Source organism: Cryptomeria japonica, chromosome 7 (assembly GCF_030272615.1).
Source record: "Cryptomeria japonica chromosome 7, Sugi_1.0, whole genome shotgun sequence".
In the NCBI taxonomy this organism is placed as follows: Eukaryota; Viridiplantae; Streptophyta; class Pinopsida; order Cupressales; family Cupressaceae; genus Cryptomeria; species Cryptomeria japonica.
Genome location: NC_081411.1, coordinates 543,484,449 through 543,772,806, shown reverse-complemented (window position 1 = coordinate 543,772,806; position 288,358 = coordinate 543,484,449).

Sequence of the window (288,358 nt, the reverse complement as noted above, 5' to 3'; positions counted from 1 at the left end):
TGATATGGTTGTAATGTTGTTTTGTAACCGGCTGGAAGAGCTAGTGGAAGGATGTTGTAATCGGTAGGTAAGTTTGTGGAGTGAACCGGTATTGCTAAGTATTGGAGAGTTGAACCAGTAAACCCTGCCTATTGTTTTGATAAACCCTAACTAATTAAGTTTGGTGAATTGGTTATATTGGTTTATGATTTGATGGTGAGCGGTAATGCTTATGACACGTATGCATATTGTATGAAGAGAGTTTCAAAGTGTTTTTGGCGCATTGAGGTAACGGTTTTTGTCTTGGGAATGAGCAAATATGTTTCATGTAATGCAAAGTGTGTGATGAGTTACTAAGTTTGATGAAGCACTCATCAAGGAGCGGTTGAGGCTTTCTTAAATGATGTGTAGAGATTGTTATGTAATCTAATGGTCATACATGAATTGACTTGTTTGTAATCTCTATGTGAATTAAGCTTTTGTTGTGTTACTAACCTAGTTGATTTGTTTATAAGGTCGATGAGTTGTTTAGTTTCTAATTTGGTAAAGTTTTAGTTGAGTGTGTGGTTGCTGAACTAGATGATGTATCTGCAGTTTGAGTAAAGGAAGATAGGAGCATGAAAAGGATCTAAATAAGCAAGTGTAGTGCTATTCAAATAGATCAGCAAACTCCTGTTGTTTTCTAACAATTACAATAGATTGAAATCCCCTAACTGGGTAAGCTCTAACAAGCTTGGTGCTATTCAAAACCTCTAACAAGGTGATCCATTAGCTTAGATTATAAATCCTTTACAAAGGTTACTCCTCACAGGGTATTGCTTCTAACAAGGCATTATAGTCAATCCCTTAACCGGGTGGTCCCTAACAGGATTTGTTCTTAACAAGACTTTTTTTAAAGCTTTAACAGGCTTGGCTCCTAACATGGGGAACTTTAGAAGAGTTTAGATAGTTATATTATGAGTCTCATCTCACCGTGGTTTTTCCCATTTGGGTTTCCACATCAAAAAAATTGTGTCAAGTGGTGAATGTTTTTGTGGTTATGTTTTCTATTGTTGATTTTCTTAACTACTTAATCCACATTTATAAGTCATGATAATAGGCAACAATATGAAATGAAGTTTTACTTATGTTAGTAAAAGTATTTGAATGTTTGTGAGTTACAAGTTATTTACTGTTAATCTATTGTAATAGTCAACCAGTTTAAACTTGACAATGACATTGCATTATTGATAGTTCTAAGTTTACTTTGAGAGTTTGATTTTGAGATCAGTGAAGTTTATCAGTTTTTCTATTTAGTAATTCACCTTACAAGAAAATGGATTCAATTCTTTGAAATATGAGAGAGGTTTTTGTAGAGGGTCATAACATGACCTCATACAATTATATGGCTCATTCGTATATGTCATGTGCACTGAGAAATATTGTCAAAGTTTGACCATTTTTCACACTTTGAGCATTTGAGGGAATGCGTTGATAGGGTATGGCCGGGAATGTTTAGATGACGTAGAGAGAAAAATGGGGGCATGCCTAGTGTAAACTCAGCTTCTCGGATACGTATGCACTACTAGTTCCCACCCACAACAAGCACAAAAAAAGTTAGGTATTTTGCAACTTTTCATTGAATGCATCTAATGCTTTTTGTTGCAACAAAAAAAATGTTCCCACACACAAATGGATTCGAATATTTAAAATATGAGAGAGGTTTTCGTAGAGGAGTGTAACACAACCTTGTAGGATTAGACATCTTGCTCATATGTAACACAAGCACCAAGAAATGCATCATCAAAGTTTGACAATTTTCACACCTTGCACTTAAAGGAATGCATCAGGAGAGTATAGCCCAGAACGTTTGGGAAAGTTGGAAAGTGAAATAGGGGCATTCCTAGTGTAAACCCAGCCTCCTGGACACATACATGCTAATGATTCATGCTCACAAAGAGCAAAATGAAAGTTATGGTATATTGCAACTTTTCATTGAATGCATTTTACGCTTTTGTTGCAATGGAAAAATTGTTGCCATGGGTAAATGGATTTGAGTATTAAAAAATCAAGAGAGGTTTTTGTAAATGGGAATAAAATAACCCTATATGTTCAAACAACTCATTTTTATGTGTCATGGGTCAAAGTTTGACAATTTTCATACTTCGAGCACTTAAGGGATTACATCGGTAGAGTATGGCTCAGAATGTTCAGGCAAGTTGGTGAGTGAAATAGGGGCATGCCTAGTGTAACTCAATCTCCTAGATGTGTATGCAATGATGGTTCATGCCCACGATGAGCAAAATGAAAGTTAGGGTATTTTGTAAATTTTCATTAAATGCATTTTACGCTTTTTGTTGCAACATGAAAAGTATCTCCATAGGAAAATGGATTCGAGTCTTTGAAAACTAAGAGAGGTTTTTGTAGAGGGGCATAAAATAACCCTATGGGATTGGAAAACTTGTTTGTATGTGTCACATGTGCCAAAAAAATACCATCAAAGTTTGATAATTTTCATACTTCAAGCACTTAAGGGAATGCATTGGTAGGGCATGGCCCGAAATGTTTAGATGAGTTGGTGAGAAAAATTAGGGCATGCCTATCTATTACCCCTATGTTTTTTCTCCTGCCTAAAGCCCTGTAATCAGCTAAAAACCAATTATTGCTAATATTTTAATGTTGAAAGTGTTGGTCACCTTTGTTCAAAGTTTCAAGGAGCCTCATGGACATCCCCTACCTACCACTCACAAAGAAATCATTATTTTTCAAATTATGTGAAAGATGACACAAAATCCTTTTGTAGAGACAATTTTAATCTCCTTTTCTCCAAAATGACTAATTTTTATGCCCAAAATTCATGTCGGTTGGGAGATTTAATGCTTTTATTTTTAGGTTACCCATATGCCCAAACAATTAAATCCCAAGTCTTATGTGTCCTATGCAAAAATGATTGCTGGGTTATTCTCTACTTATCTTACTTATTCTACAGTTAAAATTTCACAAGAAATGAAGCCCTCAGTAAAATGTTATGCAGGTTTTTCTATGACAACCCAAAGGAATAATGTCATGACTTAGGTTTAACATTGAACCAATTTTAGAGGTTCAAGGTTCACGTTCAAGGTTCAAGTTCAAGTGGAGTATGTTGTATCATGACCTTGTTTTTAAAAGAGTTAAAGGTCTTTGTAACAATTGTCATTGAACTTGAACTATTGAATCTTTTCAAAAAGTTCTAAGTTCGGGTTCAAGTTCAAAGTTCGAGTTCAAATGGAGCGAGTTGTATCGCAACTTTAGTTTTATAAGTGTAAGATCTTTGTAATTTTTGGTTATAGAACTTGAACTTTGAACCTTCTTTGGTTCAAGGTTCAAGGTTCAAGGTTCAAAGGTTCAACGTGCAACTAAATGTAAAGACAAAGTGATAAATGAAGCATATTGTGGGCAAAGTCTGTAATTTTGAACCTTTCGATTGAATCGCATAAGTTCAAGGTTCAAGGTTCAAGGTTCACAGGTTCAAAGTTCAAGGTTCACAAGTTCAATTTCAGAGTTTAGAAATTCATCTGATTAAACAAATGTAGGTTTAGAATGTGTTAGTTTTGGCATGTATAATGTTTGTAATTTTCAATGCAACCTATAAGCATGAATTTTATGAGATAGAAAAATCAGTCTCTGTGCAGGGGGCATGACTCTCAATTAAACCATTAGATTGCACTGAATTTTTAATATATTTTAGAAAACCTAGTTTTATAAATCCTCACCAGAGAGATTGGCAAAATATTAATGCGTTCAAAAGTTATTGATCTATGAGTATGGATCTATAAAAAATTTTGAGAAAAATATTATTATGAGAAGCTCACGGTGGGGACTCTTTTGAAATGGAGACCCAGATAATAATTTATCCTAAAGAAAAAAAATATGTCCACCTGTCAACACATAATTAGATGTGTTTAATTTAAATTTTCTACAAATATTTCTTAGAAATGAATGCAGGATAAAAGATTTGTAGCTAAACAAAGAAGAGTTATCAGGATGAAGATAAAAGATACAATGAAAGATTAATTAATAATATTTTCAAGAATAAGTTATTGATAACTGAAAGTCTCTTTAAAAAAGAGGCTATATATATGTAATGAAAGAAAAAAGCAAGGCTTTTTTTTTTTTTTTTGCTGTAAAAAAGAGGGGGCATCGTTGTTTTCTCGATAGCACAGTTTTATTTTTTCAGAAGTGTCAAGTCTATGAGCCCACATTTTAGCATTGATGGAATGAAGAAGATTTTGTTGATCTATGCATTACAATGAGCTTTTTTTCTTTTGTGATTACCTTTCACTGCCTTTTCTATTACACTAAATTGTGTATGCATTTAATTCTGAAACTTTGATTTCAAAAATAATTTATATATTGGAAAGAAATATGTTGTTAGCTCTTTTCCTGGGCATTCTGATCCCCCCTTGTCATTTGAGGCATAAGAGAGACTCGATCAGAGTCCAAGGCATTTTGATTCCATTGAAAAGGGTATTTTTGTGGGTGTGGGTGATTAAACTGTGTTTTAGTTATCTTCATTCACTTCATTTTAAATCATTTTTTCACATCTACTTTCATGGTTATTGGTAGATGTTAGTTTTCCTTTATTGCTTTCTAGTTAAAATCATATTAAAAAAAATATACATTTTTATCCAACGAAGGGAGTTGTACCTTCATATCAAAATTCAGAGAGCACTTGCACTCACCATTGCAAGTGACTTAATTGTTGGTTCTTGTTTTTCTCTTTCAATTTGAGCATTTGGGAGTCATTGTTGAAAGGTATTTAAGAAGGACAAATCTATTAACCTAGACTAACATAAACCTATCCTCTTAGACATGTATGTGCAAATGGTTCATGCCCACAATGAGTAGAGTGAAAGTTAGGGTATATTATAACTTTTCATTGAGTGCATTTTATGATTTTTGTTGCAATTGAAAAAGTGTTGTCACACGTAAATGGATTATATTTTCTTGTATAGAAGAATAACACAACCCCATAAGATTAGACAACTCATTCATATGTGTCATGGGCATCGAGAAATGTGCCATCAAATTTTGACAATTTTCACACTTCAAGCACTTAAGGGAATGTGTTGGTAGAGTATGGCCTAAAATGTTCAACTGAGTTAGCAAGTGAAATAGGGGAATGCCTAATGTAAACTTGGCCTCTCAGATACATACGTGATGACATTTTGCACACACAATGAGCAGAATGAAAGTTAGGGTATATTGCAACTTTTCATAGAATACATTTTATGATTTTTGTTGCAACAGAAAAAGAGTTGCCATAGGCAAATGGATTCGATTCTTCAAAAATCAAGAGATGTTTTGTAGAGAGGCATAGCACAACCCTGTAGGTTCATACAACTAATTTTATGTGTCACGGGCATCAAGGAATGCACCTCCAAACTTTGACAATTTTCACACTTCAAACACTTAAGGGAATGCATCGGTAGAGTATGGCCCAGAGCGATCAAATGAATACACGAGAAAAACAAGGGTATGCCTACCATAAACCTATCCTCCTAGATATGTACATGCTAACAATTTTCACCCATGACAAGTAGAATGAAAGTTAGGGTGTATTACAAATTTTCATTGAATACATTTTATACTTTTTGTTGCAACAGAAAAAGTGTCGCCATAGGAAAATGGATTCAATTTTTCAAAAAATGAGAGGTTTCTGTAAAGGGGAATAACATGACCCCATAGGTTTAGACAACTTATTCTTATGTGCCATGGGTGTCAATAATCATCAAAGTTTGATAATTTTCACACTTCGAGCACTTAAGGGAGTGTGTTGGTAGAGTATGGCCCAGAGCAGTCAGGCAAGTTGGTGAATGAAATAGGGGCATGCCTAGCATAAACCTAGCCTCTTAGACACAACAAGATCAATGAAAGTTAGAGTATATTGCAACTTTTCATTAAATGCATTTTACATTTTTTGTTGTAACAAAAAAATGTCACCACGAGAACATGGGTTTGAGTCTTCAAAAATTGAGAGAGATTTTTGTAGAGGGGCATAAAACAACCCCATAGGTTTAGATGGCTCATACATATGTGTCACGAGTGCTGAGAAATGTGCTATCAAAGTTTGACAATTTTTTCACACTTCGAGCACTTAAGGGAATGCATCAATAGAGTGGCCCTGAGCGATCAAGAGAGTTGTCAAGAAAAATAGGAGCATGCCTAGCATAAAACTAACCTCCCATATGCGTACAGGCTAATGGTTGGTGTTCATGACTAGAAGAATGAAAGTTGGGGTATATTGCAACTTTTCATTGAATGTATTTTACCCTTTTTTTTGCAATAGAAAAATTGTTGCCATGAGAAAATGGATTTGAGTCTTCAAAAACCAAGAGAGGTTTCTATAGAGAGGCATAACACAACTCTATAATTTCATATAGCTCATTCGTATATGTCATGGGAATTGAGAAACATGCCATCAAAGTTTGACAATTTTAACACTTCGAGCACTTAAGAGAATGCATCGGTAGAGTATGGCCCAGAGTGATCAGGTGAGTTGGCGAGTGAAACAGGGGCATGTCTAGCATCAAATCAACCTCTCAGACATGTACACACTAATGGTTTGCACCCATGATGAGAAGAATGAAAGTTAAGGTATATTGTAACTTTTGATTGAATGCATTTTACACTTTTTGTTGCAATAGAAAAAGTGTCGCCATAGACAAATGGATTTGAGTCTTCAAAAACTAAGAGAGATTTTTGTAGAGGAATCACACAACCTCATAGGTTCTAATGGATCATTCGTATGTTCTATAGGTTCTAATAAACATGTCAATGTTTGATACTGTTCACACTTTGAGTAGTTAAGGGTATGCATCGGTAGGGTATGGCCCAAAATGATCAAGAAAGTTGGTGACAAAAATAGGGGTATGTTGTTGGTCATTTGTAGGAATTGATTATGTGTTGCATTGATATTTTGTCATTGATGTCAACACTAGCTATTTTGGCTGCTTTACCGGCATCCTTTTGGTCTCCATAGGTTGTTTGGTTTTTGTTTGGATTAGATTGTGATGATCCAATATACTCTAGTATGCTTTGGCTTATGGAACTGGCTTAGATCTACTATTCATGCTACTCAGATTCATGTTTAGTCAGTTGGTTTTTATTTGGTGATTGAATGCTATCTTATATGCTTGTAAGTTTGGTTTGTTGATCTGGTGAGGGTTTTACCGGTAGAGATTTGTTGAAGATTTTTTATATTATACATAAGTGATGTTGGTACGGCTTCTAGTAGAGATTCAAGATGTTGATGGTGATAGTGTTTGAGACTTGGCTGATTGGGATCATTGCTTTAGCCTGTGTGGACCTAAATTGGGTCCAGTACTATCTAGGTTTTGGACCAACTTAATGTAATGTGTTGTTTGATATTCTCAATGTGTTTCCAGGATGTCTTATGGGTTGGATAATATTTTTTTGGTCTTAGGCCGACATGTTTTGTAATTATATGTTTGATTTATTGTTTGGTGACTAACATTATTGTTTATGGTCAAAGGTTTGTACATATATGATGCAAGATCTCATTGTAGATGGGTCAGTGCAAGAAGATGAGTCCACTTTTTGGCCAAAACGTGGAAGTGTTTTCCCTGTTTTTCAGATTTTGTCCCATTTGAGCTTAAATTTTGAAACACTTAGAGATTGAATCTTGGAAAAAGTCATTAATATAAAAGATAGCTCTCTAAGTGTACTTTTCAAATATGTAATTTATTTTAATACCCACATAATAAAAAATAACTTTTTGAATGGAGTTCTAAGAACTATGTTTTAAAAATGCCTGTTTCAGGACCATACTATGCATGTGTATGACCCACACTTTTTGACACAATTAAAATTATTTTCTCAAACCGTTTTGGGAAATGGTTTGTAACACACTGAAGATTGATGAGCATATTTTTCTGTTTTTTTTTTTCAAATATATTTTTTTTCATTAATTTTTTAATGGCCGTAATTATCTTTTTAAAAATTTGATGTGTACGACCCACATAATTTGACGTAAACTTAGCATTTTTTGAATTTTTTTTTTTAAATAGAAAATAATTTTGTGTAGATTGATGACATATAATTTTTTTTTCAAAATTCATTAAAATAAAAAAAGTTATTAAATTAAGAAAATTAGTTAATATTTCAAATTTATGGACCTGATTTAGTATAAATTAAATGAAAAATAGTTAAAATAATCAATTTTTAAATTAATTTACATATTTAGAATCTAGACAACATAATCTAAAATGGGTTTCAATTTTGTATAAAAATTCTCTGGTTAGAGGCACGTAAACTATTTCAGAAGTTCATATTTGTGCTTTCATTCATGGAGCTTTGAATTTGCAGGTTCATGTCTCAGGTGTGGCCATCCCAGGCCTATCCCGGGCCTAATCCCGAGGCAAGTGGCGGGTTGTGAATTCAAATTTTACATAGCGGGCCCCCATTTTATAAACAGGGGCCCATTTCTAAAATGGGGGCCCATTCCATTTTTTGCCCATTGAATTTAATAACGAGCCCCTGTTTCTAAATAATCATTACTGTAAAGAAAAAGATAGATTGCATCGATTTACCACACTATCATTGAAATCCATACTAACAAAGATTTTTTACATCATTTGGCAGTACTTTTTAATATTTTTTACACGATTTTTTGAAGAACTCAGTAAAAAGATATTATTTTTTGAAGACGAGTTTGTAAAAATGGGTTCTAAGCAACATCAAAAGAAAAAAAAGAGGACAATGATAGTGGACGAAATTCAAGCACAAAGAGAGAAGGAGGTAAAACGCCAAAGAGATCGAAGATCACAACAACGACAATTGAATAACACTTCTAAAGCATCTAGTTTAGTTCTCGTTGTAGATGAGACCATTGAAGACATCATGATGGATGCAAGAAATGTAGTGTTAGGTCCAATATGGAAAGCTAATGTACTGAGAGGGGAGGGGTGAATTAGTACTTCAAATCCTTTTCTCAACAATATCTTTACTGTTATGCATAAATAGAATAGTGTAGTAACATAAAACAAAACTATAATCAACAAATAACATTCATACATGATTCACTCCATAACACAAATATTTTGGTCACGCAGAAACTCTTGCTTAGAGAGAAAAACTGCGGTGGGGATAGCACCCACAACTTCACTACTGCAATAATAAAGAGTGCTTGGTTAGAGCTACATTTAGCTATTTCTTATAGCTTACCCTGTCAGGAGTATTAAGATAAGTTAGATCTACCTTACTAAAGGATTTATACAACACTATATAAGTGTAGCACCTAGTTAAAGGATTTACAATTTATAGACTTGGTTAGAGTCTTTTACCCTGTTAAAGGTTTCTCCTACAACTTCAAAATATTACAATAAGTCTTTAGAAATATCTACAACTTTACATCTAAAAATGTTGTAGCAGATTCTATGTGCTCAAAGTAAGATTACCTTGCCTATAGCATACCTTGATAACTCATAAAATAACTTGGTAAAGCCTTCTATTTACTCTGTTCCTCATCTGTTCTCTGATAACCTTCTCAGTGACCTCTATGTCTCTGTAACAGTCATAATACTCTGTGATTTCTCATGTATCACATAAGTCTTGCTTCATACACATATGCACACACATTTCTCATATTCACATCTCTTTCTAACCCTAAATTCATGTTGTATAAATAGACTTCTTATGTCAATGATCTGATTCATTTCTTCGATCTTACAAACATGATTTCTCGAATAAATAACCATGCAAAATATTTCATTGGTTAGATGACCTCAAAATTATACAAAATCTATATGTGCAATTTCCAATGTGATAACGGTTCTGTGTGCCTCGATCTTGTAACATGTTTTCATATGTGTGTCCAGGTTCAATGAATCTGGTAACATGTTTCACTCGATGTATATCAACTCGGTGTATTATCTTTACAACTTGGTAGACATGAAATAACACTCGGTAGACAGCTCGGTGTATACTGGGCTTTGTGACTATTTTCCTTCTGTAGCCGACTAGGCTGTTCATACCGACTAAATATTTCGGTAGGGGTAACCGACTAGAGTATATGGAATGACTTTGTATATAAAACTAATGGAAATTTGATAAGTAGTAACAATCTCCCCTTTTGACATTAGTTGAGATGTTTGACAAAACTACTTTCAAAGTCATTACTCAAAAATCTGTATACTTTACAAAATCTGACTAAACATGCAGTATATAGATTAGTCATTGAAATAGTATAATCAAATATACTCCCCTTATCAATATGTTGTTCAAAACTCTGTAAGGTGTGCTCGGTGATCAATACTCTATAATCACTGTTCTTTCCTCTGTTCACTACTCTTGGATACTCTGCTTATTCTGCTCATTCTCTTCTCGGTATACTCCCCCCATATACTACACTCCGATTGTTTGATACTTTGAGTACTATACACTCTTGATGATATACTCTAATATACTCTGATGATATACTTTGATATACTCCCCCTTTTTGACAAACATCAAAATTTAGTTACCATTGGGAGGTGGCAACTGATCAAAAATGGATTTGTACTTTGTCTTGGCTTTAGTGAGAGTGACAGAGAGTGCATCCTTTACACTATCCATTAAAGAATTATGTGCATTAATATCAGCCAATAATGAAATTAAGCCATCTAAAGTGCTTCCCTCTTATGTAGTAGAGAGATAAGTGGCTCGGTTTAGCTGTTCTTGAACGGATGAAAGATGAGGAAGGAATAATGTTTGAAGTGTCATTATGTCCATCCTGATCTTGTTATCTTCATTCCTCAGTTCCAATTGTTGAGCCATGAGCTGTTGTAGCTTAGTATAAAAATTCTGAACTGAATTGGGCTCGGGGGTCAACTTATTTGAGAGATCAGTGATCTCTTTCTCAATTACTTCTGTTTTATTCTTAATGTCTTTAAGAAATAAAGAAAATGTGCAGAGTTTCTGAAATAATGAAAGAATGTGCTTCAGTTGAGGGGACAACTTAGCAATAAATTTGACAAGTTTTACCTTGCCAATAGCAATGGATCTCTGTACTTCCTCTATCATTTTAGCAGTTAGCTCCTTGTCTTTTAGTTTGCTCAAGTATTCGGATGCATCTACTCTAGATGTCTCAATCTGATTTAGGAGTTCATCCAATTGAATATGGATGGCTACATCGGTTGATACTATAGCTGAAGGTAGCATATCTGATAGTAAGGTCTTGACCTTTTGAAGTACTTTATTCTTATTTTGTATGGTCAGTTGCTTCTCCTATTTGGCCTTTGCTTTGCACAGTTCACTGAATTCATTGAGTGCTTGCCCTTTCAATGTGGAGATGTCTACATTGGGCAACACTATCGGTTTTGATAAATCAATTTTGAAACTATTCTTTTTCAACTTCTTTTCTTTACCTTTCATTGAGTGAACCACTACAATAGCTTGAGAGGCTTGAGAACCCTTGGTAGGTTGCTTGGTAGAGACAACACTTTTGTCAGTTTCTTTAGCCTTGGTAGTGTCCTTTGGTGTCTCTACTATAACATTTTCCATGCTAGAAGGTGCTTGAGAGGTTTGTTCTTGTGAAGTACCTTCTACTATAGACTTTTGACCTTCGGTGCCTTCACTTGTAGCCTGAGGAGCTTCGGTTGTAGTAGGTTGTTTGATCAGTGGGTAAGGCTAAACTTGTTCCAAAACAGATTCACTGGAGACAAGTTTTGCATAAGCATTGCCTTCTATCATTTCTTGTTCAGGTGCCTCTGCATCCATGATATCTTCATCTATTTGAATGGTGACAACAGGGTCTTGCTCGGTGACATTAGGCTCTTGGTCGGTGACATCGACTATTTCCACTGTAGATTGTTCACTAGCATTCTTTCTTTGAAAGATGGTCTTCCATTGCTCTTTTGTTTCCTTTTCCACTTCTATATACAGGCCATTCATCAATTTCAAGGCCTTTTGTTTTACTGTAAATTGAGTTTGGTTGTTTGTCAGATGTTCTTTTATTTCATCAACTAACATATTAGGAAAGAGATGCACCAAACTTCTTTCTCTGATTTGTTTCTCCGAGTCTAGGGCATATTACCATCTGGTTTCAATATGTGCATATAATTCAGTAGGAATAGAATTACATACTTCTAATGGGACAACTTGGAATTTGAGAAGTGTGCAAATGACAGCTTCTTCAATTTGCCTCTTTTCATCAATAGATTTGGATTCATATTTGACAAATCTGAATCCACCAAATCCACCATATTCCTATAGATTATTACAAAAAATTTCTACACTATGTACATCTACCTTCTTGCTTTTCATAATCTGAAATTTATTTGCATCTTCAGATTTGGTATCACTCGACTCTTTTGGCAAAATGAGTCTCCGAGTAGATTTCTTGTAAGTTCTAGTTACCTTAGGAACAACAATAGTCTTTTGTTTCCTACTCAGTAATGCAGCAGATGCCCTTGTGTTAGGTCTCTTTGTTGGAGGGGTCGGTAGGGCCATTGAAGTGTCCTTTTTCTTTCTCTTCAACACTTTTCTCTTAGGCAATTCGGTGCTAAGTGTTATGGTTGCTTCTTGGGTTTCTGTCTCCTCTTCGATGATGGCTAGAACTCCTTTGATAGGTGTGGAGGAAGACTCTTCTCCAAATTTCTCCATTAATGCCTTAATAATCTTTGTAGCTTTTCTTGTAGCCTTAGGTACTACAATGCTCATTTTTACTTTTTCCTTCATCTCTTCATAGGTTCCATACCTCAGCTCAATAGTATTCCTTGGCAATGATAGATAGGCATCAATTTGCTATTGTGTGATATCAAAATCAATCTCGTAACCCATAGGTGACAAAGATTGAGTCCTTGGTTCCATAGCATTCATATAACAGTAATCGGTGTCGACCTCAAAACATATTTCATCTTTGTATTTTTCTACCAGCTGTGGTGGAATTCGGTACCTGTTATGCATTTTCTCTTGGAACATGCTGAAGTAATCATCCATTATATCATTAAAGTTATCACCTAACTTCTTGATGAAGTCATTAATCTAATGGGTGATTGGTCGGTGTAGTTCCCAAACAACTTTATAGATTGTTGGAAAAAACTTCTCAAAGTAGAAAAACATACATACAAGTAATGATCCAAATTTTAGAGTATTTGCCGAGTTGTTCTTCTTCGGCTTCCTGATTGTGTTCAGATTTTCAAACAAGTTCTTCGACAATACTTCACACAAGTCAATTTTCATGCCTTTCTTAACAATTTTGTATACTAAGTCCACTGCTACACAGGGTACACTGTTTTCCCTTGCCGATTGGAAGAAACAGTAACCAATTACTCTAATGGAAAATTTGAGTTCAAGATTAGTGACATTGTTCAACTTCAGACCTCTGTAATCCGATTCAACTCCAGTCAAACTGATCAATTCCTTCTGTGATATCATTTTTTGTGCTCGGGCATGATCATAGATAGGATATCTGGTGATCAGATGAATAATTTCTTTAGTGATCTTAAATGGTTGCTCTTGTAGCCACATGAAATCATCATGCACTCGGCTTAGTACAAACTTGACCCACTGGGGTTTGAACACACGGGGATAGGTTAGGGCTTTAGTCAATCCCTTGATTTTGATATGCTCATACTTGCTATCCATTTTACCATTTGTGCACAATTCATCATATGCATCTTTGATCTCAACATGACCGAGTTCTTCAACATCACATTTTGTGAAGAATCTCACATCCTTGACTAACAAGACTCGATCCGGGATGAGTGAAAAAGTAGTTTTGTCATCCAGTGCAGATGCAATTTTGGGAGTCAAAGAGTATTTTAGTGAGGGCATTTCTACATTTGTGACAACAATGGGGTCTTGGATCTTAGATGCCATTTTGATTTTAGATAAAAATTAACATAGGAACCTTAGGGTTTGAGAACTAAACAAATGACAGACACTTCACACTCAACAAATAATAACAACTTAATGAGTTCGGTAAACCAGCTTAGCAATGCGATGAGATTCGATGTAAATACCTTAGATTTTTCTTTGAAGATGGTTTGATCACCTTGATTTGCTCTGCTCTGCTTCTCAAAAACTTAGTGAATGAAAATGACCACGAAAAACCTTTTAAGTACTCAAAAATACCTTATCGGGCTCCGTGCAAGTTAGGTCGAAGACATTAAATGCACTCGGTTCACTTAACTTTCTTTCCCTTTTTTTTGCGCTTTAACCGAGTAACCAAATTTCCTTCATATATCGACTTGACAGGCTTCCTGAATTCACTGACTTAACAATTTTCCTATAAAGTGCTCCAAAAGACTTTGATAGAATTTCAAACTTACTACTACATCTTACTATGCAGATTTTGAATTTAGTACATACTAAAATAGGAACTGTTTAAGATTTAACCTTGTGAGAATGCAATCCCTTCATACCTTTACCGATTAATTTGGAGTGGGAGCACCTAACTTAGTAGGTAAGGTGCTTTCTTTATTTGACACAATTTCCTTCTTTCTCCAAATCATCTTTAATTTCTCTTTTATTTCCTCAGTGTCATCTCTAGGTTGATCTCTGCAATCTCTAGCCAAGTGTCCCACTTTGTGACAATGAAAACATGCCATACCAGGATTTCTCCATGATCTTTGGTTATTCATTCCAAACCTTATAAAGTAGTTGGCACTTATATGTCCATATCTTCCACAACATTCACACCATATCCTTGTATTGTAATCCCATGGTACTATAGAATATTGTTAGTAAGGATCTTTGTGAGTTCGGTAACCTCTAGTATTTGCTCGGTGTGCAAACCACATGTGGTTCTTTTGCTTAAACCAACACTTCTTGGTACTATGTCCATATCTATTGCAATTTTTACAAAACCCTTTAAATTTTGCTTTCTGATAATTGTTAATAGACTTTGTCCTACATTGATTAGATGTGTGACCATATTTATTGCAATTGTAACAATAACCATTGGTCTTAGTGGTATTCGGTTGCTTACCTTTTCTGATTTGACACATGTTGGTAGTATGACCTTGATTTCCATAGTAGTAGCAAATAGGCTTCTTCGTTTTGATTTTATTCCTTTTTCCAGCTTGTTTTGATGATTCTCCTCTCTCGTAGTCCAGATTCCCTTCTCGGTAGAGTCTTTTCCTTTGTAATCGAGTCCTCCTTCTTTGTAGGGTCATCTTGTGTTCAGTTGCTCATCCAACATCTTTGATGCTTCATAACTCTTCTTCAGTGTTTCCTTGGATTTCTTCTCTGTTTCAAGTTCATTGCTCAACCTTGATACTTCAAGTTTCAATGCTTGATTCTCATCATTTTTCAGATTTACTTCATGATGTGTATAACCTAGTTGATCTATCAGATTTTGTTGAATACCAGTTAGCCTTATGATTTCATCATTCTTATCAAATACTAAGACTTCAAGTTGTTGTTTCTCTCTTTGTAGATCTCTTGCTTTATCCTCGGCTATCCTTAATGCATCTTGATTTTCAGTCATCTATGTACTGAAATGTTCATGTTCTCTTTTCATTGTTTTTAGTTGATCAGCCAATGATTTGTTCTTTTCTTTCAACACTCCAATAATTTCTTCAGTTTCTTCAAATATACTGTTCTCAGATGATGTCTCAATTTGTTCCACTAACTCTTGAGAATCCTGCAAGTCATCAAATAATCTTCTCCTTACTTTCAGATATTTTTGCATTTGCCTTTTCATGTCTGCAATCACTTGATTTGCATTATCTAGCTCTTCTTGTAGATACACAATCCTCCAAGATTGTTTATAGCCTTCCATTGATAAGATCTTTCTCTTTAGGTAGTTAAGGGGTGAATCAGTACTTCAAATCCTTTTCTCAACAATATATTTATTGTTATGCATAAATAGAATAGTGTAGTAACATAAAACAAAACTATAATCAACAGATAAAATTCATACATGATTCACTCCATAACACAAATATTTTGGTCATGTAGAAACTCTTGGTTAGAGAGAAAAACTATGGTGGGGATGGCACCCACTTCACTACTGCAATAATAAAAAGTTCTCGATTAGAGCTACATTTAGCTATTTCTGATAGCTTACCCTGTTAGGAGTATTAAGATCAGTTAGATCTACCTTACTAAAGGATTTATACAACACTATATAAGTGTAGCACCTAGTTAAAGGATTTACAATTTATAGACTTGGTTAGAGTCTTTTACTCTGTTAAAGGTTTCTCTTAAAACTTCAAAATATTACAATAAGACTTTACAAATATCTGCAACTTTACATTTGAAAATGTTGTAGCAGATTCTATGTGCTCAAAGTAAGATTACCTTGCCTATAGCATACCTTAGTAACTCATAAAATAACTTGGTAAACCCTTCTGTTTACTCTATTCCTTGACTATTCTTTGATAACCTTCTTGGTGACCTCTATGTCTTTGTAATAGTCATAATACTCTATGATTTCTCATGTATCACTTAAGTCTTACTTCATACACATATGCACACACATTTCTCATATTCACATCTCTTTCTAACCCTAAATTCATGCTGTATAAATAGACTTCTTATGTCGGGGATCTGATTCATTGCTTCGATCTTACAAACATGATTTCTCGAATAAATAACCATGCAAAATATTTCATTGGTTAGATGACCTCAAAATTATACAAAATCTGTATATGCAATTTCCAATGTGATAACGATTCTATGTGCCTCGATCTTGTAACACGTTTTCATATGTGTGTCCAGGTTCAATAAATTTGGTAACACGTTTCACTTGGTGTATATCAACTCGGTGTATATCAACTTGGTGTATTATCTTTACAACTCCGTAGACATGAAATAACACTCGGTAGACAGCTCGGTGTATACTAGCCTTTGTGAATGTTTTCCTTCTGTAACCAACTAGGCTGTTCATACGAACTAAATATTTCGGTAGGGGTAACCGACTAGAGTATGTAGAATGTCTTTGTATATAAAACTAATGGCAATTTGATAAGTAGTAACATGTAGAACCACACACGGGTATGACTGTTGATGCAAATGTTGATGTGGATGCGAATCTTGGTATGTTTTTAAATCTCGATGACTATGATGCCAATCAAATTGCTGATTTAAATGAAGTTGGATATAAATTTCATACACAAATACAAAAAGAAATAAATATTGAAAATATTACACCACCCTCTCTGAAAGAAAATGAATTTAATTTGTTTACTATTGATAGCAATGTGCTAGATAATCTTAATGGGTTAGTTTCTTGGAGACAAATTAAAACACATGCGAATAGATTATATAAACAATTTTTCTATAATAAAAAGTTAGGATTCCAATGTCAATTATTGCTGCAATTAATAAAAATGTTAAAAATGCATAAAGTCATGAAAAAAAAAGGTATTTATGCAAAACCCAAAGGAAAAGATGAATCATATAAGCAAGTTGTATCTACTATTGCCAGTGCCATCGATTCTATAGGAAAAACAAGTCGATCTAAAGATAAGAAGGCGACACGTAGAGTTATAACGACTACTATAGTTGACAAAATGATTGTTAGTAAAAGAATGTTAAGTGATATAAGTGGCTATTTGAACTTACATCATAGAACCTTGTCAAGAGCAGCCAAAATAAGAGACACAATTGAAATTGATCCACTAAACCATTGTTGGAGTTTTAGTGGTAGACTTCAAAGGTCGGACATGAAATTAAATGATGAAACTAAACAATTAATTGCAAAATTTTGGCATGATAACACTAGAGTTTCATCAAATGCTAGAGATGTTTTGAAGTTAAGGGTGGGATCAAAAATTCATGATCCTCATCCAAAACATCTTCTTGACATGACTCAAACTGAATTCTTTAAAAAATTTAGTGATGAATCTGTGTTAATGAATTTACGAATTAGTCAAAGATCATTTGAAAAATGCAAACCTTGGTATGTTAAAATCAATAAACAAAGAATATCTTATTGTTGTAAAACTCATGTTCAGTTTCGTTACTATTATGATGTTTTTCAATATATACGTTGTATGTTGCATGGTAATGATCTTGTGCAAGATTGTGGTGTTTATGTTCCACCTGAAACTATAAAAGATTTTATTGGAAGTTTATTTTGTAAACCACCTAATGAACAATTATTTCTTTCCAGTTCATGTATTTATGGCCTTTGCAATTTATGTGGGAACTATTCTTCGATAGGTGAATGTTTGCATGAACATGTTTCATCTGAGTTTGGACAAAAAATGGTTGATGTTAGGAGATTTAAAAATATAGAATACCCTCTAAAGGATGGAAAGATGGGGAAACGTTTAGAATTGATTACAAAACATAATAGTGTGAATGCATTTATTAGTTAGTTTAAAACTCATATTGTTCCAAAATATGTGAAACATTCCCAACATGCCCGATGGCTTGATGGACAATTTCGCATATGCAAGAACACATTTCCAGTTGGAACAATAGTATCAGTTGTGGATTTTCCAGAAAATTATACTCTAAAACCACAAGAGGAAACTCAATCACAATACTACAACTCAATGCAAGTGGCCATATTTGTGCACATTATATATAGACATGACCATGACAGTATAGAAGATAACAATTTTTTTTTGAGGGAGTATCATTTCTATGTTAGTGATAATCAATTACACTCTTCAGAGTTTGTTCAACATTGCTTCGAGGTATTTTATGATAATCTTAAGGAAAGAGAAATTGACATGAAACAACATATGATATGGTTAGATAACTGCACTGGACAATTCAAAAATGCAAGAATGTTTTATTGGTTATGCAAAGTTCACAAGATAACCAATGTCCAACATTTATGGAGTTTTTTTGAAGTGGGACATGGTAAGGGGGAACACAATGGAGCTAGTGCCTGTATAAAAAGAGCTCTTGCTAGAGAACAATTGAAATTCAAGGATGCAGTGAAATTTAGAGATGCTCATGCAGTTGTAGATTGGTGCAATTCAAAGTTGTCAAAAGGATCAACTAAAAACTCTGCAATTCGACGTTTCTTCTAGTTGATAGAGGAAGATAGTATTCCTATTTGGCATGATTGTAATACCATCATTGGATCAGCTAAATGGCATTCGTTTAAGAGTTCTAATTCAAACACATAAACTATATTCACAAGGCAACTTGCTTGCTTTTGTCAGTTTTGTGTTTCCAAAGATTGGGAATTTTGTGAGAATAAAGAATGGGCTGAAGAATGGAAACAAAGATCATTGACACCCATAGATGCAAATGATCCACATGAAAGAACTGATGAAGATATGGATCAAATGACTATGATCGTATTTCAGATCTTATACAACAAGGTAAAATTATTTTTGAAATTTGTTTTGATTTATTAAATAGTACATATTTATGAAATCTTACAGTGTATATTTTTGTTTTTATTTCTCATTACATATTAAAATAAAATTGTTTTGTGCACAGGACATGTCTATGCTGTTTTTGCACCAGAGGACAATGAAGAGGGGACAGAGTATTGGTTGGTTCAATGTGTAGAGCCAAAACATAAGCTAACCACTCCTCGAGTAGATGATGATGGTTATGACTATCCAACAGAATCTGTGGTTGTTGTGTTCCAGTAGATGCAATATTGACTCTAGTATTAGGTGTAGTCCTTATCTACATAAACAAAAATTATTTAATGAAGTATTAGATTGTATAAAAAAAAGAGATGCACTCAGTTTATACCTATATTTAATGAAGTATAAAAAGATTGACATGTACATGTATATATATCTATACCTGGTCAAGATGAACATCCGAGCAAAGAAAATCCATATAAGATGTCATCATACTATCATCTGCTGCATCATGCTCAGCTAGAACTGAAGTAGATCCTACAGCAGTAGTAGGACCTACACACGTCTCATGACAACTCGAACACATATGTGGCATCCATTGAGGAGTAGATGCCATGTGAGCAGCTTGCTCACTCAAGTTACCTGTGAGGGAAGTCAAAGCATCTAATGTCGAAATGAATGATGTATTTTGGACATCTACAGGAATCGATGGAGCAACAAGTGGAACTATGGGTGGATCCAGTAGGGAATTATTACTCTGTGCCCCTAATCTATGCTGTGGCATTCCACAACCAACACCCTGGAATGACTTAATGTCAAAATAATTTGGTTTTTGGTTCATTACAAACTCACAGTATAATTTCTTCAAAAAATAAAAAGGGACCTCGTAATTATGATGTGGTGGATAATCAAAAACCATCCACCATCTATCCCAAAAGTATCTAGCCATTTCTGGATGCACACACCACCTAATTGAAATTCTTTTCTGGTTAGGTTGCATTGGTTCTCTTGTTTTTGTGTTGGTAAAATATGGACATAAATGAGCTTTGGTTATTTTCAAATCAGTGATTTGCCTATAAGTTAAACCATCGGCATAAAAATCACGCAACTCTTGTTGTTGTCTATGAAATTGATCTAATTGAGAATCAACAGATCTAACTGACTCGACAACAGTTTGCATTGATTTTGCAAACTCTACAAGATGGGGTGGCGTGATTTGCTCATTTTGGATAGTAGCAATGTTTTGTTCAATCACTTATAGGTTTTCATTAATCCGTTCTCTTAAATAAATTTCATCCAATCTAGGGGGTGGAGGTGGAGGTGGTGGTGGTGGTGGAGGTGGAGGAGGAGGAGGAGGGGGTTGTGGTGGGGGATTTTCACCTAATAGTTCATCTATGTCAAAGACATCCATGATAACAAAGAGCTCCTGCATATATAAAGATATACATGAATTATATACAACTCTATGTCAAAGAAGAATCTATTTTACTAAATTAAAAAAAAAACATTTATAAATAGTAACATTTCTATGTTGTTGAATGAGATACACATGAAATATATAATATAATATTGAACTTAAAAAAATATACATGTACATACTATTGAATCTTTAAATAAAAAATTAGCGCACAAAACTTAATAAAAACTTTCAATGAAACATCATAAATCTATTATATATTCAATTTAATAAATTCATTTCTTGTAAAATGCATCAACTATTAAAATAAATATAAAATATTTCATACATAAGATCAATAAAGAATTGAGAAATAAGATTATCCTCCTTCTAGTGTAAGAATATATAAGGATTGATGATAAGTGCTTAAAATAAGATATTGAAATGTAAGATTATTACGCTCTATAAACCAAGATATGATCATAAGATCATCATGTGAGGCACAATCATATAATATTAAGATGCAAAAATGCATGATCAAATAGTGATAATCTATTATATTCTCTATAATAATAGGCCAATGTATGTTCACATAAGATAATACTTTAAGAAGATAGACTAACCAATATACAAACATAAGATAATGCTTTAATAAGATTAAAAAAACACTATATGAACATACATGTGAAGTAAATAGTTTTGAAGATCATAAGCTAGAACAAAGATTAAAGTATAAGACATCAATCATTATGGAAAATTAGTAGTTACTAATAAAGATTAGATTTAATGTAAAAATAGGAGATAAAACACATGAAGTACATTCACTTTGTTGGTGCATCATTATTTTCTTGCATTTACCTAGCTATTGTATTGCATATTTGCACCTAGAGGATAGGATAAGATTACTTGGGTAGATATCTACCTAGGTAGGCATCACATGTTCAACTCATACTCCCTACTTTGGTAGAGATGTGGATATATGTTACTCATCTTCTCAATTTTTTTGTAACAGTTCTCTGTAAATAGAATTTTATATATTAGAATTTTCCTAAAACATGTCTCAAAATGATTAAAATAATTGAATCAAGGTCAAAAAATAGGAATGTGAGATACATGATATGGATGATGACAAGGATGGTTGAGAATAAAGAGAATTTGAATGGTTTGTGGTATGCTCCAAGTGTAGGGTACTTTTAAAAAAATTATACATGATGCCAAGGTACTTGTCCAAGGTGTCATAAGAATGGTTTTCACCCATGAATAAAAAAATTATGTTTACTTTTCTCTCTTTTTTAATTTTTATGCAAAACCAAATCCTTTAGGTGTGAATATGTTAAATGATACACAGGATATTTATAAGTTTTTAAAAATCTAATAATAGGACCAACTATGGACCTATTATGCAATGTCATGGCATAGTAGGACCTATTATACCATCATGGCATAATAGGTCCATAATTGGTCCTATCATACTAAGTAAACATGTTGAATTAGCATAGTTTTAGTGTTGGACATGAATTAGATGATGAAGTTGGCAATTTTTGAGAAAATCATGTCATGTTGTGGCTTAGTAGGTCCTATTAAATGGCATAATAGGACCTATTATGCCATGATGGCATAATAGGTCCTATTATGCCATGACATGACATAATAGGACCAACTATGGATCCATTATGCAATGTCATGGCATAATAGGACATATTATGTCATCATGGCATAATAGGTCTGTAATTGGTCCTATCATACTAAGTAAACATGTCGAATTAGCATAGTTTCAGTGTTGGAGATGAATTAGATGATGAAGTTGGCAATTTTTGAGAAAATCATGTCATGTTGTGGCTTAATAGGTCCTATTATGGACCTGTTATGCCATGATGGCATAATAGGTGGACTATTATGCAATGTCATGGCATAATAGGACCTATTATGCTATGATGGCATAATAGGTCCTATTATGCCATGACATGATATGATAGGACCAACTATGAACCCATTATGCAATGTCATGGCGTAATAGGACATATTATACCATCATGTCATAATGTGTCCTATTATGCCATCATGGCATAATGTGTCCTATTATGCCATGATATGACATAATGTGTCCATAATTGATCCTTTTATACCATCACATGACATAATAGGACCATAATAGGACCTTTATTCCATGACATGGCATGGCATAAACCTAAGCCTAAACTTTGAAATCTAAAATTTGAAGAGTAATGTTAATTACTTTTAAGGTTATACTAATTTAGTGGTAACTTTTGTATTTCCTAATGAGGAATAAGAACAATGTAGGTACATATGTTCGGTTTTATTTCAATTTCCTTTTCGAACGTTTTTGTTTTTGTTTCCATTTCATTTTCGTTTTTCAGTTTGTGTCAATTTCATTTTGTTAATTATCTAGGTTTGGTTTTGATTTCTAAATTTGTTGATTGGGGTTTAGGGTTAACCGTTCAAAAATATTTTAGATCAAAATCAAGAATTTACAAATATAAAAAATAATTTATTTATAGGCTACTATTAAAAAAAACTAAAATAATACAAAAAAAACTAAATAATACACAAAAAAACAAGAAAAATATGCAAGAAAATTATGAAATGTGAAAATAGATGATGGAATGTGTACTTGGGATAGTGGTGGAGGCTTGAAATGGAAACCATAGCATGGGTGCCCATTTTTGATCTCCTCTTGTCAATTCACTATCACGGTGAAAATGAAAAATTTGCCAAAAAAAATGGTAAAAATAGAATTTCAAAATGGGCCCTCGTTATTTTAAAATGGAGGCCAAACCATTAATGGGCCCCCATTTTTTTAGAACGGCCCCCCATTTTTTGAAAATGGGGGCCCGTTTTGTGGAGCACATTTTCCAATGCGAAGACTTCCGTGAATTTGTGACTCATTAGCTTGCACATACCCAGATCATATAAGGGATAAGGAAAGGATGTATAGGAGTGAATAATATAATAATTATTCATGTAGAGGATTTGGTCTATCATTGGCGATCAAGTTGGGTTTATGTAAGAGGATTAAGTCCTCCGGTATTGAGCTTAACTAGAATTGTATTCAGGCATAGGAGATGCTATCATTGAAGTTCATTCTTCCTTCTGGATTGTAGTCTGGATTTTTATGTAGCCAGTGAGACTTCTTTTGTAATGAGCAGTGTTCTATAGGCTATTGGCCTTCCTACAAGTGTAGGCCCCTCAATTTGTATTCATATACTTACTACAGAAGTATTATCTGACTGTGGGTAGGCTTCCCACCATGGTTTTTCCCTTTACTGGGTTTTCCACGTACAATTCTTGGTGTCATGTGGATGGTATTTATTCTCTAATTGTTTCTTGTTATTAATTGGTATATCTACTATTTCATTAGTTGGTTTATGCATTCCAGTATTGACATTATGTGTTCTGGTATTAAATTTTTAATTGCTTAAGGTTCTGGTAATCTGGTGACAACTGATTCACCCCCCCTCTCAATTGTCTTCCAGTTATTTGAACTATCTAACATATGCCTAGCATAAACCAAGCCTCCCAAACACAATTGCACTAATGCTTTGTGCCCATGACGAAGATGATGAAATCTAGGGTATATTGTAACTTTTAATTGAATGCATTTTACACTTTTTGTTTCAACAAAAAAAGTTTGGCCACAAGCAAATGGATTCGAGCCTTCAAAAACCAAGATATCATTTTTTAGAGGTGCATCATATGACCCCGTAGGTTTTGATGACTCATTCATTTGTGACATAGGTTTCAAGAAGCATGTTGTCAAAGTTTGACAATTTCCACACTTCAGGCACTTAAGGGAATGCGTTGGTAGGGTATGGCCCCGAATGATTAGGCAAGTTGGCAAGCAAAAAAGGGGCATGTCTAGCGTAAACCTAGCCACCTAGATGTTCTCACACTAACCGTTTATGCATTGAATGCATCTGACACTTTTTATTGCAGCAAAAAAGTGTCGCCATGGGCAAATGGATTTGAGTCTTTATAAACTAAGAGAGGTTTTTGTAGAGGGGTATCACATGACCCCATAGCTTTTGATGACTCATTCATATGTTCCATAGGTTTTGATAAATGCATCATCAAAGTTTGATAATTTTCACACTTGGAGCACTTAAGGGAATGTTTTGGTAGGGTATGGCCCAGAACGATTGGGCGATTTGGCAAGCAAAATAGGGGCATACCTAAGGTGAACCCAGGCTCCCAAACATGCTTGCATTGATTATTTACACCAACGATGAGAAAAATGAAAGTTCTATTATGATTTTTAGGCCTATTTATCAAGTGCATTAAGGAAGTTAGGGAAAAAAAGTTACAAATCGTGTAACATTATTACAATACAACATTTTTTAGATTTTATTACAAAAATCACACCTTAATTGTAACATTAAGTATCTCAATCATTGGAAAATAAAATTATATTACACATAAGTATATCATGAAGACATTTGATATTACAATCCCTCAAGTATTTCATATGTTCAAATATACAAGTCATATGTACATATATTCAAATAAGATTGACATTACAATTTTTTGTGAATTTACATTTAATCCATTGAACCAACTGGATTTTCTCTTCTCTTTATCATGTCAAGTATTTCCTCATGGTTAGACTCATGAACCTTCCATAGGTTCTTGTCTAGTGGTCTATCCCCATATTTGGTCAAATGAAGATTTGATGCCACAACAAGGATAGAATAATGAAGAATCTTCCTATGTGTCTCTAAGTCTTTGAACAAGCACAAGTTAGACTGCTTCATTAGGTACCTTCTAAGCCATGTACCAATAACAACCACTGATCTTGTAGGCTATTCAATATTTTATCCATCTACCACGGGGTCATCTAATTTCTTTTTTTTCCTGCACACAATGACACAAATAATAATTTGTTCCTTTCTCATTTCCTTCAATTGCAATAATTGCATAAACATGCCCTACAATGATAAAATGAGATGAATTTAGAAAAAAATTAAGGTAAAATATACTCAGTTGGACTAGATTTGTCATGCCATCAAAGTCAACTGATTCTTCCACATGTGTGAGTTGTAGTGCACTCAGGCGTCGATATGTCTCAAGAAAGATTAGTCTTTATATACCATTTTCCACCCAGTCCTTTAACTTACACTCATTATAGGCTTGATCTCTATGTGAAGAACAATAAAATGCAATTTTTCATGTATGGATACTCCATGAACCTATGATAGAGCTTCTAAAATAGTGTAGCTCACTTGATCCTATCAATGTACAACAATCCTTGATTTTTGCAATGTTACTATCATATACCAACCCAAAAAATCTATGGACTGAAGAGTTACCTTCATTACCTAGACCGATTGTAGAATTGCCCCATGATAATTGATTTTGTAACTTTCAATTTTGTGTTCTCTTTTTACGTTAACTCTTCTCATGCTAAATCTTTTTTAATACATGTTTTTGCACCATCATGCTCCTCCTTTCCATACCTAGCCTCAAAGAAATTTCACATATGTTAAACACCAATGATCTTATGCATCCTACTTCACCAATAAAACATATGAGAGTTCTTGAATTATGTTGCACAATTATCTGACCATATGATATGCTGACAGAATGACATCCCCTTATTAGCCAAATCATGGTAGAATATATAAAAACAACCTTGCACAAACTCTATAGAGTGTGTGTGATCATCGCTAATGTAAAAATAATAATCCCTCAATATCTTCCTCTCTTCCTCTATACTATCACCCGCATCAATAAATTCTATATGCACAAATATAGCAAGTTGTGTGGAGTTGTAATATTACAATTACACCTGATTCTATGGTTGCAGGGTGTAGTTCTCTACAAAGTAAACAACTAAAATGATTGTATCAAGTGAAAATGTCTCCTTGCATAAATTGAACTATGAGTCCAACCATCGAGCTTGATGGTTATTCCTTGCAACCTCATACACTATATTCTCATGAAAGATGCCCATAAACTAATGCAATGGAATCTTTTCACTAATCAATTCACACCTTTTTTCTTCTTTTTCATCTTTTAGAATGTAGGCCACCGTCTTATATTATCCAAATTCCACAAGTTCATTTCCAATCGCATGTGTACTCTCCATATGTTCACAAATTTGTAAATGTTTCAAGCCACCATAATGAACACGTGTGCCATCCAAGAAACACTTCTTGCAATATAGTTGATCATCCACTCTTTTACATAAGATGTTAGATATGAATTCCCTTGAAGATGTGGGTGGAGAATTTATGTTACATTCCTGAAAAACATTGTTAGTATGCAAATCTACACATATATGTCAATCAACATCATAATGGTTAGAAAAACCAATATGTACTCTACAACAACAAGTTGGGCATGTGTGATTTATTTTGACATAAAAAGACTTTACTATTTCAAAGAATCTTTGACTAATTTTAACTTGAGGATACATATGTAGAAACTTGACAAAAAAATATGTTTGAGTCATATTCAAAAAATGTTTCAGATGTGGATCATGGATTTTACTACCAATCCTCCTTATAACATCTCTTTGATTGGGAGATACCCTTGTATTATTCTTCTAGAATTCTTCAATTAGGGATCTCAAGGCTTCGACGATTGCTTTATCTTTTCGTGTAGTCTATTAGACAATGCCCATAAACTCATTATTATTTGGATCCTTCACTCTTTGACACCTTCCCATAGCTCTTATTAGAGTCTGTCTACTTATTTTCAATTCTTTACTTATCTTTCTAATGAGGAAAGCTTTCTTGGTTTGAGTGCTTGCAATTGTTGATGTAATAACACATCCTGCAGCATTACTATCTTTTGTGCATGAGTTAGAACCCGCACTATCATATGCAATCATTAGATTCTTTACAATAATTTGTCACTTGATTCACTTGATGTTCTTAGCCCAAGAATCTTCATTATGAGCCTAAATTTTAAATTTCTCATCATTTCAACAAATATTTGACATCTTCCTGTCTCATTTAAATTATCAAAAAATAATCTCCATATCCTGTTAGCATATCTTTGACAAGTATGCTTTGGAATCTTATCAACCATTGGTTTTAAAATATTAGTATCAATATCAATCAAATACTTAGAATTTCTAAGAAAAACTCTAGGAGACATTTTCAAACTTTGAGATGCCTCAACATTAGGAATGTCAACAACATTAGGGATAGATGGCATACCTTCAACCGGAGACAAAAATATTGGCATACCTTGAAATTGAGGTGTACAAGATGGTGTAACTCCAACACTTTATGTCAATTATGATGTACTTTCAATGTGAGATGTTGTAGATGCCAATGGTGTGCATTGAATATGAGATGTAAGAGATGGTGTGCCTTCAACTTGAGATGTAAGAGATCATGTGCCTTCAATTTGAGATGTAAGAGATGGCATGCCTTCAACTTGAATTGTGGTATATGAAATGCTCTCAGCCTCAGGATTCAATTGTCTCATTGCACATAGGTTTTGCTTTTGTTTCCTTTGTGCAGTCAATTCCCTCTCTCTCTCTCTTAGATTGGGTGTATTTTTCATGTTCCTCTTCAATTGGCATGTCTTCCTCTATGGTGTTCAATTTCCTTACTTCATGAAGTTTACTCATTCCTTCTCTTTTCTTTACATTCTTATCTTCACGCTCTTTTAGTATTACATTCTTTGTTTATTTCCTTAGCATGATGATGATTTCTACATGTAAATGAACATACAAGAGAATGAAGTTAGTGTTAGTACCTGGAAGGCAACTAAGAGGGGGGTGAATCAGTTGTCTATGAATTTCAACCCAAATACAACTAAATCAAACTTGATACTTAATACTGGTAAACCAAACATAATGTCGGTTAACTGATTAACAATTAATATCAATACTGATGAAACTTAATGCATGAAACAAAAAGAGAAACAACATCCACAACGCATAACACAGAGATTTTAATGTGGAAACACTGTAAGTGGAAAAACCATGGTGGGAAATCTTACCCACAATCAGATGATACTACTGCAAATAGTATGTATATAAAAATGGGGTTTGCACAAGCAGAAAGGCCAACTGCCTAGAGAACACTACTCAAATGGGAGTCGCAATGACTATAGTAGGATAGTTAAATCTTATAATAATGTACTGCTCAAAATAGCATCTCCAATGTTGGATTTAGTACTAGTTAAGCTCTGATAATAACCTTCTAAACCTTCCTTGAACCCTCTCTATGGTCTGCTCATATGATCTTCAATATTCACACATACCATGTTATAATACCATAATCTTACATACCATATCCCATCTCCTATATCTCATCAATTGAGATCTTACATATATACAAAACCTAAGACCAAATGTGTAGGTTGTCTCACTAAGAATATTACAATAAAATCAATTACAAACAAGTCAAGATGTGATGCATCATGTCAGCTCAATACATTTACAACAATATCCAATCAATAAATCATCTCCATAATGTGTCATGTTGATCTGGAATAGATAATGCATGCCAGTCCATAACCTAGACCAATTTGTCGGTAACAACAAATATGTCAACCCGATTAGACCATTAACCAAATTTCCAAAACCAAGTATCCAAACCATGTCTTCAACATAACCAAGTGATCTCTAGATGATAACAAGTCTTCCTCAGTGTCGATGAACAATATACTAGTGACTATGCATAAGTCATTGAACATGCCGGTGAACACAATGTGTCGGTTCAACATAACCAAAGATCTCCAGAAGGATAAGTGTTGACATCAATGACAAAACTAATGCAACACATCCATAATACCAATAGTTAGCTCATAAAGAGAGCTCAAGAGGCATAAGAAGGGGTGGTCTTAATGAATATATGATTATCTTAATGAATTTAGAATAGTCCTAATGAATCTATGATTGTCCTAATGAAATTTGGGTAGTGCTAATGAATCAATGGTCTTGTCCTAATGAAGTTAGGGAAGTTGTAATGAATCTATGATTGTCATAATGAATTTAAGGCAGTCCTAATGCATCTATGATTGTCCTAATGAAGTTAAGGCAGACCTAATGAAATAAGGTTCATTCAATTTAATTAAGGTTGGTTCAATTTAAGCAAGGATGATTCAATTTAAGTACATGGTTGGTTGTCCATTTCATTATCACTGAAATTGGTCACCTTGATTTGTATGATTGCTAATCTTTAATTTGTATGACACCTTAAATAGGAACATGCTAACATAATCATATTAAAGTCAAACTTAAACATAAATTATACAAAAAAAACAAAATCGAGTGGATATTACAAATCGATATGTTAATATGGATATTACAAATTGTAAATTATGAATATGTTTAAATGGATATTACAAATTGTAAATTATTTCATGTTCTTTTATTTTTTTCTTTAAACTATTCAACAATTAATCTTCTTATGCAACTTCCTTCAATCTAATAGGATTAGTATAAATTATGAAAAGAACACATCTATTCTAAAATTTAAACAAAAAAACATTAATAAGTATTTGAATTCTAGAAACGTGAAAATATTACCTTAGATAATTAAATTTGATCTAAAAACATTAGATCTTCCTCTTCTACATTGTCAAACAAATAAAAAGGTGGTGGAGAGGTGATGGAATATGCAAAATAAACTTGTGTCAATTGTCAACACCATGGAAAAGTATTTTTTTGTCGGATGATGTGTAGGAACCAAACAAAATCAGAGAATGTGGGCCTGAATCATAAGTCAAAGGTCCCTTTTTACCATTTTAAGTGTTGCCTATCTGTCTAGCACCAAATTTGGTGCTAGCCAAATAACTTTCTCTAAAATTTTACAACCTTTGATAAATTGGGAAAAATGTTGGAGAGGGATAAGAGGAAAATAAAAAGAGAGAAGGAAGATGAATAGTGAGAGACAAACACATACACAAGACCATCACCCATAAACCTTTTACTCTCAATTGAAAACTTTAAACTTTATACGAATAATCTAAAACATCAAGTATAGGTCCAATACTCTAAACCCTATACTCAATAGCCTTAACCCTATACTATATACTCTATGCCCTATACTCGATAGCCTCAACCATAAAAATTAAACCATTTAAACCCTATACTAATAACCTAGACCCTATAACCCCATATGTGAAACCCTCAAGTCTATACCAATATCGTAGACCCTATAACCCCATATGCTAAACCCCCAACCTTATACCTTATATCTCAACCATAAAGATAAACTATACACCCTATGTCCTCAACCATATAAACAATGTACCCTAGACCTAGACCATATAAAGAAATAAAAGAACAAAAAGAGACCTATACAAATGAAGGGAGTGAGAGACCTAAAGAGGGGAGGGAGAATTAAGAGGAGGGATAGAAGAACAAAGAGAGAGAGACATAGGTAATAAGGAGAGGTGGAGAGGAAAATAGATTGGGGTAGTGGGGGTAGGAATGAAGGGGGAGATAGAGAGGTAAATGGGAAGAAAGGGGAGAGAGACATATAAAGAGGAGGGAGTGAAGAATAAAGTAAGGGAGATACCTAGAGAGGGGAGGGAGTGAGGTGGGAGAGGGAAAAATATGGAGCAAGAATGGAGGGTGAGATAAAGAGGGATGGGGGAATAGAGGGGATGAGACACCTAGATAGGGGAGAGAAGAAGAAGAAGAGAGAGAGAGAGAGAGAGAGAGGAGAGAGAGAGAGAGAGAGAGAGAGAGAGAGAGAGAGAGAGAGAGAGAGAGAGAGAGAGAGAGAGAGAGGGAGAGAGAGAGAGAGAGAGAGAGAGAGAGAGAGGGTATTGTAAAGAGGAGAAGAAAAGGGGGAGAGACCTAGAGAGGGGAAGGTGTGAGGAGGAAAGGGATGGAGGGACATAAAGAGAGGAGAGAGTGAGGAAGAAAGTAAGGGAGAGACCTAGAGAGGGAAGAGAGTGATGAAGAAAGTGAGGTTGAGAGACCTATTGACAAGAGCGAGGTACAAGAGGGGAAAAGTTGAGGTAAGGATGGAGGGTGAGATAGAGAGGGATGGGGGAATAAAGGGGGTGAGACACTTAGAGAGGGGATGGGGAAAGAAGAGGATGGATAGAAGAATAAATAGAGAGAGAAGGGGTAATTGAGGGAAAGGTAGAGATGGGGATTATAAGGAGGGAGTGGGAGAGAGGGTGTTGTAAAGAGGAGAAGAAAGGGGGGAAAGACCTAGAGAGGGTAAGGAGTGAGGAATAAAGTGAGGGAGAGACCTAGAGAGGAAAGGGAATGAGGAAGAAAGTAAGGTCAAGAGACATATAGAGGGAAGAGAGTGAGGAAGAAAGTAAGGTCAAGAAACCTATAGACAAGAGAAAGGTGAGAGAGGGAAAAATATGAGGTAAGGGTGGAGGGTGAGATAGAGAGGGATGGGAGAATAAAGGGGGTTAGATACTTAGAGAGGGGAGGGAGAAATAAGAGGAGGGATAGAATATTAGAGAGAGAGAGAGAGAGAGAGAGAGGATTGAGGAAGAGGTAGAGATCAGGGTAAGGAGGGAGTGTGAGAAAGGGTGTTGTAAAGAGAAGAAGAAAGGGGGGAAAGACCTAGAGAGGGGGAGTGAGGAAGAAAGTGAGGTAGATACCTAGAGAGAGGAGAGAGTGGGGAATAAGGTGATATCGAGATACCTATAGACATGAGTGAGGTGAGAGGGGGTAAAAGATGGGGTAAGGATGGAGAGTGAGATAGAGAGGGATAGTGGAATAAAGAGATTGAGACACTTAGAAAGGGGGGGGAGAAAGAAGAGGAGGGATAGAAGAAGAGAGAGAGAGAGAGAGAGAGAGAGAGAGAGAGAGAGAGGAGAGAGAGAGAGAGAGAGAGAGAGAGAGAGAGAGAGAGAGAGAGAGAGAGAGAGAGAGAGAGAGAGAGAGAGAGAGAGAGAGAGAGAGGTAGAGATGTGGATAAGGAGGTAGTGTGAGAGAGGGTATTGTAAATAGGAGAAGAAAGGGGGGAGAGACCTAGAGAGGGGAGGGAGTGAGGAAGAAAGTGAGGGAGAGAAATAGAGACACAAGTAAGGTGAGAGAGGGAAAGAGATGGGGTACTTGGATGGAGTGAGATAGAGAGCTCAATAGGGGAATAAAGGGGGTGAGAAACCTAGAGAAGGGAGGGAGAAAGAAGAGGAGGGATAAAAGAACAAATATATAGAGAGAGGGGATTGAGGTAGAGGTAGAGATAGGGTAAGGAGGGAGGGGGGAGAGAGGGTGTTGTAAAGAATGGAAGAGAACTAGACAAGGGAAGGAGGGTGAAGATGAGAAACAAAATAATAAAAAACAAATCTAAAGGAGTAAGAAGAGATGGAGGGGGAGGTAAACATGAAGTGAATGAGAAAATTAGGGATAGAGAACATAGAGGAGAAGGGGGGTGAGAGACCTAGAGGGGAGAGAGAGGGAATATGGGGGTTTAAGGAGAGTGGGGGAGATATAGAGGGAGAGGGAAAGAAAGGGGGGAGAGACCTAGAGAGAGAAGGGAGTGAGGAAGAAATTAAGGGAAAGAAGTGGGATAGGGAAAGAGATGGAGGGTAAGGATGGATGGGAAGATAGAGAGAGAGATAAAAGAATAAAGGGATTGTTAGACCTATAGAGGGGAGGGAGAAAGGAGAGGAGGGATATAAGAACAAAGAGAGAGAGGGGTAAGAGGGTAAGGAGAGATTAAGAGAGGAAGAGTGAGGGACCAAGAGAAGGAGGGGATACAGAGGTGAGGGGAGAGAGAAGAGGAGATATTGTTCATAAAGAGATATGGGTATACGTGGAGGGAGATAGAGGTGGACAAAGAGGGAGATAACTAGAGAGATATATTGTGAAATGAGATACCTAGAGGGGGAGAGAGAGGTGAGATACCTAGAGGGGAAGAGAGAGGTTAGAGACCTAACTAGGGAGAGAGATCAATGTGATATGGATAGAGGGGGATACCTCAAGAGGTGGGTAATGAGAAATGGATGAATATCTATAAAGATGGAAAAGGAGGGAGGGAGATTTAATAATTGAAAGAGGGGAGTGAGAGATAAAACATGAGAGAGAAAATAACAAAGAGAAAGAGATGGCTAAGGAGGGAAGGAGGGAGATGTAGATAGTGAGTTATTGAGGGACTTGGAGAGGGTAAAGGTAGATAGGTGAGGGAGAGAGTTCAAAAAGTTAGAAATAGGAGAAAATAGGTAGGAAGAGAAGTGGAGAGGGAGGGAAAGAAATAGGGGAAGAGATATAGAGGTGACATACTTAGAGCCTAGGGAGGGATGGGTGAGAGATATGAGAGGTAGAGATAGAGTTTAGATAGAAAGAGAAGGATAGAGATAGGTAATGAGACAAGGAGGGATACACATTGAGGAAAAGAGGGAGGGAGATACCTACAAATGGGGAGAGAGAGGGTCGGAGGAATAGGTAATGATTGAGAGAAACAATGTGAGAAGGAGGAAAGGTAGAGATGGGGTTAAGGAGGGAATATGAGGTAGACAAGACATGAGAGAGAGGTTGTTTGTGAATTGAGCTCCAAGCATTCAATTAAACTAGGAAAGAAAGTGAGAATATTACACATTCTTTTAATGTTGAACATTTGGCTAACACCATATTTAGCACATGCCAATTCTATGCATGGGGAAACAAAAAACCTATGGGTTGGATTTGACTTGTGCACCCGAACCAAAGATTTTGACAACCATTTTAGGCTCGAGACGTGTTTTTATTAGAAGATTTAAATTTTTGACATATTTTTTGCCATGCTCTCCATCAAGTTCGCAAGTTTTTCAATGCAACTAAAAATAATAATTTAATATTGTTAAGATCTCTCTTAGCTATCCAACCATGTAATTTGTTTCATATTTTAATTTTATGAAGCCTTTCATCTTTAATTTATTTTTATAGTGTGTCTATTTCTGGTAAAAAACCAACATGTGCTATTTTGGGTATAGATTTTTATGCATTCATCAAATTTTGAAGAAACTTACATTATTAGAAACAAGACTCCATTCTACACACCTTGAAAAAACAAATTGTTTTTTTATTAGTTCTCAATTATTTTAGGGTGAAGCATGCTCAAATTTACATTTTAAGGATCTATCCACTTTTAAATTAGTAAAAAATCATATACTCTTTAAAAATTTAGCCAAAACATGTGGCATAAACTACAAGGTGCTAGCTAATTTCTCACTGAAGTGATTTTAAAAAATTTTAAAAAAAAAGGTTAAACATTTTAGGGGACCACAACAGACACTATGTTATGTTTTTTGCATAAAAAAGGGACCATTTTTGTGCCCTCCCTTTTTGAAGCCCTCAATCTCCACCATTTTCAAAACAAATTAATACTTTAGAAAGTATAATTGAAACACTCTAACTCTTGTTCTTGTTGTATCTTCAAATTTGGAGTGTAACTTTGTTCAATTTGTCATTGAAGTTCAGACTTTGCTAATTTTAGGAAAAAAAAAGGAGGGGGGACATCTTAAGACCCCCTTTTGGTACCACATCTTGGTGTACATACCCACCCTAGTCCCAACTATAGACACCTATTTCTATCCACCCAATTAAATGAATTTTATATTTGTTTAGTTATCATTAATCCAAGTATTAATTAAATTCACATTTAATTAATCCTTTCCCCTTTTTAAACTATTAATTAAATCAATATTTAATAAATTCATCCCAACACCCTTCTACTATTAATTAAATAATTTATTTGATTTATTTGATTTAATTCACCTACTCAAATTCGGACCATTAATTAAATTATTCATATTTATTTAATTAAATCCCCCTCACACATTTAAATAAGTGAATATTTATTTAAAATACCCATCCAATGCAAGTTGCATATTTAAATGAAATAAATGAATTTAATCTTAATTAAAATCCTATTTATCCTCACCCACTTGCATTCTCCTACAATTCCCACTTGCACACTAAAACCACCTTCTAATTTCTTCTAATCCCTTCTAAATTATCCTAATCCTCTTCTGTTTTCACATTTCTAACTAAGGGATTAGTAAATAGTCACTTATCAAAAAATTTAAGGCTCTTAGAAAGTCTCAAAGGCCTTCTCCCTTCAACAAGTTAACCCACATGGGTCCTTGACCAAACTAACCCCCCTTTGAACTTTGGTTAGATACTTTTTCTCTAACTCAGCCATCCATCTAACCCTCAAGTCTCTTCAAGAATTTAATGCTTTGACTAAGGTAACCCTTGCACATTCATTTATCCCTTGGATAAAAGTTGTATCCATTAACCTAACACTAACCAAACCACCTAGGGTAACCATCATGTCTCTTTAGACATTTAATGCCTCTTCCCTCTCCTCTAAAGCCTCCTCATGATGCCACTTGTCACCATGGCATTGGTGTAAGTTGCAAACATGGATTGAGGATCAAGCCCTCCTCATGCAATCCTAGCCCTTGCTAAGCCAAATCAATCTTAACCATCCAATTGCTCATTTCTTCTATAAATAGGGCTCATTTGCTCATTATCAAGGGGATACATACATTATGCTCTAATTATCAAGGTTCTTAAATCATTATCAAACCCTACAAATGTTGGAAATATTACATTATAAAAGACAATGAAAGATTGTTGACATTTCAATAAGGATATTGAGAAGGTTGTTTATGATTATGGACATAACTGATTAAAGATGTTTTACTATCTTGATATTATTATTTTGTCAATGATGTCAAGAAATTGATTTTCTAATTCAGCATGATGTTGCCATATCTTGAGAAGTATGATATGAAGATTATAAAGAAGTCAGTAAAGACACAGTAAAGAATATGATGAATAAGGGGATAAGTTATTCAATGGTCAACTCTACCGAGCTAGACAATGATAAGATCTTGATGTTTTAGATTGTTTTAACATCATACATATGTTGTAAAATGTAAAGGTTAATACTACACTATGATATTAGGCAAAGAACCTAGTCGGTAAACCCTAAGGAACCTAGTCGGTAAACCCTAAGGTTATCATTGTCGGTTAATGAAGACAGAATGTCTACTGAGTGAAGTTTAGTATTCACCGAGTTGTAACCGAGCTATAACAGAATGCATTAAATGTTTACATGTGATATTAAATGAAAGAAGCTGATGAGCTGGAGCAGATAAATGATTGGTAAGCCGTGGAAGAAGTTTGTTAACGAATCTAAGGCAATGGAAAGTCGACATGAAGATCTATAGCTCAGATTGAACCGCATTACCCTAACACAAGTTCCAAGATGAATGTGCAAGTTCCAAGGTGGGGTAAAACATTTTCAGATTGAAAGATACAATGAACCTGGACAAGATTGAAGATTTGATGGCTATGATTGATCATGGGAAATGTGATCAATGAGACTAAGTGGTTACCTAATTGTTTATAAATAGGAAACTGTTGTTAAACAATGTATGCGGGCAAATGTATGCACAAGGATGCTACATAGTGATTACCGAGCACATAAGCTTGAAGACCTGTTAGTATAACAGAGAATTGATGCCCAACAGATAGACAAGATTAGTTCTATGTCTAGATTGTATTGAACAAATAGGAATCTGCTTTAGCATTTTAGATGTGAAGTTGCAGATAGATTTTCATTACTATTATTTTGTGAAAGTGATAGGAAATATCTTAACCGAGTGGACTTAACAGTCTTATATGTAAATCCTCTAACAAGGTGACATTCTGATTGAGTGTTTGAAATCCTTTGATAAGGTCACTTCTAACAAAGTGAAGATCCTAACAGATCTAAGGGAAATCCCTTAACCGGGTCACATCTAGCAATGTGTTTGTAATCTTTAACAGGATTTTCTTTTAACTGAGCGTACTCTAGAAGAGTATATTTCTTAGTGGGTCCAAAATCCCGCAGTGGTTTTTCCCTATTTGGGTTTCCATGTTAAATTTGGTGTTATGAGGTATATATTGTTCGTATGCTTTTGAGTTTGCATGTTTGATAGTTTTTTGGCTATATGACTGATATATATGTTACCGAGGTTGAATTTGATGTATTTATGGATGATTAAGTTTGTATGATTCACCCCCCCTCTCATCTTGTTGGCTATTGGATCTGTACTTATATTAAGTATCAGAACTATCAACAAATCTCTCTCATACGCAAGCATTTTAGAAGTATAGTAGTTTCATTAGCATAGCAATTATCCATGTTAGCTTAGGATTTTCATTATCATAAGCATAATATTTCCATTATCATAGATCAATTATAATAGCATGATTATCATCATATAAGATCTTAATTTCATATCATGTAGATCAATTCATCATAGAACTCATTCTTTAGGTTGTCATTGTGGAAGTTAAGTGCTCAATGGTCTGAGAGAAAAATCATAACTTTGAGAATCCTTATAGATAGAGAAAAATGGAATGCTTATGAAGGATTGTTTGTTTAATTTGTTTTTCTTAAATACATCCTTCAATATAATATTTCATTGGTGTGTCACTTACTTCATGTTTAATTGACTAATCACACTTTTGTGCATACATTTGGCACCCACCATGGGGCATATGTCTCATATTCCATACTAATAAGTGAAAAATTTTACTACAAATTTTGAAACTTTCAGATTCTCCATGCACAGGTCTCATTTTAGTGCATTCGTCATGCAGTTTAGTGCTTTTGTTTCTAGTTCTAGTGCATTTGTTGTGTAGATTAGCGCATCTATATAGTTCTTTTAACGCATCTATATACTTGTTTTAGTGCATCTGTATAGTTCTTTTAGCGCATCTATATACTTCTTTTAGTGTATTTGTATAGATATTTTAGCGCTCTCTATTTTAGCACTTATGTTTACCAAAGTAGCACACTTTTCACAGACAAAGAGCCAATTTTCGTAACACACATGAAAATTTTAGGCTTGTAAGCCCACAATATTGCACTAATTTTTCAAGTGTTTTGTAGGTTCTAACTTTTCTTGCAAGTACAATGGAGTTAGATTACATTTTACTTTTGTTTCAAGTTTTCATTTGTTGTTACAAAGATTTAAAAAGAACTCGCACTTCATTTCTTGCAAGGTTTAAAAAGAACTTCACACTTCTTTTGGTGCTAGATAAAAAGAACAAACAAAAGGACATTTTATTTTTGCAAGTAGCTCACACTTCATTTGGTGCAAGCTAAAAAGAACAAGTAAATTTCATTTTCTTTTTATACAAAAAAGATAAAAAGGACAAGCCACACTTCATTTTGCAAGGAAAAAAGAACAAGCCACATTTTCCATTTACTACAAGGTTTTATCTTCTTGCAAAGTTTTTCAAAAGTTCTTAAATTTATTATTGCGATTGTTGGCTAAAAAGAACACTTCATTTTGCTAGCCTGGCTAAAAAAAACACCATGGTTGTTGGAGCAACATCTCCAACTAGCAATTAGATCATATTGCAATAATGGAATAAAAAAAACAAATTAGATTTTCTTATTGCAAAGGGTTAATGAACAAACATATCTACTTTATCTTGTGATAGGCCTATACTCTCCCCTTAATTGGGTGACCAAAATGCCAGAATCACTTTCATTTATTGCAATTAGGCTAAATCTATTAGCAGGTCTGCCCTCTTGAGAAGCCCATGAGGTCGATGAGAGGGGAATGACCTAAGTGGGGAATGGCTAACGCCAAGTATTCCAACCCACTATAATCAAATATGGATTTTGATGAAAATCACATCCAACAGTAGTGTTTATTGATAGCATTCCCCCAATATCCTTGTGATACGTAAAGCCTTTGTTATAAAGGTTGAGAATCCTCTTGAGGGAGTTTTATCATTGACACACTGAATGGAAACCTTACTACGAACATTAAGTGTAGAAACCAAGATGAGCCCATTATCCAAACATTATAGTATCACAGTGCAAGGGTGGGAAAGATTTCACTCCCAAGACATTGACCATACATCTCCCAAGAAAATGATCCAATTGAGAAGAAATTCTCTTTGGTTCAACTTCTAGAAAAAGGTAAAAAAATGTGTGCACCATCAGGTGTAATAGGGTTGTTTGAGCTAAAGGAGTATTAGGATGTGAGTTGTGGTATTGTTAATGACCCTTGAGAATAAAAGAGTCTGACTGATTTTTCTTATTTGTTCAAACCAATGAAAACAAATGGAATTTAACAAAATCCCTAAACATACACTCATTGTTTAGATTATAGGGTGAAACAAATCGAAACTATTGTCTTATTGCTTGTTGTTGTTCTTTTAGTCTTTTTTTAGAAGATCTTCCATTGAACATGATAGCCCTAAAAATTGATTGTATGAGAATTCTCAATTTTGAACTTAAATAGTGATCTTTTTGGTTTTATTTGCATCCTCTGTCAAGGTTCAAGATCTAGGGTTTAGGGTTTAGGGTTTATGTCTTGTGAAGAAAACCCTAGCAATGATATATCTCATCATTACTTTTTCCCACTAAGGTCAAGGGTTTCTTACCGTGGGTGGGGTCATTTTATTTCTTAAGCGTTAAGTCATGGTAGATCGGTTTTAGAGATTATTTTCCTAAGTCATATAAAGATTTCCCTATAGTCAATCTCTTTTAATATTTGTGCCTGCGCCCACATTTTTTCGAAGTCTAAAATCCTAAATGTTTCAGCCGGTTGATAAAAGCATAACAGATCTGATGGTTTGTGCTTCCTTGTGGTTGATAGTGCAGTGAAGGTAAAGACCACAACATTGCGAAATGATGCCACGTGTCTTCAGCAAAAAACAAAAGGTTGGTGGTGTAACTTGTCAAAGCCTTGTGTTGCTGGTTTTCAAGCGGTAAAAATGAATTTACTAACAATCCTATCAATTGGCACGTGTTCAAGATGAATGGTGATGTTATGTTTTGAGATAAAAGGTGCCCGAATTTTAATTTTGAAAGGGTTAATGTGAACTATGTAAAGCAATAAAGTGTGAACATATCCGACGACTCCCATATCCCCATGATCGAGGTTGCAAGGAGGTTTTGGACCGTGGCATCACGAGATGATACCATGTGTCCCGGGTTGACCAGGAAGACCTATGGTGGGGCCGCTGATAGAGTCAGGTCGAAAGATGATATGGCATTGATTATTCATGACTTCATGGGTCCACAAATACAGATGGAAGGTCAAGTGCCACACCAGTCAATAATGATCATTTTATTTTCTAAGCTGGGTAAGATCTACGACTGAGTTTCAAATTTGATATTAAAAGGGATCATTAAAGATACTAGTCAAAGCTCGCATGGGAAAGATAGAATAAATAGGATGCATACTTGTCAACTTAGGATTTATGGAAATGAGTTTGAAGTTTTGAATGTCAACTCACCCCTGAGGAAGCTTGTGTGAGGTCCTTGTTGGGTAAAGGAGTGATTAGACAATTAAGGATGATATCTCAGAGATGTGAAAGGATCAGGATTACTTTCAGGTTTAGATATGATGGATCACAAGTTCTCTGATGAATTCAAAGATTGCTTGTTGACAAGAATCCTGAAGTAGAAGACTATACACTCAATAAGGAATAAGATTAAAAAAAATCATTCACGCAAGGTAAACATATGTAGGTGGTAATGGCGTGATGGCCTAGAAATGACGGTGACGAGAGTTGTAGGCATGATTGCTAGAATCCATATCTAGCAAGATGAGAAAAACATATTAGGATGATGATTCTTCCCATGGATTAGCACCGCCACTTTGAATAGAATTCTAATTATAAATTTACTAGGCTAGTGATAGAATGGGTAGAAACGGATACAAACTTTTTCATTTTTCTAAGAACAGTTTTAAATTAGTAAGAAGATGGTGTTCGAACAAAATTATGTATGGAGTTGTTGCATGTTTTGTGACACTAGATGGATGTTTTTCTTTGGTATGAGGTTTCTCATTGTCAGAGGGGGCGTGAAAGCCTTTTCGTCTCAGGAAAATTCACCTAGGACATCTCCTTTGTTCTTACTCCCCAATTTGTTGGCAAAGTGTTCCAAGAGGGAGCTCGCAGGGAACTGAAAGAAGGATCTGTTCGAGTAAGGACTAGTAGCCAACCATATCTAAAATGAAATGGAAGCTCCAATGCCTTTTTAATAAATTATATTTACCCCCAAGCTCCTCTTTCCATTTCCTCTGATCCAGGGCATAAAGGTTTCAAATTTTCCTCTAATTCGTGGGAAATCTTGTTTCTTGCTGGGATATGTTTTCCTTTTCAGGAAGGGAATTTTTGTGTAGAGAAAACTGAAAATCTCAGGGTCCATCTGGAAGTATTTGGGTGATATCGACATGGCTCAAGTTATTTTGTTTATACTGATAATCAGTTGAAGATTTTGGTTCCACCTCATCACGGGCACCAGCATGTGGATAAGGAATATTTGTAACAGAATTGTGTACAACCTCTTTGGCTTGGTTTTTTAAGATTGGTGTCTTTTTGCCTTAAGCTTGTTGCTCGCTTGCTTTCTATAAAAGGGAAATCAAGGCCAGAAGTTAGGGTTCCAAAATTTCTTAGAAGGATTTTTGTAAAAGTAGGTCCAATTTGCAGGGTTAGGTTTCATATAGTTTTAGAGAGTCGTGAAAAAATAGTAGGAACTGTAATGTCATTTTGTAGAGAAAAAGTAATGAAGTAGTTACAAGTTTCCTTTCTAAATGGGTTATTATGTAATTAAAATTGTCATCTATTATCTGATAGGAGATAGCTTATGATATTAATATAAATATATTCTATAATCTTTACTCTCCTACGTGCAATTTTATCTTCTTTAGAGCAAATGGGATCAAGGGTTTCATTTGTTTATTGCATTGTTATGATGTATGTAGTTTTCCAATCTATGATTTAGTCCAAGGGGTTAATTAAAATGCTTGAATGAGATTACAGAGAAATAAGACTTGTACCAAGATTTGATAAGTAGTTCGGGTAAGGGATTGTAGATAGAATGATATTGTAAGGTAGTATTGTTCAAGACTAAATCAGCTATTAGATAAGTTTTTATTAGATTTCAACAATGTTTCAAAGACTTTGTAGCCCAAATGAACAAGGCACTAGTATTTTCTAGTAAATATCATTAGGTTTTCAGTTTCTAGTCTATTTTCTTTGTGATTCCTCTAAACAAATCTTTAAATATCAGAATATCATTGTTAAGTTTTTATGTATTCTCTAAAATTTGTCACGCCCATCTCATGCTCTAGCCTAAGGTTGAGTGTAGTACCCCTGCCCTAATCAATTTTTAATCTCAGTTTAATCTTAGTTAGTTTATCATAATATAATGATTATAGTTAGATGTGTTGATTTAGTGCATATCTGTTAATGTGGTTTTCGCACTAGTTGTATGCAAGTCATTAGTGTTCCTATTTCATGGTATTAATATCGGGCTAATGCTTTCATTAAGTTTATATATGTATGCATGTATGACTCTTGGTTGCAGGAGATTTCAGGTACAACGCCGCATGAGTGCGAGGTTCGTCTTCACCTGGATTTGTAGGTTTGAGTGTACCTCTTTAATCCTTAGAGTTGGATTAGGTGGTCGTAAGACCCTAGTTGACCATAGTTGTGCTCAAGTAAGCATCATCAATCATCATCGGTATTCCCTTTTTGTTTGGGTTTGCGAGTTGTCTGTCTGGTTGACCTTCTTGGTTTGTGTGTTTGGTGTGTATGGTTAAATTGATTAATTAGTCCTTAGTATTTAATTTGATTAAATGTGTTTGTGCATTAAAGATTAATGGACTAAATTAAATAGGATTTCTTTATATGATTTATCGTTAATCTGAATTGCTCGATTTAAATTGGGAGCAAGTTCAATTAAATGGTTAAATTTAAATATTAAATGTATTATGTTTATGCCTACGAAAAGAAAGATTTAATTTTAATTGAAATAGAATTAATTTTATCTTCTTGAAATTTTGGAAATAGAAAGGTTAAATTGAATTAATTGAGAAAATCAATTTTGAATTGAAAAGCAATTTAATTTGTTGATATAGTTGGAAAATAGTGATTTTTGGGAATTATTTTAAATAAAAATTTTAAATCCAAAAATTAGATTTTTGGTCAAACTTTTCTATATAACCTAGACTTTTGGAAAATATTGGGGATTGAATTTTTTGGAGAATGGAGGAAAAATTTGGGGATTTTGGAAAGAGGAGGAATTCTTGAGCTTGCAGGTTGGGCTCTTCAGCAAATCTCTTCTAGGATTGCATATGAAGGTAGGATTCTAAATTGTTTTCTTGTTGCCAACAGAATTTACTGTTCTGGTTGAAAGAAATGAATTTGTTATTGAAGAATCAGTCTGATTGATTAATAGAGTAGAATGGAAATAAGATCTTGAATTATCCCTCCTTGATTTCATTCCTTGTCTTCAAATCAATTTCTGGTTTGCTAAGAATGATTTAAAAATAAATAAAATTGAAATTTAGTTGGGGGTTTGGCAGATTTGATGTTAAATTTGTGAAGATCAATCTCATTTTGCCAATTTGGTGTTGTTTTGGAGAGTTTTTCCTTCCTAAATCTAGGCATTTGAAATTGCCAATATTGGAGAAAAAAAACTCATAGTTTTCTGAATATAAAAAAAAAATAACAATAAATTATTTTTGTAAGTCTCTGCTAAGACTGTATTTTTCTATGTTCTGTTAATTTTGTAACAACAGATTTTTATTTCAAAAAAATTTAAATTAAATTATATATATATATATATATATATATAGTTTTACGTGAGGTGGGGGAGGCAAGGCTCAACCCCAACCTCACGCTTGGGCTGCCAAGAGCCATATGGCTGTGGGGACCATTCCCTTTTCAAAGGAAAGGGGAACCACATGGGTTTCCCCTTACCCTTTTAAAAGAAAAGAAAGTTTCTTTTTATTATTATTACTTTTAAATTAATGTATATTATTAATAATATATTAATTTTTAATTACTAATTAATGTATATTATATATATATATTAATTGTAGTGAATTATAATTAATGAGTATTATTAATTAATGTATATTTTTTTAAATATATATTAATTGTGGTTGAATTATGAATTTATAAATTAAGGTATATATAGTTAGAGATATATATATAGTGATTATTATTTTAGGTTTGTATATTTGTTTAAATATACGCAAGGAAATATTTTGGGTAATTTGGGAGATGTTTATCTATTTTTGGTTTCTTTAAATGTATATTTCCTTAATCTGAAGAGGGTAACTTGGTTCTGAAAAAAATGAATTTTGAGAAATTATTTTCGAACCAATGTGAGAATGATGTTTTATTTTGATGAATAAATATCATATTTTAATTGATTTATGTTTATTTATTTATATTCATGTGAATTTGGTTTGAAAACTCATGATGACATATTTATATAGTTTTATGATGCAAATGAACTTTATTGAGTTATAAACCATGAATGACTTGTGCCTAGGCAAGGTAGACAAATTGCAATCAAAATTAGATCAATTAGAAAATTGGATCGATTTTAATGTTTAAATCAATATGGAAAAAGATTGTCTTTTTTTTGGTTATTGCCTATGTGAGTTTAATTTATGTATTCGCTTTTGCTTCAGTAATGGCAAGCCTTGCTTTGTTTGATTGGACCCTGTCGTATGGTTGATTTGGGTGCCTATTTCTGTCCTCGGTCTTGAGTTGACTATTATTTTATTGTGGTGTTGTATTGGTCATATCCTTTATGTGGGTGTTGAATAATGATTCATGGTTGACCATAGTTGGTCAGGTCTCTGGTTAGAGTACCGTCAGTAAGTGTACCTCTTTTGAGTCGTGTTTGACCAAATGTTGTTCCCTCCATTTTGAACTCTGTTTGCTTGACCATGTGTTTTCCTTGGTTGTTGAGTTCATTTGAGTATAGTCTAGTGTCGTATGGGAAAGTGGCTTTCGATTGGGGGCCGTGCCCAAAGTGGCTGCTGGGTAACCCATTGAAAGTAAGTCTAATAAGTGATAACCTAATAGTAGATTAGAATGTAAATCTCTAAGTAAGATAAATGTGCCTCACACATGGGATGAGTGCTAACACAGACTCGACATGCTGTGAGAAGGCCTGAAATGGCAAACCATGATCTTTGTCTTCACGAAAGGATGTGTGGGTCCACATGAGGCTTGGATGGGCCAGAGGTTTGGATTAGGTTGCCAAGGTAACCCAGTGTATGGGGATGGAACCTATGAAGACCTACCAAGGTATCCATACCAGGTTGTGTGATGACACTTGTCCCTACGTTCGCTAGTGTGTTGTCGTATTGTCTTGATAGGAGTATGTTTGTGGGTCATCCTATTGTCTTTGCCCTTGTAAGTACTTGGTTTCATGTTAGACCTTGGGTGGTGATGACTCAGTTTTGTGGATGCTCCAATGGACCTTTGTATTAGCTTTGATTATGTTTAGCTGGATCCTTTTCTTTTCAGGGATCGTTTATGTATTTATTGACCGATGTGGTCGTTTGTATATTGATTATGTTTCGCCTTGATGGCAGGATTTTAAATTATGAGAACTTTATGTATTCTTAACCTTATTAATTATCAAAGGGGTCTTGCAGTTGAGCAGACCTAGAGATGTAGCCCTTTAGGGGTGAACTCCAGGATCATCTTGGTGTTATGTGATTATTATTCTCTTATGTTTCATGTTTAGTGTTAGCATGTGTGAATGGCATTTTGATAGAATGTATAAGTGGTTTAAATGGAATAATTCTTAAATGAATGTATGCAGTCGTATTTTAAATGCAGTAATCCAGATTATGAAAGAATGTAGCTTAGGATAATGGATTATATTCAGTCATTGTTAAGGAAAATTAAGTGTGCATGGAATATCTCATATGTTTATGATCAAATTCTTGTGTGTTAGAGTATTAGATGCATGGCTTAAATTATAATGAAAAAGCTTGAATGTAGGATATGAATAGATCTTAATGGATGAACCTTATCTTGTGAATTATATTTCCATCTTTTAAAAGAAATTATCCTTGTTTAAGAATTATCTCATTTTTAAGATAACCAGCTTATTGGATTAATTGTGTGAATTAAGTGAAATGTGTAACTAAGTAATCATGTTGGGAAACTCTTTAGGTGTTAGTTGATGTCTTTCGCTATGTAATCTGAATCTTTTATATCTCATTGTATCTTAATGTTGTGTTAGTCTTTAAAAAAAAAAATATTGCACTCTATTCTTGTGTTATGGCTTAATCCCTTCGGGGTTTCCTGGCGGGGCATTACATTGAGGGTCACTGAAGGATTTGCCATCCTTGAACATTTTGCCTTTCTGTTGAGCCCTTTTATGAGATAATCTTCTTTTTTTTCAGTAAATTCCTGAGTATTGTTGTAGAGATTAGGAAGTTCACTGAAGGGATTACCCTCCTAGGTTCTGCAGAGCCCGAAGTGTAGAAGGATCTTATATCCTTGTTGATGTTGGTCCAAGCCTGAAGGATATTGATAGTTGAAAGTGGCTTTCCATAGATATTTTAGAAGAAAATAGCTTGGTCTCTACCCTATGGGAGTGTAAACCAGTTTATTTTTTGAACCAATAGAACACTCAAATTTTTTCACTTAAAACACAATCAAAATTATCAAAGTTTCTAGTCACAAAGAAGTTTAGTGCACTGATCAAATAATTTAGCACATGCACTATTTGTTTTGGTGCATAATCTTGTTTTCACTAGAGATGGAGAGAGGATTTGAATTTTTCTCAAAAAATCAAAATCACTTCCAAATACCCTTTTCAAAATTGAGCTTGTTCATCATCCGAGACATCAATTTAAATATGGTAAAATCAAGTTATTACAAGTGAAATGTTTCAACAAAACTTAGATCAAACAACTTGATTACAATCATCCTTTTGATTTCTAGTAGAGTTTCATCTATCAGGATCTGTCATCCTTTATCATGAAACAATGTTACAAATCAGATTAGCCTAGTCTATTAATAGGAGGGTTCTTTCCTATCCAACTTAGTTATCTCATATTGACACTCACAACAAAGATAAAAAGTTTAAAACAATCTCAATCAATTGTATGACCATTCACCATTGATTGAAGACAAGAAAACTTAGTCAAAAGGAAATCTTGAAGAAAAGAAGATTTCTCTACATAAACTACAAACTCTTGTTAAAACATGATACATTACTACACCATTTTTGTGATTATCTACATGGTCATGAAAATGAGTTTGATGAAGAATCTTTAAAATCCCATGCCTTTCAACAAAGATCCACCTTATCTCAATCTCTCAATAGAAGTTATCAAATCTCTTTGTCCTATTTGCCTCAACAATAAATCACTTACTGAGTTACTAACCATATAGGATAACCTTTCATCAAGTCATCCCTTTCAAATAGTCACAATTAGATCACTCGTATGCCCATACTAACTAGATCTCAAAAAACAAAAACTTAAAGGGAAGGAAAAGAAACCACAACTAATCCTGGAAGAAAGAGAGGAAAATCCTTTTTGTAAGTATCAAGATATTGAAGTAGAGGAGATAACTAAGGAACTAATTCAAGAGGCTAAACAACACCCAAAATTTAAAAAAATTATGGAAAATCTTCTGGAAACTGATCCCAAAAAATAATTTCTGATATTGGCAAGTCAAGGTGGTACACTACCTACTGAATTTGATATAATAAAACTAAAAGAAAATCCCAAGAGAGAAGAAGTTGAGGCAAGAACTAATGATAACAATCCCTTAAATGCATTAACCCAATAAGTTCATGCTCTTCGACAAAAAATGCAAGACATGCAAAGGGGAACAATAAGGAAATATACCTTGGAAGACATTTTCCCCTATTCATTTGATCAAAATTTGAAAATGATACCATTTCCACTAAATTGTGAGATTCCAAGATACGATAAATACAATGGAAAAATTGACCCACAAGACCATGTGAGAGAATTTTGCACTATGAGTTTAGAATTTGCACACAATGAGAAATATTTAATGAGGTTATTTTCAATAAATTTGGATGGACAAACCATGAAATGGTTCTCAAAACTTCCTCCAAGTTTCAGGACATTTGACAAACTGGTAGACAAGTTTGTATCTCAATACTCATACAATTTCAACATGAAGAAACCATGCTTGACTTATGCAACACAAAGTAGAAAAATGGTGAATCCTTCCTTGCCTTCTTGAAAAGATGGCAATGATTGTTTTCTAGATAACCTCATCCTATACCTGAGAAAGAAAAGATGGATATTTTCATTGATACATTGAACAATAAAATGAGTTATAGACTCCAATTACAATGTCCACCCAGTTTTCAAAAGCTAATCAAAAATGGTCTCAAGATTGAGGAAGCCTTGGTTAAAAGAGGTGTGAAAATTCTTTAAAGAAGGTACAAAATTTTCTAATAATTACAACAATAGCAACACCAATAACAATGACAAATCCAAATTCTGGACAAGAAACAAGAAAATTGTCAAAGATGGTGTGGCCAATGCACATAACATCAAACCAAAGCAACCAATCTAGAACTTATCAAGAACTACACCCTTGAACAATATAGACCAAATCTAAACCAGCACCTGCACCATATTGAAGAAAATTCACACCTTTGGTATAGTCACTCAAATCAGCATTCAAAGAGCTCCTTGCAAACAAACTCATAACATTACAAGATACCCAATATTTTGAACCAAAAGTCAAACCAGCATGGTGGAATGCATCATTATGAATTTCATAGAAGCAAAGGTCATAGAACTAATGATTACCAAAGATTAAAACATTTAGTTCAATACTTGCTCGATAGAGGTGACATAGCTATGGAAGGACACAAAAAAAATGATGATCATGGAGCATTCAAAGATCCTTTTCCTAATTATAAAAAGGGAGAACCATCCTCATGAAACAACAAAGGAATAAAAGTGAGCTACATCTATGACAATATCAGATAATCAAGTAAATATCATCAAAATCAAGGATAAACAAGAATACATACCAGTAAATGTAACCACATGAGCACGGTATAAGTTTGTATTGAAAGGAAACACATCTAAAACATCTGTTATCCCTTCAAATCAATACAAATTAGCAGATCAATTACAAAAGGCAGCAACACAAATATCCATACTAGAACTTCTTAAAATCTCACCTGTGCATAAAGATATTCTAGGAAAAGCTCTAGTGGGCACCACAGTACCAAACAATTTGGATGTTGATCAATTCCAAGCCATGGTGGGGCATTTAACTGCACCTCACAATCTACCATTTTTTTAGAATGATGATGTCTCCTTGAGTCATCTGCATAACACTCCCCTCCATATTGAATTTTTAATTCATAAACATTGGGTCAAACATATATTAATAGATAGATGAGTTGGTCTAAATATCTATATTCTAAAGCTTATCCATGCATTTGGTTTCTCAGAAAATGCTATAGATCCTAAGAAAAAGATAACCATCAAAGCTTATGATGATGAAGAGAGATCTTTAGAAGGATTAGTGGTATTTACCATTCATGTGGGACCAATTCAAAAAGATAAAATTTGACAAGTCTTAGACATGGACTTGACCTATAACATACTCTTGGGTCAACCTTGGATCCACGAAATGTAGGCAGTGTCATCTACCTACCACCAATGTGTGAAATTCCCCTACAATGGGTAATAAATCTCAATCTCAGTTATTCTAATCCCTTCCAGTACTGTAGTAATCTGAAGGAAGGTCAAGATGCCTTTGTACCACACAATAGGAAAGCTTTCACTTCTACTTCATCAAGTAATGAAACCACACTCAATTCTTTATCAATAGATTTTGAGAAAAAGATGGCGTTGAAAAATAAGGGTATGGTGGAATTTTTTTTAAACATTCTTTATGTCTATCAAAACTACCAATTTCACCAAGATCTCATGGAAAACCATCAACATCTAATCAATAATATTTACAACCTATCAATCTCTTTGATGGTATATTTGTCAAAGCAGGCACTCTAGCAGATGAATCTGATGATAAAGATATTATAAACTGGTTATACAAGGATGAAGAAGAAACCAAAGAAGTAGCTTTAAATATCAAAGTAAAAATAGAGCAATATGGTAAAGGGTTAAAAATCATGCAAAACATGCAATATGATGGAAATGGTCCTATTGGAAAAAGAAAATAAGGCATTCTAGAACCTGTATAGCTTCCTTTTCAAAATGCTAAAAACAAATTAAGACTAGGTTTTGGATAGGATATTCCAGTTCACAAGAAAAAAATATGAAGAAGTAGCACTCAAACAAAAGAGGAAGCAGTAGTCCATAGACAACAAGAGGAGGAATATGAGTGAAAACAAGAGGAACTGGATATCAAGAAAGAAGAACCTACCCAAAATATCTATGAATAGATCTACAGGTTCCAAGATGGTTCTAAAAAAGGCTCAAATGAATGGGAATAGGATTCACCTAATGAAATATCTTGTGATGAGAAAGACATTGATGTAATCCAAACCTATGCACTTATACTCTATGAAGGACAAAGCTCAAGGTATAGACAAATTGAATTTAGACCACAACATATCGATGACTCTAGTGAGGACAATCAAATTCAAAATGAGATAGACAATATTGAGGAGAGTAATATCATAGACCTTGAATTTTCTATCACAAACATTGACAATATTTCCATCATGACCCTTACTACCTTAAACCTTAACCAACCAGATGATTCCTTACCATTGGTACATCCCAAACTCATTGACTGGGAACAAATTGTTAGATACTTGGTTAATCCCAAAGACACTGAGAGGGGGGGTGAATCAGTGTCTGACTAGTAGATGAAATATTTAAACTTATTTGCAATTCTGTAACTGAAATTAATATATCGGTAAACAAACAATAATGCAGTAAAGAGAAACAAAAGAATCAACATCAATGCACACCATAACACAAATATTTTGGTGAGGAAACCCAGTAAAAGAAAAACCTCAGTGGGATTTGTGACCCACAATATTTACTCATTGGCCAATATGAATAAATATTACTCAGTACAAAAGGGGCTTGCACGTGCAGGAAGGGAAACTGCGTAGAGTTCACTACTCAACGAAAATGGAGTCACACTAACTACAATACTGATGTAAACAAAAAATTGAACTCTTACAACTTGCATCAAAATGTTGGATGAGTTCTCTGTTATGCTCTGTTTGATACCAGTTCTACCTCTACCAAAAACCCTAGTCGGTATGCTATCAATATTACCACTTACTGCATACATACATTACATACTACTTACCAAATGACCTACAAGAACTCATAAATATATGAGTCATTACTATACAATGCATTGGCCATACAATTAAAATTTACATTACAATTTATTTTACATAATCAATACTATTGTCAAGTCAGCCTGGAATGCCGATATGATCTACTGCCAGTGTAACCTGGATGCTGGTGTGAATAAACCTTGTTGTATCTTCCAGTGCCGATAGGTGAAGTCTATTTGCCGGTTGAACCTTGTTGCCATCAATGACAACATCTACCTTTCTCATCTAAGTGTATAATGCCAACAATCTCCCCCTTTGGCATTGATGGCAACACTCATGAGAAAAATAAAAAATAAAAAAAGGAGAGTGCTCCCCCTAAGAAAATGATCTCCTTCTATTCACTTTTCACCATGCCTTACTCTATACATTTTTCTCACTATACCACTCCCCCTTTGACATCAATGACAAAGAATGTCAAAAGTATCAAAAATTCAAAAATTACTTAGATACCTAAATTTTATTATGTACAATCTAAAAAATATCTACAAGAACTAAGTTAAGACCCTCCAAGAACTTTGTATTGTTGGTAATTATTGCTTCAGTCTACTTGATAATCTTAGTAAGATAGTGCATTTGTTGTTCCAATGATCTGTCTCCTTGAATTGTTGCCTTGGATAGTTCATTCTAGTGAGTTAGTAGATTGTCCAATCTTGGACCAAGCTTATTCTTCAACTCCCAGGTTTTCATTTTCAATCTAGCCTTTTCTTTTTCCAAATTTTCAATCTTTTCTTCATAAATAGCCATTTCTTAATCTAAGACTGATGTTAGTTCTGAAGAACCAATTAAGTTATTTGCAATATCATCAATCTCCTAAGTTTTCCTGATTTAATCATCAATATCTTCAGTTAAATGATGAGGTTTGCAAGCTTCTCGGTATAATTCCTTATATTCCAAAATAGTGGAATTCAATGTCAGTAGTAATGAATCAATCTACTGAGTACAATACTTTATGGTTTTACCAAAGAATTCTTCTTTTTCTTTATTTACTTTTTCTTGAATAGTCTCCTCATTTATTTTGTCTAATGTCTGAATGTTAGTAGAAATTAATTTAGTCAATGTGTCCAATTTACCTATTAAGACAACAATGTGATCTACCTTGCACTCTGGTGCAATCATTTGCAAAATTGGTAGAGAGTCATCTATAGCCTTGAATGCTAAGTTATTAAACTCAATTATTTTCTTTATGGAATCCAATAATACATTAGTGACATTTGTTGGTCTGAAATCCATAGTGGAGGTACTGGGAGAAGTGCTAGGTTCTACATTAAGTTTATTCTCTTTTCCTATTATCTGTTCAGCTACCTTAACCACTTCCTCATCCTCATTATCACTCTTATTCTCTATCAGTTCAGATGCTATCTATTCTTGTTCTTTTTCTTCTGGTATCTCAATATTCTGCTGAGTGTCAACTGCCTTGACCGATGAGTCAAAGATATCAACATTTATAGATTTTGATACTTTCACAAATAGAGGTATTATCCGTTACAATATTGATGTCCTGAGTGTCAACATTCATTATAAATAGAATGTTTGACTCGGGATCAACCTCATTTGTTTTTACTTCCTCTAATATCTTTTCTTCAGGCTGATTCTACACATATGTTGGTGTCTCTGCTACTGCCGGTGGGGTGTCCTGAGCCGGTGGTGGTAAGTTATCTTTAATTGTGAAGTCAGGTACACTGCCAACCTTATTTTTTCCTTTATCTCCTTTTTGGTATACCTTAGTAAAATATCTGTTGCCCTTTTGTCTTTTTTTTTCTTCTCTTTTCTCTTTCTCCACAAAAAAATGGTCCCATTTATCTATTGTCTCATCTACTATTTCCTTTATTCTATCCGTCATGAGGCTTACTTGCCGGTGACCACTTGCAAAAATATTTTTGTTAGCTTCAACTATCAATTCATCAATTTCTTATTTAGATTTATGGATGAACAACCAACAGTGCTTCAACCTTCAATTTCTTTTGTTCTGGTTTCTTCTATGTAACCTTCTTCTTTAGACTGCTAGGTTCTCTCACAGCCTGTTCTTTCTTTCTAAGTGTCCTTGTCTTCTTAGGTGATGGAGAAAGTGTTGGTGAGGGTTTTCTCTTCTTCCTATCCACCCTTTTAAATTCTGCAGCCTTGTCACTATCAGAGTCGGATGAGGTAACAACAGGGGAAACATGTGTTACCAGTTGCTGTTAATATTTTCTTTCTTTTGCAGCAACACCACTCATCTGATCAAGTTTCAACAATCCCTTTGCAACATCTTTAACAAAATTCAAAGCATCTTTCAATATTTTATCTCTTTTCTTCCTTTGCTTTTGAACATCAACATCTTTTTCTATGGTCTCAACAGTGCCAAAGATCTTTTCACTAGGTTCTGGTGGTGCATCTAGAAGTATCTTGGCATAAGATTCCAAAATGTTTGAGTCCACTTCATATCCCATCTCAGTTACCCAGATAGTTATGGGTTTAACTTCATTTATATTTCATCTCTCTTAATAACAAAGCATATCTGTTTGTCATATTTATCAACAATATTTTGAGGGATTCTTTCCCTTTGCTTCATTTTAGCTTGAAAGTTTTTGAAATATTCCTTTACTTGCTTGTTACCTTCTGAACCCATGCTGATAACTGCCTCCTTAATCTATTTTCCAACAAAAATATCATAGGCAAAGTCTTTGTGGCCTATACCAGGAATCTCCTTTGAGAAGTATAGCATTAAACATACAATCAAATTTCCAAACTTGAAGGTTCCCTTTTTGTCACCTTTGATTTTGTCCAAATTTTCTATCAGTTCATCTTTCAACCACTCACAAATGTCAATTTGTGCATTGTTCGTTATCATCTCATAAGAACTATGAATGCATAGACTGGAAATAGAATTCAGCCTATTTGTATGGGCAACCTTATATCCAATAACCATACTAAAATATTTAACATTGTTATCACTTATGTCGCTAACCCTAAGTGATCTATTATCAGATGTAGCACCGGTTAAGTTCATAACCTCTTTGTTTTGAATTTTCTTCTTCTTCTCAGGCCTTGTGCTGATAGAGGGTAAACCTATAACAGCCCTAATTACTTACTTAGTGATTTTGTAAACAGATTCTAGCCATAAGAGTTCACCATGAACTCTACTAAGAACATATCAAACAGTTTTATCTTTGAATTCAAGCATATGAAGGATGTCTACAAACCCTAAATCTTCCATAATCTTATGTTCAGGTTTGATTACACCTTGTTTGTTTATGATGACATTCATAAACATGTTCTTTATATCCCCAGACCCTAAATCTTCAATATTACAATGAATGTATGCCCTAGGGTCTTCTGCAAATGCAAATCCCTTCAGAATTTTTGAAAATTCACCAATAGAGTCACCCATCTTAGCTATCTTAGGGATTATCTTAAAGACTAGTCTAGGACATTTGATATTCTCCACAATAGTAGGGTTTGCAATGAATTCAAGAATGGAAGATGAAGAAGCCATGTCGTAAAATAAATACCTTTTAAGTGAAAACCTGGGATGCCTTGAAAATATTTGTTGCTTCACTTTTTGAATGTCGGTGCTCTACTTCTGTGGTCTTTGAATACTTGAATGCTTGGTGAATCCAAATGAGAAATTTCAATGATTTATAACCAAAAAGTTAACTTAACAATAGCATTAAATGCTTCATCAGTTATGTAACTCAACATATGTGCTAGTAAAGAAGAATTATGACTTCTTACCACCATCTGAGGGTAAAATGCATGATCTTCAATTAGTTTCCTTACCCCTAAGTATTATTCCTTAGTTAGATGAAGAATCTCCTATCGGTGCAGGATTGCTTTTTTCTGTTGGTGCATAGCCAGATTCACCATTTCTCTAATCTATCTTCTTGACCCATTGTCTAGAGAATTCTTGCTTGATTTCATTCACCTTTTCCTTGCCTTTGTCATTAGATCCTCTATTGTTTGTTGGTACATTCTTGCTTCTGCAAAATCTTGCAATATGCCCAATCTTGTTGCATGCATAACAGGTTAAATTATTTCTTTGAATAGCTTTTCCATAACCTTGTTTGATTTGAGTTCTGCATTGATTAGATAGGTGTCCAAATCTACCACAAGCATAGAATTTTACATTCAATCTAAAATTGTTTGAGTTATGATCATTTTTATTGCATTTGGAACATTGACTGATGGATGAGTTTGTATTCTGATTATTCCTATATCTACATTGATTTTCTCTATGACCAAATTTGTTGCAATTAAAACATTTGCCATTGAATTTATAAGCATTAGGTTTCCTTACCGGTTTGTTGTGATCGTAATTGTTTGTAGTTCCAGAACTTTCTCCATGTTCAAATCCAAGTCCAACTATTTCTCCATCAGGTCTTTGACTTTTTAGCATATCATCAATCTTGTCTGAACTCTTTTTGAATGTCCTTGTATTCATTTGTAGTGACCAACTCACCTTCTAAAGTTCTAGCTTGTCTCATAAGTTCCTCTTTGTCATGTTGCATCTAAATCAACTATGTTTTAAGCATAGCATTTTCATAACTAAGCCTTGTAGATTCATCTGATCTTTCATTAAGTGGTCTGGCCAAATCTTCCTGATTCTTCTTTTTGTCTTCAATATCCTTACATAGTCTCAGGGTTAAATATTGCATCTCATTCTTCATGTTATTGTTCTTTTGTCTCAATTTCTCCACAATATCTCTGAGAGTTTCTTTTTCTTCATAATCTTGTTTTTGCAGTTGCTCATGCAATTCTTTTTTCTTATTCTTTGCCATGATTAGGTTTTCTTAAAGTACTTTGATGAATTCTTGAGCAGACCTGAGTTCTTCTTCCAGTTTGATATTCTTTAATTTTTTTGCATCAAAATCTTCAAGAGCCACTTCCAATTCTTGTCTCAAACTTTCCATTGGTACAGATTTTAGAATCTTCCTCAAGCTGTTAGGCTTCTACAAATAGAGGACCAGGCTCTGATACCAATTGTTAGATACTTGGTTAATCCCAAAGACACTGAGAGGGGGGGTGAATCAGTGTCTGACCAATAGATGAAAGATTTAAAATTATTTGAAATTCAATAACTGAAATTAATATACCGGTAAGCAAACAATAATGCAGTAAAGAGAAACAAAAGAATTAGCATCAATGCACACCATAACTCATTGGCCAATATGAATAAATATTACTCAGTACAAAAGGGGCCTGCACATGCAGGAAGGTCAACTTCCTAGAGCTCACTGCTCAACAAAAATGGAGTCACACTGACTACAATACTGATGTAAACACAAAATTGAACTCTTACAACTTGCATCAAAATGTTGGATGACTTCTCTGTTATGCTCTATCTGATACTAGTTCTACCTCTGCCAAAAACCCTAGCTGATATATGTTGTCAATATTACCACTTAGTGCATACATACTTTACATACTACTTACCAAATGACCTACAAGAACTCATAAATATATGATTCATTACAATACAATATGTTGGCCATACAATTATAATTTATAGTAAAATTTATTTCGCATAATCAATACTATTGTCAAGTTGGCCTGGAGTGCCGATATGATCTGCTGCCGATGTAACCTAGATATCGGTGTGAATAAACCTTGTTGTATCTGCTGGTTCCATTAGGTGAAGTCTATTTGTCGGTTGAACCTTGTTGAACCTTGTTTCCATCAATGACAACATCTACCTTTCTCATCTGAGTGTATAATGCCAACACAAAAAGAACCACTTAATATACCCATCTTCCAAGATGACGATGTTATTGTCCATCACCTATGTTCAGTGAATCCAAAAACATGTTCCACCAAGAAATCTCGTAACAAAGATTTTAACTAGGGGAGTGCCAAGTCTCTTCGTCGCAAAATGAAAAATTGATCTAATGGTGAAAACCATTCAATGATAGTGTTAGATCATAAAAAAATAAAAAGAAAGGGTGTATCCAATGGTGAAAACATTTCTGAGGTGTTGAAGGATGAGAGACTTGACACTCTTCCTGATAATTATCAAGAAAGATCATCAATATCAATTGAGCCTACACAATCAATCAACATTGACACTGAAGAAGAACCAAAGACCATACACCTGGCCAAATCATTAATAGATCAAGAGAGACCAAACTTCACAAAGTTCTTCAAAGAAAATAAAATAAATTTTGCATGGTCATATGATGATATGCCAAGGATAGATCCTTATTTAATCATGAACCACCTATCCAGAGCTCTTGGAGCTAAGATAGTAAAACAAAAGCTAAGGAGAATGCATCCACATGTAGCACTTCTAGTCAAAGTAGAATTGAAAAACCTACTAGATCTAGGATTCATTCGGCAAATCAACTATTCAGAATGGATTTCCAACATTGTACCTATATGAAAACTGGACAAGAGTATTCATATATGCATGGATTTTAGAGACCTCAATAAAGCTTGTCTGAAGGATGACTTTCATTTACCTAGTATAGATACAATTGTGGACATAACAGTAGGACATGCCATGTTATCACTCATGGATGGTTTCTTAGGCTACAATCATATCAAAATAGCACCTGAAGATCGAGACAAAATAAATTTTACATTCCCATGAGGTGCCTATTGTTGGAATGCCATGCCTTTCAGATTGAAGAATGCAAGAGCAACCTATCAATAAGCCATGACCACAATATTCCATGACATGATGCACATGTTCATGGAGGACTATGTAGATGACCTACTAGCCAAACCATTCACAAAGGAAGGGCATATAGAGATCCTAGATAAAATCTTTCAATTATTGGAAAAATTCAATGTGTGGCTAAATTTGAAGAAGTGTGTATTCAGAGTAACATTAGGCAAACTACTAGGATACATAGTATTAGAAAAAGGCATTGAGGTAAATCCAGAAAAAGCACAAGCAATCATGGAGATGCCACCTCCTAGAAACATCAATCAACTAAGATCTCTACAAGGAATGTTGCAATCCATCAGAAGGTTCATCTCGCTACTCGTCGAAAAATATCTACTTTTCACTCATTTACTACACAAGAATGTTCCTTTAAAATGGGAGGAAAAATGTGAAGAAGCCTTTGATTAGTTAAAGCAATATCTAATGAATCCACCCATATTGGTGTTGCGTGAACCCACAATAGTGGGTTACACTTTTTTGCCAACTTTGACACTGCAATATTCATTTTTAGAAAAAACTTCACATTCAGACACCTATTATTGCTAAACCGTAAGGAATTTGTAGATGATGTGAACTAGTGATTTGTGTCATTTTGTGTGTAGACTCTTAAAAAAAAAATTGAAATTTTTTGGAATCAATTTGCTTCCATTTTTCTATCTCCCTTGAAAACTAGTTTTTTACAAAAAACAATATTTATAAAGAGTGATACTCACTTGGTCAAGCATAATTTTTTTTCTAAAGAAGATATGAATGTGATTATTTCAAAATTAGTTTTGTAACATCCATATCTAATGTTTACAATTGGTTTCATAACATTAAATTTAATATTTCATATTAAATTAAGTTTTGAAGTCAAGTTAACTATAATTTTGACATATGTCCATTTGGTCGTTCGTAACTTCTTATGTATGTAACAGATTTTTTTTTTTTTTTTTTAAAGAAGACTTCAATACCTAGTGCATAGATATTTTCAAAAAAAAATTCACTTGTTTACTATTTTTTCATAAGTGTTGAACTCAGAAGTTGATGTTTGGTGTGAAACCTATGTTCACTTAACCTAAAAAAAACAATAAATTCAATATATATTAAAAAAATAATCATTGGAAAGCTCTCTTAAAGCACTATCATCATGTGTTTGGGTTTGTCAAAATTAGTCCATTTGAGCACCCAATTTGAGCTCCAAAGGCCAAAATTTTGCAGAAACCATAAGAGGTTTGGGGGGGAGATCTCTAACACAAAGGTTCAATCGAACCCCCTTTCTATTGAACCCCTTTGATATAAATTTTGTTTTGAATGCTTTTTTGGGTTCAATCAAACACATTTTTTGCATTTGATCGAAGGGGATATCGATAAAATCTGGCTAAAATTGAGTTTTGGACAAAACAATCAATTTCTTTTGTCCAAAAATGTGTAACCCACTATTGTGGGTTTACCCTACTACCAATAATAGAAAAACTAATTCTTTTATACATCTTAGCAACCGAGGTATCTTTGGGAGACTTTCTAGCACAAGAAGATTCAACAGGAAAGGATAGGGTTGTTTATTGCATCAACAGAACATTGAGTGGGTATGAACTTAACTACACATTTATTAAAAAGGCTTTTTTGGTTGTAGTGTTTGCATCTCAAACATTGCAAAAATATATGTTAACCCACACAATCAAGATTATAGAAAAGACAGATCCATTAAAATATCTACTCAGCAAGACCGCTCTAACTGGCAAACTACCAAAGTGGGTAATGATATTGAGTGAGATTGACATTCAATATATGGACAGAAGAGCCATCAAAGGCTAGGCAATAGAAGATCAATTAGCTGAAGCACCATTGTGAGATAATCATCCAATGCATATTTAATTCCTCAATACATATATCCTAGTAGTTACAACATGATCATGAGTATTATACTTTGATGGATATTACACTGAACATGGATCAATTGTTGGTATCCTATTTGTCACTCCTCAAGGATACACAATCCCAAGATCTTACAAGTTGATGTTCCCCTACACAAACGATATAGTTGAATATGAAGCACTAGTCATTGGCATCAAAGTAGTAGTGGAATGGAAGATCACAGAGTTACAATTCTATGGAAACTCCCAATTGGTCATCAATAAAGTCAATGATGACTATCAAACAAAGGATGACAAGTTGATGATGTGCAAAAGAATGGTGGATGATTTTAAGAAATACTTTGTTGAGATCAAATTTGAATAGATTCCAAGACTAGACAATAAAGCTACAAATTCCATGGCAACCATTGCCTCTCTTCTACAAATACCAAATAAGAATAATCATTATGAGTTCTTGGTGGAACAAGTGTTTTCCCCTACCTACGAAAATCCCAATTCCCAATTCATATGCCACATGGTATTTTATAAATCTCCAACCTCTGGGAAGATCTATACCTATCTGAAAGATAATAACCTCCCACCTGATCTATCTCAGAACCAAAAATGAAGCTTTATCCATCAAGTAGCTCATTATACCCTAACAATTGATACGCTTTACCGATGGGATCTTAATGGTACTCTCCTCAGGTGTCTTTAAAGTTATGAATCTAAAACTACCTTGCAAGAAGTTCACAAAGGTATTTGTGGTACACATTCAAGTGGTCCTACTCTAGCTAGGAAACTTATAAGACTAGGATACTATTGGCCAAACATGGAAAAGGAATCTTATCAATTTGCTAAGTGTTAGAAATGTCAAATCCATGGAAATCTCATACATGCACTGGCACAAGAGCTGCAACCATTCATGACATCATGGTCATTCTGTCAATGGGGACTCGACCTCGTTGGTAAGATCCAACCCTCCTCCTCAAATGGGCATAAATTCATAATCACGACCATTGATTATTTCAAAAAGTGGATCGAATTTGTTCCATTAACCACTATTACTGGCAAGAAAATACCATCCTTCATCTTGAACTACATTATCTGTCGATATGGCATTCCTAGTTCTATTGTCACTGATAATGGTAGACCCTTCAAGAACCAAGATGTGCAAGAACTATATGAAATATTCCATATCCAACATTTCTTTTCCACATCTTATTATCCTCAATGGAATGGACAAGCATAAGCTTCAAAAAAAACCATTTTGAAAATCCTACAAGAAAACTATGAATAATGCTGGTCATGATTGGCATTTCCAACTAAACCCTGCCTTGTGGGCATATCAAACTAGTATTTGTACCCCTACTAGAGATACAACATATGAATGTGTGTATGGATTAGAAGCCATTTTACCCATAGAGATTGAGTTACCATCACTTGAAGTATCATTAAAAGGACTCATCCCAAATGAGGAATATCGAATAAGCAGACTACAAGAGTTGGAACTAGTAGATGAACACCATCAGCATGGTGTTGATCACCTGAAAGCATATCAACAATAGATGTCTAGAAGCTATAATCACAAGGTGAGACCAAGAATGTTTCAATTTGGTGACTTGGTACTAAAAGAGAATCCACGCAATCAATAGGATCAGGGAAAGGGGGAAAATTTGAACCCAACTAGCTAAGTTCGTTCGTCATCATATCAACATATGGTTCTGGAAACATATCAACTATCAACACTTGAAGGGGACCTATTTGATGACCCTATCAATAGCATCCATCTGAAAAGGTTTTATACATGAGTCATCCAATGTAAGGAAAAAAAAGGAAAAAAGGAAAAAAATTTAAAAAAAAAAGAAAATAAGGAAAAAATAAAAAATAAAAAATAAAAAAAGGTGCAATAAAAGCAAGTAGTGAAAACCTGGAAATAGACACTACTTGTGATAAATCGGCTCTTCCATCTATTGTTACATATTATACATCCACTTTTCTCCACCATTGTATGTAAATAAATCCTCGTATATACCTCAAGCATTGCAGTAACGTCTCACCATGGCTTGGTGATCATTGTATCTATCAATACTAGGAGGCGGTTTTTAGACTAAGGGCAAAATCCTAAACTTTGTAGGGGCAATCTGCTTAGAGCTTAAAATAATAGGAAAACAACAATTAGACAATACATCTAAAACAAAGATCACAAAGGAACTCAACATTGGAAAAAAATCACAAATTTCAAAGCCAACCATCAAACTCAACATAAGGATCCATAAGCCAAAATATTAATGGGTGATCTATTATGAATCATGGTTTGATCACTTTGATGGAAAGGTTCAATTTTTGTATCTTGATTTTTATCATCATATCTCCTAAGTGACTCAAGGATGTCTTAAACTATAGAAGTGAGGAAGGAGCGTGATATTTTTCTTTGTCTGTTGTCTGTGAGGAGATCATTAGTACTATGCAAATTTGTCTCAAGACATGATTGGAAACATATCATTGAGGATATTTAAGATTTGCATAAGAAAAGGGTTCAACTCTTATCTATTATATGCAAACAACACTCAAGTCATCATGGTTCAATTATACCTCGATGCTTGTGTTGTCTTGCAATATCAAAATCCATGTAAGTTATACTCAGGTCATCATGGTTCAATTATACCATTGATTTTTGTATTAACTTCCAACATTTTAAAATCTCAATGATGATAAAAAGGACACAACAAATTGACTGACAAAATGACAACATTGCATAATCAGGCTTGCATGGTTAAAATCATCATTTACACCATTGCATTTAGATGCATTCATTATCATTCCATTTAAATTGCATTTCAAATAAGTAGATCCATCCATCATATAAGAATCAATACCATACATCACATCATCATAAGTAAGACGCATCATCACATAAACATAATCATATAACATCATTTACATAAATTTTATCATGGCATGCATCATATACATAAGCATTGCATACACATATAAAGCATAGGAATGAATAAACATCATCATGATACATATGATCCAATGCATAATCATCATATGAACATGTCACAACAAAATCATATGCATATATATCACATCATGGAATCATTCAACACATAGAAATCACATCCATACATCCATGATGTAAATAAAGCATAAACCACATAACTTGCATCCACTACATATCATATCATAAATAAAAAATCAATTTCTAAGTGTGCAAAGATATCAAATATATATGAGGGGTACATATCAAGTCAAAAATAAATCATTGAGTGTCATCAAGAGCATGTATACATCAACGAATCATAGCACATGAATCTAGGCAGTGCTCCCTCTAGACATTATTGGCCTAGCTGAACCTCTTGTTGCTCCCCCCAGATGGACCAACATCTAAATCGCTACCTGATAGATCTCTATGAGCTGGACCAATATCAAAAAAATGTCAATTTGTTAGGATTCCCAAAGATACTGAGAGGGGGGGGGGGGTGAATCAATATCTTTTCGGTTAAAGGATTTTCTTTTCTTATTAAATGAAAAGCATTCCAAAACTGTGTACCGATAAACAAGAATTCATGCAGTAAATAAGAATAATAAAGACAACATAAAAGGCACACCATAACACAATATGTTTAACGAGGAAACCTGGTGTGGGAAAAACCTTGGTGGGATTTGTGACCAACAATATTTGCTTACTGGCCGATAAGAGAATATTACTATTACAATAGGGGCCTACACATGCAAGAAGGCCAACTGCCTAAAGCTCACTAGTTAAATACAAAAGAGAAGTCTCACTGAATTACAAAAGTGAATTATCAAAATCCAATGTCATGTACTGCTACAAAAGGGCATCTGCTATGCCAGATCAATTACTGGTTTAAGCTCTGCAGCTTCCAAAACCTTATTCTAAACTATGCCTTAGTATTCGCACATAATATCCATCATATATCCTCTTTATAAATGTTCTCTAAGATCTCATACTTATATATGAGCCTTATTACAATATGCCTTGTTGGCTTTCAAAAAGATATTACAATTAATTACATTTTGCAATAAATAAAATCCTGTCGGCTAGGGTGCCGGTAATCAATCTTTCCCACTGCCAGTGCCAGTGTCTGTGCCTGTGTCGGTGTCTATTAATGCCATAGGATTGTAAGGTTTCCATAAATGACAATACCTTCAATCACTTACAATTTCTCATTGGAGTGTGCATTTTCCAACAATCTCCCCCTTTGGCATTGATGGCAATACTCATGAGGAAAATCCAAAAAGTGTTGTCCAAAAAAAATGTCTTACCAAAACTGTCAAAATTGTGTGTTCTATGTGCTCCCCCTGAGCAGATGATCTCTTTTGTTAATGTTTTCTCATCCTCAACTACTCCCCCTTTGGCATCAATGATAAAGGCTGCCATTCAATTTCAATTGAGTGTAGTTCCTACCTAGTTCTCTATAACCTATTGATTACAATCTGATAAATTTCTGCTAAGGCAATATTTAGACTATTGCTGAACCTCTCACTGTCCTTTATTGTTGCTTCTATTCTTTGAATTGTACCAGTGAGAAATTACATTTTCTTTTCTAATGTCTTAAGTCCTGGAACAAGAGCCTCAAAAATCTCTTTTCTCAAAGAGATGAGGATATCCAGTTTAGGACTTAGTCTGCACTTAAGTTCTTTTGCCTTAACCTTTATCCTTTCTTTGTCTTTCTCAAGCTTTTCTATTTTATTTTCAAATCCTACAATTTCCTATTCAATTACTGATATTGATTCTGATGAACCTATCAAGGTGTCAGCAATATCATTTATTTCCTTCTGGGATATGTCGATCTCTTTATCTATGTCTTTTGTCAAAATGTTTGTTTTACATGTGTCTCTATACAATTTCTTGAAGTCCAAGATTGCTTTTCCTAATACCGGTAATAAGGTTTCCATATGTTCCTTATTATTCTTTACTGTCTCCTCAAAGCATTTTTCTTTCTCTTTATTCATTTTCTCTCTGAAGGTGTCTTCATTTATCTAATCCAATGCTATTAGGTTGTCGGTTATATACTTGGACAATGTGTCTAATTGGCTCAAGGAATCTTTATTCTCTATGTTACACTTTGGAGCTATCATCTTCAAAATTGTTAAAGTGTTATCTATAGCCTTATAAGCTTGTGCATTGCACTCAGTTATTTTCTTTATTGAATCTAATAGTACCTTTGTTACATATGTAGGCCTAAAATCTATCATGGATGTTATGGATGATTGTCCAACTATTTTTACAATCTATAATCCATCAGTGGTAGTGATAGCTTTGCTTTCCTCTTTCTCTGGAGGATTAGTTTGAGTTTGTATTTCTGCTACCAAAGACTTGGGCTTGTTAGGTGTGGCTAGTGGCACTGTCTGTGAAGGAGCATGTTGCTCTATCGGTTTCTTAGTGTTTTTCTCTATATGAACCTATTGCTCTACCAGTTTCTCAATGTCCTCTCCTAATGGTGTCTCTATTTGTGCCTTTGAAGATTTTACTGTGGTGTCCACTACCATTTTTTCTTTGTTTACCTCTATAATTTCTACTACTGGTGACTCAGTAGGTTTTCTAGTTTCAGTAGTTGTCGGTGGCTCAGTAGATGCATCAGTATGCACACCTATGGTCTCTGCCTTTCCTGTGTCTAGGGGTTCATTTGATTTTTTAGTTTGTTGTTCTTCCCCAATTCCAATGTTTTTAACTGCAATATTTCCTACTGGTGGCTCAGTTTCCACATCTCTTTTGTCAGTTGTTTACTTATCCACCACAATATTGACTTCATGTGTGTCAATGTTTATTGTGTATAGCACCTTAGAATTAGGATTTGTATCCTCATGTGGTGTTTCCATACTCTTTGTTGTCGGTTGTGTTCAATAGTTTGTACTGGTGGAGTATCAAAAGGAGGTGGGGGTAAGTTATCTGTCACCTTTATGCTTGGAGGTCCACCTACCTTACCTTTCCCATTATCCTTGTCTTTTTCTTTTTGATAGACTTTGAAAGTCTTTGGTCTCTTAAGCTCTTCTTGTTTCTCCTTTTTAACAAAGAATATATCCCACTTGTCTACAGTTTCTTCTGATATTTCATTTACTGTCTGCCATTAGTGCTACATGATGGTGACTGGTTGAGAATACTATCCAGTTGGCCTCACTGATTAATTCATCTATCTCTTGAATGGAGTTCACTGGGTGAACAACAAGTAGGTTTTCTATTTTTATCTTTTTATCTAATTCCACAATAGATACCCTTCTAGCTTCCAATCTTCTATACAAGTTATTTGGTATATCATCAACGACTTCCATAAAAAATTTCTTGTAAATATCAAGATGTAAAATAACACTATTTTCTATACTTTCTTTTTCATCATCTGATAGTGTGTTATACAACTTGTAGATGTTAGCCAATTTCCCATCTTCAGTTATCTCATCCAGAAGTTTGTCCAAAGGTGGAATAACCTATTTTTCTTTCCTTTTCTTTGGTTTCAACTTCCTTGCCAAAGCCCTAACTGCCTGTTATTTTTGTCTTGTTCTTTTTGGTGTAGGAGTAGGTGTCGATGAAGGTTTTCTTTTCTTGACTACCCTTTTAAATTTTGTTGGTATTTCACTATCAGAGGAAGTAGCAATTGGTGAAAGATGTGCTTTTGGTTGTATTCCTTCCAATTCACTCTACTTAATACAAGTTTTGTTTAATACATCTTCTTTTATTGCTTTTGCTTGTCTTGTTCCCTTCCTCACTATCTGTTCAGTTTTCTTAATTCTTTTCTCAGATTGGATTTTTCTTTCTATGGTCTCCGTATTGCCAAAAACTTTCTCATTTGGTTCCTTAGGTGCTTCTAAGAGGGCTTTTGCATAGGTTTCAACTATGTTGTCATCTACCTCATATCCCATCTCTGTGACCCAAATGATCCTAGGGATAACTCCCTCCATCCAAATTTCATCTTTCTTTATCACAAAGCATATCTCTTTTTGATACTTATCAACAATTGCTTGAGATAGCCTTATTCTTCTCTTCATCTTTGCTTTCAAAGTTTGAAAATTTTCATTTATGTTTTTCTCCCTATCATCTCCCATGTTGTTCAATATGTCTAGAAGTTGTTTTCCTACCAGTATATCAAAACCAAAGTCTTTCCTACCAATACCAGGAACTTGCTTGATAATGTACAATATTAAACACACAAGCAGGTTGCCAAATCTGAAAGTTCCTTTCTTATCACCTTTGATTTCTTCAAATTGTCTATCAGTTCATCTTTTAGCCACTCACATACATCAATCATAGCATTGTTATTCACCATGTCATATGCACTTTTGATACATAAGTTGGAAACCAACTTTAGTCTGTTTGCATGTCTAGCCTTATAACCAAGAATCATGCTGACAAATCTAACATTGATGTCCTTCACATCATTGACTCTTAGGGATATTTTATCAAATGTTGCATTGGTTAGGGTCATCACAGTCTCATTTGGAACCTTTTTAGTTTTATCAGGCCTACTACCGATGGAAGGTAAGCCTGTCACTGCCCTAACTACTTCTTTGGTAATCTTATGGATGAAATCCAACCAAAATAACTCTCCATGAACTCTTCTCAAGATGATCTTTATCACATCCTTAGGAAAATCAGGGATACTAAGAATGTCCACAAAGCCTAGGGTTTCCACTAACTTGTTTTCCGGTTTAACATTTCCATATTTAGCACAAATTATAGTTCTATACATGTTCATTATTTCTTCAGCTCGTAGTTCCTCAATATGACAATGTATATAGATTCTAGGATCTTTTGCATAAACTACTCACTTAGGTATTTTTGAAATTTCTCCTAGGGTATCATCTTTCTTCACAATTTAGGGAATAAGTTTCACGGGTCTAGGGTGCTTAATAACTTCAATCACAGTAGGGTTTGCAATGAATTTAGGTGCAGAGGAAGAAACCATAGTTATAAATACCTTAATCTTCCTTTAGGATGATTTACTTGGATGATTTACTTCACTTTTCATTGTGGATGCCTTCGCTCGGGAATTTTGCACTCTCTAGAGATTTGAATGCTCGGTGAATGAAAAAGAGCCAAAACATTTACTTTATAATGTTATTTCCTTCAACTACCACATTTAATGTCTGTCGGTTAAGTCAAAACTTAACTCATCTACAGGTAAAGAAGTGATCCAACTTCTCACTATTAACCGAGGGTAAATTAGCATGTTTTACAGTTTATTGCCATACCCCCAAAAGGTTTTTCTTTAGTTAGATGAAGAATCTCCTCCTGGTGGAGTGATACTTTGTTCTACTGATGAAGGAATAGCTTCATTAACATTCATGTCAGACTTTCTAATCCATTGTTTTGAAAATTATTGCTTTACCTCTTCAACCTTCTCTTTACCTTTCAAACTGGGTCCTTTGTTATTTGTCGGTGATGTCTTACTTCTACTAAATTTTGCAATGTGTCCAATCTTGTTACAAGCATAACAAGTCACATTGTTTTTTCTGAATAGCTTTTCCATATCCTATGTCGGTATGTGTTCTGCATTGATTAGAAAAGTGTCCAAATCTTCCACAAATATAACATCTTACATTCATTCTGCAATTTTTTGAGTTATGTCCAACTTTGTTGCATTTAGAACATTGACCGAAGGGTGCATTATTATTCTGATAGTTTCTAGATCTACATTGATTTGCTCTATGACCATACTTGTTACAATTAAAGCATTTTCCATTGAATTTGTAAGCATTAGGTTCTCTTACCGGTTTACTATGATCATGGGTGTTTGCAGTATCAGAGCTCTCACCAACTTCAAAGCCAAGGCCATTAGTTTCACCATTAGCTTTTTGATTTTTCAGCATGTCATCGAGTTCTTCTGAACTTTTCTTGAACTTCTCTTTGTGTTGATTTGCAGTAGCCAACTCATTTTCCAAGAAATCTTTTTGTCTAATGAGTTCAGTTTTATCATGTTCCAAGTGTATCATATCTATTTTTAACAAATCATTCTCATGACTGAGTCTTATATTTTCATTTGCAGCATCACTGATTCTTCTAGCCACATCATCTTCATTCTTCTTTCTATCTTCAATGTCTACACAAAATCTCATGGTCATATCTTGCATCTCATTCTTCATTGTATTGTTTTCTTGTCTCAGTTTGTTCACAAGGTCATTAAGAGTTTCTTTCTCATCATCATCACTCTGCATCTTCTTAGAAAGTTCTCTTCTTTTGTTCCTAGCAATAGTGAGATTTTTCTGAAGTCCTTGAATGATTTCCTATGTAGTGTTCAGATCATCTTCAAGTTTCATATTCTTCAACTTTTTTGCATCATAGTCTGCAAGAAATGTTTCTAGTTCCTTCCTCAAGTTTTCCATCTCTACCAGTGTCAGAATCTTCCTCAAGCTATTAGGCTTTTGAAAATAGAGGACTAGGCTCTGATACCATAAATTAGGATTCCCAAAGATACTGAGGGGGGGGGGGTGAATCAGTATCTTTCCGGTTAAAGGATTTTCTTTTCTTATTAAATGAAAAGCATTCCAAAACTGTGCACTGGTAAACAAGAATTAATGTAGTAAATAAGAACAATAAACACAACATAAAAGGCACACCATAACACAACATTTTTAACGAGGAAACCCGGTGTGGGAAAAACCTCAGTAGGATTTGTGACCCACAATATTTGTTTACTGGCCAATAAGAGAATATTACTGTTACAATAGGGGCCTGCACATGCAGGAAGGCCAACTGCCTAAAGCTCACTACTTAAATACAAAAGAGAAGTCTCGCTGACTTACAAAAGTGGATTAGAAAAATCCAATGTCATGTACTACTACAAAAGGGCATCTGCTATGCCAGATCCAGTACCAATTTAAGCTTCGCAGCTTCCAAAACCTCATTCCAAACTTTGCCTGAGTATTCACACATAATATCCATCATATATCCTATTTATAAATGTTCTCTAAGATATCATACTTATATATGAGTCTTATTACAATATGCCTTGTCGGCTTTCAAAAAGATATTACAATTAATTACATTTTGCAATAAATAAAATCATGTTGGCCAAGGTGCCGGTAATCAATCTTTCCCAGTGTCGGTGCCAGTGTTTGTGCCTGTGCTGGTGTCTGCTGGTACCATAGGATTGTAAGGTTTCCATCAATGACAATACCTTCAATCACCTACAATTTCTCATTGGAGTGTGCATTTGCCAACACAATTATCAATCAATCAATCAACTATCCTATCCACTTGATATTTTAATCAATCTCATTGCACACTGATCAATGATGCTCTTTCATCATGAAGTCACACAATCATCATTTTTTGTGTTTATATCATTGACGCTCATCAATCATGAGGTCAATCAAACTCACCATATCAATGACTCTCATCCATCATGAGGTCATGCAATCAATCAAACCTATCAAATCATCAATCTTTAGGTTTATTTCATTATCTCTCATCAATCATGAGTTCAATCAAAATCATTCAATCATTCAATTAGGTGAAATCATCAAGGAAATCAAGGAACTGACAGTTTTAAATAATTGAATCCTTTTATTGGGAGATCAATTTCAAATGAAAAAATCATTAAAAAATCAAAATTTTCTCAATTGATCTCCCGAGGGGGCATACTCACATCATTATCCGACAATCAATGTCTAGGGCAAATTGAAAATTTGATTTGGGGCAAATCAAAATTTTTATCAGCATCATCAAGCAAATTATTCTTTGAATCAATGTGTCGCCACACATCACTTCAAAGAGGGGCAAAATGTAGACACCTATTTCTATCCACCCAATTAAATGAATTTAATATTTGTTTATTTATCAATCATCCAAGTATTAATTAAATTCACGTTTAATTAATCATTTTCCCTTTTTCAACTATTAATTAAATCAATATTTAATCAATTCATCCCAACACCCTTCTACTATTAATTAAATAAAATATTCAATTTATTTGATTTAATTCACCTACTCAAATTCAAACCATTAATTAAATAAATAATATTTTTTTAAATAAACCCCCTTTCATATTTAATTAAATCCCCCTCACATATTTAAATAAATGAATATTTATTTAAAATACCCATCCAATGGAAGTTGCACATTTAATTGAAATAAATGAATTTTATTTTAATTAAAATCTTATTTATCCTCACCCACTTGCATTCTCCTATAATTCCCACTTGCAAACTAAACCTACCTTCTAATTTCCTCTAATCCCTTCTAAATTTTCCTAATCCTCTTCTAAGTGTTTGCACATTCCTAACTAAGGGATTAGTGAATATTCACTTCTCAAAACATTTATGGCTCTTACAAAGCCTTAAAGGCCTTCTCCCTTCAACAAGTTAACCCACATGGGTCCTTGATGTAGAGCTTTGGTATAAGTATTGGATAGGCTCCCCTAATCCAAGATCACAACAAGGACCCTAGAAATCACACAACACTACAAGGGGTTAAGGAATATCAGTTTGACAAGTCCCACATCCCTTTCTTCCAAACAAGACTTCCTCACAAGGTCTCTTTCATTGAGCATCTCATGAGGTGTTTTAGAGGCTCCTAAGGACCCTATGGCCAATAGTGGTTTGGTCCCTTATCCAATGCAAAAATGGCTATTAAAGGTTTTATTTGAATTCCCTTAGGCTAGGGAGACCTCCTTCAATCAATACATTTAGGTTCCCTCAACCAGTTTGGGGTAACTACTGCAATAAGGCCTACTAATCCTAGTAGCCCAGCCAAACCAGTTTTCCACACTTAGCTCCTTGTTTCTCCAAAAGACCCAAACAACAAATCCCAGATTTGGGTACCCTTTTTAGATTTACAAAACATATCCTAAGGGTATGGTTGGGAACACAAGAATAAAACCCTATTCTATCTAGGAGACCTAATAGCCCTAATTAGGCCTATTTTACAAAGGAGTGTGTAGACACAAACCTTAACTCACAAAACCAACTTAAGGAACACTCTTAGGACATGGAAAATACACCAATTACTAATTCTTAGGTCATGATCAGACCTGTAACCCCTGATGCGAGATCTATTTGCTTACACTTGCACAGTGGCCACATGGAGTTGCCCACCTTAAAGCATCAAACCCTCACCTCCAAGTGGTCCAAACCTGAAAAAGGCCTTAAAAACACCAAAATGCATTGGCCATACATGCATTTCCTCCAAATCCATGAACCACCAATGAAGGATCAGCAAGCTAAGACCATTTCTTTGCAAAACCCTAGGCAAATCTGTCGAATCTAGACCACTTCTAGAAAGTTATAGGTTTCTCTCTTGTCCTGGTGAATTAAGACCTTAAACTTGATACATATGAAAGGTGATTGTCCACTCTAATATATTCCAATGGTTTCCTAATTCCAAAATGATTGTACAGTATGATACACTATGTAGAATAACAGAATTGCAGGAAATTCTCAGAATCGTATTACTTCAATGATGCCAAATGTTTACAAAGTCACTATGTCACCTCAATTATGAGTGGGAATGAAATATTATACCTTCCTCAATGTTTATCAACCACCTTTTGAATAGAGATGACCATTTGGAAGAAGTTTCTATTTACAACCAACAGTTGTTATTAAAAGTTGTCAGCAAAAGTTGTCAAGTCTTAGCAACTTTTGACATATATTAAATCCGCCTACCTAGAGATGTTTCAATGTGTCCTAATCCTTCCTAAGAAATATCCAACACATAAACACCTATAAAATACTCAACTAAATACCCCTAGGCCCATATGCCCATGGTGCCTTATCAATTTTCCACATCCATGTCATTGGGTGACAAGGTGGGGTTTATTACAAAAATCAAACAAACAAAACTATCCTATTACATTTATTGGAAGGTCACATTCCCATGTGTGACCTTTACCCTCTATTTATCTTATCATCTTAGTCAAGAGGTGCTCTTGCACCATACTCCTGGAGTGAATGAATCTCAAGTCTACTTGAGATGAGGTCATACAATGTAGTGTCATGCTTCTTGATCTGATCTCCATCCAACAAAATGGCTTTAGGGTCTGGTTTTCCTTTCCATTTTACCAAGTATTGCTTGTACTCATTTTTACTGGTCTTCTTTACAATCTTTTTGTCCAACACTTTCTCAAGCTTAGGTGGCTCATGTTTGGGAATATCTATATCTGCTACATCTTCTAGGACCTATTGTGAGTTACCTGCATTAGAATCACCTTTAAAAGGAGTTAAATCACAAACATTAAAAATAAGAGATATGCCAAGATCTGATGGTAATTGAATTTCATAAGCATTGGTTCCAAACTTCTTCAAGATTTGACATGGTCCTACTTTCCTCTGCATTATCTTAGTCTATTTGCCCTTGGGTAACCTTTCCTTCTTTAGATTTTCCCAAATCAAATCTCCAACTTGAAACTCTACCTCTCTCCTTTTCTAATTTGCATGTTCTTTGTATTTTTCTTATGACTTTTGAAGTTGTATTTTGACCTGCTCATTTACTTCCTTTATAGCTTCAGGAAACCTCTCACCATTTGCACTTATGGGATCTGCATGGGGTAGTTTTCTCAACTCCAACACCCCTCTTGGATGCAACCCATACACAATCTGAAATGGTGACTTCCTTGTGCTTCTGTTTACAGTGTCATTGTAGGCAAACTCAGCCTGAGGTAAGATTGAATCCCACTTTTCATCTTGCTTCCTTGTAAGACATCTCAAGAAATTCCCTAATGACCAGTTTACTACTTTTGTATACCCATCCATTTGTGGATGATAGGTTGATGAGAAAGACAGATTGGTTCCAAGTTTAGTCCATAGAGTTCTCCAAAAATGGCCAATAAATTTGACATCCCTGTTAGACACTATTTTCAATGGAAGTCCATGAATCCTTCCTACTTCTCTGAAAAACAAATCTGCTATATAGGATGCATCACTAGTGGACTTACATGGCAAGAAATGTCCCATTTTACTAAACTTATCCACTACCACAAATACACTGTCAAACCCCTTTTGGGTCCTAGTTAAACCCATTAAGAAGTCCATTGAAACACTTTCCCAAGGTCTTAAGGGAATGGGTAAGGGTTGATAGAGATCAACATTGGTGCTTCCTCCTTTTGCCTTTTGGAAAATGGTGCATGCATCTACAAAATTTCTTACATCAACCTACAATTTGGGCCAAAAGTAGTGCCTCCTTACCAATTCAAGTGTCTTGTCTAAACCAAAATGACCTGCCATATCCCAACTATGATTTTCTTTGATGACATTAGTCCTCATTGAGCACTTTGGTATGCACAATTGTCCACCTTTGAAAAGAAGTCCATCTTGGATCAGAAAATCAGAAAACTCCACATGATACCTTTCACCAAATTTAGTACATGCCTTGTAGATCTCCTTAAAGTCCTCATTTGTAGCATACATATCTTTCATTGCATCAATCCTAATATTTTCTAATTGGATTTCAAATATGGTTAGCACTCTCCTACTCAGTGCATCAGCTAATTTTTTGGCTACTCCTTTCTTGTGTTTTATGGAAAAGGTATAGGCTTGTAGGGATTCTACCCACTTCATATGCCTATGTTTTAACTTTTCTTGGCTATTAATGAAACTCAATTCCTGGTTGTTAGTATAGACTACAAATTCCTTTGGTAATAGATAGTGCCTCTATCTACTCCAACAATAATAATAATAACTCTAATTGAAGTCTCAACCTGAAGTTTGGACATTCATCTAGTAAAGTTACTATTTTCATGGCTAGTGCTCATTTAGTTATCAACCCAGGGATGTAGTACTTGAAATGGGTCTAGACTATATATGCACTAAGTTCCTTCAATGGCTATTCTGCATTACTGCAGCAACTAACATTATGTGAAAAGGAAAGGCAAGAATGGAAATTATGAAAGTCTACAGGAAAAACTTATAAAACAATGCTGGAAAGATTTAATATAGATATCGAGAATTACTTTGTTTTGGCTTGGCTGCAGGAACAATCAGTGGATCTATTTCCAGTGGTTGTAGGAATAATCAAAGCAAGAACTTCTACTGCAACTAAAGAAAAACTAATTTCAATGAGCACACATAGGATCACTCACCAAGTGGGCCCCCTTGGATGAGTGATATCAAGCTTCCAAAAAACTACCTTTAATAGATCAGAACAACATGAATTTATTTCATTGCTTCTGGAAAGTGATTACATGTTTTTTATTTGAAAAGAAACTAAAAATGCTTATTAAAAATCCTCTGCTCTATTCCTTTCTCTTCTGTCTAAACTCCAGGAAAAAGGAAGAGCTTATTAATAAAGAGAAGATCAACTACAATAGACAAAACAAATCATGCCTAGAAGAAGAGGCAGATGATTGACTGATAAAGAAGATAACTAGAGATTGGCTGCAGAAAACATGGATCTAAACTGAACCATAGTCTTTGCATGTCATGGTGGTGTTTTGCAAATTCAATTCCCACTAAAGTTAAACTTGAGTAGTGTTTCTTGGTTGCCCTACCTATGTTGTACCTTGTGCTCACTCAACTCCTCTTCAGTTTGATCTTTAGTTATCTCTTACATGATCTTTCCTTCTTCAGACACAAAAGGAGAATATCCACTACGGCATCATTTATTACCTACACTACAACAAAAACAACATACAAGAACATACATACACATTTTATTTAATTAAAACATCTATTAATTCATATATGATATTACCCTAAATAATCTGCATAGCAATAGGAACAAATAACATGGCTACAGGAATAAATGGCATGGTTGCTGGAATAGACAAACATGATTTCATAAGTTCAGGTTTAACACATGGAATTGGTGAATACTAAGAGTGGGGGGGGGGGGGTGAATTAGTATTCCAAAAATTATTGTACTTAAACACTTTACTATTCTAACAGTAAACCGGTAAAGCAGTTTAGCAAACAAACTGGTTAGCACACATCTAAACCAAATAGAAAATAATGCACTCACCCACAGAAGGACAAACACCATAACACAAGATATTTTGACATGGAAACCCAAATGGGAAAAACCATGGTGAGATGAAACACACAAGTAACTATCTACAGAACAGGAGCCAAACCGGTTAGGGTCATACAATGTTCTTTACCAAAACAGATCTTGTTAGGAGATAAGTTCGATTAAGGACTACCTTGCTAGAGGATTTTAGATCCATAGATGTGAACCACCTTGTTAGAGGATTTACAAAAGGCTTTTTGGGCCTACCTAGTTAAGGGCTTTAGACTTGTCAAAGATGTGAGTAATCAACAAGTGAGTGATCTAGCAAATAGCACAGATTGCTTGGTTAGATCCTTGATAGCTCATTCCTAATGCATTCCCGCATTACTTCAGTCTTCAAAACATTCACACTCTCCTTTTTCTCATAGACCTGAACTTCTCTTCTATAATCACACTTACAAAAATTCATCAACCACCTTAAACCCTAGCAATAACCTAAAACCCTAGACATGATGTCCTTATAAAGGAATTTGATTTCATGTCAGTCCAATAGGATTACAATACAATTTCCTAGGTTCAATGCATCTAGACATATTTGGTAACATGACACAAAAAGCACCGCCAGAGTGTCGGCACTGCAAAACAATCAGTGGATGGTAACTCATTGCAAAATGTTGGTTGGTAACTCATCAGAGAGTATTACCAGTTCAAACAAAATATGGGTTCAAGCAAAATACTGGTTGCCAGTTTGATAGAATGAAGACTAGGAAATATGAGTTGTGCCGCTTCATTCCTTCATACTGCTTGAGATCCTCGAACCGCTTGGGGTCTTCATACCACTTCAGATCGATAAACACTTTCTACAAAAGATCGATAGTCTAAAGACTATAATACATCATACCGGTTGGAACAAATACCGGTTGAGCTTTAACTCATACATACAAAAAGTGATCTCATAGCAAGTGTGTGTCCATCAATGACAATGACAACATAATCATCAAAAATGCCAACAATCTCCCCCTTTGGCATTGCTAGCAACACTTAGGAAAATTTTGACATCTAAGTGTTTTACAATAAAGAATATGCCATAATCAAAATTACTCCCCCTAAGCATATACACTATCCCTTTTGCTGAAAATGCAATGTATACTACTCCTTAATAGAAATAACATGAAAGTATACATCAAAACATCAAAATTTATATACTTCTTCCCCTTTGCCAACAATGACTAAAATATTGTATACTAACCCCTGTTTCATTAGTATTAAAATAATAAGTGTTTATGATAGTAGAGAGTAAAATTTGTCAAAAACTGATTTAAAGTCCTGCAAAAATTGCTTCATGGATAAGGACCATGAATCAAGTATGGATGTAGCCACCTCTTTCTCTGTCTGCATCTGGGAGACCTATTCTTCCATGGCATCTATCATGCTCATTTCTTGAGTGACCGTTAGGGCATCAAGATTTAGATAGCACTTTTGGAGAATTTTTGTAGTCTTGGAAATAGGACCAATTAAAGTTCCTACAAATTTCATGTCCGGTTGCTTATCTCTGCCTCTAGTCTTACAGACTGAAGTTGAAGTCAGTGAACAATTTGTCCAAAGGTGGAGAAGGAGTCATAGGGCATCTTGAAGGTGCTAATAAATGACTGCATATCAGTTTGGAGTTTTTCCTTCTGAGTGAGCACATCATCACAGAATAAATGAAGTTGACAAATCTTGCTAAGTAGAAGATTTCCCTCATTCATTGCATCTATAATGTCCTTCTGTGCCTTTTGGAGATCAAACCGGAGCTCTGTTAATTTTCTCACCAAGGCAGTGTCCAGAGCATTTTGATGCACCTTCTTAGTATTTGCTTCTATGACCTCTTCCAGGCTCTACACCTAGTCTTCTACAATTGTACATAGGAGCTTGAATTGTGCAAGTGAGGAATTGGTACTGGGAAGGTTCGTACCGAGTATCAAACTGGTAAGTGTTTCCACCAAAGTTTGGATAACATCTTCCTCCTTTTTCCTCCTTAGAGCATCCAATCGCTCTTGAGCAAGCTTAATGCTCTACAATAACTCTGATTCATTTGTAGATTGGAGGTCAATAGGACTGGTAATGTCAGTTGGTTTAGCCTAACTACTGATTGCCATTGGGGTCGCCACCTATGTGCTCTTTGTCGCTGCTTCCTTGTCCTTGGCATTTTGCTTCTCTTCTTGAGCCTTCCTCTACTCCTCTTCTTCTTTCTTTATTTTCTCTTCTTCTTGTCTCTTCTCTTCATCTTTTTTCTTATTCTCTTCTTCATCCTTCTTCTTCTCCTCTTCCTTCTTTCTCTTCTCCTCATCCTGTTTCTTCTCTTCCTCTTTTCGCTTCTCCTCTTGTTTCTTTTCCTCTTCCTTCTTCTTCTTCTCTTCCTCTTATTTCTTATTTTCTTCTTCTCTTCTCTTCTTCTCCTCCTCTTTTCTCTTATCCTCTTCCTCTTTCTTCTTTTCCTCTTCTTTTCTCTTATCCTCTTCATCTTTCCTCTTTTCCTCCTCTTTTCTCTTATCCTCTTCCTCTTTCTTCTTTTTCTCCTCTTTTCTCTTATCTTCTTCATCTACCTATTTCTTCTTTTTTGCTTCATGTTGCTTCTTTTCTTCTTTTGCTTGCTTCTCCTCTCCTGTTCCTTCTGATGGTGTACCCTGAGTAACATTTTCACCATCTAAGGTGTCAACATCAATGTGGTCCTTTTTTTCTGTGACTGATTCTCCTTCACTATTATACACCTCATCCGGTTTGCCAGTTTCTAGTTCTTTCTCAACTTTCCTGTTGGCTTCAGCCACTTGGTGCATCTTTAGAGCTTCTTGAGCATGAGTATGTGTATCTTTTATCAATTCATGAACCTTTCCTTCCAGTAATAGAAGTCTTCTTCTTCTCATGAAGAAGAGGCCTTTGTATTTATTCATAACTTCGAAAAGTTTTGAATTTGATATATCAAGAAAATATTGAGCAAATATTTCCTCTCTCATTTCCTATTCCTTTTCTATGGCAATGCGCCATTTGTTGTCTAAAGAATTATACAAAGAATCTAGTGTCTCAGATCTAATTTCTGAAGGTGACCGGTCATTTACACATAAATACTTAATGATTTCCTAATATTCTTTATAGTTCTTTGACAATGTGTCAAAGGTTTGTAAGAAGAAATATCAATATTTACCGGTGCAGATGTTGCGGGTTCATTCTTTTTCTTTTTCTTCATTTGCCTAGTCATCTTCTTAAGTAGTTCTTCTAACACAGTTTCTTCTAAGTCCGGTGTACTACTTTTTATCTTCCGCTTCCTTTCAAAGACTTTGGTAGGTGCAGCTTTCGATTTCTTCTTAGCTGGTGACCACTTGGTTACTTTGGGATTGGCTATAGTAACTGGTGTCGATGTTGAAGGCATTGCCTTTCCTTTCTTTTTTGAGGGTTCTTCAACCAGTGTAACCCTTCAGATAGGTGTCAATTCTCTTTGCCTTAGGATCAAGGGGTGAGCTGATTAGGGTAGAAGCATACCCGTCCAACATATCATACATTACCTCATAGCCCATTGGCTCTTCTTCCTGCCTAGGCTCAACGGCCTCCATTATGCATTCATCCACTTTGATGGTGAAGCAGATGTCTTCCTCATACTTTTTGACTATGTCACCAGATATTCTTATCCTTTGGCTCATCTTGCACCTGAACTCATCAAAGTATTTGTTCAGTGCTTCCAGCTAGCTGGTTCCAACCGCTTGTAGACTTTCCTTGATTTGTTTTGTCATCGGTTGGTCGGTAGACCACTGAATGCCACCTACTCCTAGAAAGTAGCCTTGGAAGTAAAATAACAAACCAACCAATAGTTGTCCGAACTTAAATTTCATTACATTGTCCTATTTGATCAACTTAAGATTCAACATAAGTTGTCTTTGCATACAAGTGCACAGATCAAATGATGCATCTTCCTTGATCATCCTGTAAGTGGCATTTACCACTGCAACAGAGATAGAATTAATTCTGCTAGCAGAGAATGTCTGGTAACCTATCACCATGTAGGCATACTTGACCAGATCATCCTTGATTGAGTTGACGGTCATTCCACGTGAGTCGCTCACTGAATTAGTGAGCTTGGACATTTTAGTCTTGCTAACCTTCCTTAGGGCTGGTACTTCCCCTGTGTTACAAAAATTGGTGATGGCATGAATCACTTCCGGTGTGATATCATGCATCCACTCTAGGTACATCTTATCACCATGTACCCTACTTAGAATAATGCGAATGTGATCATCCATAAATTCTTCAAGAAAATAAACTGCATTATGAAGTTTCTTCTTTTCCAAAATGCTGAATTCTAGTTTAATCTTCTTATCCTTTCTGCAGAATAAGCTCAGCTAGGAATGGATTACAAGAGACCCTAGGTGTTTGATTTTGTAGTCTATGTAATCGGAAATGCCTTCTTCCACCATAACACCAGCAGGTACTTGAGACAGGGCATTGTATTTTTACTTTCATTTAATGAAGTCCATAGAATCAATGGGTGTACTAGAGATATCATGTGATGCAGAAGCCATGATAAACAAAGAATTTTGAAGAACACCTTTGTAGATTGAAATTTAGGGCTTCGCAATTTGAACTACGCTTCACACTCCTTCAGTTGCAGAGACACTGCTTTGCATTCTACTCTCCTTCAACAAATGTTAGCTTCAAATTCTTCTTCAGGTTTTTGATAGACTCCTTGAATCACCGTGTAAATCACTTTTCTTCACTCTACACTTGAAAAAATTCTTCACTCAAAAAATGATAAGTGAGAAATGATTTCAAAATTCCTTTTAAACAGGTTCTCCACCTACCATAATAAATGCTCCACTATTAGGGCATAAACCCTAATTTTCCTTTTACCGTTTCTGGTCTTCTATCAACTGATAGGTATCACATATCGGTTAAGTTCCTTTACTGGTGTAAACCTGGGGTTTGAAGTATTTCATCGATTACTCCCCCTAAGCTTTTCTGATGCTTAGTCTGTCGGTTCCATGATTTCCACACTAGGTGCAGAAATCGGTTCTTCATGCAACACCGCTGGTTTCTTTTTCCTAGTTTTTTTCATATCAGCTTGAACAGTTTCAATATCAATCTTTCCTTTTGGAGTGACCAGTAAGTCATTCGATATGTTATTTCTTATTCTACAAAATCTGGCAATGTGACCTGGTTTGTTGCAATGATAGTAGACCATTCTAGCTGCTCTCCATGGTCCATTATTCATGTAGCTTAATAGTACTCTTGGTGAACTTAGCATGTATTTCTTTTGACTCGTAGAGTTCTTTGGAAATAACAGCATTTGTTTCCATCAAGTTTGCATTCTCAGAGATGGCTATGTTCAGTTCTCCTTGCATGTCTTCCTTTTCCACCTTGCTCGCATGGAGTTGAGTGGTTAGGGCACTGATTTCTTGTTTTAACTTGGAGATCTCATGATCTCTATCTTTTACCAGGTCTTCAGCTTTCCTTCGGTTCTCAAGCTCTTGACACATTCAGATAGTCAGTCCTTCCAACTCCTTTCTTAGGTTGGAATTGGATTCATTCACCTTTTCTACTTCATGAATTAGGGCTTCCATGTCCACTTCATTAGAGGAACTATTTTCAGTTAGCTCCATCAGTTTTTTAGCATGTTCTCTCCTTTTTTCCTGAGAGGCCTTATATTTGATCATAAGTTCATCATAGGCTTGCTCATATTGAGTGAGCTGATGAGTAAGTTCCCTCACAAAGTATTCCCCCATATCTCTTTCCAAGTCATTAAACTTATAGAAAGGTTGGCTCTGATACCAATTGATGAATATTAAGAGGGGGGGTGAATTAGTATGCCAAAAATTACTGTACTTAAACACTTTACTATTCTAACAGTAAACTGATAAAGCAGTTTAGCAAACAAACCAGTTAGCACACATGCAAACCAAATAGAAAATAATGCATTCACCCACAAAAGCACAAACACCATAACATAAGATATTTTGACCTAGAAACCCAAATGGGAAAAACCACGGTGAGATGAAACTCACAAGTAACTATCAGCAGAATAGGAATCGGACCGGTTGAGGTCAGACCATTTAGGGTCATACAATGTTCTTTACCAGAACAGATCTTGTTAGGAATCTCAATCTCTATTAGGAGATAAGTCCAATTAAGGACTACCTTGCTAGAGGATTTTAGATCCACAGATGTGAACCACCTTTTTAGAGGATTTACAAAAGGATTTTTGGGCCTACCCGATTAAGGGCTTCAGACTTGTCAAAGATGTGAGTAATCAACAAGTGAGTGATCTAGCAAATAGCACATATTGCTTGGCTAGATCCTTGATAGCTCATTCCTAATGCATTCCAACATTACTTTAGTCTTCAACACATTCACACTCTCCTTTTTCTCACAGAACTGAACTTCTCTTCTATAATCACACTTACAAAAATTCATCAACCACCTTAAACCCTAGCAACAACCTAAAACCCTAGACATGATGTCCGTATAAAGGAATTTGATTTCATGTCGATCCAATAGGATTACAATACAATTTCCTAGCTTCAATGCATCTAGACATATTTGGTAACATGACACAAAAAGCACTGCTAGAGAGTCGACATCACAAAACAATCGATGGATGGTAACTCATCACAAAATGCCGGTTGGTAGCTCATCATAGAGTATTATCGGTTCAAACAAAATATCAGTTTCAGCAAAATACCAGTTGCCGGTTTGACAAAATGAAGACTGGGAAATATGAGTTGTGCCACTTTGTTCCTTCGTACCGCTTGAGATCCTCAAACCACTTGGGGTCTTCATACCACTTCAAATCAGTAAACACTTTCTGCAAAACACCAATAGTCTAAAGACTATAATACATCATACTGGTTGGAACAAATACCGGTTGAGCTTTAACTCATACATACAAAAACTGATCTCATAGAAAGTGTGTGTCCATCAGTGACAATCACAACATAATCATCAAAAATGCCAAGAGGAATACATATAGTCAATTTACAATACATTACTACTACTATGCAAACCAAAAGATGTCAAAAACCTAAGATTTTTTATGATAAAAACATGACAAAGTCTCAACTTATCATGCCCCCAACTTTAAGAGCTTGCTGATCCTACAACAAAAGGAAAATTTATGACTCTTGCAATAACTCTCAAATCACCAATGGTGCCCTGACCTATCCCCCCTATAGCCAAGTTCCAATAAAATCCTTTCATTTTTTCCAGCCTGGACCATCTAGTTGATTCTTCTGTGACTACATCATAGTTCTATTCTATAGGTTGACATGCCAAAAGTGGCCACAGAAGAATTGGGGGCTGAAAGATCAATGGTAGTCAATTGTTGGTTTTCTCCCTGCCTAACTGTATATATCTGGGGGCTCTTTGCATGGCTGCTTGAAAATTCTGTAGTGAATAAGGTTCTCCTTGTTTTAACTGTTCTGGTAGATTATTCTAGTGTCGAGTTAACCCTTCTATTGCAACTGTCCTGTCAGTCTGAACCAAATGCTCATATGCCTGATAGATTTCTTCTCTCATTGGAAGCACTAATTTTCTAACATCATCTCTTACCAGTAATTTCTACCACTCATAATAAAGAACTCTTGGTGCTTTTGATTCTCTCCTTAATGGTAATGGACATTCAAACTCTAATTTTTCATATTCCTTGGCTTGTTCCCCCATGATGATCTCATTTTGGATCCATGACATTAAATCTTTAATATGGATATCCCCAATATACAATAAAGGGTTCCACTCACTATTTGAGGGTACATCATAGTTATGTAAGTACAATTCACATAGCTCGATGGAGAGGTTTGGTAAGTATGAAAGAATTCTTCAGGTGTTTCTAAGGAGGGGCTAAGGTCCCTAATAATGCGGTTCAGTTTGAATTTCAAATACTGCTCCTTCAAGTGCACTGCATAAACCCTTGGAGGTGACCTACATTGCATCAACTCGGGAACCATACCAGCAATTATTTCTACCTTAGCCTCTAATTCCTCAATTCTGATATCTCTCTTTTGAATTTCTTTTTGTTGTTTATCAATAATCCCTTGCAACCTAGCCCTCTCTATTTCTCATTGTCTATAAAATGTTAAAGAAATAGATAAAATACTTAGGGATGAAGGAGGTCTAATAGGTGCTACCTTAGATCTTGGGATTTCCTCAATAAACTCCTCAATCTATTCTGGCATCTCTCCAATATTTTCCTTAGGCTACTATAGCATGTCTCTAATAGTCTCTTCAAACTGCTCAGGAATATCTCCAACAATTTCTTGAGGATGCTGAGAAATATTTCCAATAGTTTCTTCAAGTTGTTGTGCCACAAAAGCAAGATTTTCTAGTCTATCCTCATCAATTTCTACTTGGATTTCATCATTCGTAGGGCTTCCTTCTTCTTGAATTTTAATATCTGCAGGCCTTCCTTCTTCTTGAATTTCAATATCTGTAGGGTTTCCTTCTTCTGAAGTTTCCACTATAATAACCTTTGCCAGATTACCCTCAGAATGAGCCTTCGTGTCTTACTACATGTTCTTCTCACATAAACCTTTGGAGTGGCTACAGGAGTTGCTTCAGTTGCTATAAGGGTTTTTCTTTTTGTCCTTCGCCTCTTCACTACAGGAGGAATCTGAGTTACCTACAGCTGGGCCATGGGTTCTTTATCTGTTTCATCCCTTTCCAACTCCTTCCCTTTTCTTCAAGGAACTGATGAATCTCTTTGAAGAGAAGTAGAGGGTTTTTCAATATTGGCCTCTGCTATCTCTTCCTCCATTATAACTATAGCTCCTTCAACAACAAGCAAATCCTCATCTTCAACAACTATGGGGGAAGAGGGTTCCACAACATTTTCTTCTTCAACCAGTGGATTCTTTGTAGCAGGGGCATCTTCAACCCTAAACTATAGTATATCCTCAAATACGGCCCATTCCATTTGTGAAATGTCTCTTAGGGACCATTGTACAAGCAGCTTGACCAATCCATGATGGCTAAGGGAGTGATTTCCATTTTTCCGTGTCTCCTTAGCGCTTGGAAAAATGAGGTGGTATAAGAAATTAGGAACATTCACTTGCCGCCCATGCCATAGTTGACTAAGTAATTTAAAATGAGGTGAATGTAGATTTGAATATCACCCCTCACATGTAATGTATTTCATAACATACAAAGCTACCTGAGGCCACTCTGCTGGTAGAGAAACCCTTCTAGTTCCTTGTTTGTCCACCATTAGGGGTCCATCTATGGGAATTGTGAACTCTACCAAGGTGCTCCTTGCATCTTTTGATTCTAGAAATAGTTCTCCTTCCTACGGCAACCCCGTTACTTCTGCTATTTGCTGCTTCATAGCAATAACCCTCAAGCCTTTAACTGTAGCTTCTCCTTCATTAAAGGAATGCATAAATTCTGAAGCAATTTCTTCATTATAATCTCTGATTTTCAAGAAGTAATCCAGCCAGTCGTGGTGTCTAAAATAATGCTCACAAAGAGCATCCTACAACAACACTTCATGAACTATTGGCTCATGGTGAATTGGATCACCACCCATCTCTTACTCTGCTATTTTTTTTACTCTTGAGCTGAGAAACAGAAGACCAGAATATCTAACAGACTTGCTAAATTGAAATTCCCATACATATCTCAATTCTAGCAGCATAATTTATTATTCCCTTATGTGGATTAATAGCATGATAAGCAATGATTGAAAGAAATCAATTTGGAGTACCAGAAAGGACAGATAATCAATCACTTTGGAAATCGAACCATAACGTACCCCCCCAGCTTAACCTAGCACATGTCCACACAAGCTGACAATATTTTGGGGAGTGGAGCAGATTTAAAAAGGATATAATCATAATGCACTAATAAATGCATAATTAAAACAAAATACAATATACACATACCTGCAGTTGTATGAAAAATGATGGCAAAATGAAGTGAAATGATAGGTAAGAATGCGGGATGGATTGACATGGATAGAATTTTATTTATGGAGAAGAATATTCCCATAAGGTATGGAAATATTTTATTATGAAGTGGAAAACATGTTCACTGCAGATGCTGCAGGAACTTTACCTTTATTACTTTGCTTAACTCCACCAAGAAGTTGATGAGTTGCTGCAGGATCATTATCAATTGCTATAGGAACCTTATCTGTTGTTGTAGGAACCTTTCTTTCATCTTGTCGAGCAAATTGTTGTAGGAACTCCTATTTAGTGGCCGACTTATGATATAGATGCAGTCAGTGACCATTTACTAAGAGTTTAAATCGAACCGAATCAATTATGGACAAATGAACAACTCCATTCTGGAAAACTTCTTCTATCTCATATGGACCTAACCACTTGGTTTGATGTTTTCCCATAGCATCTTTATATCTAGGATCATATAGTAGTGCCCAATCACCAACTTTGAATTTCTTGTCCTTGATATATTTATTATGCCACTTTGCTCTTTGATTTTGAATCAATTTTGTTTGTTGAACAACTATTTTTCTCCATTCATCTAAAGCATTTAATTGATGAATGTGTTCTTTCTGTGCTTTAGATAATGTCATATTTAATTGCAAAATTGTCCTAGTTTTATGCTCAAATTCAATAGGCATCATTGTTGTTTTGCCATAAACCATCTCAAAGGGTGTAAAAACAATTGGTGTCTTCCAAGTTGTCCTGTATGCCCAAATTGCTTTTGAAAGCCTTTGAGACTAGTCTTTTTTCTGAACAGATATTGTTTTTGTAAGAATATCCTCAAGCTCTCTATTTGTAACTTCTACTTGTCCATTAGCTTGTGGATGATATGGAGTAGATTTTCTATGCCTTATATTGTATTCATTGACCAAAGTTGTTATCATTCTTGAAGTAAATTGAGGTCCTTGGTTTGAGACAATTTCCCTTGGTACTCCATATCTTGTAAATATCTCTTCATAAAGAAACTCAGCTACCTTATTATCTCTTGCATGTGTCACGACACGAGCTTCTACCCTTTTTATTACATAGTCTATACATACCAAAATATAAGATCTACCATTAGAAGATGGATCAATTGGGCCAACATAATCTAATCCCCACTTATCAAATGGTGCAACTGATATTTGTGGATATAGTGGCATCTCATCAAATTTTATAGGTCTTCCCATTCACTGACATCTGTCACATATCCGTGTGTACTGTGCTGCATCCTTATGTAATGTGGGCCAATAGTATCTTGTATTGAGTATTTTTCAGTGTTGTTCTTTTGGCAGCAAAATGGCCTCCACATGGCTCATCATGACATGTATGCAAGATGTCATATGCTTTATCTTCTCTGACACATCTTTGCATGACTTGGTCAGGTCTAGTGTAAAATAGACAATCAACAATCCATGAGAAGTTAAAACTTTTTTCAACTAGCAACCTTCTTTCCTTAGGAGAGAAATAAATTGGCATCTTAGCAGCAACTAAATAGTTGGCAATATCAGCATACCAGGGAGTGTGAGCTTGAATGAGAAATAAATGTTCATTTGGAAAAGCGTCATCTATCACTATAGAATCTTCTTGTAATTGAAGTCTTGAAAGATAATCTGCAACCACATTAGACTTTGCTAGTTTATCAACAACTGTGATATCAAATTCTTGCATCAACAATAACCAACGAGCTAATCTACCAGTAATTGATGGTTTATTCATGAGATATCTAATTGCAGTATGATCTATATGCACAAATATGGGATATCTTGTGATATAATGTCTAAATTTGTTAAGTGCATATATGACAGCTAGCATTTCCTTTTCAGTGACTGTGTAATTCAACTTAGGTCCCTGCAAGTTCTTGCTAATATAATATATTTCATTTTCCAATTTGTCAATTTTCTAACCTAACACTACTCCTATTGCATAATCAGATGCATCTGTGTGGATTTGGAATGGTAGAGACCAATTTGGGCCTTTAAAAACTGGTGCTTGAGTCAAAGCGTGCTTAAGCTTTAAGAAAGATTCACTGCATGTTGAGGTCCATTTAAATTCCATATCTTTAGTAAGCAGTGAATATAAGGGGCTTGCAATTTTACTAAAATCTTTGATAAACCATCTGTAGTATCCAGCATGACCAAGAAAACTTCTTACATCTTTTTGCTTCATAGGGTCATTGATATGCTGAATGACTTCAATTTTTTCTAGATCCACCTGGATGCCTTCTATAGAGATATGATGACCAAGGACTATTCCTTATTCCATCATGATGAAACATTTCTCAGTATTTAATGACAAATTGTAGGCTTCACATCGCTGCAAATTTTTTTGAGATTACCCAATGCTTGCTCAAATTCAGAACCATAAGTTGTAAAGTCATCCATATAAATTTCCATAATGTCTTGAGAAATATTAGAAAAGATACAGATCACTACTCTCTGAAAAGTGGCTGGACCATTACACAACCCAAAAGGAAGAACATAATATGCATACGTGCCCCATGGACAAGTAAATTTTGTCTTCTCTTGATCCTCGAGGGCTATCTAGATCTGATTGTAGCCACTGAATCCATCAAGGAATGAAAAATATCTTTTCCCAGCTAGAGAATCCAATACCTGATCCACAAATGGTAATGGAAAATGATCTTTTCTTGTTCCTAAGTTCAAAGCTCTATAAACAACACATACCCTCCATTTTCCTCCTTTTTAGGGACTATGACCAAAGGTGATACCCATTGGCTGTCAGAGATAGGATAGATAAACCCAACTTTTAATAACTTCTGCAATTCTTCTTTAACTATCTCTTTCAAGGCAGGATTGATTCTTCTTTGAGGCTGTCTAAGTGGGCAACACTCTTCCTTTATATAAATACGGTGGGTGCAAACTGCTGGATCTATCCCATGCATATCCTTGTAATCCCATGCAAAAGCATTTTTATGAAGTTTCAGTAAGTCCACAAGGCCCTCTTTTTGAGTATCTGATAGATCTCTATTGGTATTCAAACATTTATTCAACTCCACTTATATCTTAATAGTAAGATCAATTTGGTTCATCTCAAAAAAATGAGAAGAAGATAATTCCTGCAGCAATAGAGTATGTAGTATATCAGTGGCTGCAACAAAGTCCAAACCTACAACATGCGGAACCAATTTCTGCAATTCTTGGTCTTCTATTAATTCATTTATCATAATTTTATAAAGAATTTATTCATCATTGTAATTGCATGAATGTCCCTCTATTAATCATCATAAGATGATTAATAGAGTCAACTTCCTTAGATTCTTCTCCCAAAATAGGCCAAACGGCTTATTGTTGTTCAAGCTAGGGTTGTGCTGGAGAATACAAGGCTAATGTTTTTATAGAAGTCCCATCTGAAATAGTCATATCCCTTTGATCTACATCCAATATATGCATCAGATGTGGCAAGCCAAACTCTACCCAAAATCACCAGATATCCTCCCAATGTTGCTTTTGGAGATAAAATCATAAAGTCTGCAGAATATTCCCAAGAATCCAAAATAACTACTACATCTTCAATGATACCATCAGGTCTCACTATAGAGTTATCAATAAGCTGTAGAACTATGGGTGTAGGCCTTAAACTATTGATCTCAAGTTATTTCATTACTCTCCTTGTCATCACATTAATGGCTGCCCCTAAATTAATCAAAACATTTTTTATTTGACTACCATTAACGACTATACTCACAATAGGACTACCTGGATCAAAATACTTTGGAATGACAATTTTGCCTAACATAATATCTGCCAGTTGACCCATAACGTGCATTGTTTGTGGATCCTTTTTCTTCCTACTAGGTTCTTTTAGACATGCTTCTCTCAGTGCCTTACCATATATGGGAACATCTTTTATTGCTTGCAACAGTGGAATTTTAACACAAATATGCTTCAGTTGATCAATAATATCAAAGCTTGGCTATTGTTATGTGGAAACTTCTTTTTCTTGCAATCTATGGGGGAATGGTGGAAATATTTGGTTCTGAGGTATTGTATCTATTGGATGAGAGATTTCATTCTCCTCTTGTACCTCAGTGATAACTGGATGAGAGGGATTGGGAAGAGTTGTCCCAAACCGGAGGTGCATATTATTTAGAGATAAAGAATAGGTTGGGTATTGATTCAGATCAGCTGAATAAGCTTGTGGTTGTTGCTAAGACTTAATATTAGGATTTAGCAATGGTTGAGTAGGCAACTGCATTGGTTTAGGAGGTACAATAGTGGCTGCAAGAGGAGGCATTAGTGCAAGAGGCTGTGGCTGCTAGATAGGTGGCTGATAACCAGAAGATTGGGCATTCCATGGCTAGCTCCCCCTCCATTAAGAAGTAGGTTGCCAATTCCCTTGAAATTGGTTTCCTTGGCCCTAAGGTGGGTACCAGTTCCCTTGTGACTACTGCCACTATGGAATTTGATTACCAAAATGCTTCCCTTGGCCTTGAGAACCATACCAATTTTGATAATTACCAAATTTTTGAGAATATGGTGTTTGCCATTGGTTATTCGGTGCATAAGAATTTCCACTATAACCAAAAAAAGAAAGTGGATCTGCAGGCATACCTTCTCGTTGGAAATTTGGTCTTCTTTGGGAAATATAGAAGACTTGCTCATCCTCACCTTGAATTGGTTTGAAGTCATGTACCTCCACATTTGCAACCATTTTACATCTGCAATCCTTCTTTTGTTGTTTACAATGAGGACAAAATTCTGCAAGAAATACATTAGCTTCCTCATGCTTTTTCTTCACTACCAGTGTATCCAACTGAGTAGCCATATTGTTTATAATGTCCTCCTTAATGTCCTTTAATAGATGACTAAGTTCCAATCTAGAAACTCCAGTTCTAGATGCTGATAATGGTGCTCCTGGTTTAAATCTCATATTCTTCTCAGAAGCAGATCTAGAATACTTCTTGCAAATTTTTCCTATTTCAGCCCAAGTGGATTGTGTAATGTCACCTCCTCCCATAAGATCCAAAGAATCAATGCACTCATCACTGATTCCCCTCAAAAATATCAACTTGAGGGAATCTTCATTTAGAGTACTATGCTTGGACTTTTTAACACTAAACAAGAACCTTTCCAGATAATCTTCAAAACTCTCCTCTTCAGTCTGTGTCATTCTAAAGATATCATCATTGTGACGATCAGTACCTCTACAATAATCTTTGTATTTTGCAAGAAACAACTGTTTCATCTCATCCCATGTATTGATTGTGCTACTACCCAAGCTCATAAACCATCTCAAGGATGACTCCTTTAAAGTGGTAGGAAAATTTTTGAGTCTATGGGCATCTATAGTATAGTCAAAACTCCTACAGAGAACATCAAACTCAAACAAACATGTGTTTGGATCCTCTGTCACCAATCCATAGAATTTAGGGAGTGAAGATGCTGGAATGTTCTTGAGATTAGTGTAGCGTCCTAAAATTGTGACACTTGCAATTTTGACTGCATTTCAGTCTTCACGATGGCGACGCAACACGCAACCTGAATGGAGACCCCAAAACTTGCTCGCGACACTGAAAACTGCATTTTTCAAGCACCCTGGCCTGAACCTCCTTGCACCCTGATGTCCCGGGAGGTGGGACCAGAGCGCCCAGCGCCCTGGTCCCTGGGTCCTATTTTGGGCCCGGTTTCCTAAGTGATATCGGGTCTTTTTGATTGCAATTTGGAAATATACTTCCCTGGTCGGCCTAAGGTCAGGAAAATCAGTCTATCAGCCCTAAATGACAAGTATATAAACTACATTTTCCTCTTTCATTCGATATGATGGAAAAGGCATGGAAACTATACTCAAGCATTCAAGCATTCAAGCAATTGATCATTCCAAGTCTCCATTCAAGGCTAAGTGTTGCATTCAAGACAAGGATTCAACCATTGAAGAGGAGATCACATACTACGTGCTACAACATACAACATACAACATCTAAACCTTCACACATAAGGATACAAACATCCTTAGAACAAGGTATTAGTACTTGTTTTACAGTCATTTACATTTACAGCTCTTGCTCATTTCTTGGTTAATTCCAAAACCGGGGTTTGACCTAAAGGCAAACCCCTAATCCCTAACCCCCCAATCATCTTCACTTTTCTATGTGTAGGTTGCAGGTACGCGGTTGAAATTGAAGATCTGGAATCCTTGTGCAGAGACGAACAGATCCCCCTTCGTTTCGCGGATTTTTCGGAGGACCGTGGCGCCGGGCGCCATCGTCCCGACAACTTTTGCTCAAATTTGCAGGACAGCGCCGTATCGACATTTTACTGCTAATTCTAGGTCCGTAGCTTCATCCTATAACCCAAACTCAGTTTATAAGCGAATCTTTATGACTTTCTATGCATCCTTAGCTTAATTTCCTTAATCAACATTCTTTACAAAAGAGGGTAGCCTTGCTTTCCGAACCCTTGAAATTCATTTAGCATCCAATCTTACATCGTGTGGGATTGGATCTTATGAGTTTCAACCCCTCTTTTGAATGTAAAGTCTTCCCCCTAAGTGAAAACCCATCGAATCCTAGCGAACCTCCCTTCTCTCTTCTTGGAGTTAGAAGAGGGGAGACCAACTAGGGTTCGACCGCGATTTTCCGCTTTACATTTTGGTGAACCTGACGTGAACATCCTTTCTAATTTTTCATGCTTAGATCTGAAAAAATTGATTACATTTCCATGTTTGATCTTTTGCAAAGTTTTAGAGGTGATTGCATTAAAACCCTAAAATTTCTTTTTAGTAATTAAACTTGCGAAATGTCTAAATGTTAATGCTTGTTTTAGATCTGTCCTTCTATTACAAATTATCAATTCATATTTGTGCTTTAATTCTGAAAATTAAGTGGTTAAAAGTCAAAACCCTAATTTTTGAAACCCTCTTGATTCAACCTTTGTCCGACAATTTGACCGATCAAAACATCTCCAAATCAGCTGTAACTTTGGATTCCGCAATAAAATCACAATATCTTTCATCCCTGAAAATTTGGAAAAAAGTTGCGAGGACCGTGTTGCACTCCGAGCGCCATCGTCCTCGACATTTTTTCCAAAATTTCGGGAGCGAGATCTTGCTGTATTTTCCTGCTAAAATCCAGAATTTTGGCTGATTTTGTCAATTATAACACTTTCAAAATTACAGTCAAAGTTGGTCTTGTGATTGATTGGTCTAAGGCTCCTAATCATTCAAAAATTATCGAAACTGAAATTTTGTGTCAAAATTGTGTTCTTACTGTCTTAGATCTGAAAATTGTATTTGCATTCATTCAAAATTTCAGTGCTTTATTCAAATATTTGCATTTTGTGACTTTTGAAATTAAGTGCTTAATTACAACAACTTTGATTTCCGCTTTCAAAATTGAATTTTGTGTGAAATTGAGTCAATTTTCAAATTTCAAAATTTGCATTGCTCTTGACATTCCCTCTAAAATCATAAAATTCAAAATTTCAGTCTCCCTCTCTTTTTCAAAATTCAAATTTTGCATTTTTCGACAATCTTGATAGGGTTCAATTTTGAATTTGCAACTTTAATTTGGCCTATCTACAGATCATAAAATCCCTCAATTTTTTCAGATTAGCTCTAAAATCATCATACCTTTCATCCCTGCAAATTTCGAAAAAAGTTGCAAGGACCGTGTTGCACTCCAAGCGCCACGGTCCCGAACATTTTTTCTGAAATTTTGGGAGACTGTTGTGATTGCATTTAACAGCTTAAATCTGGAAGATTGGCTGGTTTTACTGAAAATTGCTACCTCTAAAATCAAAATCTTCTCTCTCTCTCTAGTGCATGAGTTTTACAACAATAAGCCCTACTTACACTATTCCCGTTAGACGAAGCTGTAGAATTAAGTCTTTTCGAGGTTTAACTACTGAGGAGATGGAACCTAATTTGAGTAGTCTTTTTAACGAGGACATGGGTAATTCCTCTAATCCTCCTAATGATGAAGAAGCTCCCCATGAAGTTTCTGTTGAACAAATTTCCAAATTGGATAACCAATTTGACGATTTTCACCAATGGATGTCTCATGAGTATCCCGATAGTCAAGCTCTTCCTTTAATTGAGGGTCTAAAACGTATGCTTCAAAGTGATAAGAATGGAATTGATGTTTTACGTGGTATCGCACACATTGTGGATTCGAATGTGATGCCTATGAAGAGTTGTGCTGAATCTTTAGGTTATACACAACCTCCTACACAAGTCAATCATTCTATTCCTTTGACCACTTCTATTGCTAGTTTACCTACCTTTACATCAAACATCATGGCTACCTCTATACAAGACATTCCTCCTGTGATTACCAGTCATGGGGGCAATCCTCCTTCTTCAATTAACCCTATTCCTTCATTTAATCCGACTTCTTCATTCATTCCTTCAATAAGTGTTCCTATTACATCTTCACAAATGAACATGACACAAGGGGGCAATTCATTTAATCATTCCATTCCTCCTTGTAGTGTTCCTCCTATCCAATCATCCCCTATGGTTGACTATCATAGGGTCCCACCACCTTACTCTATACCATCTTTCAATAACATCACACCTCCATCTCAATCTAACACACCTAATATGAACTCTTCGACTGAAGCTACCATTAATAATCTTGCACAAACTATCTCTTCTTTACAGCAACAAATTGCCTCTATGAATCAATCTAAGTTTAGTGTGCCCACATTTGATGTTGCGAGCCCACTTTCTCTTGACATTGTTCGAGCTGTTCCTCCTAAGCATGTTGAAATCCCGCATTTGGAACTTTATAATGGTAAAGGAGATCCTCTAACACATGTTAAGACTTTTCAAACAATATGTACTGATTTTGCTTATGACCAAAGGTTGCTTGCAAAACTATTTACTAGAACATTAAGAGACAAAGCCCTACAATGGTATTTCTCGTTGCCTTCTTATTCTATTACTTCTTTCGAACAACTTGCAAATGCTTTCATTCAACAATTTCAAAACAATATAAGTCCTAAAGTTACTTTGATTGATTTAATGCATTGTAAACAAGGTGTTAAAGAAAAAGTGATTGATTTCATTGGTAGATATAAGCATTTGTATGCTCAAATTTCTTTTCCAGTGCCTGATAACGATATTCAAAGAATCTTTATTTCTAATTTGCAAAAAGATATTCGAGACAAACTTCTATTTTCTGAGTTTACTTCTTTCCAACAGTTGTGTGCCACTCTTCACAATTATCAACTGACTGTGAGTCAAATGGAACAATCACATCCTATGGCTCCGAGTGATAAGGGTGATAGCAGTCAAAAACCATTTGGGAAGTTTAAACTGAATAGAGATTCCATCAAATTCAATGAAAACATCATCAACAACAATGTGAATGCAGCATCAGGTGTGCCTCCTATTTCTAAATTTTTCAGGAAAGAAAGAAAGTATACTCCTTTGAATGAATCATTGCATAGTATTATGAATAAGTTATTGGAACAAAATGTGCTTACCCTTCCTCCTATAAGACAAATTGATCCTGCAAAGATTACTTCACCTTATTTTGATCACAAAGCTTTTTGTCACTTTCATCGTCAGCCTGGTCATGATACTAAAAAATGTTTTTCTCTAAAGGGTAAAATTCAGGATTTGATTGATAATAATACTATTTCTGTTTCTGGAGTGAATGATAAAGGCAACACATCTGTAGCTCCTCCTAACCAAAATCTTTAGATTTTTACTGATCCATTACCTTCTCATACTTCTCATACTTCTAATGTGATTGAGGCTAATGATTCCTCTTTCTCATCTGATGGTCTTGTGTCTATGACTCCGAATGTGATTAACTTTGTAGAGCAGCAAGAAAACCCTAAAGAACCTTCCATCACATTTGATTCTAGCGAAACCATTAGGGCACCTGATGGTCCTTTATACATAGTTGCAAAAGTCAAGAATATGCCTTGCCGTGGAGTGCTTATTGATCCTTCGTGCATGGTTAATGTTATTACTGAAGAATTTCTTTTTACTTTGCAATTGAATCAAGTGATCTATGACAAAACAAATGTGATTGTGAAATTATTTGATGCATTTTCTTCTCCTGCAATTGGTTCTATTACATTGCCTATTGAGGTCCATAACAAATCCCTTGATGTGAACTTTGCTATTATTCCTTCTTCTGAACAATTTCATGTGAAGCTTGGCTATCCTTGGCTATCTTCCATGAAAGCTATTGCTTCTCCTATTCATAAGTGTTTGAAATTTCCCCATAATGGTGAAGTTGTTACTATCAATCATAGTCTCTTTAAACCAGCTGAAAGAACCTCTAGTGTTCCTATTGATTACTTTTGGCCTAAACAATTCCAATCTCTTCCTCCGCGAAGTGATCATCTTTTCAAATCTTATCAAAAGTGGAAAACAGATATGATCCTATCTCTAAGTGAACCTAGAGCACCTAAACTTGACATTCCTATCATTCTTGAGAAGGAAATTCTTCCTTTGAAAGACAAAACTAATGTCTTTCCCCAAGAAGATTCCCAACCCGTCCCTATGGATGCGACTATGTCTATGCCTAATAAATCTTCTAAGAGTAGACCTATACCTCCTCATCATGATGGACTTGGTCTTCTCCCTAAACCAAAAACTCCTCCTTTATATGGAGCAGTTCCTCCTCCTGCCTTCTATAGAGAGAAGAGACCTTCTTCTTCTCCTATTATCTAGCCTAAGAGACCACAACCTAAACACCCAAGTGATAAGGATGAGAACATTCCTCCTCCTCTATCTTCTACACTTCCTACTAAGACTAGACGTAATCGTTCTACACGGGAACGTCGACGAAAGCGTCGTCTTAGGGCTCAAGCAGATGCTTCTCAAACTTTGCAATCTCCAAAAACACCTTCAACAAGCATTATTCCATTTTCTCCTCAGCCGGATATTGAGCCTAAATCTCCTAAACATAAGATGCATGATGGTCTTGATCCTGTGCGAGTTAAAGATCTTATTTTTATAAATCTTGATGATGATATAGATGAAAATATTACTCCTCTTGCTTCTGATAGTGAATATGAACTTGTTGATGTTGATAACCATTTATCTAATGAATTTTCTACAACACTTATCCTAGCTCCTAGACAAGAACAATGTGGCTTGGAACATGAACATAGCCCTTGTTTGGATCTTGTGATAGCTCCATCTGCTGTGTTGGATGTTCCTCCTCTGGCGTGTTCCCTGCCTTCCCGAAACATTGATCAGCAAGATCGGGGGGTAGATGACATGATAGACTAGTTACATTAGCATAGCAGACTCTCTCCCCCTCTCTTTTGTTACTTCTTCTATATTTTATTCTCATTCTTCTATTTGTCGTCCTTAGTGTTGTCTACTTGAGGACGATGCAAAGCATTGAGATCTCTCGATCTCTCTCATGTTGACTCAAAAGACACATGTGTTCCCTTCTTCTAGGTGACCTTCCTTGATTGGGGAATGAAGAACAATTATGCATACATACATATGATATATATACATGACTTATCATACAGCATACTGACCCCAAGGAAAGCGAAGTCACCTCATGCTTTGTGTTTTGTGTCTATTATCCTTGGGCTTATCTCACACTTGGGGGCTAAATCCTTGCGATAACATGCTCCTTTCCTTTCTCATTTCTTATGTGTATCACTACGTTAAAAAAATCACCCCCGTTCAGGTGTGTGTGATCACTTTAACGTAGGGGGGCATACACCCTGTCTATCCTTTCAAAGATACTTGAAAATTTCTTGGCAAACTTAGCTTTGTCTTGAAGATTTTTGGTATTTCTTTTGCATGACTCATAGTGAGGGAACCTTACTACTGACAGTCATGGTTCTTCCTCGTGATCTTCCCTTTTACTTTGTCAATCAAAGTTGTAAGATCCTTAGTCCACTGGGGGCTTGGTGTATCTTGCCTCCTTGACGTGGTGAAAGTCTTTCAACGTTGTTTCCTTGTACTTTACCGGAAGTATGAGCATACATACTCCCGCTAAAGTGGGGGCTAAATGTAGCATCCTAAAATTGCGACACTTGCAATTTCGACTGCATTTCGGTCTTCACGATGGCGACGCAACACGCAACCTGAATGGAGACCCCAAAACTTGCTCGCGACACTGAAAACTGCATTTTTCAAGCACCCTGGCCTGAACCTCCTTGCACCCTGATGTCCCGGGAGGTGGGACCAGAGCGCCCAGTGCCCTGGTCCCTCAGGACCAGGGCGCCCAGCGCCCTGGTCCCTGGGTCCTATTTTGGGCCCGGTTTCCTAAGTGATATCGGGTCTTTTTTATTGCAATTTGGAAATATACTTCCCTGGTCGGCCTAAGGTCGGGAAAATCAGTCTATCAGCCCTAAATGACAAGTATATAAACTACATTTTCCTCTTTCATTCGATATGATGGAAAAGGCGTGGAAACTATACTCAAGCATTCAAGCATTCAAGCAATTGATCATTCCAAGTCTCCATTCAAGGCTAAGTGTTGCATTCAAGACAAGGATTCAACCATTGAAGAGGAGATCACATACTACGTGCTACAACATACAACATACAACATCTAAACCTTCGCACATAAGGATACAAACATCCTTAGAACAAGGTATTAGTACTTGTTTTACAGTCATTTACATTTACAGCTCTTGCTCATTTCTTGGTTAATTCCAAAACCGGGGTTTGACCTAAAGGCAAACCCCTAATCCCTAACCCCCCAATCATCTTCGCTTTTTTGTGTGTAGGTTGCAGGTACGCAGCTGAAATTGAAGATCTGGAATCCTTGTGCAGAGACGAACAGATCCCCCTTCGTTTCGCAGATTTTTCGGAGGGCCGTGGCGCCGGGCGCCATCGTCCCGACAACTTTTGCTCAAATTTGCAGGACAGCACCGTATCGACATTTTACTACTAATTCCAGGTCCGCAGCTTCATCCTATAACCCGAACTCAGTTTATAAGCGAATCTTTATGACTTTCTATGCATCCTTAGCTTAATTTCCTTAATCAACATTCTTTACAAAAGAGGGTAGCCTTGCTTTCCGAACCCTTGAAATTCATTTAGCATCCAATCTTACATCGTGTGGGATTGGATCTTATGAGTTTCAACCCCTCTTTTGAATGTAAAGTCTTCCCCCTAAGTGAAAACCCATCGAATCCTAGTGAACCTCCCTTCTCTCTCCTTGGAGTTAGAAGAGGGGAGACCAACTAGGGTTCGACCGCGATTTTCCACTTTACAATTAGCATTATCATGCTGATAAGATATGGGAAACTCAAACATTGGACCTAGTGGTGGTGGTGGATTATTCCCACCAGGAGGTGGGTTCCCTTGCATTGGACTTGTGGGGATTGTTACTATAGGAAATTCTTCTTCTTGAAGACCATAAAGGAACTCAAGACTACCTGCTGGAAATTCAGATTCGGGGTGGTTCAAATTCTATGGTGCTTGGTAAAGTTCAGAAAATGGATTTATATCTGGGAAATTATCTTCTGCATGATTAGAATGAGTGGGCAAGAATCTACCTCTGGGGTCTCTTCTTCTTCTATGCATGCAGATTCATGAAAATTTTCAAACGATCAGGTATACCAAAATAATTAACTGAAAACTAAAAAGAGTAATAACCATAAGAGGTTCTTAGTTTAACACCATCCCCAACAACGATGCCAAAAATGTCTACTCCAACAATAATAATAATAACTCTAATTGAAGTCTCAACCCAAAGTTTGGACATTCATCTAGTAAAGATACTATTTTCATGGCTAGTGCTCATTTAGTTATCAACCCAGGGATGTAGTACTTGAAATGGGTCTGCACTATATATGCACTAAGTTCCTTCAATGGCTAATCTACATTACTGCATCAACTAACATTATGCAAAAAGGAAAGGAAAGAATGAAAATTATGAAAGGCTATAGGAAAAACTTATAAAACAATGGTGGAAATATTTAATATAGATAATAGGAATTACTTTGTTCTGGCTTGGCTGCAGGAACAGTCAGTGGATCTATTTCCAGTGGCTGCAGGAACAGTGAAAGCAAAAACTTCTACTGCAACTAAAGAAAAACTAATTTCAATGAGCACATACAACATCACTCACCAAGTGGGCCCCCTTGGATGAGTGATATCAAGCTTCCAGAAAACTACCTTTAATGGATCAGATTAACATGATTTTTATTCATTGCTTCTGGAAAGTGATTACATGTTTTTTTTTTAAAAAGAAACTAAAAATACTTATTAAAAATCCTTTGCTTTATTCCTTTCTCTTATGTCTAACCTCCAGGAAAAAGGAAGAGCTTATTAATAAAGAGAAGATCAACTACAATAACCAAACACAAATCACACCAAGAAGAAGAGGTGGATGATTGACTGATAAAGAAGATAACTAGAGCTTGGTTGTAGGAAACATGGATCTAAACCAAACCATAGTATTTGCATGCCATGGCAGTGTTTTGCAAATTCAATGCCCACTAAAGTTAAACTTTTGTAGTGTTTCTTGGCTGCTCTGCCTATGCTGTACCTTGTGCTCACTCAACTCCTCTTCAGTTTGATCTTTAGTTATCTCTTACGTGATCTTTCCTTCTTTAGGCACAAAAGGAGAATATCCACTGTGGCATCATTTATTACCCACACTACAACAAAAACAACATACAAGGACATACACATGCATTTTATTTAATTAACACATCTATTAGTTCACATATGATATTACCCTAAATAATTCACATAACAACAGGAACAAATCACATGGTTGTAGGAATAAATGGCATGGCTGCAGGAATTGACTGACAAAGTTCAAACATGATTTCATAAGTTTAGGTTTAGCACATGGAGTACATATAGTCAATTTACAATACATTACTAATACTATGCAAACCAAAAGATGTCAAAAACCTAAGAGTTTTGATGATAAAAACATGACAAAGTCTCAACTTATCAACCTCCATTTTTTCAAATCTTGAACTAGTGCAGACATTTATAGGTCATAAGAAGAATATTTTCTCTTTGCCTCATTGAGATTTTCACTAAAGAATGTTATAGGTCTTCCTTCTTGGCTTATGACTACTCCTATGGCCACATGAATAGCATCACATTCAATCTGAAACACTTTGTTAAAGTCAGGTAAAACAAGTACTGGTTGTTGAGCTACTTTTTTCTTGAGAGTTTCAAATGCCTCATCCACCTCCTTTGTCCAAGAGAACCTGCACTTTTTACCACCTTTTATGGTTTCCAACATTGGAGCACATATCTGACTGAAACCTCTTATGAACTTTCTATAAAAGGTGGCTAATTCATGGAAACCTTTAACTTCACCAATAGTCTTAGGAGTAGGCCAAGAAATAATTGCATTTAACTTATCTTGATCCATCTTCAAGTGACCTTTGGAGATCACAAATCCAAGGTAGATGAGTTCTTATTGCATGAACAAACACTTCTCCATATTGATCGTCAATTCCTCTTCACTCAACTTTTTCAAAACCAAGTCTAGATGCCTCAAGTGTTCTTCTTTTGTCTTATTGAATACTAGGATGTCATCCAAGTACACTATTACAAACTTCCCTATGAAATCTTTCAAAACTTCATTCATCAGTCTCATGAATTTACTTGGGGCGTTAGACAAACCAAATGGCATAACCTTCCACTCATACAACCCTTCATTTATTTTGAAGGTTGTTTTCCACTCATCACTAGGCCTAATCCTAATTTGGTGTTATCCACTCTTCAAATCAATTTTAGAAAAATATTTTGCACCTCCCAAACAATCAAGAAAATCCTCTATCCTAGGCATTGGAAATCTATACCTTATGGTGATATTATTGAGAGATCTTGAGTCAGTACAAAGCCTCCACATTCCATCCTTTTTGGGTGTCAAAACTGCAGGGACTACACATGGGCCAAGACTCTTTCCAATCAGATCAAAATCTAGCAACTCTTGAATATGCCTTGTTGTCTCCTCATTTTTCTATGGTGTGAGTTTGTATGTAGCCTTGTTAGGAAATGTAGCCCCTGGGATCAAGTCAATACAATGACTGATCTCTCTCATTGGCGGTAAACTCCTTGGCACTCCATCTGCAACTATGCCTTGGTATCTGCCAATGATCTCCTTCACTTCTAGACTGAGATCCTTGTCCTTTCCTTCTGCTCTATCATCTATAGTAGGTTTCTCCTTTGAGGTTGGTATTGGAAGCAATGCAAATCATATTCCTTCTTCCATCTCTATCTCCTTGAAGAATGGTTTTCCCTCCATCATCATCACTTTGGACTCAGTTTCTTTCTTCTCTTCATTGTTTTTAGTCAGGGGTAGTAGCTCTATGACCTTGCCATTCTTTTTGATGGAGTAGGTATTCCTAAATCCATCATGGTGTGCTTTGAGATCATATTTCCATGGTCTTCCAAACAAGAGGTGACAATCATCCATGTTAACAATATCAAACAAAATCTTATCTTTATATGCACCTATCTATAATTCTACCCATGATTGCCCTTCTACAACTGTTTGTTGCCCCTTTGTGAGACAAGACACCTTATAGGGGTATGGATGGGGTATCCTCTTCAATTTCAAATTCTCTACCATTTCTATTGACACAAAATTATCAATAGACCCTGAGTCAATCAAAACTTTACATACCTTTCCTCCTAATTGGAAAGTGGTGCAGAAGATAGACTTCCTCTAAGGTGGATCCATAGGTGTTGGTACCTTCAAGAGGGCTCTTCTTAACATTAGTGCCTCTCTGATCTCTGGATAACCATATGAATCAGGTTTACTACTACCTTGGTAATCTGATTCTTGGGTTAGATTGGCTCTCCTTTCTCCTTGGGAACTAGACCCCATCTTCTCCGGGCATCTACTAGCAATATGTCCCTCTTGGTTGCAATTAAAACACTTTATTGGTCCTCCTCCTCTTCCTAATGATTTACCTCTGAAATTAGGCCTTCTCCCTCTAAAGTTACCTTTGTTGTTGTTGTCATTCCTTGAGGTGTCTTGACTGCTCTCTCCTTGAAACTCAAAATTTGGTCCTCTTCCTCTGAAGTTGCTCCTTCCTCTTGGTTGCTTACCCCTTCATCTACTCCTCTTCTCTTGTCTTCTTTTGAGCTTCTCCTCTACCTTTAATGCTAATTGATAGAATTTATGAGTAGTGTCAGGGAACAAGAGGTTCAACTCTTCTTGTATGTTCCACCTTAGGCCATTTAGATACCTTGCCACTCTTTCACTTTCATCTTTAACCTTCTTAGACTTTATACTCAGTTTCTAAAATTATTCAATATAGGTGCACACATCCATCTCTTTCTGTCTGAGATTATGCCTTCTCTTATGTAATTGGACTTCATAGTCCATAGGTGCATATACTCCCTTGATCTCTGCAATCATCTTCTTCCAAGAGGTGATCATTCTTCTTCCCTATTTTACTCTTTCTCCTTCCACAAATTTCCACCATGTCAGGGCTGATCCCTGCATTTTTGACTTGGCAATCTTCATCTTTTGGTTGTCAGCAATGTATTCACATTCAAAAAAATTATTCAAGGACTCTATCTAGTCCATCACTCCATCAACATCGATCTACCCACTGAAAAATAGGAAGGTTTGATTTCTGGACTGTTGGATCTCAAATCAACAAATTGGATAGGTTCTAAGGAAATGCCAACTCCTATGATCAAACCCTCCAATTGACTTGGCCAACTTATAGAGTGAACCTATTTGGTTACTTACTCCCTCACTTTAGGCTTTGCAAGACCTAGGCGGGTATACCTATTCACTAGTGGCTTTTGATGACTAATGCTTTTTATAGTAGATTGTTTATCTTAATCTAACTCCCTTCTATCTCAGAATGGCATAGGTTCCTAGTATGGGTGGCTTTTAGATGAGTTCAAGATTGTTGTTGTGAAAGCTATTCGATCTTTGTACTTGAAATTTATATGTATTTAAACTATTTCTAATTGGTTATATGAATTCTACTCACTTATCCTATAGTTTTAATGCAAAGGTAATTAATATGGTAAAGGTTTTGATTTGTGAATGACCTATGTCTTTCTTGTTATTTGGGCTACAGAGTCTTATATTTCCTGAGGACTTAATGTATGATTTGTGAGATAGTTTTAAACCTACCCCCTTTGGTAAATCTATCAGTTACTGTTTCTTATGAGATCTGTCAAATGTTTATATCATAAACTGCCTGAATTAATTTAACCCTAACCTTAAGGGACCATTCAAGGAAGAACTACAAGGAACAATTACAATCCACGAGTAGATCTTTTTAATCCAAATTTATAATATAGGAACATAGACTTTGCTATAAGAATACGAGTAACCTTATCTCCTTTAGATAATATCACAAACAACTGCCTACAGAAAATGAGCTAATCTACAACACATATGCAAAAGAAAACAACCGATTCTATTAAAGCTTCCAAAATTGTACAATAGTATGCCAGAGGCTATAGTATTTGTCCGATATCTTCTATTCTAACAATGTCTCCATTTTACAAAATTTGCTCATATAAATAAGTGAGAAACACCTATTCTATTAGAAGTTATCTCTCTTCATCATTAATAACCTAATTACAATTGCTTAACAAAGTGATGGATAAAGAGACTAAGCATGCCAAGATGATTAATATAACTATCACTCTTATAGCATCTAACAGCCACACTCTTTCTTTTCATATATGTCTCCAATGAAAAAAGATCAAACACTGCATGGTTGACATGTGGGGCTACATCTTCATCCTGGTTAAATCGGGCCATGAATTTCTCCTTAATCTGTGCAAATTCCTTTTCCCATTGCTCCAATGGAGCCAGTTCACCATTCTTGTAGACAATCGGTATTGCTGCAACACAATCTTCATCCAATGTTTGGAGATCTTTATTTAGTGTGTCTGTGTATTTGTCATGCTCCATCGGGTATTGGTCCCCTTGAACTCTTTCTTCTATAGTCATGGCCTCATTTTCCTTCAATACATCTTGCAATCTCACCTTTAATTATCTCATGTTCTTTTAGAGCTTTTACAGTCCTTGAATTCCAAGGGCTCTACTTGCGAATCCAATTCTGAATTGTCTAGCACTGAATCGCTCTTTGTGAATTCTATTAGGCACTGTCAACAATGTCTCCTACTTCATCAATTCATTAAGAATTTATGGTGAATTTACCAATTAATAATTCCAGTTAAGCAATGGTCACACAGATATTCGTTTGAATTTATAGTGATGTGACTTTACTGAGATTTGTTTTGATCTTCACGACAATGGGTAATCATTTCTCCAGTAGTGCTTTGAATTTTTCTCTGATGCTTATTTCAACCCTACACCTATGTTGTACTTCAATGAAATCACATGTCTCAATGGCTTTATCTTATGTCTCCCCGAAACACCATATTCCATCGACATCATTCTTTATTTCGGTGAAATTGACATCACTGCCGGCACTTCTCTTGGTCTCATTGATATGTTTATCTCATCTAAGCCTCACTATAAGTGTTTATGTCGGTATAATGTTTTATCAATTCATCGAAATCTTCCTTTTCAATGAAAATGATTTTATCTCTAAGTCCCTCCATCATTTTATTGATGTTAAAATTCCATTAAAATAGTTCCTCGTTATCCCGCCTTTGTACTAGCATTGATGATATTTCCTCTTTCGGTAAAAGAAAAATATTCTTCTTCAACCCTTTATGTTCGGCCTATAACAAGTCATCGATGGAAATTTCTCATGTTTCATAAATATTTTATCCTTTGATGAGAAAGATATCTTCGATCAACATCCTTTGTGCCTCTTTGATACACTCCTTTTCCTCAAAATAGCTTCGTCAATAAGATATCTATGGGTTCTTTCGATTTTATTCTTTCGGCCAAACTTCTTCCCTCGGTGACTTGTTCACATGTCTCATCGATACTATAGTTTCATCGAAGCTCTTTATTTCATTGGAGGGACCACTCTTGATTTCCTCAATGTGCTTTAGGTTGATGGAACTAATGTTTTCAGTGAATCCTTTTGGAAGCCCATCGTGGCCAAGATTTGTTCGATAAATCACTTTATCGATAGGATAGTGGTAGGCTTCTTCAATAGAGTCATTTCAGTCAAATTAGGCATTTTGGTGAAGGATTAGTATGTATATCCAATGGCATTGGTTTGAGTGATAATTTTTAGGATTCTGATGTTGATGGAAATGCCAAGGGTTCTATCAAAATTCTTAAGGGCATGCTTGATTCCATTTTTTTCAAGAAAACTTCTATAGCTTCTAATGAAACCTTGGGATTCCATTGATTTAAATTCAATGCTCAATAGTGGGTATGACTGGGGATGGAGGTATACTATGGATGCCTTCAAGAATCTAGAATATTTGGTTAATAGAAATATACTAATGGGAATTTGAGGTACACACAATGAGAAAGTAACCCTATTCTGCTGTACATGGAATTATATTGTTTCAAGAGAAAAATGTCTTCAGGAATTATCCATGTACCAGAAAATCCTAACTCTCTCCTGTTGCACTTTGTATAAAATATGAGTCTTCTCTTGCCTTCTCTAGGATTATATATGGTCCTAACCAGAGAGCCTCAAACTTCCCATGCTTTCCTTTCTCCTAATTTCTTGCATCCCACATCAAGACCCAATCACCTATCTCAAATTTCCTATTTGTTGTTCTCTTGTCATACAATCTCTTCATTTGATTCTATAATTTAACATTTTGTTTCTAGGCCTCTATCTTGATTTCATCCAACTCTATTAATTGCACAAGTCTTTCTTGCATAGGATCAATAATATCAATCTCTTCTTGTACAATGAATTTGTGAATAGGTAAGAGGTTATCTAGAGGAAGTCTAGCTTTCTTACCATAAACTAACTCAGATGGAGATCTTCCTATAGACTTATTCACTATTATCCTATTTGCCCAGATTGCCAGATTCAATGTAGAATCCCATGCTTTCTTATTTTGTCCTAACATCCTCTTAATAATCTTGAGAATAGTTTTATTACTTGAATCAGCCTGTCCATTACCTTGGGGATGATAGGGAGATGAATGAGACATCTTGATTCCCTATTATCCACAAAAGGTGTTGAATTATTTATATCTAAAACACATACCATTATCTGTGATGATTCTTGCAGGGACACCAAATCTGACAATGATATTTTCCATCAATAATTTGATCACTACTTTACTAGTAGCCTATTTGGTAGGGATTGTTTCCACCCATTTAGTTAGATAGTTAGTGGCTACCAAGATCCATATGTGTCCTCCACTAGATTTATCATATATTTCCCCTATGAAATCCAATCCCCATTGTTGAAACAACTCTTCAACTTGTATTGGTCTTAATGGGAGTGCTCCTTGGTATTTCATTTTTCCTAAGAATATTTGGCATGCTTCACACTTTCTAACATACTGATAGGAATAATTAAACACATGTGGTCAATAATACCCTACCCTTAATATCTTGTGAGTTGTAGTTATGGTAGAAAAATGACCACCACACACTCCACCATGCATTTCTTGCAATATTTTTTCTGCCTGACATTCATCCAAACATAGTAGTAATATTCCATCTTTTTTTTTCCAATACAAGTCACCATTAATGATCACATACTTTAATTATTTCAACTTCAAAGTCCTCTTTTGATTATCAATCATATTGTCTGGACACTTCATATGTTTAAGATTATACACAACATCTATGTACCATACTGTGTGCTTGATACTGAAACTGGCTTCCTCAAGCCCCACTTCATTTATTTGAAATCCTTTAGAATCTGCTCTTGCCATGAGTTTAGCTAATCCCTGACCCTTAATGACTTGTGAAATCTTGAGATCAATATTAAATTCCTGGATTTGATTGATCCATTTGCACCTTTTCCCTGTTACTTCTGTTTGTCTGAAAATATCTTTCACTGCTGCATTACGATCATAAGATGTGATCTCTACCCCTACCACGTATGGTCTGAAGTGTTTTATTGCTCTTACTAGGGCATAGATCTATTTCTCATTTATATCATATTTGATCTCAGATGGGCTCAACAATTTTCTAAAGTATGCAATGGGTTGCTCACAACTATTTTGGTTCTTCTATAGTAATACTATTGCTACCATGTGACAAGAGGCAAAAGGGAAGATCAGAAATGGTTTGCTAAAATTTGGTGATATTAGTACTGGTGCCTCAGATATTTCCCTTTTGATTACTACAAAGGAATCCAATTCTTCTGCATCCCAATCTATCTTGGCTCCCTTCTTGAACATCTGCACTATAGGCTTTACAATGTCTATAAAGTTTAGGATAAATCTCCTGACAAAGTTGATTTTTCCCAGGAATGACTAAATGGCTTTAACAATTTTTGGAATGGGGACTTCATTTATTGCAGCCACTCTTTTAGGATCAATTTTTACTCCCTCCTTGGATACTATGTGTCCTAGGAGCTTTCCTTCCTCAACTCAAAAATGACATTTCTTTGGATTAAGAGAGATCCCATATTATAAAGCCTTTTTGAATATTTTTTCAAGGTGATTGCAGTGGTCTTCAGCCCTTTTTGAATAAGCGATTAGATCATTCTGATATACCACCATTATCACATCTATTAACTTTGCAAATGCTACATCCATTTCTCTTTGGAAAGTTTCTCCAACATTAGTTAGGCCGAATGGCATCCTTGCATACACATACATACCCCATGGTGTTGTAAAGGTTGTCTTGTATTGCTTAGCCTCCCTAACTTTTACTTGGTTGTAACCTGAGAATCCATCCATCATAGATAATAGTTCACATCTAGTTACCTTTTGCAACATGATATCCATATTTGGTAATGGGTAGTTATCTTTCAAAGATGATATATTCAAGTTCCTGAAGTCTACATAGAGTCTTATATCTCCATTCTTTTTTTTTGATAGGCACTAGGTTTGAAACCCAAGTGGAATACCTACAAGGTTTTATTATCCCTACATCTTTCATTTTTATTATTTCTTCTTTCATCTTAGGTAGCAGGGTTGGATTTATAGGTCTTTATTTTTGTCTAAATGGCTTGGCATTAGGTTTAAGGGGTATTTCATGCTGGAAAAGATCTTCTCTATAGGCTTTGAGGTCATCATATAACCATGAAAAAATGTGCCTATACTTTCTGAGCAATATTATCAGTTGTTTCTTCATTTTAGGAGTTAATTTCTTTCCAACAAACACACGCCTTGGTGACTCCTCATTTCCCAAGTTAACTTGTTCAACACCACTTTCTCTAACTACAGTCACTTTAGTTTCTATTATGTCATGTGCATTGAAAGTTATTTCTAATGCAACCAAACCTCTTGGTATTTTGTTTGATTTCAGTTGTATGATTTCCTATCCAAACAAGGTTTCTTTCCCATCAATCTCTTCCATAAAGTCATTAAATTTAATAGCCTGTGCGTGATAATGATCTACACACTACAAGAAATGTAGCAGGTGAGTATCATCTTGAAAAATTTTCTAGTTGTATAGGTTATTAGGGATAGAAGGTTCGACTTTTATCTCCACTTCTGATATCCCATTCAATTTCACATCATTTTCCTTTAGTGCAATATTCTACAGAAAGTCAGCCATTATGTTTTTTGACCTATAAACCCAATATATTTGAAAGGCATCAAACAATTCGATAGTGTCCCATACTACATTCCTATATTGCTTCAATCTGATATGTTTAGAGGCTTATTTTTCCTTAATTTGGGACACTATCAGTTCTGAGTCCCCAAATACACTAAGGATTTTAATCCCATGCTTAACTGCTAGGTTCAGTTCTGTGATTAGAGCCTCATACTCAACAATATTGTTGGTACATTCAAATATCAACTTGAAAGAATACTTAAATGTTTCTCCACTTGGTGAAATGAATAGAATCTCATATAGACTTCCTTCCTTACTGCACGAGCCATCAAAGTACATGCACCACACTTGATCATTTGTTTCTTTGCTGCAAGATTCAATTGGAGACAAATCCTCAGTCTTTGGATTCATCAATTGTACTTAAAAATTATCCATGTCTGTCTCAATAAAACATATTGGCTTAGGCGTTTCCACATCCTCAATGATATATGAGGAATGAGGCTCTCTTTCAATTCTCACTCCATGTTCATTCACTGGTATGGTTGCATATGACAAATCCAATTGGACATGTCCCCCTATCAGGTTTGACCACTGCCTAGATAATAACATTCCATAATTTGGAGGCACATCCACCATGGTGATGTCTATCTTGTAGGATGCCTCAGGGCATGCTGCTAGCTTGAACTCTACATATTTCATAACACCAACTACTGGAATAGATCTATTATCCATAGCGTAACACTTTCCAAATGTTGTATCCACCCCCATTCCAAGCTCTTTCATGACTCCTACATGCATAACATTTATTGCTGCTCCTGAATCAATCATGCAGTTTTTAATCATCTTATTATTAATCATTAGAGTCAGGTAAAAGTGATCTACTTGGGAAGGATTTTTTGTTATTGTCAACCCCAAATAAATGGTTGGAGCTAGATCATGTTCACCATTATTGTCTTGACCAACCTGCTTGTGTTCTTTCACCTTATCTCCTGAGACATCTGTGATCATCCTTAGAGTCTTCTCTCTATATTCTGGGAAATTCATCATCTCAAGCAATGCCACAAAGACCTTTATTTGTGTCAAAGCATTGGTAATGTCAAATGATGTGTCAACAAGTATTGGGGAAGTAGTTGCCATATTCTCCCTCTCTCCCTTTTGTAGTTTTGTTATCTAAACCTCTTTCTCTTTGATTCTGCCTAGGTCCTTATCTTGGATATTACTCATTCTATTTATTGGTTTAGATATTTTATTGACTTCTTTTATGAACATTTTGGAGGGATTTCCTTGATCGGGGTTTATGGTTCTCTTTCTGAGAGCATAGGTTCTTTTGGCATGTTCCATTGTAGCCGTCATGATTCTTTCCCTTTCTTCCTTAGTGGGGACCCTGAGTTTTATCTCTTGTTCCTCATCTGAGAATATTTGCTACATACAACATTGTTGATTGATCCATCTAGAACTTACATCCCCTTCTTCCTCAAATGAGTTATATGCTTCAAATGATAGAAAATTTATGGTGTGGTCATATGTATACCCTTCACATTCTTCTTCTTCTTATTGCAACTTCTTTGCCACTATACATTGGTAAGGAGAATGTGGCATGTCACAGGCAAAGCACCACATGTTATCATCTGACACTTGATTAACAGTTCTTTTCAGAAGATCTGGTGTTTGCATATTATCCTTTGGACTCTTCTCCACTGGTTTCCCCATCCTTCCAGATAGTGTTGTAATGCATATCGTGTAGTCTGAGTCTATCATGATGGAAGAGCTGTTGTTTTTTCTATTTTATTTACCTTCACAGATAAATCTTTTAGAACATTTAATACCTTGTCCAATTTATCTTCATCTTTATTTTGTTTGGGAGCTTTTGGGTTGAACAACCTAGTATCTTCTCTCTTCCCAATTCTCCTAACAACTTTTCTATTGTTTCCTATAGTTATGGAAACTTTCATAACTCCTTGAAGAGTTGTAGGGTTTTTTGTTCTAAGTTCATAATTTGTCTTGCTGTCAAAGGCATTTATGTAGTACAAGATGCTTACCTCTGGGACTGGTTTTATCCTATTAGGAATTTTTTTTATCTCTGTTAAATCTTCTATTGAAGTTGACTGTTGTCTCATTAGGTTCCTTTTTGATACCTATGATTTCATGTAGTGCAAACTCAGGGCTATTTTGATCTGCATACTGTTCGAGAAAAAGTCTCCTAAACTCTGCAAGGCTACTTATTGAAGCATTAGGTAATTTTCTTAACCAATCTTGTGCATCTTCTGTTAAAGACTGCATGAATAAATTCATTTTAACATCTTCATATGGGAGGTAGAAATCTTCCATGACTATATCGAAAGCTTTGCAATGTGCTTCCACTGTGATATCATTACTCCTAGTGAATTTTGGTACTGCAGTCCTAATTTCATTTGGGATGGGATGAGGATACACCATCATTCCTAAAAAGTCAAATTGTTTGATATGCTCTGTAGTCATCAATCCATATCCTCCCTGGAAGAAATTTCCATGGTTCTGACTCATGTTATTATAATGGGGAAATTGGTTTTGGGGTTGGAATTGAGTTTGATATGCAAAGTTGTTATAATGATTGTACTGATGTTCAGGAGGTACATGGGTGTATGCATAATTACCATTCTCATGATCATATAAGGGGTTTCTAGTTATCTTATAGGTATTGTTATTTACATTGGTTTCATCTTTATGATTTCTTCCCTTGTCCAACCCTTGGGTTGCATGTTCACATCTTTCCTTATACTTATTCAGGTCATGATCAATATCATTTTCATTGATATTGATACCCAGCCTAGCACATAATTCTACACACTCCCTTGTTCTTCCAATATATTTCGTTTCAGTAGTTACATCTAACATTTGTTTTTTCAAATCTGCAAAATGGTTTGTTGCATCCATCCTGCTTGAACCTGAAGAACTTGATGTATTTGCTCTCAAATTTGGGTGATGATTTTCAAAACCAAGAGGGAATTTTCCTTTTTTTACTTTATCTACAGCTACCAAGTCCTCATTTCTTGGGCATGAAGGAATTGTATGGTTCTTTTTATTCCAAGCTGACTGTGAGTTATTTTCAAAGTAATACTAGTTATACCTCCCATTCATGAAATCATTCATGTGTTCCATTAGAATGTTGATTGGTCCTTTCTTTGGTTTTTACTTGTTTCTTTTCTGATCAAAGTTCAATTGTACTATTGGATGGCCTTTTTTTATTGACCTCCTTCCATACATAAAAATTCTTCTCTTTTCTTTAGAGTTTCCACCTCTCCCTAGAGGGGAAATTTATTTCCTTTTTATATGAGTTCTTTCCCACAACAAAGTCTTTTTAAATGAATACTCTCCCAAGCAGAGTCGCCAATCTGTTGGATCTCAAATCAACAAATTGGATAGGTTCAAAGGAAATGCCAACTCCTATGATCAAACCCTCCAATTGACTTGGACAACTTATAGAGTGAACCTATTTGGTTACTTACTCCCTCACTTTAGGCTCTACAAGACCTAGTCGGGCATACCTATTCACTAGTGTCTTTCGATGACTAATGCTTTTTATAGAAGATTTTTTTATCTTAATCTAACTTCCTCCTATCTCAAAATGGCATAGGTTCCTAGGATGGGTGGATTTTAGATGAGTTCAAGATTGTTATTGTGAAAACTATTCGATCTTTGTACTTGAAATTTATATGTATGTATACTATTGCTAATTGGTTCTATGAATCCTACTCACTTATCCTATAGTTTTAATGCAAAGGTAATTAATATGGTAAAGGTTGTGATTTGTGAATGACCAGTGTCTCTCCTATTATTTGGGCTACAAAGTCTTATATTTCCCTAGTACTTAATGTATGATTTGTGAGACCATTTGTAAACCTACCCCCTTTGGTAAATCTATCAGTTACTGTTTCTCATTAGATCTGTCAAATGTTTATATCATAAACCACCTGAATGAATTTAAACCTAACCTTAAGGGACCATTCAAGGATGAACTACAAGGAATAATTACAATCCACGAGTAGATCTTTTTAATCCAAATTTATAATATAGGAACATAGACTTCATTGTAAGAATACAAATAACCTTATCTCCTTTAGATAATATTGCAAACAATTGCCTATAGAAAATGAGAATCTACAACACATATGCAGAAGAAAATAATTGATTCTATTATAGCTTCCAAAATGGTACAATGGTATGCCAGAGGCTATAGTATTTGTTTGATATCTTCTATTCTAATAATGTCTCCATTTTATAAAATTTGCTCATATAAATAAGTGAGCAACACCTATTCTATGAGAAGCTATTTCTCTTCATCATTAACAACCTAATTACAATTTCTTAACAAAGTGAAAGATGAAGAGATTAAGCATGCCAAGATGATTAATATAACTATCACTCTTATAGCATCTAACATCCATACTCTTTCTTTTCATATCTGTCTCCAATGCAAAAAGATCGAAAACTGGTTGGTTGACATGTGGGGCTACATCTTCATCCTGGTTAAATCAGGCCACAACTTTCTCCTTAATCTGTGCAAATTCCTTTTGCCATTTCTCCAATGGATCCAGTTCACCATCCTTGTAGACAACCAGTATTGCTGCAACATAGTCTTCATCCAATGTTTGGAGATCTTTATTCAGTGTGTCTATATATTTGTCATGCTCCATTGGGTATTGGTCCCCTTGAACTCTTTCTTTTGTAGTCATGGCCTCATTTTCCTTCAATACATCTTTCAATCTTTCCTTTAATTCTCTCATGTTCTTTTAGAGATTTTACAGTCCTTGAATTCCAAGGGCTCTTCTTGCGAATACAATTCTGAATTGTTTGGCTTTGAATCACTCTTTGTGAATTCTCTTAGGCACTGTCAACAATGTCTCCTACTTCATCAATTAATTGAGCATTTATGGTGAATTTATCAGTCAATAATTCTAGTTAAGCAATGATCATGCAGATATTCATTTGAATTTATTATGATATGACATTATTGAGATTTGTTTTGATCTTCGTAGCAAGAGGTAATCATTTGTCTAGCAATGCTTTGAATTTTTCACTGATGCTTATTCAACCTTACACCTATGATGTACTTCGATGAAATCACATGTCTTGATGGCTTTATCTTATATCACCCTGAAACACCATATTCCATCAACATCATTCTTTATATTGGTGAAATTGATATCATCGCCGACACTTCTCTTGGTCTCATCGATATCTTTATTTCATCCAAGCCTCACTATAAGTGTTTATGTCAGTATAATGTTTTATCAGTTCATCAAAATCTTCCTTTTAGATGAAAATTCTTTTATTTCTAAGTCCCTCAATCATTTTATCAATGTTAAAAATCCATCGAAACAGTTCTTCGTTATCTAGCCTTTGTACTAGCATCGACGATATTTCCTCTTTTGGTAAAAGAAAAATATTCTTCTTCGACCCTTTATGTTCGGCCAATAACAAGTCATCGGTGGAAATTTCTCATGTTTTATCGATCTTTTATACTTCGATGAGAAAGATATCTTCGATCAACATCCTTTGTGCCTCTTCGATAGGCTCCTTTTCCTCGAAATAATTTCATCGATAAGATATCTGTGGTTTCCTTTGATTTTATTATTTCAGCCAAGCTCCTTCCCTCGGCGAGTTGTTCACATGTCTCAACGATACTATAGTTTCATCGAAGCTATTTATTTCATTGGAGGGACCACTCCTGATTTCCTCGATGTGCTTTAGGTCGATGGAACTAATATTTTTGGTGAATCCTTTTGGAAGCCCATCGCGGCCAAGATTTGTTTGATAAATCACTTTATAGATAGGATAGTGGTAGGCTTCTTCGATAGAGTCATTTTGGTCAGACTAGGCATTTCGGTGAAGGATTAGTATGTATATCCGATGGGCTTGGTTTGAGTGATAATTTTTAGGATTTTGATGTTGATGGAAATGCCAAGGGTTCTAGCGAAATTCTTAAGGGCATGCTTGATTCCATTTTTTCAAGAAAAATTTTGTAGCTTCTAATGAAACCATGGGATTCCATTGATTTAAATTCAATTCTCAACATGGCCCATAGTTCTCCTCTCCCCATACTTCAAGGCATTGACTAGGTACATATGCTCTGCAAGAACTTCTTCTTCTTCTCCCACTTCAATTGAGCCATCAAGTCTCTCTAGCCTACCCTCCAAGTTCTCAATCAACTTTCTAAGTCATTCATTCTCTTCTCTGTTCTCTTGCACCATCCTAGAAAGTTCCACATTTTTTACCTTTAGAGGAATTATTCTAGCCTCACCCTCTGATTCTTCTGCTGACATGTACTATTCTTCTTCCCAAAAGGATTCCTCCTATGCTCTCATACCAATCTGATGTAGAGCCCTAGTATAGGTATTGGATAGGTTCCCATAATCCAAGAGCACACAAAGGACCCTAGCAATCACACAAAACTACAAAGGGTTAAGTAATATTAGTTTGACAAGTCCCACATCCATTTCTTCCAAATAAGACTTCCTCATAAGGTCTCTTTCATTGAGCATCTCATGAGGCCTTTTAGAGGCTCCTAAGGACCCTATGGACAACAATGGTTTGTTCCCTTCTCCAATGAAACAATGGCTATTCAAGGTTTTATTTTAAGTCCCTTAGGCTAGGGAGACCTCCTTCAATCAATACATTTAGGTTCCCTCTACCAATTTGGCGTAACTACTGCAATACAACCTACTAATCCTAGTAGCCTAGCCAGACCGGTTTTCCACACTTAAATCCTTATTTCTCCAAAACCCCAAACAAAAAATCCTAGATTTGGATACTCTTTTTAGAGTTACAAATCATATCCTAAGGGTTATGACTGGTTGGGAACACAAGAATCCAAACCCTATTCTAGCTAGGAGACCTAATAGCCCCAATTAGGCCTATTTTACAAAGGACTGTGTAGATATAGACCTTAACTCACCAAACCAACTCAAGGAACACTCTTAGGAATTGTAAAATTCACCAATTCCTAAGTCTTAGGTCATGGTCAAACCTCTAACTCCTGATGTGAGACCTATTTGCTTACACTTGCATGGTGGCCACATGGAGTTCCCACCTTAATGCATCAAAACCTTTCCTCCAACTAGTCCAAAAATGCAAAAGGCCTTCAAAATCCTAAAATAAATTGGCCATACTTTCATCCCCTCCAAAGTTGTGAACCACTAATGAAGGATTGGCAAGGTAAAGCCATTTCTTTGCAAAACCCTAGGCAAAACTATCGAATCTAGACCACTTCTAGAAAGTTACAGGTTTCTCTCTTGTCCTGGTGAATTAAGACCTTAGACTTGATGCATCTGAAAGGTAATTGGCCACTCTAACATATTCCCATGGTTTCGTAATTCCAAAATGATCATACAATATGCTACACTATGTAGAATAACAAAATTGTATTACTTCAATGATGCCAAATGTTTACAAAGTCATTCTCTCCCCTCAATGATGAGTGGGAATGAAATTTTATACCTTCTAAAATGGTTATCAATCACCTTCTGAACTGAGGTGACCATTGGAAAGAAGTTTCTATTTGCAACTAAAAGTTGTCATTAAAAATTGTCAACAAAAGTTGTCAGGTTTGAGCAACTTTTGACATATGTTAAATCCGCCTACCTAGAGATGTTTCAACATGTCCTAAACCTTCCTAAGACATCTCGAACACATAAAAACCTATAAAATACTCAACTAAATACCCCTAGGCTCATATTCCCATGGTGGCTTATCAATTTTCCAAATCCATGTCATTGGGTAACAAGGTGGGGTTTATTACAAAAATCAAACAAACAAGACTATCCTTTTAAATTGATTGGAAGGTCACATTCCCATATGTGACCTTTAGCCTTTATTTCTCTTATCATCATAGTCAAGAGGTGCTCTTGCACAAGTACTTGAGCAAAATAACCCTCCTTTGACACTTGGTAAGAGATGTTTTCTCTAACTCAACCATCCATCTAACCCTGAAGTCTCTTCAAGCATTTAATGCTTTGACTAAGGTAACCCTTGCACATTCATTTATCCCTTGGATAAATCTTTATCCATTAACCTAACCCTAACCAAACCACCTAGGGTAATGATCATTTCTCTTCAAATATTTAGTGCCTCTTCCCTCTCCTCTCAAGCCTCCTCATGATGCCACTTGTCGCCATGGCATTGGTGGAAGTTTCAAACATGGATTGAGGATCAAGCCCTCCTCATGCAATCATAACAATGTGTACTGGAAGACTCAATACAACACTAAATAAATTTATTACATAACACAGATAAATCATAACAATGTGTAGCAGAAGACTTAATCACATCTCATAAAAATCCTCTATGGGTTCCCTAACATCACTACTAAGAAACACTTACTAACATTTATTAAACATCACTAAGTTAATCATGTGAAGATAAATTTAATCCATTACATCAGTTCAAATCATATAAACATATTAAATAGGATACATTGACTTAACTTAATCAAACAAAATCCTAATCATTAGTCATTTAACTCATTACGTAAAAGCATATACTAAGTTCATTTTAAAGAACCCAAAAGAAAGATTCCTATGATAATCCTCATAAAAAATAAGAGCATATATATAATCCACATGAGTACCTTCACCTACAAGTTATTCATTAATAGAAATGCATCTATCATAATAGTCCTATTACAATCCTTCCCACTTGAAATATTCAATTACAAATATCCTTTCAACTACATGTACAAAGCTACAATTACATATTATTTTACATCACTTTCTGAAGATGCATAACAAATACATTACAATGGTAGAACATTCAACATCTGAATGTGAAACAACTATAATACAAGGTAAGATCCATCCAACTATATACAAACAAAAACTCCAAAACCCCAATTGATGGTAAACACTACCACTCGACCATGTGGAACCCAGAGGTCCACCCCCCATGCTAGAGATAAACGCAAGGCCTCAAAAAAAAATCAAGAAGGCTAGGGATAAAAGAACTGGACATACACCACAACCAAGATACACAAGATACCACTGCACAAGATAAGAAAGTAAGGATGACAACTAAAGGACTTCCACAATGAAGGATTGCCAGAGGCTTCCACATAAATAAAATGGCACCATATGACACTAGGATACATAAAGGAGAGAGTGTCATCGCATAGCCTCTCATGAGTTACTCTGGAAACCTAACCCTCTCATAACTCCAGACCCTAGTGTTGGGATCTAAGAACACTGAAAGGGGGGTAAATCAGGTTAGAATATTTTTAACTTTATTAAAAAATCCACTTATTAACTAGTATGCATAAAAGAAAGTAATAACAAGTAATAGAAATTTAACCACAAGAATCAACACCATAATACAAATATTTATACATGGAAAACCTCAAAGAGGAAAAACCACAGTGGGATTGGTGACCCACAATATCTATCCACTAGCCAAATGAATAAATATTACAAGAGGGGCCTACAGTTACAAGAAGGCACACTACCTAGAGCACACTTCTCATTACAAAGGAGCCTCACTGACTATAGATATGAAATACTAAATTACAAACAAAATCCCAACTTTGAATGTGCATCTGACATGCTTGATGAGTTCTGGTTTAAGCACTATTTGTACTAGTTTATACTATAACCTCCCTTACCGGTAGCTTATATCACTCTCCAATCCTCTAGACAAATAACCAAGTCCGACTACAGATCTTTACATTCGCATTTTGTTGATCAAGATCTCGCTCTCATAACATCACATAACTTATCGCATCTCTATATATCCAAAATGACCTAACTGGACTAACTTTTATACCCATTTACATGTATAAACATAAATGTATTATGTTGGCTTACAATCATATTTCAAAAGATAAGAGGAATGTCAGCCTAGATAAAATATAAACATTAAGATATATATCCATTTTCACTTCTACATTTGCCAAATCAATCCCTTATATCGGCCTTAGAATACTGGTTCCAAGTTTGCTAGTTACATACCTGTTGGTTTCCTGAATGCCAGTGATATGAATGCTGGTTGCCATGATTGTCAGATCTTCCATGAAGTGTGTTTCCATCAATAACATCACCTAGAACCTGAATGAGTGTCAATTGCCAACAATCTCCCCCTTTGGCATTGATGGTAACACTCATGTGAAAAATGGATCATTTAAGTGTTGTACCAATTCCTATCCAAAATCTGATCTCCCAAAGCTGGTCTCAAAAGGCTTCTCCCCCTGAGCTATACATTACTTCTTATGTCCCTTAACATATTTTACATCCAACCTCTCCCCTGTGACAACAATTCCAAAGGCTGGGGCAAAAAATAAGAAATGAATGAAATTCTTTACAAATAAAAATTGTGATTATCAGATCTAGATGTACTTGAAAATATCCAAATAAAAACCCTTCAAAAATGCCAAATAAGTACCCCAACTAGTCTTTAAAGTTCCCAAAATTGATACAAACTCATTCAGAATGTAAGCGTGCAATTATTCTTTTGTTAGGGTTGTCGGTGTGGGTATATTCATCTGAGCCATTCATTCCTGCTTATGAAGTAACAAAGTATTAATTTGGGGACTTACCAAGCCTCTTAATTCTCTGGCTCACCGGATTAACTTGTCCTTTTCCTTCTCCAAGACTGAAAATTATGACTCTAAAAGAAAAATGTGACCATCAACAAAGCTAGTCAATGACTTAGTACCATCAAAACTAAATACAAGTTGTTCCAACTTGTCCTTATCCACCTTAATTTTATTATCCAAGTTTGTTGTTAGTTTGGTTGTGTTAGTGCAAGACTAGTATATATGACTACATTGGTGAAGTACTTCATCAATCCTTGTAATTTCTTCTGTCAGCTTAGCTTTGTCTAATGTGATCATATTATCACAGGTGACCTTCCTAGATGCATTATATCTTTCCACCAGCTACCAATTTGACACTTATTGAAGAGTTTTGTACTCTTTTGCAATGTGCTCATTCAAACCTTTCAACTTACTAGAGGGACTTGCAACTTGATCTATCTTATATTCTAGTGTAAGTTGCTACAAAATTGGAATTTCCTGCTCAATAACTTGCTTATCCTCCAATCCTTCTTTCTTCAGTTTCTAAGCTACAACAAACATCAATTCAAAAATGCTCAGCTACTCAATATTCTTTTTCTCAAAATGACCAAAATAATCTTGCCCGGATGAGTAAAATGCCAACAATGAGGGGCCAACACCCAGTGAAGGTGATGGTACCCTGACTTTAGCCTATTCAACATGTCCTTTCTCTTGTTCCTTCTATTCTACTTTATTCTTTACCTTCTCCTTAGTATTAGTTTCTTCACCACTTGGTGCATTTATTTCTATTGCCTCTACCTCATGAATTTTAATTGTATCAACATCAATTATCGGAGGAGGAGTGTCCTCAATATTATCTATCGGTTTTTTGATCTCTATATCCTATACATGTGTTACTATCAGAGGAATGTCTTCAGCTGTGTTCTGTTCCAGAACAGGTGGATCTTCACCTAGTATACCTTTACCCTTCGCATCAATCAAGGTGTCTGGAATGTCAGACTTAGGAGGTGTATCCAATGATATAAAGAAACATGATTTATCAACAAAGAATTTAACCCATGCCTCATGGGTTTCCTTGACTATTTCATTCACTCTACCCACCATAAGACTTATATGTCGGTGTCGACTCCAGAAAATTATTTTATTGGCAAAATCTAGACACTATTGCATCTCATCTCTAGTTATAGCACCACAAAGAGTCAATAATTTCTAAACCTTTATATGTTTATCTTCATCAATAGCAGATAATCTCTTAGCATCTAACTTATTATATAAATTTTTTAGTATTTGCTTCTCAATTTCAAGTAAAGCTTTCTTATATATATCTAAGTATAACAAAACAACTTCTTCTATCTCCTTTTGTTCTTTATCATCCATATTGACATAATAATGTTGTATATTACTCAAAATACCATCTTTTGTAATTTGATCAATTAATTCAACAACAGAAAGAGGACCAATAACCTTAATAATTTTTCCATATTCATGAGTTGTATCTAGATCTAATTTCTTCTTGTTACTAGGGGTGGAAGAAGACTCCTTGACTAGCTTTCTTTTCTTAGTAGGCTTTCTCTCCTTCAAAATTTTCTTCTGAGCTAATGGAGGAGTGACTTTGGTTTTCTGTAGCTTCCCTTCCTTGGGCTTCTTCCTTAGTCTTGGAACTAGATGCAATAGGAGAATTGAAGCTCTCCAATTTCTTCGTCTTCATTATACCCTTGCCAGTTCTTGCTGCTAGAGAGGCCTGTACAGTTGTCGAAGGAGATATCTCTACTAAACCAATGATTTGTTTAATCTCAAAGGACATCTTCTAGATAGCCTATCCAACCTTCTTTATTTGTCCTCCCCTTTTATTCTTGTTGAAACCTATCTTCACTTTTGATTCCTTTTGCTTTGTAGTTCTAAAATTTTTCTCCTTCTCATCAACTGGGGCATCTATAAGCATCTTGGCATAAAGGTCCAAGATCTGTGCATCAACCTTATAGCCTATTTCAATAACCCAGATTGTTCTTGGTTGCACTGCCTCCATTAAAGTTTCATCCTTTTTGGCCATGAAGCATATATCGATAGAGTATTTATCAACTATATGCTTAAGAATCCTTTCCCTCTTCTTCATTGCTTTCTAGAATGCTTTGAAATAACCCCACACAATGGAGTCTCTATCCGGTTCCAAATTCCTCAAGGCATCCTTAATTTTTTTTCCCACTAGTATATCAAAGGCCCATTGCCTCTTACCAGATCCCAGTATCTCATTCAAAAAAAAAAATTAAACAGATAATGAGATTTCCATACCAAAATGTACCTTTCTTTTCTTCTTTAATCTTTCCCAAATTCAAAATCAATTCATTGCACATCCATTGACATAGATCATATTTCTCATTTTCTTTGACCATCTTGTGTGCACAGTAGATACATGAACTAGAAACAAAGTTGAGTCAGTTGGATTGAGTTACCTTGTATCTGATCACCATGCTTGAAAATTGAACATCTTTATCCCTGATGGTGCTAATCTGCATCGACCGATTGTCAAAGGTGGCACCAGTTAGCTTGTTCACTTCATTATTCAAAATCTTCATTTTGCTCGGTGTCTGTTTGACCTGCAATAAATTGGTGATAGAACAAATTGCCTCCTTGGTGATTTTCTAGGGCCAGTCAAGCCACATGAACTCACCATGGACTCAGCTCAACACATACTGAATCATCTCATCTTCAAACTTGGGCATCTCCAAAATATTGGTGAAATCCTGATCCTTCAGAATTTGAAATTCCAATGTCGTCAACCCATCCTTGTTAAATAAAGTGGATATGTATACTGACTTAATATCCAATAATCCCAAATCCTCCAGAGTATAGTGAATATAGACCCTCACATCTTCCACATAAAGAACCTCGTCAGGAACCCTAGAAAATGTGTCGACTGAGTCATCAACCTTTACAATTTGTGGGCATTGCTTGAATTCCAAACATGGATGATCCTTAATGTCCACCACAATAGGGGTAGCTAGATCTGCCAAAGCGAGAGTAGATCCAGAAGCCATTTCAATTTTAGAAAAGCAATGTGAAAACAAAGAAAATACCTCTCAACCTATGTCAGTGAAAACCCTTAGAAAATCCACTATAAAAATACTGGAAATAGCTGAAAAATTCTCTTAATCATCTTTGATCACCTTAAACTCACTCTACTTCGCTCTGAGTATTGTGTGATAAAAAATGAAGTAACTTTTCCCTTTTATTCTACAAAACCCTAATTTCTTATTGACATTAATGTATTTTGACATAACATACCGAATTAAAAATCCATTATCTCAACACCAGTTATCCTTTAGACTGACTTCTCCAAGATTTTAAACAAGCTTTCAGACCACTACTGGAGGTAATGTAGAATCTGTCATTAATTTTCCTCCCCCTAAGGCTAATGCCTTAGTTACTGGATGAGTTTCATGTCGGTTTAGGAACATTCTGCTCTATCAGCTGAGTGACCGGGGAATTTGCCTCTGTCGATTGATCTTCATACATCCTAACCCACCCTTTAGCATGAGCTTGTTGGATTTCATGAAACCTTTTTCTTTCCCTTCTCATTGGATGTGTCATTCCTTTTCGATGTATTCTTGCTTCTGCAGTATTTGGCAGTGTGTCTTATTTTGTTGCATGCATAGAAAGTAACACTGTTCTTTTGAATTCCCTTATTCTATCCTTGATCATTCCTTGACCTACATTGATTAGCCATATGTCCAAACTTTCCACATGCATGACATCTCACATTCATTATACAATATTTTGTCCTATGACCATACTTTTTACAATTTGAACATTGACCAAGAACTGAATTATTATTCTGATTTGCTCTATTCCTGCATTGACCTTATTGCAAACAAAGCATATACCATTAAATTTATGTGCTTTAGGCTATCTTACTAGTGATTTATGATTCTTATTAATCTTCTTACAGAATGTGTCATCATAATTTTCAAGACTAGAGCTTTCTCCATACTCGAATCTAAGACGTCTAGTATCTCTAGTGTCTCTTTGATCCTTCAATAATACATCAGGATTTGCATAAATGGCCCTAAACTTGTCTTTGTATTCATTTGTAGCATCCAAATATACTCTTAGGATTGTAATCATTCTTTCCAACTCCTGCTCATTGTTTTATGATTGCACCAATTCAGTTCTGAACACATGATTCTCATGTGCCAACCTAATGCATTCCTCAAATCTGTCTTTCATAGATATAGAAATATTTTCTTCATTCTTCTTCTAGTCTTCAACCTCCTTGGAGATCATCATGGTTATGGCTTGCATTTCATTCTTCATGACACCATTCTCCTAACTCAGCTTCTGACATAATTCCTTAAGGGCATTCTTCTCTTCATCATTCAGACTTTATAAGAGTTCCTTCCTTTTAGCTTGAGTAGATGATAACCTCTCCTGCAGGCTAAGGATGAATTCCTTTGCAGAATTTAACTCATATTGCAACTTCAAGTTCTTCAACCTTTCAGCATCATAGTCTTCAAGTGCTACTTCAAGTTCCTTCTCTATACTCATCTCCATGGATTCCGGATTCAAGATCTTCCTCAAGTTGTTAGACTTATTCTGAGGAACCGGGCTCTGATACCAATTGTTGGGATCCAAGAACACTGAGAGGGGTGGGTGAATCATTATTATACTAGTTAGAATATTTTTAACCTTATTAACAAATCCACTTATTAACTGGTATGCATAACAGAAAGTAACAACAAGTAATAGCAATGCAACCACAAGAATCAGCACCATAACACAAAGATTTATGCATGGAAAGCCTCAAAGAGGAAAAACCACAATGGGATTGGTAACCCACAATATCTATCCACTGGGCAAATGAATAAATATTACAAGAGGGGCCTACACATGAAGGAAGGCACATTGCCTAGAGCACACTACTCATCACAAAGGAGGCTTACTGACTACAAATATGAAATATTGAATTAAAAAAAAAAATCCAAACTCTAATGTGCATCTGACATGCTGGATGAGTTCCAGTTTAAGCACTATCTGTATTGGTTTATACTGTAACCTCCCTTATAGGTAGCTTATATCACTCTCTAATCCTCTAGAAAAATAACCAAGATTGACTACAAATCTTTACATTAACATTATGTTGATCAAGACCTCGCTCGCATAGCATCACATAATATATCACATCTCTATATATCCAAAATGACCTGACCAGACTGACTTTTATACCCATTTACATGTATAAACATAAATGCCTTATGTCATCTTACAATCATATTTCAAAAGATAAGAGACATGTCGACCTAGATAAAATATAAACATAAAACTATATGACCGTTGTCACTTCCATGTTTGTTGGATCAATCCCCTATGATAGCCTTAGAATACCGGTTCCATGTTTTCTGGTTACATGCTTGTCGATTTCCTGAATGTTGGTGATATGAATGTCGATTACCATGATTGTAGGATCTTCCATGAAGTGTGTTGCCATCAATGACAACACCTAGAATCTAGATGAGTGTCAATTTCTCACACCCAGACCCCATGGAGAACTCATGTGGTATCATATAATCCTTTCATAAAGACAAGGTAATGTATGACCATGCCAGTTCCAAATGTCTCTATAGATGGACAGGCCTTCCCGATCTCATCCTCTATTTATGCAAGCACATGAGACCATGAGTGGGACACAAAACATTATCTTATTAATGTGTAAAAACCCAACCCAAAGTTTTATTATTAATGTTATCACTTATTAATCTACTCTCCTATGTCATGGTAGCCACTTAGAGCTTGAATCCCCATAGAGATTCACTCCCCCTTAATGTACCTAGATAACCTATCCTCTATAGCTCAAAATAAGCATTATGAAACATATGTCATATAAATAGGAACACCAAAGATCTATATACATTAATAGAATGCACAATTTACAAGTAGGACTTCCAAACAAAGACCAATCACAAGTTCCAGTCTTGAAACTAAATCATAACCTCAAAATGACTATTCCTTTTCACAAGCCAATTTAGGAAAGGGTATATGAATACCAATCCATTCAAATTAAGTCCAAATAGACACAATAATACAAAATTGATAAGGTATACAATCACCCTAAGCCTTTGTAACTGACCAAGAAACCAAATTGAGCCAAAATTGCAAACTGAGACAAAACCCATAAGACCTATGCAATTTCTCTTTGGACCTATGCAGTTGGTCTCAGAAATATATAAAGATAAACAAAATATGAAGACTCCAAACTAAAATCCAATAAAAACCCATTTGAATAGAGTATAATTGCATCCCAAAAAAACACAGAAAAACTAGACATAGGCATTCATACAAGGTTTCCACTCAAACATAAAGCAAAACTGATCAATTGAAACAATCAATTTCTACATTTGATTTAAGTACAATGCATTATTTTTAAAACATGAATAAAGAACTAATTCCATACAATATATATAATCAAACAATGTTCTCAAATCACCCTTATAATCCATTTTAATCAAAACTACAAATAAAATTGAAACCCAAATCGGAAGATGGAAACCTACTTAGAAATCTCTGAAGAAAGATAGGAGAAAAAGAGAGAATTTGGAGAAGAAACTCCGAGCATGAATCCTCTTCAAATCAGCAACAAAATTCTAGCAAACGATCCCAAAGAAATTCAATCCAAGCTCCAAGAAAACTCAAAAAACAATCCTTCAATTAATATAGAAAAAACTGCAAACCCTTCTCCCAAATTCACAATCCAAAATTTTCCTACAATATGTAATAATAATTCTTCTCCCAAAACTTTGTGAAAATAATTGTAAAAAAATAAAAATCTCATAAAGAATTATACATAAAACTCAATTTAAACCTAATAAAGCTTCACAAAATCATGCACAAAAGAAAAGGCAAAACCCTAATTAGAAAATCATAAAAAATATCACCTCTTAAACATTAAATCAATAATATTAAATTAGTTTCTAAATAAAAATCCTCATAAAATAATTAAACATTAATATTTAAATATTAAAACACCAATTAAAATTTCCTAAAAATAATCAACTCCCACTAAACAACCATGGAAAGAATAAAAAAATAATTCCAATTAAAACTATAATCATCCACCAAATGAAATTAAAATACAATAATTAGTTCCACAATAAAATATAATTTCACTATAAAATAATGCCCACAATAAAAATATTAACATGCGCAATAATAAATCACTTCATAAATAATATCCAATAATAGTAATATATTGATTAAATCAAAAACATAATTAAAACAACAATAAAAAATAATTAATTATTAATTAATTTATAACACTTAGGCTATTATTAATATCAATAATAAGATAACATAAAATCCCACAAAATCATAAAATAATACCAATGTCAAAATAAGACTTACCATTGACAACGAGGTGATCAGATATTGCCTATATGACAAATTTGATGGTATAAAAAATGATGCAGAAGCATCTAGTGGTGTAAGGGCAATCCTGCATCACCCAAAAATAATTCCTTTTTGATAGTTTCATTTTAATATTTTGCATTTCTAGATACCCATTTGGGTGAATAAGAGATTTCAACTTTCATAATTGTTCTGATGCTTTTTCTAACTGACCTGCTATTTTTAGAAAGTTTTAATTTGAAGGCAGATGGAGCTTGAAAGTTTCCGGAAGCTTTAGAATGTAAAAACAAGTACTTTGGTGAAAGAATCGGGTTAAAATCATTAACAGTTTGAAAGTTATTCAAGTTTTAGTTTCCCAAAAATCTGATAAAAAATATTTTGAGTCAGATTTGAGGTATTAAACTGTCTCGAGTAGGCCCGAAAATGATGAGGCTGATTATGGACATACTCTTCACTCAAAGAGTTTTTCGACAGTCCAAACGGTGCATCAATCTGATTATCAAATCAAAAGTTATGGCTAGCGAAAGTTGGAAATTTTTTTGAAAAGTTTCCAATTTTCAAATTTGGCTCAATTTCAAAATTCAAATTGTATTTTTTTGCGCTAGACCACCAAATTTTAATTTTTAAATTATAATTTTGGCTCCAAACCAAGGAAGGCTATTTAGGAAACTTGTGGGTTAGTTTTTAGGGAGAGTTTTGGGGGTTGGAATATTAGATGGTAAGAAAGGGGTTTTCCAGAAAATTGTGTAAGTTGTAATGTGTTGTAGCCTGTGAATATTTATTCCTCTTGAATGTATTTGCATGTATTGAAAATAGTTTTAAAATAATAATAATATAATCTTTTTTGTCTCATTTTGCTATATTTTTCTAAGTCTCGAGTTCCACCCTTATCAAAAATAAAGATTAGATAATTGTCCCTAGGTTAGGACAATGGCTAGGGTTAGATACATTTTAGGCCTTGTACTATCTCCTATACCACCATTGAGATTTAAATACCCACTCAGACTTATGGGACTATGTGGAGTCGATGTCTATTACCTGCAACCTACACAAAATGTGTTGTATACAAACATATGTGTGTGTGTGTGTGTGTGTGTGTGTGTACATGTCATCAAATCCAAATAATAACATATGATCATAGATTAGCATCTCATAAAGCATCATAAATAATTACCACTATATAATCCAAGTCATAAGTATACTATTACTAACACCAATATGTCCATCCCAAATAAAGTATAACAATAATCATGTCGTGAAACATATAAGCATCATAAAATATTCTAATGACATGGATCACATGAATGTATATGTAACATCCTCAAATTCCACCCCTTACAATTTTTGACTACATTTGGTTCTTCACCTTAGTGTTTGCACCCCGCAGCCTGATCGGAGACCTGAATATGCTCATACAAGTCAAAATTTGTATTTTCCTCACCTGTGCACTCAAAGGCCACCTTGATCTTTCCCCAAAATAGGGCAGGACCAGGGCATGGCACCCTAGGATTCACTGGGACTAGGGCATGGCACCTTAGGATCCCCTAAAGGGGACCTATCTTGGGGTCCCTCCCTTTGGCCTATCTCAAAATGGAGCAGGAAAATCCCCCATATGTCAGATCAAGTCAGAAAATCAATCAATTAAACTCATTGGAAAGTATATAAGATAGATTTCCCCTCTCATTTTATGGATCAAGGAACTTACATCAAGTGTTCAAGCATTCAATCATTCAAGAGAAATTGAGCATTTTTCAGTCTTCCTTGAAGCTTTGGAGTAGCAATAAATTCAATATTTCAAGAATTGAAGATGATATCATCAATCTACTTTGTGAAATCACAATTCCATGTGAAGGCAAGTAAAACTTCACAAGGAGGTATAATCATTTCATTTTCAAGCAATTCAACATCCCCTCATAGAGTATTTCTACTTTCAATGATTTCATTTACATTATTTCAACCACTTGGCTAATTCCAAAACCAAAGTTTGACCTGAAGGCAAACCCCTATTCCCAATACATTTATCTTTCTTTCTATGTGCAAGAAATAGGTGCACAACTATACATAGGGAATTAAGTTTTATTCGCAAAGATGGAAACACCCTCTTCAAAACACAGAAAGTTTGGATGACCAAGTGGAGGGCACCCCTGTCTGAATACACAGTCCTTGCAACTTTTGCCCGATTTCACAGAGCAACTCTGAATCATCTAAAACTTCTAAGATCTAGGTGCACGACTGAATCCTGAACCTGTAGCTCACTATTTTTGCATACTTTGTCTTCATTAAATCAATCAACTTACAAAAGAGGGTCAATTGCATTCCAATCATAGCCAATCTACTCAGTATTCAATCCTTGCATCCTTTTGGATTGGATCTAGTAGATTCAACCCCTCTTTTGAATGTAAAGTTTTGTCCAAGTGAAATGTAATGCCCTCCAAAATACCCTAGGGAAAATAAGCTAACTAACATCTAATGTAACAACCTTTTTTTTCTATTTTGTTTAACAACTAATGTAATCTTAAATATCATTTATGCAATGTGAATAATTAACCATAAACTTATTATAAATATAATAATAACATTAAACCATAATCATTAAATCAAATATGCAAGAAGAATTACTAACTACATATACATTGATCCACCTCCCTAGGGTATCTCAATGTCATTACTTAGTTTCCTCTAACCCAAGAAATAACATATATTCATCATTTCCTAATATTAAAACCATTACTATTCCATCATGCCCATATGCAAATCTTTTACTATCTCCATTAAGATGATATGCAACTACATGTTTATTGATGCATTCTATCCTAGCATTAATCTCCTACTAAATGATATACAATTCTTGATACATTCTTTAATCATCTATATATATGCAATGCACTTAATATTTCTTTTCATATTACTTGATCCTAAATTCTTTCCTACCTTATGATAGGCAATCCTTTAATTCCTTAAACTACATGATATCGATGCAAGATCAATCCCATAACTAAGGTTCATTTTAAACTCCAATTCCCTATGTTCCTACAATTCCTTAACCATCCATATCCCTAAGTTTATTATGCAACCAACATGCTTATCTTTCACTAAATTCATAACATGGAATACATTCGTTTTAACACATACATTTCATTTATGAAATTCTTACATCCTAATATGATTCTTAATCCTTAATACATCCTATATGCTTAATGCAAGGTCCTAATTCCATTACCAATTAACCATTGATATGCTATGAAAGTATACCTATCATTTCAATGTACTAACATGAGTGAAAACCACATTTAATAATGTTATTATTTCTGCCATAATCATTACTTATGTTCATTCTACCATCTAAGTTCCATTATCACATTGGCATCTACTACAAGGCTCATTCTCCCACATCTTTCCAAGTAACACTTAATACAAACATGAATAAGATCTATGCATTATGAAGCCATTGTAAGAATAGAAATCTACATGAATCACTTCCTCCTTCAAATCTTATTATATACCATCAATTATAAATGTCACAATTGTCATGCCCAGAATTTAGGGCAAGAACGGGATAATTTTTTTTTTTTAAAACCATAACTTAGAACATCAATTTAACTAATTTGCAATACTCTACATGTGTTGTCTTAACTAAGTTTAGAGTTAACTTTATTCCATTAACACAAGTAAGCAAATAATTATTCAAATCAAAAGAATAATACCAAATTAATTATTATCTTATCTCTTCAACTTATTCCAATAGATTAAATTAAATCCAAAGATCTAAATTGCTCGACAAGGGTACTATAAATTTCCAATAGTCATAAATAGCTTTTAGATTCTCAATAAAATTATTCCAATCTCCATTATAGTCCCTTTAGATAAGTAATATTGCCACATAATTAAGTTTCCCCAACGTTAATTTAATACACTAAAAAATAATAATATTCTACTTAAATTAAAATATTTCAACTATTTTAATTAAGTCATTTATTACTACTTAAAATTTTAAACTAAAACTTACTCCCTCTATTTAATTCAATTTAATCCATACTTAAGATGTGCTCAAATTAATTTAACTAAGGTATGATTAAGCCCACTTGCTTTTATTTGTTCCAAAAAAAATCTCCACTAAATAAATATTTAATCCTATAGAAATTCTTTATTCTTTAACTACAACTTTCTATTTCTTAATTACATATATGTGTATATAAATAATTATAATTATTTATATAAACACATATATTGAAATATAAATATTTAAACAATGTAATATTTTCTTTCTAAATTTATTTAGACCAAACCATGCAAACCCTAGTTAGGGGTTTGCATTATAAAATCTTCCTAAGATTAAATTTTTTTTTATTAAATCTATTACCATTACCCTAGCCCTACCCGGGCTAGGGTTTTAGACTTATATTTTTTTTGATTAACCATTTTCTTTTAACAAGGCTGAATTGATAACCCTCGGGCGGTGGCCATGGCGGAGGAGGGACGCAATTTGAACGGCGGTGAAAATGACAGAGGTGGCCGATGGGGGCTTTCTCCCCACACGGACAGCGGCGTCGTTGCTGTGGGTCACTACCCACAATGGAGGCCGAGGCCTTCCACTATGGGTTGCGGCCCACAGTGGCAGCTGCGGCCGCCACTGGGGAGCTCGCACCCACTGTGTGGAGGGGCCGCCCTGCGAGGTAAACTGCAGGGGCCGAACCCAACAAAAAGTTTTAAATTATATATATATATATATATATATATATATATATATATATATATTATTTAAAACAAAATTTAATTTATGATTTTTTTTTAAAATATAATTATATATATATATATAGCATTTTATATACATGCAGGCATAAATACATTATTTTTTTGGTGATCATTTATAATAGTGCATTTTATATAAATATATATAAAATGATATACATGAAATCTGTATGTCAATAGAATTATATATTTATATAAATATATATATATTATATGACAACAACTATGAAATAAATAGGTCCTAGTATTCTGATTTTAGTTATATAAAAAAAAACAATGGATTAATAATTTCCTAATTCATTTATAGCAAGGGTATATTTTTCTAAGCAATAATTATATAGGTATTTTATTTCTACCTTCTGCTATATACATGACTAGATTTAATAGTTTTACCAGCAACTAAATAATCTAGATTTTATTTAATAAAGACTATATTAGAATTGCGATTATCATTTTTGAAATAAATAAATTTACAGACTTTGCAAAAATCTATAGCAACTAATAAAAAGACAGATTTGGATTATCATATGCTTAAAGTAACTGACTGATTTTAGTTAATTTCACACAGCAACTATAACAAGTTAAATTTACATTGACTAGGTAAACTATCTATCTAGATACTAATTTCTGAAATAAATGAAAAGATAATTTTCCAAAACTATCCTGTTCTAAAGTGCATTTACAAAAAATAGAATTTAAATGATTTATATGCAGCCTATAATATGCATGCAACACTAATCTCATTATTTCTTTTTTTTATTTTTTTTTATTTTGAATGCATAAGAATTAAATAACTTTCTTGCTTTGCAATTTAATAAAAACACATCAGATATAATATTTTGAACTTTGGAAAAATTCTAAATTTATGAATGCACAATTCTTTTCTGCAATAAATAGCATACTAAAATAATAAAACTTCTTTTTTTTAAAGAAAACGTATTTCAAGATAACACTTTTATCACTGTACAATGGGTCTCTCATTTCCAATAAATGAGGACTTTTTTTTTTTTTCAAATAAAAATTACATTTACAAATAAATTTCCTACAACCAATAACTCCTGCAACCTTCCACTTGTCCTACTCTTTTCTTCCGACAATCCTGCAATGTAAATCAAAACTATGACCATGGAGTGCTCACCTCCCAACCTAGGATAACTAGTAGCCACCCTTGAGCTCAGAGAACCAAGCCCTAGATGGGAAACAAACATGCAAACACAAAGGGACAGAATGCACACAAATTCAAACACACTCCCATCCCAGCTACACTGCACCACACCTTGGTGATGACCTTTTTAAGGGTGGTAGTGGACCAAATACCCTGAGGAGAACTACAAGTATGGAAAAACATGTAGCCACCTCATGGCACACCAAAATATCAAGAATAGCAACCCCTTATTCCTTATGCCCCCCAAGGCATTCATGCCTTATTTCCCTCCTTATGACCCCCATTGCACAAACAAGCCATGCAGCAAGGGTCACACAAATCCCTTGTGATCGCTCTCATAATGAGAGTCTCTCACTCGAGGGTTGTCACTTCTACCACCCACAAGATCCTCCTCTCTCCCAAGAGTAAGAGGTCTTGATGACTCCCAAAACACATACAATATATAACACAAAATACCAAATGAAATTTTCAAAAGAACATGCAAGGAAGCAATTTTTTTACACCAACATTACTTTCAAACACATGCAATAAGGAAGCCATTTTAAGAAGAATGCAACCAACCTTAATCTGCCCAAAGGTAGGTTAGTTTTGCTGAGGATGAGCAGCCCAATTCCACAGTTCTTCTCCTTCTACCCTTAGCCAAAATTCTCTATTCAAAATCTAGTCTATTCTTTTCAAAACTTCTCTTGTCTCCAAAAATGGAGAGTGGGTGATTACCCACAAATTTTCTAATTCTTGCTTAAGAAGCCCCTTGTGAGAGTTCTCACAAGTTTCTAAAAACTAAAGAGGAAGCTAAGATAGAATGGGAAAGGGAACTCTCATTCGAAAAGGAAAGTTTACAACTAGGTTCAATCTTCTAATTTCAATTTTCGCACAACTCAGAAAAGTCAATTTTTAGGGTGTCTAAAAGGTCACTTGGGAGTAGAAAATTGCCTTAAATTACCCCTAACCCTTACGTATACCTTATGGGCTTTAGGAAACCCTATTAAACTACCCCTAGGTGTTCATTTAACCCTTTTTAAACCCCTTTGAAGTTTATTTTCGGGTCAAACCTATGTTGACCATCCCAAAGATTCTTTACCCAAGGTATTTATGACATCACATTACATTAATTGAAAACAACTATAGTTGAACACTTTCCCACCAAGAGACAAAAATAAAAATTCAAACTTAAATCCACACATGTGTCAAGTGACACAAAGAAAACACTTTTACAATTTAATACATGAAATCGTCTCTTGGGGGTTTTACACAAATCAATTAAATAACACTTAACACACATGCATCATATACTGTTACGAATAAAATACAACACAAATGGGGTATTGTCTCTCCAAATAGACAAACCCTGGCTTACGAACATACATAGGTCTAGATTTGGTTCTCCGTAAAATTTCCATGGTCACATGGATAACTTCCTGTGCATCTCAATTACACATTAGTAACTTCAACTAACCTCATATAATATAAGGTACAAGAATAATAATACACATCAAACACTTGCATACAATTTGCATTTGAACAATTTAATACATCTTATATCCAAGTAATTTCACATAAGCAATTATCCTAATTCTCATAGTTTTGATCCACACATAAAACATACATCCTATTTCTATCATCATTAGTAAAGTCTTGCAAATCCAATAACGACATATATCATCATAAATTCTTCCTATTCAAAAATCATGTAGGGTTCTATATCATCAAGAATATAAATAAAGCATCAACATCCATTAATGTTATCCAATCATGGAATCATATAAGTTCTACATCCAGACATCGTTGACATACGTTAAATCAAGATTATCCAATCAATGGATCTTTTAGAATTTCAATTTCATAACACATCAAAATGTACACCACAAAGTGCAATAATTCTATAACTTGGTTCAATTTCTTTTCTCACCAATCTATCTGTCTAACATAGTCCATTCTATTGAATTATAAAGCATTTATTAATAGGGTCAAACATGGTCATCTAAGTTAATCAAATCTTGGTTTGGGGAAGGCCTTACATCCTCCTCCCCTAGAGTTTGACTTACTCCTGGAAGTCACATGAGTAGAATTACGAAGTAGGGACATAACATTTCCCACAATTTCAATGAGTTACTCAGAATCTTAACTTGCCTACTAGAAGGATGAAATACCAAAATCAACTTATTATTGTAATTAACTTACTATCTTCACAAGGTTAAATTATTAGTATTTTTTTATTATATTTCCCTTTGATTCTTAGGTAGGTGTTTTACAATGTTCTATCTTTCAACAATTTACATTAATGCGCCATCCAAATCATATCAATAACGCACATCAACTCCCACAATCAAGGTTACACATATTGAATTTCCTAGGAGTTCTACTTTGTTTAGGATTTGTTTAAAAGCATGTTTATCCTACTGTATTTTCGTCCATGCATGTTACTTAAGAAAATTGACATCACACTTAACCACAACGAATCTACTTATTCTACATTCGAGGCACCTCATTAGGGTGTTGATACACTATTTGCTAAATCGTCCTAGGTGCATAATTTCTTCCAACTTTCTTAGGTGGCAAGGAAAAATCAAATTTAGGTTCTTCAATTCCACCCCTATATAGGGTAGTTTTCTACCACTAGGGATTAAAATATTTTTATACTTCTAGGCTCCCAAGTTTAAGTTTTATAGGGAACATTATTCGCCATTTCCAAACATTAAGGTACACAACAATCCCATTCCAAGGGAGTGATGGAAGTTATTAAAACTTATTTTAGATATCATCCACGCAATCATCTCCATACCCATGCCAAATTTACTAGTCGACAATCATTACTTTCACAATTCATTAGGTCTAGGTCACACTATTGTTATAAATTTTCTCTTTTAGATTACTCGCAATTAATTTTATTTAGGAGGATATTTTTTCCTTTATCTTAATTTGATAAAACACATTCTTTGTAAATTCGTGTGCCTAATTTCACTCCTTGCGGTATTGTCCCTTGACATGCTATTAGTGGTTCTATGAACATGATATATATTACACAAATCACATCACTAGGGCTAGTTATATCAACCTTCAAAATGACCACTTGACACTTTTCAAAAATACAAGTTACTTCTGCCAAGTCCAATAAAAAGAAGAAAAATGCTGGCAATTGAAAAATATTAAAGGGCATGGCCTGCCACTGTGTTTCCCCACAGTGGGCGGCCCCTGGGAAAAACCCCCGCCTGACACTCCTCCAACCGCCTCCATGCCTCCACTCCTCCCCTTCATCGGCCACTCTCCACCAAAAGACTCCATCGTTCGGCCCTGCACTCAAGGACAAATAATAAAATAAAAGCCCTAACCCAGAATTTGGGGTTAGGGCAAGTAAGGAGGATTTTAAAAGAATAGAAGAGTTTTTTTTTATAATAAAGAAAATTAGGGTTTCAACATTATTTAATTTTAGTTAAGTTGAAAAGGGGGCAAGTATATTTTAGAGAAGGAATACTTATATATATATATATATATATATATATATATATATATATATATATATATATATATATATATATATATATATATATCTGTGTGTGTGTGTGTGTGTGTGTGTGTGTGTGTGTGAAAATATGTAGTTTAAATCATGCAAGTAAAAAAAAAATGATTTTTATGTAAATGTTTGTTTAAAACCTTCATATTTTATAAATGTTAAATAAATATTTTAATATAATGAATAGGCGAATTGTTGATTAAGTATTTTTTTGTAACCTATATATGGTTTTTTTTTTATAAACATATGGGTATACTTTTAAAAGGATGTTTAAATTTTAACTATTTATGGAGTTTAATCTTTAGGAAATTTTAATGGGTTGATAAGTTATTTTTGGGTTCCCATAAGTTAGTTTGGGATTTAATGGAAATGGTAATGAAATTTTTCTACAACAATACTATTATCATTATTAGGTAAACATATTTGAGAGGTTTAATTGGTTGAATTTTAAGCAAGAGGGAATGTGATTATTGAGAACGAAATATTAAGTGGTTTTAATAAATAAATGGGATAATTTAATATAGTTAATTAAATGAATAATTTAAGAGGGTATTGTAGTGGCATAATATAATTTCTCTATGGTAAAATTAATGGACTAAGGCTTGCGAACCGTGTTAACCCAAGTGGATGCTTTTATCAGATAATTTGATTACCATAACAAAGATTGACACCTTATTTGTATCTATCCAATTAGATAATATTAATGCAAGGAAATAGCAATAGTGTTGAAACAATAGAAGCCTATTTAATTAAGTTATTAAGGAAGGATATAGTAACCAGATGGAGGAAACTTGATAATTAGTAAATAATTGAGATCAAACCTAGTTAATTATATTAATGTCTATTCGGTAGAATTGGATCTAATTAAGTACTAATAAGCGCAACCATAAAGAAAAGGGACTTTTGAGAGAATTGAATATGTCCCTTATAAAATATAATTGTTTCGCATGATAATAGGAATTATCGTAATTGTTATGTTAGTATTTAGTATAAATTAAGAAACTGGTGGGGCAACTTGATAAGTTGTCACAACTAATTAAGTATATGGTTACTTATAATTTAGTGTCCTAAAAAAATAAAAATTGTTGGTTGTGTTTTGCCCAAAAGTTTGGGCATGACAACAATTACATTACATTCATAGGTCTCAACCCAAGACATAATCTAGATTACATACACCATTACAAATACATGAATAACATAATGAGAGAATAGATCATCCATCTACTACATCTCCTATGATCATTACTAGGTTAATTTACATATTGAATCATGATTTCTAAATACATAAACCTGCTATATTAAAATCCATAATCCATCATGATGAAGAATCCACATCCATTCAAGAAAGAACAACAACAAGGGGATAAACCCAATGGTAAAAATCACCAAACACCCATCCATGTGGAACCAAAGGAACCACCCCCATGCTAGGAGATGACACAAGTTCCCAACACACACTCTACATCTAGGTTCACAATTAATACAGAAAGACAAGATTACAACAACACTCTCAATATGGAGCAAATACAACTAGCATAAACAACCATAATAAGAAACTCCAAGAGGCTTATCAATCAACAAGGCATAGTCATAAGAACATCAAAGGGGACACATGTAGGAGTGGAGTGTCATCACAATCCATCTGCATAACACATAACATAAGGCTCTTATCTTGATGGACATGTGGAGCCATCTCAACCTATTAGAGACTAAGGGAGATTAACTTACCGTCTTGACAGCCTTCTCATGCTTATCCTAAAACATCCTCCCTAGGACTAAGTCATGAGGCTCAAGTCAATTAATTATCTTATTTAATGATCTATATAGTCATCCCATGAGTTTATTATTAAGTTTCCACTTGATTACAATAACATGATAAACTCCCAATGCGCCCTCATGGTCTAGACTTCATGCATCCTTACAAGGAACCTCATGCAAGCCTATCTCTCATGACCTCAGAATTTACAAGGAAGCCCACTCCCCCCTAACATAGTCTCAAACATGACAACACAAGAGGCTCTAGAATCATAATTAAATCTGAGAACATACATAAATCTGAAATCATAAATAATCCATATGCAACCAACAATCTCATCTCATAATCATGAAACATGTGAAAAGTCACAACATGAGAAACAAAACCAATGAGCCTCTTGTCCGAATAAACATATCAAGGACATAAGAAATTCCATCAAATATGAAATGAATCATCAAATAATCTCAACAAGGCCTATCCACTTGTTGGCACATAATCACAATAATCTCAATCTCTCTCTCTTGGTGCATCAACAAGAGAGGAATCACAAAAAAACTCAAATGACACAAAATGCATATAAAACATGCAAATGAATCATATGAAGACTTCAAAAATCATAAATCAACATTAGACAACATCACAAATTCCCTAAAAAATCCTCAGGTACGACCCAAAATCCAACTAACATCAAACAAACCTCAAACTGGACAAAACCCTCAAAATACACAGATTGGCACATAAATTCACTAAAGTGGTGCATATGGCTGATATTTTACCACATATGGTGATTATTTTAGTGCATATGAAATTTATTTTATCACATATTCAAGTTCTTTTAGCGCATAGGAAACATAGTGTAAATTTTGCAAAATAATACTAAAGTGCGGGATCAAAACTGCTCAAAACATAATGAGCCAAATATGTCATATTTATACTCATTGGAATCGGGTTGAAATGAATTTTATAAAGTTATAAACAACATAAAATAATAAAATTCATCCAAGAAAATCCAATTGAAAACATTCTATAGACTTTAGGAGGGAAAAACATCTCCAACAAGTTCAGAAAACCATCTAACACCAAATCTTGAATCCAAATCATGAAATAGACTCAACACGCATCTAAATACAAAAAATAAACTTATTCTAGACATGAAAACACATAAAAAAATGGGAAATATTAAATTTTTGAGAAGGAGATGAGTCTCGTGAGTCTTCCTCACGGCAAGGCCAGACTGGAAGCTCGCAAGGCTCTCTTCTCTCAACTCCAAAAACTCCCTTTAATCTTTAACAACATGAAATAAATTTCCAAAGAAACAATAATAAATACAATCACAACATAAATAGAATAAATCTCAATACATAGAAATCCCATTTCATGCATTCATGACAACCACAAAAAAGATAACTTCCAAACAGTCATCCAAATAAAGATCTCATAACCCATGGAATTATCAATCATTTCCATTAAGAATAAAGAGAATTAAATGAACTATTTCCTTATTCTCCACACAAAACATTCACATAGTAAACACTGGTAGACAATGAAAACAAAGATAAACAACAAGGGTATGGCCTCCAACCTGTAACCCGTGTGATGGTAGGTAGCTGAAGGAGAGCCCACAAGTTTTACATTCCAAATCAAAACCCAAATATCTTCCAAACCCAGTCCAAGAAATCCACCAAGAATCCAAAGCCAAAAAATGGAACCCCTGAACAATCACAGGGAATCCATTAAAAGGAAACAATAAACAAGAAACCCTAGAAAACCAACCAATAGGATAATTCCAATATGGAATATTTTTCCCATATCCTATGGTTTCCCCAAAATTAAATCTTCCAATAGGAGAATAGGGTAGGTAGGAAATATTAACATATATTATAAGTAGGTAGGTGGGATAAATATATTTTATATCCCATGGTATAATTACCATACAACCAAATAAATATTAGTATTTAAACTATAGCCCTATAGGAATTATTATTTAATACATTATATTGAACCATAGTTATCTTTAATTAAATACTCACCAATAGAAAACATAATTAAATAAATCAACCATTAAATAATTTATTACTGCCAATCTTAAATATTAATTAATATTTAGACTTTAATCAATAATCATTAATTAATTAATTAATTTAATTGGGTTATAGTTTTTTCTACCTTGGATGATTATCATTTTGATGTGGGGTCTTTTTATTATGGTGGTTTTCTCCCTCGCCATGAGCTCTTGGGTAATGGATGGTTTGGTCAATTGTTGTTTGAATTAAGAATGGGGTTGATATGTGATACCTTGGATGATACACAGGCTTCTATGGATTTTCTTCTGTATCGAGTTCCTGCTCAGTTTGTGGATAAAGCTTGGGTTGTTTTTGAGGCTTTGCATTCGTTACTTTCTTTGAGATTCTTGTTCTTTGCTTCTACTCGATTGGAATTCACTCTAAGGGTTGTTCCTCCTCTGGATGTAGCTCATGATCCTCCTGTTGAAAGCACTAGATCTTGGTTTTTACATGTCTGACTACTATATCTTGGAGTTGTGGTATGTTTTTTGATGCAGATATGGATAATTTTGGTTTTATTCAGTTTTGACATACTAGAGATTTGGTCATAGCTTATGGGCTCCTTGGTGCCTCTGTATGATCTTCTTGAGAAGTTTCTCTTAGATATCCAGATCTTCATTTTGTAACTAGTTGATGCTCCCCAATTGGTATAAGTATATGGGCTTCTTGGTGTTTCTACATGATCTTCTCGAGGAGATATTTTTTGTTATCTAGCTCTTCATTTTGTAGCCAGCTAGCTTTGTATCTAGATATGTCCTATGGGACCTCTTTGTATAGTTCAATTATATGGGGTTGGGTGGGTTTACTAGATATGTAACAGATTTTGTAAGGGTAGTTTAGCTTTCTATTTTTATTCAAGGCGATAACCAGAGGTTTTCTTGGGGGTTCTTTCATGTCAATATGCCTTTTGAACCCATTGTAAAAATAATGAAATATAATAATAAAGTTTAGTGGCTTGCCCACTTTTATTGAAAAAAAAAAATCAATAATTAATTAAATAATCCCTAAAAAATTATTAATTAAATAAATACTATAATTCTAAAAAATGTCATACATCAAATAATCAAAAGCTCAAATAGCTTAAATCCATCTAATTAAAAATAAGAATAAATAATACTAACTATCAAATTTGTCAACAAATAGACAAATAATCCAATGCCACATAAATAACCATGTGATAATTAAATCAACCACACATGAATAATCCTCATGCCAAAAGAGTCAACCAATACTAACATACTCACAAAACTGAAAGAGCCAAGTTGACAACTGACATGACCAATTGCACCTAGTGACAACTTAAACCTAGAGTATGTGAAGGGAACCCATGTCAACTCTGAAACCACATATTACCATTGGGATAAGGACACGCTCGCACCTAGGGATTTCAGGAGGAATAGATGTCTCATACCTGCAAGTCCTGCAACCACCAATAATGAAACATGTATATATACATGTATAACAAAAAAGTGGTATAATTATGCAACAACACATCCCACTCACATTGAGTGATGTGACGTTATCCTCCATAAAGACAGCCAAGCAAAGGTCAACACATCATACAACATCTCATCAATTAAGTCCATGAAATAGGGTTAGGATATAAATAATAATATCAGATACTAAATCAACATAAATCATCCATAATATCATTCAATGTGTGATCCATATAATCTATCAGCAAAATAGGACATGTATGACATTCATTACATGAATACATATGAAATCCATCAAATCACATACATCTATCCAATCATGAAATCAATAAGGACAGTACCATCATCTATACAAATCATCAATGTAGCATAAGTCCACATAATCATAAAGCAATTGAAACACATGTCACAACCTATTCATAATAGGTCTAATAGGTCTAATAGGTCTAAATATGTCTATCAAGCATGAAATAAAATTCTAGTCGAGGAGGGGCACTACATCATCCCCCCCTTGGACTCAACTTACTCCTGGAAGTCACAAGGGTTAAGATGACAACAAGCATTAATTAATCAAAAAATTCCCTAAGCATAGAAAAAATTACAATATTTCCTTTAGGACATTTACCAATAGTACCCATATTCTTCCTCATTTAATGTTTCATCAATCCATAAATCATTTAATTCACTCATTTCCTAACCCAAGATAAGATCACGACTGCAAAATTTTCATCCCCATGCCTCAATCATTCAAAATTAATACATTACACTAGTGATAACAAGTTACAAAATTTTTACTAATTACCATGATTATGCTAAATCATTAAGATATTTTCAAGGAGACTTCATTTAATCCACACATCACAAAAAAAAACTTGTAATTTCTACCACTAAATAAGCAAAAATCAAAATAATTTCATATCATTTATGCATGATAACACTTATTCAACATCTAATTGTATGCATCTAAGAAGACATATATACATTTTACACATTCACATTCCTATCTTATTGAAGAAGTCATAACATAAGCCTAAATGAGAGAAAAATCCTTAGAAGAAAGCCTCTTTTGATCAAATGCTATCAAAATATCACATAGAAACCAAAATTAGGTAGTCCATTTACTTAGAAATAACAAGATTTACAACATTCAAGTATCCTAGTCTCCACCATGCTTCTGCTATGCTACTCTAATACAAACGTTGGGTGTAAGAAATTAATTCCTTCAAAGCATCCTTTATCTATTATTTATGAATGATAGATTCATGACAACTTTTGAAGGTATTAAATCGTCAGCCTTTTGTTAATTATTTCATAAATTATAGACTTCGTAGTTTCGTGTGCATTTCTATCTATTATAAATCTAGAAAATTACCAATACATTTCACCTTATTAACATCATTCATTTACTCAACTAATATTGACATTAACTAATTGTTCGCCTAGTCTAGGGCAATTCTTTGTGATGTCCTCCCTTGCACACACTATTAGAGGTTTGAAAGGAACATGATAGAGACAATACTTGACACAAACTGAGGGCCCACAATACTTCCAAATTTGGAATGACCACCATAAACAACAAAAGAGAAATCGAAAGGAAAACATCATCAAGTCCAACCATTAAATATGAAAAAAGAAGAAAATTTGCCAGCAAAATCCAATCAAGAATAAAGTATGATAAATGCCTCAACAAGGAGTAAATAAAGAAAGAAGAAATTAGTGGTCAACCCAAACACGTGCAAATCCCAAGAACAAGTTATTTTCAACAATACTTCACACTAGTCACAAAATAACTCAAGGAAAAATAAATAACTCATCCAATCCACATCAGGAGGTGACCAATATTGGTCACGCCAAAGGGAGTAATTGTGGCACACACCCAAGGGTATAATGCCCCTTGAACGAGTCAGAGAGTGCACACCATAATTTTGAGACCTTTATTAACATGTTCCATATTTTCTTAATCTTCTTTAATGTAATGAACTTTTACTAAAGTCCAGATAAGTATCCTTTTCAAGAATGACAATTGCGAGGAAAAGATAAGGTGATTAATACACCTATACTCATACAAAGAATACACTCGAATATCCCATTCTACAAAAAAATCATATTTATCAAGTTATAATAGAAACAAATGTCAGAATGTTCCATTAATTACTTGAAGTAACACTATAACTTATACCATTTATCTCAATGTACAACTAATAGCACATAGATGATTATAATTTCCTTCATAAAATCATTAAGCAACTTAGTCAAACATATATCTAGACACACAAACAAGTTTTTTACTTATGCAACATTTTAACATTAGTTTCCAATCACATCCATTCATTTTACTTATAAAAATCTTGTAATACATCATTATCCATTTGTAAATATTATGGAAATCACCGTTCTACTTGTAGAAACTTAATTTCCTAATGTCACACTATCACATAGATACATACAACATTCTATTAAAACTCATCTCTTATCATTGCTTAGTTATAAGCATTCATGAATTAAGTACTTTCAACATTTCAAGAGGTCAGTACATCTTCATACAAGTTATTATCAATTCACACTACTAGTATCTATTAAAAGAAACACTTTCTTAAAATTCAAATAAAGGACATAGCATTTGTACCTAGTCTGCCTATTGTTCAAGAAAAACATTTCTTGGAGCCACATCAATCCTACTCAAGGCTTAAGAATCTAACCTCACCAAACCAAATTAAGACACAATGATATCATTTCCTACACATGCAATGCACCACTCTTTACTTCATTTGATATGTATACTATAACATGGTATTTTAACCCGCTAGTCGGTAAATACTTTTGCATCTATATGAAGAGGTATTTTATCTAATCAATTCTTCTTCTTTCAGATGAAATAGAAATAATGGATGCAATTGCAAAATCTTAACCTCAAATGCAAATTTATTCCATCTAACTAATCTTTTAATAAATTCAAAATTCACATCCATCAATGGCTATTCAATCCTTTTATTTAATGCTGATAACTCCTAGGTGCATGAATCTTTTACCCAAATAGAGACAAAAGGAAGGATATAATCAATAAACTCACACAAAGATTACACATGAACAATTCAATTTCTTGGACAAGCTTTATGCATCTACTCTATTCTTTCCTAAGGTATACAATTTTAACTTCACATGATATTTCATAATATTATAAATGCAACTAGAGATCCCAATCATCATTAAAGGCCATGTTTTAATCAAACAATCTTTTCTTATAGGCAACATCATACATATTTGAACACTTGACAATTCCATATTACACCAGCTATTATTCCTTAAATTTACATAGGAAAATGGGATTATAGAGAAGACACTCCTAGCTACCATTTTCTTACATATATATGCATCTCCTACAAGTTCTTTAATTTCACATCCTTATCTATACTAAAAAAATTTATATCCTGAAAAGACTTCTTCTTACCATTCAGGTGAAAAATCCATATAACAAGCTAGTCTTATAAGCATAACATTGGTTAAAAGAATACACACAATCTTTCCTCTTTCTATATCATAATCATCTATATATTGGAGTAACAACCTCTAACATTCATGGGGGCATTAGGAATTATGAAACAACATGATCCAATAAAATCACATATCTATCTTTCTCATGTAGGGCATGCATAAAGAATGAAAACACGTCTTGCACAAAATTATGAATTGTAGGGGAGAATAGGGAGAAACACAAAGTATGGACAATTAAGATCACCAAATATCTATTCACATTTTCTGAGATAAATCTCAAAGGGTAACTTAACTCAAGAGGAGAATACAATATATATCACAAAAACAAGAAAAACATCCTTAACTAGAGATCCCGGTGTTGCAACATGGGCTCTGATACCATATGTAATGCCCACCAAAATACTCTAGAGAAAATAAGATAACTAACATCTAATGGAACAAATTTTTTTTTCTATTTTTCAACAACTAATGTAATCTTAAATATCATTTATGGAATGTTAATAATCAACCATCAACTTATTATTAATATAATCATAACATGAAACCATAATCATTAAATCAAATATGCAAGAAGAATTACTAACTACATACACATTGCTCCACCTCCCTAGGGTATCTCAATGTCATTACTTATTTTTGCTCTAACCCAAGCAATAACATCTATTCATCATTTCCTAATATTAAAACCATTACTATTCCATCATGCCCATATGCAAATATTTTACTATCTCCACTAAGATGATATCCAACTACATGTTTATTGATGCATTCTATCCTAGCATTAATCTCCTACTAAATGATATACAATTCTTGATACATTCTTTAAACATCAACATATATGCAATGGACTTAATATTTTTTTTCATATTACATGATCCTAAATGCTTTCCTACCTTATTATAGGAAATCCTCTAATTCCTTAAATTACATGATATCGATGCAAGATCAATCCCATAACTAAGGTTCATTTTAAGCTCCAATTCCTTAAACATCCATATCCCTAAGTTTATTATGCAACCAACATGCTTATGTTTCAATAAATTCATAACATGGAATACATTCCTTTTAACACATACATTTCATTTATGAGATTCTTACATCCTAATATGATTCTTAATCCTTAATACATCCTATATTATTAATGCAAGGTCCTAATGCCATTACTAATTAACCATTTATATGCTATGAAAGTATACCTATCATTTGAATGCTCTAACATGAGTGAAAACCACATTTAAGAATGATATTATTTCTGCCATAATCATTACTTATGTTCATTCTACCATTTAAGTTTCATTATCACATTGGCATGTACTACAAGGCTCATTCTCCCACATGTTTTCAAGTAACACTTTATACAAACATGAACAAGATCTATCCAATATGAAACCATTGCAAGAATAGAAATCTACATGAAACACTTCCTCCAAACCTTATTACATAACATAAATTATAAATGTCACAATCACATTACATTCATAGGTCTCAACCCAAGATATCATCTAGATTACATACACCATTACAAATTTATGAATTACATAATGAGAGAATATCTCATAGATCTACTACATCTCCTATGATCATTACTAGGTTAATTTACATCTTGAATCATGATTTCTAAATACATAAATCTTCTACATTAAAATCCATAATCCACATCCATGCAAGAAAGAACAACAACAAGGGTAAAAACCCAATGGTAAAAATCACTAACCACCCGACCATGTGGAACCAAAGGAACCACCCCCCATGCTAGGAGATGACACAAGTTCCCAACACACACTCTACATCTATGTTCACACTTAATACCAAAAGACAAGATTACAACAACACTCTCAACATGTAGCAAATACAACCAACATAAACAACCATAATAAGAAACTCCTAGAGGCTTATCAATCAACAAGGAAGAGTCATAAGAACATCAAAAGGGAGACATGTAGGCATGGAGTGTCATCACATGCCATCCACATAACAAATAACATAAGGCTTATGTCCTGATGGACATGCGGAGCCATCTCAACCTATAAGAGACTAAAGGAGATTAGCTTAGTGTCTTCACAACCTTCTCATGCTTATCCTAAAACATCCTCCCTAGGTTTGAGGCTAAAATCAATTAATTATCTTATTTAATGATCTATCTAGCCATCCCATGAGTTTATTATTTCTTTTCCCCTCGATTACAATAACATGATAAACACCCAATGTGTCTTGGCGGTATAGACTTCATGCATCCTTACAAGGAACCTCACACAAGCCTATCTCTCATGACCCTGATTGTCACAAGGAAGCCCACTCCCCCCCTAACATGGTCTCAAACATAAAAACACAAACGGCTCTAGAATAATAATTAAATTTGAGAACATACATAAATCTGAAATCATAAATAATCCATATGCAACCAACAATCTCATCTCATAATCATGAAACATGTGAAAGGTCACAACATGAGAAACAAAATGAATGAGACTTTTGGACAAATAAAAATATCAAGGACATAAGAAATTCCATCAAATATGAAATTAATCATCAAATAATCTTAGCAAGACATATCCACTTGTTGGCGCATAATCACAAGAATCTCAATCTCTCTCGCTTGGCGCATCAACAAGAGAGGAAGTGCAAACAACTTAAATGGCACAAAATGAATATAAAACATGCAAATGAATCATATGAAGACTTAAAAAATCATTAATAAAAATTAGACAACATTATAAAATCCATCAAAAAGCCTCTGGTATGGCCCAAAATCTAACTGTCATCAAACAGACCTCAAACTGGACAAAACCCTAAGAATACATAGATTGACACATACATTCACTGAAGTGGCGCATACATTCACTGAAGTGGCACATATAGCTGATATTTTACTCCATATGGTGATTATTTTAGTGCATATGAAATTTCTTTTAGTGCATATGCAAGTTCTTTTAGTGCATAGGAAACAGAGTGTAAATTTTGTAGAAAACTACTAAAGTGTGGGATCAAAACTGCTTGAAACATAATGAGCCAAATATGATGTATTTATACTCGTTGGAATCCACTCAAAACTAAATTTAAGAAGGTATAAACAACATAAAATAATAAAATTTACCCAATAAAATCCAATTGAAAACATTCTATAGACTTTAGGAGGGAAAAACATCTCCAACAAGTTCATAAAACCATCTAACACCAAATCTTGAATTCAAATCATGATATAGACTCAACACACATCTAAATACAAATAATAAAATTATTCCAGACATGAAAACACATAAAAAACAAGGTAAATATAAAATGTTTGAGAAGGAGATGAGTCTCGCGAGTCTTCCTCACAGCAAGGCCAGACTGGAAGCTTGCGAGGCTCTCTCCCCTCAACTCCACAAACTCCCTTAATTCTTTAACAACATGAAAGAAATATCCAAAGAAAAAATAATCAAATACAATCACAACATAAATATAAGAAATCTCAATACATAAAAATCCCATTTCCTGCATTCATGACAACCACATAAAAGATAACTTCCAAACTTTCATCCAAATAAAGATCTCATAGCTCATGGAATTCCCAATAATTTCCATTAAGAATAGAGAGAATGAAATGAACTATTTCCTTATTCCCCACACAAAATATTCACAGAATAAACACTTACAGACAATGAAAACAAAGATAAACAACAAGGGTATGGCCTCCAACCTGCAACCCGTGTGATGGTAGGTAGTTAAAGGAGAGCCCACACGTTTTCTAATCTAAATCAAAACCCAAATCTCTTCCAATACCAATCCCAATAATCCACCAAGAATCCAAAACCAAAGAATGGAACCCGTGAACAATCATAGGGAATCCATTAAAAGGAAACAATAAACAAGAAACCCTAGAAAACCAACCAATAGGATAATTCCATTATGTAATATTTTTCCCATATCCTATGGTTTCCCCAGAATTAAATCTTCCAATAGGAGAATAGGGTAGGTAGGAAATATTAACATATATTATAAGTAGGTAGGTGGGATAAATATATTTTATATCCCATGGTATAATTACCATACATCCAAATAAATATTAGTATTTAAACTATAGCCCTATAGGAATTATTATCTAATACATTATGAACCATAGTTATCTGTAATTAAATACTCTCCAATAGAAAACATAATTAAACAAATCAACCATTAAATAATTTATTACTTCAATTCGTAAATATTAATTAATATTTAGGCTATAATCAATAATCAATAATTAATTAAATAATCCTTACAAACTTAATAATTAAATAAATACTATAATTCTAAAAAAAATTAGAAATCAAATAATCAAAATCTCAAATAGCTTAAATCCATCTAATTAAAAATAAAAATAAATAATTCTAAATATCAAATCTCTCAACAACTAGACAAATAATCCAATGCAACATAAACAACCATGTGACAATTAAATCAACCACACATGAATAATCCTCATACCAAAAGAGTCAATCAATACTAACATACTCACAAAACTGAAAGAGCCAAGCTGACAACTGACATGACCAATTGCACCTAGTGACAACTTAAACCTAGAGTATGTGAAGGGAACCCATGTCAACTCTAAAACCACATATTACCATTGGGATAAGGAGATTCTCTCACTTGTGAAGCCAAGGGAGCTCACACCTGGGGATTCCAAGAGCAATAGATGCTCGGTACCTACAAGTCCTGCAACCACTGACAACGATACATGTATATATACATATATAATAGACAAGTGGTAGAATTATGCAACATCACATCCCACTCGCAATGAGTGATGTGATGTTGATCCTCCATGAAGACAGTCAAGCAATGTTAAACACATCATACATCTCATCAATTAAGTCCATGAAATAGGGTTAGAATATCAATAATAATATCAAATACTAAATCAGCATAAATCATCCATAATATCATCCAATGTGTGATCCATATAATCCATCAACAAAATAGGACATGTAGACATTCATTACATGAATACATATGAATTCCATCAAATCACATATATCTATCCAATCATGAAATCAATAAGGACAATACCATCATCTATATAAATCATCAAAGTAGCATAAGTCCACATAATCATAAAGCAACTGAAACACATGTCACAACCTATTCATAATCCACTTAATCATCAAGAAGAATCTAAATAGGTCTAATAGGTCTAAATATGTCTATCAAGCATGAAATAAAAGTCTAGTCGAGGAGGGGAACTACATGAAAATTGATCTTAGCAAATTCCCCACTGCCAAGTGGAGACTTGGCCAAGCCCAAAATTTTCCACTTGACATTTTGGTGAGCCCGACTCCTTACATCCTTAATTATGATTTTTGTTTTCATATCTGAGTGTATGCAATTTAAAATTCAAATTTTCAATTACAAGTTTAATTTCCTTACAATTTTTTAAAATTTAGAGGTTGAATTCACAAAAACCCTAATTTTTAGATTCAAAATTGAGCTTGTCATTTGTCTAAATTGGATTGAATATTTCAGATCTAATAACTTTTCAATTTTGCAATTCAAGTTTTTATTTACACTTTCAATTTTCAAAATTTTAAAAAATTACATAGTTAAATCACAAAACCCTAATATTTATTTTCAAAATTGACCTTGTGGATTGTGTAGATCTTGAATTATTTTCAGATTTGGGTCTTTGCTTCAATTTCAAAATTTATTTTCCCTCCTTACAACATTCAATTTTTCAAATTTAAATTTTTAAAATTAAGCGGTTTATGCAACAAACTCTAATTTTTAAAATTAAATTAATCTTGTACAAATTCAAATTTTCCTTTAAGCATTTAATTAGTTCAATTAAATATAATGTCTCTTGTTGCCCCTCTAAACATCATAAAAGTTGGCCCTTAAGTGTGCCCTTTTTTGTTCTTCCTTCAATTAATCATTTTATCATTCATCCTAAGTGTGTACTATTTCGACTTTCAAGGATTATTTTTGCATATCTAGACATCTCCAATTACCATATCCTTCTGGAATTCGCATTAAAATCACAACATCTTGCTTCCCTGAAAATTTGGTAAAAAATTGGTCAAACCATGTATTCGGAGTGTGTTGCTACCACCCTGGTCCTGACTTTTTCTACTCAAGTTTTGGGAGCCTATTTTGTCAATATTTTACTCCGAAATTCCAGAGATTTGTGAAAATTTATTTATTTTAGGTCACCCTAAGGTCAAAAAAAAATCTGAATTTCAACATTTCCATTTTCAATTTAAATTTTAAAATTGAGTGGTTAACTACATATACCCTAATTTTTAAAATTAAATTGATTTTCTCAATATTTCAACATTTCAAAATTTCAAAATTTTAATTAAGAGGTTAGATTTGGACAACCCTAATTTTAATTTTGATTTTCCCTCCTTTCAAACTTTTAAAATTAAGAGGTCATTTTCAACCATAAGTTTAAATTCAAATTTCTATCTTCTAGGGGATAATTTCAAATTTAATTTTAAAATTCTAATTCCTAGGGGACTACATTATTCTTTCCAATTTCTTTTCCCTAGTGCATGAGTTTTACTACTATTAGTCCTACCTATAGTATCCCCATTAGAAGAAGTTGTTGAATTAAGGATGCCTAAGGTTTAATTACCAAGGAAATGGAGCCTAATTTGGCTAGCTTTTTCAATGAGGATATTGGTGGTTCTTCTAATCCTATAGATATTTCCATTTACCCTCTTGATAATTCTCACAATGAGGAGGATTTACTAACTAGAGTATCCATTGACCAATTGGCAAAGGTGGACAATCAATTTGAAAATCTTCAACAATGGATGAGTCAAGAATACTTGGAAAGTGAAGCTCCCATATTGATTGAAGGATTAAAAATAACGATTCAAAGTGATAAACATGGTGTTGATATCTTGCATGGTATTTCTCATTTGTTGATTCTAATATCATGCCTATGAAGAGTTATACTCAAAACCTAGGTTGTTCACAACCTCCTAGTCAAGAAAATCATTCCATTCCTTTGACAACTCCTATGACTAGTGTTCCTACCTTCACATCAAATATCATGGCTACCTCTACACAAAATTTTATACTTACAAATGTTAGTCATGGGGGAAATACCTCTTCTTTCATTTCTCCTACCATGAATGTTCCCTTTGTTACCCAATCACATTCACCACCCATAAATGTTAGTCAAGGGGGAAACTTCTTCAATCACAATTCCTTTATTCCTCCTATGAGTCTTCCATGTGTTACCCAATCTTCTCTATTACCTACTTATCATAGTGTCCCGCTTGCTTATTCTCAATTTATTCCTTCATTCAACAATATTACTCCACTTTCCTAGTCCAACATATCTAATTTCTATCCTTCTATCTGTTAGGTCCCAGAGACAACTGAGAGGAGGGGGGGGTGATTCAGTTGTCTAATAAATTTAAACAAAAAACAACTTAACCAACCTTAATGCTTAATACCAGTAAACCAAACTTTATGCCGGTAGAGAGTTTATCAGTTAATTGCAGTATCAGAAAAGATTAATGCATGAAACAAAAAGACAATAACATCCACAACACATAACACCAATATGTGTACATGGAAACCCTGTAAGGGGAAAAACAATGATGGGAAACCTTACCCAGAATCAGATGATACTACTGTAGATAGTATGTGTATACAAATGGGGTTTGCACATGCAGAAAGGTCAAGCGCTTAGAGCTCACTACTCAAACACAAATAGGAGTTACATTGAGTACAATTGGATGGTTAAATCCAATAATGATGTACTACTCAAAATAGCATCTTCATATGCTAGATTCAGTACCGATTCAGTTCTGATATGTCTTCACAAAAACCTTCCTTCAACCTTCAAATGATGTCTATGTGTATAGCTCTATTTATTCTTGCATATACCAAATTACAATCCTTCTCACATTCGCATACCGATCTTACAAATAAGATCTTACATTTATACCATAACATAAGACCAATTTTAGTAGGTCGGCTCTAAAAGATATTACAATAAAATCAATTACAAATAAAACAATATCTAATGCATGATGTTAGCTCAATGCATTTACAATAACAACAAAATCATCTCCATAGCATGTCATGCTGATCTAGAATAGATAAGCCTGTTGGTGCTTATCCTGGACCCATTTGCCGATAACAACAAATATGCAAACTCGAATATACCAATGAATAAATCTTCAAGATAAAGTGTCTAAATGATGTCTTCAACATAACCAAGTGTTTTCCATGTCATTCCAAGTGCCGATGAACAATATATCCTATTGGTGTATGTACCAGATATTGGTGACTGTACATAAGTCACTTGCTTGTCGGTGAACATTGCCAATTCTCCATGTGCCAGAGTTGATAAATTATTAATAGGTGTTGACATCAATGAAAAAACCATATCAACATATCCAAAATACCAAAAATCTTCCCCTTTGGCATTGATGTCAACACAAGATGGAAAAACCATCAAAGTGCCAAAACAGAAATGCCAAATACCAAAAACCAACAATCTCCCAAAAAGAGATCAAAACCAAAAATCAAAATTTAGGTACAGAGAGTAATCAATCTCTCCCCCTAGGAGTAGCATGTGTTATTCCATGTCAATCTCTCCCCCTTTGACATCAAATGCCAAAGCAATACAAAAATCAAGTTCAAATACAAAATACCAACTTATTTAGTATACCAACTACTCCCCCTGAGAAGTAGCTCTCCTCATCAAAAGCCGGAGTAAAAGATTTCTCTATTAGTTCTGCCGGTTAATGACAAACATCAACTGTCTAAGTCTCTACCGATGGGGGTATGACCCCAAGCTGATCTCTGAGATATTCAAAAGTCTCCTTAGGAAAAGGTTTAGTGAAAATATATGCAATCTGCTCTTTAGTATTTACATAAACCAGTTTTACTTCTTTTGCTTCAACATTCTCCTTTAGAAAATGCAGTTTGATAGAAACATGTTTAGTTTTAGAATGTAGTACCGGATTCTTAGATATATCAATTGTTGCAGTGTTATCACAATAGATAGTTATAGGTTCCTTGCATTTTACCTTTATGTCCTTCAACATTTTCTTAAGCCATAATACCAGTGTACAGTTAGTTGCTGCTGTAACATATTCTGATTCTGCTATTGATAAAGATGTGCAACTTTGTTTCTTACTTAACCAAGAAATTAATCTGCTTCCAAGAAAAAATGCTCCGCCAGTGGTGCTTTTTCTATCATCTACATCTCCTGCCCAATTTGCATCTGTGTATGCACATAATTCAAAGTTTTCATCTCTAGGATACCATAAGCCAAGATTTGTAGTGCTTTGTAAGTACCGAAAAATCATTTTTATTGTCGATTCATGATTTTCTATAGGATTAATATAAAATCTTGAAACAATACATACTGCATTCATAATATCAGGTCTTGTTTGTGTTAAATATAGTAAACCTCCTATCATAGATTTGTACCTAGGCGGATTAATAGGTGTAGATTCATCCCTTAGTGATAATTTGTCATTTTTAGTCATAAGTGTGCTTACCGGTTTAGCATTTTCCATCCCAAATTTATTTAGTAACTCCTTCAAGTACTTAGATTAACTCAAGAATATGCCTTTATCAGTCTATGAAATATGCAATCCTAAAAAGAATTTTATCTCTCCAATCATAAACATTTCAAATTTTTGCCACATTTCAATAGAAAAGTCTTTACGTAATCCATCTTCTCCTCCAAAGATTATATCATCAACAAAAACTTCTATAACCAAGATGACATCATTAGTCACTTTATATTATAAATTGTTGTCAGCATTACCTTTAGAAAAACCAATCTTTAAAAGATATTTATCCAATCTAGCATACCAAGCTCTTGGAGCTTGCTTCAACCCATACAAAGCTTTCTTTAACCTGGAAACTGTATCTTTGTTATTTGTCAAAGAAAATCCATCAGGTTGCTCAATGTAAACTTCTTCTTCAAGATCTCCATTTAGAAATACACATATAATATCTATTTGATATACTTTATAGTTCTTGTGTGCTGCAAAAGCCAAGAATAATCTGACTGCCTCAATTCTAGCTACCGGTGCAAAGGTTTCATTATAATCAATTCCTTCTTTCTGAGAATATCCCTGGCACACCCATTTTGTTCCAATTTTATTTTTGTCTTTAGGCCAGGGAACTAATGTCCATGAGTTATTCTTTTCAATTTGTTCTAATTCTTCTTCTATAGCTTTAATCCAATGTTTATCTTCACATGCCTTATTAATTGATGTTGGTTCAATTTGAGAAATAAGACATACCTCTTCATTTTCTAGTCTTCCTCTTATCATAACTCCTTGATATTTGTTCCCAATTATCTGATTTTCAGAGTGGTTCAATCTTACATACCGGGGTGTCTTTGTTTGATGTTGTTCCTCAATTACAGTGGAATTTTCAGATGATACCAGTGTAACTGGATCTTCATTCTGTGCCAGTGTGTTCAATGTAGGTTCATTTGTTAGTATCTCTATTGCTGGTTCAGAGTCTATATACCTTGAAGTTCCTCTAAACTATTCATCAAACTTCACATTTGTACTTTCAACAATTTTGTGCAATCTCTTGTTAAAACATCTATATGCCTTGCTCTTAGATGAATAACCAAGAAATATTCCTTCATCACTTCTAGGATCAAATTTGCCAATATACACATCTCTTCTAATATAGCATTTACTTCCAAATATTCTGAAATATTTAAGAGTAGGAGTAATACCAAACCATAGTTCATGAGGGGTCTTACCAGTTTCACCTTTGATGTGAACTTTGTTGAGTGTGTAGAGTGTTGTGCTTACTGCCTCTCTCCAATATACATGCGATAGTTTTGCTTCTGATAACATACTTCTAGCAACATCCAAGATAGTTCTATTTTTCCTTTCTACAACTCCATTTTGCTGTGGTGTCCCGGGTGCTGATAACTATCTTCTGATTCCATTCACTTCACAGAATGTATTAAATTCCTTAAATGTGAATTCACCTCCTTGATCTGATCTCAAACATTTGATTTTCTTACCGGTTTCATTTTCTACCATCACCTTGAATAGCTTGAATTTCCCAAGTGCTTCTGATTTTTCTCTGAGAAAAGTAACCCAACACATTCTAGAATAGTCATCAATGATTAGCATGAAATATCTATCTACTTGTAAGCTTTTAGTTCTAGTTGGACCGCATAAATCAGTATGAATTAAGTCAAGAGCATTATTGGATTTTTCTAGAATACTTTTAAAAGATGCTCTAACTTCTTTTCCAAATTGACATTCCTTACATACCGGATTGTGAGGTTTAACATTCTTAGGTAAATCTCTAACTGCTTTAGTTGTACTAATTTTCACAATGCAATCAAAATTTACATGACAGAGTCTCTTATGCCATACCCAACTTTCATCAATATGTGCAATCAAGCATGTCTTTTCATTGTTATTCAAATGAAAGATATTATCTCTAGTTTGATTACCGGTTGCAATTTCCAAACTAGTTTTGTTAATAATTTTGCATTTCCCATTCTTGAATTGTAACTGAAATCCTTTTTCAACTAATTGACCAACACTCAATAGATTATGCTTTAAACATTCAACATAGTAAACATTGTCGGTATTATTCTTATCATCAAGAGATATAGTACCTTTTCCTTTGATCAAACAAGCTTTATCATCTCCAATTCTTACTAGACCTCCATTATGTTCCTGAAAAGTCAAGAATTTACCTTTATCACCAGTCCTATGATGTGAGCATCTTGAATCAATGATCCATTCATCCTTAACTTCAACTTTAGCTGCCAAGGCCCACTCTACCGATTGAACAGTAGGTGTCGATTGATCTTATGTTATAGCAACAAAGACCCATCCATTGTCTGCCAGATCCTCATCAAAATCATTAGTGACTCCTTCATCAGCAAGATAACAAGATTTGTCTTTATTCTTCTTAAATCTACATCTCTGATATTTAGGGTTAGGTCTGTATGTTCTTCTAGCTTCTTCTCTCAATATTGCATGTCTATCAGGGAATCTTGAAGCCATATGACCAATCTTATTATAGTTAAAACATTTAAAGGGTTCTTTACCTTCATAATTACTTCCAAATGGACCTTTAGGCATTTTCCTTGCAAATAGTGCTTCAAGTTCTTCAAGTTCTTCATTTTCTCTCCTGCTTTCTTCAAGTTCTTTTGCATAAAAGGCTTTCCAATCAGATTTTTCAAATGATGGTGCAGATGATGTTGATGCCTTAAAAGATAAATTTGTCTTTATAGTAGCAATAGGACCAAATTCCTCAATTTCAAAAGCTGAAAGTTTTCCAATCAATGTGTCCCTAGTTACTGATGTATTAAGCATTGTTCTTAACTCATTTATAGTAGTAAATTTCATTTTTTATGTCGATGGAAATCCTCTTAAAACTTTTGAAACAATTTCATCTTCACTTAAGGTTCCTCCACAACATTTAATACCCAAAACAATTTCATTAACTCTTTCCATAAAAGCAGGAATCCTTTCATCTTCTTCCATTTTCAGATTTTCATACCTGACCCGGAAGCTTTCAAGTTTTGCAATTTTGACTGTGGAATCTCCTTCATTCAATGTTTCCAAATGGTCCCAAATAGCTTTAGCGGTAGATCTATCAGATAATCTAATGATTTGCTGATCTGATAATGCACTCAAAAGTGCTTCCCTTGCTTTGCAATCATTTTCCTCATCTTTAGCCAAGTTAGGTGGATTAGGTTGACTTTGAGTAGGAGCAGTATAGCCATTCTTTGTAACATCCCAAATGTCCTTTTCAATGCAATTCAGATGTGTCTCCATCCTGATCTTCCATATGCCATAGTTGGTTCCATCAAGTTTAGGACTGTCCTTCCTGAAACAGTTAGAAGATATTGGATCTCCTCAAGCTGTTAAACTTCTACAAAAAGAGGACTAGGCTCTAATACCAATTGTTAGGTCCCAGAGGAAATTGAGAGGGTGGGGGTGAATCAGTTGTCTAATAAATTTAAACAAAAAACAAATTAACCAACCTTAATGCTTAATACCAGTAAACCAAACTTTATGTCGATAGATAGTTTATGAGTTAATTGCAATACCAGTAAAGATTAATGCATGAAATAGAAAGACAATAACATCCACAACACATAACACCAATATTTGTATGTGGAAACCCTGTAAGGGGAAAAACCATGGTGGGAAACCTTACCCATAATCAAATGATACTACTGCAGATAGTATGTGTATACAAATGGGGTCTGCACATGTATAAAGGCCAAGTGCCTAGAGCTCACTGCTCAAACACAAATAGGAGTCACACTGACTACAATTGGATGGTTAAATCCAATAATGATGTACTGCTCAAAATAGCATCTTCATATGCTGAATTCAGTACCAGTTTAGTTATGATATGTCTTCACAAAAACCTTCCTTCAACCTTCAAATGATGTATGTGTGTATAGCTCTGCTTATTCTCACATATACCAAATTACAATCCTTCTCACATTGGCATACCGATCTTACAAATAAGATCTTACATTTATACCATAACCTAAGACCAATTTTAGTAGGTCGGCTCTAAAAGATATTACAATAAAATCAATTACAAATAAAATAATATCCGATGTATGATGTCGGCTCAATGCATTTACAATAACAACAAAATCATCTCCATAGCATGTCATGTTTATCTAGAATAGATAAGCCTGTCAGTGCTTATCCTGGACCTATTTGCCGATAACAACAAATATGCAAACTCGAATATACCAATGAATAAATCTTCAAGACAAAGTGTCCAAATAATGTCTTTGACATAACCAAGTGTTTTCCATGCCATTCCAAGTGCCGATGAACAATATATCCTATCGGTCTGTCTACTAGATATCAGTGACTGTACATAAGTCACTTGCTTGTTGGTGAACATTGCCAATTCTCCAAGTGCCAGAGTTGATAAGTTGTTAATAGGTGTTGACATCAATGACAAAACCATATCAACATATCCAAAATACCAACACTATCGAAGGTACAATCAATAGTCTAGCCCAAACAATGTCTTCCTTACAATAACAAATAGCTTCTATGAATCAATCCAAGTATAATGTACCCACATTTGATGTAACAAGCTCATGATCCAATGACATTCTTAGAGTCGTCCCTCCTAAACATGTAGAAGTCCCTCAATTGGAACTTTATAATGGAAAAGGTGAACCCTTAACTCATGTTAAAACATGCTAAACTTTGTGTATTGACTTTGCCCATGATCAAAGGTTGTTAGCAAAATTGTTTACTAGAACATTTAGGGATAGAGGTTTTCAATGTATTGTTATTTTCCTCCTTATTCTATTACTTCTTTCCAATAACTGGCTAATGTTTTCATTCAACAATTTCACAATAACATTGGTCCTAAAGTTACTTTGACTGATTTGACGCATTGTAAACAAGGAATTAAAAAAAAAGTGATTGATTTTATTGGTAGATATAAGAATTTGTATTCTCAAATTTCTTTTCCCATGCTTGATTAAGATATTCAAAAGATTTTCATTGCTAATTTACAAAAATATATTAGGGATAAACTTCTCTGAATTGAGATTACTTCCTTTCCACAGTTGTGCGCATTACTTAACAATTATCAACTGATTGTGAGTCAATTGGAACAATCATCTCCTTGCATGGCTTTGAGTGATAAGGGTGATAGTCTCAACAACCATTTGTGAAGTTTAAAACAAACAAGGGATTCTTCAGATTCAATAATAACACTCAAGTAGCAACCACTATAGGTGTGCCTCCTTTGTATAAATTATTTAAAAGAGAAAAAGAGTTTACTCCTTTGAATGAATGTTTGCATAGAATTATGTCTCAGTTAATACAAAGAAATGTGTTAAAACTTACCCAAATCAAACCAATCAACCCATCCAAGACAACTTCACCTTACTTTGATGCTAAATATTTTTGTCAATACAATCATTGGCCTGGTCATAATACTGAGAAGTGTTATTCATTGAGAAGTAAGATTCAAGAATTGATTGATAACAATAATATATCTATGGCAGGTGTGAATGATAAAGGAAACAAATATGTAGATCCTCCTAATCAGAACCTTCAATTTTTACTGATCCTTTACCATCCCATTCCACTAATGTGATTCAGATTGATCATCTTTCTTTCTCTCCCAATGATGTGACCCTTGAATCTAATATGTGGTGAACCTTGTAGATCAACAAGGACCTCCTAAGGATTTGCGTATAACATTTGATCCTAGTGATACCATTAAGGAACCTAATGGCCCATTATACATAAGTGCCAAAATCAAAGGTATACCCACTAGAGGAATGCTTATTGATCCTTCTTGCATGGTTAATGTGATAAATGAAGAAATAATTTTTACTTTGCAATTGCATCAAGTGATATATGTGTTGGTATTTTGATGATGTTTTGATTGTCATTGATGGACACACACTTTCTTGATGTATGAGTTATGCTCAACCGGTAATTATTCCAACCGGTATTGTGTATTATTGAATGTATAGTCTTTAGACTATCAGTATTTTGCAAAAGATGTTTACCGGTCACAGATTGACTAAAGATCTCAAGCAGTATGAAGACCCCAAGTGGTTCGAGGATCACAAGCGGTATGAAGGACCCAAGCAGTTGTTAACTTTTGATTGGAACACTACGATCTACTAGTCTTCATTTTTGACAACCAGTAATTAGTATATTGTATTAACTGGCATTACTCTCTGATGAGTTACCAACCGGTATTTCTATAATGTGTGATGCGTTATCATCCACCAACACTTTGGGAGTGATTTTGTGTTGTGTTACCAAATGTGTCTAGATGCACTGAACCTAGGAACATGTAGTCTAATCCTATTGGACCGACATGAAATCAGTTTCCTTATAAGGACATCATGTCTAGGGTTTGCATGTATGAGAGAGAGAATGAAAGATAGAATAAAAAAGGTTATGTGTTATCATAGTAGAGAAGATTAGGTATGTGTGAAGAGATAGAGTGTGGAGATATTGAAGACTAAAGTAATGCTGAAAAGAATTAACAATGAGCTTTCAAGGATCTAACTAAGCATACTATGCTATTATCTAGATCATTCACTTGTTGATTACTATTATCTTCGACAAGTCTGAAACCCTTAACCGAGTAGGCCCAACAAAGTCTTTGTAAATCTTCTAACAAGCTGGTTCACAACTGTGGATCTAAAATCCTTTAACAAGGTAGTCTTTAATAAGACTCATCTCTTAATAGAGATCTAGATTCCTAACAGGATCTGTTCTAGTGAAGAACATTGTATGACCTTAACTGGTCTGGTTTCTACTCTGCAGATAGTTACTTGTGAGTTTCTACTCACCATGGTTTTTCCCATTTGGGTTTCCATGTCAAATATCTTGTGTTATGGTGATTGTTCTCTTGTGGGTGAATTCTTTGCTTGCTATTTGGTTTGCATTTATCTTAACCGGTTTATTAGTGAATCTGTTGCACTGGTTATCTGCTAAATTTTTAAAGAGTTTGTTTACAGTAATTTTTTGTATACTAATTCACCCACCCCTCTTAGTATTCATTAATTGGTATCAGAGCCAACCTTTCTATAAGTCTAACCACTTGGAAGGAGATATGGGGGAATAGAGTGCAAGGGAACTTACTCATCTTCTCACTCGAACTAAGAGAGCCTATGATGAACTCAAAGTCAAGTATAAAGCCTCTTTGGCCAAGAGAAAAGAGCATGCTAAAAAACTAATGGAACTTACTAAAAATATCTCTTCTGATGAAGGTGACATGGATGCCCTAGTTGAAGAAGTTGAAAAATTGAATGAATCTAAAACCAATCTGAGAAAGGAGTTGGAAGGACTGACTATCAGAATATGTCAAGATCTTGAGAATAGAAGGAAGGCTGAAGATCTAGTAAAAGACAAAGATCATGAGACCTCCAAGTTGAAGCAAGAAATCAGTACCCTTACTGCTCATCTCCAAGAGAGTAATGTGAAAAAAGAAGAAATGCAAGGTGAACTAAACATGGCTATTTCTGAGAATGCAACCTCGATGGAATCCAATGCTGATATTTCCAAGGAACTTACTGAGTCAAAGGAGATACTTGCCAAATTCAATAAGAGTACTGTTAAGCTAGAACAAAAGCTGGAATCAGCAAAGCTAGTAAAGAATACCATTGGACTTGGTTTCTTTGGGTATGAGGAAGGTGAGACCTCTGGAACAAAAGTTGAAGCATCAAAGAAGCAAATGACATCCAAGGATAAAGGTAAGCAAAAATTTAAACCTATTTGCTTTAATTGTCTCAAAGAAGGGCATACTGCTAATGTGTGTAGAAGCAAGACCTACAAAAATTTTCCTTATTTTATAAACAATAAGCCTAGATCCAATAGATTCAATGGTAACTATTACGCATGCAACAAGTTTGGGAATAGAGCATTTGAATGTAGGTCTGTTTTGCACAACACTGGGAGATATCCTCCAAGGACTCAAGGAGTTATCCCAGAACCTTCTATGAACTGAAATCCCAACTGGTACAATACCTATGACCATCGGCCAGGTGGTTATCAAGCGACTACTATTTGGAGAGAAACTTGTTTGATCTGTCATGGTAGCAGTCACACTGCTGCAACATGCAAAAGGAAGAATGAAAGTATGAATAATGGACCATGGAGAACACCTGGAATGGTATGCTATCATTGCAACAAACTGAGACACACTACCAAAACTTGCAGACTAAGAAAGAACCTATTGGATGATAAACCAATCACTCTAGAAGGGAAGATTGATGCTAAAACCGTTCAAGTGGAAATGAATAAAACTTGGAGAAAGAAATCAGAAGAAGAGTCACAGGATGAACCGGTTTCTGCACCTAGTGTGGAAGTCTTTGAACTGGCAAACTGAGCTTTAGAAAATCTTAGGGGGAACATATTGGTGAAATATTTCAAACCCCTGATTTGTATCGTAAAGACCTTAACTAGTATATGTTACATGTCAATCGGTAGAAGATTCGAAGTAGTAAAAGGCAAAATTAGGGTTTGTGCCCTAACAGTGATGCATTTATTATGGTAGGTGAGAGTTGTTTAAAGGGGATTTTCATCATCATTATCACTTATCAGTTTTTGAGAGAAGAATTTTCAAGAGCAAAGCAACAAAGAGAGATTCATCTAGCGATTCAAAGTGAATTCAAAAATCTTGCAGAGGAATCTAGAGATCTTTTTCAATCTATCAGTGAAGAACACTAAGCGGTAATCTAGCAACTGAAGTGGTGTATTGTGGGTGACATTGGTAAACCCTAAATTTTGGATTGTGAAGGTATTTTTTGAAATTCTTACTTATCATTTGATCATGGCTTTTGCATCACACTCTAGTTCTAGTGCACTTGTAGATTCAACCAATTTTCTTCTAAAGAAAATGAAATACAATGCCCTATCACAAAGTCCTGCCGGAGTTATTATCAAGGAAGACATTTCAGGGTATAGAGACTGTAAATTGGAAGACCTAAGATCCCTAGTGATTCATTCCTAGCTAAGTCTGTTCTATGGGGATGACAAGAAAATCAAACCTGAGTATAGTATCCTTGAAAAGATGAAACTACACAATGTGGTATATTTTCTGGAAGAGTTCATAGAAGATCATATTCGCATCATCCTTAGTAGAGTGCATAGTGATGAGATGTACCTCAAGCAGACCCATGACATCACATCGGAAGCAATTTATGCCATCACCAGTTTCTACAAAATTGGAGAGGTACCAACTTTACAGAAGGTCACCAAAACTGAAATGACAAAGCTCACTAGTTCTATGAGTGACCAATGGGTGATGACCATCAACACCATTAAAGATGATCTGGTGAAATATGCTTGCATGGTGATTGGTTACTGGATGTTTTATGCCAATAGAATGAATTTTGTCCCTGCTGCTGCAGTGAATGCCGCTTACAGGATGATCAAGGAAGACACTACATTTGACCTATGTACCTGTCTACAGAAGGAATTGTTGTTAAATTTGAAGTCCATCAAATAGGACAATTCTCTAAGGTTCAGGTTTTCCCAACTTCTGGTTGGCTTATTCTTTTATTTTCAAGGTTATTTCCCTAGAATAGGTGATGTGCAATGGTCTATTGAGCTACCGGTCTCCAAACAAATTAAGGAAAGTCTACAAGTAGTGGGAACTACATATCCTAAGGTTCTGAATAAATATTTTGATGAATTCAAGTAGAAGATGAGCCAAAGAATAAGGATATCTGGTGATATTATGAAGAAGTATGAAGATGACATCTGCTTCACAATAAGGATTGATGACTACATAATGAAAGCAGTGGAACCGAGAAAGAAAGTAGTTGGCCCTATGGGGTATGAAGTGATGTATGACATGTTGATTGGGTATGCCTCTACCTTACTTGCCTCTCCACTGAATGCTAAGAAAAAGAGAACTTGTACCTACTTAGAAAGGGTCACATCGGTTGAAGAACCAAAACAAAAAAAAGGACAAAGCAGTGCCATCGGTATCTGCATCAGTTACCTCTGCCAGTCTGAAAGTGACTAAGTGGTCACTAGCTAAGAAGAAACCTAAGAAGTTATTTGAGAGGAAGCAGAAAACCAAAACCAACTCACCGGAGTAAGAGGACACTAAACTAGAGATTCAAACAAAGAAGACAAGGCAATCAAGAAAAAAGAATAAGTCTACCAGTAATGTACCTGCAACCTCTACACCAGTAAATATTGTTATTTCTTCTTATAAGCCAATGACACATTGTGAGAGGACAATTAAGAATATTAAGAGAAAAGTGCTTGATGATTTAAAGGAATATTTTGATGATTTTAATGATAGTGAGAAAGAGGAGGTAGAATAGGAAGTCATTAAATACTTATGTGTTAATGATTGGTCACCATCTGAGATTAGACCGGTTACAACATATTATTTGTATAATTCTTTAGATAACAAGTGGCACATTGCCATTGAAAGAGAATAGGAGATCAGAGAGAAAATTTTTGCACAATACTTTCCTGATGCTTCAAATTCTGAATTATTTGAAATAATGGATAAGAACAAAGGAATCTTCTTCATGAGAAGGAGAAGACTTGGGCTATTAGAAGGTAAAGCTTCTGAAGTGGAAATGGATACTCACATACATGTGAAAGTTGTTGTCAGAATACACCAAGTATCTGAAGCCAATAAGAAGGTTGAACAAGAACCTGACCTATCATCAGGCCAACCAAATGAAGTATTTGATAGTGAAGGTGATAGAGTGACAGAGAAAATTGATCCTATTGATGTGGATGCATTAGATAATGAGGATGTCACTCCTGACAAAGAGAAAGAGAAACATGATAAAGAAAAAGTAGAGAAAGAGAAACAAGACAAGGAAAAGGCTGAAAAGGAGAAACAAGACAAAGAGAAAGCGAAGAAAGAGCAAGAGGAAAAAGCAAGGCAGGAAGAAAACAAGAGGAAAGAAGAGGAGAAGAGGAAAGAAGAGGAGAAGAGGACAGAGGAAGAGAAGAGGAAAGAAGAGGAGAAGAGGAAAGAGGAAGAGAAGAAGAAAGAAGAAGACAAGTGGAAGGAAGAAGAAAGGAAGAAGGAGGAAGAGAAGAAAAAGAAGGAAGAGGACAAGAAGAAAGAAGAAATGGAGAAGAAACAAGAAGAGGAGCAAAAGAAGAAAGAAGAGGATGATAAAAAAGAAGAAGATGAGAAGGAACCAAAGAAGAACAAACAAGCAGAGACTCCTAACGCAACCTATGATAAAACCAAATAGGTTGATACCACCAGTCCTATTGATCTTCAATCAGCAGATGAGTCTGAGCTACTTCGAAGCATCAAACTTGAACAAGAGAGACTGGAAGCATTGTGGAGGAAGAAAGAATAGGATGTCATACAAACTGCGGTTGACACCCTTACCAGTCTGATTCCCAGTACCAACCTCCCTAGTACCAATTCCTCTCTATCCAAGCTTAAACTTTTGTGTACCATAGTGGAGGACCAAGTAAAATGCTTGGAAGATGTTGCTAAAGCCACTGCAAAGAAGAACCATGAAAAGGAACTCAATACTGCCTTAGTCAAGCAAATGAATGAACTAAGGACACAACTACTGAAACAATAGAATGATATCAATGTTGCTATAGGTTAAGGTAAATTACTGTTGAGTAAAATCTTCTAACCCTATCTATTTTGTGATGATGTGCTTAACCAAAAAGCTAAACTCCAATCGGAGTTATAGGCATATATCAGCAATTTCAAGATGCAGTATGATTCATTCACTACCTATGGGCAAACTGTTCATCATTATTAGTATCAAACTACCAAGATGGACTTAGAGATCAACAACCAGTCTAAAGAATTGCAGGAGCTTCAACTTCTCCTATTGCCAAGACTGCAAATTCTTCAGAAATGTTTTCTCAACCTGGAAACTATCATGGTAACTCAAGAGATGAGTACCATTGATGCAATGGAAGAACTGGTATTCCAGATGAAGACTAAAAGTGAGGTTGCTACCTCATTACTTGAGTCATGGACATTGGCCATGAAAACTTTTATGCAAGACTTTAAATCTGTTATTGATAAATTTCATTCCTTATTGTCATGAACATTTAGTCTATTTTTATTGTATAAGGAAACAGGGGTTAATTTGCATTACATTGTCATTGTTGGCAAAGGGGAAGTAGTGTACATTAAAATTTTGGTGAATGTTACCATTTCATGTATACTTTCATGTTACCATTTTGGGAAGTAGTGTATGTTGTAATTTCTGCAAAAGGGATAGTGTATATGCTTAGGGGGAGTAATTTTGATTTTGGCAATTTTTGTTGTAAAAACACTTAGATGTCAAAATTTTCCTATGTGTTGCCATCAATGCCAAAGGGGGGATTGTTGGCATTTTGATGATGTTTTGATTATCATTGATGGACACTCACTTTCTTGATGTATGAGTTATGCTCAACTGGTAATTATTCCAAACAGTATTGTATATTATTGAATGTATAGTCTTTAGACTATCGGTATTTTACAGAAGATGTTTATCGGTCACAGATTGACTGAAGAGCTCAAGCGGTATGGAGACCCAAAGAAGTTCGAGGATCACAAGTGGTACGAAGGACCCAAGTGGTAGTTAACTTTTGATCGGAACACTATGATCTACCAGTCTTCATTTTTTACAACTGGTAATCAATATATTGTATTAACCGGTATTACTTTGTGATGAGTTACCAACTGATATTTGTGATGTGTTACCAATGGGTGTTTCTATAATGTGTGATGAGTTATCATCCACCAACACTTTGGCAGTGATTTTGTGTCGTGTTACCAAATGTGTCTAGATGCACTAAACCTAGGAGCTTGTAGTCTAATCCTATTGGACCGACATGAAATTAGTTTCCTTTATAATGACATCATGTCTAGGGTTTGCATGTATGAGAGAGCATGAAAGATAGAATAAAAAAGGTTATGTGTGATCATAGTAGAGAAGATTAGGTCTATGTGAAGAGATAGAGTGTGGAGATATTAAAGACTAAAGTAATGCTGAAAAGCATTCACAATGAGTTGTCAAGGATCTAAATAAGTATATTGTGCTATTATCTAGATCATTCACTTGTTGATTACTAATATCTTCGACAAGTTTGAAACCCTTAACCAGGTAGGCCCAACAAAGCCTTTGTAAATCCTCTAACAAGGTGGTTCACAACTATGGATCTAAAATCCTTTAACAAGGTAGTCTTTAATAGGACTTATCTCCTAACAGAGATCTAGATTCCTAGCAAGATCTATTCTGGTGAAGAACATTGTATGACCTTAACCGATCTGACCTTAACCGGTTTGGTTTCTATTTTGCAGATAGTTACTTGTGAGTTACTGCTCACCGTGTTTTTTCCCATTTGGGTTTCCACGTCAAGTATCTTGTGTTATGGTGATTGTGCTCTTGTGGGTGAATGCTTTGTTTTCTATTTGGTTTTCATTTATCTTAACCATTTTATTAGTGAATCTATTGCACCAGTTATCTGCTAAACTATTTAAGAGTTTGTTTACAGTAATTGTTGGTATACTAATTCACCCCCCCTCTTAGTATTCATCAATATGATGATACTGATGTGATAGTTAAAGTTTTTGATGGATTCCCTTGTCCTGCTATTGGTTCTATAACACTTCCTATTGAAGTTGGCACTAAATTCTTAGATGTTCAATTTTCTATCATTTCTACATCCGATCAATTTTGTGTGAAGTTGGGACATCCTTGGCTCTCTTCCATGAAAGCGATAACTTCTATTATTCATAAGTGTTTAAAATTTCCTCGTAATGGTGAAATCATAAGTGTTAATTATAGCATATTTCAACCTACAATGATGCATGGAGATGTTTGTCTTGATTACTTTTGGTCTGAATAATTCAAGCCTCTTCAACCTAGAAGAGATGCTCTCTTTAGATCATATCAAAACTAGAAAAATGAAATGATTTTATCATTGAGTAAACCTATAAATCCAAAGCTTAGCATTCCTCTTGATGATCATACACCCCTTCTTGAAGATAATATTATTCTTCCTCCTAAGGAAAGAAATAATCTTCTTCCCAAAGGAGTACCTATTCCTTCTCCTAAAGAGAAGAGTATCCTTTCTCCTAAGAAAGGAGACATTCTTCTTCCTAAAGAAAAATATATTCCCTCTCCTATGGATGATTCCACTCTTCCTCCCAAATATAGAAAAACTATTCCTCCCGAACAACAAACTATTCCTCCCAAGGTTAAACCTATCCCTCCTCCTCATGATGGACCTAGTCTCCTTCCTACACCTCCCATTCCTCCTTTATATGATGTGGATCCTCCTCCTTCATCTTATAGAGAGAAGAAACCATCCTCTCCTATTATCCAACCTAAAAAATCTCAACACATTCATCCTTCCCTAAAATAAGAGACAAAGTCTATACCTAATGAGCCTAACACTTCTCAAACTTTAGCCAAAACTAGATGAAACCATTGTGCGAGAGAACATTGACAAAGACGTCATGCTAGAGCTTGTGAATTTTCTTCCAAAACCATTTCTTCTCCTAAAACACCAATAGTTGACATGAATCCATTTTCTCCTAAACAAGATGTCCAACCTAATTCTCCAAAATGAAAAATGCTTAAGACAAATGATGGTTCAAGTTCTATTCCTATTAGAGCTCCTATTCTTATTAATCTTGATGAAGAAATAAGTGAGAATATTCTTAATGATGAAAATGTTGATCCTCATATTTTTGATAACGAATATGAATATGTTGATGTTGACAATGACTTATATGCAAAATTTTCAAAATCATTAATCCTAGCTCCTAGTAATGAACAAAGTGACTCATTATTAGAGCACGGTCCTTGTTTGGAACTTGTTATAGCTCCATCTACTATGCTTGATGTGGCTCCTCTTGTGTTTTGTCCACCTTCCCTAAACAATGATCAGCAAGATCGGGGGGAGGATGATATGTTTTATTAGCTTCATTAGCATTGTAGACTCTCTCCCTCTCTCTTCTCTTTCTTATTTGTGACATTATTCTATTTTTTCCCCTATTCTTTTATTTGTTGTCCTGAGTGTTGTCTACTTGAGAACGATTCAAAGCATTGAGATCTCTTTTGGTCTCTTCCATGTTGACTCAAAAGACAAATGTGTTCCCTTCTTCCATGGTGGTTTCCTCTCGTTGGGGGATGAGGATGATTCTATGCATATACATATACATGATATGCATGAGTTATCATAAAAAAGTATACTAACTCCAAAGTTAGGTGAAACCACCTCGTGTTTTGTGATCATTATCTTTTGGTTTATCCTCTCTTGGGGGCTAAATTATTGTGATAATGTGCTTGTCTTCTTTGGGTGTATCCTACCTTAAAGAAATTTCTCCCAACAAGGCATACACAATCGCTTTAACATAGGGGCATACAATCCACTCATGATTCTCTCTTTTGATACTTTAAGTTACTTAGGAAACTTTTTCTTTGCTTTGTAATTTTTGGTATTCTTTTCATGACTCATAGTAAGAGAACCTTATTAGTTGTATTCATAGTTCTCTTTTTCCTCACGATCTTCCCTTTTACCTTATCATTGAAGTCATAAGATCCTAAAGTCTACTAGGGGCTTGGTGAATCTTGCCTCCTTGATATGGTGAAAGTCTTTCAATCTGAATTCCTTGTACTTTACCATTAGTATTTGCATAAGCTCATACTCCTGCTAAAGTGGGGTCTAAATGCAACATCCTAAAATTGCACCCCTTGCAATTTTTGACTGAATTTGGGTCTTTGCCTTAGTTTTTGCACCCTTCGGCCTAATCGGAGACCTGAATATGCTCATACAAGTCAAAATTTGCATTTTTCTTAGTTGTGCACTCTAAACCCAACTTGATCCTGCCCCAAAATAGGGTAGGACCAGGGAGTGGCACCCTAGGATCCACTAGGACTAGGGCATGGTGCCCTGGGATCCCCTTAAGGGGGCCTATCTTGGGGTCCCTCCCTTTGGCTTATCTCAAAATGGAGAAAGAAAATCCCCCTATGTTGGGTCAAGTCAAAAAATTGGTCAATTAAAACCACTGGCAAGTAAGAGGGATTTCCCCTCATTTAATGGATCAAGGAAATTACATCAAGTGTTCAAGCATTCAAGAGAAATTGAGCATTTCCAGTCTTCCTTCAAGCTTTGGAGTAGTAATAAAGTTGACATTTCAAGCATTAAAGAGGAGATAATCATTCTACTTCATGAAATCATAATTCCATGTGGAGGCAAGCAAAACTCCACAAGGAGGTACATGCATTTCATTTTCAAGCAATTCAACATCCCCTCAAAGAGGAGAATTTCTACTTTTAGTGATTTTATTTAGATTATTTCAACCACTTGGTTAATTCCAAAACCAGGGTTTGACCTGAAGGCAAACCCCTATTCCCAAGACATTTCCCTTTCTTTCTGTGTGCAGGAAATAGGTGCACAACAGTACTTCTGGAATTAAGCTTTATTCATAGAGACGGAAAAGCCCTCTTCGACGTGCAAAAATTTTAGAGGACCAAGTGGAGGGTGCCCCTATCTAGACACACAGTCCTTGCAACTTTTGCCCAATTTCACATAGCAGCTCTGAATCATCTCAAACTTCTTAGATCTAGGTGCACGATTGAATCCTAAACTTGTAGCTCACTATTTTTGCCTACTTTATCTTCATTTTCAACACTTTATCTTAATTCAATCAATCAACTTACAAAATAGGGTCAATTGTATTCTAATCACAACCAATCTACTTAGTATTCAATCATTGCATCCTTTGGGATTGGATCTAGTAGATTCAACCCCTATTTTGAATGTTAATTTTTTCGTAAGTGAAAATTGAGATTAGAAAATTCCCCACTCCCAAGTGGAGAGTTGGCCAAGCCCCCAATTTTCCACTTTATAGTATCCACACACACACACACCAACAAATTAAACCACACATAGTGAGTCAAACAAAGTCTAACAAATAAAAATAATAAGTATCTCAAGAAAAGCGTGGAAGGGTACTACAAAAGGATAACACTTGTACTTCTCTTAGGATATATCATGTGAATGAGGAAAGAATGAATACTCCTATAAATGATCTCTCTAATAGAGATCAAACATTGAAGAACAACATGACACTATCTTCTTCTCAGACACATACTCTAGTGCAAAGAGACAAGTCAAAATGTTGGTGTATCAATCTCTCTAGATCCACCTTATTCCCTAAGGGCTTATCTTAATCATCAACATATTTGTAGGCAAGACAATGTTATGCATTTTATTCATGATCTTTCTCTACACATAACATTAAACAAAGATGAAATATTAAATCATAAGGATCCTATTAGATGATAAGTGTAATGCCCTGCCAGAAACCCTAAAGGAAAACAATACAACTATGCAACTAAGGGTGAAATATTTTTTTTTTTAAAGAACAAGTGCACTAATTATAACCATTGCATGTCAAATAACACCGCAAAAGTCTAACAATTGACTCCCTAAGGGTTACCAATGAAGATTACTTCATAGATTATATTACAACCATGGGAAAATCCTATTGTTCAGCTATTTTAGGAAAAATAAACACTACACATACATCTAAATTTCATAATGAAAGAATCAAAGTACTCCAATGCATTCATTTTATATATCCAAAAGATTAAAATAACTGAATTAACATACATTCCAAGGATTCCCTTTTACAATATCCATAAATACATGTTTACAAAAATACCATGAATTACAACGTTACAAAATCAAGGTTACATAAAAGTTTGATACAATGACCTCAAGGTTTTCAACTGAACAATGATCACGAACATGAGCTGGTACATGAACCATGAACCAAGAACATTAGTGAAGCCCTTTCTTGCTTGAACATACATTCCATAATATCTAATTCGAAGTGACACTACCACCCGACCATTTGAAACCGAAATGGAACCACCCCACCATGCTAGGAGATAGTATAAAACCCTCAAGCAAGAAAAGTAAAACAAGTACGAATGAACTACAAGACTCCACAAACATCCATGTGACTCAATTCACAAACACTAGTGACTCTAAGGAGAGAGTGTCATCACATAGCTTATGATGGATACCATGGTACAACCTTCTAGGTCCCGGCTCTCTATCCTGGTAACCTCTCCTGACTTTCGACTCCAACTAAGTCTCATGCGGACCCTACCAATCCTTTCATGAAGACAAGGTGGTAAGTTTGCCATTCCAGGCCTTCTCATAACATTATGAGCCCTGTACAAGAACTACACCTATGCACAAGGCACATTATCTTAATTAATATTTATTCTAACCACCCCCTAATCAATTATTAGGTTATCACTTTTTAACTGACTTTCAACGGGTTATCCTATCATCCACTTTGGGCACGGCCCCTACTCGAAAGCCACTCTCTCTCATAGGACACAATAGGAAAAGGTCTCTCTATGAGAACTCTATGGCGAAATAGACAACCATACCTAATACTGACAAACCACACGTGAAGGATACACGATTTACCAACCAAAGGTTGACCATTTAGACAAAACACACAATGGCTCACATCCATAAAGTTATACATTGACACCTGACCAAGGAAACATAATAACATAGGACACAATGATAATGCAACAAGAATTGGAATTTAAACTTGATAGAAAATGCCATTTACACATGATCCTAACACAGGCAGTCTTTCCTTAAAACAGTCAAAATGTATAAACAACTTGCAAATAAAGACTTCCAGAAAATAAGAATTACAACTATATTAATACACTATTTAATAAGTCATAACCCTAATGTTTCAACAGTAAGCCATTACTCCATAAACTCTCCTAGACAAGTGACTAATAAGTCTTGATACCTAGGTTCTGAATGCAAGCATAAATTTCTTTCATATAATAAAAAGTGTACAATATGTTCTTAAACTGCAATATTCTAATCATTTAAACAAAATTACACTACTATAGCTAATAACTTAATTACATCAAAAACCCTATGATTTTTCATTTAACTCTCCCAAACGACTAAAGATACTTTTCCATAGCCATAATATAAGCAAGATCATAATCATAACTTATAACAAAAACTTTTGTAAATGATAAGCAAAAGCAAAAGTAATTTCTGACCCCTTGTAATCTTGACCGGTTTGCAAGACCTCGACGCCCTTCCGCCAAATAGTCACGTGCCTTGCTTGTGAACCTATCTCCAATATACTTCCAACTCTATCTAAAAAATAACTCACATTGATACTTCAAAAGTATCCTCTCTATCTCTCTATCATATTCTATTTTTCTCCTCTATTCTATTCTTTCCTCTATTCCACTCTTTCCTCTATTCTATTCTTTCCTCTATTCCACTCTTTCCTCTTGAGTCTACCATCCTTCCTTGGATGTGAATGAATCTCCCCTTCTTCCTTCCTCCCACCTCTATTCATCCTCAAATTTCCTATGACTTGCTATTCTCCAACTCACTATTCCCAACTTTCTATTCTCCAACTTGCTATTCTCCTATTCCATTCTCTATTTCTTCGTTGCATCTCCCCTTCTTCCTTTTCCAAATCAATGGTCTATATATATAGGGTTGTCATCTACCCTCTTTCCTACTTCTGGGCTATCTCTACTAGAGGTGGATTGCTTCTAAGTGACACCACTCAAGATCTAATTGCATCATAACAGTCCTAATTGTATTTGAACACCTATGTGTTCACCATGTAAAGTTCTTCATTAACCATTTCATGACACCACACCACTAAAGTGGTTAAGTCCATATTTTTAGATGATACATGTGGCTTTTGAATTCAATACTAAATGGACTTTACCATAAATAACTTCCTAAAAACATACAAATTAAATAACTATCTAATACACGTTGATAATGGTGGATATGGGTGGGTTTATGTGGGTTGGTAAACCACAGTATTCTCCAAGTTACTCCCTACATTACTTCCTACCCCTAAATTAACTCCTTCCACCACATACCTTAATGAGCAAGGTTGCCTGTTAATCGGTGCCTCCACTGTATTTGCATGTTAACGTGGGCTATGTAAAACAAAAAGGGAGGAGGGTGGTTGGTGGTAATACCGACCCCTCCCTTTTATTAAGAGGGTGGTCGATATTACTATCGGCCACCCTAGTTATTTGATTTAGAACTCTTTAAACTTAACCCGCCACCTTGCTATTATTATTATATTATATATTTTTTTAATTTATTTTAGTTTCCATTTTTTTATTATATATTTTTAATATATAGTTAATGACCCTTTCACTAATATATATTTTTAAACATTAATCCTTATATAACAAATTAAATATGTGTAAATATATATTTCAGTTTTTCATTCAAGTAATATTTATCATCATTTTAAAAAAAAAATATGTTTTTATATATCATAATTACATATTTATATATTTGTATATGATCGATTCATACAAGTATATGGTCGATTCATACACACACACACACATATATATATATATATATATATATATATATATATATATATATATATATATTCTCAAATAATTATGTAGACATATACAAAATTCATGAAGTAATCATATTTCACGATAATTGTTTATATATATTATATATATATGTATACGATCGATTTCACAATTATCTAATTAATATTTATATTATTGTAACCAAAACGATGCTTAATAATGATGTATTTCTGTTTTTGTATGAAAGACAATAAACATTCAATATATAGTACGTTACATCATAAAATCCAACTTATAAATAATCCTATTAAGAATGATCAACATAATTGAATATGTCTCATAATTACCTATGCGTATATGAATATGTATATGTCTGAGTCCGAATCTACATATTAAATACGTATAACAATAGTATAAATTGAAAACCAATCATCGAACATAGTTTTCGATAATTCGCCTACTTCTACATGAAGGATGTTAAATCCTAGCATCACTATTTAATTCACATTATCAACAATATTTCACCCTTCATAGACAATTAAAACATAACATGAAGTAGCTAAAATCACTAAACACACAAACTGAGAAAACATCAAGCAATTACACATAAAAGATCAAACAACTAAATACGAAGGCCGAAAAAATTGATGGAACGACTAACTGATGACACTCACCTGAGTGTAACTGAATAAAAATAGGGTCAACTACTATCTTCTCAACTTCCATTGGAAAATATAAGGCATGCTTAGACCTGTGTAGCCAGGTGGAGACGCTACCTCGTACCTACCTGGTACTTGTACCTGCAATATCCTGCATCACCGAACCACACATGCATATATACCATATAGAAAACACTACATACACACCGATGAAGGAGAATCACGATGTTCCCTGTCTCACTGAAATGAGTGAAGGAAAACCGTCCCCTTGCATCCAATACACTCACAGACACACAACATACAATTCCACATTGCATAGTTAAAGTAAAGTGTCAGTACATAGCAATAATCCATAAAATGCCATAAATCACAAGTACTAAAATACTACAAATAAATTCTGCATTTCATATCCAGATTAAGCATGAAATAATGTCATATAAGTCTGAATAACAAAACATGGTAATGTATCCATTGAAAACCAAAATAAAATACGAGTTCAATGAGCTCAAACGAGTAGGGGTACTACATTCTCCCCCCCAAAACTAGGCTTACTCCTGGAAGCCTAAAATAAATAAGAATACAGCTCTCTCATCTTTGTTGCATCCTCCCAAGTTGCCAAGGCCTTCATCATTTGGGTCTCATAGGACCCTTACCTGGTCAATGGTGTGACCCTTGAGGATCAACTTGGCAGTCATCCACCGCTGAAAACAATCTATGGGATCTCCCTGCATCTCCCACTGTAGGCTCTAATGTTGCCGGCCTCTGACTACCTATACTATGGAAACGTTGAGGGCACTGCGCGACTTTATGACCAAAATTCCCAGAAGAGAAGCAAGCTCCTCTACCTGGTCCTCTATTACCTGTTGGTCCACTAAACTACTGGAAACTTCCTTGGCTAGGGGTGTGGGATTCACTCTATGAGGACTGCCTTATAGGGCCTTGAAATTGTTTTAGTTTTGATGGTTGTTGTTGCTGCTGTTGTCCACCCTTAGCAGGTGCCTGAGGAGTCCTAAATGGTGTGGCTAACTGGGATTGACTCCCCCAAGCTTTATTCCCATTGGAAGGTGCACTCCCTATCTGTACACCTGGCTGACCACTAAGTGCACGGCTAAGGTTCAACTCAACTAATCTGGCTTTTGCCATGGCTATCTCCACTGAAATTGGCTCAAACACCCTAACACCTCCACTAATGTGGTCATTCAAGCCCCTTAGGAAGTGTTGTACAAGCATAGCCTCATCATTACCAATCCCAGCATATTGCTTGAGCTCATAGAACCTATGTTCATACTAGTCTACTGTCATACCATACTAATACAGAGCATGGAACTCATTTGTCTGAGTCTGTCTCCACTAGGGTGAGAGAAACCGTGCCCTGAATCTCTCCATAAATAGCTCCCATGTCATGGTGTTAATGCACACACCGATCTTCTCCTCCTCTAGTCTCCACTAGATCGAAGCAAAGTTATTGAGATGCATAATAGTACATCTCACTTTGGTGTTGCTACTGTATGGGAACATAGCGAAACACCGATCTAGACTGATAAGCCAAGTCTCTGCCTCGAGACCGGTACCCATACCATCAAAGTAAGGAGGGTTGGACCTCATCAAGTCCTTTATGTGACCCAAGGAAGCTGGATCTCTATTAACTACAATCTCCCTCCTCCTAGGTGATCTTTCTCTCTCTCTCTCTCTCCTCTAGAACTGGCTGATCAACCTCAGGCCTAGGGCCTAGCCTAGCAAGAACCTTCTGAAACATTTGTCTCAGCTCATCCCTTTCAGGAACATGTTCTTTTGCATGCGGTGAATCCTAATGAACACACTATTCTGACTCTACACTAACATGAGTAGGTGGTGGTGAAGGACTGTGATGATCAAGACCATGGCCCCATCCTCAACCTCTATTCTGACCACCCATACGACCACCTCCCCTAGCTCTCCTAGCCATGACCTAGCACTACAAAAGAGAAAATGGTTCAGATCTATGGCAAGGATAAACAAGGGAAACACAAACATTAAGACCTAAGCAAAAAGGTCAAGTTGAATAGGCACACTACAAACCCAGAGTACCTAGTGTTGAAACTTATGCTCTCATACCAAATGTAATGCCCCACCAGAAACCCTATAGGAAAACAATACAACTATGCAACTAAGGGTGAATTTTTTTCTTTTTTAAAGAACAAGTGCACTAATTATAACCATTGCACGTCAAATAACATAGCGGAAGTCTAACACCTGATTCCCTAAGGGTTACTAATGAAGATTACCTCGTAGATTATATTAGCACCATGGAAAATCCTATTGTTCAGCTATTTTAGGAAAATTAAATGTTAAAGATAAACACTACACATACATCTAAATTTCATAATGAAAGAATCAAAGTACTCCAATGCATTCATTTTATATATCCAAAAGATTAAAATAACTGAATTAACATACATTCCAAGGATTACCTTTTACAATATCCATAAATACATGTTTACAAAAATACCATGAATTACAACGTTACAAAATCAAGGTTACATAAAAGTTTGATACAATGACCTCAAGGTTTTCAACAGAACAATGATCACGAACATGAGCTGGTACATGAACCATGAACCAAGAACATCAGCAAAACCCTTTCTCACCTAAAGATACATTCTAGAACATCCGATGGGAAGTGACACTACCACCCGACCATGTGATCCCGAAATGGAACCACCCCACCGTGCTAGGAGATAGTAGAAAACCCTCAAGCAAGAAAAGTAAAACAAGTACAAAAGAACTACAAAACTCTGCAAACATCCATGTGACTCAACTCATAAACACTAGTGACTCTAAGGAGAGAGTGTCATCACATAGCTTACGATGGATACCATGGTACAACCTCCTAGGTCCCGGCTCTCTATCCTGGTAACCTCTCCTAGCTTCCGGCTCCAACTAAGTCTCATGTAGACCCTACCAATCCTTTCATGAAGACAAGGTGGTAAGTTTTCCATTCTAGGCCTTATCGTAACATTATGAGCCCTGTACAAGCACTACACCTATGCATGAGGCACATTATCTTAAATAATATTTATTCTAACCACCCCCTAATCAATTATTAGGTTATCACTTTTTAACTGACTTTCGACGGGTTATCCTGTCATCCACTTTGGGCATGGCCCCCGCTCGAAAGCCACTCTCTCTCATAGGACACTATAGGAAAAGGTCTCTCTACAAGAACTCTATGGGGAAACAAACAACCATACCTAATCCTAACAAACCACTGGTGAAGGATACACGATTTACTAACCAAAGGCTGACCATTTGGACAAAACACACAATGGCTCACATACATAAAGTTATACATCGACACCTGACCAAGGAAACATAATAACATAGGACACAATGATAATGCAACAAGAATTGGAATTTAAACTTGACAGAAAACACCATTTACACATGATCCTAACATAGGCAATCTTTCCTTAAAATAGTCAAATATATAAACAACTTGCAAATAAAGACTTCCAGAAAATAAGAATTACAACTATATTAATACACTATTTAATAAGTCATAACCCTAAGGTTTCAACAGTAAGCCATTACTCCCTAAACTCTCCTAGACAAGTGACTAATAAGTCTTAATACCTAGGTTCTGAATGCAAGCATAAATTTCTTTCATATAATAAAAAGTGTACAATATGTTCTTAAACTGCAATATTCTAATCATTTAAACAAAATTCCACTACTATAGCTAATAACTTAATTACATCAAAAACCCTATGATTTTTCATTTAACTCTCCCAAATGACTAATGATACCTTTCCATAACCATAATATAAGCAAGATCACAATCATAACTTATAACAAAAACTTCCGTAAATGATAAGCAAAAACTAAAGTAATTTCTGACCTCTTGTAATCTTAACCGGTTCGCAAGACCTCGACGTCCTTCCGCCAAATAGTCATGTGCCTTGCTTGTGAACCTATCTCCAATATACTCCCAACTCTATCTCAAAAATAACTCACTTTGATACTTCAAAAGTATCCTCTCTATCTCTCTATCATATTCTATTTTTCTCCTATATTCTATTCTTTTCTCTATTCCACTCTTTCTTCTATTCTATTCTTTCCTCTATTCCACTCTTTCCTCTTGAGTATACCGTCCTTCCTTGGATGCAAATGAATCTCCCCTTCTTCCTTCATCCCACCTCTATTTATCCTCAAATTCCCTATGACTTGCTATTCTCCAACTCGCTATTTCCAACTTTCTATTCTCCAACTTGGTATTCTCCTATTCCACTCTCTATTCCTTCGTTGCATCTCCCCTTCTTCCTTTTCCAAATCAATGGTCTATATATATAGGGTTGTCATCTACCCTCTTTCCTACTTTTGAGCTATCTCTACTAGAGGTGGATTGCTTCTAAGTGACACCACTCAAGATCTAATTGCATTATAACAGTCCTAATCGTATTTGAACACCTATGTGTTCACCATGTAAAGTTCTTCATTAACCATTTCATGACACCACACCAGTAAAGTGGTTAAGTCCATATTTTTAGATGATACATGTGGCTTTTGACTTCAATACTAAATGGACTTTACTATAAATAACTTCCTAAAAACATGCAGATTAAATAACTATCTAATACACGTTGATAATGGTGGATATGGGTGGGTTTACGTGGGTTGGTAAACCACATTATTCTCCAAGTTACTCCCTACATTAACTCCTTCCACCACATACCTTAATGAGCAAGGTTGCATGTTAATTGGTACCTCCACCGTATTTGCATGTTAATGTGGGCTATGTAAAACAAAAAGGGAGGAGGGTGGTCAATGGTAATACCGACCCCTCCCTTTTATTAAGGGGGTGGTCAATATTACTCTCGGCCACCCTAGTTATTTTATTTAAAACTCTTTAAACTTAACCCGCCACCTTGCTATTATTATTATATTATATATTTTTTTAATTTATTTTAATTTCCATTTTTTAAACATTAATCATTATTTAACAAATTAAATATATATGTAAATACATATTTCAGTTTTTCATTAAAGTAATATTTATCATCATTTTAAAAAAAATATGTTTTTATATATCATAATTACATATTTATATATTTGTATATGATCGATTCATACAAGTATATGGTCGATTCATATACATATATATAATACGTGTATATATATATATATATATATATACATATACATATATATATACATATATATATATATATACATATATATATATATATGTATATATATATATATATATATATATATGTATATATATATATGTATATATATATATATATATGTATATGTATATGTATATGTATATATATATATATATACATATACATATATATATACATATATATATATATATATATATATATATATATATATATATTCTCTAATGATTACGTAGACATATACAAAATTCATGAAGTAGTCATATTTCATGATAATTGTTTATATATATTATATATATATGTATACGATCGATTTCACAATTATCTAACTAATATTTATATAAAATTTATATTATTGTAACCAAAACGATGCTTAATAAAGATTTATTTCTTTTTTTGTATGAAAGACAATAAACATTCAATATATAGTACGTTATGTCATAAAATCCAACTTATAAAGAATCCTATTAAGAATGATCAACATAATTGAATATGTCTCATAATTACGTACGCGTATATGAATATGTATATGTTTGAGTCCAAATCTACATATTGAATACGTATAATGATAGTATAAATTTAAAACCAATCATCGAACATAGTTTTCGATAATTCGCCTACTTCTACACGAAGGATGTTAAATCCTAGCGTCACTATTTAATTCACATTATCAACAATCTTTCACCCTTCATAGACAAATAAAACATAACATGAAGTAGTTAAAATCACCAAACACACAAACTGAGAAAACATCAAGCAATTACACATAAAAGATCAAACAACAAAATACGAAGGCCGAGCAAATTGATGGAACAACTAACTGACGACACTCACCCAAGTGTAATAGAATAAAAATAGGGTCAACTACTATCTCCTCCACTTCCATCGAAAAATATAAGGCACACTCAAACCTATGTAGCTAGGTGGAGACGTTACCCCCGTACCTACCTGGTACTTGTACCTGCAATATCCTGCATCACCGAACCACACATACATATATACCATATAGAAAACACAGCATACACACCGATGAAGGAGATCACGATGTTCCTTGTCTCATCAAAATGAGTGAAGGAAAACCGTCCCCTTGCATCCAATACACTCACAGACACACAACATATAATTCCACATTGCATAGTTAAAGTAAAGTGTCAATACCTAGCAATAATCCATAAAATGCCATAAATCACAAGTACTGAAATACTGCAAATAAATTATGCATTCCATATCTAGATTAAGCATGAAATAATGTCATATAAGTTTGAAGAAAAAAACATGGTAATGTATCCATTGAAAACAACCAAAATAAAATACGAGTTCAATGAGTTCAAACAAGTAGGGGTACTACAATAAGGATCCTCCTTCCCAAATTACCAAAGAGGACATGAATAATGATGATAGAAAGGAAAATTTCCCTACAAAGGATATCCCTTCTTCATCTAATTATCCCTTTGACCCTTCTATATGTCCTTATGGTATAAATTTTGAAAAAATTCATAATGAAAGCCCTTCTTCTTCACAATTGAGAACATCTTATGAAGTTAGATATGATATGATTTTGAAACTGTTGGCATATGCACACTAAAATGAGACATTGTAGGTGATTGAAGGTTTTTTCATTGATGGCAACCTTACAATCCTATGGCACCGATAAGGCATTATACCGGCAAGGCATTATACCGATAAGGCATTACACCAGCAAGTTAGTGCACTGGCATCAACAGATCACACTCTACACCGGCACTCAGGACACCGACACTGACACAAAGAAAGCAAGTATACCGGCACAGAGGCCGACAAGATTTTGTTATATTATATTTTGTTTATTATTGTAAAAACTTTGTAAGCTGACTTGGCATGTTGTAAAATGACTCTTATATATAAAAGAGATCATTGTAGACATTCAAGTAGCAAGTAAGGAAGTAAGAAAAAAAGTGATGTATGCGAAATATAGGTTGAAGGGTTTATGTAAGAAGCAGAGTAGCAACCAATACTGGATCAGGCATTATAGATGCTATTGTAAAGCAGTGCAAGATATTGGATTTGTATAATCCACATTGTAAGTCAGTGAGACTACCCATTGAGCAGCGAGCTCTAGGTAGTTGGCCTTCCTACATGTGTAGGCCTCTATTGTAAGTAATATTCTCTTATTGGCCATTGAGTGAATATTGTGGGTCACAAATCCCATCGAAGTTTTTCCCACACTGGGTTTCCTCATTAAATCCTTGTGTTATGGTGTGCTTTTCATGTGGATGTTCTTAATTCTGTTTATTACATTATTTCTTGCATACCGGTACACTATTATAATATGTTCTGCATGTTTTAAGTTAAGAAACACTTGTTATTGGTTAGATACTAATTCACCCCCCCCTCTCAGTATTTGTGGGATTCCTAACAATTGGTATCAAAGCTTGTTCCTCTATTTTCAGAAGCCTAACAGCTTGAGGAAGATCTTGACACCAGTAAAGATGGAAAATCTGATGAAGCAACTTGAAGGAGCTCTCTCAGACTATGATGCAGAAAAATTGAAAAATATCAAACTAGAAGATGATTTAAGGGCAGCTCAGGATATCATTCAGGCACTTCAAGAGAATCTTACTATTGCAAGAAATAAGAGAAGAGAACTTTGTGAAAAGTTGCAAAATGAGAATGATGAAAAGGAGTCACTTAATGATTAGACAAGCAAGCTGAAACAAGAGAACATGACAACAAAGAATGAGATGTAGGATATGACTATGAGATTTTGTAAAGAAATTGAGGATAGGAAGAAGAATTATGAAGAATTGACCAGAAGACTAAGTGATGCAACAAATGAGAACACAAGACTTAGCTATGAAAATGACATGTTGAAGACAGATCTGATGCACACTCAGAATGACTCCAATGAACTGATGAGACAGAAAGAGGTCTTAGAAAGAGAACTAGAAACTACAAATCAACATAAAGAAAAATTCAAGAAAAGATCAAAGGAACTTGGTACCTTACTGAAGAATCAAAAACCTAAAGGTGACACTTCTGGAATTGGCTTTGAAGTTGGTGAAAGCTCTGGTACTGCAAATACTCAAGATCACAATAAACCGGTAAGACAACCCAATGCTTATAAAATAAATGGAAAATGCTTTAACTGTAATAAGTATGGTCATAGAGCAAATGAATGTAGATCGAGAAATTATCAGAATATCAACACACCCACCAGTCAATGTTCAAAATGCAACAAAGTTGGTCACAACTCTGAAAAATTACAGAATGAATGTGAGATGTTATGTTTGTGGAAGATTTGGACATTTATCTAATCAATACAGAACACAAACCGACATAGGTTATGGGAAAGCTATTCAGAAGAATAATGTAACTTGTTATGCATGTAACAAGATTGGGCATATTGCAAATTCTGTAGAAGTAAAGGATCACCAGTAGACAACAAAAGTTATAGCTTGAAAGGTAAAGAAAAAGTTGAAGAGGTTAAGCAAGAATTCTCAAAACAATGGATTAGAAAAGCTAATCTAAATATTGGGAATACTCCTCCACCGGTAGAACTAGTCAATGCTTCACTGGTAGGATAGAGTGATGCTTCACTAGTAGGACAGAGCAGTGCTCCACCGGTAGGAAGTTCTTCATCTAATTGAAGAAATTTTCCTTGAGGATTTGGCAATCTAATGACACATGTGCTATTATTCCCTTGGTTAGAGATAAGAAGTTGGAAATTACTTATTACCGATAGACAATGTTAAGTGAATACTTAACTGGCATGCATTTAATGTGGTAGATGGCAAAAAGACACTATAAATTTGAGGTTTTGGCTCCATTTCATTTCACCGAGATTTCAAACCAATGAAGAGCGCGAAGATTCTGAGCTAAGGCATTTCGAGTAAGAGGCAAGAACACTTCAAGCAACCATCCATCCTAAAGGTAGTAAAAGGTATTTTATCATGGCATCCACCTTTGCAATTGAATATATAGCAATCCCTATTGTTGTTGAAGTTATAAAAAGACCTAGGCCTGTATTTCAATTAGTTCCTAAGGTAGCAAAGAAAGATGATACCTTAGGTGCTTTTTCTCAAATTCCTAAGGGAGTTGTTTATGCTGAAGACCCCAGAATTTACATTCACTGTAACATTGAGGAACTAGGAGATGAAGAGATTAAAACCATGTTTAAAACTGTCATATGTGATGAATCCAGCAATGTAAAAGATGAACATGAGATCTTTCAAACCCTAGGATTTATAGAGATCCTTAGCATTCCTAAATTCCCCAGGGATGTGATTAGGATAGTCTTAAGTAGGGTACATGGTGAATTTTTCTAGCTAGATGCAATTCAAAAAATCACCAAGGAAGCTATGAAAGTTGTCTCAAGGTTACCAACCACCAGTAAAAGGCCAGACAAAACTAAGAAGGTATCCAATGACCTAGTTACTCAGTTAAGTACTGGTGCCACATCTGATAAAAGTTCCCTAAGAGTAAATGATGTAACAGACATTAATGTGAGATTTATCAACATGATATTAGGGTATAAAGCTACTCATGCAAATAGACTTAATTCAGTTTCAAGTTTATGCATTAAGATTGCTTATGATATGGTCACAGATAATGCAAAGATTGATGTATGTGAGTGATTAAAGGATGAATTAATTGACAACTTAGGCAAGATTAAGAAGGACAAGAAAGGAACTTTCAGGTTTGGAAATCTACTAGTATGTCTGATGCTACATATAACCAAACAGGTTCTCGGTATAGACTACAAAGAACTTGGATATGATATACCAGTAGGCAAATAGTTAACAGAACTATTCAATAATATGGGAGAAGATAAGGAAAATAATATCCATGATTTATTTCAAGCACTAAAGGTCAAAATGAAGAAAAGAATCCAACTATCACAAAAGATTGTTGACAAATATAAGGATGAAATATGCTTTGTAATCAAGACGGATGAGATCTGGATGGAAGCAGCTATCCCTAGGATAGTTTGGGTAACAGAGATGGGCTATGAAACAGATGATCATATAATTGAAACATATGCTAAAGAACTTCTGGAAGCCCCTACAGAACCAAAGGAAGAAGTATTTGGTAGTGCAGAAACTATTGAAAGCCAAATACAATCTAAGAAAAGAGTGAAAATGGTTGAGGCAGTTGTAAGAAAAGGTTCCAGATAGACAAAGGCTATTAAATAAGATGTGTTAAAGAAAACTGGTATAACAGAGGATGAGTTAGCAGCTCCACAACCTGAAACTCACCTATCACCGGTAGGTACTTCTTCAGAGAGTGATATGCCTGCAACTTTCAAAAGAGTTGTAAGGAAAAGAGATCCCTCACTGGAAACCACACCCTCACCTAGGAGGACAAGACAAAAACAACAAGCAGTGAGATCTCCAGTAAGAAAGGCTACACCAAAGAAGAAGAAACTGACACCCAAGAAGAAGAAGAGGACAAACAAGGACTTGGCCCCTTTTGACATACTATTGAATGAAATTACAAAGGAAGGAAAATTAAAGAATATAGAGAAACTATATGACACTCTAACAACTGATGAAAAAGAACAAGTAGAAAACAGTTTATATTGCATATGGATATGTATAAGAAATTTTTGATGGAAGTAGTAAATGAAGTTCCAGATGAACTATTTAAGAGACTGGAAGCAAGGAGACAAGTAGTAATAGAACTGGACAAGAAAATAAAGATTGAAAAGCTACTTGTTGTATATCCAGTGAATTCACCCAAAGAAATTGATGACTTAATTTCTCAAGCCAACCGGTCAGTATTTTCTATTGTACACCGACACATTGCTTTAATGGCTGGAAGAGTTAATGAGGTGACTGAGGAGACAGAAAATGCATGGGACATTTTTCTAGTGGAAAAAGAAAAACAAGAATAATACATGAGTCACAAACCTATAAAGGTATATCAGAAAGAAAGAGACAAGGGTAAAGGTAAAGTTGGTGGACCACCTAGTATCAAGGTTAAAGACAACTTACCCCCACCTCCTTTGATTACTCCACTGGCAAAAACAATAGCTACAAAAGATCATCTGGTAGCTGAAAGTATGGATGTAGACGATGGTAATCCTAATCCTAAAGTCTTATATACTATGGATGTTGATACTCAAAAGATCAACATTGTGGTAGATAAAGATACAGCTGATAAGACTGACATGGCTAGTGAGCCTTCGGTAGCTGAGCAAACTGATAACACACAAGAGAAACTAACAGATGACAAAGAACAAAAGGTAGATACTCAGACTCAGACTGAGAAAATGCAAAAAGAAAAGAAACCAACAGAGTAAAATGCTCCTGAACAAGAACAACAATAGAAACAAGAACAGGTTCATAAGGAAATAGTGCCACTGGCAACTGGAGAAGTAGAAAAACCATTGCTTAAGGAAATGCAGACACAAACAGACCTACTAGAGGTCAATACAAGCTTAGTTACTTCCATTGGCAGTACTCAGAATCTAGTTTCATCGTCAGGATCAACTAATGTGACTGAGGTACTATTAGATTCAATTGAAAAGATAACAGACTGCAACTCACAAGCCTATAAGGCAATAGATGATACCATACCAATTTTGAAGGTAATTGCTCCTAACTGTAATATAGACAATAAAGATTCTTTAGGACAACTTGATACCTTGTGTAAATATATCATAGAAAACATTGAAAAATTAAAGGAAGAGACATTGAAGGATAAAGTAGAAATTGAAAAGCAGAAATTCTTTGATGAGCAAATAAAGAAGTGTAACAGAGATTTTGACACACTTCTACCATAATTGTGTAATTTATTGAAAGAGTACAAAACTCTGTACAAAGACACCTATAAGACAAACCATTTGACTATAGATATAGATAAAAAGATGAGCAAGGTACAGGATGAAATCAATAATCTTGCTGATAATTTTGTCAACTCACCTGATACACTATTAATTTTTGAACAGAAAATAATAAATTTTGAGGAAGATTTACTTAAATTGGAAAGAGAAAAAGAGAGAATAGTGAATAAGGCAAAGCATTTGAGATTAAAACTGAGTCCAAGATTGGACTATCTAGCATCATTGTGGAAGGAAGTATCTGAGGAACTAATACAGGGATAGAAAACATCGGTAGAGCATTTGCAGTATCTCACCGGTACAATTAAGAGAACAGAGACAACAATAAGAGATAGTAAAAAGTTTATGGAGAGTATAAACTTGATTTTGGTAGATCTATTTCAAATTGTAACTACCCAGTTACAAGGTTGAAACTATAAACTCTACTGACATCTTGACAACCTTTGTCATTGATGCCAAAGGGGGAGTAGTGGGATGAGAAAATTCAACATCACAGGAATCATATGCTCAAGGGGAGCACACACATTTTTGGTAACATTTTTGGACTTCACATTTTTGGATAATTTTTGGACACTCTTTTGAAATTTCTCATGAGTGTTGCCATCAATGCCAAAGGGGGAGATTGTTGGCATATGCACACTCCAATGAGACATTGTAGGTGATTGAAGGTTTTGTCATTGATGGCAACCTTACAATCCTATGGCACCGGCAAGGCATTATACCGGCAAGGCATTACATCGATAAGGCATTACATCGGCAAGTTAGTGCACCAGCATCAGTAGATCACACTCTACACTGGCACTCAAGACACTGGCACCAGCACAAAGAAAGCAAGTATATCAGCACAGAGGCTGATAGGATTTTGTTATATTATATTTTGTTTATTATTGTAAAAACTTTGTAAGCCGACTTGGCATGTTGTAAAATGACTCTTATATATAAAAGAGATCATTGTAGACATTCAAGTAGAAAGTAAGGAAGTAAGAAAAAAAAGTGATGTATGTAAAATATTAAGGCAGACCTATTATGTGAAATATAGGTTGAAGGGTTTATGTAAGAAGCAGAGCAGCAACCGGTACTAGATCAGGCATTATGGATGCTATTGTAAAGTAGTACAAGATATTGTAAGTCAGTGTGACTACCCATTGAGTAGTGAGCTCTAGGTAGTTGGCCTTCCTACATGTATAGGCCCCTATTGTAAGTAATATTCTCTTATTGGCCAGTGAGTGAATATTGTGGGTCACAAATCCCACTGAGGTTTTTCCCACACCGGGTTTCCTCGTTAAATCCTTGTGTTATGGTGTTCTTTTCATGTGGATGTTCTTAATTCTATTTATTACATTATTTCTTGCATACCGGTACACTATTATAATATGTTCTACATGTTTTAAGGTAAGAAATACTTGTTATCGGTTAGATACTGATTCACCCCCCCCCCCTCTCAATATCTATGGGATTCCTAACATAAACAAGGCTATAGAGGACAAGGACTTGGAAAACATGAACAAGGAATTAAGATCCATGTAGACCCTCCCACACAATTTACTAAAGAAAGCTTGAGATATTATAATTCTTAAACATCTATGGAGGATGCTCATAAGGTTCAAATTCTTAAAGACTATTTTGCAAGACATAGAAACTATCACCCATCAAAACATGCTTCTAATCCTCCTCCTTCTTTACCAATTTTTTTTCCTCAAGAAATCAATTCTTCTTCTTCCCCTAGCACACCATGTCCTACATCTCAAGAGAAAAGACCTAGCCATATTGACAATCAAGAAAAATTAGCTACAAGAATCTTTTGGAGATTGAAGTATGATAAGCATGTTATATTTCCTTTCATAAAATATAATAATAAGAACAAAGAAGGTGATGGGTATTGTCTTTTTCATCATTTTTATTCTCATTCATTTGTAAATTGTAAAACTTTAAAGTATTTATTCAAAATCATAATGATCGATTTCAGATAGCTCTCATAACTCATCTTGCATTTTTTCTTGGTGAAGAGGTAGTTCCTTAAGCACTCCATTCACCTTATAATTTTGCTCCTTACCCTATGACATCAGTAGTTTAACTTTATTGGTGGTTATTTGTCATGTATGGTGATGCATCTTCAGTTCCAATCATATGTGGATAGAAACATAATTATTTTTGTCTCCTAACTTGGGGGGCAAGGATAATATATTCAATTCTCTCTTTTTCAAATATTGCCTCTTCCTTTGAGTTGTATTTTTTGTAACTTGATGTCTTTTTTCTCATTGAATTTCCCTTCATGTGAATACATGTGTGTTTCTTAGTTAGGACCTATTATTTATTTAAATGGTATATCTTTTATGTACAATAATTCTTTGGAGGGAGTGCAATCATTTTCTTTGTCCCTACGCTTAGGGGCCATTGATTTCTTCTTCTATCTCCTATCCTTTCTAAGGATCCACTTTTCCTAGGATTAGTGGTGTTTTCTTATAATACATTGTTATTCCTTTTGAGAAGTTGTTTTTTTACTCAAGGATTCTCTCTTATGCAAGAGGTGTGTATCCTTGAGTACAACCTATTCTTCACTTGATGATTTATGTCTCTTATAAATGAACCCCTCACAGTCAAAAGTTTGTTATCCTTCTTTAAGAATCCCTTTACCTTACAATATGAGGAAGGTGTGAATTCTTGTTCTCATTCCTTTCTTTTTATCAATGATGTTATTTTTGTTAAAAATTTCCTCTTGGAGGTAGATGTCTTTGAGAAAATATCTCTTCCTCTTTCTCCTTTAAAGGATTCCCTTTACACTCATTGCAAGATATCTGTTTAACAAATATATTTTCCTTACTTATAAGACTTGTGCCTCTTTATCTTGGATTTATATGCATTGTTTCCTAAAGGATATCTCCTTGGTGATGAAGGTCGGTATCCTTATTTCTATCTTCCTTAAGACATCAACATACTACCATGTTGGCATCTTAAGGTGGTGACATAAATTGCACCCTCCTTGTAGCATATTTTTTATCTATATTGTGGATTTCCTGGCATAATGCCTTGCTTGGTTATCCTTTTGCAGGTCTTATACAGGTTGTTTCATGCTCAAAAATAGACCTAGCTCTTATAAAAAATGCTTCATTCTTGAAACTAGACATAGTTATTTTGTATGTCTTTTATAGGGTGTACATTCTTGAAACCAATCCCAACTCTTAGATGAGATTTTTTCACTCCCGAAACTAGACATATTATTTTTTAATTGCATGTCTTATACATGTTTTTGCATACTCAAAATCAAACCTAAAGTCTTAGACAAGATTCTTAACTCCTAAAACTAGATGGTGACATATGTAGTAGGGTGAGTTGACTAGCATAACATAGCTTGCTAGATCTTTCAGCTCTTCCTTTTTCAACTTCTATGAGGAAGGTTGACTAGAATAACACAACATGCTAGACTATTCAACCCTCGTTGTGCGACATTTTTGAGATGAGTGGAACTAGCATAACACAACTTGCTAGACTATTCCAACTCTCCTTCTCTACATGAATCATACAATACAACACAACTTGTTGTCCCATGAGTATTCATGTTTTTGTGGATCACCTAGCATAACACAACCTGCTATCTTGTAAATTCCATGGTCTCTCTTGCTTTTCTTCTCATGGATTACCTAGTGTAATGCAACTTGATATTCTATGGCATCCACATTCTCTCCTTTCTCCTCCCCATGAGCTCATAGCTTTGCTACTTCTTGGATCATGGTTTTTGACTTGATGCATTCTCTTTCTCTTTTCATGTGACCACTTATGTTCTTGTAATAGCATTTTGAGAATGAGATTAGTGGCTGAGATATTTCCTATTGAGGTCTCCTCAACTAGTTGACTTGGAGTTTTTTGTTCTTAGTACTAATCCCTTTGTTGTGTGTCTTTGTTTGTATTTTTGTGTCTTTGTTTTGTTTTGTGTGTTTGCATGTGATTATGTGAGTTAATATGCTAAGATTGGGGCTTGGTTCCTCAAAATTAGTGATGGCTTATCTCTTTGTTATCTTGCTCCTATTTGCTCCTCTCTCTTCCTCATCTTTCTACTTTACAGCAAGTATTTTCATAGGCTCATACTCCCATTAAAGTTGGGGCTAAATGTAGCATCATAAATTATAACCTTGTCTAATTCACACCTCATTTTGTGCTCCTACTTTAGTGTATCCTATTTCCATTCCCATTAGGCTCGTTTTGGCCCATTTTTACTCCAAATTTGATGTCACTTGTGTGCATAGTTGAGTATACCCCATCCCAAGGCTATACCCATTATTTTTTTATTTGATTGTCTTATTTTTGGAGGACAATAGTGTTGTGGCTCCCCTCCCTGGACTAGGGAACCCCACTGCCTTGGTCCTCCTTATACAAGACCCATTTCAAATATGGCCAGACATTTCCCCTCCCCAATGGATTTTGGTCCCTGTGGATACACTTGACCATTGGAGGTCAACCTAATTGATAATTTACCTAGGGAACCCTATATATGAACATCTTATCAATCCATTTTAGACCTAGAAGCAATTGGCCACTCTCATACCCTACAATTTGTACATTTATCAAGAATTCTCAAGCATTCAAGGCATCATTTCATCTCATCATATCCTTCAAGAATCATGGAGAAAATTTGCATCAATCTTCATGTAAGAATGTGTGTTGATTAGGTCATTCTTGTTCATATCTTTGTCATATTATTACATTCAACATTCATGATCATATCTAAAGAGCATTGTGTAGACACTTAAAAATGTCTCATGATCGCCTAGAAAAATTAAAAGAGGGGGGAGGTCAAATGGGGGACAAACCATTGGTTATTCATTTCCTTTTTTGTTTGTACTACTTCTTCTACACAGATTTTGGATAGGTAGATCTAAATTATCATTTGTTTCATGGGTACTTTTTTATCAATACCTAATAAAAAAAGCGAAACTAATCATTCTTATATATCTCTGGAAAAAGGAACTTTATAACTGTAGCGTAGAAATTAGGATTCATCACAAGATAAGTAGATCAATCAAAACGCAAGACATGATAGTTCAATCAAAAGAACTCTCATTGAAATGAACCTAATTCCAAAGCACATTCAATAGAGGCACAAAAACAAAGCATTTAAAAGAAAATGTCATGCAAACCATATAACAATTCGGATGCTTCTTCCATGCGGTTCCATTGTTGTTCTTTCCTCTTCAATGGGTTTGTGGATCTCACCTACAAGTGCTCACACAATTGAAAGCAAGATTGATGAAAAGCTCAAGAGTACTAGAAGCATAAGTTTGATAGTTTGATAAGAATTCGCGGCTAGGAATCAAGGATCAAGGGATTTGAGTGAAGAAATTCATCCAATTTATAGATAAATTGGAGAAAAAGATCAAATTAGCATGAAATGGATATTAGAGGCAATTGATTTCAAAATGGGAAAATTGAATGGAAAAAGGAAGGTTATGACACCTTCTATGTCATAAATTATGACATATTGCCAATGCAAAGCTTAGAGGACTAGAACCTTATGACATCTTGCTATGTCAAGAGTATGATGCACGAAGCACAAAAATAGGAAGCACTAAAGACAATTTAATTAGGTGGAAATTAAAATTAGGAAATTAGAAAATAGGTGGAAATTAGGAATTTAGAAATTAAGAAATGATGAAATAAGTGAATTAATCAATAATTTTTCATTTATTAATTAATTCATTCACAAAGAGGAATAATTAGCCAATTAAATGAATATTTAATTGTAATGAGAAGACTTAGGATAAATAAGTAATTTATTAATCCTAAAGGAAGAAAATGACACACAAGGTTAAATGATGAAATCACGAAACCTTGGAAGACGAATTAGGTCTTGAAAGATAATTGACTCGATTTGATTTAATTTTGGACTGATAAATGACCAATGTGATAAATGATTTGATAAATGCGCCAATTGACGAGGAACAATGACAAATTGACCAAATTGACATGATTGAAAAAGGACAAGGATCGATGACGAATCGATCGCGATATGACAAGATTGACAAAAGGATAAAGATCGACCAAAATCATGATTAAAGATTGTTATCGACAAGACCTAATTCAAAAGCGAGACAAATGAAGACTACAGAAGAATGACTCGATGCTTGCAAATGATAAAAACCAAGTGCATGACATAGGAGAAATGTTAATGCGACGCAAAAACCTAAAATGAGGCAATGCGCCAATGTTAAAGTATGACCTCGCAAGCGTTGACCATTTTTAGGTGTCTACAATAACTATTAAGAGTTGCTCCTCGAGTACCCAAATAGGGTTTAGCTAATGAGAAAGAATAATACTCATTTGAAGCTGTTGTTGAGAGTATGGGAAACGATTAACAATACTATGTAAATGACCCAAGAGACCTGACAATTCAATTCTTTTTTTATTTGCATCCAACTTTTGATCATATCTAAAGAGCATTGTGTAGACACTTAAAAATGTCTCATTGATTATGTGCTAATTATTCATCTAATTGATTAAATAATTCTTTAGTTCTTTAATTAAGTTAATTAATCTTATTCTTCTAATTTCATATTTCCTCATAATCTTACTAATTATTCTATTTCCTATTCTTTCATCATTTAATCATTTTAACCATTTTCTAATGTTAATTAAATATTTATTATTTAATTAATTTTGATTAATTCCCCAATTTAAATAATCTTTATTATTTAAATAAATTAATCTTCACGTTACCTATCTCTATCTGTAATCAACTAACCATTCTTCTATCTTTCATCCCACATTCTTTTTTTTTTTGAGAGAGATCATTCATACCTTTAATGCACAAACAATCTCTTGAGGGGGAATTACACCCTAAGGGCTGCCAGGGCATACTGGGGCATAATTTTTTTCATTTTCTTTGAAACAATGTCATTCCGACTTTGTCTCAAAGAGGGGCAAATGTAGACACTTAAAAATGTCTCATTGACCATGTGCTAATTATTCATCTAATTGATTAAATAATTCTTTAATTATTTAATTAAGTTAATTAATCTTATTGTTCTAATTTCATATTTCCTCATAATCTTACTAATTATTCTATTTCCCATTCTTTCATCATTTAATCATTTTAACCATTTTCTAATGTTAATTAAATATTATATAGTTAGTTCGGATTAATTCCCCAATTTAAATAATCTTTATTATTTAAATAAATAAATTTTCAATTTCTATCTCTAATCAATTAATCATTCAACCCTTTTCTAAATATTAATTAAATATCTAGATTATTTAATTAATTGTGATTTAATCTTTTAATTTAAATAATATTTATTATTTAGTTAAATTCCATTTCTAAATAATTAAATAGTTTCTTGAAATTATTTAATTAGCTAATTAATTCTTCTAATTTCATCAAATTCAATTACATGTGCATGATTTCAAAAATCAAATTGAAAATCAAAGTCAAGTTATAAATATATTCAAATACTAAATTGAATTTGAAATAAATTCAATTATTTGAATTAAATCTCATGCAAAGATTAAATTGAAAATCTAAGTCAACGTGTAAGAACATGCTAAATTAATTAATTCAATCAATTAATTAATTAATCATTTATCTCTCCAATCTCTATTTCCATCTTCTAGTTAGCTTTTTCATCCTCTTTATTATCCTCCAATCACCCTTTTTCTTCCTTCAGTCAGCTTTTTCTCAATCAGTTGACTCAGTTAATCTATTCAATTTATTTTATTTCACCTCTAAATAAGCAATTCAACTATCAATCAACATGTGACCTCACCTGAGTTCCACCTATTGATCAATTTGTTCCACCTTTCAATCAATCTTCTCCAAAAATCTATAAATTGAGCATTTGATCTCTATTTTCAACAATCACAAACTTTAAATTTTTGTGTCAGTTGCAAGTAGCCAGTGTGATATCTGAGAGCAGCCATACCACAAAGAGGAGAAGAACAATGGAAGCCATGATGCACAATAGGGAGTTTTACATTGTTTAGTTTCATTTTGTTTTGCATCTATTTTATTGGTTTTGTGTTTGAATTGCTTAGATAGTTAAGAGATTCGTCATTTTCCTTATTTCCTATTTAGCAATGATGAATTTGAGCATAGCACACATTGCATCATCAATCTCCTATCAACCATTGTAGATCTGATGTATATCTTACAACATTTACTTTAATATTTACATTTCCTACTTCAATTCAATTCAAAGTTAATTGCTAAACTAGGGTTTGACCTAGGCCAAACCCCTATCCACAACCTTGTTTCTTGCTCTTTGTGTGTAGTAAATTTATTAAGGATGTGTGGTTGAATATTTTGATAGAATAGATGATGACGAACATGTTCAACTTTTATAGGAGCGAAAAGTAGAGAATTGGGGTGACCTACCACCCTTGTACCAAAAAAGTTGCTTGAACTTTTGATAGTGGATCTTGTTCGTCTTCTTGATCTGGAAAACATATCCCTTGCTCGTCTAGAAGTTGTAGGACCAAGGAAATCTACCACCTTGGTCCTAAACAATTTGGCCCAAATTTTCAGATATAGGTTCTCATTCACTTCCTCTTCTTAGATCTCTATTTGTGGCTCTATCTGAAATTTAGAACACTCTATTATTACTAGTTTACTCATATTCTCTTTTGGTTACCCTATAATTTACAATTCAAATCCAATTTCGACTCTAAAAAGGGGAAGCAAACAAACAAGTAAATTTAATCAGTATCTCAACCCTTTTCCTAATTGAATTGTGGCTAGATCCATTGTATTTGCATCCCCCCTTTTTAATGTATGGTTGATCTTGTGAAATTGGTAGTCTTATTATCTTACTTGGTGAAACCCTAATTTAACCACCATACAATGACAATGAGGGATGAGGAGCTTAGAAGGAAGAGAAAACTTGATTTCCCTAGATCTTTTAATGATGAAGCAAATTATTTTGTTAGAATTAAGAAACTAATTGAAAGTGTAGCTTGGCTTTTCGTTCAAAAGAGAGAAGGTCAAACAAGGAAAACAACCAAAAGTCTTTGCTAGTAGAAGTGAACAAGGAGAGACTTCTAGAAGGAAAATAAAAATGGTTGAGCAACTAATGAAGGATAAAGGAATTATAATAATTTATGTTGAAGAATCTCAAAATTTTTAGCAAGAAGCAAAATAATAACTATAACGAGTGTTTTCACAACTTGTGGATTATCCACCTTCACCTCCTCTTTCTCCATCAAGGGTAATAAACCCAATTATGCCACAAAGAAGAATGCCTAAAAATATGAAGATCTCATATGATCCCACTAGAGACATTAGAGCCCTTTCCTACAACCAATTCATCAGTGGTGAGAATTTTGTTAAAACAAAAAAGTTTTATTATTTTGTACTCACAAGAAAAATGGAAGAATATCATAAAAAAGTGAGAAGAAAAGAACAAGAGATCATCTTCTGTAGGGGCAAAGATTGAAGAAGAAGTTCTAAAGGATTTTGATTTTAGTACAGATAATATCACTCTAAAATAAGGAAAATAGATGGTCAAAGATGCAGTTATATTGTTGTTACTTTGATGGGACATTGTCACGGCATTGACATTCCATACTTATAGGAGGGAGAAGCAAAGCTTTTATCATTTAAAAGAGGAAGTTGAAAAATAATTCTCTGGTTTAATTTCTGTTTAGTTTAGAGGGAGTGCATGATGAGGTGGTTTAATGGTCCTTTTATTATGTTTTAACATGACTTTGTTTAAGACTCCTTGTCTACTTTAGTATTTCCATGATCCTTAAAACTTGATATTTTGGTATGCTATAAGACATGTATGTTATACTTTCATGCTTATATATATAGCCTGTTAATATGATTATGTGGCCAATTATGGGAGTAAATGTGATGATAATATGTGTAGATGTCTTAAATGTGGTTATTTACATACTAATTATTTTTTGCAACATTTCAACATACTAAAATAACTTATCTCTTGAAACTTCAGACTATAAAAAGTCATGCAACCATGTGAGGAAGCAATGTTGAACCAATCTAGTGAAGTGAGGTGTTCTTGTTGGCCTATCGGTTGGATATTACTACTGCTAGGATATGTTGTTGTCATTGATGTCAATATATTTATGTCCTTTGGTATTGCAAAGAGTTGTTTGGTGTTCTGGTGATTGTATTGAGCTGGTATGGATGATTTATCTTTTTGGGTTGCTTGAATACTTCATTCCTTATTGGTTTTAGTGATCCAAAAGTTTACTTGATCATATTATTTGATCTGCTTTGCAGTTCAATCTTTCTATTATGTGGTTGGTAGAGTTTGGTGTTTGATCTGGTGAGCTCCAGTATGATTATACCCTTGGTTGTGAATTTGGGAGGATGTTTTGGATGTTAATGTGTATCTTCATTTCAAATGGTTCATGATTTGGTGCTTTCCAAGTTATCTTTCTAGTTTGAATTGTTGTTGTTGAGTGTTCCTATGAGTTAGCGTGTTGATCGCTAAAGATTTGAATAAGTGGTGTTGGTGCAGCTATTGTATATGGTTCTAATGTGATTTTTGGTGTTTCTTGATCATGTACTATTTGTTTTGGTGGTCTGCATTGATCCTTGTGCATGTTTTTGGTGATTTTGTTGATCTGGTGACATTTTTCATGTTATGTGGTGTTCTTGGTGGTGTAGTGTGTTGCGGTTGATCTTGGCAAGATTTTTGGTGACGATGCATGTTTGGAGATTTGATTTAGGTCCATACTATGTCATGTATATTATTATATTGGTTCAGTGGTTGATTTATGTATCGTGAGAAATAATTTTGTAACTAAGGGTTGAGGATTTGGCCAACCTTCTAGTCAAGATTGATGAATTATATAAATAGGTGGTATCATCATGTCATATCAATATTGATGGTGTGTCTGCATTATTAGAGAGTGGTGTATGTTGATGAATACTAAGAGGGGGGTGAATTATTATGCCAAAAATTACTGTACTTAAACACTTTACTAGACTACCAGTAAACCAATAAACTGGTAAAACAGTTTAGCAGACAAACCAGTTAGCACACATGCAAACCAAATAGCAAATAATGCATTCACCCACAGAAGCACAAACACCATAACATGAGAGATTTTTGACATGGAAACCCAAATGGGAAAAAACACAGTGAGATGGAACTCACAAGTAACTATCTACAGAATAGGAACCAGAACGGTTAAGGTCATACAATGTTCTTTACCAGAACAGATCCTATTAGGAATCTCAATCTCTGTTAGGAGATAAGTCCGATTAAAGACTACCTTACTAGAGGATTTTAGATCCACAGATGTGAACCACCTTGTTAGAGGATTTACAAAAGGCTTTTGGGCCTACCCGGTTAAGGGCTTCAGACTTGTCGAAGATGTGAGTAATCAACAAGTGAGTGATCTAGTAAATAGCACAGATTGCTTGGTTAGATACTTGATAGCTCATTCCTAATGCATTCTAGCATTACTTCAGTCTTCAACATATTCACTCTCTACCTCTACTCGTAGACTTGAACTTTTCTTCTATCTTTTCACTCACAAAAACTCTTATGCCACCTTAAACCCTAGCAACTCCTTAAAACCCTAGACATGATGTCCTTATAAAGGAATTTGATTTCATGTCGGTCCAATAGGATTACAATACAATTTCCTAGGTTCAATGCATCTAGACATATTCTATAACATGACACAAAAGCACCGTTAAAGTGTTGATATCGTCAAAAATTCGGTGGATGGTAACTCATCACAAAATGTTAGTTGGTAACTCATCACAGAGTATTACCGGTTCATACAAAGTATCGGTTAAAGAAAAATACTGGTTGCCAGTTTGACAATAATGAAGACTGGGAAATATGGGTTGTGCCGCTTTGTTCCTTCGTACCGCTTGAGATCCTCGAATCGCTTGGGGTCTTCATACCACTTCAGATTGGTAAACACTTTTTGCAAAACACCGATAGTCTAAAGACTATAATACATCATACCGGCTGGAACAAATATTGATTGAGCTTTAACTCATACATACAAAAAGTGTGTGTCCATCAATGACAATCACAACATTAATCATCAAAAATGCCAACAATCTTCCCCTTTGACATTGATGGCAACACTTAGGCAAAATTTTTACATCTAAGTGTTTTACAACAAAAATATGCCATAATCAAAATTACTCCCCCTAAGCATATACACTATCCCTTTTGCAAACAAAACAATGTATAACTATTTGCGAATAGAGATAGACATGAAGATATACAGAGCATACATCAAAATTTTGAATACCAGAATACTTCTCCCCCTTTGCCAAAAATGACAAAGTACAGCTGAACAACCCCTATTTCCATTTGGTATTAAAATAATAAGAGTTTATGACAATAAAGAGGAAAACTTGTCAAAAACTGATTTAAAGTCCTGCAAAAATTGTTTCATAGATAAGGACCAGGACTCAAGTAGGGAGGTAGCCACTTCTTTCTCTGTCTGCGTCTGGGAGACCTATTCTTCCATGGCATCTATTGTGCTCATCTCTTGAGTCACCGTTAAGGCATCCAGATTGAGATAACATTTCTGAAGTATTTGTAGGCGTGGGAGTAGAACCAATTGTAGTTCCTGCAAATCTCGAGTCCAGTTGCTGATTTCCAACTCTATTTTGGCAGACTGGATATGAAACTAGTGAATGGTTTGGCCATAAGCTGTAAAAGAGTCATATGGCAGCTTGAAGGTGCTCATGTATAACTACAAGTTAGATTATAGATTTTGCTTCTATACAAGCACATCATCACAGAAGAGATGGGGTTGGCAAATCTTACTCAATAGTAGATTCCCCTCATCTAGAGCATCCCTTATATATTTTTGAGCTTTTTGTAGATCGAACCGGAGCTCATTTAGCTTCTTCACTAGGGCAATGTTGAGAGCCTTTTGATGCTCTTTCTTGGCATTTTCCTTTGTTACCTCTTCTAGGCTTTGCTCTTGATCATCCACTACGGTGCATAGGAGCTTCAATTGTGCCAGTGATGAATCAGTATTGGGGAAGTTTGTGCTGGGTAACAAACCGGTAAGAGTGTCCATTGCAGCTTGGATCACATCTTTCTCCTTCTTCCTCCTTATCACTTCAAGGTGTTCTGGAGCAAACTTAATGCTTCGTGGCAGCTCCATTTCATTTGCAGACTAGAGGTCAATAGGACTAGTGAGGTCAACCAGTTTGGCTTGACTACCAGTTGCCTTTGGAGTCTCCATCTGAGTGCTTTTTGCCGCTTCTTCTTTCTCTTCTTCCTTCTTTTTCTTCTCCACTTCTTTTTTCCTCTCCTCTTCCTTTTCCTCCTCTACTTTCTTCTTCTCCACTTACTTTCTCTTCTCTTTCTTATCCTCTTATTTTTTCTTATTTGCATCTTCTTGTTTCTTTTTCTCTTCTTCCTCTTTTCTCTTTTCCTCTTTCTTTTTCTTCTCATCCTCTTTAATCTTTTCATCCTCTTTCCTTTTCTTCTCATCCTCTTTTCTCTTTTCCTCCTCTTTCCTTTTCTCCTCATCTTCTTCCCTTTTCTTCTCCTTCACTTGCTTCTTTTCTTCCTCCTTTTTGTCCTCTACTTCCTTTTGCTTTTCTACCTGTTCTGCCTGCTTCTCCTATCCTGTTTCTTCTGATGATGCATCTTGAGTAACATTTTCACCATCTAAGGCATCTACATCAATGGGGTCCATTTGTTCTGTGACTAGTTCTTCTTCACTATCATACACTACATCCGATTTGCCAATTTCTGGTTCTCGCTCAGCTTTTCTGTTGGCTTCAGCCACTTGATGCATCTTAAGAGCTTCTTGAGCATTAGTATGTGTATCCTTGATCACTTCTTGACCCTTTCCTTCCAGTGACATGAGTCTTCTTCTTCTCATGAAGAAGAGGCCCTTGTATTTATTCATAACTTCGAAAAGTTTTGAATTAGATACATCAAGAAAATGTTGAGAAAATATTTTCTCCCTCATTTCCTATTCCTTTTCTATGGCAATGCACCATTTATTGTCTAAAGAATTATACAAAGAATCTAGTGTCTTAGATCTAATTTCTGAAGGTGACCGTGTTGGGACTGATTAAAATTGAGTCAATTTTATAGGCCCATTTCAAATTTTTGCTCTGCATACCTAAATGAAGTCAGTTTGAACAGCCTAGTTAGCAAGGGGGTAAAATGGAGCCAGTTGATTTTCAAAGGGTAAGGCTTGGGATTCATGTCCCACACCTTTCATTTGGCCTATTCAGTGATGTGCAACTTTCAGAATTCAATTTGGATAAGTTTATGAGGTACCCAGTTTGAGGGGTGAGCTGGAAGTGCATGTTAGGCACAAATGCATATTTTATTGAGTAGCCTACTTTGAGCGATTATATCTTTTGCCCTGTTGATTGTCATGGATAAATTCAAAATGGATTCAATTGTATGCATAAAAGTGAGTTACCCTGCAAAATTTCAAGTCTTGACGAATCTGTTTGCTCCGTTTTCATAGCCAAATCCGTTTGTAGTTTGTGATGTTTGCACAAGTGTAAAAATGTTCTGGTGAGCGTCATGTCAGAATGTTTGTTCCGAGCTAATGTTGGTATAAATGGTGAGCTACGTTTCAAATTTCAAGGCTCTATCAATCCGTTTGATCGGTTTTCAAAAGGATTCATTTTGCCATCAAATTCAGTTATCCGCACTTCCAGTGTTAGATCAGTTAATGTAGCCGTTTTGGTGAGCGCACCATTTGCATCCTGTCAGTCTGGTGATCGAACTGAGAATTCAAAGATTTAACATGTACTTAAAGGTACCTATGTTCCGAATTTGAGAGCCTACGGAGGTCGTTTGATATTTTTGAGAAAGGCATCATGTGTTGCCAGAACATTGACTTCATCAGGTCCGCAGTGTCGACAAAGCCAGTTGGCCGTTTTCGGAAATTAATCTCTTCACTCGGGACTCATCTTGAGAAACCGTTTGGTAGATGTCATCCTTGTATATCAAAGTACACGCTTGTCAGATGGCGAGCTCCAGAAAGGTGTTTTGACAGGTTTGAAAATTACGTCTTCGCGATTAAATGCGAAAATTGTGGCGTAATTGCCTGAAGGATGTAAAATGCAATTTTATGATCCAAAAGTGGTGCCGATCGATTCCAGAGGTTTGTTTGAGGTTCCTAAGATATTCCAGAGGCCAGTAGCTTGAAAACGAAAAAATTTTTAAAGTCGGACCCACTTTGGGGCCCGACCTGGCTCTTGCCTGTGCATTGTTATTTTATTGGCGACTTTGTTTACTGAGAGATTTTAGAATATTTAAATGTGGATTGTGATGCTTTTGGCATATTGAAATTTAGCAAGTTCCTCCTTCCTACATGGCTAACAAAGGAGCCATAAAAACTTCAACAAATGGATTAGAAGACATTAAACTCATTTCAATGGTGTGGAGAATGCATTTTGATTTTTCTAGAAATGTAAATTGACAGCTGCAAAACTAATCTCCATTGATTTTGCAAGCATTTTCCCCTGCCATGAACTGTGGTATGGGTGAAAAGGTTTTAAATTTTAATCAAATGCTATTGGTAGGTGTCACATTCAATATATTGCAGGTTTGAAAGATATTCAGTAGGTATCTCCAGCAGATGATTGAAGACCAGCATTCTCCCTCATGTGCAATATCCAAGAAATGGGACATGGAGGTGAAAGAGGCATGGAGAATGCTGTTGAAGAGCATTAATAAACTCAAACAAATGGCAAACTGCTACCATCAGCTTCTCCTCCCACGTGATTGGTGTTGGAGGCCATTGAAACATAGAAATGCAAATCAAACTTGCAGAAGACTCCAATGGCACGTAGAGTGGAGTTTTTTGAAGGGCATATGAAAGTATAAGTAAATTGCAATGTAGCAGGTGTATGCTATGAAGTACCACGACCTCTGCCAGCACTTTCCTTCTTTCATATGGCTGCAAATGAAGGAGATGCTTGGTCTGTGTGAGTGCTGGGCACTAAAAACCTCCAACAAATGCAATCAGCACCCCCCTTTCTCACAAGAAACCATCAAATAAACAAATTACAACATGATGGCTGGAGGGGGCAAAAAATATGTTTTTAAATAAAAGCCATTGGCAAGTGGAATGGGCATCAAACTTCAAACTCCACGATTCAGCAGTTAACCTCTTCTCTCACATGCTCTCCTCCCAGCACTTCACGTGGTGAGTAAAGACACAAATAGAAACTTTCAAGCAAATGCAATTTGGCTGCCAAACTAATCCTCCCTGCTGTGAAAGGAAGGTGGAGAGTTGTGTGGTGGAGAGTAATAAAAATCAAACAAAGGAAAATGGCAGGTGTAAAGTAAAATCCATGACCTTTGCTGGTAGTCTCCTCCTGCTGTGGCAAATGGAAAATGTAAGGAAAGCTTCAGCCAATGCACACTATTAAGTGTAAATCTTAAAACTCACGCCTTCTACCAGTCCTCCCTGTTCTTCACGGTGGTAATGGAGGGGGGAATTAATAAATCTTTCAGTAAAACATCATTGCCAGCCATTAAAAACTCAAAGAAAAGCTTCAAAACGCAGTCCTAGGCAAATAGCAATATCCCACATTGACTGTGGAAGTGAATTTTATAATGTTTATATGCAAAAACAAACCCATCTATAATGTTTAAGCCAGAAAGGCTTTTGACACGAGATGCCCATGGGCGCCCAAGGTGGGCCCACGCCCGAGCACATTTCCCGAGGCGATGGAGGCGGTGACTAGACAAAGACTAAGTGGACCCCATGCGGGCACGCTTCCTGAGACAAAGAGGCGAAATTTTGCAGACGAAGGCCGGGTTAACGAGCGAGCATGTTCGAGAGAGATCAACGGCTCGCGTTATTTCGCGAAGGAAGATGCACGAAGTTTAAACCCCGCGAAATAGCGAGGATGAACGAGAGCCGTCCACGTGGCACGTAGGTGGTGGATACAGTCGGCGGTCCAGCAGGCGGGTCCCGGTGAGGTGGCACACAGTTGGCGCACAGGTGGCAGTCCAGTGGCGGCCAAGTGGCAGTGACGAAGCAGATGACGTGGAGATGATGAGGTGTCATCTCAGGTGGCGTCCGGTCAACCCCATCAACCAATCAGAGGCCGCCACGTGGCAAGGTGTCAGAGCACAAATGGAGGCAAAAAATCAAATTTAAAATGATTAAATAATATAGTTCAAACTATATTGAAATTCGAAATATTTAAATGATGGATCCATGATGAGAATTAATTCGCCTAGGGTCCAATTTTTGGCCAAAGTATAAAGTGTTATATGTTTTCGGAAAGCTCTCGGAATGAGGAATCCGATTATGAAGTTAATTTGGACAAATGTGGGATATTTTGGATGCATTTTTCACGGGAACAAAATTCAGTTAGAGAAGGGACACTTGGCAATTCAGTTACAGATTTGATTTGGTTCCCTCTCTCTTTTAATTCCGAATTCTTCTCAGTTGTAAGGGTTCCAGAAATTTGGAAAATGCTCCAGATTTGATGGCTTCCATTTCTGAATGTCATGACCCAAATTTGTAATTGCTTTTGGTTTGTTTCAGGGTATAGAGATTGCAGGGCAATGTTGTAAATGTGATTTTAGTTGCAGGACTTGCTTGTGTCAGGCATGAGTAAATTCCTCATAGTATTGTCTCTGTGTAAGTATTTCATTATTATGAATTGAATCCTCAAGGAGGATAAGATTTGTCAATTTCAAAGAAATTGTGTGATTGTTTATAGGTATCCTTCAAGGAAGGTTTTAAACTCTGTAGTCAATCATAAATGATGAAATATATTTCCAGATCTGATAAAATTGTGAATGAATCAAATAGTGCATTAATATAAGGTATTGATGCATGAATATCTTGTTTAAGGAAAATAAGCTTGCACCTATGATTCATATTTGTAGTTATGTCTGTGACTCTGTTGCCCAATGAACAAGGCACTGGTCTTGCAAGTTTGGGGATGGTTTCAGATCAACATTTTAAAAGATAAATCTATTTCCCTTTGTGTTTAGGGGTGTGTGTTCCATTCTTTCCAAGCTCTATTTCATCCTATTGTCTATATAGATCTAGCCAATCTGTAATGTTTCCTAATATGTTGAGCTTGTGAAATGATCTATCTGCTTAATGTTGATGTAGTTATGTGTCTGTAATTGTTGTATTCAATGCATCAAAAGGGTGTCCCCCCCTAGGTCTAGCAGAACCTGAAGTGCAGGAGGATCAATTAGGGTCCTATGTTATGTTGTCCAAGCCTTGATGTGTTTTGTAGACTAAAATTGGCCATTTCATAGAAAGATTTGCAGGTGTTCTTGGGTTATCACTTTTGGTGAACAACAGACCGATCATTAACACAGAAATACTTAATGATTTCCTGTTCAACTACTTCCTTTTCATCATCATTGAAATCATCAAAAAAATCAATTAAATCATTCAACACTTTTCTCCTAATGTTCTTTATAGTTCTTTGACAATGTGTCAAAGGTTTGTAAGAAGAAATGTTAATATTTATCAATGCAGATGATGTCGGTTCATTCTTTGTCTTTTTCTTTGTTTATCTTATCTTCCTGGGTTTTTCTTCCGACACAGTTTCTTCTAAATCCGGTGAATTATTCTTTGTCTTCCTCTTCCTCTCGAAGACTTTGGTAGGTGTCACTTCTTGTTTCTTCTTTGCAGGTGACCGCTTGGTCACTTTGGGACTTGATGGAGTAACCGGTGTCGATGCTGAAGGCACTGCCTTTCCTTTCTTTGTTGAGGGTCCTTTAACTGATGTCACCCTTTCTAGATAGGTGTTGGTTCTCTTTGCCTTTGGATCAAGAGGTGAGGCAAGTAAGGTAGAGGCATACCCATCTAGCATATCATACATCACCTCATAACCCATAGGCTCCACTTCTTCCTGTCTAGGCTCAATGGCCTCCATTAAGCATTCATCCACTTTGATGGTGAAGTAGATGTCTTCCTCATACTTTTTGACTAAATCACTGGATATTCTTATCCTTTGACTCATCTTGCATCTGAACTCATCAAAGTATTTGTTCAGTGCTTCCGGATAGCCGGTTTCAACTGCTTGTAGGCTCTCCTTGATTTGTTTTGTTACCGATTGGTCGGCAGACCACTGAATATCACCCACTCCTAGAAAGCAGCCTTGAAAGTAAAAGAACAACCCAACCAATAGTTGTCCGAACTTGAATCTCAGTGCATTGTCCTATTTGATTGACTTAAGATTCAACATAAGTTGTCTTTGCATACAAGTGCATAGATCAAATGATGCATCCTCCTTGATCATCTTGTAAGCGGCATTTACCATTGCAGCAGAGACAAAATTAATTCTGCTAATAGAGAACATCTAGTAACCTATCACCATGTAGGCATACTTGACCAGATCATCCTTGATTGAGTTGACGGTCATGCCATGTGAGTTGCTTACTGAACCGGTGAGCTTGGACATTTCAGTCTTGCTGACCTTCCTTAGGGTTGGCACTTCCCTTGTATTGTAGAAACCGGTAATGACATGAATCGCTTCTAGTGTGATATCATGCATCTGCTCTAGGTACATCTTGTCACCATGTACCCTTCTTAGAATAATGTGAATGTGATCATCCAAAAATTCTTCAAGAAAGTAAACCACATTTTTGAGTTTCTTCTTTTCCAGAATGCTGAATTTCGGTTTAATCTTCTTATCCTTTCTGCAGAATAAGCTTAGCTGGGAATGGATTACAAGAGACCCTAGGTCTTGGATTTTGCAATCTATGTAATTAGAAATCCCTTCTACTATAACACCACTCGGTACTTGAGACAAGGCATTATATTTTGACTTTTGTTGTATGAAGTCCATAGAATCGACAATTGTACTAGAACTATCATGAGATGCAGAAGCCATGATAAACAAAGAATTATGAGAAATACCTTCACAAATTGAAATTTAGGGCTTTGCAATTTGAACTTTGCTTCACACTCCTTTGGTTGCAAAGATACCACTTTGTGTTCTTCACTCCTTCAACAAATGATAGCTTTAGATTCTTCTCCAGATTTTTGATAAACTCTTTGATTCACAGTGTAAATCGCTTTCCTTCGCTCTGCACTTAAAAAACTTCTTCGCTCAAAAAATGATAGTGAGAAATGATTTGAAAATTCCTTTTAAACATATTCCTCACCTACCATAATAAATGCTCCACCATTAGGGCGTAAACCCTAATTTGCCTATTACCATTTCTAGTCTTTTGCCAAATGACAGGTATCACATGTCGATTAAGGTCTTTTACTAGTATAAATCGAGGGTTCGAAACATTTCACCATTTTCTCCCCCCAAGATTTTCTGATGCTTAGTTTGTCGGTTTTGTGATTTCCACACTAGGTGCAGAAACCGGTTCTTCTTGCAACATTGTCGGTTTCTTCTTCCAGGTTTTGTTCATATCCACTTGAACAGTTTCAATATCAATCTTTCCTTCTGGAGTGACCGGTATGTCATCCGATATGTTCTTTCTTGTTCTGCAGAATCTGGCAATGTGACTCGATTTGTTGCAATGATAGCAAACCATTCTAGGTGCTCTCCAAGGTCCATTATTCATGTTACCATTCTTCCTCCTGCATGTTGTAGTAGTGTGACCATGACAATGATAGATCAAATAGTTTGCTCTCCATCCGGTTGCCACTTGATAGCCACCGCTTCCTGACTAATGATTAAAGGCATTAAATAGGTTGTGATTCTGGTTCACAAAAGGTTCCGGACCAACTCCTTGAGTCCTCTAAGGATATCTTCTAGTGTTGTTCATAACAAACCTGCATTCAGATGCTCTATGCCCAAACTTGTTGCATGCATAACAATTACCATTGAACTTGTTGGATCTAGGTACATTATTTATAAAATAAGGAAAATTATTATAGGCTTTGCTCCTACACACATTGGCAGTATGTCCTTCTTTAAGATAGTTAAAGCAAATAGGTTTAAACTTTTTCTTACCTTTATCCTTTGATGTCGGTTGTTTCTTCGATGCTCTAGCATTTGTACCAGAGGTCTCACCTTCCTCATGATCAGAATAACCAAGTCCATCAGTATTCTTGATAGGTTTGGTAGATTCAAGCTTTTGCTCTAGCTTAACAGTACTTTTGTTGAACTTAGCAAGTATTTCCTTTGACTCAGAGAGTTCTTTGGAAATAGCAGCATTTGTTTCCATCAAAATTGCATTCTCGAAGATGGTCATGTTTAGTTCTCCTTGCATGTCTTCCTTTTCCACTTTTCTTGCATGGAGTTGAGTAGTTAGGGCACTAATCTCTTGCTTTAGCTTGGAGATTTCATTATCTTTGTCTTTTACCAGATCTTCAACTTTCCTCCAGTTGTTAAGCTCTTGGCACATTCGAATAGTTAGTCCTTTCAACTCCTTTCTAAGGTTGGAATTGGATTCATTTAGCTTTTCTACTTCTTGAATCAGGGCTTCCATGTCCGCTTCATTAGAAGAACTATTTTCTAGATAGCTCCATCAGTTTTTCAGCATGTTCTCTCCTTTTTTCTTGAGAGGCCTTATAGTTGACCATAAGATCATCATAGGCTTGCTCAGACTGAGTGAGCCGATGAGTAAGTTCCCTCATAGTGTATTCCCCCATATCTCTTTCCAAGTGGTTAGACTTATAGAAAGGTTAGCTCTAATACCAATTGATGAATACTAAGAGGGGGGGGTGAATTAGTATGCCAAAAATTATTGTACTTAAACACTTTACTAGACTACCAGTAAACCGGTAAAATAGTTTAGTAGACAAACCAGTTAGAACACATGCAAACCAAATAGAAAATAATGCATTCACCCATAGAAGCACAAACACCATAACATGGGAGATTTTGACGTGGAAACCCAAATGGGAAAAACCACGGTGAGATGGAACTCACAAGTAACTATCTGCAGAATAGGAACCAGATCGATTAAGGTCAAACCGGTTAAGGTCATACAATGTTCTTGATGAGAATAGATCCTGTTAGGAATCTCAATATCTATTAGGAGATAAGTCCGATTAAAGACTACCTTGCTAGAGGATTTTAGATCCACAGATGTGAACCACCTTGTTAGAGGATTTACAAAAGGCTTTTGGGCCTACATGGTTAAGGGCTTCAGACTTGTCAAAGATGTGAGTAATCAACAAGTTAGTGATCTAGTAAATAGCATAGATTTCTTGGTTAGATCCTTGATAGCTCATTCCTAATGCATTCCAACATTACTTCAGTCTTCAACACATTCACTTTCTGCCTCTACTCGCAGACCTAAACTTTTCTTCTATCTTTTCACTCACAAAAACTCTTCTGCCACCTTAAACCCTAGCAACTCCTTAAAACCCTAGACATGATGTCCTTATAAAGGAATCTGATTTCATGTCGATCCAATAGGATTACAATACAATTTCCTAGTTTCAATGCATCTAGACATATCCTGTAACATGACACAAAAAGCACTGTTAAAGAGTCGGTACCATCAAACAATCGGTGGATGGTAACTCATCATAGAGTATTACCAGTTCATACAAAATACCAATTAACGAAAAATACCAGTTGCCAGTTTGACAATAATGAAGACTGGGAAATATGGGTTGTGCCGCTTCATTCCTTCGTACTGCTTAAGATCCTTGAACTACTTGGGGTCTTCATACTACTTCAGATCGGTAAACACTTTCTATAAAACACTGATAGTTTAAAGACTATAATACATCAGACCAGTTGGAAAAAATACCGGCTGAGCTTTAACTCATACATACAAAGAGTGATCTCAAATCAAGTGTGTGTCCATCAATGACAATCACAACATTGATCATCAAAAATGCCAACATATGCGTGCTAAGAAAATTTATCCTTCGGTGTGGTGTATTGAGCAAAGATTGTTGTAGGGTAGACAAATGAGCTTACCCAAAACTGTCATCAAGCATTAGCAGATGCTATTTTTGGAGATCATGCAATCCAGATTATAGTCTGAATCTTATTGTAAGGTAGTGAACCTTCCCTGAGGGTTGGAGTCTTCTAGGTCATCTCATTTTGAGAAGTGTGCCTAAATGCATGTGCATTCCCCATTGTAATATTTACACATACTACTGTAGAGTATCATCTTGTTGTGGGTAGGTTCCCACCGTGGTTGTTCCCTTAACCAAGTTTTCCACATCAAAATCTTGGTGTAATGTGTATTTGTGCTATTGTGTTTATCTTTATTCTTTCTATAATTATTTAGATCTAAGATTGTGCTTAATTTGTCTAATTTGGTGAAAACTAATTCACCCCCTCTCTCAATTTTCCTTCTTGGTTGCTACTAACAATTGGTATCAGAGCTAGATCCTCTAGAGGAAGCTTGACCACTTGAGGAGATCTGGGATGACAACTTATGTGTTTAAGAAGGAGAGTCTTAGATTTAATAGAAGCAATTATATTGTCTAAAAGGACCAAATGGAAGTTCATTTGAAATGTCTTGGAGATGAGTATTGGAAGATCACAAAGAATGTCTACAATGTTCCTCAAAATGGACCTAGTGTAGTCACCAATTAGGAGGGACCTCAAAGAGATTAATTTGGACTAGGAAACAAGAGTAAACACAATGGAAACAAGAGGATACGATGGAGGAAATGTAGAACTAAATGAATTAGATCATTAAAACTGATTACAGATAACCGATAATCTCTGGGATACAAGATTCGGCTCACTAGCTTGCTACATACATGCTCAATTACATAATTGGTTAACTTTAGACCTCTAAATCTTATTATATGTCTTCTATATTCTTCCTAACTAAATTATGATGTTTAATTACATTGATTTATATGGTCTAGAGGGATCCGCTTGGCCCAAGAGGGATCAAATATCTAAGAACAAGATCAAATGTGTAAAACACCAATTCGGCCTCCACCAAAGAGAATCCTTTGGAAAATCCAAAGGAAAGAGTGTGGATAAAAGGGAAGTTTGGCCAAATGCCAAGGAACATTGGAATCAATGAAGTGAAGCTCTACAAGATATGAAAAGGATTTGCAAGATTCACCAATAGTAGATAGGTCCAAGCAGTTCCAGTGCCATAAAACTATCTTAGAATCTAGAAGTGATAACTTTTCGGTAAATGATCCAAATGTCCCACGGTTTAGGAATAAGGAATATGATCATGTTCACAAGTAAAATCTAGCTCCGCAGAATGGAATGCTGAAACTACAAAATAGGAAACAAACAGAAAATAAATATTTTTGGTTGATGCATGATTGCCAAGAACTGAGGATGGTCCTGCATCAGACATTTGGGGTTGTTGAAAAAGTGAGTCTCTTAATTTGTTGGGGTCAAAGGAAAACCAAGGTGGTCTACCTCTACCTATGAATTACAAGATGAATCTTCAACTAGTTTGTCCTTCCACTTCACAAGATATTCTTTGTACTGACTACTCAAGGTACTATGCCCAATCCTACTATCCAAAATGTCTGCAATCTACTCTAGTTCCTTCTGGGGCAAGTGTTTCTCCAATTCTGCAATACTATCTTCACTGAATTCTGATTCATGGTAGTAATTTATATCTGCAATGTTGAATATAGGTGAAATACTCAAACTATCTAGTAGGTCCACTTCATATGCATTTCCGGAACTAAACTTCCTCAAGATCTTGCAAGGTCCAAACTTCCTCATCTATAACTTGTTATAGGTTCCAGCTAGAAATCTTTCTTTTCTCAGATACACCATCACTTCATTGCTAACTTCAAATTCCTTATGTCTCCTCTTCTCATCTGCTTTCTCCTTATACTTGTTGTTCATATCCTCCAAATGTTGTTTAACCTGGATATGTAAGGCTGCCATGTGATCTATAAACTCTTCTACTTCTACACTCTAATTGTCTTCATTATGGATATCTCTCAATTTTGATATACCTCTAGGGTGTGCTCCGATAAAAATCTGAAAAGGTGCTCTTTTGGTGCTCATGTTCATTGAATTATTGTAGGCAAACTCTTCTTGTGCAAGAATTAAATCCCAACTTCTAGTTTTCTCTCCAACTAAGAATCGCAACAAATTTCCTAAACTCTGGTTTACTACCTTTGTTTATCCATCAGTCTATGGGTGAAAAGTAGAAATGAATTTCAAATCTATTTTCATCTTCTTCCAAAGTGTTCTCCAAAAATAGCCAACAAACTTAGTGTCTCTGTTTGAAACTATGCCCTTAGGTAATCCATCAAATCTATCCACCACCACAAATATAGAATCATTTTCTCTTTATGTCTTAGGAAATCCAAGTATGAAATCCATGCTTATGTCTTCCCAAGGTCTCTCTGGAACTATCAAAGGCTTATATAATCCCACATTCTGACTACTACCCTTTGCAATCTGACAAACTCTACAGCTCTGCACAAATTTCCTAACATCCTTATAAATTTGAGGCCAAAAGTAATGTTCACTCACCAGTGCTACTATTTTATCAACACCAAAGTGTTCAGCTAATCCTCCACTATGCTTCTCCTTTATTAGATTATCCCTCATAGAACTCTTAGGTATACACAACTGAACTCCTCTGAACAACATCCCATCCTGAATGAAGTAATCCAGCCACTGACTTTTGTCCATCATAACCGGTTCTCTACATGCTCTCCAAGGTTTTGCAAAATCCGGGTCATCATCATACAAGGTCTTCAACTCATCAAATCCTAATATTGTTACTCTCATCTTTGTCAACAAATTCCTCCTTCTACTTAATGCATCAACAACTTTGTTTTACTTTCCACTTCTATGCTTCAACACAAAGGTGTAACTCTGCAAAAATTCTACCCATCTCATATGTCTCTGATTCAACTTACTCTGATTGTTCAAATATTGCAAGGGTTGATGGTTAGTATACAACACAAACTCCTTAGGCAATAGGTAATGTCTCCAGTTCTTTAAGGCTTGAACTATGGCATTAAATTCTAGATCATACACTAAATATCTCCTCCTAGCGTCATTCAACTTTTCACCGAAATAAGCTACTACTCTCCCTTCCTGACATAATATTACTCCAATTGTGTTCTCACTTGCATCACAGTCCACTTGAAATACTTTGTTGAAATTTAGTAAAGATAACATAGGCTTCTTGGCGACCTTCTACTTTATTAATTCAAAAAAATTACTCTAGTTTTCCACTTGAATTCTTTCCTATTTCCTCTCATTTTCTCAGTCATAGGACTACAAACTGAACTGAAATTCCTGATAAACTTTTGGCAGAAACTAGCCAGTCCATGAAATGATCTAACCTCTCTAATGATTTTTGCTGTAGGCCTTTCAACAATTGCTCTTACCTTCTTAGGGTCCATCTTAAAACCATCTACAGATATCACAAATCCCAAATAGACCAACTCTTCTTTCATGAAAGTACACTTCTTTAGATCTATCAACAACTTCTTCTCTCTCAACCACTACAAAACTTGTATTAAATGCAACAAATGCTCCTCTTTTGTCTTACTGAAAATCAGAATGTCATCGAAATATACAATAACAAACCCAAGAATTTCTTCAACACCTCATTCAACCTCATGAAAGTACTCGGTGCATTAGTCAACCCAAAAGGCATTACCAACCATCTATATAATCCTTCCTTTGTCTTGAATGTTGTCTTCCACTCATCTCCTTCTCTGATTCTAATCTAATGATATCTACTCTTCAAGTCTATGTTTGTGTAGTATTTGTCTCCACTCAAACAATCCATTATGTCATTCATCCTAGGTAAAGGAAACTAGTACTTCACTATGATCTTATTTATTTCTCTGGAATCAATACACATCCTCCATTCTCCATTCTTCTTAGGTGCTAACATTGTTGGTACTGCACAAGGACTCAAAATTTCTTTGATCAAACATTTCTTCAATAGCTCCTACACTTGTCCATTCAACTCTTCATTCTCTGTAAGTGTCATGTGATGTGCAACTTTGTTAGGCAAACTAGCTTCAGGAATCAGGTCCATGTAATGATTGATACTCCTCATAGGTGGTAATCCATTTGATACATTATCTGAAATGATGTCTTCATATTTTGTCATCAATTCTTTTATCTCCTCCAGTTGTTCTTCATACTCTAGGTTCTACGTCTTCTTAGGAACTAAGGTAAAACACACATTCTAATGTCTCATTCCATCAAGGAATTTCCTTCCATCCACCAAACAGATTCTAGCATTCATATAGACTTCACTCTTCAAAGGCTCCTCCAAGGGTAACAAGATTTTTTTCATCCCATTTTCTATAATAGTGTATATGTTCTTTCTCCAATCATGTATTGCCTGGACTAAAGGGTGAAATAAATCTGAGATGGACCTTGTGCACTAGAAGACTGAATTATTAAATATTGTTCTATTCGCTAGGTACGTGAGGTATCTCATTGAAATATTTTCAAAATTAGAAAAAATAATAAGTATTTAAAAAGATACATAAGGTATCTTTCTAAGATTAAATGGTTAACAAATTTCATTGCTAAATTATTTTTCTCCTTGGGATATTTATTACCTTAGGACAATATGGAGAGTCAATTTCTCATATTCGTGAATTATGGTTGTGATGTTCCTACTTTACATAAGTAATAAATATAAAATTCCTTCTCATAAGATATTTTGTCCTGGTGTATTCAATTACGATATGTTGATCATGTATTGGAACATTAGCTAAAGGAAAACATTCTCTTTGAGTCAAAGTAATTAAGGTCATGTATCATGACCTATTTGTTGAATTTGTCGTGAGAAACATTATAACTAATATCATGTATTATACCTTATACTTTTTACAATTAAGAGAGATTATATGTAGAAATGGTAGAGTTTTCCCTCATATGACTTCTTGTGTAATGAAGTGAGTACATAGTTTCACTTGAATTATCATATTGAATTTATTTAAATTATAGAATTTTAGAATTAAGAGGATTGAAATTAAGCCTTGTAAGGAATCCTGATATAGCTTGGCTTGTTGGATATTAAGAATATGACCACCTACATAAATGACATAGAACAAAGTAAGTGGACATCCTTGTTTTGTGTAAATGATAAACTTTGAGATATATTGGAAATTTAATATGGAATGTGATGGGATAGGTCACATGATAATAAAATGTGACGGGATGGGCATAATGCCTAGGTCGCATAATTAATGGTGATGAGATGGGTAGGATGCCTAGGTCACCTAAGGCAGTCATAAAGATGAAATCATTAAAAAAAATAAAAATGAAGGCATAGTTTGATTGAAACTTGTTAATAATTAGCTCTTAACTAATGTTTTTGATGTGTAGGCAATCATAGCCTTAGACTATCATTTTGTGATCACTATGTGAAAGGTTTCTGATCATCTTCTAACCTATAAAGTTAACATAATATATTCAATCAGTTTGGGCATAACCTCCTATAGATAGAAAATATAAAGTTTCTTAAATTATAAATAAGTATAAATTGATTAATGAAATCTAATTGGATGAAGGATGATATAGTTATGAGTTTAAGAGTGATATATGATACTCATTCTCTATAAATAACATTTATTTTGCATATCTTTCTTAAAACATTGTGTATAGATGATTATTGGTTTCACATTGTGATCTTACTAGAGAGATGTATTTTTCAGATGTGTATTATGACATCGGGACGATGTCTCTTCCTAGTGGGGAAGGATGTCACGACCCGACTTAGACCCTAGTCAGATTTACTTTACTATGCCAGATACTTATATTGTTGACATTTTACACATAATTATTTGATTATCTTTTTCATGATGTTAGTTGGTATTTTGTGGTTTAATGACATTAATGATGGTCAGTTATTTTATAATATCGTTATTTAATGATGATGAATTATTATTTTCAATTATGATCATTAATGATATTAATGCTTTAATTAGATTTTAAACCTGATAATATGAATTATGCATTTTATTATTGTGATCTGATGACCTTTTGTTGAGTTGGAGTATGTTGCAGGTTAATCGTCAAAGGCAGACATATGACTGAGGAGGGGTTTTTCTAGCTCGCTAGTAGCAACCTAAGTATTGGAACCTTGTGCAAAGTACCCAATTAGATAAGTAATTAGTAAATTAAATTAGGGAGTTTAATATAAAATGAAAAAATAAAAATAAAATAATAATAAGGATAAATTATTAAATATACAAGTATTTAATATTACAATCAAGCTAGAAATTAATTATAATATAATTATTTAAAAGTGAGTAATTAAAAAAATATAAGTTATTTGATAATTAAATTATAAAATAAATAAAAGTTATTTAAAGAGATAACATCTTGTAAATAATTAGAGGACTAATTTTAGAAAAAAAAAAAAGGGGATTAATTCAAAGAATTTATTAAAATATTAATTAATAAAATAATTTAAATATATAATCAAGATTATAAATTATATTTTCGACATGCAAGATACAATGCATGAGTAAATAGTAAGATACTAAATTTAGGGAAAATTATGTGCTAAAAATATAGACGACATGCAAGGCATGATGAAAACTAAATAATTAAATTAGTAGATTATTTTCTTTAAAACTAAATCTTTAAAATCATGCTAACAAATTTGTGATTTAATTTAAGAATTATTTTGTGAGTTCTAATCATGCATTTTATAATTAAAAATTTGGTTTAATTTTTAGAACTTAATCATGCAATCAGTTAAATTTTATTTTTAGAGAATTTAATATTTATAAATATAGGGATAAATCTCTTATTTGATCATTCCAATTCTTTTTGAGCTTCTGGATTCATGTGATTGCTATGAAGTCGACAAGGTAGATTGAAGAGATTGTCTGAAATTTGGGAAACGCCTAGGATTCTTCTTTCTCACAGCCAGGTTCATTTATTTTTCATATTTAATTTGAGTCTTAATTTGATCTTTTTCTTTAAAAATTGGATATTGTGGATTTAATGCTTGTTTGTTTGATGTGTTAATTGTGTTGTCAATGCCATCTTCTCAATGTATCTTAAAATTTAGAAACTGGGTTTTGGGAAAATTTACTGGGTTTTTGTGTTTTAAATATTTCTGATTACAGTGAAAATTTCAAAGAAATTGGGATCTAGGTTTTTAAGAAATGACTGAAACATTACGACTATATTTGGAAAGTCTTGATAGTGGTAAATTCTAACATCAATATTGATTTAAGAATTTTTAAGAAAAGAATAAAAGCAAAATATATATATATATATATATATATTAGGAATTGATTTTAAAGATTATATTAGCTTAAATAGAGATTCTTAATTTAGAATTATTGAAAATATTAAAATTTAATTTTGATTTGAGGAAATTATATTATAAAGGGAAAATTTATAAAAATTTATAAAGAAAACATATAATAATATTATTCTGACATTAATATGTGGAGGGTTAATTATTTTTCTGTCTATGAGGGATGATTATGGAACGAGAGTGCTTGTTTATGGGCTAACTAGGGAAGGGTGATTTTCTTCACCTCCCCAATAGGGTAATGATGGCCATCATATTTATTTATTTATTTTTCTCCCTGCCATAACACATGTAGTTAGTTCAACCAGGATGGGTTGTTAGTTCTACATGATTGCATAGGATTCCTTTACTACCAGTTGGTACCAGCTTGCTAGGATACTCCGTCGTGAGGGACGGGAGCTTATCAAGAGCACCGGGAAGCTTATGCTTTATTTGGTTGGGCGGATAAAATGCCTGGGTCATATGTCCGTCATCCGGTTTGCGAGAGGAGGTTATCCAGGTCAAACGGAGGCGACACATCCGGAGACAAAGAAAGTTAGAGATTCCAAATAAATTTTTATGTAATAATTAAAGATGTGTATTTTATTTCATTGTAAAGACTAGAATGGTCGCATGTAGAAGTTATGAAAAAGGACCTATAAGGTAACCTGATGTAAAACAACAGGAAGTCGCCATGCAATGTAACTAACAAAGAAAATAAGAGAAAAAGCTACTAACATACTAACCCACTAACATGCATGATTTACTTTCTTAGATTAGTTTTCATTTACGCATGCATGCATGGTCATATTTAATTATCTGGTAGATTATTTAATTATGAGTTTTTGTATGTTAATTTAATTTGTAATAATTTCATCCATACGATTTATGCTACACATGTGCACACATAACTCAACATCTTAACTAATTATGTTTTGCATTCTATTCAGTCCTCATGCGTAATTTTAGTTTGTTATTTTTGCATGCACATTTAATTTCTACATGTTATTTATGAGTTGCATGGTTGTTCAGTTACTTATCTATTACTTGCATGTTGATAATCATTGCTTTTGCATGTGCAATAATGGTTAATTTATTTTTTTAATTAAAACAGTGAGTTTAAATTTGGTTTAACTAGGGTTAGGACAAGTGGGTCCTTACACATGATGTCCTTCTCCTCCACACTTAAATAAAGTACCTCTTGTTGGCATTATTGGATGAATTGATTATGTGTTACATTGATGTTTTGTCACTGATGTCAACACTAGCTATTATGGTTGGTTACCGACAGACAGGTTTTGGTTACTAATAGAAGATCTAGTGTTACTGGCAGAAGAAACTATCTGTTGGACACTTCCGATATGTTTTGATCTACGGAATGTGATTGGTTACATGTGGTACATGCTTCTAGAGCATGTATTGGTCAGATGGTATTGACCTGGTAATCAGATTATATCATACACTCTGGTAAACCCTTACCAACACTAGTTTAAGGCTTTAATGGCAGAGCTCTCACTGAGGAATCTAGACATGATGCATAATTGGTGTTGGTGTAGTTTCTACATGGATTTTAGGATGTTGAAGATGTTCTTTGATCATGCTTCAACTACTTGAAGACATTTCTTTGGCATGATGGACCCAGAATAGGTCCAGTACCTATCTAGGTTATGGATCAATATCATGCTAATGTGTACTCTACATGTTACTGGGATGTATCAGGATGATTTATGGATTTTTTATTGTTGTTTTGGTCTTAAGTTGACATGGCATATCATTGTACTATTAATCTATGTAATGATCTTATTGTAATATCTTTTAGGTGGCCGACCTAATTGGTTTAGGCCTTAGGGTTTGTATAAATGATGTAAGATCTCATTGTAGATCATGGTATGGGGATGGAATAAGTGTTTGTGGTCTTGAAATGCAATATCATATGTGAAGGATATTTGATCGATCATAGGTGATCGAATTGGGATTAAGGAAGAGGTAAAAGGCCTTCGATATTGAGCTTAACCGAGACTATAATTAGGCATGGTAGATGCTATTTCTGGTAGTTAACTCTATTGGATTGTTGTCCATTTATCCTGAGATGGTTGTAGCCTCTCTATAGTCAGTAACACTCTTTTTTAACGAGCAGCACGCTCTAGGTAGTGTGCCTTCCTGCATGTGCAAGCCCCTCATTATATCACACACTTTTTGCAAAAGAATCATCTGACTGTGGGTAGGCTTCCCACCATGGTTTTTCCCTTTTCGGGTTTTCCACATACAAGTCATGGTTTTATGTGGTATGGTTGCTTTCCATTGATTATTTATTTAATTGTTAATTTGTATTGTTTACCGGTACTTAATATGTTTAAGGGTTATTAAGTGGATTAAATGTTATAATCTGTTAACAACTGATTCACCCCCCCCCCTCTCATTTGTTCACCAATTATCCTAACAATTGGTATTATAGCTTTGGTCCTCTTTTGTAGAAGCTTAACCGCTTGAGGTAGATCCTATGGCAGCTAACACTTCTAATCCACCAACAACTATTTTCATAAGAGAAATCCCTAAGCTTGATGGAAGAAATTATGGGATATTGAAAATTTGAATGGAGACTCATCTTAGGTCTTGGGAAGGATATTTGGGAGATCACTGAGAAGGGAAACACACCTTATGATCTGGCATCTAGCAATCCTTCTCCTATAGACTTGGACAAGAATATTGAAAATGATTGCAGAGCTAGAGAAGCCCTCTTGTGTGCACTTACTGATCAACAGATCATGGGATTGACTGATAAATCATCGGCAAAGGTTATGTGGGGCAAATTGAAAACTCTAAATGAAGGTGATCCTACTATCAGAATCGCTAAACTTGATGGCTACCAGGTAAGATATGAAAACTTGAAGATGGAAGATAATGAAAGAATTGTTGTGTTTATGTAAAGAGTAAATGAGATTGTTATGGGAATTCAATGTTGTGGGGGTTTTCTGAGTGAAGATGAAATAGTTTCCAAAGTCTTGAGAGCCCTTCCACTGGCTTACAAGATGAAGGCAACTGCAATTAATGAGTTGAGAACAATGTCAAACTCTTTAGTTAACAAAGATATTCTGATTGGGAAAATATCTACTTTTGAGTTTGAAGAATTTGGATCTTTTGGAGATGTAAAGTCTAAACTTGCTTTTAATGCATCATCATCATCTATTGGAAAAAGTGATTGGAAATTCTTATATGCAAAATAATTGGAAGACATGAGGAAAGAAAATGAATAATTTGAGCAACTTGAAGCCTTATTTGCTAGAAGAGTACCTAGAAGTCTGACACGAAGTAAGTATGAAGGAAAAATACCTTTTAAATGTTTTTCATGTAATAAGATTCATCATTTTGCATCTAGATGTCCTAAAAGGAATGCAATGATTGATGAAAGAGTTAATAAATCATTTAAGTCTAACTAGAATAGATATAGATTCAAGAAAAGTAAACAGTGCTACATAGTAGATGAGGAAGGAGTAACTAATGACTCTGGAGACTAACCGACAGAAGACCCTGCTAGTGGATCCGACAATGGAAAGAAATGGGTGTTCTATTCTTTAAAGGAAGATGAACTGGAACTAGCTATCATAAAGGAAGAAAAGGCCCTCGTAGTAAAAGTTGAAGATAAGGATGAATGGGTAATTGATAGTGGATGCTCACATCATATGATTGGAGATAAAGGGAAATTTATGTCCCTACAAGAATACAATGGTGGTCAAGTCATATTTGGAGATGACAAAGCATATATGATCAGAGGTAGAGGTATTATTTCTTTGGATGGCAAGCATAACACTGATAATGTCTATTATGTAGAAGGTTTAAAGAATAATCTTTTGAATGTTGGTCAATTGGTGGACAAGGGTTTCCAACTTCAGTTTAAAGATAGAAAATGCAAAATCATTAACAAGACTAGTTTGGAGATAGCAACCGGTATTCAGATTGGAAGTAATATCTTTCACTTGAACACTAGTAATAAGACATGTTTGATTGCTCATATTGATGAGAGTTGGTTATGGCATAAGAGGTTGTGTCATGTTAATTTTGATTGTATTGTTAAGATCAGTTCAACTAAGGTAGTTAGAGATATACCTAAGATTATGAAACCTCATAATCTGGTATGTAAGGAATGTCAATTGGGAAAGCAAGTTAGAACTTCTTTTAAGAGCATACATGATAAATCTAATGATGTACTTGATTTGATTCACATTGACTTATGTGGTCCAGAAAGGACTAAAATCTTTCAAGGTGATAGGTATTTCATGTTGATTATTAATGACTATTCTAGGATGATGTGGGTGAATTTTCTTAAGGAGAAGTCTGAAGCTTTTGAGAAATTCAAGATCTTTAGAGAAAAGATTGAAACATAAACTGGATTGAAAATCAAATGTCTAAGATAAGATCATGGTAGTGAGTTCACTTCTCATGAAATTAATAGTTATTATGAGACAAATGGAATTAGGAGATAGTTATCTGCACCTGAGACTCCTCAGCAGAATGGAGTAGTAGAAAGAAAGAACAAAACCATTTTGGATGCAACAAGATCTATGATGATGGAAGCCAAATTGCCTCATATCTACTAGAGAGAAGCAGTGAGTACGACAGTCTACATATTCAATAGAGTTCATATCAAAGGTGAAACCAGTAAGACCCCTTATGAATTATGGTTTGGACATACACCTACTTTTAAATATTTCAGAATTTTTAGAAGTAAATGCTATATCAAAAGAGATGATTCAATTGGAAAGTTTGATCTAAGATGTGATGAAGGGATATTTCTTGGTTATTCAATTCAAAGAAAAGCATAATAGATGTTATAAAAAAATATTGTAGAAAATTATGGAGAGTGCTAATGTGAAAGTGGATGAGCAGTACAGAAATAATTCTATATCATATGACAAGGAACTGGCACTAGAAATGATCATAACTGAACCAACAATTCCTCAACCAATATAGGAAACTAAGACAGTTACACTGACACAATCAAAAAATTCAACTGTGACTAATGATTAGGGAAGTGAACCTGAAGTTTAGAAGACACCAAGGTATGAAAGATTAAATAATTTTAAAGATCAAATCATTGGAGATAGGAACAAGGGAGTTAAGACAAGAAGAAAAATGACAAATGAAGAGGTGTGTCTTATTTCTGAAGTTGAATTGGCATCTGTTATTGAAGATTGTAAGGATGGACATTGGTTAAAGGCTTTGGAAGATGAATTAGACTAGATAGAGAAGAACGAGACTTGGTCTTTAGTCCCCTGACCTAAAAATAAGAATGCTATTGGAGCTAAATGGGTTTTTAGGAATAAACTGAATGAGGATGGTCAAATTGTAAGAAACAAGGCTAGATTGGTTTGTAAAGGATATTCTCAAATGGAAGGAATTGATTATGGTGAGACATTTGCACCTCTAGCTAGGATTGAAGCTGTTAGACTATTGCTTGCCTATGGAGCTTATAAGAACTATAAGGTTTGTTAAATAGATGTTAAATGTGTATTTTTGAATGGTGAACTTGAAAAAGAAGTATACATTGAGAAACCTGATGGATTTTCACTGATTTATGATAAAGATATGGTTTGCAGATTGAAGAAAGCTTTATATGGATTGAAACAGGCTCCTAGATCCTTGTATGCAAGATTGGATAAATATCTTTTGAACCTTGGTTTTACTAAAGGCAGTGTTGATATTAATTTATATTATAAGATCACTGATAATGATATTCTGATTATTGAATTATTTGTTGATGATATCATTTTTGGAGGAGAAAATAAATTGTGCATGGAATTTGCTAACAATATGAAGAATGAATTTGAAATGTCCATGATTGGTGAGATGAAATCTTTCTTAGGTTTGCAGATTACTCAAATTGACAAAGGCATTTTTATCTATCAAACTAAGTATCTGAGGGAATTGTTGAACAAGTTTGGTATGGATAATTCCAAACCGGTAAGTACTCCTATGGTGACAAGAGAAATTATCTATCAAGGCTACTTCTACATCGGTAAATCCGACAACGTATAAGTCTATCATTTGTGGTCTATTATATTTAACTCAAAATAGACTGGATATTATGAATGCAGTAAGTATTGTTTCAAGATATCAAAGTAATCCTAAATAAAATCATGAATGTGTAGTAAAGAGGATATTTTGGTACTTTCAAGGAACAACGGAATATGGTTTATGGTATTCTAAAATAAAGATTTCACTTTATGTGTATATACTGACTTGGATTGGGTAGAAGATACTGATGACAGGAAGAGAAATTTTGGTGGAGCTTTCTTTCTTGGAATTAAGCTGGTTTCATGGATCAGAAAAAACAATCATGCATTTATTTATCTACTGCAGAAGCTGAGTATGTTGCAGCAACAACTAATTGCACTCAAGTCTTGTGGATGAAGCAAATGTTGAAGGATATCAGGGTAAATTGTAGTGAACTGGTAGTTCTCTATTATGATAAATCTATAGCTATTGACATGTCTAGGAATCCATTATTTCACTCTAAGACTAAGAATATATCAATAAAGTATAACTTTTTGAAGGACAAGGTAGAAGCAAAGGAAGTCAAACTGGTTTATGTGAACACTAAAGAATAGATTGCAGATATATTACCTAAACCATTATCTATGGAATCATTTGAGTATTTGAGAGATAGGTTAGGGGTTTCTGCCCCTTCGGTAGAGCCTTGATTGATGCAATTTATCATCAGTTTGACATGAATTAGCAGAGATATTATTCATTCTAGCACTGATGAGTGGTGCTACTACTCAGGGGGAGTAGTCAGCTTTGAGATATAGAGGTTTATATTCTTGCATTGATATTTTTGTTAGATTTTTGGCATTGGTGCCAAAGGGGGAGACATATTGATGTGAAAAATAAATAAAGGATTTGTATACATTAGGGGGAGAATTATTGATATTCAAGAGATTGTTGGTTGTCTTGCACAGGGGGAGACTTGTTTGGCATTTCTTGGTACTTAGATGTTTTTCACATCTAGTGTTGCCATCAATGCCAATGGGGAGATTGTTGGAATTATTGGACGAAATGATTATGTGTTACATTGATGTTTTATCATTGATGTCAATACTAGCTGGTATGGTTGGTTACCGCCAGATAGGTTTTGGTTACCGGTAGAAGATCTAGTGTTACCGATAGAAGAAACTATCTGTTGGACACTTCCGACATGTTTTGATCTATGGAATGCGATTGGTTACATGTGGTATGTTCTTCTAGAGAATGTCTTGGTTAGATGGTAGTGACTTGGTAATTAGATGCTATCATACACTTTGGTAAACCCTTATCGACACTAGTTTAAGGATTTACCGGCAGAGATCTCACTGAGGAATCTTGATAGGATATATATTTGGTGTTGGTGCAACTTCTACATGGATTTCAGGATGCTGAAGATGTTCTTTGATTGTGATTCAACTACTTGAAGATATTTCTTTGGCATGATGGACCCATAATAGGTCTGGTACCTATCTAGGTTATGGACCAATATCATGCTAACATGTACTCTACACGTTACTAGGATGTTTCAGGATGATTTATGGATTTGTTATTATTGTTTTGGTCTTAAGACGGCATGGAATATCATTGTAATATCTTTTAGGTGACTAACCTAATTGGTGCAAGCCTTAGGATTTGTATAGAATGATGTAAGATCTAATTATAAATCATGGTATGGGGATGGAATAAGTGAACATGGTCTTGAAATGCAATATCATATGCAAAGGAGATTCGGTCGATCATAGGTGATCGAATTGGGATTAAGGAAGAGGTCAAAGGCCTCTGATATTGAGCTTAACCGAGGCTGTAATTAGGTATTCTAGATGTTATTTCTGGTAGTTCACTCTATTGGATTGTTGTCCATTTATCCTAAGATGGTTGTAGCCTCTTTCTAGTCAATGAGACTCTTTGGTAATGAGCAGTATGCTCTAGGCAGTGCGGCTTCCTGCATGTGCAGGTCCCTCATTGTATCACATACTTTCTACAGAAGTATCATCTGACTATGGGTAGGCTTCCCACCATAGTTTTTCTCTTTTTGAGTTTTCCATGTACAAATCATGGTGTTATGTGGTATGGTTTCTTTGCATTGATTATTTTTTTAATTGTTAAGTTGTATTGTTTATTGGTATCTATTTCTGCCTTACCGGTACTTAATATGTTTAAGGTTTATTAAGTGGATTAAATGTTATATTCTATTAACAACTGATTCATCCCCCCCCCCCCTCTCAGTTGTTCACCAGCTATCCTAACACCTCTAAACACTCTCTTATCTTGTCTTCTATCATCTTTTCCAGAAATTTCATTCTGGTAACCATCAGGTTCTCTCCTCCAGTAGAAATTTATGTCATCCTTATGGTATGAACTACCATATTTTCTTACTTCCTTTTCCTTTTTCTGATCTATACAGGTTCCTTTTCCTCTAGAATATCCTCTTCCTCCTTGAAATATTCCTCCAGAAAACCTTCCACATCGACCTCATTATCTCTTCTCATGTCTTTTGTTCAACTTGTCTTCTACTTTCAAGGCATATTGATAAGCTTCTTCAACACTCTACAACTTGATCAAATTGAGTTCATCTTGTATAAACATCCAAAATCCATTCAAATATCTTGAAACTTGTTCAACCTCATTATAGACATGTCTGGATATGATATTCAACTTGTAGAATGCTTTGGTATACTCCTTCACACTAGATTCCTTCTGGTTCAAGTTATGTAACTTCTAGAATAGATTTACTTGATAATGAGTTGGTATAAACTTCAATTTTAACTTGGAAACCATCTATTCCCATGATTTGAACTTCTCTTTACCTCTTCTTTGTTGATCAACCTACAAATACTCCCACCAAAGAGATGTATGACCTTTCAACCAAGTATAGGCATATTTCACCTTTCTTTCCTCTGCGGTATTCTGAAAATCAAAATAATTTTCCATCTTCAAGATCTAATCCATTAATTCATCTGAATCCAATTTACCATCATACTCTGGTGGGGTAAAATGAGGTTTGGTATTCGCCCTACTCAAAACCTTCAAGAACCTCTCTTCATCTGGATTGATCACCGATGGGTTTGCTACTTGTTTCGTCAATGATTCTTCTTCTTAATCTTCAATTGCATCTTCAATATGTCTACCTCTTCTTTGGGTTGTTTCAACAACTTCCAAATGGGCTTCAATTCCTATCAACATTTCCATCACAATAGGGTCTACATTCCCATGCACTCCACCATTCATATTTCCTCTTCATGCCATCTTCATGCCAAACCTCTGCAGCTACAGATCGGATCCACAATACACCTCCCCCAAAAAAAATCTTGAGGACAACACAATCTTTGGAATAAAATCTCTCTCTGAGACCACTTGGTGCAGTCACCAGTTAGGAGGGACTTTAAAGAGATCAATCTAGACTGAGCATCAAGAATAAACACAACAGAAACATGAGTATATGATGGAGGTGTTGCATAACTAAACGAATTAGATCATGAAAACTAATTACAGATAACTGATAATCTTTGGGATACAAGATTCGACTCAGTGGCCTACTACATACACACTCAATTACAAAATTGGTCAACTTTAGACCTCTAAACCTTAAGATGTCTTCTATATTCTTCCTAACTGAATTATGATTCTTAATTACACTCATTTATATGGTCTAGAAGGATCAAAGACCAAAGAACAAGATCATACATGTAAAACACCAAATTGGCCTCCGCCAAAGAGAATCCTCTAGAAAATCCAAAGAAAGGAGTGTGGATCAAAGGGAAGGTTGGCCACATGCCAAGGAACAATGGAATCAACAAACTAAAGATCCAAAAGCTACAGAAAGGATCCATAAGATTCACCAATGGAAAATAGGTCCAAACAATTCTGGTGCCAGAAAACTGTCTCGGAATCGAGAAGCAATAAATTTCTAGTAAATTATCCAATCATCACATGGTTTAGAAATAAGGAAGATGATCATATTTACAAGAAAAAACTAGCTCCGCAATATCTGGTGAGAAAATGCAAGAAAATGCAGAAAGGAATGTTGAAACTACAAAATAGAAAACAAACAAAAAAGAAATATTTTTGGTTGATGCAAGATTGCCAAGAACTAGGGATGCTCCAACATCAATTTTGGTTACTACTGCTAAGATCAAGGATGTTAAACATAACATAAGAGCTAAGGAAGCATTCTTGAGTGCCTTGACTGATTCAAAGATGACTAATGTGATGGTTTTGTAGATTGCACATGAGATCTAAAAGAAACTAGGACCTTGTATGAAGGTGATGCACAAGTTAAAGTTTCTAAGTTGCAGAGTTTGAAAGGGAAGTATGAAGCATTGAAGATGGGAGAAGATGAAAATATATCAACCTTTATGGCTAAGATGAATGATCTTGTCATGAATATCAGATGTAGTCGTGGAACCCTTGAAGAAGATGAGATTGTTGCTAAGGTGCTGAGATCATTGCCTCCTTCTTACAAACATAAGGTGGCTTCTATTGATGTGATTCAGAGTGTGACTACTATGACTAGAGATATGTTGGCTATGAAATGTACTACATTGAGTTGAGAAAATTTGGATAATCACATGGTAAATCTGAGACTACATTTAGAGCCTTTGTATCTAGAAAGTAGAAATATGATCTAGGAGAAAGTTCATGTTGGGTATCCAGATTTGAAAGAGAAAAAAGAGAGATAGAAGAGAAAGAAAGAGAATTGGATGAGCTTGAAGCCCTTATTTCTTGGAGATTTCCTAAAGGAGCTAGTAAGTATGATGGGAATTTACCTTTGAAATGTTTTTGATTATGGTAAAAGCGGGTTTTTAAGGGACCCAAAACCCTTTACAAAAACATAACAAAATTTGTATCATAGAATGCCCATCATAAGATTGACCAACCAGAAAACACCACAAGGTTGAGAGATAGAAGATACAATAAAAAGAAACCCTAAGATGACCAAACAAAAAAAGCTAGTAGACCGCTAACAAAGAAACAGAGACACAAACAAAAACCCTAAACCCATATTCTTCAAAGTTTTAGCAATTTAGGCCTCGAGCTGATGCATCTTTCCAGTAGCATCCTTTGATTCCATGATGTCCTGAGGTACACCAAAAACTTTCTTCTTCATACTTTCTCTTATGCATTTTCCAAGGGGACCCAAATCATCAAGCCCAGCTCAACGTTATCCTTATCCAAATCTACAACATTCTTCTCCATATGAATCTTTTCCAATTTAGCAACCATAGTGGACATATTCTCTATAGTCACTTTGACAATGCTATGACTACTCTTCATGATGTTATAGAGAATATACTCACACCTATTAAGCCTCTCCTTAGTGTTAGAGAACTTCTTGTCATATATTTCCTTAATTTTTTGGGTAGCTTCCATACTTTTGGCCAAATAGTCAGCCATAACCTTTTTTTCACTCTCAGTCCATAGAGCATCAACTGCAAACCCTTCAAGAACCTCCTTCCCAGCATCCATAGTTTCAACATTACCAACCTTCTACATCTTATCCCCAAATCCATATTGACCTAAACAATATTCAACTTGGAGGAGAAAGACCACTGCTTAATATTGATATTCTTGATTTCAAAAAAGACCCACCTGAAAAGTTGAAAGACCTCCAAGGAACTATTCTTAGCTATATTCAAAACATCAAATGGGATTTCCTATTTAGGGTAAAAATATTGAGAAACAAAATCAACAAAGTGTTGGGAATTATGCCCCATCCCAAGGGAGGAAGAAGAAGACTCAGTATGCAGAGGGTGAACAGGGAAATCCTGCTCATGGGAGCTAACTGAAACAACAAAAGTATCCTTTTTACCCCTCCCCTTCAGATGTTTACTAGATCCCTCACCACCAATATCAGGGGATTTAACATCTTTACTAGTACCAGAGGCAACCAACTTAAGCTCTTTCTTATCCTTTTTGTTAAGAAGGGGGGAAAATCCTCATCATCATTATCAGTCTCCCAACCCTCAGAATTTGACTCCTCACTATCAACCACATCTTTCACAGAAATGGAAGGGGGTTTAATAGGATTCTCATAAGCCCTAGCTTTGAGGTTCTCATAGATGAGCACAATTAACCCTTGGTGTAGCACCGGGTTAATATGAGGGGTCTTCTTATAATCAGAAATACCGGTACTCAAAGAAGACAACAAATAGAATGGGAAAGAAATTTAATTATTGTGGTGAAAATGATTCAAAAACACAAAATGATACCCATAAATTTTAGTGAACCTCCCATCTAGGGTAAATAATTCCATAATCACCCTCAAAAGCTCCCTCCATATCTACTTAATTTGATGAGGCTCGAAGTGGGTTTTATTTACCTTGATCAACCTGGCTTTCTCCTTGTCCTTCTTCGGGAATTTCTTGATGTTGACGTGTGACACTTTTTTGTCTCTATAAAATTTAATCCCCTCCAGGGACATGCTTGACACTTTCGCAATAAGCCCCTCATCAATAACCATAACCCTACCAAACAAGTTCACTTTTCCATTCTTCCATCCCTTAACAAACTACTTGGTGATATATTGATCATGCCCATGCAATTTCTCCAGGAAGGGCATAACTCCCCCTTGTAGCAGACAACGCTAGATAATAGCATTCTTCCTCCAATTTTCATATCTAGTCAGCTCCACACTACGTCTTTGACCCCCCATAGTATTAGGCTTAAAAAAATTATAAAGAGCCTGATAGAAGCAAAACAACTAACACAAAACCCAATGCTAGCTTCCCAAGAAAAAACCACCCATAAAACATGTACAAGGGAACCTGCAAATAATGAGAAAGGAATGAACTCTTATAGAGAGCCATCCAAGTAATAATAACAACTTTAATTACCCTCGTCATCAAAATTAGTATAAATCCCATCAAATATCTCATGTGTAAGATCATAGATCAGAAGGGATATGACCTCAACATCCAACATGTCCTCTTTATACCATATCTTTCTCACCTCAACCTTAACCCCCACATTAGAAAAATAATCTACCACAAAATTCACTTACCTATAAGAATGGGAAATAAAGAGTTTATCAAAGTTTCTAATAATACTAATAGAATATTTTAAAAAATTCTAAATAGTCCATGAGGCTCTACTTCTCCCTTTTAGGTACTAAATTATATTATTTGAATCACCCTCAATCCAAACCTTCCTGCAATTTTATTGTCTAGCAATTTGCAACATTTGAAAGGCTTCCATGGCTTCGACAAGGTGGTTAGTCTGACTACCCATGCAGAGTGCCACCACCACAATACACCTACCATAACCATATATTGTAAAAAGATAGGTCATTTTTCTTCTAGGCTCCCTAAAAGAATATCTAGATATGATAAGAACAATAAATTTCAATGGAATAATAGATCTAATAAGTATGATACATATGAGAAGCATGATAAGAATGATAAGCCTTATAAGTGTTAGGATTCCCAAAGATACTAAGAGGGGGGGTGAATCAGTATCTGACCGGTAATAATATTTTCTTAACTTATAGCATGAAAAGCATATTAAAATTGTGTACCGATAAATTAGAAATAATGCAGCAAATAAGAATAACAACCACAACATGAAAAACACACCATAACACAATGTTTTAACAAGGAAACCTGGTGTGGGAAAAACCTTGGTGGGATTTGTGACCCACAATATTCACTTACTGGCCAATAAAAGAATATTACTGCTATAATAGGGGCCTCCACATGCAGGAAGGCCAAGTGCCTAGAGCCTGGTCCTCTATTTTCAGAAGCCTAATAGCTTGAGGAAGATCTTGACACCGGTAGAGATGGAAAACTTGAGAAAGCAATTAGAAACAACTCTTCCAAAGTATGATGCAAAAAAGGTAAAGAATATCAAACTTGATGATGATCTGAAGGCTGCTCAGGATATCATTCAAGCACTTCAAAAAAATTACACTATAGCAAAGAATAAAAGAAGAGAACTTTGTGAGAAGATGCAGAAAGAGGAAGATCAAAAGGAAACTCTTAATGATTTGGTAAACAAGCTAAGACAAGAAATCAATACAACAAAGAATGAGATGCAAGATATGACTATGAGATTTTGTAAAGAAATTGAAGATAGAAAGAAGAATGAAGAAGACTAAATGATGCTAGAAATGAAAACACAAGACTCAGTCATGAAAATGATATGTTGAAGATAGATTTGATGCACACTCCAATGAGATATTGTAGGTGATTGAAGGTATTGTCATTGATGGCAGCCTTACAATCATATGATATCGGCACTGATAGACTCTACATCGACATACAAAACATCGACACCGAAAAGGAAGATTACTGACACCCTAGCCGACAACAATTTTGTATTGATGTATTTTTTAATTAATTGTAAAATCTTTTGTAAGTTGACATGGTGGATTGTAATATGACTCATATATGTATGAGATCATTGTAGATAACTTTATATGTTAGGATATGATGTGAAAGATAGAAGGTAGCAGACCTATTATGTGAATTATTGGATAAGGGTTTATTTATGTAGTAGAGCTTAAACCAGTACTGAATCTGGCATAGCAGATGCTAATTTGAAGCAGTACAAGACATTGGATTAGTATAATCCATTTTTGCAAGTCAGTGTGACTTCTTTTGTAATTGAGCAGTGAGCTATAGGCACTTGGCCTTCTTGCATGTGCAGGCCCCTATTGTAGCAGTAATATTCTCTTATTGGCCAGTAAATGAATATTGTGGGTCACAAATCCCACTAAGGTTCTTCCCACACCGGGTTTCCTTGTTAAAACATTGTGTTATGGTGTGTTTTTCATGTTGTGGTTGTTATTCTTATTTTTGGTTTATCGATACACAATTTTAATATGCTTTTCATGTTATAAGTTAAGAAAATATTATTACCGGTCAGATACTGATTCACCCCCCCTCTCAGTATCTTTGGGAATCCTAACAATAAGCCCTACTAGAAGTACAAAAATCAGAAGAGATTCTATTATGTTGTTGATGAAGATGTGACAGATGATGAATGAGAGAATGGGAATTCAAAAGACAAAATTGTATTTATTGCTATCAAGGAAGAAGATCCGGTATCAGTGAATCCTACAAGTTTCATTGTTGAGGAGAAATCTTTAGCTGCTAAGATTGAAAAAAAATATGAATGGGTGATTGACAACCGTTGTTCACATCATGTGACAGGTGATAAAAGAAAATTTGTGAGTATGGAAAGGTATGATGGTGGAATAGTGAGATTTGGAGATGACAAGGCTTGTGGGATTCATGGTAGAGGTTCTATATATTTCAATGGTAAGCATAACACTGAAGATGTCTTGTATATTGAAGGATTGAAGCATAATCTTTTAATTGTTGGATAGATGGTTGACAAGGGATATGATTTGAAATTCAAGAATGGTAAATACAAGATTGTGAATGCCTCCAGTATAGAGATTGCATCAGGGACTAAGACTAAAGGTAATATCTTTCACTTGAATGCTGGTGAGAAAAGTTGGTTGTGGCATAGGAGAATGTGTCATGTTAATTTTGACTACATGGTAAGGATAAGTTCTACTCAAGTTGTTAGAGATTTCCCTAATATTGTGAAGCCTGCTAATCCGCTATGTAAGGAATGTTAGATGGGAAAGCAAACAAGAACTTCATTTAAGAGTAAGTTGTATTCATCTAATGGATTGCTAGATCTTTTTCATACTAACTTATGTGGTCCTACTAGAGTGAGAAGCATGCAGGGTGATAGATATTTCATGTTACTAATCGATGACTATTCAAGAATGATGCGGGTTACCTTCTTAAGGGAGAAATCAGTAGCGTTGGAGAAATTCAAGATATTCAAAGTCAAAATGGAGATTGAGACTGGATTGAAGCCAAAGTGTCTAAGATTTGACAAAGGAGGAGAATTTACATCAGGAGAGTTTGATACATTATGTGAGAGGAATGGAATTAGAATATAGTTATCTGCTCCTAAAGCCTCTCAGTAGAATGGAGTTGTTGAAAGGAAAAATAGAACTATCTTGGATGGTGCAAGGACTATGCTAATTGAAGGAAGTGTTGCACAAACCTTTTGGAGAGAAGTTGTTAGCAGTGATGTTTACACATTCATCCGGGTGCATATTAAAGGTGATTCCAGTAAGACTCCTTATGAGCTATGGTTTGGTGATGTTCCTATACTTAGATATTTTAGAGTTTTTGGAAGTAAATGCTATATCAAGAGAGATGAGGATATAAGAAAGTTTGATACAAGTTGCAATGAAGGAATCTTCTTGGGATATTCTACTAAAAGGAAGGCCTACTAGTGCTACAATAAGAGACCGAAGAAGATAGTTGAGAGTGAAAATATAAAGGTAGATGAATGTCTTGTAAAGAAAATTAGAGCATACGGTTATGATTTTGATGACAAAGATGTTATTCCTAAGCCTGTGTAGATAGAGATCTTGAAGCAGAACAATCCAATGGAGATAGTTAATCTGGATATTGCTATTACTGGTGAAGAAGTGCAAGAGTCTAAAAATCAGAATAATCAGAAGACTCCAAGGTATGTAAGGTTGACAAGAATAAAGGTGTGATGACTAGGAGAAGGATTGTTGCTAAAGAGATATATTTGATTTCAAAGATTGAACCTAAATATGTAGTAGAAGCATGTAAGGATTAAAATTTGTTAAAAGCAATGGAAGAAGAGTTGAATCAAATTGAAAAGAATAACACTTGGGAGCTTGTTCTGAGACCTAAAGATAAGAATATGGTTGGTACTAAATGGGTGTTCTGGAATAAACTAAATGAAGCCGGTGAAGTTGTTAGAAACAAAGCAAGATCAGTATGTAAAGGGTGTTCTTGTATGGAAGGTATTGATTATGAAGAAACTTTTGCCCCTGTAGCTAGAATTGAAGTTGTTAGATTGTTGCTTGCATATGGGACTTACATGAACTTTAAGGTGTATCAGATGGATGTCAAGTCAACCTTTTTTAAATGGTGATCTTGAGGAGGAAGTCTACATTGAGTAACCATATGGATTTTCTTTATTAGGTGAAGGAGATATGATATGCAAATTGAAGAAAGATCTACATGGATTGAAGCAAGCCCCTAGAGCCCGGTATGCAAGATTGTATAAGTATTTGTTGAAGTTGGGATTCTATAAAGGACTGCAGATTACTCAAACCGATAAAGGTATTTTCATTTCTCAATCTAAGTATGTGAAGAAATTGTAGAAAAAGTTTGGATTAGCTAATTCTAAGCTTGTTGGAACTCCTATGGTGACTAGATGCAAATTTTCTAAGAATGATGAATCTCAAAAAGTTAATCAAACCTTGTATAGATCTATGGTTGGTGGATTGTTGTACTTAACTCAAACTAGAGAATATGCATTTTGTTTGTCTTTGTGCTAGATTTCAATCAGCCTAAAGAGACTCATGATACTATTATAAATAAAATTTTCAAATATTTGAAGGGGACTATTAAGTATGGTTTTGGTATTTGAAGAATGATGAATTCCCGTTGTGTGCCGACACTTATGCTGATTAGGCTGGTGATATTGATGATCAAAAGAGCACCATCGGTGGAGCATTATTTTTGGGAAATAAGTTGATTTCGTGGTCCAATAAGAAACAAGATGTTGTATCTCTATCTACTGTTGAAGTTGAATACATTGTTGCTGCTAGCAACTATACTCAAGTAGTCTAGATGAAGCAGATGTTGAAGGATATTAAAGTTGTATATAATGAACCTAATGTTATATATTGTAACAATTCAAGTGTTATCAATATTTCAAAGAATCTGGTGTTGCATTCTAAAACAAAGCATGTTTCCATAAATTGTCATTTCTTGAGGGAGAAAGATAGTGATGAGGAAGTCAGATTGGAATATGTATTTACAAAGAATCAGATTGTAGATATTTTCACTAAGCCTTTGCATGTAGATATATTTGTCTATTTGAGAGACAAGTTAGGGGTCTTTGTCCCTCCTGTTGAGAACTAGATGTATGGAGTTGCATCAATCTGGTGGATGTCAGAGCCTTATCTTTTTGTCTGGGTTCATGAGTTAGTGTTTCTACTTAGCCGGAGTAGTCAGTGTGTGATTTTGATGTTTAGTTGTGGGTTTATCCTAAGCGGGAGATTTTACTTCTTAGAGGATGATTTTTGAAGGAGAGAGCATGATTTGTATTTTGTCTTTGGCATCACTGTCAAAGGGGGAGAGAAGCATGTGAAAAACTACATTATCTTTGGAGCCTTGTGTGTATGATCTTAGGGGGAGTTTGTTGCAGATTGTTGATGTTGATTTATTTCTTTTGCATTGATTATTTTTCACATTCATATGTTGCCATCAATGATAAAGGGTGAGATTGTTGGATATTGTTGCTTCTAGGATATGTTGTTCTCATTGATGTCAACATATTCTTGTGCTTTGGTATTGCAAAGAGTTGTTTGGTGTTTTAGTGATTACATTGAGTTGGTATGGATGATTTATCTATTTGGGATGTTGTAATACTTCATTCCTTATTGGTTTTAGTGATTCAAAAGTTTACTTGATCATATTATTTGATCCAGTTTGTAGTTCAGTCTTTCTATTCTGTGGCTGGTAGAGTTTGGTGTTTGATTTGGTGAGCTCTAGTATGATCATATCTTTGGTTATGGATTTGGGAGAATGTTTTGGATGTTAATATATATCTTTAGTTTAGATGGTTCATGATTTGGTGCTCCGCAAGTTATTTTTCTAGTTCGAATTGTTGTTGTTGAGTGTTCCTATGAGTTAGCATGTTGATCGATGAAGATTTGAATAAGTGGTGTTGGTGCAGCTATTGCAGATGGTTCTAATGTGTTTGTTGGTGTTTCATAATCATGTCTTATTTGTTTTTGTAGCCTACCATTGATCCTTGTGCACCTTCTTGGTGATTTTGTTGATCCGGTGATATTTTTCATGTTATGTGGTGTTCTTGGTGGTGTAGTGTGTTGCGGTTGATCTTGGCAAGATTCTGGGTGATGATGCATGTTTGGAGATTTGATTTAGGTCCATACTATGTCATGTATGTCATTGTATTGGTTCAGTGGTTGATTTATGTATCGTGAGAAATAATTTTGTAAATAAGGGTTGAGGATTTGGCCAACCTTCTAGTCAAGATTGATGAATTATATAAATAGGTGGTATAGTCATGTAATTTTGATATCGATGGCGTGTCTACATTATCATAGAGTGGTGTATGTGTGCTTAAGTAAATTTATCCTTTAGTGTGGTGTATTGAGCAGAGATTGTTGTAGGACAGACAAATGAGTTTAATCAGAACTGTCATCAGGCATTGGCAAATGCTATATTTGGAGTTCATGTAATCCAGATTGTAGTTTGAATCTTATTGTAAGGTAGTGACCCTTCCCTGAGGGTTGGAGCCTTATAGGTCATCTCATTTTGAGAAGTGAGCTCTAAGAAGTGTGCCTAAATGCATGTGCATTCCCCATTGTAATATTTACACATACTAATGCAAAGTATCATCTTATTGTCTGTAGGTTCTTATTCCCTTAACTAGGTTTTCCACGTCAAAATCTTGGTGTTATGTGTGGTGGTGCTATTGTTTTTATCTTTATTCTTGTTGCAGTTATTTAGATCTGATATTGTGCTTAATTTGTCTAATCCGTTGAACACTGATTCACCCCCCCTCTCAGCTTTCCTTCTTGGTTGCTACTAACACTATCAAGAAATTAAGATGATGAAGAATTGTTTCATGGAGTTTGATCAATTATAACAAACTATTGATTTCTCTTATTATCAGGTATAAGAGATGGCATATTTTAATTTTTAATGCTATACAATACTACTAGGACTATCTCTCATGGTTGTTAATCTTTATGGTTTATTAAATTTCCTTCTTATATCTAAGGAGTTTGTCACTTAGGTAGTTGAATAATTCAAATTTTCATGAGATCTATATAATCATGCTTCATGTGCTTGTGATGGCTAATACTATTTATGAATATATTTATATTGTAGCTAAATATATCTTTAACTGTAATTGTCATTATCATGCATCTATGAATATACAAAGTACTATTTTTATTTCTATCATATGTTATTCATGCAACTTGAGTAGTTTCAATGAGTTAATAGTATAGTGAATTCAATTCAATCTTAGCATAAGCATTTGCATATCCTTTAGTTGTTATCTATTATTGCACTTGGCAAGAAGTTAGTTAATTCATCTCATAGTGGTAATTGTCATTGATTTGTTGATTACAATTCTATTAGAGTAATGAGTATATTTTTCCTTGTAACTTGCTTTCTAGTCAAATGGGTGACAACCTAAGTAATAACATGATGCATACATTATGCCAGTCTATTTCAAGTCCATGACCCTAGTGTAACAATTAAATGTGTCCAATTTGCATGAGAGGTTTCTCAATTAGATAGGTTATCTTTTTTTTTATAGGCTACATAGCTAATGATCATAATTAGATATAGGAAAATTTACACTTTTAGTACCATTTTTGGGGATGGCACCAAGTCATGATACTAAGTACCTAGGTTGTTTCATAGTTTTTAAAGATTTATTAGGTATTTAGTAGTTATTTTTAGTATATAGCAATTATAGAGATGTTGAAGAAACACCTAATTTACTCACCATTCACAATCAACTAGATAAAAAGTCCTGATTTATTCCTTTCATGCATAGAAGGAGGGACTCTTGTGGAATATTTCTTCCTCTTATTGATACCCAAACATTTCAAGGAGCTCTATTAAAAATTCAATATTATTCACCACCATCTTATGCAACATCCATAATAGGCTCTAATTCATCCCATCACTCCACTTCACACAATTCCCCGCCCAGACATAGGATAGGAGACATGAACCAAGATGATGAGACTCCAACCTTTTATTTTTCCATTTGTCTGATAAGAGAGTAATACTACTCTCAAGAATGTACCACCTTAAGCTCTTCCCAATTTCCATGGGCTTATTAATAAGGACCTAAACACTCTCCTTTTTGAGTTTAACATCACGTGTTGTAGTTATGACTATAGTATAGATGCCCATAAGCTAAAATTATTCTCTGCAACTCTTAAGGATGCTACCTTGAGATGGTTCATGAGCTTAGGAATAGATATAGTGGATTATTGGGATAATATAAAGATGAAGTTCTTGAAGTAATAGAAATATTATTGCAAAGGTGAGGACTTGCACGGAGATTATGTTTTCTACACAACTTAAAAGGAAGATGAGCCATTAGAGGACTATATTGAACACTTAATATTTAGTCTACAAAATTCTAGACACAACAATCTTCGTGGAGATTCCCTCAAGAATGTTATCTTAAATCAATTGATGAAGATTGTTTTGATGCCTTAAATTTAATGGCAGGAGGAGATTGTTAGCATATGCACACTCCAATGAGACATTGTAGGTGATTGAAGGTTTTGTCATTGATGGCAACCTTACAATCCTATGACAATGGCAAGACATTCCACTGGTACTAGCAAGATCAGACTCTACACTGGCACTCACATCACCAGCACCGACAGTGAAAGGTAGCATACCGACACAGAGGCCGACAGGATTTTTGTTGTAATATATTTTGTTTATTATTTGTAAAATCATTGTAAGACGACTTGGAAAGTTGTAAAATGACTCTTATATAAGAGAGATCATTGTAGAACATTTGTATGAAAAGGAAGAGGAATGTAATTAGGTGAAATAAGGTAGACTTATTATGTGCAATATAGGTTAAGGGTTTATGTTAGAAGCAGAGTAGAAACCGGTACTAGATCTGGCATTATAGATGCTATTTTGAAGCAGTACAAGAGATTGGATTTATATAATCCATTTTGTAAGTTAGTGAGACTTCCTATTTTGTACTTGAGCAGTGAGCTCTAGGCAGTTGGCCTTCCTGCATGTGCAGGCCCCTCTTGTAGCAGTAATATTCTCTTATTGGCCAGTAAGTGAATATTGTGGGTCACAAATCCCATCAAGGTTTTTCCCACACCGGGTTTCCTCGTTAAATCCTTGTGTTATGGTGTGTTTTTCATGTGGTTAATTTTATCTTTGTTTATTGCATTCCTTTCTTCTTATTGGTACACTGTATTAATATGTTCTACATGTTTTAAGTTAAGAAATTTAATATACCGGTTAGATATTGATTCATGCCCCCTCTCAATATCTGTGGGAATCCTAACAATTGGTATCAGAGCTTGGTCCTCTATTTTTCGGAAGCCTAACAGCTTGAGGAAGATCTTGACACTGGTAGAGATGGAAAATTTGATGAAGCAACTTGAAGGAGCTCTCTCAGACTATGATGTAGAAAAATTGAAAAACATAAAACTTGAAGATGATCTAAAGGCTGCTCAGGATATTATTCAAGCACTTCAAGAAAATCTTACTATTTCAAGAAACAAGAGAAGAGAACTTTGTGAAAAGATGCAAAATGAGAATGATGAAAAAGAAACTCTTAATGATATGATAAACAAGCTGAAACAAGAGAACATGACAACAAAGAATGAGATGCAGGATATGACTATGAGATTTTGTAAAGAAATTGAAGATAGAAAGAAGAATGAAGAAGATTTGACTAGAAGACTAAGTGATGCTGCAAATGAAAACACAAGAATTAGTTATGAAAATGATTTGTTGAAGATAGATCTGATGCACACTCAGAATGAGTCCAATGAACTAATGAGCTAGAAAGAAGTCTTAGAAAGAGAACTAGATACTGCAAATCAACATAAAGAGAAATTCTAGAAAATCTCAGAAGAACTTGGTAACTTGTTGAAGAAAACCTAAAGGTGACACTTGTGGAATTGGCTTTGAAGTTGGTGAAAGCTCCAGTACTGAAAACAAACAGGATCATAGAAAACTAATAAGACAACCTACTACTTATAAATTTAATAGAAAATGCTTTAACTGTAACAAGTATGGTCATAGAGAAAATCAATGTAGACCTAGAAATTATTACAATATCAACACCCCACCGGTCAATGTTCAAAATGCAACAAAGTTGGTCATAACTCTTAGAATTGCAGAATGAATGTAAAATGTTATGTTTGTGGAAGATTTGGACACTTATCTAATCAATGCAGAACAAAAACTAGCATAGGTTATGGAAAGTCTATTCAAAGAAATAACGTGACTTGTTATGCATGTAACAAAATTGGGCATATTGCTAAATTTTGTAGAAGAAAGTCCTCACCGGCAGACAACAAAGGTCCTAGTTTGAAAGGTAAAGAAAAAGTTGAAGAAGTTAAGTAAGAATTTTCAAAAAAATGGATGAGGAAATCAGAGCTGAATGTGGATAGGAATAATACTCCACTGGTAGAACCAAGCAACACTCCACCGACAGAACAGAGTAGCACTCCACCCACAAGAGTCTCTTCATCAAATTGAAGAAATATCCTTGAGGGTTTGGCAATCAATGAGACATATGCTATTATTCCCACGGATGATGGTAAGAAGTTGAATTTAATTCTATATCCGTAGATATGTTAAATGATTACTTAACCGACAAGCATTAAATGTGGTAGTTGGCAGATTGACATTATAAATTAATGTTTTTGGCTCCATTTCACTTCATTGAGCATTCAAACATTCAAAGAGCGTGAAATTTCCAAAGCTAAGGAATTTTGAGCAAAGAGGCAAAGCACTTTAGTAATCAATCCTTCCTAAGGTAGAAAAAGGTATTTATAATCATGGCATCCTCCTCTGTACCTGAATTCATAGAAAACCCTATTGTAGTCAAGGTAATCAAATGCCCTAGGCCCGTATTTCAGCTAGTTCCCAAGATAGATAAAAAGGATGACAATGTAGGTGCTTTTTTCCCAAATTCCCAAAGGAGTTGTTTATGCAGAAGACCCTAGAATCTATATCCATTGCCATATAGAAGAATTAGGATATGAAGAAATCAAGAACATGTACAAATCTCTTATCTGTGATGATTCTGGTAAAGTAAAACCTGAACACCAAATTATTAAAACCCTGGGATTCACTGAGATCCTCAGCATTCCAGATTTCCCCAAGGAAGTTATTAGGATAGTATTGAGTAGAGTACATGGTGCATTCTTTTGGTTAGATTCAATCCATAAAATTACCAAGGAAGTAGGGAAAGCTGTAACTCAGTGAAAGCTATAATAGGGTTACCCTCCACCGATAGCAGACTAGACAAAACAAAGAAGGTCTCAAATGACCTGGTAATGAATCTAATTGGTGCAACATCCAATAGAAGGTCTCTAAGGGTTAATGATGTGAATGAAATAAATGTGAGATTGTTAGCATGATTTTAGGATACAAAGAAACACATGCAAACAGACTTAACTCAGTTTCTAGTTTATGCATAAAAAGTGCACATGATATGGTAAAAGAAAATGTGAAAATTGATGTATGTGAATGGCTAAAGGATGAATTGATTGAAAATTTAGGGAAGATCAAGAAGGATAAGAAAGGAACATTTAGATTTGGTAACTTACTTGTATGCTTAATGCTACACATAACCAAATAGGTGCCCGGTATAGGCAACAAGAATCTTGGATTTGACATACTGGTAGGAAAACAATTATCATACTTCTTTAACAACATGGGTGAAAACAAGGAAAAGAATATTGATGATTATTTTCAAGCACTAAAGGTCAGAATGAACAAAAGAATCAGACTATCACAGGAAATTGTTAACAAATACAAGAATGATATATGTTTTGTGATTAAAAAGGATGAGATCTAGATGGAAGCAGTTATCCCAAGAACAATTTGGGTTACTAAAATGGGCTATGAGACTGATGACCACATCATTGAAACATATGCAAAAGCTCTTCTAGAAGCACCAAATGAACCTAAGGAAGAAGTATTTGGTAGTGCTAAGACCATTGAAAGCCAAATTCAATCTAAGAAGAGAGTAAAGAAAGTAGAAGCAACTGTGAGAAGAGGTTCAAGGCAGGCTAAGGATATAAAAGAAGATGTAATGAAACAAACCAGTATCACTGAAGATGAGTTACATGAACAATAACTAGAAACTTACTTGTCACTGGTAGCAACTTCTTTAAAGAGTGACAAGCTAGCCAAATTTAAAAGAGTTGTAAGGAAAAGACAACCTTCACCAGTATCCACACCCTCGTCTAGAAGAACTAGACAAAAACAATAGGTAGTGAGGTCTCCGGTAAAGAAGACAACCCCAAAAAAAAAGCTAACACCTAAGAAGAAAAGGACTCAACAAAATATTTCTCCAATTGACAAACTGTTGGATGAAATCACAGAAGAAGGAAATCTCAAGAACATAGAAAAATTATATGATACACTATCAGCAGATGAGAAAGAGCAAGTTGAAAACAATGTCATTTTACACCTGGATATCTATAAGAAGTTTTTAATGCAGGTTGTAGATGAACTACCAGATGAATTATTCAAGAGACTGGAAGCAAGAAGACAATCTATTGTAGAACTTGACAAGAAAATCAAAATTGAAAAATTACTTGCTATCTACCCAGTCAACTCTCTAAAAGAAATAGATGATCTGATTGCAAAGGCCAACTGGTTAGTATTCTCTACTGCACACCGACATATTGCACTAATGGTAGGAAGAGTAAATGAGTTAATAGAAGAAATAGAAAATGGATGGGATATATTCCTTGTGGAGAAGGAAAAGAAGGAAGAATACAAGAACCCCAAGCCTATTAAATTCTATCAAAAGGACAAAGATAAGGGTAAAGGAAAGGTTGGTGGACCTCCTAGTATCAAAATAGAAGATAACTTATCCCCACCGCCTCTGATTACTCCATCGATAACAACAACAGAAGACAAACTGACAAATGAAAGTATGGATGTATCACAAGAGGATACTAATCCTAATCCTGAGGTACTATAAACAGTGGATGTTGATACTCAAAAGGTCAACATTGTGATAGACAAGGACACAACTGGTAAGAATGACATGGCTAATGAGGCACCAGTAGTTGACAAAATTGTTAACACTGAAGGTAAACTGACAGATGGGAAGACAGAGACACAGACAAAGAAACAAGCAGAGCAACAAGCTCCGGAACAGGAATAGGTTCATGTGGAAATAGTGCCACTGGCAATAGGAGAGAAACAAAAACCCTTGCTTAAGGAAATTGAAACATGGATTGACCTACCAGAGGTCACTACAAGCATGGTTACTTCCTCCACCGGTAGAATTCAGAATGTTGGTTCCTCCTCAATAGGCTATAAATCAACCAATGTAACTGAAGTTCTTTTAGATTCTTTGAAGAAAATAACTGATTGTAGTTCACAAGCTTATAAAGCTATAGATGACACAATCCCAATTTTTAGGATGATAGCTCCTAAATGTAACATAGATAATAAGGATTCTTTAATTCAACTTGACACTTTTTTGAAGTACATTACTGACAACACAATGACAATTGAACAGATAAAGGAACATGCATTCAAAGACAGCTTGGAAATTGAAAAACAGAAATTCTTTGAGGATCAAATAAAGAAGTGTACTAGGGAATTTGACACACTTCTACTAGAACTATGCAACATATTGAAGGAATGTAAAACTCTATACAAAGATACTTGCAAGACAAACTTTTTGACTGTGGACATAGATAAGAAAATGAGCAAGGCACAAGAAGAAATTAATAAACTTGCTGACAATTTTGTTAATTCACCTGATACATTATTAGTTTTTGAGCAAAAGATGACTAGTTTTGAGGTAGAACTACTGAAGCTAGAGAGAGAAAAGGAGAGAATAATAAACAAGGCTAAAAATCTGAGACTAAGACTAAGTCCAAGACTGGACTATCTAGCATCCTTGAGAAAGGAAATATCTGAGGCATTAGTACAAGGATAGAAAACACCGATAGAGCATATGTAGCACCTCACCGGTACAATTCAAAGAATAGAGGCAGCAATAAAAGATAGTAAGAAGTTTATGGAAAGCATAAATTTGGTTTTGGTGGATCTTTTTCAAATTGTAACCACCCAGTTACAAGGTTGAGACAGAAAAACTATAACTCTATTGACACCTTGATAACTTTTGTCATTGATGCCAAAGGGGGAGTAGTAGTATGAGAAAATAATCTGCAAAAGACTTATCTGCTCAGGGGGAGCTCATATATTTTTGGTACACATTTTTGGGTTACAGGTTTTGAATACACTTTTGAAATTTTCTCATGAGTGTTGCCATGAATGCTAAAGGGGGAGATTGTTGGCATATGCACACTCCAATGAGACATTGTAGGTGATTGAAGGTTTTGTCATTGATGGAAACCTTACAATCCTATGACACCGACAAGACATTCCACCAGCACTAGCAAGATCAGACTCTACACTGGCACTCACATCACCGACACTGGCAGTGAAAGGTAGCATACCGGCACAGAGGCCGACATGATTTTTGTTGTAATATATTTTGTTTATTATATGTAAAATTATTGTAAGCCAACTTGGCAAGTTGTAAACGGACTCTTATATAAGAGAGATCATTGTAGAACATTTCTATGAAAAGGAAGAGGAATGTAATTAGGCAAAATAAGGCAGACCTATTATGTGAAATATAGGTTAAGGGTTTATGTTAGAAGTAGAGCAGAAATTGGTACTAGATCTGGCATTATAGATGCTATTTTGAAGCAGTACAAGAGATTGGATTTATATAATCCATTTTGTAAGTCAGTGAGACTTCCTATTTTGTATTTGAGCAGTGAGCTCTAGGTAGTTGGCCTTCCTGCATGTCCAGGCCCCTCTTGTAGCAGTAATATTATCTTATTGGCCAGTAAGTGAATATTGTGGGTCACAAATCCCATCGAGGTTTTTCCCACACTGAGTTTCCTCATTAAATCCTTGTGTTATGGTGTGTTTTTCATGTGGTTGATTTTATCTCTATTTATTGCATTACTTTCTGCTTACCGGTACACTGTATTAATATGTTCTACATGTTTTAAGTTAAGAAATTTAATATATCGGTTAGATACTGATTCACTCCCCCTCTCAGTATCTGTGGGAATCCTAATATATTAGTTAGATACTGATTCACCCCCGCTCTCAGTATTTGTGGGAATCCTAACAGAGATCTAACTCAAGCTACTCAGAATGACATGTGCTAACTTGCAAGGAATTATTTGAGGTCAACCATGAAAAGACAAGAAGCATATGAGGATTGGTATCTAAGGCTGCTATAGGAGTTTCACTAATAGAAATTAGTAGCCTATTGTTAGACATGAAGAAAGATATAATTAATCACATGAAAACTCAGATGGATGCATTGCAACCAAAAATGAAGCAAGATGAGGCAGATGCTGCTCTCACTAAATATTGTCCACATTGCCACTATAAGAAGAGGGATTACAAGTTTAAACATATTGCCAATATAGAAGGGATGTCTGACTACAAAGCTCTAGAAGATGTAGATTTTCAAGTGTTTTACCTTTCCCAATGAAAACCATGGAGTCAATGACAAGGTTGTTGAATAAACCACAAGACTAAGAAGGGGGCTTAATCAGTCTAGACCTCAAAACACTTACTTTTGATCAATTAAACTTTAAACCACTTTTAAATAGTTATTGTAATTATGAAACATGAAATAACAAAGCACAATATACCCATGAACAACAAATTTACATGGAAAACCCTAAACAAGGAAAAACCACAGTGAGAATCAGAGCCACAATATGAATAACTAATTAAAAAATTTAGGGTCAAGGCCAAGGAGATCATTATCCTTGAAAGAACTTGCAAGACCAAGGCACACAACCTTAGGACAAGATACAAAGGTGCACAAATTAGATCTCTTGACCATTTAATTTTCCTTGAACCACTATGTCAAAAAACTTATTTCATGACAAACACATCTAACTTTAAACTCTATCTCAATGCTCTTCACAATTGTATTTTTCACTTTTTCTATATCAAATCTACTCTTATTATTCAGATCCACTTCATATAAATTCACATACCTCCCATTCTCAAATTATACATCCACACTCCTATATATATAAGGTAATTCACTGAAACCCTAAACTACGTCAACCATAGATAGAATATACAAAATTACATAAATTTGGTCACCCCAACCTATACCATCCATTCTTGTCTACTCTAGGAGATAGAGGGGACCCAAATACATCACAACATATCCTTCTCAAACAATTTTAATGAATTTCACACACTAACACATCCTTCAAGGTCAGCACCAAATGAAATATGTAGATAAACAATGTGGCACATGAACCAGTTGACCCAAAATAATTCTTTAATGCACAAAACTCAATGTGGATATATGCACGCCATGGTGAGACCCATATCAATATCCGTATACAACCACTTGATCATATCCTAACCAAAGAGGCATGATCTAAATAGGATACATCACCACAATCAACCAAAACTAAAACTAGCTAATAGCATAGAACACAAAACACCATAACTTCACTTTTTAGTTAAACCATTACCATAAAACTAAATTAGAATATTGCATGTTGATTTCTAAAATTGCACTTGAGGAAAATAACCTAATGGGAAGTTCAATGAATGGGGAACCAATTGTGCTTCACTAAAAAACCTCTAGGATTTAGAAGTCAACTCTTCATGTTGGAGAAAAAGGGTAAGAGAAACAATTCACTATTACACAAAATGCCATACTTTAAAAGCACAGCCAAAGGCTCACCAATGATACATCTTTTACAAAATACATTTTATTCTTCAGAGTTTCACTCATTTAGCTTAATGCAATTTTAACACACAATTACCATGAAAAATTGAAAGAGTGTTAGATATGATTCAATTTGTAGAAGTTATATTAAAATCACAAAAGCCTAAATTTATCTTACAAAGTCTCAATATTTACCCCAATTGACACAAAACACAATCTCTCTATCAGATGAAAATAAAACAAACACAAAGGCCATGAAATTGGCACAGTCTAAGTGTTTATTTTTTAAGTCTAAATAACATTCCTAAGGCTGAGAGTAAACTACTAAAAATACTTCCTCTAAGAGTGCACCTCCTATAATTGATGATCCTTTTAGCTTTAAAAGCCCCTCCTCATAAATTGAGACACCCGAGGAAATAAAAAAATCATGAAACATCATCATGTGGCCATTACCAGGTTGTCGAGAGTCATCATTTCTGCTACAACAGCTTCAATAGATTGATTCCTTGTACCTGCCCCCACTCTTCCTTAGGAAAACACCTAGAATTTGATCATTCTTTTGAACAGACCCTAGCTGTGAAAAACTTGGGCACTTTGCCTCACCAACGTGTGGCTTCTTATCTATTTTTCTAGTTGGGACACATGGCACACGAGTGGAGCTTCTCAAGATATTTTATTTATTTTCCTCTAAAACTCCCACATAGTAAACACATGGAAACCCTCTGCATATGGGACTTATAGAAGTGAACCACTCAAGATAATCGCCCAAGGAAAGAACACATGCTAGCCTTGCAAATCTCTAAGGGATCAAGGCACAACAACATTTTTTAAAAGTGTGTCCAGCTAACACGTTGCCTTTATGGAGAATAGCCTAAATCAAACCTTGGGAGCATGAAGGACGAAACCTCCAAACATAAAGGGGCTCAAAAGAGAAGCTATGGGTTTTATCCATAGCTTTTGGAAACTTATAAACTGAGAATCCTGCCTACGGAGATGAGAATCCAAAATCTTTGGTTATGTAGACCAACCAAAACTAAAAATTGAAACATTAGATCTAGGAAAGTGTCACCTGCAAGGACAACTATTCGACTTCAGCGAGTTGTGCTTGAGCCTACAAATGCTCATATGCTTGATCCAGCTCAATCATTTCTTTAAAGGATAATTCACTTAGCATCCTAAATGCTAAGTCGAGGTGGAAATTGAGTTGAGCTTGAGGGTGAATAATGATCTCGATTTCTAAGGCATCTAGTGTTGGCAATATTACATTATAATAGACAATGAAAGATTGTTGACATTTCAATAAGGATATTGAGAAGGTTGTTGATGATTATGGACATAACTGATTAAAGATGTTTTACTATCTTGATATTATTATTTTGTCATTGATGTCAAGAAATTGATTTTCTAATTCAGTATGATGTTGCCATATCTTGAGAAGTATGATATGAAGATTATAAAGAAGTCGGTAAAGACACAGGAAAGAATATGATGAATAAGGGGATAAGTTATTCAATGGGCAACTCTACTGAGTCAAAAAATGATGAGATCTTGATGTTTTAGATTGTTTTAACATCATACATATGTTGTAAAATGTAAAGGTTAATACTATACTATGTTATCAGGCAAAGAACCTAGTTGGTAAACCCTAAAGAACCTAGTCGCTAAACCCTAAGGTTATCGCAGTTGGTTAACAAAGATAGAATGTCTACCGAGTGAAGTTTAGTATTCATCGACATTTATCCGAGCTACAACAGAATGCATTAAATGTTTACATGTGAGATTTAATGAATGATGCTAATGAGCTCGAGTGGATCAATGATTGGTAAGCCATGGAAGAAGTTTGTTAATGAATCTAAGGCAATGGAAAGTCGGCAAGAAGATCTACAGCTCAGATTGAACTGCATTACCCTAACACAAGTTCCAAGGTGAATGTGCAAGTTCCAAGGTGGGGTAAAACATTTTTCAGATCAAAAGATACAATGAACCTATACAAGATTGAAGATCTGATGGCTATGATTGATCATGGGAAATGTGATCAAGGAGATTAAGCGGTTAGAAGATTGTTTATAAATAGGAAACTGTTGATAAGCAATGAATGTGGGCAAGTGTATGCACAGGGATGCTACATAGTGATTACTGAGCATAGAAGCTTGAAGACCTGTTAGAATAACAGAGTATTGATGCCTAGTAGATAGACAAGATTAGTTCTATGTCTAGATTGTATTGAACAAATAGGAATATGCTTGAGCATTTTAGATGTGAAGTTGCAGACAGATTGTATTACTGTTATTTTGTGAAAGTGACAGGAAATCTCTTAACTGAGTGGACTTAACAGTCTTATATGTAAATCCTCTAACAAGGTGACATTCTGATTGAGTGTTTGAAATCCTTTGACAAGGTCACTTCTAACAAAGTGAAGATCTTAACAGATCTGAGGGAAATCCCTTAACTCGGTCACATCTAGCAATGTGTTTGTAATCTTTAATAGGATTTGCTTTTAACCAAGCATACTCTAGAAAAGTATATTTCTTAGTGGGTCCGAAATCCCACAGTGGTTTTTCCCTATTTGGGTTTCCACGTTAAATCTGGTGTTATGAGGTTTATATTGTTCATATGCTTTTAAGTTTGCATGTTTGACAGTTTTTGGTTATATGACTGATATATGTGTACCGAGGTTGAATCTGATGTTTTTATGGATGATTAAGTTTGTATGATTCACACCCCCCCCCCCCTCTCATCTTGTTGGCTATTGGATCTATACTTATATTAAGTATCAGAACTATCAATTGGTATCAAAGCTTTGGAATCCAAAAGGAAAGTTTAAAGGCACTTGAGTTAAAGATCCAAAGATGTATAAGAGGGATACACCTAAGCTGAATAAGTCAAGTTTCTCTACATGCCAGAAAAGGATGAAGTTGCATCTATCAGGAGTTGGAGAATATGCTATATACTATCTAGAGAATGATTTTTTTGCACCAAGCACTTATCCATTGACTATGGAAGAGATAAAGGTGAAGCAAGAACATATTCAAGCAATGATTGAAATAACATCTGGATTGACCGATTCTGAGTTTAATGATCTAGAAGGCTGCAATGATGCAAAGGCAATGTGGACTAAGCTCATATCTGTATATGGAGGAGATGAACATGTTCAAAGAGAAAAAGTTGATAGTTTAAGAGGACAACTTGGACCTATGAGGATGAATGAAGGTGAGAACATAACCCAGTATAGTACAAGACTAAAGGAGATTGTAAATCAAATCAAAGGAGTAGGAGGAACTATTGAAGAGAAGGATGTGACAAGTAAGTTGTTAAGAACCCTTCTACCTACCTATGGAATCCGAGTCTCTACAATCAATGAATTGAGGTATGTACCTAATATGCCAGTTTCCTTGGATGCTACTACTGGTAAGCTACATGCATTTGAGTTAAGTAATTTTGATAACAGTGGGTCATCGGTAAATAAAGTTGAATCTGCATTTAGTTCTTTTCATCTGAATGAATCTAATGATTATAATGAAAGAAAGTATAAGTACTCTGAAGGAGATCACAGTGGAGCAAGTGAAAGATTTCGGAAGAACATGGAGGAGGTACACAAACTGTATGAAGAAATCAAAAAGAAAGAAGAGTTTGAAGCACTATTGGCCAAAAGGTTACCGAGAGGCAAAGGTAAGTATAAAGGAAAACTACCTTTGAAATGTTTCAATTGTGATAAGATTGGACATATGACTTCTAACTATCCTAACAAAGATTTCACTGAAAAGAGAGATTACCGAGATGACAGACAAAAAGATAATCATTACAGAGGACACTGAGACTTCAAAAGAAGAGATAGAAAGACATGCTTAATTGCTGATGAGGAATCTGAAGATGATAAATCAGATGAGACTGATACAAAGGAAGTTGTTTATGTGGCTATCAAGGATGGATCAGATGAAGAAAGGTATGAAGAAAAATCCCTAATATCTCACATAAACACTAATGATTCTTGGATTATAGATAGTGGATGCTCACATCATATGACAGGAGATAAACACAAGTTTGTTATGTTAGAAGATTATGATGGAGGCTATGTTAGATTTGGTAATGATGCACCATGTCCAGTGAGAGGTAAAGGATCCATAACACTTCTTGATAAAGAAAGATGCAATGATGTTTATTGGGTTGAAGGTTTGAAGTATAATTTGTTGAGTGTAGCACAGCTAAACAACATAAGTTACCGAATAGAATTTTAGAAAGGAATTGTCAAATTTCATGACAAGAATGGAAAGTTAGTTGCTACCGGGACACAAACAAAAGGTAATACATTTCACCTTAACTCAACTCACAATAAGTGTTTGCATGGAAAGATTGATAATACCTGGTTATGGCATAAAAGGTTTTGTCACGTTAATTTTGATAATCTGATCAAGATAAGTAAGAAGAATAGAGTAAGAGGTCTACCGAGTCTTTAAAAACCTGAGAATGCTATGTGCCGAGGATGCTAGATGGGTAAGATGACAAGATCTAGCTTTACAAGTAAGTCCTACACTTATAAGGGAATTTTAGATCTTGTGCACACTAATCTTTGTGGTCCTATGAAAGTTCAAAGTTATTATGGTGATAAGTATTTCATATTATTTGTGGATGATTATTCAAGGATGATGTCAGTAATGTTTTTAAAAGAAAAATCAGAAGCTTTTCAAATGTTTAAGTGGTACAAGGCTAGAGTTGAAAATGAAACAGGAAGACAACTGAAATGTCTTAGATCAGATAGAGGAGGAGAGTTCACATCTGATGAGTTCAACCTATTTTGCAATGATCATGGTATTAAAAGACAAGTCTCTGCACCAAGAACTCCACAACAGAATGGAATAGCTGAAAGAAGAAATAGATCTATTGTGGATTGTGCTAGAACACTGATGATTGAGAAGAAGGTTCCACAAACATTTTGGAGAGAAGCAATAAGCATAGTTGTTTACACCTTGAACCGAGTTCAATTGAAGAAAGGTACTATGAAGACACCTTATGAAATCTGGTATGACAAGAAACCTAATGTAAGTTATTTTAAGATCTTTGGAAGTAAATTCTATGTTCATAAAGATGATAGAAATGGCAAGTTTGATCAGAAAAGTGAAGAAGGCACATTTCTAGGATATTCTTCTAGAAGCAAAGCATTTAAATGTTTGATCAAATCATCTAACAAAATAGTAGAAAGTGCAAATGTGAAAATAGATGAATTTGCAGAAAGAACTGATGAAGGGAATTCCAAAGAACCGGAAGAATATGATGAATTTGTCTATGTGCAACCAAGAAGTCCTACCAAGATAACGGTTGGAGAAAATGAAGGAAATATCCAGTTATCGAGTGATGAAGAAGATCATACAAAGCCTACCGAGCCTGTATTAGCCAATTATGTCAGAAGACACCATGCACCAAGTCAGATTATAGGAGATAAGGATGATCCAGTGATGACAAGGAACAAACTAAGACAGAACACATGTTTGATATCTGAATTTGAACTGAGAATAGTAAAAGAGGCATTTAACAGTGAAGATTGGATAAATGCTATGACAGAAGAGATTGATCAAATCAAGAAGAATGACACATGGACAGTGGTCCCAAGACCAAAGGACAAAAATGTAATCGGTACAAAGTGGATCTTCAGAAGTAAGCTAAATGAAAAAGGTGAGGTCATTTGGAACAAAGCAAGATTAGTTTGCAAAGGTTATGCCCAAGAAGAAGGAATTGATTATGGTGAGACTTTTGCACCTGTTGCTAGACTTGAAGGAGTAAGAACATTGTTGGCATATGCTGCTTTCAAAAACTTCAAGGTATATCAAATGGATGTCAAATTTGCATTTCTGAATGGAATATTAGAAGAAGAAGTTTTCATTGAACAACCTGAAGGATTTGTTGAAGACAATGATAAAGATCAGGTATGTAAATTGAACAAAGCTTTATATGGTCTGAAACAAGAACCTAGAGCATGGTATGAGAGATTGCACTCTTATTTGATTAAGATTGGTTTTATAAGGACAAGTGAGAACAACAACATGTACATGAAGAATGATGAAAATGGAATACTAATCTTAGCCATATTTGTTGCTGATATTATATTTTGTGGAAATGACTCTTTATGCAAGAACTTTGGAAATGAAATGAGAAAAGAATTTGAGATGTCATTAATCAGTGAGATAAAGTATTTTATAGGTTTACAGATACTGCAAATGAAAAATGAGATTTTCATTACTCAATCCAAGTACATAAAGGAAATCTTGAAGAAATTTGGAATGGAGGATTCAAAACTAGTAAGTACTCCTATGACTGCCAACTATAAACTGTCAAAGAATGATGAATCTGCATCTGTTGATGAGACACTTTACCAATCTATGATTGAAAAGTTGCAATATGTTGTTCACAGTAGGCCAGATATAGCATATGCAGTAGGTATTGTTGCAAGATTCTCTGCAGATCCTAAGGAAATACACATGATGGCAATCAAAAGAATTTTCAGATACCTAAAAGGCACTGAAGATTATGGCTTAGTATATCAGAAAGGAAATGATTTTGATTTAAAAGTTTATACTGATGCTGATTGGGCAGGCAACATTGATGACAGAGAAAGTACAAGTGGAGGAGCTTTCTTCTTAGGAGAAAGACTAGTGAGTTGGCTTAGCAAGAAACAAGGGTGTGTTTCTCAGTCAACAGCCGAAGCTGAATATGTTGCTGCAGCACTGAATTGTACCAACATTGCATGGATCAAACAACTGTTGGAAGGTATAAATGAGAAAGTTACCGAGCTAGTAACTATATTCTGTGACAATACTAGTGCCATTAATATTTCAAAGAATCCTGTTATGCACTCTAAGACAAAGCACATATCTATCAAATATCATTATCTTAGAGAAGAAAGTGGTGTTGGAATATGTTAACACAAAGGAGAAAATAGCTGATATCTTCACCAAGCCACTACCAAAGGACACTTTTGAATATCTCAAAAGTAAGTTAGGGGCCTACCCCTATCTTTTACTCACTGACCGAGTTCGATGAAAGAATCACTTCGATGACTCTATTGAATATCTTTTGGGGAGTTGATGCTAGATTGATACACTTTAGAATGTTTTTTTGAAAGTGTACTGGAATTAATATTGGAATTAATACTGCAATAATATAGAGAATGATACAGGGAATAGGAATTGAAGATAAATGCTCTGACCGAGACTCAGTTGATACACAACAGCAGGCAATAACTTCTTACAGAAAGAAATTATGTTTTAGTTCTTTTTGGCATTGTTTTCAAAGGGAGAGAAGACCTACCTAAGGGAGAGAAGACCTAAGGGGGAGAAGACTAATATATGGGAGAAGACTGAGAGAAGACTAATATATGGGAGAAGACTAAGAGAAGACTATAGAGTGAAATAACGACTGAAATAGAAGAGAAGTCTAATGAATGGGGGAGAGCATTTCAACATTTCAGAATCACAACAATCTGAATCTTTTAAAGGTCAAATCAATTGGTTTTGCCATCAATGCCAAAGGGGGAGATTGTTGGCAATATTACATTATAACAGACAATGAAAGATTGTTGACATTTCAATAAGGATATTGAGAAGGTTGTTGATGATTATGGACATAACTGATTAAAGATGTTTTACTATCTTGATATTATTATTTTGTCATTGATGTCAAGAAATTGATTTTCTAATTCAGTATGATGTTGCCATATCTTGAGAAGTATGATATGAAGATTATAAAGAAGTCGATAAAGACACAGGAAAGAATATGATGAATAAGGGGATAAGTTATTCAATGGGAAACTCTACTGAGTCAGACAATGATGAGATCTTGATGTTTTAGGTTGTTTTAACATCATACATATGTTGTAAAATGTAAAGGTTAATACTATACTACGTTATCAGGCAAAGAACCTAGTCGGTAAACCCTAAGGTTATCACAATCGATTAATCAAGACAGAATGTCTACTGAGTGAAGTTTAGTATTCACCGAGTTGTAACCAAGCTACAACAGAATGCATTAAATGTTTACATGTGATATTTAATGAATGATGCTGATGAGCTAGAGCAGATCAATGATTGGTAAGCTATGGAAGAAGTTTTTTAATGAATCTAAGGCAATGGAAAGTCGGCAAGAAGATCTACAGCTGTGATTGAACCGCATTACCTAGCACAAGTTCCAAGGCGGGGTAAAACATTTTCAGATCGAAAGATACAATGAACCTGTACAAGATTGAAGATCTGATGGCTATGATTGATCATGGGAAATGTGATCAAGGAGATTAAGCGGTTAGAAGATTGTTTATAAATAGGAAATTGTTGATAAACAATGCATGCGGGCAAGTGTATGCACAAGGATTCTACATAGTGATTACCGAGCATAGAAGCTTGAAGACCTGTTAGAATAACAAAGTATTGATGCCCAGCAGATAGATAAGATTAGTTCTATGTCTAGATTGTATTGAACAAATAGGAATCTGCTTTAGCATTTTAGATGTGAAGTTGTGGACAGATTGTATTACTGTTATTTTGTGAAAGTGACAGGAAATCTCTTAACTAACTGGACTTAACAGTCTTATATGTAAATCCTCTAACAAGGTGACATTCTGATTAAGTGTTTGAAATCCTTTGACAAGGTCACTTCTAACAAAGTCAAGATCCTAACAGATCTGAGGGAAATCCCTTAACCGGGTCACATCCAGCAATGTGTTTGTAATCTTTAATAGGATTTGCTTTTAACCGAGCATACTCTAGAAGAGTATATTTCTTAGTGGGTCCAAAATCCCATAGTGGTTTTTCCCTATTTGGGTTTCCACGTTAAATCTAGTGTTATGAGGTTTATAATGTTCATATGCTTTTGAGTTTGCATGTTTGACAGTTTTTGGTTATATGATTGATATATGTGTTATCGAGGTTGAATCTGATGTTTTTATGGATGATTAAGTTTGTATGATTCACCCCCCCCCACTCTCATCTTGTTGGCTATTGGATCTGTACTTATATTAAGTATCAGAACTATCATCTAGAAGTTGGCCAAGTGACTAAAAGATTGATTGACCCTATTGAAACTGCTCTAGAAGTTGCATATTTGGTTCCTCTGGTACTATTGAATAGTTAGGGAGGAAAGTACATGGAAGCCTCAATTGTAGGAATTGCTCAAATTACCTTTTCATATGTGCTTTGGTGGTTGTTTATGCACTTAGGAACTCTCTATCTTTTAGAGCTACTTTGTGACAATTCATAAGCTCATTTGTCTTCTTGGTAGCTGATCTGCGATCTCCTATGCCTTTTTTAACTAGAGCATCATCTTCCACTATGTATAATTTTATTATCAACAATTTGGACACAGACACTTTCAAGGTGATGGACTGTAGAGTTTGATCAACTAACCTACCTACCTCACCACTTAACTTTTGAGCATCAACTACGAATTTCAAGGTTGGTTAGAGGGAAGCTATGGCTCCTTTTATTTTCTCCCAATATGACATGTAAAGCTGTTATAACATAGGGATAAGATCAACTTAAGGAGTGAAAACCATAGTAAGCTCTTGATACAAATGGAGCTATACCTCTTTTGCCCTTATTTCTTTCATTAATTCATCAATATTTTTATCAGAATCAAAAATTTGTTAGCGCGGTACCTCCAGCTCTATGGTCCTTTCTTGTAGGATTATTTTTGCTTTTTTTTTTGCCTCATGCTCTTTTTCCAATGAGACTCGTACTTCATGGAGCTCTTTGTTAAATTGCATATATTTTTATCTTGTAGCTACTACTGCATTTACACTTGTAAGCTCATGGAAGCAGCAAGTTCTTGATGAAATTGAGAGAGTTCTCCAACCTTGGCATGTAATTGGTTATCCTCTAATTCTTTTTCTTGTTTTTTTTTCGACTAGTTAGACATGTATCTTCCTTAGGTCTTGTTGTATGCCATTCTTTTTTTTCTATGCATTTTGGAATTCTATTTGATCTCTGGACACTTCCAAGAGGCTTGATTGTATGTGCGTTAGCTCTTGATCTTTTGCTTGGAGCTTGTTGCCACAAAAGTTTGCACCCTTTGTGATCAAAATTGATCACCAACCTTATGAAACATAGAAACAACCTCTCAAATGTGGGACCTTACACTGTTGTGAGGTTGAGTCTCGGGAGAAGGTCAACTTCCTCTTCAATCTAAAGTGCAAAGTGTTGGACCAACCCAACACTTTGTAAAACTAATCTATTGATTTGACAGGGAAAAGGGAGAGAGATAAGGGTTGCATGAAAGAAGGGAAAAGGGTTTGTACCCAGACTGAAATGATGATCTCCACCCTGTAATTGTACAAAACATCAAAAAAACTACCCTAAGTATGCAAAAATTCCTATCCTAGTTAGCCACCTATGTGCGAGTGAAGGTTGGAAACCTATGAAATGAAGAGAGTAATTGAGTTAAGTTCACAATCACCATTCATAGAGGGATCAACACAAACACTTACAACTAAGGAAAACAAAGAAAGTTACATTCCTACAAAAAGGTAAAATATTACATGGGTTATAAGAACTAAAAGAGGCAAAGTAAGTATAATCTATTAATGTAAAGGCAAGGTAATTTTAGAGTTGCAGAAATCATAGATTACGGTAAGAGAAAAAGAGGAGAAGATCCAAACAATATGTTACAAAATTGGTTTTATAGTTTAAGCATAACTCAGATGGTTGCCATTTCTGAAAAACCCTAACCCCACCTAGGTTAGGTTACAAAATATCAGAGAGGAGTGTAATGCCCTGCTAGGAAACCCCTAAGGGTTTAAGTTAAAAACACTCAAATAGAGTGTAAATATATATTTTTTTAAATAATAATTAAGAGCATTAATGAAAAGTTACAACATGAAGATAATTTGGAGTTATCTGAAACTTAGATAGCATAGCGGACGGCTAAACGATCCTAAGGAGTTTCCCAACGCGATTACATAACCTTACACCTAGCTCAACTTGCGTCAATTGATCCAATAAACTGGATGACTTAATTATGAGATAATGCTTAAGACTTGATTATACATATGTTCAATGATTTGACATCTTATAATAGATAGGAAGCGTTCATTTACTTTGGGTGGTTAGGAGGCCATCGTGAGGTTATTTACTCAATGCACATTAACACCTATTTAATTTAAGAGGCCTCCCTTAAGGTTCAATGTGATAACTATAACAAAGTTTATTCATTTGGGTTTTAAGATAACCACCCACATTTGATGTTTTTCTTAAATATTAAAAATATGGTTAATAAGATGAGATACATTCATTAAGGATTAAACTACAATTAATAGGGTGAGGTCCCTTCATTTGATTTCATGCATGGCCAACTAATGAGTTGTAGTTCTTTTATGAAAGATAAAATGTGAGTAGCCATAGAATTCATTGAAGTCTTAATAAAGATAATAGATGGCTAAATTCATTAAGGTGACAATATATTAGGACCACATGAGTTCATCCTTTGAATTAAAATATAGTTAGCAAGATGATATTCATCATTATAGGATTAAAAATATAAGTTCATAGTGACGTTCTTACATTAGGATCAAAATACATTTATCTTATTGCATATCACTCTTTTTGGTTATATGAAGTTAATATGAAAAGGTACTTTTACTAAGATTTAATGTATAAACAACTAATTGAATCCTTCCCTTTTCAGTTCATTTTTTTTTTTTTAGCAATCATACAGAAATTCATTTATTTGGGTTATAATTATGGAAGGCTAGTTGAGTTCATCCTTTGTATAAAATTAATCTGATAGAGATTATTTGTTAAGATTAAAACATAAACAACTAAGTAAATTCATCAGATAAAGCGAAATATAATTAACATGGTGATACTCATTTACTAAGGTAAGAAGGTAAATACCCATATGAGGTTCATCCTTTAAACTTCATCTTATAATTTATAACATTAATTCTAACTTTGTTTTCCATTCACATTCGTTCTATTTATATGCTTAATAACAAGTTAATCCATTAATGTAACCCAGCAAGATTCTCTTCACTAATACTACTTTTAATTCACATTTTCAAAATACTTTTCCATAATCTCATTTACATTCTATCATGAACCTAATTACTACATTTGTCAAGATGAATAATTTTATGCACTTAGAATTAAATTCGTTAGTTTTTCCATCATACACTTATACAAGATAACAACCATCCATGATAATTTAAAGCATGAAACATAGGAAGCTAAAACATCGCATAACACAGATATGATCTCAGAGTTCACCCCTATAGGGCTACATCTCCGGGTCTGCTCAACTACAAGACCCCTTTGGCAATTAATATCGTTAAGAATACATAAATTACATGTCTTTTACTTCTTTGCTACTTAGGCGGATACAACCAATTTACAAATGACCACTTTGATCTCCAAGTCCTAATTGACTTCCACGTAGAGGCAGAATCAATAGTGCATGCTACAAGGAAGTACAAGGTCCATTGCCCAACAGTACCCTATTTAGAGACCTAAGACTTAATAGGTGTCCCAGTGACAACACGACAGGGTCCAAACAATTACATCAAGGTTTTGCCATCACTTTAACAAGAAAATACAAATCTTAAACTTATAACTTTCCAACTCAATACATTGTCCAACTTCCATTCATTTTACTAGCATATCGATGAAGTAATAACCAAATATATGAAGATAATTTAGATTCAAGTTTCATACTCTCCTATACTCTAGTTTTCATTTCTAAAATTCTCGGGAGATCTTAATCATTCAAATCGAAAGACCATGCTTATTTAAAAAAAAACGTCTTATTAAAATATATTTCATAACATTAGGACTGGTGTTTTATTTCAAAGGTCTTCAATTACAGACAATATTTGAGCTCTTCTCCAAGGATTACCCTTCCTATTAAAAGAAGTTCCAAATTTAAACATTTGTTAATACCCATTTAATAAATCCAAGATTAATAAATTTTAATTAATCTACAAATAAAAACAGAATATGCAATCTCCATTATATGATATATATATATATATATATATATATATATATATATATATATATATATATATATATATATATATATATATATATATATATATTTGGCACTAAAATCTAAATTGATATAAAAAAAAATAGATTTTTCTACGAACTTATTACAAATTCTTTATTTCATCCCCCATGACATTTTCTTTCATTTTATATTTGTCAATATTATATATATATATATATATATATATTTTAAAAAATACATATATATATATATTTTAAAAAATATATATATATATATATTTTTAAATATATATATATAAAAAAAATGAAATAAGTTTTATTTTATTGGGGAAACCCTAGCATACGAGCCCCACCTCCCATCTCGGGAGTGGGTGGAACCCGCACGCAGGTCCCTGCGGCCCACAGCGTGGACGCAGGTTCCTGCGAAGCCACACTGTGGACGTAGGTTCCCTGCGGCCCACAGCGTGGACGCAGGTCCCTGCGAGCCACACTGTGGTCGCAGGTCTCCCTGCGGCCCACAGTGTGGACGCGGGGTTCCCTGCGGCCCACGTTGTGGACGCGGGGTTCCCTGCGAGCCACAACAGTACCGCGCGGGGAGGGGCGGGTTGAGCTTCGACTCCCCCCCCGAAACCCTAATTTTTTTATTTTTATTTTTTATATATTTTTTTTTTGGGTTAATATATGACCCGACTTACAGTCAGATTTAATCATTAAAAATCTTCAAAAAAAAGAAGATATATATATATAAAAATAACGAGATCTCCCATTTTTATTTTTATTTTTAATTTTTTTACAGACCCATTCATTTTTCCAGATTTTTCCAAAATCTTCATTATGGGAAGAATATTTCCTCATCAAGTTTAAAACCACAAAATCTATTAACAAACAAGAATTTGATCCAAGAACTACCCACGTTTTCAAAACTGAATCCTACGTTTAAACAACAATCATGGAGGTTTTGGAGCAAGAAATCTTCAAGACAAATTTTGGAGATATACCCACAATTTTAAAAGGAACAAAAACGGTGCATTCGAATCCTACCTCCGAACGCATTCCGGGAAGAGTTTTGATGAAGAGCTCCACCTGCAACTCCAAGCAAGAGAACTCCATTTTCTCCAACATTTTTTTCATCTCCATTTTTTTTTCTTTTTCCAAAAAAATAACCCCCAAAAGAAAAGAACCCCCAAAAACATTTTCAAACTAGGTTAAAAATGAGAAACCCTATTTTTGCCCTAATTTTCAATTTCGAATTTAGGCATTTATTTTTTTCTTTAAATAAAAGAAAATCCAAAATGGAAATCATTCTTTCCACTATTCAATACATCTTATTTGCTTTTCTAATTAAAATTAACATGCTTCTATTTCTTATTTAATCCTAATTTTAATCTCTCAATATCAATTTAGGCCTACATTTATATTTTGAACTGTTAACAAGGGTGAGATATTTAAATTAATTTAAATCTCAAAAATCAATCCTTTATACTATATCAATTTGCAAGTAAAAAGAATAATAATTTTCTTTTAAATAATAAAATTTATCCTTCTTATTCCAAAATGCGAAAATGATGAATTTATTTCTATTTCCCAAATGACTTTAAATCTTTCCTTTCTAAAATGCATAACTCATTAAATTCTTTATTTTAAAATTAGCTATTAAATTAACTCGCTATAACATAATAAAGCGACCTTTTTTAATAAATGACTAATCTTACGAAAGAAATCTATTTTTGTTAATTCCTCAACTTTTAATGCATAAATGAACACATTATTTCAATTAAAATGTTTTAAGCTTGCTACAATTATAATTAAAGCGATCTCTTTTTAAATTAACGATTATTCGTATAAAAGAAACTACCTATTTTAAATTTCCAAAATACTAGTGCATACTTCTACTCCTTAAATTGAGTTAAATATTTAGGGTAACAAACTCCACTTACCCCGTGCAAGGCATGCAAATCGAGGAAGTCCACCAAATCACATGACACGCACCCCAATGCAAGGAAAGCCCCACGAATCCACACCCGATGCTCACCTGACCATGGCTAAGGCAAGAAGAGAGTTTAATGACCCCCAAATCCGAATTCTAAGGATGGAGGAGGTTTACTCAAAACTGCGAACCCCGAAGGAGATGAACCTCGCCCTAGGCGGTGTTGTACCTACAATCTCCTGCACCCATGAATTCAAGCAAGCATACATATACATATACATTTTAAATGAAGGCGTTAGCTCGAGATTTATCACAAGGGTTAGGAACAATTACATTTACACAAGAATCGATGCAAAAGCACAATAATAAGTATGCACAATTATTTATATTATCTAAACTACACATTGCATCACGGTTAACCTACCATTCAAGAATGCCACATAGGAAATCAACCAAGGTCAAATGGGTATTACCAGTCTGACTAGGGTAGGGGCATTACAAGGAGGAGAAGATCTATCTCTGAGAGCATCCTCTACCTTTGGAAATTAAAAACAACCCATTAGTGAAGTAATCCTTGCCAACAAGCAAGGCCGAGCACACTTGTAGTACAAAAGTCTATGTTTTGCATTGAATAGGGTAGGGTGGCATCTAAAATCAGCCAATAGGGTCACTTCTAAAGTTATGATGTACAAATCTAGTGGTTGGAATGAGATCAGGTCCAAAATCAGGTGTCGACTGAGCAAACAAAGTCCTTGACCATCGGGTTGACAACTACCCTACATAGAGAAATTGAATTCCAACAACCACCACAAATTCAAATCTCCACCATCAATCTAAGAGATTCACATGAAGATGGACGCGTGAGATCTCTCCACATAGGCATCTAGTAGGCCCAATAGAAGATTAAAACATGGTCATCAGATCGGGCCTTTATGAAGATCTGACAGCCACAATTGGCTGATGTGGCACCTCAAGTCCATGTTTCACTAGTTGTGTTTGATCGCTGAGCTGCCTGACCAAATGTGCAAGATAGCGGGGAACACCATCCCCTTTTGATTTCTTACCCTGCAGGCCGCTTTGCCTTTCAAAAAATCCCCTACGAGATAGCGGGAACACTACCCACTTGTTGCTCTTTATCCCGCGAGGGTAAAAATGCTTCAAAAAATTCCCTGCAAGATAGTGGGGAAGCATTGTGCATTCTAATCTTTTACCCCATGAGGCCCTTTGTCTCTAAAGAAATCCCTCATGGGATAGTGGGGAAGCCTTGTTCATTCTATTAATTTACCCCATGAGGCCCTTTTTGTTGTTATTTTTGCCCTGTGGGATAGCGGGAACATCACCTGCACACTATTTTCTTACCCTGCAGGGTATTTTGTCTACTTTATCCTTCCTTGCGGGGTAGTAGGGAAGAAACCCCCTCACTTTTTATTTACCTCGCAATCCCATATGCAACTTCACCTTTCTCCTTCGCCTATGTGGGGTGGTAGGGACATAAGCCAAATCACCATCCTGCAATCCCGTGGAAACATTTGTTGGCTTTAGAAAATCCTGTGGGGTGGTAGGGAGACAAACGGCCATCGGCTGGTAGGAAAAAAAAGGGGAACCAACCCACGAATGATAGGGAACCCTCCAGCCAGTAGAACTTAAGTGATTTGACCAACTGACCCGGTCAACCCAAAAATAGAATTTTGGAGCCCTAATAGATGGAAGACTCCAACACTGCTATGTCTTTCTAACCCCATGAGATAGTGAGGGAGCCCACTTTTGACTTTTCCAATCCCACCATCCTGCAAGACCCTTTGTGCATTTGTTCCCTATCAAGGTTGGCACAAAATTGCCAACATTTCTGGGGACTCAAAGGGGATGGCAAGCCTTCTTGGCACATTGATCAGTAGCCTTATGAAGTCGATTGGGTGCAGAGTCAAAATGTGAAGCAAAAAGATAATCTCTGCCCCTGCAACCTGGATTACATCAAAATTTTCTGCCACACTGAAAGAGCAAACTATGCTTGAGCACTTCTTGGAAGAAAAACTGAAAATGAAATACGTGTCAAAGAACTTGGATGAAAATAAATCCTTCACTACCCTACTCTAACCAATAAATCTAAAGGTGTTAAACAAAACTATTCATGGACTAGTTAAAATAGCTTTCATCCCTAAACGAGGAGGGATGATTTACATGACTCTGGAACAAAATACAGAGCTGGAAAAGTGAAGGAAGAACCATGAATACTTGCAAGAAACCCTGCAACTTGGAAACAAAAATACATACCCCAATTTGTTGATTAGACACACTACTAGTTTTAGATACACTTAGGACCTAGGCATGTGGCTCTGCAACTTCCTACTTGGCCCAAATCAAAGAGAGAAATCTAATTGGGCAGCCCCTTGATATGCCAAAGTTTGAGCTCTCTCTGTTGGCATGCTCTTTCTCAACCGCCTCCACCATCAAAATCTGACCATGCTGACCAGATTGCCCCTCCCCTAAGAGGATGAACTCAACTTCATTGAGGTTGGCACAAAAGAAGTCAATTATATTTATGAATATGTGGAGATCAAGGTCAAGATTATAATTGACATCTGCCACATGTTATACCTCAACCTCATCATCAAAATTAGAGGAAAGAAAATCTTCTCTCTTAGTCAACTCTAATTTATGTTCTTGTTCACCTTGAACAACTACCTCAAGAAATTCATCATCTTGACTTTCCAAAAGATGAAAGTCCTCCTTTAATTTCTCTTGGACTTGCATAGGGAAAGGAAGCAAAGTGTCTAAACCTAAACAAAAATCTTCCAAGTAATCCCAAAAAGAGTCCTCCTTCAACTCCTCCTCACTTTTAAAACATGGGGGATTGAGTTGGGTGTTGTTGCAGCTCTCTTGAGGGACAAAAAAAATAGGAGCAGCAGAAGAATTGATTTCTCCCAATATCCCACAATCACTAGGACTAACCTCTTCGAGTGTAGGCCCCTCATGCAGAGAATAAACCACTGGCTCAGATGAAGGAAGAGCTTCTTCATCCTCAATGAAGAAGGGAAGATTATCAAAACTGATCAAAGCTTCCTCCTTGTTGCATTCTTCTTTCTTGGTGTCCAAATGCTACAAGATATCTTCTTTTTTCTCCTCCAGCACCTCAAGCTCCACCATGGAATCCTCCTTAGAAACAGGTCGCTTGGTATATATGTGAGGAGGATGAGTTTCATTTGCCCTCCAAACAATAGGTCCATCCTTGCAAAGGTAGATCTCAACAGGGCCAGACCACTGAGGAGCCTGGAAAATAGGCTCCTGCACATCCATAATTAGCATTTCCATGGAACTCGGGACATTGAAATTAGATCTCTCTTCGATAGGCTCAGTGTAAGGGTAGATCTGCTCAAGGACATGCTCCTAAAAAGATCTAGGAGGTCTCCCCTATCTAAAACTTGGAAATCTACTTTTAGGGGGAATAGGAACAGAGGCCTCAGCCTACATGATTATGACTTCTAGGGCCATCAACTAAGTGATTTCTTCCTCCCTTGCAGAAGCAAGTTGCTCTGCAAGAAAGGCTTCATGTTTTTGTTGGCCTTCCAACTCTTGTTGCTGATGTAGTTGAGCTTGATAAGCAATCTCCTCTTGTTGTTGTTGTTGGTAAAAGGCCTCCTCATGCTGCTGCTCCCAAAGATGTTGCTTGATTTCATCAAGTTGTCCTCTATAATCCATCATGGTGTCTCTTAACCCCAGAGTTTCCTGTGACACCATAGCCTCTACAAGGAGGGCTATTTAATTCTTTTAGGATGGGCTAAGCTAACAAGAAGGATGAGAAAGGGTGGGTGGGTGGTAAGAATTAGGGAAATACACACCTGCTGCTAGAGCAAAAGTATTTGGATTAAAACTAGTAGTCCTTGTTTGTTCATATTGGTAGGATGGGGAGGGCTGATTGACATTTTCACAAAAAGTGCTCATGTTGAAAGAATTTAAAAGAGATAATCTTTGTAACACAAAATGCTATGAAAAGGGCAAAATATCTGCCCTACTAGAGAGAAATGGTGACATACCAAGATCACCAAAATGGCTTTGAAGTCAGGTGTGTTGGGACTGATTAAAATTGAGTCTAAGTTTGTAGGCCTATTTCATATTTTTGCTTTTCATCTCCGAGCATCTTCAAATAAGTCAGTTTGAATGGCCTAGTTAGCAAGAGGGCAAAATGGAGCCAGTTGATTTTCAGAGGGTAAGGCTCGGGATTCATGTCCCACACCTTTCATTTGGCCTATGCAGTGATGTGCAACTTTCAGAATTTAGTTTGGATAAGTTTACTAGGTACCCATTTTGAGGGGTGAGCTGGAAGTGCATTTTAGGCACAAATGCAGATTTTATGGAGTAGCCTTCTTTGAGCGATTACATCTTTTGCCCTGTTGATCGTCATGAAAAAATTCAAAATGGATTCAATTTTATGCATTAATGTGAGTCACCCAGCAAAATTTCAGGTCTTGACGAATCCATTTGCTCAGTTTTCAAAACCGAATCCATTTGCAGTTTGTGTGTTTTGGCAAGTCCCTGTTTCGACAGCTAGTCAGAGCCCTGTTTTGCACAATTGTAAAAATTGCCTCAGTAAGCATCATGCCAAAGTGTTTCTTTCAGGTTGATGTCAGTATAAATGGTGAGCTATGTTTCAAATTTCAAGTCCTTATGAATCCATTTGCTTAGTTTTCAAAGCTCAATCCGTTTGTAGTTTGTGATGTTTGCACAAGTGTAAAAAAGTCCCAGTGAGCATCATGTCAGAATGTTTGTTCCGGGCTAATGTTGGTATAAATGGTGAGCTACATTTCAAATTTCAAGATTTTATCAATCCGTTTGATCGGTTTTCAAAAGGACTCATTTTGCCATCAAATTCAGTTATCTGCACTTCCAGTGTTAGATCAATTAATGTAGCCATTTTGGTGAGCGCGCCATTTGCATCCTGTCAGTCGAGTGATCGAACTGAGAATTCAAAAATTTAATATGTACTTAAAGGTACCTATGTTCCAAATTTGAGAGCCTACGGAGGTCGTTTGATATTTTTGAGAAAGGCATCATGTGTTGCCAGAACATTGACTTCATCAGGTCCGCAGTGTCGACAAAGCCAGTTGGCCGTTTTCGGAAATTAATATCTCTTCGCTCAGGACTCGTCTTGAGAAACCATTTGGTAGATATCATCCTTGTATATCAAAGTACATGTCTGTCAGATGGTGAGCTCCAGAAAGGTGTTTTGACAGGTTTGAAAATTACGTCTTCGCGATTAAATGCGAAAATTGTGGCGTAATTGCCTGAAGGTTGTAAAATGCAGATTAATGATCTGAAAACGATGCCGATCATTTCCAGAGGTATGTTTGAGGTCAGTGAAGCATTCCAGAGGCCAGTTGCTTGAAAACAAAAAAATTTTTTAGTCGGACCCACTTTGGGGCCCGACTTGGCTCATGCCTGCGCATTAATTTTGTGCCATAATGGTTTTCATTTTATGGAATTTCAACTTCTAGACATAATCGAGGAAGTGATTAATGCTATTGGCTTACTCAAGGTTGAATGTTCTACAGTGGTGTATTAGAGATTCCAAGTTTTAAAAAAAAAAAAAAAACTTATGCAATGGCTGGCAAGAGCCAAATTCCACAACTTTGCCAATTTCCCCCTTTGTTGTGCGTGGATTTTCAAGTGGTGTAGAGCATGTTGAAAAGGAAATAAAATCATACAAATGCAATAGCTAGCATCCTCCCATGCTCATGTGGTGATGGAGAGGGGGCAGCAGAAGTTGTTGGGCATGAAGTTAAAGAAAGGGGCAGCAAACAAAATCCCCATTCTCCTTGTTGTACATGGTCTCCCCATTCCCTCTTTGTTGTTTCTTGGCCCATTAGAGTTTGTAGACTGCAATAGAAGCACCCAAACAAATGCATTTGAGACTGCCAGCATGATGAAATGCAGCCCCCCTTTGCGTGACATGGGAAATGGTGGAAGAGGCATTTCAAAACGTTTTCAACCAAATGCTTTTGGCAGCAATCCTCCATCTCCTACGTGGCTTTGACAAGTGGAGAAATGCCCCCTGCGTGGTGTTTGGGAGGAGAGACATCGAAGGCTTTGCAATCTCCTCTACTGTGTGGTTTTTGAGCAGCATTCAAATTTTTTTATTTCAAATGTAAAGTGCAGCAAACAAGTTTTCAAAACTCCAGATTGACATGGAATTGGCAAATGGAAATGCCAATGAAACCTCTAGCATCCTCCCTTGCAGTGTGGCGTGGTTGGAAAGACCATCGAACCTCATGCAAATGTCCAAAAACGCCATTAAAGTCTCAGAAATCTTCAAAATACACAGTCCCAAGCTTAATGTTTTAATCCCACATTGGCTGGGAAGTGTTATTTTTAAATATTTATAACAAAAGCTCCACGCATGTATAATGTCTAAGCCATAAAGGCTTTTGACAAATGGTGCCTATGGGCGCCCAAGGTGGGCCCACGCATGAGCACACTTCTCGAGGTGATGGAGGATTTGACTGGATGGCTACTAGGTGGACCCACGTAGGCATGCTTCTCGAGGCAGACAGACAAAATTTTGCAGAGAAAGGTCGGGTTAACGAGTGAGCAAGTTCGAGATGGATCGACGGTGCGCGCTATTTCGCGAAAGGAAGATGCACGTGAGTTAAACCAGCGAAATAGCGAAAGTGAACGAGAGTCATCCACGTGTCGTGATAGGTGGCAGTCCAGCAGGCAGGTCCCGGTGAGGTGGCACATAGTTGGCGCACAGGTGGCAGTCCAGTGGCGATGACATGGCGGCCAAGTGGCAGTGACGAAGCAGATGACGTGGTGATGATGAGGTGTCATCCTAGGTGGCGTTCGATCAACCCCATCGACCAATCGGAGGCCACCACGTGGCAAAAGCGTCAGGACCAAATGGAGGCAAAAATCAAAATTAAAATGAATAAATGATATAGTTCTGACTATGTTAAATTTTGAAATATTTAAATGACTGAGCACAAACGGGAATTAATTCGCCCAGGGTCTAAATTTTGGCCAAAATATAAAGTATTATATATCGTCGGAAAGCTCTCGGAGTGAGGAATCTGATTATGAGGTTAATTTTGACAAATGTGGGATATTTTGGAGGCAGTTTCCATGGGAACAAAATTTAGTTAGAGGGGAGACACTTGGCAATTCAGTTGTAGATTTGATTTTCTTCCCTCCTCTTTTTATTCCGAATTCTTCTCAGTTGTAAAGGTTCCAGAAAATTGAAAAATGCTCCAGATTTGATGGCTTCCATTTTCTGAAGATCTTTACCCAAGTTTGTAAATGCTTCTGTTTGGTTTCAGGGTACAGAGATTGCAGTGCATTGTTGTAAATGTGATTTTAGTTGCAAGTCTTGCTTGTGTCAGGCATGAGTAAATTCCTCACAGTATTGTCTCTAAGTATGCATTTCATTATCATAAATTGAATCCTCAAGGAGGATGAAGATTTGTCAATTTTAAGGAAATTGTGTGACTGTTTATAGGTATCCTTCAAGGAAGGTTTTAAATTCTATAGTCAGTCATAAATAATGAAATATGTATCCAGATCTGATGAATTTGTGAATGAATCAAATAGTGCATTAATATAAGGTATTGATGCATGAATATCTTGTTTAAGGAAAACAAACTTGCATCTATGATTCATATTTGTAGTTCTGTGAGTGACTCTGCTGCCCAATGAACAAGGCACTAGTCTTTGACAAATTTGGGAATGGTCTCAGATATACATTTTAAAAGACAAATCTATTTCCCTTTATGTTTAGGGGTTAATGTTCTATCCTTCCAAAGCTCTATTTCACCTATTATTTGTATAAGATCCAGCACATCTGTACATGTTACCTAATTTGGTGAGCTTGTGGAATGGTTTATCTACTCATTGTTGATGCAGTCTTATGTTTGTGATTGTTGTATTCAATGCATCAAAAGGGTGTCCCCCCCAGGTCTAGCAGAACCTAAAGTGCAGGAGGATCATTAGGATCCTATGTTATGTTGTCCCAGCCCTGAAGTATTTCATTGATTGAGATTGGCTATCTCATAGATAGATTTACAGGTGTCTTGGGTTATCACTTTTGATGAACAACAAGGTGCTTGAAGAAAAGCTACTTTCAAAGGCTCGAAACTGAAGAAAACACGACATCTTGAACTATCTTGAGCACTAGACTACTTAGCTAGTAGATTTGTAGAGAGTCACCAGGTATGTGATTTCTTGCCCCCAAAGGTTGAGTTGTTGATAGACACACCAACTATTAGCAAAGATATGACCAATGACTAAGAGTTTGTACTTTAGATGGCCATCTATGAACTAAAAGTTCAACAGTCCCATTGAGCATGCCAAAAACTATTATATTACCAGTGGCTTGAAGTGGAATTGGATTTTTCTTGAATTCTATAAAGATTTGTCCCACCGAGCATGCCAAAAACTATTGTCACAAAAATTTGCACCCTTGGTGACCAGACTTGATCACCAACCTTGTGAAATATGCATATAACCTCTCAAGTATGGGACCTTGCACTGTTGTAAGGTTGAGTCTATGGAAAAATTAGCTTCCTCTTCAATCTGAAGTACAGAGTATTGAACCAACCCAACACTTGGTAAAACTAATCTATTGATATGATAGGGAAAAGGGAGAGAGAGAAGGGTTGCATGACTGAAGAGAAAAGGGTTTGCACCCAGAATGAAATGATGATCTCCCCCACCTGTAACTGCATAGAACATCAATAAAACTACCCTAAGTATGCACAAATTTCTATCCTAGTTAGCCACCTATGTGTGAGTGAAAGTTGGAAACTTATGAAATGAAGAGAGGAACTGAGTTAAGTTCATTGTTAACATTCATAGAGGGATCAACACAGACACTTACAGCTAAGGAAAACAAAAAAGAATATATTCCTACAAAGAGGTAAAATATTACACGTAAGAACTAAAAGAGGTAAATTAAATATAATCTATTAATGTAAAGGCAAGGTAATTTTAACATAGCAGAAATCATAGATTACTGTAAAAGAAAAAGAGGAGAAGATCTAAATAGTATGTTACAAAATTACTTTTATAGTTTAACCATAACTCATATGGTTTCCATTTGACAAAATGCTAAACCCACCCAAGTTAGGTTACAAAATATCAAAGAGGAGAATATTAGATCAAGGACGATCTGATAGCATACTGTATCTAGCTCTGAGACCATCCTCTACCTCTAGAAAAGAAAAACAACCCATTGGTGAAGTAATCCCTATCAAGAAGAAAGGCTGAGCACATTTGTAGGGACAAAATTCCATGTTCTGCATTGAAGAGGGCATGGGTGGCATCTGAAATTGGCCTGTAGGGTCACTTATGAAGTTATGACATGCAAATCTGGTGGTTGGAGTGAGATTGGGTCCAAAGTCGAGCGTCGACTGAGCAAAGAACATCCTCAACCATTAGGTTGACAACCACCCTGCATAGAGCAATTGAATTCCAATGGTCACCATAAATTCAAATGCCCACTGTCAATCTGAGAGATTTGTGTGAAGATGGGCATGCAAGATCTCCCCTTATAGGCATCCAATAGGCCTAATACAAGATTAAAACATGGTCATCGTATCGGGCCTTTATGAAGATCCAACAACCACAATTGGCTGGCGTGGCACCCTGGGTCCATGTTTCACTGGTTGTGTTTGACCACTGAGCTACCTGACCGACCATGTGGGATAGTGGGGAACACCCTCCCCTTGCAATTTCTTACCACATGGGCCACTTTTCCTTTTAAAAAATACCCCATGGGATAGCGGGGACACTACCCGCTTGTCGCTCTTTATCCCACGAGGGAAAAAATGCTTCCCAAAAGTTCTCGCGGGATAACAGGAAGCATAGTGCATTCTAATATTTTACCTTGCAAGGTCATTTGTCTCTCAATAAATCTCCCTTGGGATAATAGGGAAGCCTTGTTAATTCTACTCATTTATCCTATGAGGCCCTTTTTGTTGTTATTTTCACCCTGTGGGATAGTGGGAACATCACCCGCACATTGTTTTCTTACCACCTAGGGTATTTTATCTTCTTTATCCTTCCTCATAGGGTAGCGGGGAAGAAACCTACTCACTATTTATTTACCCCGTGATCCTGGATGTAACTTCACCTTTCTCCTTCGCATGTGCGGAGTGGTGGGGACATAAGCTGGATCATCATCCTGCAATCCCACGTCAACATCTATTGGCTTTAGAAAATCTTGTGAGGTGGTGAGGAGACAAACCACCATCAGTCAGTAAGAAACAAAAGGGAAACTGACACATGAACAATAGGGAACCCTCTAACCGGTTGTCTGGTCAACTCAAAAATAGAATTTTGGAGCTTGAATAGATGGAAAGACTCCAATGTTGTTGTTGTCTTTCTAACCCCATGGGATAGAGGGGAAGCCCACTTTTTGACTTTTCCAATCCCATCATTTCGCAAGACCCTTTGTGCATTTGTTCTCTATCAAGGTTGGCACAAAAATTGCCAACATTTCAGAGTTTTTGGCACGACCGGTGGGAGTGTTGAACTTTTAGTTTATAGATGACCATCAGGGGTACAAACTCTTAGTCACTAGTCATATCTTTGTTGATAGTTGTTGTGTCTATCAGCAACTCATCCTTTGGAGGTAGAAAATCACATACTTGGTGACTCTCTACAACATCTACTAGTTAAGCAGTCCAACGCTCTAATAAGTTGAAGATCCTATGTGCTCTTCAGTATCCAGCCTTTGGAGGCAATCACATTTAGCACTTGGTGACTCTGAGGATCAAATCCAGGCTCTTGTTTAGGACCAGCTATCATTTTGTATCAAGTTTCAATATGAGCACCTTATATAGGTATTTTTCTTTGATAGTATGAACATTTAGATTCTAGAAGAAGAGGGAGTAGCAAAAAACTATGGCTATCCCTAGAATGCATGCTTTTGTCACCTTTAATGGTAGTAGCCCCTTAGCTCTAGCCTAAAAAAGCATCATCCTAGTTGCTGCCTTTAAGACTATACCATTTTTTACTAGGGAAAACTCTGTCACCCCAACTAAGCACATTCAAGATGTAGCAAGTATCTACTCTATTTTTGACATCATAGAAGATAATGTAGCAGTGATGCTTCTTGCCTTTTCATTCAAGGGAAAATCCCTACATTGGTTTAGGGGTCTACCCTCTAGTTCAATCCATAACTAGGATGAATTAGGGGAAAGATTGTGCAAGAGTTTTGAGGATGAGTGACCCCTTGTCACTGATTGAACAACTAATAACCATCAAGAGAGCCCCATATGAGTTTATGGCAAACGTCAACTATAGGTTCCAGAAGACTTGGGATAGGATCCCTACTTTGTTCAAGCCATCTACTAATTGTTATTTCTTATACTTCCTCAAGGCTCTAAATAGTGACATAGCTATGATGATACAACCATTGAGGGGGGAGATAACCTTCCAGAAGCTTATGACATTGCCATCAAGGTAGAAAGGTTCTTAATACATGCTGGAAAGTTAGCTCCAATACTTTCAATGCCCTTGTTCCCAGAGGTTCTTGCACACCAACCTACTTTGGTGCCTATACTAGTGACATCTACAACCCAATTTCTCACACCTATGGCTCCTCCACCATCCACAAAGATTCAAAAATCCCAAGGCAACATGTTGTATCAACCATAAATTCAAGGCTATGAGCAACAAAGATCCAGTTTTGCAAGAAAAAACCAATGGAAAGGCCCTAGGCCTTTGGATAGCCTAAATCTTGCAATTGCAAGCACCTCAGGATCATTTGTTCTTGTGTAGTCCAATCATGTAAATCTAGGCACTTGTAGAGATGAGGATTCCTCTCAGGCCTTAGTGGTGCAGAGAGATTTTGTTTTTTCAAACTAACAGGAGGTATATTTTCATGATGCTGACCAATCAGACATCGTCCCTGTGGCTAAAAAAAAGGATAACATGGAGGAGCAGTTTTTTTTCTCATTTTAGGATGATCTACCTTCCTTCTTTAAGGAGAAGGATGTGCCTACATCTGAGCGGCAGCATAAGACTAAGCCAGGGGTTGAGGAGTTGGAGGATGATTCTTTTGGGGATGATCTAAAGGGGTTTTGTTCAAGTTTTGACACAAGATGATAGCTTCTAGTCAGTTGAATCAAGAGGATCAAGAGGAAGATATTACATTACCAGCAGAGGCAATAAATTTTGAAGAGCAAGGGCATATCTAAGAGGTACATTTTTTGTCACCGAATTAATGGAGAAAAGGGCAGGCGAGCGGTGATGGCCTAAGTCTATCTCCTTCAAAGGGATGCCCTATCAAACATTTGGCTCAAATCTACAATTCACCCCTTGTCATGCTTACTTTTGAGCATGAAGTTGAACATCATAAAGAGGAGAAATTTATTTTCACCCATCAACCCCAGAAGGATTAAATTTAGACATGGGTGAGTTTCTTTGCTCTCAGGTTTTGGGAGGTATAACAGTCTATTGGATTCTTTTGGATTCTCTTTTCCTGGTTAGTTTTCCACAAGCATGAAGAGTATCAGACATTGGTCAGGAAAGGTAGCTACTTTGACAAGCCTATGAATGGCTTTGTTTAGCCCTTTCATTGTGAGGCAGTGTACATAGTTAGTTTAGATTCTTTTTCAGTTTTTTCCAACTTTCCAAGAAGTGCTTGAGCATAGTTTGGTCTTTCAGTGTGGCATAAAATTTTGATGTAACCTAGGTTGTAGGGGCATACATTATCTTTTTGCTTTAGGTTTTAACTATTGGTATTATGGATGACTTTGTCATGTGTTGCATTAGTTTTGTCATTGATGTCAACACTTGTCTTATTGGAGGTTTACATTATGTTAAATGGTATGGTTAGTGGCTTATACACAGTCACCGGTATGTGTTCACCAGGAGGTTATATTGTTCACCGACAGTGATGATAACTTGGAGATCATTTGGTTATGTCAAAGACATGGATTGGAAGTTTGGTTTTGGTTTTTTTCTTATTGGTCTAATCGGGTTGACAGATTTGCCTTTATCGGCAGATAGGTCTAGGTTATGGACTGGTACATGTTATCTATTCCAGATCAGCATGACACGTCATGGATATTGTTTATTGATTGGTTATTATGGTAAATGTATTGAGCTGACATGTTGTATTGCATCAAGACTCATTTTTAATTGATTTAATTGTAATATCTTTAGTGAGATGACCTATTCATTTGGTCTTAGATTTTGTATATATGACTAAAAGATCTTATTGAAGATCGTGGTAATCATGAGTGAGTGTGGATATTGAAGAGTGAAAATAAGTAGATCCTTGTACCAATCACGTAGACATTATTTAAAGGTTGAAGAAAGGTTATGAAGGTGTTTTGACATTCATGTTCAGAGCTTAACTGGTACTGAATCCAACATTGGAGATGCTATTTTGAGCAATACATTATCATTGGATTTAACCATCCAATTGTGTAGTCAGTGTGACTCCTAATTTGTCATTGAGCAGTGAGCTCTAGGTAGTTGGCCTTTCTACATGTGCAGACCCCATTTGTATACACATACTATCTATTGTAGTATCATCTGATTGTGGGTAAGGTTTCCCACTATGGTTTTTCCCTTACCGGGTTTCCATGTCAAATTCTATGTTATGTGTTGTGGATGTTGTTTCTCTTTATGTTTTATGCATTAAGTTAAATTGGTACTGCTATATCTATTTTACCAACACTTAAGTTTGGTTTACCGGTATTAAGGTTAAATTGGAATAACTTGCATTTGGATTACAATCTATTGACATCTAGTTCACAACCAATTCACCCCCCTCAATTGTCCTTCCTAGGACCTAACATTGACTCTGTGCCTAATGGACTTCATAAGGCAACTGATCAATGTGCCAAGCAAGCTTGCCATCCCATCTGAGTCACCATAAATATTGAAAATTTGTGTACCAACCTTAATAGGGAGAAAAGAAATGGGCTCTGATGGGATAGCAGGATAAGATAAGTCAAAAGAATGCTTTCGTGCTATCTCACAGGGTTAGAAAGACAATAGTAGCATTAGAGCCTTTCCATCTATTCAAGCTCCAAAATTCTATTTTTGAGTTGACCGGGTCAACCAGTTAACTCACTTAAGTTCTACTGGCTGGAGGGTTCCCTATCATTCATGGGATAGTTCCCCTTTTGTTTCTTACCAGTCGATGGTGGTTATGTCCCCACCACCCTGTAGGATTTTCTAAAGCTAGCAGATGTTGTCGCGAGATTGCGGGATGGTGATCTAGATTATGTCCCCGCCACCTTGCACAGGCAAAGGAGAAGGTGAAGTTGCACACAAGATTGTGGGGTAAATAAACAGTGAGGAGGTTTCTTCCCCACTACCCCACGAGGAAGGATAAAGAAGAAAAAATACCATGCAGGGTAAGAAAACAATGCACGGGTGATGTTCCCACTATCCCACATGGCAAAAATAACAACAAAAAGGGCCTCATAGGGTAAATGAATAAAATGAACAAGGCTTCCCTGTTATCCCATGGGGGATTTCTTGAGAGACAAAGGGCCTCACAGGGTAAAATATTAGAATGCATAGTGCTTCCCTGCTATTTCGCAAGGACTTTTGGGAAGCATTTTTTCCCTTATAGAATAAAGAGCAACAAGTGAGTAGTGTCCCCACTATCCCGCAAGGGATTTTTTGAAAAGAAAAGCAGTCCGCGGGGTAAGAAATTGCAAGGGGAGGGTGTTCCTTGCTATCCCGCACAGTCAGTCAAGCAACTTAGTGGTCAAACATAGCCAGGGAGACATGGACCCGGGGTGCCACGTCAGCCAATTGCAGTCGTTGGATCTTCATAAAGGCCCGATCCAATGACCATGTTTTAATCTTTGATTAGGTCTACTCGATGCCTATGTGGAGAGATCTCTCACATCCATCTTCGCATGAATCTCTTTGATCGATGATGGATATTTGAATTTCAATGATTATTGGAATTTAATTACTCTATGCAAGGTGGTTGTCGCCCTGATGGTCGAGGATGTTCTTTGCTCATTCGGTGCCTGATTTTGGACCCGATCTCACTCCAACCACTAGATTTGCATGACATAACTTCAGAAGTGACCCTGCAAAATAATTTCAAACATCACCCATGCCCTCCTCAATGCAGAACAGAGACTTTTTGTCCCTGCAAGTGTGCTCGGCCTTTCTTGTTGGCAGGGATTACTTCACCGATGGGTTGTTTTTCTTTTCCAGAGGCGAAGGACACTCTCAGACCTAGATGCAGCACACTATCAAATCATCCCTGATCTAATTTTCTCTTCCTCTCTGATATTTTGTAGCCTAACCTGGGTGGGGTTAGGGTTTTGTCAAATGACAACCATCTGAGTTATCCTTAAACTATAAAATAAAATTTTTAACATATTGTTTGGATCTTCTCCTCTTTTTCTCTTACAATAATCTATGATTTTTGCAACTATAAAATTGCCTTCCCTTTACATTAATAGATTATGCTTACTTTGCCTCTTTTAGATCTTACAACCTATGTAATATTTTACCTCTTTGTAGGAATGTATTCTACTTTGTTTTCCTTAGTTGTAAGTGTCTATGTTGATCACTCGGTGAATGTTGACTATGAACTGAACTTAGTTCCTCTCTTCATTTCATAGGTTTCCAACCTTCACTCACACATAGGTGGCTAACTAGGATAGGAATTTATGCATACTCAAAGCATTTTTATTGATGTTCTATGCAGTTACAAGTGGGGGAGATCATTATAGTTTGGGTGCAAACCCTTTTCCCTTCTTTTCTGCAACCCTTCTCTCTCTCCCTTTTCCTTGTTAGATAAATAGATTTGTTTTACCAAGTGTTGGATTGGTCCAACACTCTGCACTTCAGATTGAAGAGCTAGTTGTCCTTCTCCAGAGACTCAACCTCAGAACAGCAAGAGGTCCCACACTTGAGAGGTTGTTTCCATGTTTCACAAGGTTGGTGATCAAGTCTAATCACCAAGGGTGCAAACTTTTGTAACAACGGATCCTTTTAACTAACTCCTCCTTCTATTTTTGATTTTTCTAAGCTTGGGCCATAGACTTATTCAATTCCTCCTAGAGTTTAGCTCTTTCTACGTGTCCTTATTATGATGTATCAAGTCTTTTCATATAGCTCCTTCGATAGGTGAGCAATATTTGCATCTTTTCCTTTCTCTTTTTCCTTCAGATGATTAATAGTATCTTTTACATTCTTTAATTCCTTTTCCCTTTTTCAAGTCGTCGACTCAACTTCAGGAAACTTGAAGTGACCACCTTTTGTGTTTCTTCCATGAGCCCCACTTTGTCTTATGGGCTCGCCTGGCTCAAATTAATCCCTACATGGGTTGTATAATATTCTAGCAACATCTATTCTTCAGGCTTTATGATAGTAGGGATCTTTGATGCAAACATTATTGACTAGTGTGTTTCGTCAAAAATGGTCTCCATGCTTGGCTTGGCAGGCTTAGTCGTGTCCATTTCTTTTCTTTTTTGTGCTCTCTTGGCTTGTGCAAGCTTAGTTGCATTAGCTTGACTCCAAAATTTAGATAGGGACTTAATGTATTTTCTAGAAAAGGGAACCCCAATGGGAAGACCAAAGGGAATCGAAATCATAGAAGATTCAGATTGTGTTTTCTTTGGAAATTTTAACACCAAAGGAGAGAAAGGAGGTATACTTTGCAAAGCTGCCTCAAATGTAAGTGTGAGTGGGGCATTAAAACTAGATGAGGAGATTGGTGGATTAAGAAGAGGTATTGTGACCTATGATGTGGGGATTTATGATGCTTCAAAGGACATTATTGCAATAGAAGGTGCAACAAATGAAGCAATAAATGGTGGAAGCACTCGCAGGGGTGTAAAGGATAAGCTACACATAAGGGTGTGCAAAGGAAATTGAACAAACCTCATTGTGGGTGTAGAAACAAAAATTGAGACATCAACACCAAGTGAAGATAAAGGAGGCGCAAGTGCATCTACACTGACCAAGGATTGTGAAGAGAGAAGATGGGGAGAGAAACATACCTATGTAGTAGGAGGCATCGAGGCTTGGATAGAAGTAGGTGTTTTTATTGTAGCTTCCTTTTGAGCATTACTTCTCTTTGGCCTCTTCTGAGGTGACAGACTACTAACATACAATGATCCTTGAGTTTTTTGCATGGACTGAAGCCTCCTACTCAAGTTTTAGGGCAGTGGCTATCAGACTTTTGCATAGGTTGCTACCACTTGGGGTGTTAATGGTCTCATTGAAGGCCTCATCTCTAGTTTCTTAAATTTTTTAATTTTTCTCCTATGACTCTTCCTTCTCATCTAAGGTGTCATTATGTTCTTCATTTCATATATCATCAAATTTGTCATCCAAGGGGTGACCTTGGAAATCAAATATTAAGTCCTGGACCTCCTACCGAAATGTTCAGAAAGCAACAAATTTTTCTTCACTCCAACCCCATTTGAGCAGCTTCTGCCTTAGGGCTCCATAAATGTTGCAAGATGGGTCAACTCACATTGTGGGCACATAAAAGGATAGCCAAGGTGGTTTTTCAACAAGGGGTATGGAATCTAAATCTACATATATGCTTGGATCCTCCTTTGTTGGATTTCATTGAACTTCCTAATAGGGTCAGAAGAATGAGTCATAGAAATCTTTAGGGAAGTTAGGTAGTCATTGGGATCATAATTCCATTTGTCATAGATGACAACAAGGCCCAGATGGCTAATTTGGTGACCAATAAAACTTTCACGGACCTCTTTTAAAATATGATTAGACCCAATATGAGGATATTTATAAACACCAATTTTATGCCTTCTGGATCCATGCATTTTATCAATGACCGAAAGTTGTCTAATTTCTAAGGTGAGGGTCCTATCAGTCAAGCAAGTTGGGAGTCATAAAGGTTCTTCATAAAAATCATGCATCTAACAAATGTGAAATCCTCACCCAAGAACAAATTGCACAAAGGATGACTATCTTGCATCTATTTAATTTGCCCCTCTAAAATCCTAAAATGAATATCTTAGCCCTGTCTACTCAAGTCTTGTAGGATTGGAGTAAAAAACAAGTTAGAGAAGGTGTAATAGTCATGTAGAAAAGAAGTCATGGGTCCATGTGGAAACAAGCTTTCTATTACCATTCTCATTAGTAATGGATAGGGCTAGATACTGACTAAAAAAGGACATGAATTTTGATGCAAAAAATTGTGGACCAGAAAGGAAGGGTCCCTAAATTTATATTCTTTGTCGTACTTCTTTAGCTACTTAATTATTCCCTTTATGAGAACCTTTGTGAAATCATACTGGAAAAGACCCTTCTTCTTACTAAGCTTGAATGCTAAACCAATTTGAAATTCTCGTACTTCATCATCTCAGTTGAAATAGAAAAAAAAGGAAGCATAGAGGAAACATCTTGTAAATCTTGATTGAAACCTTTTAAAGCTACAAGGAACTTGGGTAATTGTCTCTCCTTCTTATCCCTCTTCATCTCATAATTGTATAAGCTTGTGAAATCAATTCTATTATACCAATAGTTTACCAACGTTTTCTTATTGAATATTTCTACTTCATGTGGTAGGACAAGAATACATAGCATTTCCCTTATGGCATCAACACTGATGACCACCTTGAGGTGCTCCCCTTGGATTATACCCAAATCTACGTTGAAATTCAAACCATAGGTGTCTACGAGCACTGGGAAGGGGTGTACCATTGGGACCATGTATTGTAGAAAATCACAATTCCAAAGTTAGAAACCTAAATATTTTGGTTCCCTTTCCACTAACTTCTTCACCATTCTTGTGTAGGATCCTTCCCAAAGGTTTTTTGTGTTGGAACGTAGCTCGGGGTCATAAATTTTGTCAACATCGTTTACCACTAGAGTTGTATTTTTATGTGTTCCTTTTGTAATCATTCTGGTATTCACCCAACCAAGTTTTTTTGGCATCTGAGTAGAGGAATAAGATACCTCTTCAAAATTATCCACAAAGGGTGATGAGGTGGATTCCTCTATGAGGTCACCATTGGTTGAAACTCCTTCTGCTACCATACTATGAATATTTTTTGATGAACTAAACTTTTCTTATCTTTGTTACTTCTTGTTAAACATTAAAACTTTCCAACATTGTGTTTGAATCCCTATGTTTGGAACTTGGTCTTCTTTATGTGTGCTTAACATTTCTTTGGCTTCTACTTTACTCTAAGTTAAATAAGGCAGTTTAAGCACTTCAACCAATGCATGCCGCCAGCTATGCCATTCATGTGAAATTAATTTCACACTCAAGAAAGGATGCTACCTCACCCTAGTGAGTAATCACTGCACTTCATCAAGCTACCCTTTAGGAACTTGAGCCTCAAAGGAGAAGTATGGGTTTATTCTCTTGCCTTGCATTAAAAGCTACCACAAGATGATTTTATGGGAGATCTTATTACTAGATTTTTCCAAGATTTAATGTATTCCCATAGTAGGACACTTGGCATTTGACTAGGTAATTCACATATTTCAAGTCTATTGTCATTAACTTATTGATTTTGCCATTCCATTTCACACATTAAATGTATTAATCGGTGCGATTTTGAACTCAACATTCTGACGAGCATCATGTCCGACTTGTCAATTTTTACACTTGTCTTAGTTTATAAATTGAGCATAGGATAAGGTGACACATCTCATATATAGTAATCTTTGCATCTCAAGAGAATGACCATGGCTACTCCCATCAGGCTAGCAAGTAGGAATCCTCAATTAGCTTTCTTAGGGAAAATTAACAATAATAGGCTTAAATGCATGACCAACATCAAGCATATTCTAGCTATTATTTCTATCAAATGGGTATTGGGTGAAGACTTCATTACTGGGGTAGATAGGTACAAGGTCAACATAGATATTGTGTCTTGGTTTGTGGGCCCTTTGTTAGATATTGTAGAGTCCAAGCCTCAGATACTTAAGCTCACCTAGGAGTTTTTTTCCAAATAGTACTTGGGTGGGCTTGAAGAGGTGATGGAAATGGAAATACTATCCTTGGGAATACCGATTGTATCTAATATTTGATGATATATTGACCATGATGAGGTGGGGCCTTAGCTACGGTTTCTTAGTGGTTTTTGCACAACCATGTGTTGGAATTCCATAGAGAGAAGTCAACCCCTTCCTGCAACTTCTTGATGAGAAGAATGAACATAGTGCCCACTTATAGTGTGGAATGGTACACTAGCTTTTGTAACCTTGTGCTTCCTCCTATTCCTTCTCCTATTGCTCCTCGAGCACCTAGTAATGAATATGGTGATGATTGAATTCTCTTTCTAGATTTATCTTTTTGCTACTTTCGTTGATAGGCCTAAGAGTCAATTTTGTTGTATTGTAAATATTCCACAACATAATGAATAGCGTTTTGAATTGTGTTACATGGCTCTTACATTTTTCATTACATGGCTTCAAACTATACAAATTTTACATATTTTATATAGAATTTATATATTTACAATAATTACATAACTTAGACCATGCTAATAGTAAAAAATAGTTAAAATGTTTAAGGTGGATTCCATTTATAATAATCCCTGGAGCTTCTCCTAAATTTTTTAACTCAAAAGAATTATTCTCCTTACAATTTAAAATGAAGAATAGCTGCTCCCAAAGGCTATCAAATTTAGTATGTTGACCAAGTTTTATAGCACGTTCATTATATTTTAAAACTAAATCACCTTGTTTGAACCCTGAATCACAAGCCTTTTTGTCAAACCATCTTTAAACTATCTGTTGTCAGCTAGTCATAGCACTATACACTTTCTCCCTTGACTTTTGCACATCAAGTAATTCTGCCTTTTAACTTCCATAGCTCCATTCTCCTTGATCTCTAGTGATTTAAGTAACTATAAAACCAAAATTTCCATAGAAATAGGTAATAAGACATCTTTTCCATACACCAACTCATATGGCAAGGTCTTTAGCGCTTGTTTCAAAGTAATTCTATCCACCCAAAGTGTTGTTTTCAGATTCTTGTGTCATTCCTTTTGATATTCTGACCCTACTCGCTTAATGAGTTATATTAGATTTTTGTTTGTTTATTTAGCAAGGCCATTTCCCTACGGGTAATAATTTCAGGATTTTTTAAGGAAAATCCCATAATCTAGCATGAATTGACATACCTTGGAGCCTAGTAAATCTCTCGGTTATCTAAGATGGTGGCCTTTGGCAAGCCCAATCTTGTCACCAATTCCTCTAGGAAATTTATGATTTTTATCTTTATTGTATTTTTCACTATGACAACTTTGGACCATTGGGTAAAATAGTCAGTTGCTGTAAAAATTCATTTATATCCAACACTAGAAATCAGATTAATCATTCTGATGAAATCTAGTCCCTGTTGTGCAAACAACTCATCTACCACTATCGAGTTCAAAGGTAAGGCAAAATTCTTTCGCTTACCTAAAAAAATTGGCATTTTTTGCAAAACTTGACCTGTGCATGGGAATCATTGAACATGGTAGGCTAGAAATAGCCAGTGCATGTGATTTTTATAGTAGTGATTTTAGCAAAGAAATTTCCACCCATAGGCCTACTATGAAACTCATAGATAATTTTCTCTGCTTGTTCCTTATTGATACAATGTAGGAGAACACCATTTAAATTCCTTTTAAAAATAATTCCCTCTATGAGTGCATAACTAGCATTCCGTAGCCTATAGAATCTTTTATTGTGAGAAGGGAGGTTTGTTGGATACTTCCCAATTTGCATAAAATTCATTATGTTAGCCATCCATCATCCCTCTAATTTAGGTTGATTGACCAAGACTAACTTCAGTTGTTCCTCTTCAATTGAGGTTTCACCTTTATGTGCTAAGTATTCACATAACCCTCTTCCACAGACCACTTTGGTTGGTTGGACTTCAATATCATACTCTAGGATCTTGGTAATCCAATTGGCTCACTTCTCACTAATTTCTTCTTCCATGATATACTCATGCACACTATAATGTCCCACAAATACTATTGTTTTATTACAAACAATTAGATGTTGAAATTTCTTGAGCCCCTTGACAATATAAAAAATCCTTCCTTTCAACAAAATTATATTTAACTTCATGATTATCCAGTGTCCTTGAGTCAAAAGCAACAAGGTGCTCCCCTTTCCCTTCATCATCTTTATGAGTCAATACCATAACAATGTTGTACTCATTACTATAAGCATACATGTTTGGAAAGATATAGATCAACCAATATTGGGACAATGGAAATAACTTCTTCAATGTTGTCAAAGGCCTCCCTTTCTTGATTAGTCCATTTGAAAAGTTGATCTTTTCTAACCATGAGAGTTATTGGTTTGATTAACCCTTCAAAATTTGATATGAGCCTAGTCACAAAGTTAATCTTTCCTCGGAAAGATTGCACTCCTTTCTTATTCACCAGTAGGGGTAGCTCCTTGATGGTTTTTACTCAATCAAGATCAATTGAAATCCCATCCTTAGACACTACAAATCCAAGGACCTTTCCTTATGGGACTTTGAATATACACTTTTTGGGATTCAGGGACATCGCAAACTCTTGGCACTTTTGGAAAACTAATTCTATATGATCAAAATGATCATCTTTTCTTTGGAGAATACAGTGAGATCATCAAGGTAAATCAATATAATTTTATTTATTCTCTTTGAAGGCAATGTCCATCACCTACTAGAAGGTAGCCCCTACATTAGAGAGACCAAAAGGTATCTCAGCATATGCGAATGTTCCCCACTTTGTGGTGAAGGTCATTTTATGTCGGCCTTCATCTTTGAATTTGATCTGGTTGTATCTAGAGAAACTATCTAACAAAGAAAACATTTTGGATCCTACTACTATCTACAGAATTTGTTCCATAGAAGGCAAGGGATAATGATCCTTCAAGGATTCTCTATTCAGATCTAGAAAATCCACACATAGGTGGATGTCTCCATTATTCTTCTAGATAAAAACTATGTTAGCGACCCAATTGGTATGCTTCATAGGATATACTATCTAGGAATCAATCAATTTCCTCAACTCCTAGGCCATCAAAGATTCAATTTTTGGATTAATTGGACTCTATTTTTGTTAGATGGCTTTTGCCCCCTCTGCAAGATCAATGGTATGTTGTGTGATCTTGGAATCATACCCTTTCAAATCTTCATAGGAACAGGAAACCGCTCCCTTGTACTTATTATAGAAGGGTATTTGTCTCTCCCTATCCCATTGAGGGACATATTTTTCAACCTTCAACTTCCTTCCACCTCCAACATGGACACCAATATAATCCCCTTTGTTTGCAACAAATTTCCTTTTATCATTTCTTGCATTATCACAGTCAAATAATTTTTCTAGGGTGATTAACCCTTTTGGGAGCTTATTAGATTTGAGCTGGTCCTTATAGATTCTAAGTTGGTTAGTGTCAATAAGCTCATTAAGGATAACATCTTCCTTAGCACCCCACTTTGTAGTTGCTTCTTCATCTTTGAGCAACTCAATAATAGACATTTCATCCTTAGTCATAGAGGTATGAGCAAATTCAAAGTTTATCATAGCATCATTTTCTATATGTTATAAATGTAAAGGCTTGGATGGTATCTTTATTTTTGACCCATGCTTAGTCCTATGCTTTAGATGTGACCAAGAAAGAGATAGATAGCCACCTATTTTCTCACTAAAATTACGCAACAAGAAAAGACCAAATATGGGGGTAATATCGACTACTACTACTTTTTCTATAATGGTGATGCTAGGACATGAAAATAGGGTCAACAAAATATTCCTAATCACTCCTATGGCTTGGACTTTATTCCCATCTAAATGCATGACTCCCCTAGCTAAGGGTTTAAATTTAAGCTTTAAAGATTTAGCTATTTTCTTAGGCATGATTGTAGTACTTGCACCAAAATCAATCATAGAGTTATGAAGCAACTTATCCCTTACAATTAGAGTTAAAAAGAAAGGGGTGGGTTTTGGTTTATTTACCTTTTCTTTTATAGTACCATCCCCATAATTTGTGAGTACTACAACTTGGTGTGGTCGATCTCTAGCGATGATCCATTTGTCCTTTGTAAGAGTGGGTTTCACAACTAGATCCATTACTACTGATTTCTTATGTTCCTCTAAAGCTTCATGCAATAGGGATTTTTGTTCTGGGATGGCCAGAATATCCCACAAGGATGCATTTGTGGGAGCCCTTTTAAGTCATTCAACCACATTAAAAGAAGCAAGGAATGACAAATTTGATTCCTTAGGTATATATGGGGCATTCTCCTTAGGATTTTGAATAGGTTGTACAATTTCATATTGACCCAAAGTTTTGTCAAAACTAACCTTAGTTTTTTGTATCACTGGTTCCACTATCAACCTCCTCTTTGAATGAGTATTATAATCATATTGGGCCTAAGGAGTCCATGATGTAGAGGCTTCATTAGCAAATACTGCTTCATCTCCTTCCATCCATAAAAAAAGTGCACGATCAGGAGCAATCTCAGCTTCTTGTTCCAAAGATATGCCTTGCATCTAAGTGGCGATTGCAAAAATTATATTTCCAAGGATGAATAACCATAAACTTCATAGTTCGGCATGATACCTTGGCTACGTTGTTCGACCACTTTTTGTTGCAAATTACCCCATGAAAAACTTTGAGGTATATGTGCTTCATTGCAAGGGAAACACTAGGTGTTGGTGTCATCACCAAGTTTATTTTTTCCAGCTACCAATTCCCTATTTTGGTTCAGAGGAATGATTTTCAATGGAGTGGGAACGGGCACAATCTGGTTCATTAGTTGGGCCTAAGGATTTGTTTTTGCACCTCCTTGGAATTGATTTTTTTGATAAGTCGGTCTCCTGCCTTGATAGCTTTGAAAAGGTTGTCTCATTCAAGAAGGTCCATAATAAATTCTTCATGTCATTAACTTCAGCTGCCAAGAAAGTTGAAGTGGTGAAGCTGCTCTACTATGTGCTAGGGTACACTCACATGGACTAGGGAAGTGTAGACAAACTCAAAGAAACTTCCTCTTGCATAGGGCCTAATAACTCAGGAAATACAGGCATAGGGGATCTAGGTGGAAGCTTTATAGCATCAATTAGATTATTTTCAGCTTTGATTGCAAGACTATAGGCACTTGGTAATGTGTTCCCTCCAAGTGATTGGATCATGATAGATATATCAAAGTTAAAAGCCTTAAGATAGAAAAAAAATTCCATGTCAGGAGGAGGGTGAGTGGTGTTTGGAATTCTTTGCCAGGTTTTATGAAACTTGGTGTTGAAATCTATTACTGCTTCTTCAGGGGCTCTTTTAATGGTTATTAATTATTGCAACAAGGATGACCGATCTTGTTTCTTCGTGAAGTGCTCAAAAAAATGTACTTTGGGTTGGTCCCAATATCTAATGAAATTAGGTTGTAAAGACCAATACCAATCCTATGCTTTGCATTTGAATGAAGCTATAAGTAGCCTCAATGCCACATTTTGTTGAGTTACATTGTGAACTATGCATACATCAGCCACATCCTGCAAAAGCTCTACAAGTGTCTTTGAATATTCTCCAGTGAATTTTGGCAGAGCTTTCACAGCGAACTTGGGAATAGGATCCCAAATTGCTAGAGGAGCAAGCAAAATAAGAGGAATTCCACTATTTCAGGTTACAAAATTTCATTGAGCCACCATTTGCACTTGGACTTGTGCTTGGATTTGTGTACTTCTTTGTGGGGATCTTGTTTGCACTACCATTACCAGTGGAGGCACTAGAAAGCTATGGTTTACCATTGTTTGT